Source organism: Balaenoptera acutorostrata, chromosome 2 (genome assembly GCF_949987535.1).
Source record: "Balaenoptera acutorostrata chromosome 2, mBalAcu1.1, whole genome shotgun sequence".
NCBI lineage: Eukaryota > Metazoa > Chordata > Mammalia > Artiodactyla > Balaenopteridae > Balaenoptera > Balaenoptera acutorostrata.
The window spans coordinates 23,421,423-23,709,780 of NC_080065.1; the positions used below are offsets into that span (position 1 = coordinate 23,421,423).

A 288,358-nucleotide genomic window follows, 5' to 3' on the forward strand; every position below is an offset into this window, starting at 1 on the left:
GCTTTCTCTTTTAAACCTATTCCCTCCATGTAAACTATCCACTGAGGTTTTCTTAATCTATTTGTTTTAACTGTTTTTTTTCCTGATACTTTATACTAAATATTTTCAAAATTTCCCTCACTCTTTATTTCCACTACCACTTTTGGTTCCACATCCATCATTTCTTGACTGGCCAATTACATTCACCTCAGTGGCCATTGCCTTTCTTTACCATGCCTAACTAATCAATTTATTTCACAGCAGATAAAATTACTTCTAAAGCATAAATCAGATCTATTTTCCCACGAATCCCCAATGCTTCTGAAGAATGACCTATCATCCTAGATGGAGCATAAGATTCTTCATGATCTTCTGCTCATCTCTCTCTGATTCTTGGGATACATTAAATTTGGAGTCCTTTTTTTCCTCTGGCTCCCTATGCTCTTTCTAGTATCTTTGTGCATAAGTCTCAGTCGAGACATCTCATAACCCTAGTGTGTAAAAGGATGCCTCTTCAGAAAGATATTCTCTAAATATTGATTACAGAAATCAAATGCTGAACCAATGGATTCTGGGTGCCATTATCTAAACTCTTCCTCTATTTTTTTTTTTTTTAATAAATTTATTTATTTATTTTTGGCTGTGTTAGGTCTTCGTTTCTGTGAGGGCTTTCTCTAGTTGCGGCAAGCGGGGGCCACTCTTCATCCTGGTGCGCGGGCCTCTCACCACCGCGGCCTCTCTTGTTGCGGAGCACAGGCTCCAGACGCTCAGGCTCAGTAGTTGTGGCTCACGGGCCCAGTTGCTCCGCGGCATGTGGGATCTTCCCAGACCAGGGCTCGAAACCGTGTCCCCTGCATTGGCAGGCAGACTCTCAACCACTGCGCCACCAGGGAAGCCCTCGTCCTCTATTTTTATTTTTCAAGAATTTCACCTCTGACCTCAGTCTTCCATATACTTCTCAGTAATCAAAACCAAAACCAAACAAAACCAAAAAAAACTTTCTCATCAAAGGACAAATAGTCCACGGGACTCATCCTTCTTTGAACCATTTTATTGACCACCAACCTAGAGAAATCGCATTGGTGCTTCACCCTCCCATAAAAACACAGAGCAACATTAACTTGTCAATATTAGATGGAGCCACATGAAATTAAAATTTTTTCTTGGTCAAAAAAGTCAGATTTGAGCAACTTTTTGTGATTTAACCTAATATGTACAGTATTACATTCTAGAAAATACTAGCAAATATAATTTTCTCCACCTTGTTACATTCCCAGTGATGATGTGGGACTGCTCAGGACTTGGTAGAGCAGACAACCAACATGCTGATCCACCCCTACATGTGATATTTTCTCTGGCTGAAATGGCTTTACCATTTTTTAAAGAAAAATAGACAATTTTTTAGAGTAGTTTCAAATTCACAGCCAAATTGAGTGGACAGTACAGAGTTCCCATATACCCCTTTATTCCACACAGCACAGCTTCCCCCATTGTCAACGTCTTTTGACCAGAGTGGGACATTTGTTACAATCAATAGCACTACACTGACACATCAAAATTGCACAAAGTCCACAGTTTACATTGTGTTCCACTCTTGATGTTGTAAGTTTTATGGGTTTTTGACAAGTGTATAATGACGTGTATCTACCATTATAGTAACATACGGAAATATTTCACTGTCCCAAATATCTTCGGTGCTCCACTTATTCATCCCTCCCTCCCTCATCCCAATCCCTGGCAACTGCTTATCTTTTTACTGTCTCAATGGTTTTGCCTTTTGTCATATAGAGTCACACAGTATGTAGCCTTTTCGGAGTGGCTTCTTTCACTTAGTTATATGCATTTAAAGCTTTTCTATGTCTTTTCATGACTTGATAGCTCATTTCTTTTTAGTGCTTAATAATATTCCATTGTCCAAATGTACCACAGTTTATTTATTCATTTACCTACTGAAGGACATCTTGGTTGCTTTCAAGTTTTGGCAATCATAAATAAAGCCTCTGTTAATTTCCATGTGCAGGTTTTTGTATGGACATAAGTTTTCAACTCACTTGGATCAAGGGCATGATTGTAGTACTGTATGGTAAGAATATATTTAGTTTTATAAGAAAATGCCAAACTGTCTTCCAAAGTGGTGATGCCATTTCTCATCCCCAGCAGGCTTTACGACTTCTGATTGCTGAGAGGATCTTATCCACTATTCAGATGGAGGACAATTCTCATTTTCTTTATGAAACCCTCCTCATCTCCTTTAAAACTAGAAGTTTTGCTCTCCACTTTACCATAAGTCTTAATGTTTTAAAGCATATGTTAAGTAGACTCCAAATGTGGCCAAATCTAGGAAAGAAGGACATGTGTCCTTCCAAGGGTCAACTCACCTTGCAAAAGGTTATAGTATGTGATGGTGACTCAAGTCGAACGCTGGAGCTGAATAATTGGAGAAGATATGTTTTAGAGCAGAAAAAATGTGAGTATTGCTGGTGTCTTTCTAGACTCTGCCATATGGCTTCATAAAATGAATTTAATTACAGGTTGCTTAGAGCTTCGACCGTGGGAACCCCGATCTCCTTTGGCATGAGGCTCCTGTCTGAGCACCACACGGGGAAGAGAGACTTATTCCTTTCAACACTGAAGTAGGATTTGGCAGATTAGAACAGCAGAGTGCTTTAACACATGGTGCTTCCTGTTGGGGACAGGACCACATAGATGACAGAAATCTGCAGGGGTCAGGATCCTGACTGGAGGAAGGGACTCCATCATCTCAATTTTATCCTGTCTTTGAAACTATGACCTTAAGGGAATTGAAAAGAACTTAGTGATGTCTAGAAATCAGGTGATATATAAATAATTCTTAAGGATTAAGGATTGACAAAAATTACTTAGGAAAGGGAATGAGTATGGGAATAAACACCTAAAAATCAGAATAAGGCAGATGCCATTGAAATATGACTAATAAAATAAGTATGATATAGGATCTACCAGTTATAGGAATAGAGATCAAATAAAATAATGCATATTATTGTACTTTGGAATAACATGCTATACAAGGTAAAGTTTTATTTATCATAGAAATAAGTATCTTTTAACTCTCCTGTGAAAATAATAATTTAAATAACTGCATTTTAATTTTGTTACTATTTTTTATTGGGTGAGATTGATTTCATTTAGTATGAAAATACAAATGTATTTATTTCAATTTTGTATTTTCTGTAATATTCTGATGTTTTTTAAAGGAAAAAATGTGTTCACAAACTAAAGAATTCAATGAAAGTCCTCAAGAGGGCTGACCTGTTACAATTTTTAACTTTCCATGTTGAAAAAATGACCATCATTAGGTTTTAAAAATGTATTCACATGTTTAAATGCTTGCCAAACAGACAGTGAGTCTTTAAATATTATTGTTTTTCTCATCATTAAACCAAGTGAATTTGACAGGAATGAGGATCTCTGCCAAGAAGAGACATTTGTTTTTTCTTGCTTAAGAAGGTTAATAGTGATTAGCTATCTTAATTCCCTAAATATTCATATTTAGAGATTTTATAAAGATTTTGGCCTTTAGTGTATTGTATTATTTGAGTTTTCAAAATGCTTATATATTTTTATTTGTAATATAGATTGGTATCATATATATTTCCTATGAGAGTATTAAGTGAATGTATTCATGTGGCTGATTAGAAAAGATTATTGTTAAATATAGTAGTGGCTAAGAGCATAGATTCAGGTGTTAAACTTACAGTGTCAAACCTTATTATGACAAATTATTATCTGAGCGACCCTGGGTAAATTAATAAGAGCTCTCTCACTGAGATGGTATAGGGATTGAACAAGTTGACATCTGTAAATGACTTAGAATGATGTGTTTGACATTCAAAATTAATCAGAGTAATTTACAGCATTAACAGAATAAAAAATAAAATCGATATAATCATCTTAATACATGTTCAAAAATTATTTGACAAAATTCAATACCCAGTCCTGAGAAACATCTTCAGTGACTTAGGTTTAGAAGGGAACATCTTTAATATAATGAAAGATCTCCATGAAAACCCATAACTAACTTAATACTTAGTGTATGGACCACACATTTCCTAAGATGGGAAAAAGGCAAGGATGTCTGCTCTCAGTATTATTCAACATTTTGTTGGAGTTCCTAGCCAATGCAAAAGGGAAAGAAAAAAATTTGTTTAGTAAAGAATGGAAGAAGAAATTATTTTGTTTTCAGAAAATACAGTTGCCTTTATATAAAATATTAATCAGGAAAAAAACCCTAAGATTACTAATAAATAAATTTAACAATATTATGACTCAAATCAACATAAAAGAATTAATTGTATTTTAGTACACTAGTAACAAACTATTGAAAATTAAAGCCATTTAAAAACAATGCCATTCACAGCCACTTCAAATAAAAAAATACTTGGAATAAATATGGCAAGCTTAATACAATGAAAATTATAAAATAGAGCAGACAGAAATTAAAGATTTGAATAAATGGAGAGACAGCTCCTGTCATAAATTTAAAGAATTTAAACAATATATTATGTAAATCCTTCCAAAAATAATATACAATTCAAGGTCATCCCTGTAAATAGTCCAACAGGTTTTCTTGGTAGAAATTGATAAGTTGATTGTAAAATGGACATAGAAATGTAGAGGACCCAGACAGAAGACTTATACAACTTGATTTTAATACCACAGTTACTATTAATCTATTGTAATTAGGAGAATGTAAGGGTACACAAAAGATCAACGGGACAGAATATGAAGCCCTGGAGTAGACATAACCATACATGAACAATTAGATTTTGATTCAAGTACTAAGGTAATTAACTGGGGAAAGGCTTTTCTCTTCAAGAAATGTTCTAAAACAACTTGGTATCTGCATAAGGGAAAATGAGAATCAATATCCCTACCTCAAATGATTTACAGCCATTAAATTGAAATGGATAATTGAATTGAGCATAAATATTCAAACTATGATATCTTAGTTGAAAATTTAAGATTATATCTTTGTGACCTCTAAGTAAAGATTCCTTATAAAATGCATTAAAATCATTAAATATAGAAAAAATGGATAAATTAGACTTTATTGAAATTATACATTTCAACTCCTCAAAATAAATATTGAGAAAATAAGAGGGCAAATTAAAATTTAGTATAAAACACTTAATAAATGTAAAAGCTGTCTAAAGACTTGTATCCAGAATATTTATGTATGTGTGTCTATGTATGCATATCTAATAATTCAATAATAATAATAACAGTTTATAAAATGTGTAAAAGCTTCAGAATCACATGAAATGATTCTCAACATATTATCCTTCAGGGAAATATAAATTAAACTCACCAAGAAAAATTACTTCATACTCAATTTTATTGACTAAAATTAAAGTCTGATAGTATCAAATGTTAGCTAGTATGTGGAACAATTGGATCTTACACACATTCCTTCTAGGAGTATATGATGCTACAATCACTTCAGAACACAGTTTTTGCAGGGTTTTTTTGTTTGTTTGTTTGTTTTATTAAACAAGACCTAAGCTATGAACCATCAGTTCCAATCCTCTAAATATGTCTCAGCAATTACTCTCAAGAAAATATTCACAAAAACTTCTTTCATAGTAATCAAAAGGGGAAAATGACACTAATATAATAATTTTTTAATCCATTAATAGATAAAGAAATTATGGCATTCACACAATTCATATCCAGCAATAAAAGGGACAAACAATTGATGCATGCAATGACATGGATGAATTTCACAATTTTGTGATAAGTGAAAGAAGCCAGTTACAAGATAATACACATTGTGTAATTCCATCCATATTAAGTATTAGAACAACAGAACAAATTGATGGTGATAGAAGTCAGGAACCTGTTTTGCCTTGGGGGACTTGGGAGTATAGCTTTACTAAAAGAGGACATGAGAAATCTACAACAATGATGAAATGTTCTAGAGGTTAATTGAGGTGGGGATTATACTTTGTACATATTTGGTAAAAATTTTGATACTTAAATTACACCTTATTAAAAAAATATCGCCTACCTCAAAGCAAAACAATGGATTTAACCTATGAATACTGATCTATAACAACAGCAACAAAAAACTGCTACGAAGAAGTATTATGTGTAAAATCACATACATAAAATCTGTGTAATTATATAGATATATAAAATTACATGTGTGCATATAACAATTTTATATGTATACATATAACAGCATTAAACATATGTTTAAAACTGTTGTATGCATATATGTAATTGTATGTATATGTGTATACAAATATAAAAGTGTGTGTGTAACATATGTATGTATTTCTCAGGCTATATCAATAAATGTAAAAATATTTTTACAAATAAACAATTCAGTATATATTTAAATACATTTTAAAGCCTGGATATTCTCCAGTTATTCAACCACATGTTGAAATGTTCATTTGAATATCAATATATTCAACTACATCTTAAAAAACATGTTTACATGTTTAAATATTATAGTCATTATTCCTCCACATCTAGGTCAGCCTTATCTAATTATATAAGTTAAAGCTTATTATTAATACTTGGTGATTTTGTTTATGCAGATAATTTTAAGAGATAGACTTGGTTTTTACTCTTAATTTAATATTTTTCAAGAAGCAATTTCTCTTTTATTTGCTCTTTATTATAATAAAAGAATAATAATTTTTTCCTGCCTTGTGAGACAATCCTAAAATATTCTTAATAATTATAGTCTTAATCATAAACATACTTAAAAACTTGGTGGGTGGATTTCCCTGGTGGCGCATTGGTTAAGAATCCACCTGCCAATGCAGGGGACACAGGTTTGATCCCTGGTCCAGGAAGATCCCTCATGCCGCGGAGCAACTAAACCTGGGTGCCACAACTACTGAGCCTGTGCTCTAGAGCCTGCAAGCCACAACTACTGAGCCCGCGTGCCACAACTACTGAAGCCCATGCACCTAGAGCCCGTGCTCCACAACAAGAAAAGCCACTGCAATGAGAAGCCTGTGCACCACAACGTAGAGTAGCCCCCGCTCTCTGCAACTAGAGAAAGCCTGTGCACAGCAACGAAGACCCAACACAGCCAAAAATAAATAAATAAATAAACATTAAAAAAAAAGTTTGTGGGTAAATGTAAGTCTTTGCTTCTTGATTCTCTTCTTTTGCAAAAAAAAGCGAGGATTGACTAATATTTCCTTTAATCTTATTTTCCTATAATTTAAAACCCATTTTTCTCAAATAATTGAGAAGATATGAGCCAAGATAAAAGATGATAAAATGTGAAAATTAAGAAATACTTGAGCTAGCACTGAAGATTCTGACCAAATGGAAAACAAGCATCAGCTCCTGGACTCCACCCTGAACCCATGAGAAAGAGAGGGATTGAAGGACTGGAGTTCACAAGTACATGAATTCTGAAAACTCTCTGGGACTATATAGGGAGCCTATGTGGGAAGAACGGGAGGAATGGAACCCAGCACTGGAGAAATCACTGCCCTGAAGTGGGACAGAACAAGAGGCCACACATTAATGTTAAAACTGGTTGGAGAAATACTTGTTTGCAGGTCACAAAATCATCTTAGTGGGCCACAATGAGTGTGTTTAAATGAAATGAAAGTGGATTGAAACATCAAGACATATCACATGAACGACGCTAAGTATGTTTTCTTAAAATATTTGTAAGTTAAACCTTTCAAATGTGTGTATATCTACAATATCTCTATATCTATTTCTATTTCTATCTATATATCTGTGTGTGTATGTGTGTATGGATAGGCCACCATATATTTATTTTCTTTTCCTTGTGTAAAATGTTACCTCCCTGAGGACACAGCTATTGGTCTGTTTTATTCAATCCTGACAACTTGAGTCAGATTGCTCCAATACCTGATATTTAATAGGCATTTAATAAACATTTTTAAAATAAATACAAGTATATGCCACTGTATTAAAATATACTATGAAAACATATTTCCATGGTAGTTTGCAATAAAACAAAAGTTTGAAATAATATGCTATAATTTTAACTAAAAGAGAACAAGATAGGACTTAGACTTTGACCCTTCCTCCAGCGCCAGTTAGATATTATTAGCTAGAGTAAAACATAGGCATTAAGATGAGCACATGACATATGAGAAAGAGAGCCACAGTGAAACACCATAAGTAATGTAAATCACCAATAAAAGAGAATCAAAACTAATGTGTGTGTGTATGTGTGTAATATTGAAAAGAAAAAGGAAAAAGAACATATTGAAAACATGAAGCAGGAATAAAAAGCAATTCTAGTAATAGAAAGCAATCAAAGATATTGGGTATAAAACTACAGTTATTGAAATAGAGATCATCTAGTTCAAAGCCTTTATTCAGAGATAAATTGGGACTAGAAAGTGAGATAGAAAATAATTATTTCATGTCTCTGCATGACATTTTGATTAATATATGAAAATATGAATTTGCATATGACATATTTTGTTTTGCCTTTCTGCTGTTTTTGAGATATTCTAGTAATAGCAATTTTACTTAGTTCTAAAAAAACATATTTTTGCTTTCCTAAATAATTTTATTTTAGTTTTATTTTAGCCAGTCTTATGTCTTAACAATTGCTTAAAAGTTACAAAAATAAAAGGTAACATCATAGAAGGATTTGTCCCTTAGAAAACATTAAAAACCCTGTTAAAATTCATCTTTACTAGTATACTGTAGTTTTAAGCAAAGAGATGCATGGCATACATACTTTATCAGAAAGAATGCTAGCTTTTTAGCTGTAAAGAATAATACACAAGAGAACTTTGACTCTGAAAGACAATAGTTTGCTTGAATCTGATTTTCTCTATGCATTCTTCCCCATACACACACCCGCCATACCTTAAGCATTACTAAGAAAGACAGCATACCATAAAAAATTGTATTACCTGTGAGTAAAGATATAAACACTAAGTTTTCATCGTGCTCCCACTCTGCTGTAAGCCTGCTGGTAAAGAGAGAGAAGGTAGCTATGTGGGGAGAGGAAATTTAAGAGACTTCTTGAAAAATCAGAAGGGAAAGAGGAGAACAAGTCATAAACTAAATTACCTTCAGTTAGAGAAATTCCAGTACTAAAAGCCAAAAGACTGAACACATATCTGGGATTTGGTAGCTCATACCAGCTACAGCAAGGTAGCTTGAAGCAGAACAGGACCAGAAGTGAGAGACATGCAGAAGCATTTCCCTGGAAGAAAAGATAATACATCAAGAAGAGGAAAAAGAAATGGAAGGGTGGAATATTAAGAATCCTACAGAAATAAATAGAAACAAGACTCACTAACTGCTCACCTTCACCTGCTACATCCAACATTGACAACATCATCACTTGAATAATATATACTTCACTAAACTGACAGAAGTGGATGCTTTTGAACTTGAAACCTGTGTAAGCAGAATAATGGCACCCTTAAGGTAAAAACATCCTAATCCTGAAAACTGTGCATTATGTTTCTTTACATGACAAGAGGGAGTTAAGGGGGCAGATGGAAATGAGGTTGCAAATCAGTTGACCTTAAAATAAGAGTTTATCCTAGATTTTCTAGTTGGGCTCAAATTAATCATTAGGGTCCTTAGCAACCAGTGATAGAAGAAGAGAAAGTCAGAGTCATGTGATGTAAGGACTTAATCCACCACTGAGGGATTTTAAAATAGAGAAAGGGGACTCTGATGAAGGACTGCAAGTGACCTCTAGAAGTTGAAAAAGGCAAGGAAATGGATGCCGGATGCCATAAAGGAACTGAATCTGGTAGACACATTGATTTTAGCCTTGTAAGACCAGTGTCAGACTACTGAACTACTGAACTGCAAGGTAATAAACACTTGCTGTTTTTAAGCCACTAAATTTGTGGTAATTTGTAACAGTAACAATAGAAAACTAATACAAACTTTTCCCATGTAATGCTTAAGGTTAGAAAATATGTCATACAAACTCTATATAGAGCTATGGTAAAAAGAGAAAATACATTTCATCCAATGATTATTTTACACCTAAAACAACACACACACACAGAGCAGAAGTAAATTTTATTACTGCTAATTGAAGTAAATATCCAAAATAAGCATTCTGAGATTTTAAAAAGTACCACTAAATCCCCTAAAGCTAGATATCCAAAAATTAAGAATAATAGATATAAAAAGGGGTAGCAATAAATGCAAAGTAATTTGACTGGAGTCAGGAAGTTAAATGAAAGGAAAATATCAGAAATAAAAAACAAATTACAAAGTTGTCAAGTGAAAATAGATAAGAATAAAATCTAATAAAGCAAATTTATGAAAGAAAATAACATGACAAAGAGAAATGAAAAACTGGGCTATGAAAAATCAATCCTGAGATATATTTCAGTAAAAATTTTAGACTTTAAGACAGAGAAAAAAATTCTTGGAGGCTTTAAGAAAAATTATCAAACTACTTAGAAGTGAATGAAAACTACACTGTCATTCATTAGATTTTTCAGATGCTGTGTACAAAACTGGCAATGGGGTAGTAGACCATTTTAAGAAACTCAGGAAACAAAGTGCATGCCAAGGATTTTATATTCAGCCATAATGTCCTTCAAATATAAAAATTCAAAAGAAACATGTTGAAAGGACAAAAACTCAGGGATTGCCCATTTTTAAGAGTTAAGCTAAACTACTCCATAATATTGCTGTCTCAAAGTCTATTTTGTGTGGCCAAACGTCTTACTCGTGCCTTGAATTGAAATTAACCCCTGAGGGGGCGGAGTTAAGATGGTGTACTAGGAGGACACGGAATTTGCATCTCCTCACAACTAAGACATCTACCAGGCACCAGTGGGAGACCACGGACACCTAAGGGGATGGGAGGAATCCTCAGTGACCAGGTGGGATGTGGGGCATAGTGGGAATGAAGGGGAAGGAGAAGTGGAGGCAGAACAGGACTTCTCACTGCCTGAGGGGGTCTGAGGGAGGGGAAGGGATCCCACGCCCGAAGGGGAAAATTGGGAAACCACTGGGAGAGCAGAGGATCAAAAGGGAGCGTGGCCAAGTTTCCCCTGCCCACTTGGACCCCCAGGAGCCTGCTGAGATCCTGGGCCTGATCTCTTGCCCACCAAGGCCCCCTCCAGCCACACGGGTCCTGAGGGAGTGGGAGGGAGGGAAGGGGGAGCAAAAGTAAAGGCCGGACCTCCAGGACCGGCACCCCTGAGGGGTGGCTGGGGGAGGGGAGGAGTTCCTACACCCAGCAGGACCCACCCACTGTTAGGGGTCCAGCAGGGATGGGGGAGACCCTGGGAAAGATGTTGGGGGGGACATAGAAGAATGGAAGGGAACATGGCCAGTGCTTTTGCTGTCCACTTAGGCACCAGGGAGCCTGTTGGGCTCCCAGGCCTAATCCTCTGTCCTCAGAGCCTCCCTCCTGCCACACAGAGCCCAAGCCCCACCCCTACAACCCCACTCAGGCCCCTACCTCTACAAATGGAGACCCACTCTGAGAACCCCTCAGACTGCTCTGGGCCTAAACCCGACACATACACCCTCACCCAGGGCCTTACCTCGAAATTCCGAACACCACACTCGGAGACCCCCCTTTGGACGTGCTGCCTCTCGCCTTCTCCACAGGTCCTAAGCAGAGGCCCAGCCCCACACTTGAACGTAGCCCCGCCTAGGCCCCGCCCCCAGGGTCTTCTCCTGCTACATGCGTCCTGAGCCTAGGCCCAGCCCCACGCTCAAACTTCACCCCCTCACCTGCCTAGGTCCCGCCCCATGCTAAACCCCGCCCCTGCTTATTTCACCCCCAACTAAACCCCGCCCCCATAGCCAAACTTTTTTTCTTTTTTCCTCTTTTAGATTGGGGTTCTGTTTTACCTTGTTGATTCTTTTATATTTTTATTTTTCCTAATCTTTTATTTTTCTAATTTTATTTTATTCTTTATACTTTGTTATTTTTCTCTCCTTTTGGCTTGTTCCCCTACCATTTTTTTTTTCTTTTTTCTGTTGTGGTTTTATTTTACCTTGTTGCAGTTGTTTCAATTATAGTTTTATTTTTCCTAATAGATTTTTTAACTTTCTAATTTTATTTTGTTTTTTATTCTTTGATATTATACTGCTCCTTTTTTTCTTACTTTTTTTTTTTTTTTTTAACTACACCACGAAGCTTGTGGGATCTTAGTTACCAGGTCAGAGGTCGGGCCCGAGCTCCTGTGGTGGGAGCTCTGAGTCCAAACTGCTGAACTAACAGAGAACCTCAGACCCCAGGGAATATTAATCAGAGTGAGGCCTCCCAGAGGGACTCATCTCAGCACAAAGACCCAACTGTATCCAACTGCCTGCAAACTCCAGTGCTGGAAGTCTCAGGCCAAACAACCAGTAAGACAGGAATACAGCACCACCCGAAAAGAAAAAATAAAATAAATAAATGACGAAAAAGTATGTCACAGATGAAGGAGCAAGGTAAAAACCTATAAGACCAAATAAATGAAGACAAAATAGGCAACCTACCTGAAAAAGAATTCAGAGTAATGATAGTAAAGATGATCCAAAATCTCAGAAACAGAATGGAGAAAATACAAGAAACATTTAACAAGGATCTACAAGAACTAAAGAACAAACAAACAAAGATGATCTACACAATAAAAGAAATTAAAAATACTCTAGAAGGAATCAATAGTAGAATAACTGAGACAGAAGAACGGATAAATGACCTGGAAGAAAAAATGGTGGAAATAACTGCCAGGGAGCAGAATAAAGAAAAAAACAATGAAAAGAATTAAGGACAGTTTCAGAGACCTCTGGGACAATTAAAATTATAGGGGTCGAATTCTAGGGGTCCCAGAAAAAGAAGAGAAAAAGAAATGATCTTAGAAAATACTTGAAGAGGTTACAGTTGAAAACTTCCCTAACATGGGAAAGGAAATAGTCAATCAAGTCAAGGAAGCAGAGACAGTACCATACAGGATAAACCCAAAGAGAAACATGCCAAGACACATATTAATCAAACTATCAAAAATTAAATACAAAGAAAAATTATTAAAAGCAGCAAGGGAAAAAAGACAAATAACATACAAGGGAATCCCCCTAAGGTTAACAGCTGATTTTTCAGCAAAAACTCTGCAAGCCAGAAGGGAGTGGTAAGACATATTTAAAGGGATGAAAGGGAAAAAGCTACAACCAAGATTACACTACCCAGCAAGGATCTCATTCAGATTTGATGGAGAAATTAAAAACTTTACAAACAAGCAAAAGCTAAGAGAATTCAGCACCACCAAACCAGCTTTACAACAAATGCTAAAGGAACTGCTCTAGGCAGGAAACACAAGAGAAGGAAAAGACCTACAAAAACAAACTGAAAACAATTAAGAAAATGGTAATAGGAACATTTATATCGATAATTATCTTAAATGTAAATGGATTAAATGCTCCAACCAAAAGACATAGACTGGCTGAATGGATACAAAAATAAGACTTGTATATATGCTGCCTACAAGAGACCCACTTCAGACCCTGGGACACATACAGACTGAAAGTGAGGGGATGGAAAAAGATATTCCATGCAAAAGGAAATCAAAAGAAAGATGGAGTAGCAATTCTCATATCAGACAAAATAGACTTTAAAATAAAGACTATTCCAAGAGACAAAGAAGGACACTACATAATGACCAAGGGATCAATGCAAGAAGAAGATACAACGATTGTGAATATTTATGCACCCAACATAGGAGCACCACAATACATAAGGCAAATGCTAACAGCCATAAAAGAGGAAATTGACAGTAACACAATAATAGTAGGGGATTTTAACACCCTACTTTCACCAATGGACAGATCATCCAAAATGAAAATAAATAAGGAAACACAAGTTTTAAATGACATGTTAAACAAGATGGACTTAAGTGATATTTATAGGACATTCATCCAAAAACAACAGAATTCACTTTCTTTTCAAGTGCTCATGGAACATTTTCCAGGATAGACCATATCTTGAGTCACAAATCAAGCCTTAGTAAATTTAAGAATATTGAAATCATATCAAGTATCTTTTCCAACCACCACACTATGAGACTAGATATCAATTACAGGAAAAAAACTGTAAAAAAAATACAAACATGTGGAGGCTAAACAATATGCTACTAAATAACCAAGAGATCACTGAAGAAATCAAAGAAGAAATCAAAAAATACCTAAAAACAAATGACAGTGAAACAAGATGACCCAAAACCTGTGGGATGCAGCAAAAGCAGTTCAAAGAGGGAAGTTTAGAGCAATACAATCCTACCTCAAGAAACAAGAAACATCTCAAATAAACAACCTAAACTTACACCTAAAGCAATTAGAGAAAGAAGAACAAAAAATACGTGAATTTATCAGAAGGAAAGAAATCATGAAGATCAGATCAGAAATAAATGAAAAAGAAAGGAAGGAAACAATAGCAAAGATCAATAAATCTAAAAGCTGGTTCTTTGAGAAAATACACAAAATTGATAAACCATTAGCCAGACTCATCAAGAAAAAAAGGGAGAAGACTCAAATCAACAGAATTAGAAACGAAAAAGTAGTAACAACTGACACTGCAGAAATACAAAGGATCATGAGAGATTACTACAAGCAATTATATGCCAATAAAATAGACAACCTGGAAGAAATGGACAAACTCTTAGAAAAGCACAACCTTCCGAGACTGAACCAGGAAGAAATAAAAAATATAAACAGACCAATCACAAGCACTGAAATTGAAACTGTGATTAAAAATCTTCCAACAAACAAAAGCCCAGGACCAGTTGGCTTCACAGGCAAATTCTATCAAATATTTAGAGAAGAGCTAACACCTATCCTTCTCAAACTCTTCCAAAATATAGCAGACTCCCAAACTCATTCTACGAGGCCACCATCACCCTGATAACAAAACCAGACAAAGATGTCTCAAAAAAAGAAAACTGCAGGCCAGTATCTCTGATGAACTTAGATGGAAGAATCCTCAACAAAATACTAGCAAACAGAATCCAACAGCAGATTAAAAGGATCATACACCATGATCAAGTGGGGTTTATCCCAGGAATGCAGGAATTCTTCAATATACGCAAATCAATAAATGTGATACACCATATTAACAAATTGAAGGATAAAAACCATATGATCATCTCAATAGATGCAGAAAAAGCTTTAGACAAAATTCAACACCAGTTTATGATAAAAACTCTCCAGAAAGTAGGCATAGAGGGAACCTACCTCAACATAATAAAGACCATATATGACAAACCCACAGCCAACATCATTCTCAATGGTGAAAAACTGAAACCATTTCCTCTCAGGAAGAAGACAAGGTTGTCCACTCTCACGACTATTATTCTACATGGTTTTGGAAGTTTTAGCTGCAGCAATCAGAGAAGAAAAAGAAATAAGAGGAATCCAAACTGGAAAAGAAGAAGTAAAGCTGTCACTGTTTGCACATGATATGATACTATACATAGAGAATCCTAAAGATGCTACCAGAAAACTGCTAGAGGTAATTAATGAATTTGGTAGAGTAGCAGGATACAAAATTAATGCACAGAAATCTCTTGCATTCCTATACACTAATGATGAAAAATCTGAAAGAGAAATTAAGAAAACACTCCCATTTACCATTGTAATAAAAAGAATAAAATAGCTAGGAATGAGACAAAAGACCTGTATGCAGAAAACCATAAGACAATGATGAAAGAAATTAGAGATGATACAAACAGTTGTAGAGATCTACCATGATCTTGTATGGGAAGAATCAACATTGTGACCGTGCGTATACTACCCAAAGCAATCTTTAGATTCAGTGCAATCCCTGTCAAACTACCAATAGCATTTTTCACAGAACTAGAACAAAAAATTGCACAATTTGTATGGAAACACAAAAGACCCCAAATAGCCAAAGCAAAAGAAAAAGACACACTCCATGGTGCGTTTTTGAGAAAGAAAAACGGAGCTGGAGGAATCAGGCTCCCTGACTTCAGACTATATTACAAAGCTACAGTAATCAAGAAAGTTTGGTACTGGCACAAAAACAGAAATATAGATCAATGGAACAGGATAGAAAGCCCAGAGATAAACCCATGCACATATGGTTACCTTATCTTTGATAAAGGAGGCAAGAGTATACAATGGAGAAAAGACAGCCTCTTCAGTAAGTGGTGTTGGGAAAACTGGACAGCTACATATAAAAGAATGAAATTAGAACACTTTCTGACACCATACACAAAAATAAACTCAAAATGTATTAAAGACCTAAATGTAAGGCCAGACACTATAAAACTCTTAGAAGAAAGCATAGGCAGAACACTCTGACATAAATCACAGCAAGATCCTTTTTGACCCATCTCCTAGAGAAATGGAAATAAAACCAAAAATAAACAAATGGGACCTAATGAAACTTAAAAGCTTTTGTACAGCAAAGGAAACCATAAACAAGATGAAAAGACAACCCTCAGAATGGGAGAAATTATTTGCAAATGAAGCAACTGACAAAGGATTAATCTCCAAAATATACAAGCAGCTCATGCAGCTCAATATCAAAAAAACAAACAACCCAATCCAAAAATGGGCAGAAGACCTAAATAGACATCTCTCCAAAGAGGATATACAGATTGCCAACAAACCCATGAAAGGATGCTCAACATCACTAATCATTAGAGAAATGCAAATCAAAACTACGATGCAGTATCACCTCACACTGGTCAGAATGGCCATTTTCAAAATATGTACAAACAATAAATGCTGGAGAGGGTGTGGAGAAAATGGAACCCTCTTGCACTGTTGGTGGCAATGTAAATTGATACAGTCACTATGGAGAACAGTATGGAGTTTCTTTAAAAAACTAAAAATAGAACTACCATAGGACACAGCAATCCCACTACTGAGCATATGCCCTGAGAAAACCATAATTCAAAAAGAGTCATGTATCAGAATGTTCATTGCAGCACAATTTACAATAACCAGGGAATGGAAGCAACCTAAATGTCCATCAACAGATGAATGAATAAAGAAGATGTGGCACATATATACAACGGAATATTACTCGGTCATAAAAAGAAACAAAATTGGGTTACTTGTAGTGAGGTGGATGAACCTAGAGTCTGTCATAGAGAGTGAAGTAAGTCAGAAAGAGAAAAACAAATACCGTATGCTAACACATATATATTGAATCTAAAAAGAAAAATGGTTCTGATAAATCTAGGGGCAGGACAGGAATAACGACACAGATGTAGAGAATGGACTTGAGGACACGGGGCGGGGGAAGGGTAAGCTGGGACGAAGTGAGAGTGGCATTGACATATATACACTACCAAATATAAATTAGAAAGCTAGCAGGAAGCACCTGCATAGCACAGGGAGATCAGCTCAGTGCTTTGCGACCACCTAGAGGGGTGGGATAAGGAGGGTGGGAGGGAGACGCAAGAGGGAGAGGATATGTGGATATACGTATGCATATAGCTGATTCACTCTGTTATACAGCAGAAACTAACACAACATTGTAAAGCAATTACACTCCAATAAATATGTTTAAAAAAAAAATTAACCCCTCCCATGAGTACATGCCTTATATAAGAGCTCCCAGAGTCACAAGTAAATGTATGTTTCTAACTACCCCCTACTTCCCTTGGGATAAGCATTCCCCCTGTTCCCAGGGCCTTCCTCTTGTGCACCCTAAGGTAAGACCCTCCCAGAAGCATATCAAAACCCTGTTCCTTTTAGTGTGAATTGACCAATACTTCCTTAGCCTAGGAACCCAAAGCACTCCACCTATGACCTTAATAAGTGCATGGGCCCAGGTCCTGCTCTACTCTCTCTACTTGTAACCTGCCATGAGCCCATGTGGCCCCTCAGGGCATGCCATTTACATTTTTCATGACCTATGTATAATGAATTTCTCTATTTCACTTCCCTTGTTGAAGCGTGGCTCACCACCCAATACCCTAGGGCTTTTAGCAAAGTCACAATTGGCTTTATGAATGGGATGGATTGTAACAGTCTTGCTATAACCATTAGAAATGCCATTTAGCTGCAAATGGCTTACTGACTGGCTCTCCCAGGTGGGTAATTCTATCTGGAAAAAGTCTACCACATACTAACCTACAGTTGTGCTATTTTTCACTGCTTTGTATTGATTCTGCTGAGTTCTACCTTGGCTTCCCATTCCAAAGTGCCAGCTCTGAAAAAATCACCAGAATCCTTCTGAACCTCAGAGCATTGATAATGGGAGCTGACCCGAGGTGCTACAGATGTGTTTTCTGCCTGGAAATACCCCACAGGAAGGGGAGCAATTTCGCCCAGCAGGTGTTAGGCTTTGGGTGTGTTTCCCAACTATAAACATGAGCCCAGCTACCGACTCTTAGGAGAGTTGGCTAAGTTTTCACAAGGTCCAGTCGTGTTAGTTCATGGCCAGGAGAGGAAAGTGACAACCCCCACCCACGTGTGGTCTACTGTATAAATGTGCCAGGCAGTGACCTTAGAAAGAGGAGGGGGAGGCTCTCCTTCCCTGGCCGTTGTGTTTTCAGGCTGCACCAGGACACTGAGCTCTAAACCATGTGGTTGGGACACGGTCATTGGGAAAGTCATGGCCCAAGGCAAAGGCTCATGTGGCTGGGGCCCAGGTCCTTCTGACGCTGCGTACCTTGTTGCTGTCCCATCTCAAGTCTTATGATCCCATGAATATCATCAGTGCCACTCTAGGCTTGTGGTGGCACAAGATCAAATGGTTCAATACAAATGTCCAGAACACCTATTACTGCCCCCACTATAATGCCCAAGGAAATTAAACTCCTTACTAAATGGGAAATGCCCATAGAAGCAGCCTTGGCACTGCTCAACACCCAGGCATACCAACATACCAAAGCTCCGGTTCTTCACTCTCAAGGTCTAGGTCTGAATGATCCTGGTACCATTGCTCTAGCAAAGGCTGACCCCATCTCAGTGAGGTCTATTAGAACACCCTGCAGAGGGAACTGACTACTTGTCCCACCACGAGGGGATGTCAACTGCATATCTTTTAAGGGACAATTCATTAGGTCAAATCAGTGGCAGATATAGAGAATTAGAAACTGAAACTCAAAATTTTATCTGTCTTCAGATTCAAAATATTTTAAAAGACTTGATGCAGCAAGAGGGAAAAAAAGTGTGGGGGAGTGCTGATTGACTCTTCATAGTGTTTAATAATAGCTCTGAGCTATTACTCACTGCCCCAGAAATGAGGCAACTAGCTGGTTTTTCCAAGAACCCGAAAACATATAACCTTTTAAAAGACTCCCAGAGCCTGAGGCCAAGTTCTTAAGAGACACTGGTGAACCCATCCCCCCACCCATGAGGGGTCACACCAGGATCAAGTCAACCAGAATTAAAGCAAAGGCTGCTGCCACCAATAATCCCAATGCTATAACCAAGGCTTCTAATGAGGAGGGAGAGTCCAAACACAAAAGCACAAGCCCTAAGCATATAGAGGGAAAATCCCTTCCCCTACTTACTAGGATTTTTATGGCTTGCATGAAGCTCACCCTTCTATTGCAGTTATTACCTCCAAAGCTCAAAGCCAAAGGAAGACACTAGATGAAGAAATGAGAACCTGTCCAACAGCCTTCTCCAGTGAAAACAGTAAATACACCACAGTATTGACTGAAACAAGGTACAGAGGGCCTTCAGCCCATCATTAGGAATATGCTTGACACTGGGATCATTAGGCCCATGGTCTCACCTATTAATAGCCCCACCTAGCCAGTGTTAAAACTGGCCACCAATGGATGGAGACTAACAATTGACTATCAAAATTTCAATGCACCATTAAGGTTTCCACCATTAAGGCCTCCATTACCAACGTTATAGAGATGATAGATACTGGTTATAGAGATACCAGTATCTGCTGGTATCAGCGGATACCTCCACTGATATCCAAAATGCTTGGCTGCCCATGGGTTATCTGAATGGCACATAATGAGGTAGCAAGATCTAGATTCACTCAAACTAACCACTGGTGCCCTTGCAATTACATGGATGACACTCTACTATGGGGGCTCTCTGAGGATGCAGCCCAAGAAGATTTACAGCTAGAAACACAATATTTACAGCAGAGAGGATGGACCATTGCCCCACATAAGATCCAAGGACCAGCCTCTGAAGTCAGCTAAGGGCCTCAAAATTCCTATTGCTGTAAAACCTCAACTCACAATCAAGCCTCCTGTCACATTACGACAGGCCCAGCACATGTTAGTTCTGTTCACATTTTGGAGGCAACACACTTCACGCTTGTTCATTCTACTTAAGGCTATTTATACTGTTACATGCAAATCAGCTTCTTCCCCCTGCGGGGCGCCTCAACAGACTTCCTTGCAGCTGGCCCAGCAAACCAGACAGCAGATCCTTCCTTTAGTCCCTCTACAGCTCAGACTTCCTAGCTGAGTCACTGCAACACCCCGTGGGGTCTCTAGACTCAGCATGGCTCTACCTGGGGTTCTGGGCATGGGGCCCTGGACCAAACGCCTGCCCTAGACAGCAGCCTGGGACATGACACTCACATGCCAAATGTTGACAGCCTCCTGGGCTCTTTTAGAGACAGAGGAATCATAGGGCTCACAGCCCAAACTACTTCACACAAAAGTCCTTGAGTCAGGGATTCAATCCAGCAGAGCCTTGGCATGGCCTCTGAGGCCTCACGGTTAAAAAGAAATGCGGCACCTTCAGGAAAGGACTAAACTGATGTCAAGGGCCTTTCCCTTGCAGGAAAATGAGGCAGCCCCCATGCTCAGACTCTTGTCCACTGACACTGAGGTGCAGCTACTGGTACCTCCACTGATGGGCCCTCTAGCAATTAGGGGATCCCCTTGGGACCAACTGCATGGAAAGAGAGTGGGTGTTCTTCCTGGATGGCAGCGCGCGTTGTATGCGGTGCAGCCCACTGGAAGGTTGCAGCATTTCATCCTTCTGGCAGCATATCCCTAGACCAGGAGGGCTCTCCTGGCTTGCGTCAGCTGGCAGATATGGTGGCAGTGCCCCTGGCTCTACAACAGGCCATAAAAATGGGGCTCCCAAGGGCACACATTTTTACTGGCTCCAGGATGGTAGCCAATGGGCTCGCAGTCTGGTCTGGACAAAGGTAAATGGATAATTTCATGATTCAAAAAAAGCTTCTGTGGGGTGTTCCCATTTGGAAAGAGAGAGCCGACTCACATAGGCTGATTATGGTCACTCATGTCTCTGTGCACAAATGCCAACAAGCACATTATAATATTGCGACTCCTTATCCAAATGGCATGCTTGTTCCAAGGCCCCACATGAGCTACCGCCTAGAGTACCACACACAACTCTGGACACAACTATTTCTCCAGAGGTGCCGTGCACACTAGCAGGGTGGGCCCATATTACACCCCAGCACAGGGGAGTGACAACACTCACAGACGGGGCATACAAGTGCGAATTCCCCCCCTCTCCACAGGTCTAGCCAAAGTGGTGGTAAATAGTTGCCCTCTTCGCTCCCAAATAAAACTCTGGAAGGCTCCCAGGTGGGGACATGTGCCCCAGGGTGACAGAGCCTCTGCAGGAAGGCAAATTAATTTTATCTGACCACTGTTGCCCTCTGCTGGAGCTAGTAGGTATGGTATTTACAGTGGACTCCTGCGGGCGGCTTTCCCCAGAAATGCTGCGTCTCATCACGCAATCTCCTTCTTAACCAGGTTCGTGCTCATCCCCTTGGGTCCACCAGATATTGTAGATTCAGATTAAGGGACTCATTTAACCTCCCAAGCTGTTTAGTCATGGGCTCTAGACCATGGACTCTTGTGGAATTTCCACCTAGCGTACAGGTCCCAAGTGTCCAGACTTATAGAGAAGCACAGCAGCTTACTCAAAGATATGCTCCTCAAGCTTTTAAGCCATAAGTGGTCCCCCAAATGGACAGATACTTTACACTAAGCTCTAATACTGCTTAATTCCTGGCCCTCAGGTCTCCAGCTCCCTCACACCTATGACTAGTCTTATCCAGGGACTCCCTTGTTGGTACTTAAAGGGAACCCCCATTCCTTCGACATTAGAGAGGACATCACTCACATCCACTCACCAGAGAAATGCTCCCTTTACCATTTTGATATTTTGATCATCTCCCCATCTCCCACACACTTGTGGCCCAGTAAAGGGTAGATTATACAATATGACCCTCATGTTAGAGTCCAAGGAGACAAACCCCAACCAAACTGAGAGACCTGGATTACACAAATTCTACTGACCTAGATGATAACCCAGTACCAGCTGTGAAGCTAAGGCCAAATGTGTGTTTTAAATACAACTACATATTATTTAATTAAAAAGTTCATTCTCTATAAGCAACTCTGTTGATAGAGATCTCCTCACTATCATTACTAACCCTGAGATATAAAGATTTGTTGTTTTATCCTTACCAGGAGTAGGCTTGGGTTAAAGAGCACTAACCTTATAGCTGAGCCAAGTGTGTTTCCGAACTCCTTTGTGTAGATAGAGTAGAAACTTGGGCAATTTTATTTAATCCTCACTTGTATTTCCTCATATGTAAAATGGAGATAATAATAGTATTTACCTTACAGAGTCACTGTAACTATTAAATGTATTAGTATATGTAAGACTTTGAACAAAACCTGGAATATTAGGCACATAAATGTTACTTATAATCATCATCATCATCTCTATCATCTTAATCAACACTATTATCATAAATTAGATATAGCCTTACCATTCTGTGTATAAGAACACACATTAAAGATGTTGTTAATCAGTGATATTTTAGGTACTTATGTTTACTACTTAAAAGATGCATCATTATATTTTAAGTGATTTGGAGAATAACTTCGGTGTTTGTCTTCATTTTTTTTTACTTTTCAATAAAATTGAAAAATTTATACTAATGAAAGTATCAAGGCACAAAATTAATTGTGTTCAATGTTTTGTGTTAATAAGGCATTGAGATATTAGCTTCACAGATAGGGAAATTGAGACATAATATGATTACTTTTAAATAAATTACTCATTTTGACAATGAATAAACCAGTAATTGAATTTTACTTTCTCTATTCTTTTTTTTTTTTTTTTAAAGGATATTCTTTTTTTTTTTTTTTTTTAATTTTTTATTTTGTTTATTTATTTATGGCTGTGTTGGGTCTTCGTTTCTGTGCGAGGGCTTTCTCTAGTTGCGGCAAGTGAGGGCCACTCTTCATCGCGGTGCGCGGGCCTCTCACTATCGCGGCCTCTCTTGCTGTGGAGCACAGGCTCCAGACGCGCAGGCTCAGTAATTGTGGCTCACGGGCCTAGTCGCTCCGTGGCATGTGGGATCTTCCCAGACCAGGGCTCGAACCCGTGTCCCCTGCGTTGGCAGGCAGATTCTCAACCACTGCGCCACCAGGGAAGCCCACTTTCTCTATTCTTATCTCAAAAATAAGTTTATAAAAGTGTGCATCGAGTTTGCATATCCTTCCATCCAATCACCTAAACTCTGTCTACCAGGCTATCACTTTTGGGAAGATGATGTAAGAAAGTTTCAAAATATAGCTGGCATAATTGTGCATAGCTGCTGTCAAGAATTCCTAGGCAGAGACTGTCATCTTAAAAGGTTACTGTGACATTTCTAGAATATGCTTTTTCAAATATGAATGAAACATGTTGCCTTTTTGGTTGAGGGTAAGGAAGGCATGGAACCTGAAATTTTCCACAGTGCCAAAATTATAAAACAAAGTATTAGAATGCCAATATTAATCAATCACTCAACAAGTATTTATGTAATACCTACTTAGGTGTCCAATGCATTGCTTGGAACTAGCATTTTATCAGGTTTGTTTAACCAAATGCAACCTAAAAATTAAGGAGCTGCCTTAATCTAAACCATATAGGTGTGCCAATAGAATGTTCCATATGTTGGTGCTACTAAAATACCTACACCCTTTTGAATGAATATTTTCTATGCTCAGAGTTATTACAAAGGCAGAGACAAATTCTACCTGTAATAAAATTTAACTCTTTGAAGAAACAAATATGAAAGTTGTGTAGTTAAGATGTATACACATATCATCATGTTGTACACCTTAAACTTATACAGTGTTATATATCAATTATATCTCAATAAAGATGGGAAATGATAAATAATAATTTCAAACAAATAACTTTGTAGTGCTAAAGTCCTGCTCTTCTAAAAGAAAAGTAGAATATGCCAGAAGCAGAGTCAATCACTGTTTGACTGCTTTTCACAAAGGTTCATTGACATTAACTACATCATTTAGGAAAGATTTATTTTAAGCTATATTAATAGTGGGGATAATGGAAATAAATGTAACCTGTAACACAGTGGCATAGATTTTACATATTGATTAAAAAGTCATTTAAAATCCTCTTGACTGTAAAAGGAGAGAGGTAAAGATCATGGAAAGAGTCTTAAGAATGCTTCTAAATATTTCACATTGTGCAGGTGGTTTCAGATAAATTTGGGAATGAAGTTGCTGTGCTATCCTTCCTGTGGAGTTGTAAATGTCATGTTCCAAATTCAGGATAATTCCACAGCTGGAAAAGAGCTTTCACATAGTGTCTACCAGTTTTCTGTTATGCTCTTATTAATCATTAATTCTTTCCTATATAAATCATTTAATTTAATAAAGAATGTTCATTGTGCTACTAATTTATGCATAACTTAAAATAATCCATTTATAATAATACTAGAAAATAAGGTTAAACAAAGTAACTTTATTTGCCTTTTTTTTGTTTTTGCTCTTACTAATTAGAGTTGTGAAACATGCCTTTTCGCCTCTTCTTTTGCTTAGCTGGTTTCCACATCTTAAAATGACTTAGCTAGTTCAGCATGGGAGTAAGTATCATATTTGTAGCACTAAAGAAATAAAGAGATTTTCAGGGAAATTGGACGCAAAATGTAATACGTATAAAAAATGTTAGAGTGGATGAAAATAAATTAAAGATAGATAGATAGATAGATATAGTTTTGCTGGATTTCTTTTTTTTTTGGAACCCATATTTGTTTTTGTATTTATTTTTTTAATTTTTATTTATTTTTATTATTTTCTAATTTTGTCTGCATTGGGTCTTCATTGCTGCAGACGGGCTTTCTCTAGTTGCAGCTAGAGGGAGCTACTGTTTGTCACGGTGCATGGGCTTCTCATTGCAGTGGCTTCTCTTGTTGTAGAGCACAGGTTCTAGGTGCGAGGGCTTCAGTAGTTTTAGCTCATGGGCTCTAGAGCACAGACTCAGTAGTTGTGGCGCACGGGCTTGGTTGCTCCATGGCATGTGGGATCTTCCTGGACCAGGGATTGATCCCCTGTCCCCTGCATTGGCAGGAGGATTCTTAACCACTGAGCCACCAGGGAAGTCCCTTGTTTTTGTTTTTAACCATGAGTGTACCTTTTGGCTCCAAGAATCTTTGCTCATTCACATCAATTCTCTCAGCTCGTTTCCATTTTTTGTTTTTTTTCTTGTGGGTTCTTGATTCAAGGTTGTCTCTAGAGTCCATGCACAGGTAAATATACAGGTTGTTCTCTTTGCATATCAATATCTTTGTATGTTTTGGCAATCTCAACAAGTGAGGCTTTTTAAAAGTAATCAAGAAAATACACATCAAACTCTTTATACCCGATAATCACAGCCTATAGGAAAAAAAAAACAGGAAAAGAATACAAGAAGGACATCAATTCAAACATTGAACCCCAATGTTCTTGGAATGGAAGAATCAACATTGTGAAAATGACTATACTACCCAAAGCAATCTACAGATTCAATGCATCCCTATCAAGCTACCAATGGCATTTTTCACAGAATTAGAACAAAAAATTTCACAATTTGTATGGAAACACAAAAGACCCCAATAGCCAAAGCAATCTTGAGAAAGAAAAACGGAGCTGGAGGAATCAGGCTCCCTGACTTCAGACTATACTACAAAGCTCAGTAATCAAGACAGTATGGTACTGGCACAAAAACAGAAACAGAGATCAATGGAACAGCATAGAAAGCCCAGAGATAAACCAATGCACATACGGTTACCTTATCTTTGATAAAGGAGGCAAGAGTATACAATGGAGAAAAGGCAGCCTCTTCAGTAAGTGGTGCTGGGAAAACTGGACAGCTATATGTAAAAGAATGAAATTAGAACACTCCCTAACACCATACACAAAAATAAACTCAAAATGGAGTAAAGACCTAAATGTAAGACCAGACACTATAAAACTCTTAGAGGAAAACATAGGCAGAACACTCTCTGACATAAATCACAGCAAGATCCTTTTTGACCCACCTCCTAGAGAAATGGAAATAAAAACAAAAATAAACAAATGGGACCTAATGAAACTTAAAAGCTTTTGAACAGCAAAGGAAAGCATAAACAAGACAAAAAGACAACCCTCAGAATGGGAGAAAATATTTGCAAATGAAGCAACTGACAAAGGATTAATCTCCAAAATATACAAACAGCTCATGCAGTTCAATATCAAGAAAACAAACAACCCAATCCAAAAATGGGCAGAAGACCTAAATAGACATTTCTCCAAAGAAGATATACAGATTGCCAACAAACCCATGAAAGGATGCTCAACATCACTAATCATTAGAGAAATGCAACACAAAACTACCATGAGGTATCACCTCACACCAGTCAGAATGGCCATCACCAAAAAATCTACAAACAATAAATGCTGGAGAGGGTGTGGAGAAAAAGGAACCCTCCTGCACTGTTGGTGGGAATGTAAATTGATACAGCCACTATGGAGAACAGAATGGAGGTTCCTTAAAAAACCAATAATAGAACAACCATACAACCCAGCAATCCCACTACTGGGCATATACCCTGAGAAAACCATAATTCAAAAAGAGTCATGTACCACAATGTTCACTGCAGCTCTATTTACAATAGCCAGGACATGGAAGCAACCTAAGTGTCCATCGACAGATGAATGGATAAAGAAGATGTGGCACATATATACAATGGAATATTGCTCAGCCATGAAAAGAAACAAAATTGAGTTATTTGTAGTGAGGTGGATGGACCTAGAGTCTGTCATACAGAGTGAAATAAGTCAGAAAGAGAAAAACAAATACTGTATGCTAACACACATATATGGAATCTAAAAAAAAAATGGTTTTGAAGAACCTAGGGGCAGGACAGGAATAAAGACACAGACGTAGGGAATGGACTTTAGGACACGGGGAGGGGGAAGGGTAAGCTGGGCCGAAGTGAGAGAGTGGCATGGACTAATATATAATACCAAATGTAAAATAGATAGCTAATGGGAAGCAGCAGCATAGCACAGGGAGATCAGCTCGGTGCTTTGTGACCACCTAGAGGGATGGGATAAGGAGGGTGGGAGGGAAACGCAAGAGGGAGGAGATATGGGGATATATGTATATGCATAGGTGATTCACTTTGTTATAAAGCAGAAACTAACACACCATTGTAAAGCAATTATACTCCAATACAGATGTTTAAAAAAAAAAAAGAAAGAAAAGAAAAATAAATATTAAAAACAATAAATAAATAAACCCTCAAAAAAAAAAAAATTGAACCCCAGTGCCTTTTAGCAAGGAAGCAGGAGAGTCTTCCTTGGGGCTCTGGTCTTCTGTTCCCTTTCATCATAATCTTTCTCAAAATTTTCCCTGATTAACTGCCCCTTTATCTGACCTTTTTGCAATATTAAATTCCCGTCATGACCCAGACCCCAACCACACCAGAACAGAACCTGAAAAGTCAGTCATTCTCTGACTGTAGTATTTATTTTATGTCAATTCCCACTATTATAATTTTCAGCACTTTGTAAATATTCCAAGCACATTTACTATATAACTTCGTTTAAATCATTGTTTTGACTTTCTCAGATTTGTGTGTTCTTCAGAATATATCTCTAATTTCCTAAAGCAATTAGTCAAAATAATTTTTGGCTAATTAACATTTATCCTTAAAACAATACCCAAGTACTATATCAGTCTGGAAGTAAAATGGTTCCTGGTAAATGAGCAAAATAATCATTAAGATACCTCCTATAACTTTGAGTAGTTCACTATCTAAATAAAGGAAGAAGCAGAAATATCATATGCATAATATGTATACATACATATGTAAAATTAAGTATAATATGTGATAAATCCAAAAGTACAATACTTATGAATTCTTCCAATATGTGTTTGTTGAATACCTAAACAGATAGACATGATTCTGTGCATTGGACATCACAATGAAAAAACACAAAATCCATGCTCTCATGAATTTTACATTCTATTTGAGGGAGAGAGAAAATAATCATAGTAAATAAGTAAGTCATATAACATGTTAAAACTGTGGTAGTGTTAGGGAGAAAACAAATGCAGTGTAAGAGCAATGGGTGAGTCTAGGGAAATTCTATAAGTAAGGTGGACAGTGTGGACCTCAATTAAAATAGCATTTTATAAAGAACGTATAAAATAGCATTTTATAAAGAAATAAGGACATGGCTGGAGATAGAAGGAATGGTTAGTATAAACACATGAAGTCAGAGGGGAACAGCAAAGGGTGAGAAGCTGGAGCAGAGTAAATGGGAGAAGAGGTCAAAGGGTTCTGGGAAGGCCTTCAGGACATTATAAGGAGTTTGCCTTCTACTTTTGAGTAAAATGAGGAAGGAGTAGAGTTTAGAACCAGGGAGCAATCAAATGGGAAATTCATTTTGAAAATATTTCTTTGACCTCAGTGCTGATGGTAGAGTATAAGTGGGGCAAGGTGACAAGAGAAAGGCCAGTTAGGAAGTTAATGGCTCCTAACAATGGAGAAAACAGGTTTCAGTTGGGTAACAGAAATGGTGAGAAGTGGTGGGATTCTGTGTATGTTTTAAAAATGAAATGAATCCAATTGCTTGCATGGGGGATTTGCTAGAAATAGTATGGTCACAACAGTTAAAAAGTTTTGGTGTTGAACAAAACATTGGAGTAAAAAAGGGAAGACTCGGCTCTCTCCTGCACTCTCAGCAGAAGTAACTAGATGCTTCTTTCTTACACTATTTTCAACCTATAGGATGTCCAAGCGGGAGCCCTGTACCCCTCCCTGTGGGCGAAACCTGCACTCTTTCAGAGCAATGGGAAGGTCCAGCAGCTGGGTGCAAAAGGACACCAACAGTCTACTTTATTTCAAGCGTGGGAACAGAGGGCATTTCTAATAGATCTGTAGTAGATTTGCTGTAGATCTGGAGGGGCGGCATGTGAGTCAGGGAGGTTCCCTTCGCCGTCACCAGCAGCTGCAGCTTACCTAGTCCTGCAGCACTGCCCAGGGGTGCCCACCCATGTGCAAGGCCACTGGACAGGGGGCTGCAGCAGAGGGTCAGCCCTGCCAGCAGGGAGGGGGGTGCAGCTGTTGAAGGCATGGTGAAGCCATTATATATAGATACTTAGGCAGATATGTTGATAGATGAAACCAAATATGTAGATATCCCTAAGTCTCAATTCTACACCTTAAGTTTACTTATTTTAGAGTATCTTAAACATCTAATTACTCATAGTTTATGTCTGGAACTCTTGCAGTTGTGTGACAGTATCTACTTAACATATACAGAGAAACCTCAGTCTAAGAGCATTACTTTATCATTATATAAACGTTCTTTGATATTTCATTGAAAATAGAACTAATGAGAATTGACTAACTTAATCACCATTTCTAATGACCGAAGGCTTATATATCATTTTATTTCCCTTATCTGAATATTTAAAACATAAAAAAGGATGACAGAATAATTTCTTTTCACTGTACTTTAAAAAGTTAGTACAAGTTAGGTATTTTGTTACAAAGTCTGAGAGTTTTGGTAATTATTTTGCCTTTTTTCCCCCCATTGTCACTAATAGACTAATTACATACATATATATAAATTATATATGATTTATTATTATATCTCTAGGATCTAGAATACTCTTTGATTTTTATAATAACTGCTCAAAATAATTGATGAATGAACGAATACATGGATGCATAAATGAAAAGTCCATAGTTGTCTCATAAAATCAACACGTTACTGAGCGACATTTTTCCCCACTCCCCATATAAAAGAAATTGTGGACATAGAATAATCTATATATTGGGCCTGCTTTTGGGAGAGCATAATGTAAGGGAAACTTACAGTCTGAGCAGGTCCTTATAGGTGTATTTTTAATTTCAGGATCTCCAAGAAATTAATTATATAACATATCACCTTCATTATCAAAAAATATTAGGATATCTGATACCAAGGACTGCTTCAGTACTCTGAAAGATTATTTCTGTACAATATAGATTTTATATTGCCAAAGAAGCCTGCTAATCAATCTCCTTAAAGAGAATTTTTGGAAACCTGGTTTGAATAATGCAAAAGCTCACTGATTCTCTAAATATATAAAAATTGGATGACAAAATAAATGATAGAGCAAGTTAATGTCAGTCTAAAATTATCTGAATGAGGATAATTAAAGATATTCAAATAAGAATTCCAATTACTGACATCTAATATTAATAAAAATAACTAATGCTGGAAATTTTTAAACTAATTTTTATTCAAATGAATATTATAGTTTGAATCATAACTAATGTGAAATGCTCGTGAGATATGCCTTCTTTTATCTTTTCCATTTGTTGCTGATTTTATTTGAATAAATAAACCTTCTAGCATATTGAGGGTTTTCTCTTCAGTTCAACATATATGAGCAAACTTTTTTTTCCTTAAATGTTGTCCTTCTGACAGTCAACCTTTTGGGTGGGTGAATGGGTTCTTGGAATATAGGAAGTTGACCAAGTTTGGTTTTACTGTGGTCTGATGTGTCAGCCTTGTAACATGACTGTAATTTTTTTTTTTTTTTTTTTTTTTTAAAGGATTTTCTTATTTATTTATTTATTTATTTATTTATTTATTTTATTATTTTTGGCTGTGTTGGGTCTTCGGTTCGTGCGAGGGCTTTCTCCAGTTGCGGCAAGCGGGGGCCACTCTTCATCGCGGTGCGGGGACCGCTCTTCATCGCGGTGCGCGGGCCTTTCTCTATCGCGGCCCCTCCCGTCGCGGGGCACAGGCTCCAGACGCGCAGGCTCAGCAATTGTGGCTCACGGGCCCAGCTGCTCCGCGGCATGTGGGATCCTCCCAGGCCAGGGCTCGAACCCGTGTCCCCTGCATTAGCAGGCAGATTCTCAACCACTGCGCCACCAGGGAAGCCCCACATGACTGTAATTTTAATTAGACCACATGGGTTGTTTTTCTTTCGTGACTAGATTACTATGCAAACTAAAATGTCTGTGGTCAGAGGGATATGTGTCTTGCAGCCTGGAAGCTGGGGGGAAAAAAGCATTCGAGAAGATTGAAATAATTAATTCTGCATTAAGGATATGTCAATATTGCCCTCTGACTCACTCCAAACGCATACCATTTTCACTAATTGGAAAGCACACAAATCTTTGGTATTGTTTACGATAAACTCAGCAGGGAATGTGACTTCCTAGTGTAGGCCCAACAAAGTGCTCCATTTATGAATAAATCATGTTTGGATCTTGAGAAAAGAGGCATCAGTTAGTGGCAGTTGGCTTCCCTGAATCTCAGGAACTCTGGATAGTTAACTGCCAGTACTTTTTTATTCCTTTCTATTGAATCATTCATTGACAGAAAAACAGACTTTGTTACCAATATGTAATATGTAATGCATTTTGGGAAACTTTACATAATTACATTGCTGTATCTTAATGGAATATTCAGCATTATTACTGTCATTACTAGGCATTTCAAAGTCACTGTGGGAGGTAAGCATATTTTCCATTAAAAGATTATTTCAGTATGAAATCTGTCTGAACTATTAGTGCCCATAAACCTGAATAGCACAAATGTCATACAAAAAAAGGAAACGTTTTATTCTTTCAGATATTATTTTAGTGAATAAAGACAAAATGAAATTACTGCATTGCTGGTGTTTGGGGTATTTAGCATAAGGCTGGTCATGTTTTACATTTGCTTATATGGTACATTTTTAGGTGATCTGTAAATGACTATCACTCTTAATGTAAAGAGTTTTTCACATATAACAGCATAGCAAGACACATTGGAAAAATAATTCTTCCCTAAATCATATTAATTTGGTTAGAGCTCTCAATAGTAATGATAATGATTTTGTGTTCTTACCTGTATTCAGTGTAATTTTGTACCAAGAAATTTAGTCTGTGGAGAAACTTTTTCTCCCTAGGGAAAAAAGAAGCTAGAGACAAGGTAGTTGTAAAAACTGGTTTATTTTTTTAAAAAATAAATACAAAAATATAAATATAAAACATTAGCAGATAGAATTTGATGAAATGAAATTGCACAAACGTTTGTATACCAGGTTGCATATCACACCTACTAACACCACATGTACATTTTTTATTTTTTTAATTTAACATACAGAACAGGATATACCTTAAAATTTTTCTTCACCTTTAAGAAACGGAAGCGGCTTGTTTGTGAGGCTGCTTAAGGGAGAACTAGCCTGTTCGTGTTTCTGAAATTATCTTTTATTTCCTAAGAAGGACAACACTGAATTTCCATAGCTTTGGCTCTTGGAAGTGATTAAATAAAATGTCGTATATATTCCATGAGACATCCTACAGGGAATAATTAATGTAATTAATGAACAAATTAAAAAGGAAATGGGAAAACAAATTGTGCTGAGTGGCAGGAAAATTTTCCTGAATATCAAATATTGTGAAGTGGAGACGGTGTCGTTAAAGTTACTTCCTCTTGCTTGAGCAGAACATATATCCTAGGTTAAGAGTCTTTGTCACTTTCCCCGCCACCGTACATTTCCGCCAGCTTATTAAACCGAGGCCCCCATTCTCGGAGGTAATCGTAGTTTTGGTCTCCGTCAGTGGTACCTGATTCTAAAGAACTCAGAGATTCCGCGATGGAATCGTTTCCTTCGTAGGCATACGTTGCAAGTGAGTCGTAGGGCGGTGCGGTGGGATCCAGATCGTGCTCTTTTAGCCTTTCGTTAATGAAATCCCGGACATCCGTGTTATCCGGAGCTGTCGGAGTCCTCCGTGGGATAAATAAAGTTTCCGGAATAATATCTCGCCGCAGCTTTTTTTCCTCAATAGCTGCAGGATTCCTCAGGGTGCCGATATCAAAGGCCTGGGTGTCTTCCTCTCCGCCACCTTCATCGTTATAGCTCACAATGTTGTCTCTGATATCTTCTTTAGACAAGATCAGAGGCTCTTTTTTCCGCTGTCTTTTCAGAGCTGCAAACAGTACTACTATAACTTGAAAAAAGAAAAAAGATGCATTAGAGGTCCATCTGAAACACATATTAATAAATAACGAGTGGAAGTACTATAAAGGAGTTTGCTATTTAGGTTTTCTGGAACTGGTTAGAATTTAGGGTTAATTTTGTATTTCCATAATTTTTTTTTTTGCGGGGCTTGTGGGGAGTGGGAGGCGTGAGAGGAGAGGGGAGTGTTAAAGGATTTAGCCAGTATGGTTAGAGTTTAAGAACAGTGATTCTAATTTACTTTTAAAGCAATGTGAAAGGTTTTTTCAAATACAGTGACTTATTTTATCTATTTTTCTAAGAACTGTTTAAAGATAGTTCCTGATTGTACAGACATTATTTATACTTTGCATTAAATAGTGACATAAGATGTTTAAAAAATAGACACAAATCAAATTCAGCTTCAAATAAAACAATGAAGAAGGGCAAAAATACGCCCATATTTTTACATCCTTATGCAATATTAAAAAGGCAGCTTTCTTCACAAGATATGGAGTATCCATATCTGTTAAATAGCTTTGCTGATGGATTTACATATTTTTTTTCTTACATTGTTACTAGAAGGCCTTAATTACTGGGAAAAAAAGACCACATTGTTTAGACATTATTAGTTTAGAAATTTATGAGGTTTTCCATTGAAATATATATCACTCATGAGATCAAAAAAAAAAATTGCTGGATCACATGATGGCAAAGAGTAAATTCAAATTACTACACTGAATTAACTACAAAAATTATGTATGAATTTCAGCTATATGTATCTTAATGAGTATAGATCCACAAGTAGAAATGTGTATCATTCAGACAGGACATTTCCGTACTTCCATGGGAAGGTATCAATAATAATAATAATATACTTATTATTTTAGTAATCATAATAATGGTAATAGCATAAATGATAGGAGAAAGCTAAAATCATTTTCCCTCTGGTTGTATTAGTTTCCCACCCTCATTCTTTATCCCCAAACATTTTGGTCATAATCCTTTAAAAATGATGATTTAGAGAAACAGATGTGAATTCAGTTAGATGAGGAAAGGAAGGGAAAATATCTTACCAGGTATATGTATGAAGAAATATCTATATTTATTTAGCCTCATTAGAACAAATGTTTAAAGGATATGGGATTTATTACTGGTCTTGACTGAACGTGTCCCCTAAAAATTCATATGCTAAAGCCTAAATAAATTCCCAATGTGATGGCGTGTGGAAGTGGAGTCTTGGGGAAGTAATTAGGTCATGGAGGTGGAACCCTCATGAATGGGATTAGTGCTTTCTTGACATGACACAGGAGAGATGATTGCTTTCTGCCCCTTGAGGATACAAGAGAAGACAGCGGTCTGTGAAATAGGAAGTATGCCCTCCCCAAACATGAAATCTGCCAGTGCCTTGATCTTGGACTTCCCTGTCTCCAGACGGTGAGAAATAAATTTCTGTGGTTTAAGCTACCAGTCTATGATATTTTGTTATAGCAGCCTGAATGAAGGCAATTATGTTATTATGTAAAGTGGTATTGTTATGTTTTCTGTTTTATTAACTTAGAACAGTAAGACTTCTTGCCCTCAAGCTTGTGTGAGAGGGCAGACAAGGGACTTTTCTTAATGCAACAAAAAAGAAAGTTTTAATCCATTGACAACTGTTCTTGACCTTCAAAGTGATTAAAAAATAAATAGGCCACCAACAAGAGAAAGAAAATGTTTATTCTTCAAGTTTTTGAGAAAATGTGACCTTTTATTTTGGCTAAATTCATCATTTGTGCACACACATAAACTTGTGATGTAACGATTTTAAACCTCAGATTGCTTTTGATCAGCTAAAGGATCTTAGCCAGTAAAAAACCTTCTAATAACGAGGATAATGAAACTTACTAAGATTGGCTTCAAAATCCCAGTTCATTTCACTGCTTCTTGAAATGTCAGATACAGTGTTTTTTGATTAGAGTCACAAGAATACTCACAATAGTTTTAAGATAATGCAACTAGAGAGTAAACAATCTGATTTTTAACTCAAAAGCAGTTAAAAAGCAATTTGTTCTGGGTTATAAAATCAAGTATTGTTGTTTTAGGGACAAATGAACGAGGTAAAGGGCTATGTTAACATTATATAAGTGAAGAGGTAAGCTAGTGAGGCCATTGTCCAGCTGTAATAAGAACCAAAAACAGTGGAAATAAACTTTAGATTTCCTGCAAAACTACGTATAAAGACTGACGGCAAGGTGCCTTGCCTTAGCTCAGCCACTCAGAAATTGTGTAACGTTGGAAAACGTTTAGAACATCTCTAACTTTCCGTTTCATTATTTAAAAAGGGAAGGTAATGACTCTATCTGATCAGATAAAATATTTTAATATAAACAACATTCCACTGTTAACTGCTGTCTGTCTTAAATTTGGGGGTTAGTTTTAGGGGAAGTATTTTAATAGTAACATTTCTACTTACAAACACAGTGAAGTAAGCCATCTAGGAAATAATCACGTTTTCTTACCCAGCAGAATAATGATGCAGAGGAGAATGGCGACCAAGGCCCCCGTGCTGAGGCCCGCGGGAAGCAGCAGGGCCTCAGCGCTGCAGGACTGCATGTTGCCTTGGCTGTCACACGCGCACACTCTGATGGTGAGTGTCCCAGTGCTGCTCTGAATCGGGTAATCGTTGTCCGATATCACCACAGGCAAGAGATAGGTGCTTATGTCGTGTCTATTGAATCCATTTTTTCTGGTTAAAATTCTGGCAGTATTATCTAAAATAAATTTTAACGTATTACACATGGCTTGGGACGATACATTTGTCTCATCCTGATCACCGTGGTTTGACACAAAAATAAAAAGTTGTTTGTGTGAAATACAAAATTGATATCAACTTCCCTATCAAATATATACAAGGCAATTCAAATATAGATAAGATAAATAAGACAGTTTGAGGAATCTAATACCGTTATTACTTATTAGATTTTTAACTAATTTTCAGATGTTTTCAAAATGGTGAATTTTTATAAGTGAATCATTTATCAAGACTATAGAGATGGCAGCATATTGTTTATCAGAGTTTTCAAAAAACATAAATATTATGCATACCAAAGAAAAAATTATAGTAAATGTTTTTTATTTACAAGTGTGTGTGCACATACACAAAACACACATTAATCTAATATTCATGAAGAAAAATATGACTGGGTAAATTTTAACTATAGTTGTACTTTTAAAATCAATTAAGCATTCAAAAACCTTCAAGAGTCCCGATGTATGAAGAACAGTCAGCAAGTTACTTAATATTTTTGAACTTTGATTTCCACCCATTAAATTGAATACAGTGTGTAACTCAAGGCATTGGTGGAAGACACTAACGTGGAGTGCCTAACAGACACACAGAAAGAAGTAGGGACTTAATCAAGGCTAGCATCCTACTACCTAGTATATCGCTACTGATTTTTCCTTTATCCAATAACTCACCCAGTATCCTTAAATGCAGGTTGTGCATCTATATAATAATATTGAAAAATAAAATCAATATATACTTGGATGATAATTTCCTATTCTGTTTGTCCAATGTGCTGGGTCTTGTTTAGCCAATCCCATAAGGCTGCTTAAAATGCCAGTGTAGGGAAGGGAGTGAGGCAATTGCTAAATCAAACCAACAGGATAGCAAAATTAAAAAAAAAGAAAAAAAAGTGACAATCTTTTTGCAGGTATAGTGGTTGAACATAAAAGAATCCTTTCCTAAATTTTAGCAAGAAGTTAAATCTTAGTACATCAGTTAACTACCACATAATCTAGGAAAGTAAATTAGCAAAATAGAAGATGTGCATAAGCAAATTTAAAAAATAAAATGTAATCCTGATAATTTTGCAATTCTGACTTTTCTTCCAAGAAGTAGTAGGATACAATTCTTCCTTTCTCAAACCTACACTAAAACAAACATTTACACGCATATGGGTATTTTCAGAATCTTCTTGCCTTACGCTTTTTTAACTTTTCAAAAATTTCTAAATCTTAATTTTGCCTGCAATAGCTTTGATACATTGAAGAGCCAAAAGAAGTTTGACCCTAAACTAACAATTCTGTTTGAATCATTTTATTAAATATTCAGAAAGTCATCATATAATAATGCTTTTGACCTGTAAGTTAGTGAAAAGTGAGGCATTTTTAATAATGTGATACCAACTGTGGTATCACAGAAGCAGGAAACATATTTTAAGAAAGATGTAGAATTAAAGATTTTTAAGATGAACATATAGACAAATGCAAGGGTATTGTCTCAAGAAGGTCAACTTTAAGGTGATGTCTATGTCATTGGAATTTCTTTCAAAATTCACCCAATAACAGAAAATAGTGAATTTATGCAAGATTAGATCAAATATTCCATCAGACTTTACTGGCATTCTATTTAGTGTATGTTCAGGTTTGTATTCATATGGCTTCAACCCTTGCTTTGAGTAACTTATGTAGGATCAGGAACTCTATCCAATATAGGAAATTGCTACTATTTATCAAAAATTAATTAAGATTAGCCTTGAGTTGTTTCCCCAGTAACTGTGAAGTGCTGTGATAAGATAGTACTATTTCAAGTCTCTATTACTTTTTAAAATTGAGAGGTGGCTTGTTGAGATCCGGGGCTCAGTTTAACAAGAACATAAAACAAATTAAAATACAATTAGAAAGTGGTACAATACAATACAATATTGTCAGCTCAGTACTAAGAATGTCCCGTCTAAATTCTATGTTTAGGTTACCAGATTCAGCGAATTAAAATGATGGGTCCTTTTCTGATATTCAGATATTACATCTGATATTGGGCATTTTGTTTGCCAATTCTACGTTAATATTTCCAATCACAATTGTTTTAGGTGTCCAGAGGGACAGAAAAGATAGACATTTCAGAAGCTCAGATTTAGTAAACAGATGTTACCAACCGATGCCTCCCTTCAGCTGATTTGTGCAAAGATCCTACTATATCAAATATCTCAAGTAGTAGTTGCTCAGTGTAAAACTATCCATTATCTTAAACTGCTTTCTGACATTCTGAAAGCCACCTAGATATGCTATAGCAACCTGGCTCTGCCAGCATACATACACAGTTAGGAAGGTATTGTAAATATGCCAATGTAGTTATTAGATTTATTTTGAGAATAATTATATCTATAGTAGCTCTAAAACAAGTATGCCTTTTTACCAAAAACCACCTTATATAATTAGTTTTAACATAAATTTGTTGAAGAGAGAAAACTCTGATTACATACTTTTGTTTAGCCTAGAATAATTACCATACATATTTTCCAAAGAATAAAGCTGTTTGACTTTTTGAAAATAGTGATCGTTTTTGTATTTTTCCTCAAAAATATGTTTCTGCTTTTTTTGAGAATGCAAGAAATATGTTTAGTATTTTTGATCACAGAGACATTATAAGATTCATATGTTACACGGAAGAATAGTGCATCTTGTCATTGAAACTATGTTTTTGCACCCAGTCCCCTCATAGGCTAATGTGACTACTTTTTTTTTTTTCTTTGTCTCTTCTATGCCTTTTTGGCTTTGGTGACTCTGCTGCTGCTAAATCTCACTGAAGTTTACACAAGAGTCTCACTGAGCCATTCATTTCTCTGTGTGTCCTACTATTTTGTTATAGGAACTGATTATTCCGGCCTTTCTAATGTTTGCAAGATTCAGTCTTTGCATTAGAACCCATATAGAGTCTTCTTTCACATATTTTATAATCTTAAAATTCAAGAAACTAACCACTGTTAAGTAAGAAATTACCATAATAGTTCATTAAAAACGTAATGAAACCAAAATTTTGTAACACAGATCTATAAATGAATATATCATGTATATGCTAATTGTCACTTCGGGAAAAATTTCTTGTTAATGTCACCTTAAATCATAATGAACACGTTCTAAAATTTACCTTCATTGTCTTGTACTGTGAAGTTTGGATTGACAGCTGCTAAACTGAAGAAAAATTTTTGTCCACCTAAAGGATCATCTTTGTCTACTGCACTTATAGTCTGTATTAGCTGCAGAAGAGAGAAAAATGTATATTTATCAAACTTCCATGGGTAGAATCTGCTTTATAATATGTAATTTTTTAATATCCAATTTTGTCTAACATTTTTTTAAGGACAATTGATTTTCTTCCTTGTGTATGTACCTTTGTTTGAGTTATTCCATCTTTTTATTATTACTTAGATTTAAACAAAGTCTCTCTCTCTCCCTCCCACTCTGTTTCTGTCTCTGTTTCTCTCTCTAATTTCCCCTAAATACTATTTATTATTTTAATTAAAATAATAAATAGTAATTAATTTAATACTAAATTAATTAAATTTAATTATAATTAAAATAATAAATAGTAACATTGTATTCTTTACAGTTTTATTAGATATAGCATTTGAAATAAGTAGGTATTTCATGTATATTTAAACATTTATCTAGAAGATAAATGTATCTAACGTAGGAAAATTTAGAAAATTATTGTGATTAGGGCTTTCCTCTTCATTAAAAGTAAAGTGAAAACTATTCAAAGAATGTAGAGATTTTATAGACAATTACATATAAATTTATAAAGGAAAGACAAACATTACAGTATTATCTACTTTAACAGTAACTGTTCACTTCATTTGCACTGTCAATAGAATTATATATTTTTAAATTCAAAATATACATATAATACTATAGGGATTGGTTATTTTAAAAGGGTCAACTCTGATTTATTTTAGGGTAAGAGAATATAAGAAGCTATCTAGTAACAAAGTAGAAAATTTAACACCTTATACTATAAACAGATGACTACTTTGAACATATTATACAATTAATTAATATTATACAAATATATACGTAACAGATTACTATGTATTTTTTGCATATATATCCATTTTGTCCTTAACTTATTTATACAACATCATTTTATGTATTTTTGCATATTTTAATTTTGCAAGAAGGTTTCAGAAGTTGTTAAATATGTGTTTCAATGCCTAGATAAATGGTCAAATTTATGCTTAACTGAAAGGAATATACTTTTTACTGCATTAACTCAATTTAATATTGTCTGTATATTTGATGTAAATATTTGTTACTGATGTTTTATTAATTTAGAAAGGATTTTTAAGTTTAAAACACTATGTAAAATAATTAGAAAAAAATAAGGAAATATTTTAAGTATTCCATATTAAATTATTTTTCTTTTAAAGTGTTCTATAAAAATTAAAATGTGGTAAAGTTGAGGTACTCCCTAATCATTTATTTCAAAATGATACAAGAAATATAATTGGACCAAACAAAGATAAATGTTTATCGTCTAGAAATAAGTAGCAAAACAATCATTTAAAACTTTAAATAATTTAAAATATATATTTAAAAATCTAACATTATGAAATTTTAGTGGTTATTTAAGATTAAATATAAGCAAGAATTTATGGCTAATGGCTTATCCATTCAATCAAAAACCAAAAGGTGGTACATATATAAAGGAATTCAAGAGAAAAATGTTAAAATAATTTTAACTAATACCCTTTAAGATGTATCTATTCAGTTACAAATATATTTCTTGACTGACTCTTGTTTGTGGAGCAGTTTAAAAGATTTTATTTTCAAATAGTGATTTATAGAAATAAGTTGAAGAGGAAAAAAATGGCATAAATGAAATAACATATCAAGAAAGATAGTAGACTAATAGAAATTCTTATGTTTATATATATCAATATTAATATATTAACTCTCACATACAGATGCATAAAAATTATAGAAATGTAAAAGTAGAGCTAATGGTCTTTTAAAATAAAAACTACAATGTCTCATAATAAATTTACATTTGCAACTGTGATTACAAATTACAATTCCAGTTCATTTTTATGGACAAAATAACACAGTTCAGAGAATGAAATGGCCACATCTTCACATATAACTATAATAAATTATAAAGGTTTACATAAAAATTCTCAATTAAGATGTATTATTTTAATAAAAGACAGTAGCACTGTATATGGTAGCAATACTTCAGCGATTTGCTAATGTATCTTCATTAAATGTTATAAAGGGAATAAGTAAAACTCATTAAACAATGCAGACAAAACAGAATGACATGCTGCAAATCAATATCATATCACAACATACTTTTATGACCAGAAGACTTCTCTATGCAGATGGAGACACTTACTTCCTTTACAAGATTGATTTTTTTTTTCTTTGAGATATAACTTGGCTTCTAGCATCCAACTTCCCCATATTCTGCATTTACCTTTTAATATAGTCTTCCTTTGCATTTCCAGTCATACATTAAAAAGTCACAACATTTTATTTCGGTATTTGTACCGTAAAGAAGTGCAATAGAAATCAGAAGATGGCAATAAAAAGGAGGTAAAACTGTTTCTCCTGTCTCTCCCTATAAGACTTCACTATTTTATTTCGACTAGAGACAAATTCATTTTGACCCACTGCCAATAAAAGAAGTTGCCACAGTTAGGAAAAAAAAAAAAAGTGATGTCCAGTATCCATTTTGAGCATATGAAAACTAGACACAGACAAGTCATTTATATTTTATCTCCTTAGCAATTATATAATTGGTTTGCATGTTCACTAAGCTATTCTAAAATAATCTTAAGTGAACTTGAAGGGTGTTTCAGGGATCATAAGACAATGGAGTGTGGGATGACAAATGGATTTTAAGATGTTTAGTTAGAAAACTGGTCACTGAGTTTTAACATTTTAGTTTTTTCGGTGAAAAGACTAGTAATTTCCAATGATGCGAAAATTCCCTTTGCTCTGGTAAAAAAGCACCCTTTTTAGTTGTTAGGGAAGTAACTAAACACTGTTCTATGGAAAATATGTAATAGGATTTTGTGGGTTGATAAGGGCCTGGAGCTTAGATACTATCAATGGGTAAATATAAGCAGCCTGTCTCCCCAGAGAGACTCCCTGGGAAATCTCTTGTGAGACTGAAATGCTATTGCCCTCTCACAGAAATTAAAAATTATTAAAATATATTTTATTGACTAAAGGAGTAAAGCCTGTGTGAGGGAAAATGGAAGAAAAGAGAAATAGCCAGTCCTCTCTTCTGCCCTTTCCCAAGGTCCCCTGACTCTGTCTGAGATGGAAAAGATGGGAGTCTAGTTGCCTAGTTCAAGCATAAGACGGGACTATTCATACTACATCACTTGTAAATTGCATCCCTTTCCCCGGGGGAAAATCTTCTACCCTTAGGCCAGGGAATAGGCAAGAAAGGAGGAGAGGGTGGCAATTAGCTTTACTTCTGTCTCATTGAGTCGACACACCAAATGAATCAGAATTAAGTTCTACACACCAAATGAATCAGAATTAAGTTCTATGTGGTTCTAAGGGCTGCTCTTAAAGAGCACTTAATTCAGAGGAGTGCTGGGTGGACTAAACTACTCTATAAATAACTAAAGCACACCCAGAAGTTCCAAAAAGCTCCTACTTCCCCGGAAGGAGGGAAGACAGACCTAAAAAATTAATTTCAAGAAAGGCTCAGTGAAGAAGGACTTTATCAAATAGCTATTCTGATTTTGCCTGCTAGGATGTCATAACCTAGAATTCCATCAGTGAGTATATTACAGTTCAGTTCAAGCAACAATTTTTCAGCATGAGACCAAAATGACATCTAACAAACGAGTTTTATTAAAAATAACTACTATGGGAGGATTTTGCACATGCAGCCAATTAGACAAAAATTATTAATCATGTTCTTCTTGTCAAATTTGTTAAAACAGGCTACTTTTAAAATTAAAATCAACTTTGATTTGATTATTTTCCCTCAATATACCAGCTTGTTTTTAAAAGTTCAAAAAATATGAAATTACTGAGCCAGATATAGGTTAAAAGAAAAAAGGCATAAGAAAAATAAACAAACACAATCCCTTATTTTGTGTATTTTGAATACATTTGGGAATGAGTATTTATAATGACTCACATGCTCTGAAAAGATATCTCTTGAAAATCAAATAGAATAACCATAGAGCGAGCAATGTATGCAGCAGTTGCAAAGTGGGTAATTCATCTCCTAGAGAAAAGGCTTCAACTCATATCATGCTGAGCCTGCCAAGCAGAGGACTATTTGGAATTGTATTTTTCGGGCACACTGTTTCATTAAGAAGTAGGTTGGAAGCAGTTTAGTCCTTTAAATATTCCAAATTAAACATTTCCATAACACTTTCAAATAAAAAAATGAATCCAATTGCAGCAATTTTACCATTTCCAACAATAGACAGGCTATTGAATTCCTGTTAGAATTTTCTGAAGGAAGAACTTGAGTTATTTCACAATGTAATTTGCATAAAAATGTACCAATGACATTGATGTTTATAAAGAGCATCAAATGATGTCAAAACGCAATACAGTTTCGCGATGGCTTCTCTTTCTTTAATAAAACACATTTGATTCCCAATTATTATTTATAACATGCAGCTTCCTTCTGTGAAGATGGCATTCAAACCAATTAAGAGCATCTCTTTCAGCCATACAGGCTGGGGCTCTTCAAACAACAAAATGAGTCCACTGAGGAAAAGACTTAAAGAGTTATAAACAAATCTGGTATAGGAAGAATGTTTTAAAGGATGAAAACGAAGTGATTAAGCACTTTATGTGTTGCTACGATGATGAAATGCAAGTATAAGTCTTAAGAGTGAACTCTGCAGCCCTGCTTCAAAATCGTATTTGCATACATTGGAATATTGATGGAATGTATTGATGATCCCAAGTATTTGTCTCTGTTTTCCCCAACTTTCATTACCCGTCTTGTGAGCTGTTACCAATATTTATCTAATGGCATAGCAGGATTTATTTTTCCTTTTGTTCGTTTATTTTTGTTTTTGAAAGTTTAAGAAGTTATTTCTTCTTACACTTTAACTTTTGTGGCTACAGTAAAATCTCATATTTACATTAGAACTTTACGAAGGACATATGAAATGTGTTACACTATTATTTAAAACATTTTCAACCCTAAAAACATCAGCCTTTGGTTTTGTTTTTTGTTTGCTTTTAACCATACTACTGGGACTTTATATGAGTGATTTTATCTCTGTTTACTCATTCTTCTCAAGATTGGGAAAAGAAAATACTTAACGTCCCTGTTAAAATCTTCCTACACTTTAAAATCCTATGGGTGCTTACCTGTCCTGGTCTGGCATTTTCACATACAAAAGTGTCATAGAACACAGCAAATTGTGGGGCATTGTCATTAACATCCAAAATTCTCACAAAAACAGCCACCCGAGTCATCTCTTTGGGATTGTCTAGAAAAAGGAAAGGAAAAAATCTGTTTAGGAAGACACATTTGTACACCAGATTTAATTTATATAAGCCTCTTGTGGACATTAAGTGCTCACATACAAATAAGCATCACCTTCATTCTACTAACGTAATGAGCAAATGCGATAAAGAAAATTACTGCAGAGCCTAATTAAGTAGTCATGAATTCAGTTATTAATGGGCTCAAGAGTACTATTAATATTTTGAAAAATCTTTTTAAAAGTACAATTCAGTATAATTGAGTTCATATTATATTTGTGTCCTTATTCTCCAAATACACAAAATAAGAACAAATATTTATTAAATCTTTATTATATGTCATTATAGTTCTTAATTTATACCATTTTTTTTTGGATGAAGAGTGGTTTTAAATAAATTAGTAACTTGCCCGAGGTCATCTACGTGGTAGTTGTTATATTACAACCTACCCTTCTGACTACTTTTATCACTAAATTGTATTCCAACAGTTACTCTCATCCCTCCTTTTGGAAATTTTTTTTTTTTTTTTATGTGGGATCTTCCCGGACCAGGGCTCGAACCCGTGTCCCCTGCATTAGCAGGTGGATTCTTAACCACTGCGCCACCAGGGAAGCCCTGGAAATTTTAATATATAGCTACTAATTTTACAAACTGGATGGAAATTTACAATGAAATACAAGATTTTAAATATTTCATTAATACAATTGTTACTGGTACCATTTCAACAATCCAGGCTCAATTTTGTATAACAAAATTAGTTCAATAGTAACATGTAGTGTAATAATCATGATTTTTTTTTGGCTAAAATCAAGGGCATCAAAGTTTTCACATAAAAATATGCATTTAAAAATATGTTTTGATTTGTAAATGGAATTTTAAAATATATCTTAGCCTTGGGTAACAACTGCATATTAGTCATAATTGCATTATCTCCACCAATAATTTTTCTAGGCACTTGCACTGATATCTGAGGTGTTTGGGGATCTTAAATTCAGGTTTATATTCATCAGCCTTTGTGATGTCAAAATCTCAGTCTCTGGATATAGTTCAACTTCTTTGTGAACTTCAGTAAAGTCAAGCTCAAGATCAATATAAAAGGAGAAAGGAGATAATTCGCTAAAAATAAAGCAAAAAAAAAAATAGCAGATAAGCTGAGGGACGGTAGCCATCTTACTAAATGGCCTCTACCAACATGGGTTATGAATAATATGATTTAACCTTGTGAAATTTATCTGATTTTCTAATTTTATCTAAATAATTTTCAGATACAAGGGTTAAAAAATATTGTCAGGTACAAACAGGGAGTATATCACTACTCAAAAGAATTTATTTCTCCTCCCTCCTCTCCATGTAATTGTAATGTTACTAAAACAATTAAATCAGCATTTTAAAAAAATAACATGTAAGAACTGATTACTTGGCAGGGGCGTTTACAAGGCTGAGTAGTATGAAGCAAGGCAGACACTTCCATCTGAAGTGTATTTACCTTACTTTACTCTTTTCAAGGGAAACTTTAAAGTGCATCTCCTCTTTAACACTCTTGTTTAGTCTTCCTTCAGTCTTCTTAACCCATATGTATTCAGTTCTCAGGTTCTGATTTCATATTTGCTAATCTATTGCTGCATATTATTCACTTCTTAGTATGTCAGGTGGTTAGAGTTTAGATCCTGGAGTCAAACAGAGTTGACCTGATTTCCAGGTCTACCATTTATTCATTGTGTGACTTTGGCCAGTTTACACTCTGTCTCTAATGCCTCAGTTTACTCAAAATGAATCAAAATAGAACTTCTGATCTTATACAGTTATTTGAATAATTAGGTGAGCTAATGCATGAAAACTTCTTATCGAAGTATCAGTTTGTTGGTAAACACACAAAACCAATACATGTTGACTATTGTTATTAAGATCATCTTTATTATCACTGTCATATCTCCCTTTTTTGAAATTTATTTATCTATTATTTATTTTTGTCTGCGTTGGGTCTTCGTTGCTGCACGCAGGTTTTCTCTAGTTGCAGCGAGCAGGGGCTACTCTTTGTTGTGGTGTGTGGGCTTCTCATTGTGGTGGTTTGTCTTTGTTGCGTAGCACGGGCTCTAGGTGTGCGGGCTTCAGTAGTTGTGGCACGTGGGCTCAGTAGTTGTGGTTCACAGGCTCTAGAGCGCAGGCTCAGTAGTTGTGGCGCACGGGCTTAGTTGCTCCGAGGCATGTGGGATCTTCCTGGACCAGGGCTCAAACCTGTGTCCCCTGCATTGGCAGGGAGATTCTTAACCACTGCGCCAACAGGGAAGTACCACTGTCATATCTTATTTCCTTACATTACTTAAAAGCTTAAGCTATCTTTCTCCATGCAAAGCATCTACACAATAAAAATGTGTTAACTAGCTTTCCTGCAATTCATGTGGGTCTCAAGAGGAGTACATTTGGGAAAAAGTGAGGAGATGAGAAAAAAATGAGAAAAATGTTATTCTGCTATTTTCCTACCTCCCTCACTCCTAAACAACTTGCTAAAACCCAGAGGCATAGTGTTCACCTCCAAATGAATCCTCAACTACCCCAAGTTACTTGATGCTATGGGGAAGAGTGGGAAGGTATGATTCTTCTGTATTTTCTAGAATGTGCTCTTTAACCTACTTTTATAGTTAGTGGGCATAAGCTAAATGTTTTCCTTCAATACAAAGTCTTGACATAAAAATAACTCTTTTGTTGGTAGCAATTCAGTTTCTAACTGTGCCACAGAAGCCAAGAAAGACAGAAAAGTTTCACATCTAAAAAACTGCATTGTCAGTCCCTTCCCTAACACAATATGGAGATTCTCCAGCTTCTTTACACATAACTCAAGGCTCTTCAAATCAAAAGCTAAATCCACAGGGATAAACACGCTTTGTAAAGCATCAGGCCTGGAGTCACCTATTCAAAAAACAGTGCTTACACTAATCATTTTACTGGCAGATGCGGCTGCTTACGTATAAATAAAAATATAAAGCCTTCCAAGGAAGCATCATACTGAATAGGAGCTGGCATATATTTACCACCTGAGCCTCTTGGTCATCCAGCAAACTCTACTGTAGTGAGAATGTGTGAGCAACAAAGGATCTTAAAATGTATGTCTTAAGGTAAAACCACGCCACGTATTCACAGGCTTTTCCATACCTCCAGGAAGAAGAAAGCATAAATCGTTATCTAGAAATCCCAGGCTTTAGAAAGAGGTATCTTTTCTACTTACTTAGGGCAAGGATTTCTACTAATGAGGAAGCAGGTATAGAAAATGGAGTCCTTCAGTCATAAATTTTGCTCTACTGTTGTCAGAATATATTGCAATGCTTATAATTTAATTTTCAGATGTGGTTATAGGAACTCATTGGTTTCTACAACAATGTGTTTTACAATCCCTGATTGTGACCTTAATTTTAGATTTTATATTCTCCACATGGGATTTAAAAATACTTTTTAAAGAAGAAAAAGAGAAGTTATTCCATGGTATAGTGCATTAAATGGTTACCTGGAGTAATACTTGCCATACGATGGGATACACTGATATGAATGTAGAATTAAACTGTTAGAGGCAGAGCCTGGAAACATTGGTAAGCAGTACATTTCTAGGCCATTCTGCACTACTCTGGGCTTGGTGTATGGCAAGCTTACCACAAACCCAGTGTTTAAAATCTAGCGAAAACAATTCCTTACATGATGTTTCCCTCTCACCCTCATTCCATTTGATAATCGGAACAGCATGATGGGCCCCTGACTGTTTGTGGCTTGGCAGATAGGCATTTCCAGCAGTTACTCCACAGACTGATTTTATTTAAGGGCAGAAAGTAGGTTTAGTTCTTAAAAAGAAGAACATAATTGACTTAGCTTTTTACAGAATTGTCATTACTTCAACTAGCTTTAGAAGTTAAATTTCTCAAAGTATCTGAAATAGAAAATGCAATTCCTAGCTCATTAGGCTTGAATAAGGAGCTTGAATCGAGCAGAGAGCACAAACAATCATGATTCTGGAGTAATCAGACTGGATCCTGTCGGGCCCATCTAAACATTGTGATACGGATACCGATAGAGAAATAAAACTTTCCTTAAGAAAAACTCAAAAATTCTTCAGTTCACCCTGAGAGACACAGCTATTTATATCTCATTATGGAAAAACTGGATTGTTTGGATGGTGGGGTTAATCTATATTTCAGAGGCAGATTTAAGAAAAAGTTAAATCTAGTACTTTCTCTTGAGGCATTAAGTTCATTGCTGATGATCAGTCTAGCCCGGTTCCATCCTTCTGAGACTCTTCGTAATTCAGCCCCAATGCCCTGCTTTCCAAATCTTGGAATGATTACTTTGAATAACTTGACCTTGATATATGTTTGTGGATTCAGCTTAGTTTTTCAGATCTGAAATGTATAGGCTTAGTTTTTTTTTCTTTTTTACCATGATTCAGTCCCTAATTTATGCTTCTTTTTAAAACAAACAGTTGCTCTATTCCATGCACATATCATAATACAGGAATCAGAAACCATGAACAGGTTTGTGTGTGTAGACAGGGCTGGCTCATGGGCATGTGTAACTGAGCAGGGCCTCACACTCAGAAGGGCCCCACCCACCCTTATTTAATGCTCTGCTGTTGCCATCTTTTTTTTTTTTTTAACATCTTTATTGGAGTATAATTGCTTTATAATGGTGTGATAGTTTCTGCTTTATAACAAACTGAATCAGCTATACATATACCTATATCCCCATATCTCCTCCCTCTTGCGTCTCCCTCCCACCCTCCCTATCCCACCCCTCTAGGTGATCACAAAGCACCGAGCTGATCTCCCTGTGCTATGCGGCTGCTTCCCACTAGCTATCTATTTTACATTTGGTAGTGTATATAAGTCCATGCCACTCTCTCAGGTCGTCCCAGCTTACCCTTTCCCCTCCCCATGTCCTCAAGTCCATTCTCTACGTCTGCGTCTTTATTCCTGTCCTGCCCCTAGGTTCTTCAGACCTTTTTTTATTTTTAGATTTCATATATATGTGTTAGCATATACTAACACATTGTTTTTCTCTTTCTGACTTACTTCTCTCTGTATGACAGACTCTAGGTCCATCCACCTCACTACAAATAGTGCAATTTTGTTTCTTTTTATGGCTGAGCAATATTCCATTGTATAAATGTGCCACATCTTCTTTATCCATTCATCTGTCGATGGACACTTAGGTTACTTTTATGTCCTGGTTATTGTAAATAGAGCTGCAGTGAACATTGTGGTACATGACTCTTTGAATTATGGTTTTCTCAGGGTATATGCCCAGTAGTGGGATTGCTGGGTCGTATGGTAGTTCTATTTTTAGTTTTTTAAGGAACCTCCATACTGTTCTCCATAGTGGCTGCATCAATTTACATTCCCACCAACAGTGCAAGAGTGTTCCCTTTTCTCCACCCCCTCTCCAGCATTTATTGTTTGTAGGTTTTTTGATGATGGCCATTCTGACTGGTGTGAGGTGATACCTCATTGTAGTTTTGATTTGCATTTCTCTAATGATTAGTGATGTTGAGCATCCTTTCATGTATTTGTTGGCAATCTGTATATCTTCTTTGGAGAAATGTCTGTTTAGGTCTTCTGCCCATTTTTGGATTGGGTTGTTTGTTTTCTTGATATTGAACTGCATGAGCTGTTTGTATATTTTGGAGATTAATCCTTTGTCAGCTGCTTCATTTGCAAATAATATTCTCCCATTCTGAGGGCTGCCTTTTCGTCTTGTTTATGTTCTCCTTTGCTGTGCAAAAGCTTTTAGTTTCATTAGGTCCCATTTGTTTATTTTTGTTTTTATTTCCATTTCTCTAGGAGGTGGGTCAAAATGGATCTTGCTGTGATTTATGTCATAGAGTGTTCTGCCTATGTTTTCCTCTAAGAGTTTTATAGTGTTGCCATCCTAAATTTCTTAATCATGTTTTAACATGAGGCCTGATACTTTCATTTTATAATAGGCTCTCAAAATTATGTAGCCAGTCCTGTGTATGGATAAGAACTTTTACAATTAGCGACAGATATGATTTTGAATGCTGGCTCTGTCTGTTACTAGTTGGATGAAATTTCGTAAATTTGGTATAGAATTAAGTCATTCTAGAAACAGAATGACTAGTTTCAAATCCCAGTTTTACTACTTCTGGCATTGTGACTTTGGACAAGTTACTAAAATCCCTGGAGTCTTATTTCCTTCTCTGTTAAATAAGGTCAAGAAAAATATTAGGAGGAAAGAATTAATTTAAAATTCTTAGAATAATATCTTCACTGAGTGTTTAGTGTTAGCTCTTATTACTAATACCTCTGTTTCTTCACCTGTAAAAAGGAAGTAATAATATCTATCTCTGTATTTATTATTAAATAATGGACTCCCAGCATTTTAGCATAGATTTTAATTCATGGCATCCAAGTAACAATTTTAATACATTTCCCTTTCTCCCAAAGAGAATATCTTTAGTTTCCAATTCTAGATCATTTTTATTAGTTAATATTAAATGTAGATTTGTGGATGCCTACAGCTATTTCTCAGTATATATAGAAACTATTGAAATAAATTATAGGTGTTGAGAAGTCTTTTAAAACCTTAGATTGAAATTACAACTCCTGTGTGCAATGAGAAGAAATTATTCTTAATTCAAAATAAAACCTAAAATTATGCTAAATATGATATACATAAAATTCATCTTACTGATTTCAGCAGCGATAACAGTAAGATTGTGCCACTGAAATAGTTCACGGTCAAGTGGCTTTGATGTATAAAGGGATCCATTTCCAGAATGTATGTTAAAGATCCTGTCAAGGTCAGTATGGCGATCCAAGGAAAATCTGAACATAGAGGGCAGAGAAAAATACACGGCAGCATTACTGATGGTTTGCAGGAGAAAATGATGAAATGCAAAGACACATATATAGTGATATATAATAATTTCAGGAGAGTACATAGTACTGATCCAGGATGCAGGCTGTGTCATGGATTTATCACAAACACACACACACACACACACACACACACACAAACTGACCCTCTCCCATCCCCCCAAAACCTCTTCCCAAGACCTGAATTGACCTTTGTTCTGCATTCAAATGCTGGTCTTCTGAATGTTTGTTTAATTAAATCATTGTCTATTGCATATTCAACTGACCCTGATGTATTTTTCAGAACTTGGAATTACAAGTTTTACATTACCAACTGACATTACCTAGTGATTGAGAATTCTGTTGAAGAATTATTACAAAGATCAAATGCAAAATATCATTCCCAGTAGTAAAGTCTTTAGTAAGAATATTGGAGACAACATTAGTTCCCTCAGAGTAGTAGATCATCAATTTATGATGGTGTTCAGCAGCTTCAAAGTATGATACCCAGGTAGCTTTGGTTTCTTACCCACATGTATCATTATAAAATGTATACATTTTAACTATAAATGTTTTAAAAATAGAAAAGTTTGGGATAGGAGTTTTTATATGTTTGTATCAAATTAAATCTTAGTATATATATTACAAAACCAACTATTCTGCAAATTGATTAAAGGCATTGTGTCGGGTGTCATTCCAAAGCCCAGCTACAGGTTTATCAATCAGGATGATGTAGTTGGGGTAAGTTCCATTATTTTGGGGGTTGTCAGCCAAGGTTTAAAAGAGCTGTACCCCTCATTGGTGGTTCTTGCCACTTCACAATCCTAGTTGTTTACAAATGTTTCGTAATTCTTGAGTTAGCAAGCATAATCCCCCAAGTTATCTTTAATGTTCCCTATTTAAAAATTTTAAAAACAAAGCAAAATAAACATGACAAAACTAGGAGTAATATCTAGTTATGGCATATATTTTCCTAAGCCACAACTGTCATTTATTTGAAGGAAGAAAATATGAAATATTATTTTTAAATAGTATTTTGTAAGTAATAACACAAAATAATTTTGAAAGTGCCATAAAACTTTTTTCTTTTAGTGTTCCAAACTTGTATAATATTTCCAAAGATCAATTGAAATTTATGATCTTTTTGCGGGGTTTTTAATAAATTGCGTTAGAAGAATAACTTAATATTTTGATACAGTTAATATGATTTTATTTTTGAGGATTGCTTATTTTAGATTTTTATTTCAAATCAATTCTAAGTAGAATAGACCAGTAATTTACAAATTTCCTTAATAAACCCCAGCCCTCTCTATTAACACAATATGAATTTAGTTTTGAATTAAACTACATGCTTTAGCCATTCACAAATAAAGCAAAACATTGTATCTCTATATCTGGAATAATTCACAAATTATATCCCAGGTTGACAAAATTCTTTTACTCCTGAAAGATTCAATGTAAATTTTACCTCCTCCTTGGACTGTTCCATGATTACCTGAAGTAGAAGCTATTTGTCCCCTTCCATCCTAAAGCACCTTCTACCATCATCTCTGCCATTTACCACATTGTATTAGGAATTCATCTCACATCTCAAACAGGAAATCAAACATGAAAACAGCAAGCGTCATACTTGGAATCTAGTAGATACTCAATGAATCTTATTTCTCATACTGAATCTTCTTTCCTAACAGACTGCGAATTCCCTGAGAAACAAATTAGTAACTGACATGGTGACCCACAAATATTTGTTGAATGACTTCTTTGGCATTTTGGCAAATGATAAGTATCCTTATTTCTATAGAAATATGACAGGAAGTTGCATTATGTAAATCAATATAGAGCATCATTGTCTTTTCCAAATCCATTTTATGTGTGTTTTGTCTTTTTTTTCTTGTAGTTCAGTTTAAAAGCTAGTGACAAAATTTAAAGGATTATGTGAAATTATCTTGAAGATACAGAGAGATCCTGGTTCTTTTTCAAACCTGATATAATTATAGTTGACGTTTGAACAACATGGGTTTGAATTTCCTGGGTCTACTTATATGCAGATATTTTCAGAAAATATAAACTAGAGTCTGTGTTTATTGAATAAATAAATCTGAGGTTGAATCCTTGGACGCGGAACCACGGATGCAGAAGGCCAACTATAAAGTTACACTCAGATTTTTGACTGTGGGGAGGGGGCGAGGGGAGATTTGCACCCCTAATCCCTGAGTTGTTCAAGGGACAACTGTTTATTTTTCAATTCTCTATCAGTAAATTATGTTTATTACCTAACATTTTCATTTTAAAAATCAGTTCCAAAAGACATATTTTAGGTAAATACCTTTGATTATTGCATTAACATCCACAATACATGACATGGACAGTTTATAACATGACCAGTATTATCCGATTATCCATCCCTAAATACATTGCTTTAGTAAAACTACTTTATCTCTTTGATTATATATATACATCTTTTTAATCTGCATGGTCTATCAAGATTAACATCCAAAAATATTCATTTGCTTTTTCTACATCAAGTTAGTATAAATTCAAATATACAACAATGACCTTAGCTAGACTCTGTCATTAATAAGCAATGAAGTCATTAATTCTGTTGCTTAGTACACATAAATGGATTCTTTTCTCCTGGTCCTGAAATTTGCATCCTGATGAAAAATTTAACTTAAGAAAGAATCCACAGACATATTTTAACAGGTAATAACCATTAGTCTATGAGAATATTTAGAATCTATTTCACTGTGTGGAAAAATATATTGCCTCTTAATAATGCCACGATTTAAACTGAACTTTTAAAAAATATTATATTTTATTTTAAGAAGGCCATTTTAAAACCAAGAACACAGAACACAGGCTATTAAAGTCAGTTAGGAGCTCTGCCAAGGGAATGCTTGGTAGTATTCAATGGGGAAGAATAAGAGTGTATGTTCGATAAATGTCTACCGAATGAATGACAAGAAAAAAAACAAAGCTTTAAAGGAAAAAAATCCAAGGAATGCAGCAATTTCAATGAAGATAAATGGATGGGAGAGGCATTTATGGGAAAATCATGCTGACAGATGGGAGCTGTACTTGACTACCATATGCAGGTTTTGGCTGCCAATATGTAACCTGTCATGCTGTATGTGACTATAAGAAAATATTTAGGTAAAATTATATAAATCAAATAATAATTTTAATATATATGCATATAAATATATATATAATATGAAGTCACTTGATGATATGGCAGAACCTACAGAATTTTAAACTTTGAGCTAGAGTCACATGGTGCATAAAAGTAGAGGTTCTGATATTCCACTGCTGCATAGTTAGGAGTCAGAGAAGTGTGTACTTGGAAATTGTACAACCACTTGAACTCCTACTAGACTGGCCCACATTGTAAAAAGGATAAGCAAAATCAGTCTGCTGAGGATAAGGAAATAAATGAAATCTAAAACAATTGATGGACTAACAGTTTAAAGTGAGCAGTAATTTTGAGCCTGAATATTGTATATAGATATTTGTACTTTTTTAAAATGAGAGAACAAATGTCAGTGAAAACTTTTTCTTTCTCATTTGTATGTTTTTATCACATCTTATATGCTTTTAGGTGCCATAAGAAAACAAAGCAAAACAAAAATTTGAAATGACTCTGATCTTTCTGGAATGTTCTGAACTTTTTGATATAGCCAAAAGAACACCAAAAAAACTTCCCCCTTTGCTGGCAGGAGTATAGAAGTTTCTAAAATCATAACTACATTGTAACATTGTTATGATTATATAATTTTTAATTATTAAAACTCCTCTCAACCTCATATTATTTAAGAACCCAAAGCACAGATAAATTGATTTTGTTACATTGCAAATGCACAGCTGAAATAGTCCCCTTTATCTGTACCAGGCGTCAGAACAACAAATATCTTAAAGAGACAGGCAGATGATACAAGCCAAGTTTCAGTAACTGGCATGATTAAAACTGAATCAAACTATGAAATTTGTGCATAGCCTACCCCCCAGAACACAGACTATTTTAAATACTTGTACTCACCCAACAAATGCACAGCTCTATCTTTTAATGCATTAAACGCTTTAAATAGAATTTCATGCTCTCTACATTTACTTCAATTCCCTTTCTTTTCATCCTAAGCATAAGCATAATTACCTAATGGGGCTAGAAGTAGAATCTGGGTCCCTTGCCATCACAGTACCAATGATTGTACCCACTTCAATATCTTCATGAACCTCAAACAGATAGGAGGATCTGCTGAAAACAGGTGGTTCGTCCACATCTTCGATAGAGATTTTCACAATTGCCGTATCTTTAAATGGTCCTAGGTAATAAAAACGTGGATCCACATGGGTATTTTCTGCTTCAACCTTCAGAGTGTAAAGCCTTCGGCTCTCATAGTCAAGTGGCTGTATTAAAAATAATTAAGTAAATAAATCATCAAATTAGATTGAGGGAAATTGAATTATATGTTCCTTCCAAGTTACAGTATGATTTTTAAAGCCTAGTTGAGTTGTCAAGTTTTTTATAAACTGTAAATAATTAAAATTAATAAAAATATATAATCTTTACACATCAGGTAGAATTCAATTTTTACTTCTTATGTACTTAAAATGTAGTACTTCAGAACATAGGAAAATGAGATTTTAAATCTTAGAAAAATTGAAAAGGATATTAAGACCTGTCTCATTTAGTGGTAACTCATTACAAAACGTGGGCTGGTGGATTGTGTGTGTGTTTGTGTGTACGTATGTGTGCTGAGGTGTTGGCTACTGCTAAGTTTTTCTAAGTAAAAAATTCAGTAATCTTTTAAAATATATGTTGTGATACTTCCATTCCGTTCAACAGGCTCATGGCACTACATAAATTTGATGAAATTTTGAAGACTAATACAAAACTTTTCAGCAGTTATATGAAACATTGAAAATTAGAAAAACCTTGGGTAAAGAGAAAAATTTTGATAGCTAATTGGTAATTACGTTACATTATGAAACAGAAAGGAACTTAAATATTCAGTAAGTAAGTCACTCCTTTGCTGGTCATTGTCTGTTTAAAAGTGGTTGTGTACCTTGAACTTCGCAGTAGCCTCTGAGGAGAGTTCCGTGATTAACTGATGTTTACTTTATGCAAATAGAGTGTTCAGGACATTTCACTAGGACCTAAATTTTACTGGGCCTTATTTTTTCTTATAAGGATGGTACTGAATGTACAATAAAAAACTAGTTACCTTTAAATCATATCACTGAGCATATGTTAGCAGAAAAGTTTAATTTATGTAGCAGAAGGGAAAATGTGAACAATGAAATTATTTTCCAATCCATGCTGTCTCTTTTTATTAGCAACTCTAATTATTGCTTCATACATCTGGATAGATGGCATGCTACTTTTTATGCCTCCAACTGTGATGATATATTACTATTATTAGTTATTAACTATTTTTTTAAGGAAACGATGTTAATAAGGGGCTTTTATTAACATGGCTCAGAAATACAATCACATGTATATTAACTTGCCTTTTAAATTTTGTAAAATCTCAGGTTTCATGTTTTAATCAACAAAAACATTTGGTCAAAACGTTCAAGGAGATCTTTGGCTTTATGTCTCTCATACTTAGGCATTTACATTGGAACATGGTAGGGATATTTCTTCATGGACAGAGCATGAGTGGATAATACATATCGAAATCCCTACTTCCTAAACAGTCAGATGATGATTTCTATTGATGTTCTGCACCTTTTTCACAGTGATGATGCCTTCCTGTGTGTCCTTCTCAGTTCTGATGTCAAACATATCAGTCCCATCACCATCAATAATTCGGTATTCTACTTCAGCATTTTCCCCAGTATCAGCATCAGTTGCTTTTACACTTCCAATGGATGTGCCAACTGGGGAGGATTCAAGAACTCGAAGATGGATGGTGTCTGTAAAGATTACAGAAAAGAAGAGAGAGAGACAGAGATTTCTCAATAGAGTATTCCAAGGTAAAATGTGTATGAGAGAATATTATAAATCTTAAACCCTACATTAGATGTTGACTAATAAGTTGAATACACACAATATGGATAATATAAAGTCTAGGAACAGAAAAAGTGGAAATCTGGGGGACTTGGTCTATACCTATTATAAATAGTGAGACCCAATCTCTAATTGTATCAGGAATTCTGTTTTTAAAAATGAGCATGTTGTCTTCTTTTGCATTTGCACAAGTAAATAGATATCAGCTTTGAGTGCACATATGTACCTGTGTGTGTTTATACAATCACAACAAATCACAGAATATACTGTGAATATTTATATTTTGCGGTGAACGTATTTTTAAATTGTTTTTCTTTTCTTGTTTTTAGTTATTCACTGCTCAGTTTATTTCAGCTGCAGGGCAGAACATTACAAAATTCCATGAAATCAGCCGTAGTGGGGAAGAATCCCACTTCTATTTGTGACAGGAGACACAAAGGATACTCTGTGGGAGAAATACAAAGATGCCCTTCACAGTGTCAGTGTAAAAACACTAAATTCTGACCAATTCCCTTACATTTCAGAGCAAAACAAGAATTTATCTAAGCCCCTGGTACACCTATTCATGCTTCAGCATGAACAACCTCTCCTGCTAATGAGATTTATATTTTAGTACCTGATCATAAACTACACGCTACTGACAGATTAATCGACCTGAGGGACACTTCTGGTTAGAGCACCTTCTTGCTCATAAGCCTTAAGTAATTCTCCTTAATATACATAATAAAGTCCAGACCTCTTAGCTAGTCATGCTCTTGCCTGACTATATCTTTCCTAATGTGTCTTTCTGTTAGTCACTTCCAGGAAAGATCTGCACCAAACTGGACTTTTCAAAGCCTTCTTGTCAAAAATTAATTTCTTATATCTCTATAGTTCACATACTATTTCCCTCACATAAAATTCTTCCCCCACCACGACCCTCAAATAATCATAACATAATTTATCAAATCTGAGAAAATGGGTCTATTATGTGCTGAGTGTTTAGGGGGCTATGGCCATCAAAATTCCTATGTTGAACACCTAACTCCCATTCACTACCTCAAAATATGACTGTACTAGAAGATAACGTCTTTAGGGCTTCCCTGGTGGCGCAGTGGTTGAGAATCTGCCTGCTAATGCAGGAGACACGGGTTCAAGCCCTGGTCTGGGAAGATCCCACATGCCACGGAGCGGCTGGGCCCGTGAGCCACAGCTGCTGAGCCTGCGCGTCTGGAGCCTGTGCCCCGCAGCGGGAGGGGCCGCGATGGTGAAAGGCCCGCGCACCGCGATGAAGAGCGGTCCCCGCACCGCGATGAAGAGTGGCCCCCACTTGCCGCAACTAGAGAAAGCCCTCGCACGAACCGAAGACCCAGCACAGCCAAAAAAAATAAATAAATAAATTAATTAAATTAAAAAAAAAAAAAAAAAAAAGATAACGTCTTTAGAGAGGTAATTAAGGTTAAATGAGAACATTAGGGTGAGCCCTAATCTAACATGACTAGTGTCCTAATTTGGACACAGACAGGCACAGAGGAAAGCCCATGTGAAGACAGGGAGAAGATGGCCATCTACAAGCCAATGAGAGGCCTCAGAAGAAACCACCTTGATCTTGGGCTTCCAGCTTCCAGAACTGTGAGAAAAGAAATGTCTATTGTTTAAACCATACAGTATGTGGTACTTTTTTATGGCAGCCCTAACAAACTAATACAGGCATCTATATCTGCTCATTTTGAAAAGTCCTTTTCTAGGAGACATCATTAAGACTCAATTTCTACCACACCCTGGTTAGTCACTTAATGCATACTTTTAAATTCTTTTTGTACATTTTTTCTCTCCATTAATCTCTGGTAACACATTGTTGAATGCAACTCTCAATTCATTCCTTAGCTACTGTCTTGTTGGCTCTCTTTGCCTTTGCTATTTCTTCTGCTAGAAACAGCTGTTCCTAGATATTCAGATGGCTCATTCACTTTCTTCCTTCAGGTGACTGCTCAACTCTGACCCCCAGAAGCTTTCACCAATGACCTTACTGAAAACAACTTTATTGAGAAGACCACTCCCAATCACTCTTCATATCCCTTGCCACTGTTAGGCATTATATTATTTACTTGTTTATTTGTATGTACCATGAGGATGTTGTATTGATACAAGACAGGGACGACCTTGTACTTTTTCACCTTTATATTCCCATTGTATTTCTTTGAATGTAGCAGCCTCTACATACTTATTCTTATGTTGGATAACTGAGAAGCTTCCTAACTCGTCTACCAGGTGCTATTCTTGGCCAAATCCACTCAAATCTCAGCTATTCTCAGTACACATTGCATACATATTATCCCTTTGAAAACAGTAATTTAATCAATAATTATTCAGAACTTCAAAACCATTTGATAGCTCTCTTTGTACTTAAAATAAAACATACATAGGCTGGCCCGCCACAGATTGGCTCCTTTTTCTTGTCATTCCCTCCCTTAATTAATAGTCTCCGTAACACTCCTTTAGGTTTAGTTCTCCTTTAGGTTTTTAAAATATGCTTTTCTTCTTCAATTTAATACACTTTTCTCCCTCATGGAAGATTTTCTACACAATGCGTTGCCTGGCAACCTCTAGCTCTTCCTTTTGATATACATTTATTTTCACTATGCTTCTACCACAGAACACCATCAACTCTAGCCTACTTACTTCAACAACTTTCTTTTAAATATTAAATGTTAGAGAAGTAGCATCTCAATGAATTGATTTACTACACTGGAGCCGAAGTAGCCTTTCTAAAAGACAGAAATGATTTAACTTCTCTACTGAAAGCACTTTTTATTGATGTTAGGATAAATTCTTAATTTCTTCATTTGGTTTATAATGTCTTATAAAATCCGGGTTTTAAAAAAAATCTTCAGTACCATGCTTATCTATTCTCAAACCTAGAGTATATGTGGAATACAGCCAAAAATAATTTTTTTCAATAAATGATCAGTCATCCAGACTAGAAACATTATAAATACATGGAATATTTAACAAAATAAATCAAGTAATATGGATGTTTTGACTGACATTTATATATATAAAACCTGCATGCACCATATAGAGAATATAGATTCTTTTCAAGCAGGCATGAAACATTGAATCCAATTTGATCAAGTATTAAGTTATTAGACAAGTTTGAATACATTTTAATAAATCAGTATCTACTAAATTCTCTGACCAGTATACAATTAAGATAGAGGTTAAAACAAAAAAGATAATCCCCCAAATACTCATATTCTTGAAAATTTAGAAGAATGAAGAATAACTTCTATGCAACTGATGGTTCAAATAAAATACAAATTGGGAGACAAAAAAATTGAAAAAGAAATTAAAAGAAACTCAAATATGTGGTGAAGAGAAAATGATTTTACTTAAAGAAGGTAACTTACAACTTTATGTGCAAAGTCTTCTGGAGAAAAGAAAAATGAGGACTGCTTTCCAACTCATTATGTGAGATCAGTACTGTATGCCCCTGATACCAAAACCAGACAAGAAAAGTCCAGTGGTTATATAGTGTGGGTTAAAACTCAAGCTGCACCATACCTGACTGTATAATATTTAGCAAGTTCATTTTTAATTTTTAATTCATAATCTCCTATATAGTATAAAGTTTAGTATGTGAGAAACACTATTCTAATCACTTTACTATTAACTAAATTCCAGACTTTGTTTTAACTTCACCAGCTATTCCATTAAAGTCTTTTCAGAGATCTTACTTTGTATTTAGTTGTCATGCCTATTTATTTTCCTCCAATCTGTGAGAGTTCTTCAGTATTTCCTTGCTTCCTATGACCTTGACACCTTTAAAGAATACTGGTCAGTTATTTTATAAAAAATCTTTAAAATTAGGTCTGTCTCATATTTTCTCATGATTAGATCGAGGTCATCCATTTCTTTTTTTTTTTGTCAAGGATATCATAAGAGTGATCTGTTTTTAGTGTAGCATTGGATGCAAATATGTCTTATGAATGATGATATTAACCTTGATCTCTTGGCTAAGAAGGTGCTTCTGCCAGTCTTTTTCATTTGTTAAGTAAATATTTTTTCTTTATAATTAGTATATATCTTGGGAAATATACTTCAAGATTATGCAAATATCCTATTTTTCCTCAAAAGTCTGCTCATTAATTTTATAATCAATCAATGATCTTCCTTGCAATAATTAATGGTGCAATTATTCTAATGCACCATTAATGGTGATCTTCTATTTTCTTTCTAATGGTGCTTCTAATAGTGATCTTCTATTTTCTTCATTATTTCCACATATATTATTTGGAATTCTTCTGTAAGGAAAAGCTGCCCTTTCTCCCTTACTTATTTATTTATATCAGTAAGGACATTTATTTTATTCTATGTGTTATAATCTAATAATATGGCTATTTATTACTTTGTGCAAGTTCTTACAGGCTTGGTCATTGGGTGATCGATCTTCTAGGTTGGCTCTAGTGTCTTTTCAACATGCTTCCATCATTCATTTACTTTTTTTGGGGGGGAAGTACTTCCTTAATTCCCAGCATCACAAAATGTTATGGGTTCATCTTATATTTTCCCTGCCCAAGCCCTGAAATCAACCATGTCTCCAAGTGAGTCCTGACTTCTTTTAGTGAAGAAAGAACCATAATTTTTTAAATATAGTGTAGTATTCAAAATTTTAGTAAATGGAACAACTCTTCTTTCATAACATGCAAATACGTCAAAAAAGGCAAAAAGGGGGGCTTCCCTGGTGGCGCAGTGGTTGAGAATCTGCCTGCCAATGCAGGGGACATGGGTTCGAGCCCTGGTCTGGGAAGATCCCACATTCCGCAGAGCAACTAGGCCCGTGAGCCACAATTACTGAGCCTGCGCGTCTGGAGCCTGTGCTCTGCAACAAGAGAGGCCACGATAATGAGAGGCCCGCGCACCACGATGAAGAGTGGCCCCCACTTACCACAACTAGAGAAAGCCCTCGCACAGAAACGAAGACCCAACACAGCCATAAATAAATAAATAAATAAATAAATAAATATTTTTTTAAAAAAGGCAAAAGGAAGCTATTTGTATTTGAAATGTAAGTCTAATTATGTTTTTGATATAAAAATTTAAATAACAGTAAGTTATTGCCTGTTAACATATTAATTGATCTTTGTTTTAGAAATAAAATATCTGTACACTTCAAAAGGAATTTAGAGTGTTATGATTTAAAATATTAGTATTTAAGGCTTTTCATCATGAGAACACCCTGTAGTACAATAGAATAAAAATACTTAAATAGAAACACTGTAATATTAGAACTGAATACACAAATTTTTATTTATAAATTCATACTTGTAAAGTAGTTGCACATTTTTGTTTTAATCATAGTCACTGAAAAAGGCCTAGAATTCCATTCCACTAGAAAAAAACAAAACCCTAATGGCCAAACACTGGTCACTAATACAGTGCTTTTCTATAATATAAACAAATTCTTCTTGGAGATTTACTGTCTGAGGAATAGAAAGGAAAGTGAGATTAGAATTCCTTGAGATAGAAATTAAATGAGGTATCAGACATTACTGGGATCATAGAAAAGTACAAAGAACCCAATCAACTTGCTTCTACTGTACAGCATTTTGAAAATTTGATCCTTGATAAGTAAATAATTATTTAATTGATTAAAACACATAAAATCAGATTAGGCTTCTGGAAATGTAAGTTAGTTAATTCAGTTGAACTTTTTAGCTCAAAAACAATACATGGATCACAGAGATAGAGATACACATTTGAAGGTGTTAAAAAAGTATAAGCTCCAAATTGAATGGAAAATGAGAACCTAGAGAAGTAAGTAGAAAACTGAAGCCCACTTTTGGTCTAAAGATATTTGCCATTTTCAAAAATTGATCCTTATTTTTATGGCCTCTTGTAGCAAGAAGAATAAATATCAAACTCCAAGCTATCTGCAGGGTAGTTACACAACAGCAAATAGTCTCCACAATAAGTGTTTTGCGTTCAGTGGAAGGGTGATCTAGACACAAGCCACCCTTTATGACATATTGCATTCATTGTGTTGGATGATCCTGAAGAGCTAAATTTTTACAGATATAAGCAACTTTAGCCACTAGGGGAGAAAGATGATACTGTGGCCTCCACAACACAAGGGGTGAAGGCTCACAAGGCAGGCTACAATTATTTGGCTAAAAAGTTCGTTCAGGTTTTTCCCTAAGATCTTACAGAAAAACCCGAACAAAATTTTTGGCCAATCCAATAATTCATGGAGAATCCATGTGGACAAGAAAACCACTGAGATTACGCTACTGGGAGGACCCTTCCTCGCTACCTCTCCTCATACCTTTCTTCCTCACATGCCTTTTCCAAAAGCGAGAGACATTAATAGCCCTGGAAAGATGTATTACATAGCTCAATGAAAATACAGTTGTAAATACTTGGCTCATAAAGCCACAAAGGAAGAAAAATGATGGAGCCAGGTGCCATAAGATATAGAACAACATGCCAAATGCCTCTTGGAGTATACACACACACGCGTGCGCACACACACACACACATATACATACATACAGATGTATGCATATAAGCTAGTAGAAAATTTAGCTAAGGATGTAAATGGAAAAGAGTTTACAGTAGAATAAACAAGAAAGACAAATAAACATAGAGAAATATACTGGATCTTAATCAAGCAATGCAAATTAAATTAAGGACATGATGTGATATCATTTTACACCTACTAAACTAACAAAAATAAAGTCTGACAAAACCAAATGTAAAAAGCATGTGGTCTAAGAGGAACTATTATGCAGAGCTGATTGGTGTTAAATTTGACACAATGATTTTGGGAAATTTTCATTTCCTGGGTTACTATAACAAAGTACCAAAATCTAGGTGGCTTTAAACAGTAGAAATTTATTGTCTTACAGTTTTGAAGGCTAGAAGTCTGAAACCTAGGTATCTGGCAGGGCCATTCTCTCCTCGACAGCTCTAGAGCAGATCCTTCTTTCCCTTTTCTAGGTTCTAGTGTTTGCCAGCAATCCTTAGCATTCCTTGACTTGTAGATGCATCATTCCAGTTATATGGCCATCTTTTCCCTGTATGTTCACATTGTATTCCCTTAGTGCGTGTCTCTCTGTGTATCCAAATTGCCCCCTTTTTTAAGGATATCAGTCATATTGGAAAAGGGTCCCAACCCTAATGATCTCCTTTTAACTTGATCACCTATAAAGACCCTATTTCCACATAAGGTCACATTCTGAAATACTGTGGATTAGGACTTAAAAGTATATTTTTAGGGGACTCAATTCAACCCATAACAGGATTATATGTTGTGATGTTAAATATTAGCATAAATAAAATCCAGCAATGTGCATGAGGAAAATAGCTGCAGAAATGCCATTGTTTGTAAAGTTATGTAAAGTTAAACACGGAATTATTGTTTATAAAGTTAAAAAAAAAAGAGGAAGGGAACCAAATGTCAAACAGCATGAGAATAAGTAAATAAATTGTTACATTATCAGACATCCCAATGTAATACAAAATTGAAAACCATGAGCTATAGTTACATCAGAAAAAATGTGGATGAATCTTAGTTGCATCATATTAAGTGGAAAAAGGCAAATTTCAGAAAATTATATATGGTGTGATACTATTTTTATAAACCATAAACAAGAACTCAACAATATTTTGCTTAGAAAAACATAAATACTATGTATATATATTTATATATGTGAATAATCTCTCTCGAACATGTACATATATGAGCACAAAATTCAAGGATCATGCATGTGAATGCAAACTATTTTTAAAGTCCTTGTAATGCATTAAAGTGGTACTACTTATATTCTTTTGTAGTTATTACATACTGCATGAAAACGTAAAACAAACAAGCAAACCCATATACATCATAAATAATTGTCAAATTAAGCATTGCTTAAAAGTGTTGTTAGTGTTCCTGGTACTTGATGGAAGTAAACATCTTCTATTTAAAATTCAACTTCAGGAGGAACCCTCTAAGATGGTGGTGTGGGAAGATGCAGAGTTAGCATCTCCTCCCAACTAGGGCACTTGCCAGCTGCTGGTGGGGGACCCTGAAGCCCAAGGAGACAGGAGGAACCACCAAGTGAACTGGTAAGACGTGGGGGACTGAGGGGGGAGGAGAAGTGGAGGTCAGACAGGATCAACGCCCCTGAGACCAGGGACATCAGGAGAGGCAGGTGGGAGGGGCCCTCTGGGAGGAGCGGGAGAGGAGCAGAGGGCATTTGCCCTGCCCACTCGAGCCCAGGAAGCCTGCTGGGCTCCCAGGTGAGGTCCCCTGCCCTCTGAGACCAGGGGTGGGGGGCACGCCTGGGCCCTTTCTGTTCCTTGAGCCTAAGCTCCATCTCCCACAGCCCCCAGGGCCTTTTCCAGCTTGTGGGTCCTAAGCATAGGCCCCACCCACTGCCCAAACCTCACCCTTGCTTAGGCCACACGCTCCACAGCCAAGGCCTCCCCCCCACTTTTTTTTTTTCTTTTCCCTCCTCCTCTTTTTTACTATTGTGGTACTGTTGTACCTTCCAGTTGTTGTTTCATCTATATTTTTACTTTTATATTCTTTCTAACATATCTGTTAGTTTCCTAGTCTAATTTTATTTTTTACATTGTTATTGTTCTCATTTTTTTTTTTGCCACCCACATCGCTTGCGGCATCTTGGTTCACAAGCCAGGGGTCGGGCCAAAGCTCCTGCAGTAGGAGCTCCGAGTCTGAACCACTGGACTAACACAGAACCTCAGACCACAGGGAATATTCATCGGCGTGAGGTCTCACAGTGGTCCTCATCTCAGTACCACGACCCAGCTCTACCCAATAGACAACAAACTCCAGTGTTGGAAGCCTCAGACCAAACAACCAGTAAAACAGGAACACATCCCACTCATAAAAAAAAAAAAAAAAATGACATGGCAAAAAAGTATGTCACAGATGAAGAAGCAAGGTAAAACCTACAAGACTACATAAATGAAGAGGAAATAGGCAATCTACTTGAAAAAGAATTCAGAGTAATGATAGTAAAGATGATCCAGAATCTCGGAAATAGAATGGAGGCATGGATTGAGGAAATACAGCAAATGTCTAACAAAGATCAAGAAGAAATAAACAACAAATAGAGATGAACAACACAATAACTGAAATGAAAAATACACTAGAAGGAATCAATAACAGAATAACTGAGGCAGAAGAACGAATAAGTGAGCTGGAAGACAAAATGATGGAAATAACTGCCGAGGAGCAGAATAAAGAAAAAAGAATGAAAATAATTGAAGATAATCTCAGAGACCTCTGGGACAACACTAAACGCACCAACATTTGAATTATGGGGGTCCCAGAAGAAGAAGAGAAAAAGAAAGGGTCTGAGAAAATATTTGAAGAGATTATAGTTGAAAACTTCCCTAATATGGGAAAGGAAATAGTCACCCAAGTCCAGTAAGCACAGGGAGTCCCAAACAGGATAAACCCTAGGAAAAACACACCAAGACACATATTAATCAAACTAACATAAATTAATTACAAAAGAAAATATTAAAAGCAGCACGGGAAAAACAAAAAATAACATACAAAGGAATCCCCGTAAGGTTATCAGCTGATTTTTCAGCAGAAACTCTGCAGGCCAGAAGGGAGTGGCAGGATAAAGTGATGAAAGAGAAAAACCTACAACCAAGATTACTCTACCCAGCAAGGATATCATTCAGATTTGACAGAGAAATCAAAAGATTTTCAGACAAGCAAAAGCTAAGAGAATTCAGCACCATCAAACCGGCTTTACAACAAATGCTAAAGAAACTTCTCTAGGCAGGAAACACAAGAGAAGAAAAAGACCCCCAAAACAAACCCAAGGCAATTAAGAAAATGGTAATAGGAACATACATATCAATAATAACCATGAATGTAAATGGATTAAATGCCCCAACCAAAAGACGCAGACTGGCTGAATGGATACAGAAACAAGACCCAAATATATGCTGTCTACAAGAGACCCACTTCAGACCTAGAGACACATACAGACTGAAAGTGAATGTATGGAAAAAGATATTCCAGGCATATGGAAATCAAAAGAAAGCTGGAGTAGCAATACTCATGTCAAATAAAATAGACGTTAAAATAAAGACTGTTACAAGAGATAAGGAGGGACACTACATAATGATCAAAGGATCAATCCAAGAAGAAGGTATAACAATTATAAATGTTTATGCACCCAACATAGGAGCACCTCAATACATAAAGCAAGTGCTAACAACCATGAAAGGAGAAATCGACAGTAACACAATAATAGTAGAGGACTTTAACACCCCACTTACACCAATGGACAGATCATCCAAACAGAAAATAAATAAGGAAACACAAGCTTTAAATGATACAATAGATCAGATAGATTTAATTGATATTTATAGAACATTCCACCCAAAAGTGGCAGAATACACTTTCTTCTCAAGTGCACATGGAACATTCTCCAGGATAGATCACATCTTGGGTCACAATCAAGCTTTGGAAAATTTAAGAAAATTGAAATCGTATCAAGCATCTTTTCTGACCACAATGCTATGAGATTGGAAATCAATTACAGAAAAAAAACTGTAGAAAACCCCACAAATACATGGAAGCTAAACAGTGCGCTACTAAATAACCAAGAGATCACTGAAGAAATCAAAGAAGAAATAAAAAAATACATAGAAACAATTGACAATGAAAACACAATAACCCAAAACTTATGGGACTCAGGAAAAGCAGTTCTAAGAGGGTAGTTTGTAGTAATTCAATCTCACATCAAGAAACAAGAAAAATCTCAAATAAACAATCTAACCCTAACTTAAAACAACTAGAGAAAGAGGAACAAAGAAATCCCAAAGTCAGTAGAAGGAAAGAAATCATAAATGTCAGAGCAGAAATAAATGAAATAGAAATGAAGAAAAAACAATAACAAAGATCAATAAAATTAAAAGCTGGTTCTTTCAGAAGATAAACAAAATTGATAAACCCTTACTCAAACTCATCAAGAAAAAAAGGGAGAGAATGCAAATCAATAAAATTAGAAGTGAAAAAGGAGAAACCACAACTGACACCACAGAAATGCAAAGGATTATAAGAGACTACTACAAACAACTATATGCCAATAAAATGGACAATCATGAAGAAGTGGACAAATTCTTGGAAAGGTACAATTTTCCAAGACTGAACCAGGAAGAATTAGAAAATATAAACAGACCTATCACAAGTAATGAAATTGAAACTGTGATTAAAATCTTCCAACAAACAAAAGTCCAGGACCAGATGGCTTCACAGGTGAATTCTATCAAATATTTAGAGAAGATCTAACACTAATCCTTCTCAAACTCTTCCAAAAAATTGCAGAGGGAGAAGCACCCCCAAATTCATTCTACGAAGCCACCATCACCCTGATCCCAAAACCAGAAAAAGAATAACAAAAAAGAAAATTTAGACCAATATCACTGATGAACATAGATGCAAAAATCCTCAACAAAATACTAGCAAACAGAATCCAATAACACATTAAAAGGATCATACACCATGATCAAGTGGGATTTATCCCAGGGATGCAAGGATTCTTCAATATATGCAAATCAATCAATGTGATACACCACATTAACAAATTAAGGAGTAAAAACCATACGATCATCTCAATAGATGCAGAAAAAGCTTTTGACAAAATTGAACACCAATTTATGATAAAAACTCTCCAGAATATAGGCCTAGAGGGAACCTGCCTCAACAGAATAAAGGCCATATATTTCAAACCCACAGCAAGCATCATACTCAATGGTGAAAAACTGAAAGCATTTCTACTAAGATCAGGAAGAAGACAAGGATGTCCACTCTTGCCACTCTTATTCAACATAGTTTTTGAAGTCCTAGCCACAGCAATCAGAGAAGAAAAAGAAATAAAAGGAATACAAATTGGAAAAGAAGAAGTAAAACTGTCACTCTTTGCAGATGACATGATACTATACATAGAAAATCCTAAAGATGCCACCAGAAAACTACTAGAACTAATCAATGAATTTGGTAAGGTTGCAGGATACAAAATTAATGCACAGAAATCTCTGGCATTCCTGTACACCAACAATGAAAAATCAGAAAAAGAAATTAAGGAAACACTCTCATTTACCATTGCAACAAAAAGAATAAAATACCTAGGAATAAACCTGCCTAAGGAGGTGAAAGACTTGTACTCAGAAAACTATAAAACACTGATGAAAGAAATCAAAGATGACATAGCAGATGGAGAAATATACCATGTTCTTGGATTGGAAGGATCAATATTGCAAAAATGACTATGCTACCCAAAGAAATCTACAATTCAGTGCAATCCCTATCAAATTACCAATGGCATTCTTCACAGAATTAGAACAAAAAATTTTACAATCGTATGGAAACACAAAAGACCCCAAATAGCCAAAGCAATATTGAGAAAGAAAAATGGAGTTGGAGGAATCAGGCTCCCTGACTTTGAACTATACAGTATTCAAGACAGTATGGTACTGGCACAAAAACAGAAATATAGATCAATGGTACAGGATAGAATGCCCAGAGATAAACCCATGCACACATGGTCACCTAATTTATGACAAAGGAGGCAAGAACATACAATGGAGAAAAGACAGCCTTTTCAATAAGTGGTGCTGGGAAAACTGGACAGCTACATGTAAAAGAATTAAATTAGAACACTCCCTAACACCATACACAAAAATAAACTCAAAATGGATTAAAGACCTAAATGTAAGACCAGACACTATAGAACTCTTTGAGGAAAACATAGCAAAAACACTCTTTGACATAAACCACAGCAAGATCTTTTCTGACCCACCTCCTAGAGTAAGAAAAATAAAAACAAAAATAAACAAATGGGACTTAAATTAAACTTAAAAGCTTTTGCACAGCAAAGGAAACCATAAACAAGACAAAAAGACAACCCTCAGAATGGGAGAAAATATTTGCAAATGAAATAACGGACAAAGGATTAATCTCCAAAATATACAAACAGCTCATGGAGCTCAATATCAAAAAAACAAACAACCCAATTAAAAAATGGGTGGAAGACCTAAATAGACATTTCACCAAAGAAGACATACAGATGGCCAAGAGGCACATGAAAATATGCTCAATGTCACTAATTTTTAGAGAAATGCAAATCAAATCTACAATGAGGTATCACCTCGTGCCAGTCCGAATGGCCATTATCGAAATATCTAGAAAGAATAAATGCTGGAAAGTGTGTGGTGAAAAGGGAACCCTCCTGCACTGTTGGTGGGAATGTAAATTGATACAACCACTATGGAAAATAGCATGGATGTTCCTTAAAAAACACAAATAAAACTACCATATGACACAGCAATCCCACTACTGGGCATATACCCTGAGAAAACCATAATTCAAAAAGAGACATGTACCACAGTGTTCACTGCAGCTCTTTTTACAATAGCCAGGACATGGAAGCAACCTAAGTGTCCATCAACAGATGAATGGATAAAGAAGATGTGGCACATATATACAATGGAATATTACTCAGCCATAAAAAGATACAAAATGGAGTTATTTGTAGTGAGGTGGATGGACATAGAGCCTATCATACAGAGTGAAGTAAGTCAGAAAGAGAAAAACAAATACCGTATACTAACGCATATATATGGAATCTAAAAAAAAAAAAAAAGTACTGATGAACCTAGTTGCAGGGCAGGAATAAAAATGTAGACGTAGAGAATGGACTTGAGGACACGGTGTGGGAGGGGGAACCTGGGGCAAGGTGAGAGTAGCATCGACATATATACACTATTGAATGTAAAATAGCTAGTGGGAAGCAGCAGCAGAGCACAGGGAGATCAGCTCGGTGCTTTGCAATGACCTACAGGGGTGGGAAAGGGAGGATGGGAGGGAGGCTCAAGAGGGAGGGGAGATGGGGACATGTGTATGCATATGGCTGATTCGCTTTGTTGTGCAACAGAAACTAACACAGTATTGTGAAGCAATTATACTCCAATAAAGATTTATTAAAAAATATAAAGTAAAATTCAACTTCAGGTCTCACAAATTTCAATGATTATTAATTAAAAAACATATATATACATAATAATAACAAAAGGAAACATAAGTGAGTGTCAGCAGGAAAACAAAAACAAAACACTGAAAAGCAAAAATAAAATAAAATTCAAAAGCACAAAACAAAACAAATTAAACACTTTAGCTGAATCATATCAACAAAACAACTAATATGGAGTCATCACATGAAGAATATTTTTAAAATATATTCATTATGTTTTAAGGAGTAAAAGTTACAATATTTTTACTAGACAATGAAAAGTGGCTGGCTATATTGTTATGAAGCCAAATACAAAACATAGATATTACCGATATAATAGTTGAAGTCAAAACAGTTAAAAAATAATGGATGGGTTAAACAGAAAATTAAAGTCACCAAAGGACAGAATTGGTGAGCTAGAGGACAATAGAAGGAAGTACACACAATTAAAAATTAATATATAATTGTGTGGTTGGAAAAAATAAAAGGCACGGATCAAAATGTCAATGGACCTTTCAAGGTAACCTCTGATCCTAGAAAGATATTGAGCAATGTCATCAAAATTTGATGACAAAGTTATTCTGAACCTTGAATATTCACTATAGGCACCATATTAATCAAGTATGATAGCCCAATAAAGATAATTTTAGACTCAGCAAATTTCTCTGCCTTTGGGCTTTTTAAAAGAAACTAATGAATGTATTCCAGAAAAATAATGGGCTAAATCAAGATACAGGAATACAGGAGATCTACAGAGCTACGTATCCAAGTTACAAAAAGTGAAAAAGAAATGTCTGGGATGGCAGATTTTCTTGAGCTATAGAGATTAGCCAGCCCATACTGGAAGGGGAATACTGAGGAATCTAGGTTCGCAACTCTGAATGTTGCTAAAATGAAGCTAAGTGCTATAGGGTTTTTCACTAACAAATTTTGAACAGCTGTACCCACTGCACATCTAAAGCACAAACCTGTAACATCGTGGAAAATACAACTTTGCTAAAGAGGATCTTTAATAGTCAGTAGTTGAAATCATTACAGGGGAAATAAAATGTCTGGCTTTTTTCCTCTAAGACTTTTGAAAGCCAGTGTATGCTTTTGTATACATTTTTGGACTAAAGAGCAAACTTTTACAGGTAATAGTATAGTACTTTGAAAAGTGTATTTTAAAAATTATAGAGCTTTTTTTTAAAGACAGTTAAAAGGTTCTTAAGTATATTTAGTGCTTCAGTGAGAATGCTGTTGGGACAGAAAGACAGAGAGGAAGGCTGAGAATGGTGGATATAAAAGAAATTTCATAACAATTAAATTTGCTAAGAAAACCATAGTTCAAAAAGAGTCATGTACCAAAATGTTCATTGCAGCTCTATTTACAATAGCCAGGACATGGAAGCAACTTAAGTGTCCAACATCGGATGAATGGATAAAGAAGATGTGGCACATATATACAATGGAATATTACTCAGCCATAAAAAGAAATGAAATGGAGGTATTTGTAATGAGGTGGATGGAGTTAGAGTCTGTCATACAGAGTGAAGTAAGTCAGAAAGAGAAAAACAAATACAGTATGCTAACACATATATACGGAATCTAAGGGAAAAAAAAAAAAAGGCCATGAAGAACCTAGTGGCAAGATGGGAATAAAGACACAGACCTACTAGAGAATGGACTTGAGGATATGGGGAGGGGGAGGGGGGAGATGTGACAGGGTGAGAGAGTGTCATGGACATATATACACTACCAAATGTAAAATAGATAGCTAGTGGGAAGCAGCTGCATAGCACAGGGAGATCAGCTCGGTGCTTTGTGACCACCTAGAGGGGTGGGATAGGGAGGGTGGGAGGGAGGAAGATGCAAGAGGGAAGAGATATGGGAACATATGTATATGTATAACTGATTCACCTTGTTATAAAGCAGAAACTAACACACCATTGTAAAGCAATTATACTTCAATAAAGATGTTAAAAAAAAAAAAAAAGAAAACCAATAGAGAAATTTTAAAAAGTGTTATCATAATTATATTAAGGGGAGCATAGACTGAGATGCTACTGAACTCCATTTTCATGAATAATGAAAAGAAGTCAAAAGGTAATGTAAAAAATATTTTAAAAATAACAAGAAAATATTACTTAAAAGAATTACAGCTTAACCTAGATGAACTAAAAAGAGTAACAGTTTAAAGTTGTTTTCTGTGATGATTAGAGCTATGGGTGAGGAAGAATGGAATGGGTGGCTTATTTTTCATTTAAAAATTTTATCTATGAATTTAATACTTTGAAGCAAATTATTATTATTTTTATTTTTGGCCAGGGTACACAGCACATGGGATCTTAGTTTGCTGACTAGGGACTGAACCCATGTCCTCGGCAGTGAAAGCACCGAGTCCTAACCACTGGACCACCAGGGAATTCCCTGAAGCAAATTATTTTTTAAAACATTAAATAGAAAATTGACCTGATATTATTGGAGATTATCAGGTTATGGTAAAAAGATTCTGCATCATGGATCTTTTTAACATGGAGAGAGAGAGTACAAAAGAAAAAAACCAGTTTTTTGGTTTCATTAATTTTACTGTCACATAGATTTCACTGGGAGTATTCTCTGGGAATTTGTTCTCCCACTTTTTATTTTTAGCTTGGACTTTTTTTGAGATTGCTTGGATTTCTAGGCACAGGCTTAGATTCTGAAAATCTGTCTGCTTTGAACTTGTCATAATAGTTCTGGTCAAGGATCCAAAATCACTTATTACTTCATTTTATTTCTTGGTTGGTGCAGAGACGATCTCCATCACAAAGTTTATTTCATTTTGATGACAGTAAGCATTATCCATGTTAATTTTCAGTACTTTCTGAGGTTTACCAGGGAAGTGATCATGTTCCATTGATTCATATTATAATAAGCCTAAATCATTTTATATATAAGGGATACACACACCCACACACATAGTGAGTGTGTGTATATACATGCACAAAAGTATATTTATTTTTCCTTGGAATACTAATAAAAATGTTTTCAAGGAGTTCCATACTTTGCAGAAAAGCAATGATTAAGATTGAGGTCATTCATCAAAATAGCATAGATTTAGCTCTTCTGTTACATTATTCAGATAGCTATATTAAAGGTATATATGTTGTATATACATATAGAACACACACATTCATGATCGTTTTGATTATATGGTAACTTTAGTAATTAAGTCATTCAATAAATATTTATTCAGTGCCCAAGATAGATAATTGGATAATGCTTTCTCTGGAATTGCATTTATGCTCAGAAATCTATTCAGGGACGAGATTTATTGGGTTTACTTCAAAGTTTAAAAAGTGCATTTCTATATTTTAAAGATATGAAAGAGCTATTCATTCATACTTTTAAATGTTTTTCCAAGACTCGTCTGTTGAACACAAGTATCTTAGTTTGTCAAGCAAACTGCAATTGCTTTAATTAAGAGCATGCAAGGGTGTTTACCGTGTAGGAGGAGCAGCAGGAGGGGGTCCAGAAAGGAGACAGATTGTACTGCACACACTGACAAAGGCAAAGTAGCACCTGTCGCCCATCTTACGTTTCATGTTTCCTTAAAGACATCTACTTGCATGCTCCTTATTTTTTATCTTACAGTTGATGAAGCTTTAATTATGTGGTATGCTTTCCTATCAATTCCAATTTATAGTTGTTTTAAATTCATTCCCAGGTGTCTGATTGAATCATTTGCTTCTCTTTTAATGTTTAGGGCAGATAAATATTTCTTCCCAGTGAGTATGTTTTTGGTTTGGTTATCGACTTAAGTGCGAGGCACAAATGCAAGGAGGAGAAAGGTAATCGCCATTTCCATATCACCTATGAAAAATTGTATTTAGAAATAAAAATCTAAATGGTAATACTGCAAGGAATACTTCCTAAGGACTGGCCAAAAGATAAGGCTACTTAAATAAGTGTATTCTGAGACTATTAACGACCTCACATAACATCTAAATTTTCATTATTAAAGACTTAAAACAATTTTAATGCATTTCTGTTTTGTTTTTTTTGTTTGTTTTGTTTTGTTTTTTTTTTATTCAAGATTAAGTATTCCAGGTCACTTTTTCCACCAAAAATTTGATCAATAGGACCTTTGCACTTGAGTATTAAAAACACTGCAGATTTGTGTACTGGAAACAGAAGTAACAGCTCAATGTAAGATACTTTGGAGGAAAGGCATAAGATGGGCACAGTAAGAGATGTGACAGCGTGACTTCCTCAGGAACAACAAAATAGATGTCAGAAAACAAATGGGAGAGCTAAGAGGGCAAACATAGCTTTGGAAGCTTGGCAACAGACAGCTGCCATTTTGTTTTGTTGATAAAAACCAGTAAGATTCCAAGAAATACAATTTGACTCTTTCCTTTGTTCCCTGCCCTTGTTTCTATTCACACTTACATTAACTCTGTACTTTTCCAGAGTTGTGAGAAAAAAGCACCACATATGTGAATCAACAAAATAATTTAACATAGTTTAATTTTTTTATTTGCTTTGTGTGTAATCTTATTGTCACATCTCTTCGCTGCATAATAATCTCAAACAACACTTCCTCTAAGAAAAATGACACAATTATGCACATTTATAAACCATTCCATTGTATAATGTTTAAAAGATGTTTTTTAATGAGCTTAACAGGAAGAAATTAAAAACAAGATAAAGCTCCTGAGAGGAAACTGCAGAGCAGTTAAGGAAATTATGCAATGCTAAATGGGCATTTAGGAAAAGGAGCGGAGAGCTGAAAGTCACACCAGAGACTGATAGAGGATTGAGGGTTTGGAATTGAAGACTCGCACTAGAGGAAAGGCAGAAACCTATTCTGTGAGCACTGGAGACATGATCACCAACTTAGCTTTGGGCATTTAAGTTAAATTAGAGCAAAATGAGATGCTGCAAGATGTCTTAGTTTCCTGTTCATGCCATTGAAAAAAGCAACAGGACAAAGCTTTTAGAGAAGCTGCCATTGATCCCCAGAGATTAGGGAATCCATCTTGATTCATTTCTTTGAAATTGTCTCCAAGTTAACTGGCATCAATAAATACACACAATTGCAATGTGTAGGAACATAAAAAGTATATAGAATCAGGGGAGGTTAAGATAACCTTAGAGTCATTCATAAACATATTACATTGTACTAGGTACTCAGTCTCTTTGCAATGCGTCTTCCCTGAAATTGTAGGCTTACTAAAAACTCTGTAACAGCGGCTTAACTGAGTCTAAATATATTTGCACAGCTAGTTCTGTTTCTATATATCTCTCTCTATACCTACCCAGGGGTATTTTCCAAGTGTGTTCTAGAGGATACCATAACACAGAGGGACTTCGAATCCCATGATGCAAAAATGCTAAATCGTTTAGTCTAAGGCAACTTTCCATGGGAATAACTGGAGAGCGCCAAGTGGATTTTTGTATAATTTCTATTTTTCTTAGAGAAGTATATATTTCATCATACTTGGAAATCGTACATTTCCTCAGTTATGTCACTCTAAACGTTTAGCTTAGCTGAGATCATCACGTCTGTTCTCACTTATATATCGTGTGTGTACATCAGATCAACATAGTTCACTGTCTCCTAGGTATTTAAAACCACTATCTTTCTGCAGGAATCTTAATTTAAAACGTTCGAATCAAACTGAAATCCCTGTCTCTCTTCAAACAAGCTCTTCTGGTAGAAAACTAGAAAGTATCTTTTGCTCTCTTTCTCCCTCGAACCTTTTATCGACCTAATTACTACGTCCTACGGCTCAACTACTTAACTATATCTCAAATCCCTCCTCTCCTCAGCTTCAGTTCAGACTCTCATCAACCTTTGCTCTTCCGATCCAAGCAATGTGCTTCGTTGCTGCCAGAATAATTAGACAAAATGAAGAACTGTGCCTGGTGCTCTCCTAAAAAATACTCCCTTACATAACATACGTAGCATTTTATTTTTGTATCCAACCCTTTTCATGATGCTGACTCTGCTATATTTCCATTCTCATCTCTCACAACACCTGCTTCAAGCCCTGGGATCCAGCCACACCAAATCACACGCATTTCTCTCAGTGTCACCTGTGTTCATTCTGTCCTCCCTAACAAAAACGTTCTCCCCCTCAATGCCTGTTTTCCTGCCTGGAAAACACTTAAATATTTTTCTCTTTCCTGGTCCCCTTACATCTGAAGGTTTGATCATTTTATGATTTAGGCTTTAATTGACAATTATAGAGTGAATGTTATTATATCATTCTCCAGTTATATGTGTGTATATAAGTTTACATGCATATGTGCATATATATGTGTATATGTGCATATATACTTACATTTATGCAACCTATATACAAACTCCACCTATATACACAAGCAAGCAAAAGAATGAAGGAGACTGTGTGTGAGGGAAACTACAATATAATAAAATACGTGTATATATGTTTATTTGTGTGTGTGTATGTGTGTGTGAGAGAGACAGAGAGAGAGAGGTATTGTGTTTCATAATCTTTCAAAAGGCAAACCATTTATGTATGTATTCTGTTTCTTATTTCTCTCTACAAAATTATTAGTTTATTATCATTTCCTATCATACATCCTTCCACATAGTATGGCTTCAATCAGTGTTTAATAAATCAAAGAATGCTTCAATAACATTCTTTCTTTGTAATTCTGACAAATTCTAGGTACTAGGACCATGGGGAAAAATCCTACAAATATTTGAGGCTATTTTTGTGATCACGGTAAAAATCAGAGCTATATCTAGCCTATATAAGTTGTAGAACAGTGCTTTTGAATATAAGAATATTCATTTTCTTTAGATTAAAAAAGGGAGAAAAGAGACATTTTTAATTTCATTCCCTTCTTTCTCAGGCTAAAGCATCTTCCTTGGGACATACCTGACTGTTGCTCTACTTGAAATGTGCTTGATAATTTTAAAATATGCAGATCAGCCTGGGGCCTACATTATCTTGGAATCCCCAGTAGAGGCAAGGTTGACTCTATTTACAAAGCGAAAATCAGCACTTATTAAACCAAACCTCCCTTGTACCAGGCAGGGATAATGGTAGTCTCACAGCTCACTGAAAGTACGTGTCTTAAATCCCTGCGTAGATCATATAGACATTTCCTTGAACGACCTTGTCTCATGTAAACTTGTTTATGTATCCGCCAAGCAGCATAAGGATCCCAGCAAAGCAGTCACTCATGTTTGGTCCTTGGGTAATGCAAAAGCACTAACAAATAAAGGTTTGATTTTCCTGGGTTTGTATGAAAATGCATGGACATTGTAAGAATTCAGTATGTCCTACCTAAAGTTGTTCCTGTAATCTACATACAAGTAGTGAATCACTGAATTAACTAAAGGCAAGATGTACCAGGGAAGATAAAGAGAGTCTTTGATGTACCAATTTCTTTCTTGGTATAGTGGTTAGAAGCACAGATTTTTGAATCATCGAACCCGGATCCTCAACCTGGCTATTATTTCTTTTCCAGCTGTAGAATCATAAACAAGTGATTTAAGTTTCATGTTTCAGTTTTTCTTGAACTAATAAAAAGGGGTAAATAAATATATTATGTTATATTATAATTACACAGATATGAAGATTGAGTTAATTTTATATTTTACCGTGTTTAGTCCATGCTGTAACACTGTGCCTGTTACTATTATTTTGATACTGTTGCTTTATTTTATTTAAATGTAGGCAAATCAGACAATCCATATTTATGTAATTTAATGAGCTAAATAAAGTCAGTAGCCAACAAAGGTCATGCAGTTAAAACAAACAAACAAACCTAGGTATGAAATCTCTTCTAGGCGCTGAGTGATTCTACAGTTGCATAGTATGGCATCTGAATTAGCTATATTTGTGTATAATCTTATATAATTTGATGGAAATATAAAGTGTTGGCATCAAAATACTCAGGAAATTAGTCTCATTAAATTTATTTGTACACCCAAGTGCCCATCATCTATAATTTATCTTAAAAAAAAACTTTCCTATAAGTGAGAAATTCTGTTTTAATTTTCAGAACTGACAACCAAATGATGAAAAACGGATTTTTGTTAAAATTCTCAATAAGTCATGGCAAAAAGATACAGTAAGCAGCAATAACTTCACTCTTTTGAGTGCACTTGGGATAGATCTGTAATCTTGCATAATAAATATCATATCAAATTCTCATAAATTTGATATTGATTACCTATATACATAATATTCTGAAACATCTTAAGAGGTCAAAGATAAATAAATACAAATAAGACCATCACTCAATCATATTATATTTTGTATGCAGTTTATAAATTTTCTCTCCTCATGAAATCCCAGCTCAGCTATTACATAAATGTGTTTGTTACTGCTTCCTGACTTCCACTTTTCCACCTAAGCTGTCTGCAAACATGTTTGTGACTCAGTGCTAAGTAGATCAGGGGCATGGTTCTATGAGAGCTGGATTTCTCTGGAGGCCTAACTCACTGTTAAGTAGGATGAGAAAAAAAATCTCCTCTCTCTTCTCTGTGATACAATGTGTGGGAAAGCAGCTACATATGAATAACAAGCTGTGGTCGTCTCAAACTATGTTCTAGAGTTGGCTCTTTCTGTGGGTTGGAATGTTTTGCCTGATCTCAGATGTTTAGTTGCTTTCTTTCTTCTTGAGTCCTAGGAACTGTCCCATCCAAGTACTAGAGCCAAGTCCTAGTCACCAGCTGGCTGACTGGAAGCCTGACCATCGACATAATCGCTTTTGTAAACTCTTTTCCTTTAGGCCTGGACCTTCCTTTCTGGTGTCTAGTTTTTGTTTTGTCTTTCTTTTTCTTTTCTTCTTTTTTGGGAATGGATTTGAGAGAGTCTTACCATACAACATTCTCTTCTGTATTAAGGCAAAGATGTTGGGAGCTGCTATTCAGTGCTCACCTCAGCAGATCAGCTATTCCTTAATCACTGATTCTGGTCTAGATGAAAATTAGTATCATAGCATTTTTCCAGAGCCGCTTTTTTTAAAGGCCATTTGGGCACAAATCTCATTGTCCTGGGTGTTTTTGCCAAGCCCTACAATGATCAGGTTCCAGTAATTTAATCTCTTCATAGACCTTTTCCATGGAGCCTATTTTGTTTTTCTGATGTTAGGGAAAGAAGGAAGGATGTGAGGTGAAAGAGACTAAAATATTCAAGTGAAAATACCAGGTGGATAAAATAGAGGTGATGGAGTATAACTTTTGTCTCTGTTAGCACAATGGAACATAGTGAAATTCAAGGACCATTGAACATTTGACTGCTTGGAGAGCAGGAACATTTGCTCTGGAGTCCTCATCCATGGTTGTTCATTTGTTCATATGAGGTACATTGCCGAGATTATAGGTATCTCCTGGCTTAAGGCACTTTTATTTCATCTTTTGTGGGCCATTAATGAATAGCAGCACAGCATCAGAGCAAGAAAAACAAGATTTGAAACACTGGTCATACTCCTTGAGAAGGAAGAAGGAAGGGGAGGAAAATCCTTATGTATGGAGAACCTTTATATGTTAGTCACTACTGAAAACATTTTATATATGACCTTATTTCTTAATTGTAGCACTCTAAGTATTGTATATGTAGAAACTGATGTCTAGAGGAGCTGAATTGTCTAATTTTATGCATTTTCAGTTTTTAAAATTATTCAGGCCTCCTTAGAGAAGTCTCTCCTATTCATGCTTCCTAAAATAGCACCCCTGCCATTCTCTAGTCCTTTATTCTGCTTTCTCTTCTGCATGCACTTACCCCATTGCCAGACACCATATTATGTATTCCTGTGATTATCGCTTTATCTTCTACACCTTCCTCCATTAGCTCATGTCCTTGGTTGGCCACTGAAGCCCTAACTCCTGCTTTGATCCTGGACAAAGGAGGCTCTCAAAATTATCTACTGAACCACCCTTAACCCAGGATTTATTTTTAACTATTAAAATATATTCCTTTTCTATTTAATTTTCTTGTTCACCTCAGCTTCTTAAAGTGCAGGCATTATTTCTTTGATCGTCTTCCTGACTTTCTTTTATTCCTCAATTTACTACCCTCCAGCTTCTTTGAAATGATTTCTACTAAAACCAATTGGGAAAGATCATCCACAATTACCCCCATTATGCTATTCAGCACTCATTTTATCTGACTTCGAAGCAATTGTCACGTTTGTCCTTTTTGTCCTTTTCTATCCTTTGTTATTCTGGTTTTCTTGTATCAAGTTACAAAAATAGATAAAAAATAGAAAAGCAAACATTAAAGGCACCACCAAAGATAACCCTCATCACCGCTTTGAAGCAATCCTTTACCATTTTTTTTTTACCTGCACAGAATATGCCCTTTGCTAATATCCTACATTGGTAATTTTGCTAATTTCCAACTTCATGAACTCTCCTTCCTTTCCTGCCCTTATTGCTTTTAGTAGTCTGAAGAAGATTTATATCAAAAGAGAAATTCTCCAGAAAACCTTTCACTGTAAAGGATGCACTCAGTCCTCCTTCCCCCTATTTGGAAAAGTGCTGCTCTTCTGTATGCCCATTAAATTCTGCCAGACATATCATTTCATATTGAAATATTCTCTCCCCTCCTGGACAGTAAACCACTTGTAATCAGGAATCAAGATGTTAGGGAACTGTTGACGGAAACCACCTGCCCTGGCCAGGCACAATAATAACTGCTTGCATGAGTTGTTTCACAACAGGAGATCTCAGTAAGGAACATGGTGCTGCCACTGAAACCTAAATGGGAGAATTCAAGAGGAGCCAAATGGAGGGAGGAGATGCCAGCCCATAATATGTCCCGCCAGCCTCCCAGAAACCCTCATGCTAAAACCCATCTTTGCTGAGATGCATGCACCACCAGGAAGTACCCTGAGTCAGAGCAAATATGAGCACAAACAAGATGATTGACCAGAGGCAACCGGGAAAGCTAACCCCATTACCATAAAACCTGAGACAGTGAGCCACATGGCAGAGCAGTTCTCCTGGGTTCCCTTACCCTGCTGCTCTCCGCCCAGATGCCCCTTCCCAATAAAGTCTTTTGCTTTGTCGGTATGTGTGTCTCCTCGGACAATTCATTTCAGAGTGTTAGACAAGAGCCCACTCTCGGGCCCTGAAAAGGTAACAAAACTTATTAACCTTCATGGGCTTAATTGCAAGCACAGTGCTTATCGGTGGAAGGTAAGCAATAGACTTTTTCTTCACTAATTGTTTTTAAAATTAAAGTCACTTGAAGTAATCCAGGATTCTGAAATAATTTCAACAGAGATATTGTTTTGGTAGTGAAAATACAATTTAATATCTGGAGCAAAAGAACCTAAAAGACTTTTGGAACTCAGTTTTCAGGTGCACCCCAGCCTTCTAATCCATTGCCTCTCTTTTAGAATCATACTAAGGTGTACATGTCCTATTAATGTTCACATATTTATATACCTCTAAAACCACAAGAGTATAATGGTAACTTAGATCAGGCACACAGTTATGCGTTTGTTAATTCCAACAATAATTGACTATTGCCAATGTTCCTGTGAGTGTAGGGCTCCCTGATCTAATCTCTCACTAACCTCCTTGTTGTTTGGTAAGATCCAACCACACTGGTCTTCATTTCTTAATATTCAACTTCCATTCAACATCATTCAACTTCCAACTCAGGGTTTTCCATATTCTGTTCCCTCTGCCTGAAGGACTTTCCCATCTCTTTGTGTGGTGAGTCTATTCCATCTTGCAGTGTTTGGATGAAATATCACCTCTTGAGCAAGACCTTCCCTTATCCTCTCCCTTGGAACACTTGTGTTCCTCTTTTGAACCAGAACTGAGCCAATACCTTGCATGTACAGAATTGTTTTCTTATGTATCATCTGCCTCCCCTGCTTTAATGAAAGGTCATAGGGACAAAAAACAGTTTTTTTTTTAACAATATTCATATGTCTTGTTTCTAAAATAATGTTTGGTGCAAGAGTGTTCTCAATAAATAATTTTAGATAAAAAAATTTCTGATTTCACTTGAACAGTTCCTCAGATAATATCAAAGTTTCTCAACCTCACCTCTGATGACATTTTGGGCCAGGTAATTCTTTGTCATGTGAATTGTAGGGATGTTTAGCAGCACCCTAGCTTACACCCAATAGATGCCAGTAGTACCTCCAGTTGAGACAAACAAACATGTCTTAAGACCTTGCTAAATGTCCTTTGGGGGACAAAACCGTCCCTGATTGAGAATGATTGTTATAGACCCACACAATAAATAAGCTAAACAATGAAGGAGGACATGTGGGCTTTCATTTGTCCTTGTCCCCTCCAAATGATGGAGATTTTTATCTTCCGCAGATGTACCATATTGGGAAATGTGGAATTTGGATCAATCTGTATGAAAGTTGAAGTTTTGACTCTACTTTTATAATATTGAAAAATAATAATAATACAGCAGTACTTGCACAAATCAATATTACTGAGCACATAAATGCAATAATGCCAGCCACTGAGTCAAGCGTTTCATATACCTTAAATCAGTGGTCCCCAACCTTTTTGGCACCAGGGACCGGTTTCATGGAAGACAATTTTTCCACGGATGGGGTTGGGGGGACGGTTCAGGCAGTCATGCGAGCGATGGGGAGCTACAGGGAGTGGCAGATGAAGCTTTGCTCGCTCCCCCAATGCTCACCTCTTGCTGTGTGGCCTGGTTCCTAACAGGCTACAGACTGCTAGGGGGTTGGGGACCCCTGCTTTAAATTATTCAGTCTTCCCACTCCATGGGGTAGGCACTGCTCTCCAGTTTTACTGAAAGGCACTGAAATGGTACCTTTCTACTAAAAGGTCGGTTCAGTGGAGCAAGGTGAAAAAGCTACTAAGTGAAGAAGACAGCATTGGGATTCAAGAGGATGACTCCACAGTCTGTCCTGAACTGGCCCGTATGGCAGCCACTAGCCAAGCCACTAACCCTCATGAAGCTATTGGCTGGAAATGTCATTAGTCTGACTTGAGCCTTGATGTAACTGGAAAATACTTAATGAAAGAGTGTATCTCAAAGAATTATGGAATAAGAGAATGTAAAACATCTGAATAAGTTTTATATTGATGATATGTTTAAAGGATAATATTGGGTTAAAATATATGATTAAAATAAATGTCTCCTGCTTATTTTATTTTTTTAATATGGCTGATAGAAAATTTACAATTACTATTGTGGCACACATTTTTGGTTTGCACATTTCTATTAGGCAGTACTAGTTTGTCCTCTTTATTATTTCCACCCTGAACCTCCTTTACTTCTTCCGTATATTGGGTATAATGATAATAACAATGAGTCTACACAAGTTAGTTGTGAGTTTCAGTGATGTGCTACATATGAAGGTCTTCACAAGCTGTGGAACTCCCTCCAAACCTTGGCTATTTAATGAAATGATATGAGAAATTAAAAACTAGTTTTTCGCATGTTAGGTGACTTAGACTATCAAGTAACATTTTAATTGCCATGACTGAGTGTTCCCAACAGTAAGATATGGTTGCAAATATTCATAGGAGAAAAGATAATTGAGAAAATAAAGATCCGTAAATTATGTTTCCATCTATAATTAAAAAATAATGAGACAAAATACAGGGTGCTCTAAAACTTCTCGTAATATATTGTGTTGTACATCTGGAGTTGGTCATGGACTTCAAACCACCTCTGCCATTACTTGCAGTTCGGCCTTGATGTCTATAATGTTCGTTTTCTCATTTGTAGAATGGAGATCAGAATACTGACCTCAATGAGTTGTTTTGATAAAATAAAGTAGGTCAGTAAATAACCTGATACAGGGTGAAATAAAAACGCCATTCAGAAAACATGTTATGCTATTGCTGTTTCTTTTTTAAATTATTATTACTATTATTATTATGTCAGGTTTGTGTAATGTGCCTACCAGATACCAACCACAAATTCTGACTTAACAAAAGAAAAGAAAGTAATTAGTGAATGAATTAATAAAGGTGTTCCAGTAGAAGAAAAATGATAAAATAAATTTTTATCAGATAGTTTCATCTTTCAAATGTCTAGTTTTTCCATTTAGTTAGAATCTATTAATTTGCTTATCAAATGCATAATTTTTAAATGGACTGTATTTTGGACACATGTGTATATATGTTCCTGAGAATTTACACTATAATAATCCTCTTAATGGTCATTTATTACTCATAAAATACTTTTTTCACAAATATTTTTGCACATTGTGGATTATGCAACCACTTAACGGTTTGTTCTCCTAGATTTGCATGTCCATTCTCCTGGCAACAGGCTCATGCTAAGAGGTGGTTAGAAATACATATAAAATGTGAAATTTAAATTGTAGTGCAACGAGGCATGTCTTTAGACCTGTTCTAAAAGAACTATAAAGATTTATTATTGGTTTGCTTTTCCCTGCCGATGCTAAAGGTAACCTGAAGTTGAAACCTGATAATTTGAAAACAGCATAAGCGAACACCCTTCTCTGTGTTTTGGGCCAAACACCACAGTAGCAATCCTGAGGAGCATGCACCTTAAATATCCAACAAAATATCATAAAAATACATAAGCATATGATGAGTCCACTCAAGAATATTCTCTCTGAATTCTATAATCTTTCCACACATGTGATTTTAGACAATTCAACTAAAATCATGTGTATAATCAAAGTTAGATAAAAATAGTACAAGAAAAGAGGTGAAATGCTTTTAAAGAGTCAAAATAATACAGTGAATTCTTAGACTATAATTCTTTCTGTGCAATGGCCTTTAGTATAAAGATATAAATATCACAAAAAGCTATTGCTTTTTACACTTTAATACTTTATCACAAAGTTATTTAAGGCAAAAAACAAACAAACTAAAATTGGGAGATCAATTTAGAAGTTAATACACAGCAAATGTTAAAAATTAAAAACACAGATCATACTAAAGCCTGTGTTTTATGCCACATTTCCTAACAACGTGAGATTCCATCTTGAAGTAAAGGGTCTTTTAGATTAGCAGGAAATTGGCTGAGTCTTGGTGGTGTCCACTGAGACCCAATACCATCCTCTCTAGCTGCATGCCTACCAAATTTGCATAAGAAAGGAGAATAAATAAATGTAATTATATGGTCAGAAGCTAATGGTTCTTAACCTCTTCTTGACCTATTTTGAGAATTTGAAGGTTTCATTCTAAACCACAAAATAAATCTATAAATAAATCAGAAATACAAAATGTTTTAGTATGATTGCCATTCCAAACACAGATATTACATGCAAGTCTGACACAGTGATATTAAATGGAAGTCTGATTAGTTTGTAAGGTTCCCCCTATGTAGTTCTTTCTGGCTAAGTTCTTACAATATGGCAAATTAGTTATTTTATTGAAAAATTTTACCCTCAAGTTAGAATCTTCTTTATTAAATTCTAAGTAGAAATAAACACATTCATTATAGAAGTATAATTTAGTTTTTTTTTAATAAAACATTTCCTTTGCTGACAGAAATAGTTCTTAGATGATAGAGTATATATATATGTATACGTATATATATATATAGAGAGAGAGAGAGAGAGAGAGAGACAGTATATATGTAAGCTTGCATGTGTATATGTATATATATGGAGAGGTTTTGTGATCATAGATCCCTCTGTCTCTGAATGAACTATGTTTGAAATATTTAACTTTTATCTCTTGATAACAGTGAATTCATCAGCATATACATTTTTTTTTCTTCATTTTTGTAGCACATTTTTGGTCTGTTTTAAATGAAATGATTGACAATTGCTTTTTCTCCTCTTTTCGTTTTTTACTCTAAAGCTTTTGCCCTGCACAAACACCATTAAAGACAGCTTACTCTGGGGGAAGCGCGGCGGATTGTCATTGACGTCTGTCAGCGTGATGTTGACCGTGGTGGTCCCCGATAAGCCTCCCATCTGGCCACCCATGTCTTTGGCCTGGATGACCACTTGATACTGCTCCCTGTTTTCTCTGTTCATGTTTGGTAAAGCAGTCCTGATGATACCTTGAAGAAAATGGAAAACCTTTTATTATGCTCATTAAAATCTCAATTATTAGTTGATTAAGCTCACAAATTGTAAATCCAAAATAGTAGTGATTTTTGAAAGATGAAAATGCTTTTGCTATTAATTTTTATTGTCTAGAAATTGTAAAAGTGATTCTATGTAAATATTTTCTGATTTGTGTTGTTTTTCTATTTCCTAAAGAATATCGTATGTGCTGTCTAGTGCCCTAAACCCAGATGCAAAAACATAAAAGCAGGTATATTCCCATTAGCTCGCTCGATCATTCAACTTTGAGTTCTTAAATCTTTAACTGTGGCATCATCACTCTTCTGTGAGTATTAATGTTAGGATTTTGTTCTTATTTTCCCACCTTTTTTTTTTTTTTTTTTTTTACTTATAAAGATCATAAAGACTACTAAATGAACAAACACTGATTCATGATTCCATGATTCCTGACCTGTTTCAGGTTCCACAGAGAAATATGGCTGCCCTTGAAGTATGCTGTAAATGACTCTGGCGCTGTTCCCATAGGAAGGGTCATCGGCATCTGTAGCTGTGACTTGCACCACAGAAGTACCTGAAGTATCCAAATTCAGCTTAGTTCTGCACAGTACCAGAAGGAGGAGCAAAAGCACTGGTTTTCATGGAAGACTTCAATGATTTTTGGCTTTAATAATGACCTCTTAAAGAAACATTCATATATAATTTAGATGAAAATAATACACATATAGCATATTATAGGTAAACTTTGAATTCAACAACATATTTTATTTAGCCAACAGGTGTATTTTCATGCATGCAATAGATAATGCTACAGTGTATCAGATTATAATAAATGCAGACACTTTACAAATGCTCGGGTTTGATATTTAAATTCATTTTCACATAATAGATTTGTTTTGTGAAAAGGGCATATCTAATCACAAAGGAGTAAGTATGCTGTTTTTTCTCTCTCTCCACTAATTAACTATAAAAATAATTAACATCTGTTCTAGAATATGATTTTATGAATAGATTAAATTCTAAATTTAGAAACAATCCAAGATGATCCCAAGTCCCAAGAACTATTAGAAGCTATTTAATAAAGTTCAAAATATATAAAAGGGCTTTATATTAAGGTGATTGCCAAAAGTCCTTGGGATTTAGTGAAGTAAATATTAAATAATAATCTCTGAACAATGCTTTTGAGAACTGCAGTTGGATATTTTCTATTAAAATTGTTACAAGGAAAAAATGTATCAGAATTGTTTCATCAGTTTATACTTCTCCCACATTTGAGAAATGATCTATTCTACTAAATCCAAATACATTACCTCTAAAAAATGTTATTGTTTTTTGATGTTTAATTTTCTGTGGTTCTCTATTTAGCAAAAACATGAAGTCAATCTTAACTTTCTTTGCCTACAAATACACCTTCCATTTATTTACATTGAAAAAGGAAGTCTATTTTCTTGAATGTTATACTTCCAGTTTTTTCAAGCCTTCTGTCTTACTGCTTCTGCAGCCTAACTTTAAATTCTGTATCAGTTTGTGATTAGCTGTTGATTTTCAACTGGTTTATTTGAATAAGAGATTTATATCAGCAGAGTTTTATGTATAATGGTTAAATTGAAAGGATGTTTTAAAATATTTAATATGAAGTGATAGAAAATCTAATTAACTCCAATGTTCATAACATCTAGGTAATCCAGACAAACTCTTTAGGCAAATTATGACTAGAGTATATATGTAAAGACTCTAGACTATGTTTATGGTGTTCTAAGTGTACTTATAATATATTTGGAGTCAGGACTTTACACAGCTGTTCTCCAAATCCATGCGACAAAAATTTGCATTTTCATAGTTTTCTACTGAAGGTCAATGGTATTTTCTTGGATTTTTGAAGGAAGTGTCTATTGTATTGTAGAAAGTTACAAACCCATAGGAAGTGAGAAATGCATTCATCCTTTCTTTTTCCTGACTCATTTCATAATTCAGGAAATTAAACACGCACTCTTAGCAGGGAATCAAATATGATTTCAAGTAATTGATCATAATATTTTAAGAATTTCTTGATAATTATTTTTTATACTTTTTGAATACCATCATAAACACTGTAAATGAACTTACCTACAACAGACATTTCGGGAACACTCGCCGTATAAATTTCCTCTGGGAACGTTGGTTCATTGTCATTGATATCATGGATTTTGATCACAAACTCAGACTCCGGTTCTACTGGCCTCAAAGTTCTTCTGTTAATAGCTTGTGCGCGTAGAGTGTAAAAGGCCTTTTCTTCCCTATCAATTCTTCTTGTGGCATGAATGTCACCTGTTTTTTCATCAATAATGAAAAGAGTACCAGCTCCATCTCCAGATAAAATATATTTGAGGGATCCATCTCCTTTATCTTGGTCTGAATGAAGCTAGGGGGAATAAAAATGAGCATATCCATGATAATGTCTAAAGATACATAATGCAGAAAGAATTCAAAGAAGGTCTCTCAAGTCACATCTTTGAAAAATGGGGTCAGTTATCTTAGTTCTTGAAATAAGAGTTGAATAAGTATGATCACACTCATCTATATGCTGTAAACAATAGGACTAGCCTTTTACATATCAGTGTGATTTTTATTCTAAATGGAAAAAAGTAATAAAAATAAACCAAACAAACACAGCTCCTTTCTTTGCTTTGCTTGGTAAATAACCATTTCCGTAGGCAAATAACTCCTGACAAAGACATAAGTCATTAGTCTTGATATGCTGGTGTAAACATTGCTTCTCTCATCTCTTTCTGTGAGTGGAAAATTCTTTTACTCTCATATTATGCAAGAAATTTACTTCCTGTAAACTTATTATTAATTATTGGAATTAGCAATATTTTAAGAACTTTAGACAGGCAAAGTTGCATGAGACATGGCTTCTATGTTAGAAACCCTACCCATCATTCTCTGATTCACATGAATGACAACAACTGCCCCAGAAATATTTGTGGGGTTCAGAACAAGAGTACAAATAGATGTCTATATAACACCTGCCTATATATTTTAAAGTTATAAATCAAATTAATAAACTGTAAAATAAAATATGCTCTATCTAGTCTCCTACCTTGTCAAATCTATCTTCTTAACAACTGCAAACAACTTCTGTGTAGAAACAATGCAATGTAGGGCAAGCCTTTTTCTTGCCTCCTTGCTTATGCCCACAACACTCATCTTCCACAATCTAGTCATCACGTCAAAGAGCTTGGCATGCATTCATGTGGATATATCAGCCTAGTCCACATCCCACCCCAGTGCTAACGCTTGTCCAGGACCCCATGTGTCATGGGCAAATTCCATCCACAATTGCCCTGTGGTGGATGGGGGATTGGTTCCAGGACCAATCTGTGGGGGATTGGTTCCAGGACCCCCGTGGATACCAAGATCCAAGGATGCTTGAATCCCTTACATAAAATGGCATAATGCAGTCAGCCCTCGGTATCCATGGGTTCAGCATCCATGGATTCAACCACCCATGGATTGTGCACTATGTTTACCACCTGCGGTTGGTTCAATCTACAGACACTGAGCCCACAGATGTGGAGGGGTGATTGTATATCCTTTTTTAACAGATGCACACTAGGCCAGCCCTCAGGATTAAGGGTACATATAAAAATGGGTAAATCTGGCCGTTGGTAGACTGACTTGGAGAAGAGACTCTCCAGGATCTAGAAGCAAGTTCAAGGATGTTTGGGCAGGGAATAATGGGTCCCAAGTACTTCAAGGATGGTCTGCAAATGGATGTGCGGGTTCCAGATGTGAATATCCCCTTGCCTGTCATGGAATTCATACCCTGAGGGAGAGACTTAGCCATGCATGCCTTTGTAAAACACAAGGATTGTAAGTTTTTCTCTAATTGTACCACCACACCAATAAATATTTTTTTAAATGCTAAGATCATGTTTCCTTATTTGCAGTAAGAGATTATGCTTTAAAATTTTTATTTTGCTTTTCCTCTGCTAAGAAATAGAAAAAGAATGTGTAGATTTTCTAAGTTTTGATAAAGCATATATTATAACTTAGATATCATCATGCACATGTTGTCTTTTTAAAATTTGAGGTATAGTTTTACAATATTGTGTTAGTTTCAGGTATACAGCAAAGTGATTTTGTTATATATTCTTTTTAAAATTCTTTTCCATTATAGGTTATTATAAGATATTGAATATAGTTTCCTGTGCTATACAGTAAACCCTCATTGTTTATGTATTTTGTATATAGTAGTGTGTATCTGTTAACCCCATACTCCTAATTTATCCCTCTCCCTCCTTCCCCTTTGGTAATAAGTTTGTTTTCTATGTCTGTAAGTCTGTTTCTGTTTTGTAAATAAGTTCATTTGTAGCATGTTGTCTTTTTTAATATTCATATAAAATATAGTAATAAATTGGAATAGGCATACTGACCTGTAGCTTAGAAAAATAAAAACTGGAGACAATATCCTTCCATTATGCAAAATATTATAGAGTTAGATATTTATCTAAGTAGGTTTGACTTTTGCTCTTTAGATGATTAAATCAACAAAAAATTTTATCTATTTACCTGTAGAAGTATTACACTGATTATATTCTCTTTAAAGTAGAATTTTGTTACTTTATTTGAAAGCTTCTTTTTCTTTATAGGAGCTTATATCAATGAACTTGGCTGTGAAAACATTTTTATGTGGATATCAAAATTGTTTAAATTAAATGAATATTTAACCCCCTTCCCCAATATATTTTATTACTGTTAGGTAATACAATATATATGTAATACAATATATTATATACAACTGCTGGGTTTACAAAAGCAGTCTATATTTTTGTTAATGGTTTGTAATAATCAGCATTTAGCCATTAAATATGGATCAAACTCCATTTTGCTGATTTTTGGATAAATAACTCATTATTACAGATATAATAGGAAAAAAACCCCAAATGGATACGTACTTGGAGAAAAAGATATAGAAGTCAGGTAACAAATAATTTTTTACTGCATTTTTAGCTATTCATAAACAACAAAGTAAGGTTGAGAAACAAGAAATATCTGCTTTTAACTAAACGGCTCTCAGAAGTAACATATGACTGTGTTGTCCAGGGAACTACTCTCAAAAAGTCACAAGACTGAAGCTTTTTAGTAACTGAAAATGCACAAAGTTGCTGGGAAACTTTCCAATTATATAAATGTACAATAATGTGGCAATTTTCCAAATGACAGATATAAGCATTGCATATTTCTTATTCTGTCTGGGAATCAAAATAGTTCAAGAAAAGATTATTGATATTATCAATCATCTGATCATATAACTTTGTGATTTGTACTGGACAGTTATGATGTTTATTGTCTATTCATTCAACAATTTTAATTGAGAAATATTTATTTACTCTCATAAGAATCAGGTAGTTCTAAAAGTAAATGAACAATTCCATCCTAGTGCTATGGAAGATTCAAACACAGTGTGTAATGGAAATTCACAGGATAGTCCCTAAACTAGCCTACAGGAATGAGTGAGGATTTCCTTAAGCATATATCACCTAAGTTACGTGATAAAGAATGAGTAGAGGTTAAAACCTGGGAATTATTTTTGCATTTTACAAATTTTACACCTCATAAAGAACACTGGATGAATATAGAACGTAGATTCAGAGTGGAGAAGGAAATAAGACAAGATGGGAATCATTAAGACCAGTTCTGCTCTTCTAATTGGTTAGACGTGCAAAAAAAAAGTTGCTAGTATAGTGAGATTTTAATTTTTATAAAGCTCAGTTTTGCAATATGAATCACAGCAGGATTTTTACCTTCACTTATACTACAGAGAGTGAAAATTAAATCTTGTAATTGGACCACATAGGGTGGCAGTTTCCGTTGGATTAGAAAATTGAACATGATAGTTGGGAATCAAAGAGATGAGGGTTGGAAGCTGGACTGTTGGTTTCGTGAGTCGGAAATGAGAGGATTTCTACCTTCTCATAATTAAGAGAAATGAATTAGATCTATGAATTTATAAATGTTGTTTTTAAGAAACCAGACATAATAATTTTTTCTTGAACTGTGAGAGCCTGCATAAAAGAAAAGAAAAAGCATTTTCTTTTCTTACAGAGGGAAACAATGGAACACTAACACTAGAATAAAAGGACAAAAATGACCATATTTGGGGGCTTGACATTAGTCTATGTTTATTGAAATATTATTTAAATAAACATATTTGAGAATTGGACAAGTAAAGAGACTGCAATTGATATATACTATGAGGCAGAGACATGCATTTCTAGATGTCCTAAGACTTGGGAAGTTGCTTTCTGCCCTAGATGAACCTGATGGGAGACAGAGTTAACTACTAAGGGGTATGATGATGATGTTGATTTTCTAAAAGTTACAGAAAGAGACCAATGGACAAAGTTCTTTAATTATAGTCCTCCGCCTAAGCTCCCTCTCTCTTTTTCAAGTTTCTCTTTATTATTGTAATTATTTCTTCTTTTGCATACTCTTCCCTCCTTACCCTGGTATTGTCTCTCTCCGTCATTCCTTGTGTGTGTGATAAAATTTTATTTTACATTCCAACTCATTTACTAAGCAATGATCAGACAGGGGTTAGTCCTTATAACTGTAGCTTTCTCACTACTCTTCCTTTTTTCATTTGGATATTAGTTATCAATACTTGGATTTATTAAATATTTAATTAAACAAAATTAGTTAGTTGTTTGTGCTATTGAGAAGTGGGATTATGGATCAAGTGCTAAATAACTTAAAGCGTCTACTCTGAAATAAATTTTATATTGATTTGACCTTGTGCTATTTTATTATGTGAGATATTAAGGTTTCTTCAAACATAGAAAAAAATATCAGATTATTGTGGCTTTAGTTCCTCAGTAACCCCTGTGTGAAACATTTGTGCCACAAATCCTTAAGAAGAATTTTATGTTAATACTGACCTTTTCTTTCCTTGAGGAAAGCCTATTAAAAATTCACAACCTGCTGTGTTCCTTGTAAATTCACAAGCAGATAAAGGACATGGCAAGGTACATGACAATTAATGAAAACAGAACAACTGGTTCTATGCACACTTAAAAGTCATTTTCCTATTATTTAACTTTTTAAATTTGGATGTGGTTAATTATAACTCATTTGCTTATATTGATTAGTTTAATAATTAAAACTATACAATCCACTGAATTTAAATAAATATTTTAACGGCCAATTATTTAATGAAAGCCTAGTAATTTTAAATGTGGCAGGTTTTTATAACATTTCATGTAAAGCATTCATTTTAATATATTTGTCTAAAATGAAGTTTGTAAGCTAAAAGGGGTCTTGTGGCTTATCTAGTCTAAGGTCATCTTTACTTTTAAGAGGAAAAAACTGAGATCCAATCAATTTTTTATCACACAGGCGTTAAATTAAGACTACACTTGAGGATCAGTGCTTTGTTGGTGGAACTTTTACTTCTTAATATCAATTCATTTTTATTTTTCAGTTTCTCACATTAAGCTTGGAAATACTATAAAAGCAATCAGAGTATTGATCTATGAAGTACAGGGAATTTAAGTAATTTGTTACCAAAAGGATAACTGATAAAAGGTTTTATCTTATAGTTTCTTCCTTGGCTGGAAGAAAAATGAACAAGTTTTAAAACGTAAAAAAACGTATCTATCAATACTGCCAGTAAAAGTCTGATTACTAGTTCAGAGGAATTTATGTTGCTGTGTGAGATTCTTTCTCATTCAGAATACTGATACACTTTTAGATATTGGTCATCGTTGGTATTTGGTTTGATCCCCAACACTGGGAAAAGACAGTAGAGAAAATTAGAATTATATTTGTAGAATCATATTAGGATTGTATTTATAATGGTTAGACTAGTTCTTTGAAGGATACATTTTGATAAATGAATCCAAAGGACTATAAGATACACTATCTGAGTTTAACAATTTCTTGTTTGTGTGTGTTCATTAACTTCAGAATATCAGAAATTGTTGAATAGATTTTCTAATGCACAGTGATAATTTTATGCCTGCTGTTCTTTCAAACAGCCAATATAGTCTATATTGGTTTTTTTTAAAAATCCAGAATATGGCTAATATGCTATGCTATTCTGGTACCATCATCATTAGCATTTTGCTCTAATTGCTCTAGTGAGTAACATAATATCAAATGGAAAATAAGGCATTGAATCAAGTAACTTTAAGTTTGCATCCAATAAAAAAATACCAGTGAAGATGGTCCAGCACCAGAAAACAGCTGAAAGCATGTTAAAGCAAATAAACACAATCTGGTCAGAAATAAATAAGTAGTTACTCATTTTGTTGAGACTAGGGGAAAAAAGGGAGGGTGGGCAAATCTTGAATTGGAGTGTGTGACATTTACAGAGTAAGATGGAGCATTATTTTAATATTAATGATATGGAAACATATACATTAATTTTTATGAATCCCAATGAAACAATTTTTTCTTCAAAAATAGAAATGGAGAGGAGAAATTAAGCTTATCTATCAATGGAATGGCCTGTAAAAACAACTACAATAATTTAAAAATACCCCATATATATGACTTAGATTAATAAACAATTTTCTGAACAATTTCTTTCTGGGACCAGAAGCAAGTATAGAGGATTAAATGATTGACGGGCAATGTTGTCTGTTTAATTTAGTGTCTGGCAAAAAAAAAATCAAGTTGTTTGTTTTCCACATTTGACAGAGTTCTCTGGAGCTCTCCCCCAGGAGTACAAACTCCAGGGGGCGTCCAGATTCAAAAGCTAGAGATTCCTCTTCCTGTTTGGTCTTCTGAGAGTGCAGCCCACTGACAGTTGGCCTTGTGCTTCTGGGCCACCCTGATTGATGAGTCCCATCTTGGATCATCCTGCAGTTTGGGGGGCTTTCTTAGACACCATTAGGAATTACTCAAGACCCTGCAGCAGGTCAGACTTCTTAGCAGAGAGTGCTATAAAATTCTAAAGACATCTCCTGCTAGGACTGCTGCTAATTCACATCTTACAGTGTCTCAACTCGTACATTTCTTTCCTGGTACTGTAAAGATACCAAGACTACATTGAAGGCATTTCTTTAAGTTTTCCATAAACACAGTTTTATAAGGCATTATCTGCTTCACGACCATAAATGGTATGCATAATACACAGTAGACACATTCTTTCTAATTATTGTATTAGTTTTCCTTTCCAAAGAGAGTTATTGGGGAAATATTTTAGAGAAGGTTCATATTCTTTTAGAAGCCTGGCATCTTCCTTCTATAGTTTTGAAGATCACTAAATTATGCAGAGTATTCCCTTGCAGTGTGAAAATGACATTGAACATTTCACACCTTATTTTCCCCAAAACGTGAAGTCTTCTTAAGCATCTTAGATTTATAATATGGGAGTATGTGTAAATACATGTCTAAAAATTGTTAAGTAAATGCAAAATATTTAAAATCAAGAGATTCATTTTTGATTAGTAAGGTCTACAGAAATCAGAGGAGAAAAAATAAAGGGTGATCATCTCTTTTTTATGGGCTTCACAGGCAGCTGAGAATCTTTCCTTCCTTCTTTTAAACAAGAAAGGTATAATGATAGGAGGTATGAAAGGAAGGAGAGGGCTAGGGATACCTATTCACTGAAGGAGTTTATTTAAATAAGTATTTTTTGAATCGGATTGAACTAAACTAAATTGAGGAGGGTAATGAGAATTCTGTGTGCCATTTTAGGACTTAGAAGTTTTGGAGATTTTGCTACAGAGGAAGTATTTGAAGCTGTTGAGTTTCTAAGTCTAATTCATAAAGATGCTTTTATCTTGAAAACTATAGACTGACAAGTACATAATTGGATGCCCAAAGGAGAAGGACTAGGCAGCTGCCTGCTGTCTCTAGAGGTTATGGTCAAGGCGGGGAAAATGAAAAGGGGTTTGGATCTTTACATTTGTTGGATTTTTTTAAGACACTGACTGAAATGGGAATCTGAAAAAGGGCTATGAATGCTATCCCCCCTCCAAATCGTGTGTGTGTGTAAAATACAAAAAGAATGTTAATATGCGGTATCAGGGAGTACAAATATAGCCCTAGACCACTAAATTAAAAACTTCTATTCTAGGTAGATTTTATATGTTTTTCCACATATACTCACACACACACACATACAAAAGGAATTAAGAAATCAAGGTAGATGTTCTCCTTATGAAAGGGGATTGCTCATTTGGTGGAGAAACGTTCATATCTTCATCAAATGAGGAAACCTAGACCCCAAACTTATCTGACAATATCATGCCCCTACAACTTGTGTCCTTCCCCACTACCTTGATTTATCCACCCTGAAAATTCTTACTCATCGATAAAGATCCTATTTATATCTTATCTCCTATATGAGGCATTTTTTCAAACTCCTTTGTAAGGCTGAATTGACCTCTCTTTCCTTAGTGCCCCAATTATCATGTGCATCTGTTTGTATGAATGTGTATATAGGTATTATATATATGTATATACATATAAAATTTTATAACCACTTCAAATTTTGAACTATTATTTTTATAAGTCTTTATGGAACTACAAATATATTTTGAGGATGAGAACCAAGTTTTCTATTCTTATGGACTCCTAACATTTCACAGTACATAATAAGGAATTATTTACTTGTAAAAGGAAATGGACATCAGAGTCAAATACCACAGACATGAGGAATAAAGAGTTCATTTTGTGCTACTTCTTTGGAAAGAAGTGAAATTCTTCTGAATAGAGTGAAATGGAATTAGAAGTCCATAATGAAAAGTGGGGATCAGCGATTACATTGAAAGTATAAATGTACACAAATAAAATCTTATTCTTCATATTGAAAAAGATTGGGGCTATAAATTAGCTAGAAATTCCAGTTAACTATGAGATGGTATCAGTGGGATATGATATATACATGGATTACCGGGAGACATATTTACATTTTTCAGTGAAGAGCCAGGGATAGAAATGCAAATCCAAATTTATCTCTAAAACCATATGGCAAGTCATTGTAGACGTCTGTAAGTTAATTAAGAGTAGGATAAGGTAGTTAGGTAATAATAGCAGGATGACATTCCCACTGACAACATATAGAACATCCAGCTGGACTACAGAAAAAGAAAAAAGTCACATTGCTAAGGCCAAATTGCTGTGTAAACAACAGGAACTGAATGGATTAAAACCTGGGAGGAGAGGATTGCTCAGAGGTGAACAGAGGACTTGCAGCTGCTTTTTCCCCAGGGGAATTTGCCAGTTCTGAGCCTGGATTTGGAGGTAAGAATCTGTGATTGTCCCAAGAGGAAGGTACTTCTGGAATAAAAGAAGTCGGAAAAGAGTTTAGAGTTCACATGGTAGTGGAGTGAAAATACTGGGGAAGTGAAGGTCCTCAAATGCATTGCCTGTCTTTCCATAAAACATTTGTTGAATTATGAGTCTGTAGATGGCTAAGGGCCAGGCTGAAAGCTTCTGAAGGCCAGAATGTAATTGTCACATTCCCAGAGACTGGTGGGTCTTAGGTTCAAAAAAAAAAAAAAAAAGACTCATGAGGAGGTGAAATTTGAAAGCCCTTCAGGGAATGTCGGGTTGAACCTGAGGATCTACAGGGACTTTGCACCTAGGAATGTTCAACAATTCTTAGTGCCTCTGTAGGCTAAAAATACAGACTCACAGATCTGGTCCCTTGAAAAATGGTCACTGCCAGAGAGAAGAGAAAGCAAGAAATGTGTTGTTCTTCATGCAAAGTGGCAAAACATACAGATTATTCCCTCCTGGAGAATTCTGTCAATTGTTGAAGGAGCATCAAGCAAATGATTAAAGATCTAAACTGAGAATTTCTGAAGGGCAAAACTAAGTATCCTGAAGAACTGGGGGGCAAAAGAGACAGGACCCACTCTCACTTGGAGGGTTCACCTTCTTGGTAAAGGGATAAACAGTGGTAGACGTAGGCTTACCAAATGGCAATTCAATCTGATCTTCCTCAATCCTTGATTGAACTGTAGTGATATATCATTTGCCTTATAACCAAAGAATCAGAACCAATAGGAAATCTATATTTTTATATATATTATATATATATATATATATCCATCTATTTTTCTATATATCTACATATTGTTTGGAGAATTTTAAGGAATTGGCTCATGGGATTGTGGAAGATACAAAGTCTGAAATCCATCGGGAAGGACAGCAATCTCAAAATTTGTAAGAGTAGATGTTGCAATTTTGAGTCATAAATCCACAGGCCAGGCCAGTAAGCTAGAAACTCAGGCTGGGTTTCTTTGTTACCGTTTTGAGGCAGAAGCCATTTTTCTTTAGGAAACTTCATGTTTTGCTCTTAAGGTCTTCAGTTGATTGGATGAGGCCCACCCACGTTATGGAAAGCAATCTGCTTTAATTATAGTTTACTGATTATAAAGGTTAATCACATTAAAAAAAAAAAAAGCCTCCATAGCAACGTCTAGATTAGTGTTTGACCAAACAACTGGTCACCATGTCCTAGTTGACACATAAAATTAATGATCACAGATGATAAGCAAATAATCCAAAAAACAATCAAAAAATTCTTTCCGGTGAAAAATAACCCATTATACATAATGTATGGTAGGAAAAGTTACTATCCATGCAAAAAGGCAAGATCATATAACCAATACAAGAGTAAAAACAGAATAGAAAAAGACTGTATATGATAAACATATTGTATTTAGCAGACAAAATTGAAAGATAACTATGCATAATATATTTGAAAATATAAGGAAAAAGTGGAAAGAGCAGATGAAAAATGGAGATTGAGAAAAGAATCAAAAGAACATTCTAAACCAAAAATACAATGCCTGACGTTCATAAATCTATAGACAGTTTTTACAGCAGATTGGATATATAGTAAAACACAAGGTTAGTCTGTTGAAAGGTAAGCAGACATTGCCATCAAGGAGTTAGGTATATAGAAAATACAAACCTGAAATTCAGAGAGAAAAAATTATGAGAAAAAATAGATAAGATCACTGGATGCCTGTGAAACAGAATCAAAAGTTGCAACACACATGAAATTGGATTCCCAGAACGAGAGAAACGAGAATGGAATGCAAATTATCTTTGAAGGAAAAAATGGGTAAGAATTTTTAAAAACTGATAAAGATACCAAGAAACAGATTCAGTAAGATCTGAGAAACTCCAAAAGGATAAATAAAAGTAAAACAACAAATAATCCCATTATAGTCATATTTTTGAAATTTGAAAACATAGAGAAAACTGTAAAAGTATTTGGGAACAAAAAAGATACATTAACTTCAAAACAGCAAGTATTAGTCTGATTGCCTGTTTCTGAAAAGACATGATGGAAGCCAAAACATGATGGAAAGATATCTTAAAGCAGTGATGGAAAATAATGAGCTACCTGAAATTCTACACTGTGCAAAAATAGGCTTCTCAAAGGAAGTTGAAATAAGTATGTTTTCAGACAAAAACTAAGGGTATTTACCCCAATAAGTATTCAGTAAAAGGAATATTAAATTGGAGTTTTCACAGAAGAAAATGATCCCAAATAAAATTTGTGAAGGAAATGAAAACACCAGAATGATAATTATGTGGTAAATATAAAGAACTACTGAATATACAAAACAATAATAGTAATATCTTTGGATGCTGGAATAAAGTACATGACAATAACATAATAGAAATAAAGAAGAGGGAATAAAATTTTAAAGGATTCTAAATTTAAACTGGTTTGTGAAAATACATTGAAATGTGCAGTTTTGATATGCACACTTTTCTGTATGATTATTATTCCTCAATACAAAGTTAGCATAATTTATCTTGATGTCTTCCCACCTTCCATCGGACCCCACCACCTTCACCCACTACAACGCTAGGCTTGTAAGTCTGGCTATAATTCCCAAAGGAAATGGATGCCAATATAATGGAATATAAAGAAAAACATAGAGAATAATAAAACAAACAAGTGAGTGTTAGAGTTCCATAAATGTCAATATTTTGCAAATTTATGTTGGATCTTTTTGCTTTAAGAAAGAAAATAAAATTAAAATAAACTGTAATTCATTAGTTGAAGCCTTCTCTGCCCTTTCATTCCTTTCCTTACATCTTTATACATATCATCATCTTGAAGTCTGTGTGCCTCTTTTCCTTCCGTATTTTATATTTTTGCAATGTGAGTAATAGCACCTATCCTAAACAGAATGCTTCATTTCCACCTTTCCCACAAATTTAACTCTTATTTTAGTAAACTGCATGATTATCAAGCCAGCTTTTCAAACTAAAATCCTAGGGGCCATTGATTTTTTCCCCCCCAACTCTACCTATTTATTCCATAAGCAAATCTTTTGGACTTCAAATGTATTTCCAACTGCTTCTCACAGCCTCCACTGCTGTCATTCCAATACAAGTCACTGTAATCTGTCACTTAAGTTTCCACCTAGTCGCCCCACCTCTATTTCCATCCTTCTATGGTTACTCTCCACCCACCAGCCAGAGTGATCATTTAAAAATGCAGGTCGGTACAGCCACTACTCAGCTCAAAATCTACCTGTGGCTTCCCATTACATTTAGAACACAGTCTAAACAACGCCCTCATTTACAACATTCATTGTGATGCAGTCCTGGCCTGTCATGCTGGCCTCAACTCTCTCCATTCTCCCTTTAACCACTTGAACTCACAATGACCTTCCTATTTCTTGAACATGCTAAGTTTATTTCTATCTCTCGCTTTAGCACTTGCTATTTCTTTGAATGATACACACTTCCTCACTTAGTATTTATAGGTGATTTCATGTATCGTTTTTGTGCTTTCATATCTTTTTTCCTTTTGTTTCTCTCGCTCTGTCATTCTCTTCTCAATTTGTAAGAAATTCTTTATATATCTGAATATTAATAATCTGTTGTTATATCATTGCATGTTTCTTCTTTTACTCTGGGATGTTTCTTTTAACATAGGTAATAGTTTCTTTTGTCCTAGAGAATGTTTAATTTCAATGTAGTTAAATTTATCAATAATTTATTTTATACTTATTCCTTTTCGTACCTTATTCAAGAATTATTACCTAACCCAAAGTCATACTTATGTTTTCATATAATCTGTTCACTTTTAATATTTTTAAAGCTTTTCTTTGACATGTAGCTCACTTTTACCATATACACACATTGTTGTGTGTATATGTGTGTGTGTGTGTGTGTGTGTGTGTTTGGTGTTAGGAACAGATCAACTTTTTCTAGTAAGGATTTACAACAGATATTTATTAAACCATTGATCTTAATTCCAACTCATCTAAAATTTTTCTATATAAGCACAGGTGTGTTTTATTATTTATTTATTTTGACCATTATGTCAACAAGAAGAGCATGGCCAAGGCCTAGCTCATGCTGCATCACGCTGCTAATGGGACTGCCTCCCAGCTGAAGACTGTCATGGAGCAGGGCCCCAGTTCACCTTCTCCAACTCCCTGGTGCTGCAGACCTGCGTGGGCCCGGTACTCATCTTCCTCGTCAAGTACGACCTCAACAACCTGGCCACTGGCCTGGTCTTCAGCATTGTCCTGGTCAACTCTCCCTCATGGCCTTTGGTGTCTAGAAGTCCATGATGGATGTGGTACCCCTGGATCATGCTGGGCCACAGACATCCAGTCCCCAGAAGCTGCCTCGTCCTTGGGGCCCACCTCTCTGCCCGACAGTCTCCAAACCCCCAGAGCCAGGCAGGCTCCCACTGGACTGCACCCCAGGATGAGCCACATGTGGCCGGCCATCCCAGGCGGCACAGGCCTGATCCGGGCCTTGGTTGTTCCTCCTGGATCACAGGGAGGTGAGGCCCAGAGGCAGGACTGGAGAGCCCCTGAGAAAGGTTTTGGCCACTCACAGACACGCTGCAGGTTCCAAGATGGGCCGCCAGGGATCCACGGCTGGCCTGGGTCTCAGGACATTTCCAGAGGGACGAGAGACAAACAAAAATTTCTATATAACCATGGGTACATTTAAGAGCCTTCTATTTTGTTCCATCTGTCTATTGTCACAAATATAGCATTATTACTAATAACACATTCAATTTCTGAAGCTCTGCAATGATTGTTAATACGCATTCAAATAAGTACCCTTCCTTATCTGTCCTTTAAAAAATTGTCTTGAGGGTTCTTGGTCCTTACCACGTGTAGTTTTACATCAGCATGTTACTTTCTACTAAAAAATAAAGAAAAAAAGTCTTGCTAAAAATCTGATTGGAATTGCAATGAATTTACAGATTAAATTGGAGAGAGTATCATCTTAAACATGAACACCTCCTATTCTCAAAAATTGTGTATATCTCCAGAGCCTTACCTGCACAGTAGAAGTACCTGATGGAGTTTTTAAAAACCCTGATGCCTGTACCACACCCTAAGTCAATTAAATAAAAATTTCTGGGACCTTTCCATGGGTCCTGAAGTTAACATGGCAAGCTTCAGCTTCTTCGGATACCTGGGCTGGGGGGCTATAATAATTACCCTACTAGTCTCTGATTGCTGATCTCTTAGGTGCTTTAATACCTCACTGAAACTACAAGCTCATATCCACAGTGGTTTCATGTTGACAGACTGTATATTTCTGAAAGCTTAAGGTATTTTATAAAGAAACATGTCATGTGGAAACTTTGAAGCATAAATCTGCCAAACATCTGAATAAAGAATTCCTCACCTGGTATGTAAGGGAACTCCTCATCACCACTATGACAAACCAGGAAAAATGGGCTCACCTCAGCCCCTCAGAATTTTCCCGGCTTCAGAAATATGCTGGGTGGGGGTGACTTGCACTCGGTTTTCAAAGCTTCACTTGTGTCTGCTGTTTCTTAAAAACAACCAGCTTAAAATAATCAATAAGCCAATGAGGTATATTTTGGGGTTGTACATTTTGTTCCTATTCAGCTCCCTTCTAAAACTCAACTTTCATTTCCTTTAAATGAAATGTATGTGACGATGACCTCCAAATGTATATATGTAACCCAATCCTCTCCTCTCAACTTCAGCTCTAAATATGCAGCTGTCTAGTTGACATCTTCAATGGGATGGCTTATTGATATTTCACATTTAACAGATCCAAAACAGAATTCTTGTTTCCCTTCTGTTCCATCAAAATAAAACAAAAATTAAAGCACATTTCTGTTACTCCCTTAAAGAAAATACATTTTATATATCTCCATTTATTAAGGACATATAGCTGCCCTTCAGTATAATTTTATATTTGTTTTGATATCTAGCTCACTTTTTCCATCTGAATTTGTGGGACTTGTTGTTTGGTCTCTAGAGACCTAAGGGCACTAGTTGGATGAGTCTATAAAGCCTCTGGAACTAAACTTCGATGGGTACAAACAAGTGTTATCCACTAAGGACATGAGATTGAGATATGGGGCATTCAAACGCTCACCACAAAGCTCCTTGAGTCAATTTTGTCCATCCCTCTCCCCCAAACAAAAAAAGTTACATAAATTTCTAGGAGCAACTGGTTACTACAGCCAATGGATTCTTGATTTTGCTGCCCTTGCCAAACCTCTGATGCCCTCCCTTCCAGACACCACCCAGAGCCAATTTCCTGAGTTTCAGAGGCATTAACCCCCTTTGAAGCCTTAAAATTAACATTATCCACACCCCTAGCTCTCAGCTTACCTAATTTTGACAAACCTTTTCATCTTTACTGCCGTGAAAATAATGGGATTTTAAGACAATCTTTTGCCTCTCAGATACATCCTATATTTCTCATGCCAGTTAGACCCTGTGGCATCAGGTGTCCAAACATTATTTCAAAAGGGGTTAATCCATGTCACCTATTTGGAGTATTTTGGAATTTTATAAGGGCCAGGAGTAATGCTTCTGGCTATTTAAGTCCAGTTTCATGACAGATCTTTCCTAAAGTCCTTTATATGTCTAAATTTTTATGCTTACTGGCATCACTAAACCTTCTATTCCTGGGTTAAGTGAATATTGTGGGAATTTACATGAATGATCTGATGCTGTGACTAGCTAACAGAAGAACTAACTAGTATCTTGGAGCATACTGCCAACAGGTGAAAGGGGCACGATCTCCACCGACTGACAAGGCTTCCGTCCCTCTCAACCAGGAAACCAGGTGTACATCAAGGTCTTTAGAGGAAAACACTCACTGTTGACCAGCTGGGAAGGACCTTACAAGGTACTGCTAACCACCTAGTCTGCCAACAAAATAAAAGAAAAAATCCTCCTGGATTCATACAAGCCACACCAAAAAAAAACCCATATCACCTGACAATTGGGAGACAATCCCTACAGGTGATCGATCTTAAAGTAAAGCTTTTCCAGAGCCAATTCCCAGTCTCCAGAAGCAGATGGCATTATGAAGTAGACAACTTTCCCCTATATCAGGATCAAGAAACTTCACTTTTACCTATTCTCCACCTTTAAAGACTCCCCATACACAAACCAAAAAAATAAATAAAACTAAGAAAAAGCACCTTTTCTTATTAATGAACACTTTTTTTTTCTTCTACATTAATTAATCATTTATTAGAAGGCTGACTAGAGGTTGCTTGTTTCTATCTACTGTCCCTCTACACTTCCACTATGGTTCTCTTTCAACCTATGTCTTGCTCTTATTAACACTTTTTCAACAGGTCAGGGGCAAACCAAACACTCCCTTATGCCAGTTTACCAAACCCTGGTCATGTTAACTAATCAAGCTGACTGTTGGTTATGTCAGCATCTATAGTGCAAAAGAATCTGAACTAGTTTTCATTCCTTCCAGTATGGAAGGTGGAGAAGAGGGTATGGTATCCACAGCTAGAAAAACATCAGTCTGCCTCTTCTTCTAGTGAGTTATTTGGGCCCAGGAAAACCTCTCTAGAAACTCAAGGACTGTTCCTTGCCCTGTTAAAGACAATAGGTGAAATCTTTTCCCTTGGTATGAAAACAGATGTACCACTGGACCTGTCCTGGTGACGTATCAGGGCAATACTGCAGTCAAACTCTGTGGCTTGATTCCATGGACGGCATATTCAAACCTATCAAGGAGATGAAAAGTGACTCCAGTGCTACCTTTTATGGCACAGATGTTTGCCAAATCACCAAATGCCAAATCACCCTTGCACGACTTGGGGTGTCTCAGCTGCTCCTCTGCTTAGACTGTCCAATACCCCAAACTATACATGGATAGACCAAAAATCTGGATGAACTTGGCCAGATGACAAAACTAAGCTTTATAGTTGCCAAAGCCAAACTGCAGGCCTCCTCTATCAGATATTCCACAACTTGTTCTGTTCTTATAAACTGACAGGAGTACATGGAAAGTAGAGATATGCGGATGCTAATTTTACTAGTAGCATGGAATCCCCTGATCTAGGAAATTATAGATTCCACTCTGACCTTGCTTTTGAAGCACACTGGTCTTTTTATCTTATGTGGCGACAAGATAGGTAAAAGGTTCCCACCTAAATGGTCAGGATGTTATGGACTCAGATACTTAGCTTTTTCTGCCACCAGAAAACTCTACCTTAAATACCAGCCAAATTACAAACTTGAGCTCCTTTGTCCATAAAGGCATGCCACATAAATGGATTAGATGAGAAATCATAGAAAGTCTGCTTGTGTATCAACAATCCAAGTTCTTTGTAGTGTTGAGGACCTTATTCCCAAGCTTTGGAACTCATGCATTGGAAAAGACGATCTTAAAAAGTTTTACAGTAACAGAACCAGAGTTCAATACCACTACGTGAACTTCAGCACTGCCCCAGTCAGTAGTGAACAGCTTAGCCTCCGCTGAACTCCAAATCAGCATGCCCATAACAGATACACTGACTGCCCAGCAAGGAGGAAATTATGGGGGAAAATGCTGCTTCTATTAATTCAAACGGGACAAATAGTATCTAACTTACATCTGTTGAAAGATAAGATTAACACTTTCCATCAGATAAATGAAGCAGAGTCATTTTATTGGACTGATCTATTCCTAGGATTGGGAAGCTGGTTTAAGGGGGTGTGAGGAAATGTGCTTCCATTTGATCCTTTTTGTTTTTTCATTCTCATTTTAATCTACGTTCTTTTCTCCCTTTGCAGATCTCTTACCATTCAGCTACTAAACCAATTCTGTTCTCCACAGTCATCAGCTAAGCTTTAAATATGTGAAACTTCCAGGGAAGTTTCAAAGGAGGGGCCTGATGGGGTTCAGTGCAGGCTGCTCCCAAATATGTCACTTTGGTATATTGATTATTCTGAATTAAAGTTACTCAAGAAACAGTTGTTGCAAGGACATTCGGACACTCCTTTGTCCCCCTGAAAGCTGGAAATAAATCCCCCACGTGAAGGCTGCCCTCCCTGAACCTGGAGGGCAGAAGGCATCCTTACTGCCAGAGATAGGGAATTCAGGACCAAGGAGGCTGTGTAAACAAACCTTGTTACTTCTTCATTAATTTACTACCCAGAGCCCAAGCCCCTTTGCTTTTGCCAATTCTTCACAAATTATTGTTTCTTTGTCTAAAAAGGATAAAAGATGTTTGCTTCAGTCACGTCTGTGAGCCTCATATCTTTAGGATTCTGGTATGTCCAAAATTAAATTTGTTTTTCTCTTGTTAATCTGTTATATGTCAATTTAGTAATTAGGCCAAAGATCCTAGGAGGGAAGAAGGGAAATGTTTTCTTACCCTAAATATTACTTTCAAACTTTCTTTGTAAATATAATTAAGGTAGACTTTTAAAAACACAGAGTTGATTTTGGTTCTATTTCTCCAGCCCCACAATGATTAATTTTCCTTTCCAACACAACATCTTTGACCCCACTCTTACTTTCTCCTTTCTTCACAAACACAAATTGTCTAAATTCTTCATTTTCTGTGTGTTTTTTTTCTTTAATTCAACCACAAACTCTTCCACAACTGCCTTAATTTCCTCTCAAGCTGCTAAAATTAAACAGCTTTCATCTTTCTGAAGACAATCTCCCAGAACCTTCTGACATGTTCCAAAAGGAACTGTTTGAGATTCAAACTTTGCTTACAGCTGTTAGCCTCTGATTTTTCCTCATCAGAATCCTTTGCCTCTCCAGTCTTTAGTATGTTTTCTTTTTTTGGTTGTTTTTCACTCTGATTTTTGATGTGAAATCCAAATACTGAATTGTACATGTATTCTCTTGTTGGACAAAGAAGTCAAGGCTGGATATTATTTTTCTTGAGGATATGGAATACAATACTCCATTATCTTCTTCATATTAGTATTGCTGTTAAGAAATCTGTAGTCTTTCTGATGCCTGATCTTTTTATAAGACCCATGGATCTATTTTTCTCTGGGAGCTTGTAGAATCTTTTGTTTGTCCAGATTTCTGAAAATGCATGGTATCGTTCTTTGGTGTTTGTATATTTCTATCAAAATTGCAGGTTACACACCAGGCCTTTACATTCTTCAATCCCATACCATTCTATTCTAGACTATCCTAATGAATTTTTCATTGATATGCCCTCTCTTCCATTTTTCTTGTTCTGGAACTCTTATTATTCAGATATTGATCCTCATTGTTTTTCCCTTTAATTTCATTATCCTTTGGCTCTGATCTTCCGTCTCTTTGCCTTCTTGCTTTACTTTCTAACTTACGTTCTGAATGTTATTCTCCACATCACCTATTGAGATTTTTATATTTATCATACCTTTAAATTCCAAATACAATTTTTTTCTTCTATGTAAATTCATTTTTTAAAAAATTATGTGTATGTAGCAGATAGTATTTTCCACAGGTGATTGCAACAATATTTCCATTCTATATCCTATTCCAAGAACTTGCTACTCCCTAATCAAGAGGAAGTGCCCAAGAGCCCTCCTCTTGAAGCCCCAACAAGAGGTAGAATCTAGTTCCTTGCCTCTTGAATCTTGTAATAGACAGAATGTAGCCAAGGTATGATACATGATTTTCGAGGCTGAGTCAGAAAATGTGAAGAGACATCTGCTTTGTGAGCTGTAACACTTGGACTATACCCCTGAGCCACTGAGCAAGCAGTCCAGCTGTTCTGAAGCTACTAGACTCTGAGGAACCCCTCAGAGTAGGGGAGAGACCACACGGAGAAACACAGAGACTAACAGAGAGAGAGAGAGAAAGGTCCAGCCCACCTCAAGTACCCTATCTTTCCACCTACCATTTGCCTGAAACTTCACAAGAAACTCTAAGCCAGACAAACCCAGCCAAGTCCTTCCCAACATCCTGAACCACAGGAACTATATCAAATAATAAAATCACCGTTGTTGTGGTAAGTCATTAAATTTTACGGTGTTAGGCAGCAATGGCTAGCCAGAAAGGTAATCTATTTTATTTTATCGGTGAAACATATGTTAATTAATATTGAATTATATATTAATATATATTAATCCTACATACCTGGAAACTGGTGCTTGTTTATGAGTTTTTTTCTCTACATGTTCTCTAATTCCTTCAAATTGCTTTTTCTCCCTATTTTTCTGTGATTTATAGTAACAGCTTTCTTCAAATGTCTTGACTGATACTTTAACTAGATATATAATGTTATGTTACAAATAATTTTTCTCTCAGAAAATTTTAGAAATTGTGACATTCTTTTAAGACCCAATATTGTTATTGAAAAGTCTACTCAGAACCTGATTTTCATTTGGTTATAGTAAAAAAAAACCAATCTGGTTATATAGTATTTACACTGAAGATCTTGTCCTTGTAGTTTTAAAATCTTGTGATAATAATTCTAGAAATTAAGCTTCTTCACTTTAATGTTTTATGGAGTCCTTTCAGTCTGATCATTGATGTTTTTCCTCAGCTCTGGGAAAAAAATATTATATTGTTTAATATTTGATTATCTCTACATTTTCTGATTTCTGTCTCTCTTTCTTTCTGTCTCTCTCCTTCCTTTTCTTCCTCTTTTTCTACGTTTTCTATTAGAAGCTTATTAGACATTCTGGATTAATCTTTGAGTGTTTGATTCAGATATAAATTTTAAATCTGCTTTGATTATTTATAATTTGAAATAAAATTTTTGTTTCAAGTAAGTCTTTTTATAAAAATGTCCTACTTTTTTTCACTTTCTTAGAAGATATAATTTCATATTCTGAAGTTCTTTACTTTTCTCTGACTTATTTCTTGTTCCCCAGAGAGTGATGCTCTATTTATCAAATGAAGTTCTTCTTTTTTTGCCTGTGCTGTGGGATTTTCGGAAGTGTTAGTGACATTTTGTTATTCTTTTAAATTTGTGTAAAAGGTTCATTAGAAGCTTAAATGACTTTTCTTCTTCTTTACAAGCCTTAACTATTAAATGACCCCGAGGACTACACGTTGTCCAAATGGGATTGTCAAGCAGCCAAGCAGTTGGTAAGCAGTGCATGGTGGCAGCTGCTAGGTTGACTTGCCGCATTTCCATACATTTGTCCACTAAAGACACAATGAGCCAAAATTGATTTAGACAGTTTATTACTGTAAGCAGAGCAGGTACCTTAAGCTTCATGTTTGTATGGTTTCCCTTGCTTCCCAGATCCCAAGGGCTGATGCAGCATCACAGACCCACGGTGCGTACTGTGGATCTGTGGCACAGGAAATCCCCAAGGGAATTTCTAGCACTACCTTAATTTCCCTGGGATGCAAGCTAACCCTCATCAGGAATGAAAGGGAGAGGTTTTTAATCTACTGTCCTGGAACATTGCTGGTGAGTGAGCTATTTTCTATTTGTACTATTCTGGAATGTAAATTAACCTAAGCAAATTGGCTGTTAATACCTGAAAGTGAAGAAATGTGAGAGATTTATGAAAAACTGTCTTCCAACAAGGATAGGATCTGTCTATGGGGATTGAGAACTTCAAAATAAACTGTGCAAATGAGATGCATGATGGTGATAAGCTCCCATCTCCACTACTGTACCCAAATACTGGGTATTAGTAACACCCAATATGAGAGCCATAATCACTTCTAGGAAGATATCTGATTGGATGTTTTGCTTATACTTAGTCGAGGTGGGAGGCGGAGGGGTAGGAAGGAGAAGATATCAAGGTGGTGGATTGTTGAGGAGGAAGTAGACTAAACAACCAAGGAGTACGAATTAAAGTTGAAAATAATACTCACTTCCAAATAATACTCACTTTCATCTCAGCTTTCTCCCATACTACTCTCATTAATGTCCACATCTATTCTGTTGTTGGGTGGATCTATCACCATGACCCACTGCACTTTAAGTTGCCCGTAAAATCTTCATAATTTTTGTTCATCTGAAATCTCATCAGTTTGTTCCCTGTGCTTCTTATCTATACATATCATTTTCTTCTTCTTTATGTGGGAAAGGAAATAATCAAGAGTGATGAGGCTACCATGTTAAAGGAAACCTGCCTTTAAAAAAAATAGTCCAATTGTACTGAGCCAAATTAAAACTGTAGGCTCTAATTGCTCCACAAATAATTGTGGTTTAACTTACATTACAGTAAGTCCCCGACATATGAATCTTCAAGTTGCGAACTTTCACAGATGTGATCGTGCTATTTGCATGTCCAATCACGTAAGTTAGTTCATGTGTCTGGCGTACATTGTCACGTGTGTGCATCCTCTACAAGTGGTTGCGCTTTTGTGTACTTTACTGTAGTACTTTACTTTTTGTGTTTGTTTGTTTTTTATGTATTATTTGTGTGAAAAGTATTATAAACCTATTACAATACAGTACTACATAGCCAATTGTGTTAGCTGGGTACCTAGGCTAACTTTGTTGGACTTATGAACTAATTGGACTTATGAACTTACTCTTGGAATGGAGCTCCCTTGTATGTAGGGGACTTACTGTATTAAATAAAATATAACTGTGAAGTTGTGTTAGTTTTTTATTTTTTTGCTGTAGAATCTCCAAATTTCAAGGATATTTAAAATCTACAAAATGTAGTAGTTGTTTTGTATGATTAGATCAAGAGGTCTTTTTCATAAGGTCTAATTAAAATCACTATGCTCCATCCTTACTGAAAAATCTCTCAAAGGTCCCTTTATCACCTTTTTAAAAAAAAAGTTTGATTGAACTACCCATTAAATAGTAATTACTTGGATGATTTTTTTTTAATTTAATGAATAGAAAATTATAAGGAATAGATTTAAAATATTAATACAATTTAATAGAATATTTAATACATCTTTATTACAAACCAGCCCACTGGTCTATAATAGAGATCAATGAATGACAGTATGCATGACAATCTATTAATAATTGAACATAATTTCTTCTTATTCTTCTTATTATTATTACACATTGATAATTCCTACACATTCACTTGTTTTCTAGAGTTGTTTGCGAAAATATTTTTATATATGCTTTCATATTTGAAATGATTTAAAACCAAGTTGATAAGTTTTATGTTTTTTTGGTTTTTTGTGTGGGTTTGTTGTATATGGCCTTTATTATGTTGAGGTAGGTTCCCTCTATGACCACTTTCTGGAGAGTTTTTTTTTTTTTTTTTTTAAAGGATTCTGTTGTGGAAAGGCATCTTTTATTTATTATTTATTTATTTATTTATGGCTGTGTTGGGTCTTCGTTTCTGTGCGAGGGCTTTCTCTAGTTGCGGCAAGCGGGGGCCACTCTTCATCGCCGTGCGCGGGCCTCTCACTATCGTGGCCTCTCTTGTTGCGGAGCACAGGCTCCAGATGCGCAGGCTCAGTAATTGTGGCTCACGGACCCAGTTGCTCCGCGGCATGTGGGATCTTCCCGAACCAGGGCTCGAACCCGTGTCCCCTGCATTGGCAGGCAGACTCTCAACCACTGCGCCACCACGGAAGCCCCTGGAGAGTTTTTATCATAAATGGATGTTGAATTTTGTCAAAAGCTTTTTCTGCATCTATTGAGATGATCATATGGTTTTTATTCTTCAATTTGTTAATATAGTGTATCACATTGATTGATTTGCATATATGAAGAATCCTTGCATCCGTGGGATAAATCCCACTTGATCATGGTGTATGATCCTTTTAATGTGTTGTTGGATTCTGTTTGCTAATATTTTGTTGAGGATTTTTGCATCTATAGTCATCAGTGATATTGGTCTGTAATTTTCTTTCTTGGAGTATCTTTGTCTGGTTTTGGTATCAGTGTGATGGTGGCCTCATAGAATGAGTTTGGAAGTATTCCTTCCTCTGCAATTTTTTGGAAGAGTTTGAGAAGGGTGGGTGTTAGCTCTTCTCTAAATGTTTGATAGAATTCACCTGTGAAGCCATCTGGTCTTGGACTTTTGTTTGTTGGAAGATTTTTAATCACAGTTTCAATTTCATTACTTGTGATTGGTCTGTTCATATTTTCTATTTCTTCCTGGTTCAGTCTTGGAAGGTTATACCTTCCTAAGAATTTGTCCGTTTCTTCCAGGTTGTCCCTTTTATTGGCATAGAGTTGCTTGTAGTAGTCTCTTAGGATGCTTTGTATTTCTGCGGTATCTGTTGTAACTTCTCCTTTTTCATTGCTAATTTTATTGATTTGAGTCCTCTCCCTCTTTTTCTTGGTGAGTCTGGCTAATGGTTTATCAATTTTGTTTATTTTCTCAAAGAACCAGCTTTTAGTTTTATTGATCTTTGCTATTGTTTTCTTTGTTTCTATTTCATTTATTTCTACTCTGATCGTTATGATTTCTTTCCTTCTACTAACTTTGGGTTTTGTTTGTTCTTCTTTCTCTAGTTCCTTTAGGTGTAAGGTTAGATTGTTTATTTGAGATTTTTCTTGTTTCTTGAGGTAGGCTTGTATTACTATAAACTTCCCTCTTAGAACTGCTTTTGTTGCAACCCATAGGTTTTGGATAGTCATGTTTTCATTGTAATTTGTCTCTAGGTATTTTTTGATTTCGTCGTTGCTTTCTTCAGTGATCTCTTGGTATTTAGTAACGTATTGTTTACCCTCCATGTGTTTGTGTTTTTTACGTTTTTTCCCCTGCAATTGATTTCTAATCTCATAGTGTTGTGGTCAGAAAAGATGCTTGATATGATTTCAATTTTCTTAAATTTACTATGGCTTGATTTGTGACCCAAGATGTGATCTATCCTGCAGAATGTTCCGTGTGCACTTGAGAAGAAAGTATAATCTGCTGTTTTTGGATGGAATGCCCTATAAATATCGATTAAATCTATCTGGTCTATTGTGTCACTTAAAGCTTGTGTTTCCTTATTAATTTTCTGTTTGGATGATCTGTCCATTGGTGTGAGGTGTTAAAGTCTCCCACTATTATTGTGTTACTGTCGATTTCCTCTTTTATAGCTGTTAGCAGTTGTCTTATGTATTGAGGTGTTCCTATGTTGGGTGCATATATATTTATAATTGTTATATCTTCTTCTTGGATGATCCCTTGATCATTATGTAGTGTCCTTCCTTGTCTCTTGTAACATTCTTTATTTTAAAGTCTATTTTATCTGATATGAGTATTGCTACTCCAGCTTTCTTATGATTTCTTTCCATTTGCATAGAATATCTTTTTCCATCCCCTCACTTTCACTCTGTATGTGACCCTAGGTCTGAAGAGGGTCTCTTAGAGACAGCATATATATGGGTCTTGTTTTTGTATCCATTCAGCTAGCCTGTGTCTTTTGGTTGGAGCATTTAATCCATTCATGTTTAAGGTAATTATCAATATGTATGTGCCTATTACCATTTTCTTAATTGTTATGGGTTTGTTTTTGTAGGTCCATTTCTTCTCTTGTGTTTCCGACTTAGAGAAGTTCCTTCAGCATTTGTTGTAGAGCTGGTTTGGTGGTGCTGAATTATCTTAGCTTTTGCTTGTCTTTAAAGCTTTTGATTTCTCCATCGAATCTGAATGAGATCCTTGCCAGGTAGAGTAATCTTGGTTGTAGGTTCTTCCCTTTCATCACTTTAAATATCATGACACTCCCTTCTGGCTTGTAGAGTTTCTGCTGATAAATCAGCTGTTAATCTTATGGGAGTTCCCTTCTATGTTATTTGTCATTTTTCCCTTGTTGCTTTCAATAATTTTTCTTTGTCTTTGATTTTTGTCAATTTGATTACTATGTGTCTCGGCATGTTTCTCCTTGGGTTTATCCTGCCTGGGGCTCTCTGTGCTTCCTGGACTTCAGTGGCTATTTCCTTTCCCGTGTTAGGGAAGTTTTCAAATATAATCTCTTCAACTATTTTCTCCGGCCCTTTCTCTCTCTCTTCTCCTTCTGGGAGCCCTATAACGTGAATATTGTTGCGTTTAATGTTGTCCCAGAGGTCTCTTAGGCTGCCTTCATTTCTTTTTATTCTTTTTTCTTTATTCTGTTCTGCAGCAGTGAATTCCACCATTCTGTCTTCCAGGTCACTTATCCGTTCTTCTGCCTCAGTTATTCTGCTATTGATTCCTTCTAGTGCTTTTTTCATTTCAGTTATTGTATTGTTCATCTCTGTTTGTTTGTTCTTTAATTCTTCTAGGTGTTTGTTCTTTAATTCTTCTAGGTCTTTGTTAAACATTTCTTGCATCTTCTTGACCTTTGCCTCTATTCTTTTTCCGAGGTCCTGGATCATCTTCACTATCATTATTCTGAATTCTTTTTCTCGAAGGTTGCCTATCTCCACTTCATTTAGTTATTTTTCTGGGGTTTTATGTTGTTCCTTCATCTGGTACATAGCCTTCTGCCTTTTCATCTTGTGTATCTTTCTGTGAATGTGGTTTTTGTTCCACAGGCTACAAGATTGTAGTTCTTCTTGCTTCTGCTGTCTCAAGTTGATAAGTTTTTAATCTCAAGATTTTTTCATGTCTTTACTTTAAAAGCATTAATATAAGCTATATTTGAAGGTATTCTTCTTTTCAAGTTTGCCTAAATCACCTCATTTCCTTTGCCTAAATTCTATGAAAAATATTAGTGTGTATGTGTGGTGGTGATGTGGTGACAGAATGGATAGCTTTCTGTTGTTAGTACTATATACTACAACTCTGAACACAGACAAAAATGGGGTTATTAAAATCTATTCCTTTTTTATTTTGTATTTACTATTTTATTTTCTATACTTCAATTTAGATGCTTTCTATTTACCACTAATATCCTGAAAATTTTTTAAGTTGAAATTTTCTGCTTTTTTTGCATTACTTGTAATTTTATTTTATTGCCAACTCTGAAAGGCTTAATATTTTCCTCCTATTTTAACACCTTAAAATAATCATTCTTATTTCCCATCGTGTCATTTTCAATTCACAGCCATTCTGTTTTTAGTAAAATAGAACTGAATGCTCGTTGAAAAAAAAAAAAAGGTTCAACATATTTCCATGTAATTTTGTGTTTAATTTCATTTGTGATCCTCTTCACATAAAAATAAAGACAACACATCATTAAAATTCCATAGCTTAATTTCATTCTTCAGCTAAATTGTTTGCTTGCATCCTTTAGTCATTAGTCAAGGGAAAAGAAAATGAGGTAAATTCACAGAGCTTATTTCCAGTCAGTTAAAAAAGAAAATAAAAAGGCCCGAGGATGCCAATAAACATCTCTGTCTATAAAAACAAATAATGACTTCAGCTTCTGCAGCAACTGGATGATGTTCCAACTAAACCCTCCCTGATGAATTGAACAATTACTTAAAAATTGTTACAGTCACTAAACAAAATAAGGTGAATGGAGTGGATTGAAGATGCAACTAATGATGCTTAGCAATTTTCTCAAGCAATAATTTAATTTGTTTTTAACTCCTGTGAGAAATCATTACATAAATTTTATATTTTGCTTAAAACTTAACCAACCCTAGAATTCAAGTTTTTTGAAACAAGAGGGAAAGTATTAAAAATAAAATACTTTTGTGCTTATTAAAATTTTACGTGATATTAAGCAAAATAAGCATAGGAAAAAGAAAAAAATACAAATTATATTTTTAAACTGAGAGTAAAAATTACTGAGTGTAACCAAAGATTATTTAAGTGTTAAAAATCTGTAAGACTTTCATTAAGTAATGTTGAGAATTACTTATGTTCTTGGGCAAACTTTCTGTAACTGAAGCTGTTTAATACAATGCCAGTATAGTTTATCATTTCAGGATATTTGTTTATACAGCAATAACATACAATTTACATCACTAATTTTGTTTGAAACGTCACTGTTATAAGCTATGGTTGGGATTTTGAATTTCCCAGATCACTCAAAATTTCAAATATTCTTCCAAATTATTATTTATGTTTAGCAAGCAAGGACACTATAGCAAAATAATTACAAGAGTTTTAGTAGAGTAGTAAAATCTATTGGGATGAAAATTTTAAAAATCATAATTAGTCTGGAGGACTAATTTAGAGAAATACATTTTTATTTTAGATGACCACACTTTATATGGACAACTCTATTCAATCCCCAAATGGAGTAAGTATATATTTTAAGAGATATGAAAATTCATGATCCTTCTCAGGGTATGCTTCTAAGACTGAACAACAACAACAAATCAGAGTCAAGAAATAAAGGTGTCAGCATAAAAATTGGAAGAGAAAAAAGGAGCAGAGAAGAAAAAAATCAAAGAAATACTGTAAGAAGGGATATCCCGATTATTACAACTTATATCAGTTTGGTTCAAAAAACATATGTGTGCAATGTTAGAATCCAGGTGTTCAATGACAGAGAAGACTATATTTTTACCTTGCAGTGACCTGTCAATATGAAATTTAACATATATTAGTTATCAAAATATTTTACATTTATGTGTTTTAAGATCCAGTGTATTTTCTCATGAGCCTAGTTCTACCACATTCAGCACCCTTCTTTTATTTAACTTTTTTTTAGCAATATTTTAATCTTATCCTTTAAAAGCAAATATTTTGCTTAGGGTGTGTGGTTGGGAGGGTTTCCCTAGTATGAATTATTTGTTTTAACTGGTCTTTTTAGCAGGACAATTCTCATAAAAAACATACATTTGATTCCTTATTTTGTTTTATTAGTGCACACAAATAAACATGCTGTTAGGTATTAATGGAATTATTTTTCTCTTGCTTAGTAGAAATAAACAGGTAAAGAAAACAGGTAAAGAAAAAAAGCTGTGGTCATTTTACTCTTCAGGCAAATCATCCTACAAACCTACTTTAACCAAGGTATATATCACAGCCAATTTTAGTAATAAATAGACATCTTTTGAAATTTATTATTTAGTCGTGACATTTCTTCGTTATTAATTCGTGTATACAAAGGTATATCTGAGCACATAAAAGAAACTAACTTTTTTAAAAAATCAACTGAATGTAGAGCTATACAACATGCATAAATTGACCCTAGATCAATATCCAATCAACAACCCTTCCTTCAGACATTTCACTATTGGTCTGATCACACTGGAGTACTTTTTTTTTCTTGAGAAATGTGTTTATTGGAAGAGAAAACTAAGAAGGTTTCTGAGTGACTGAAAACATATCAGGGACAGGAAAGAGGAAGTGTGTTCTTAAAATTTGGGTTAAGATATTACAAAAAAATGGATGTATTTGAAAATGAAACAGATTATAAAACAGTAAATCGAAAGGTTTTAAAGAAAAAAAACTCGTTGTAAAGTAAGGTTTTGAGAACAAGGTCCATATTTCATAAGAAAGAACTATAACAATCTAGTTCTAAATTATTCAAAAAATGGAGAATGAAAATTTCCATTTGGAACTGCTTTAACTGATTAAAAATGAAAAAAAAATCAGTTTATCTTATAGGCCAGATTTCAGTTGCTTTATTGCTTTTGGCCAGAGAACAAATTAAATGTACAGTCATACATTTATTTCATGCTTTTAAAGTGTGTTTTAACGTATGCTTAAAGTCACGTTTTAAAGTGTGACTTTTTAATACTTTGTTACTTTCTTTACATTGATGTTAAAGGACTTACCAGTTTTTATCACTTTATCTCCAAATTTGTGCCCAAGTGACTATTTCTGTCTTGCCTTTAACTTAACTTTTTTGGATGATTTTACTTTAGCAATCCATGATCCCAGCTGCTCAACTAAAAGCAAGATGCTCTTTACTTTCTGTTGATTAAATTAAAAAAAGATGATGTTTCATTCGGAAATATTTCCAATTCTGTGTGTCTGTATGTGTGTGAATATTCTTCACATTTCTTTTGGTTCCCATGTTTCCAGCATGTTAAACAGGCCAGTAAAAAATTATGTTGGGAAGAAAGCTCATCCACCAACATAGCACATGGCCAACATGTAATTACTACTTATGCTGCCACTTCCATTTCTGAGTATTTCCTTTCGATTCCTCTTTTCATTTATGTAATTAAAACTGCACTGAATTAAATATTCTTTTTGTTAGAATCTGTTGTGCTTTTTCATTGACGTGTGCCCTAAACTGCAATAATGCTATGCACTTGGAAGGGGCTTGATAGATTTTAAAGAGTTTGCATATTCATCTCTTAATTTTGATTTCCAAAATTACAACTTGCATAAATAGATGTTATTATTTCCTTTAAAAATATGGAAACTGAGACTCTGGGAGATTAGGTTATATTTTCAAGGAATCTTGGCTGCTAATGTGCCCTGAAGTTGAAACTCCAGGGTTCTTTCCTCTATAAATGGTTGTCACTATTTTAAGAGTAAAGCAATTTCAGCTTGAAATTTATTGCTGATAGATTTGTGCATTCAATAAGAACTCTACCCACAAAAACAAAATAAAATGATGTTGTGTTTTCTCTCTGATGTTTTACACCTATTTACTGATATGCTAGTACACTATAGTGAATTAATCCAAGTTTCCTGATAAGATAGTTCTGAATCCTAGCTGTAAAATTTATTAGCTAAGTAAAACTAGATATAATAACTAGCCTCTCTAAGCTTCAGCTTCCTCTTAGTAAAGTAGGAATAGCAATCCCTGTATTGCAATATTACAGCATCTAAATTGCTTAGCAGGGGCTTCCCTAGTGGCGCAGTGGTTGAGAATCTGCCTGCCAATGCAGGGGACACGGGTTCGAGCCCTGGTCTGGGAAGATCCCACATGCCACGGAGCAGCTGGGCCCCTGAGCCGCAATTACTGAACCTGCGCGTCTGGAGCCTGTGCTACGCAACACGAGAGGCCGCGATAGTAAGAGGCCCGCGCACCGCGATGAAAAGTGGCCCCCACTTGCCACAACTAGAGAAAGCCCTCGCACAGAAGCTAAGACCCAACACAGCCATAAATAAATAAATAAATAAATAGCTTAGCAATAACTGGCATACATTATGCCTTCAATAAATGGTAATTTGTACTACTTTTATTATTTAATGCTTAAAAGCATTACATATATTTCATTTTTTGTCAATATAGTGCTAATATTATGTTTATATACATATAGTAAAAATGAATAGAACAGAATATTTATGTTATTTTAAAGTAGAAATCTTAGGGGGATTAAGATAAATTTCATACCATATATTAGTCACTTCAGAAATATGTGTTTGATATAAATTTGCATTTGATTAAGATGGATCACAGACCTAAGTGTAAAACACAAAACATTTATAGAAGACAGCACAGGAGAAAATGTAAAGAAACTTGGGTATGTTAACATTAAGGTACAGTATCAAAGGCATGATCCATGAAAGAAAAAAATAAATAAGCTGGACTTCATTAAAATCAAAGATTTCTGCTCTGCAAAAGACATCGGCAAGAGAATCAGAGGCCAGACCACAGACTGGAAGAAAATATTTGCAAAAGACACATCTGATTAAATATAAAATGGTCTCAAAATCAACAACAAGGAAACAAACAACCTGATTAAAAAAGGGATTAAATTAAGAGACACCTCACTAAAGAAGATACAAAGATGGCAAAAAGCACATGAAAACATCCTCTACCTCATATGTTATCAGGAAATGCAAATTAAAATAACAGTGAGATACCACTATACACCTATTTGAATGCCCCAAATCTGGAACACTAACAACACCCTTGCTGGTGAGGATGTGGGACAATAAGAACTCTTACTCATTGCTGATGGGAATGCAAAATGGTGTAGCCACTTGAAAGACAGTTGAAGGTTACTACACATACTTTCACCATATAATCCAGTAATCATGCTCCTTGGTATTTACCCAAAGGAGCTGAAAAATTATGTCCATACAATAACCTGCACATGGATGTTTATGGAAGCTTCATTTGTAATTGCCAAGACTTGGAAGCAACCAAGATGTCCTTCCGTATGTGAATGGATAAATAAACTCTGGTATATCCAGACAATGGAATATTATTTAGCATTAAAAAGAAATGAACTATGAAGCCATGAAAAGAGGAGAGAAAGAAGCCAAACTGGAAAAGGCTACATAATGTTAGATTTCAACGGTATAACATTCTGGAAAAAGCAAAATTATGGAGAAAGTAAAAAGATCATGGCTGTCAGGGGTTGGGGGCAGTGGGCATGACTAGGTGAAGCATAGAGAATTTTAAGGCAGCGAAAATACTCTGTATGATAACATAATGATGAACACATGTCATACTTTCGTCTGAACCCACAGAATGTACAACACCAAGGGTAATTATAATGTAACCTTGGACTCTGGGTGATTATGATGTGCTAATGTAGGTTCATCAGTTCTAACAGTTGTAACACTTTGTGAGTGGTTTTGATAATGATGAAGCTATGCATGTATCAGGGTAGGGGGTATGTGGGAAATCTATACACCTTACCCTCAATTTTCTGTGAACCTAAAACTGCTGTAAAAAAATAAAGTCTTAAGTTAAATAAATAAATGGACAAGTGATAAACAATTCTATAAGGAAGTTATGAAGACAAATTTCAGTGGAAAGAGAAAAAAACAATACTATATACACTTTTAGTGGTGTTACAGTAAGTTTACTCTGAATTTAAGGGTAATTTGGTGATCAGCTTGAAACATGCCATAGTAAGTAACCCTACTGCATTCTTCTTTTCCCTTATCTCTTGCTGTGAAATTTATTAGGCTTGTCTCAACTTTTATTCATCCCCTCTCTAATAATTAGGTGGAGATGAAAGAATATACCTATGTTTTTTAATGAATAAAGCTGCGGTGGTATATGAGAAGTTAACGTTTTTAGAAAGTTCCTACATTTTGAGAGTAAATGAAGATTGTTTGGAATGATAGAAAATTAAAGTAAATTAAAACTACAGCATAAAACAACTGACACTATGATCAGTTCACCTCTAAAACATCCTGAAGAAGCTTAAGCTTGGAGTAACAAATCGTCATATTTTAAACAAGTCATGAGACAATGACCACAGTAATTAATTAAAAATAGAGATTCAAAACTTTCGGGGAGGCCAGGCTCATGCTTCTATTCCCATGCTCAGGACGATGCACAGGAATTTAAAAAATAAAAACAAAACATGCAAACAAAAAATACATCTGGCTCTTAATGTTGACCAATTGAATCAAAATCTTCCTGAGTAGGACTGATTGCTTCTTTGTTATTTTTGTTTATAATTTGGTAGATGCATATAATGAAATACTGTGCAATAGTTAAATTCAACACTGTAAGTATAGAAATAATATTATAAACCTTTAAAATACATAGTGATAAAAAGAAAAAAAGAGAAATGGAATTAGTTTAGCAAAATATCATTCATATAAGTTTTAAAAATACACAGTATTTTTAAATACACTATATTAACAATTTTCATAAGGAAACATACCATATGTAAATTATACCTCAATAATTTAAAATTCTTTTCTTGAAAAGATTTATAGAGAAACGTTAAATAAGTCGAGTTATTATCTCCTCTTCTTATACCTATGAATGTATTTTTTCTTTTTATATTATTAGTCATGTTAATTTAGAATTACAGAATGTAAGGGTGTCTCAAATTTAACCTCACCCAACTATTTTGCTTTTAGTCATGATACAACCAGAAATCCAAGGGGTTAAATGATTTGCCCATAATCATAATGATAATTATGGCAGAAGCATGGGATACAATGTCTCCTAATATACTCTCCAGGAAAATATCTACAAAACTGTTAGCCTTAACTGTGTGTTTTTATTTTATTTTTTCATCATAAGTAACTTCAAACATATTTTCTACTTATTCTACAAAATTCCTGTGTTTAATATCATATAAAATGTAAAAAGGCATAATGATTTCCTTGTAAGGTCAAAAGAGGAGAAGATTTCCCATTCTCATCATTTCCATTTAACATAACACTGGCAATCTTAACCATTACAACTAGTAAATAAAAATACAATCACAGGTGTACTAATTGCAATGGGAGAAATAAACTTGTTAAAAAAATTTAAACACTTACAAACTTATAGAAAGTTGGAACTACAGTATAAAAACCTTCTTTTTCTCTTAGCCATTTGAGGGTAAGTTGTCAACTTGAGGTACCATGATTCCTGAGTTCTCTAGTTGCCATTTCCTACCAACAAGTGAATTCTCTTGCATATCTCAATTTATCTATCAAATCACTAAGGTAGCACTGATATAATATTATAATTCTCAGGCTCCATTTAAATTTCAACAATTTTTCCAATAATATCTTTTGTAGTAAAAGTATTCATCTCAAATTATGTGCTGCACTTAGGCATTATGCACTTTTAAGACATACTAAAAACTAACAGTTCCAGTTTCCATCTTTGAGCCTGGAACAGTTAGTTTTTCCTTAACTTGATGATTTGAACAATTACAATCATCACCCATGAGTTATTTTGTTGTATCTTCCTCTTTAGGTTTGTCTGAAATTTCCTTGTGTTGTGATTTAGGTTAGGCATTTTTGTTTGGATTATTTCAGAAGAGGTCTTATGTTCTTATTGCATCCTATCAATAAGGACAAATTTCAATTTATCTCTTTATTGATGATTTTTGCTTTGATCAACTGATTCAGTCTTCTCAACTGGAAAATTATAAATTTTCCCTTTGCATTAATACATGTTTCATGGGAAGCTTTTTTAAAAAGCTATGTAAATATTCCACTCCTTATAACATTTTCTAATCAAGTAATTAATAAATTATATCTTCAAGAACTAATGCTTTCCATCTTCTCCAATGGGTTATAATCCTTTACTAACATTATTTATTTTGATGTTCAAATAACCCCCAGTTTGTCCAGTGGGATCCTATTCAAGCTGCTTCTGTGTCTTTTACATGTTTCCTTCATTCTTTGAGAACTTACTTGCTTTCTGACACAACAAGATGGGTCAGGTTTGTCTTCTACACACCCTGCTCCAGCTGTATAATCATCCATCTGTTCCTCTTCATCAAAATTGGTATTTAGAAACAAATATCTGGGGTATTTGGTGCACTCACTGTTATTGGGATGTTGCTTTCCCCAGGCTCTTTCATTGGATACAACTAAGGAATATTTGTATACAACTATACTGCACACACTATAATGCATACTATCTATTTATCTATCTATCTATATTTCTAATCAATACATATCAATATATTAAAAACCATGAGTTCCCACCAATATCTCTAATTGCAATCCAACAGCATAGAAGTGATTCTAGTTTTATTCCTTTCCTTATTTGTAACTCCTTTCTATTAGAGAAAGAATATTTGCTATGATGATCCTTAATATATTTACATATTTGGTCAATCCTCCTATAACAAATCTCTCATATCTGCCACCGTCACTTCTCTCTCAGGGGAGTTCAGCTATGTAACCAGGCTCAGATACATCATACTGGTCTTTCCCATGAAGAGATGCCTTCCTCAGCCCACACTCTGACTCTCACACTGGGTTACTCCACAGTGAATATGCCCACCTCATCCTTTTCTGACTCTCTCTGCCCACACCAGTCCAAATCCCTATATAATTTTCTTAACTATGCTCAATCTCTGACACTCCACCTCTGGCTGCCATCTCTTAGAATACCTACTTACTCTGATTTTGTTCCGAAACCTCAGTGTGTGCAACTGAGATTTTTTCAGCCCCGAAGTTGATGTTACTTTGCTCTGTCCCCAAAAGATTTCCCTGAACAGTCCAGCAAGGGAATGAAAGGGAAGGAAAGGAGAAGAGGAAAGGAAGGTGTGTAAAATTATCTTTATTCACACAACTTGATTCTGTAGGAAATCCTAATCAATCTATTTTTTTAAATGTTAGGTCTGCTAAATAAATTAATCAAGGCCACAGTATGCAAGATCAAAATATAGTTTGTATTTCTACATACTAGCAAAATACACTTGGGAAATGAACTCTAAAATTCATGCCTTTTACAACAACATTAAAGAACTTAAAACACTGAGGTAAAAAATCATAACAGAATATATGTAAGATCTCTACACTTAAATTTGCAAAAAATTATTGAGAGATTTAAAGAAGTCCTAAACAGATAGGAAGATAGAACATGTTCATAGATTGGAAGATGTATTATGGACTGAATATTTGTGTCCCCCTCAAATACATATATTGAAACCCTAATACTCATTTTGGCTGTATTTGGAAATGGGGCCTCTAAGAAGTAAAGTTAAATGAGGTCATAAGCGTGGGGCCTTGATCCTACAGGATTAGTGCCTTTATAAGAAGAGATACTAGAGAGAGTGCACATGCGCTCTCTCTCTCTCTCTCTCTTTCTCTCTCCCCTACCTCAACCCACCTCCATGGGACAACAGACACCAAGAAAACGCCACATGAGGACATAGTGAAAAACTGACCACCTGCAAGACAGAAGTAGAGCTCTCAAAATAAACCAAACCTGCTGGACCTTGATTTGGAAACTTTAGCCTCAAGAACCATAAGAAAATAAATTTCTGTTGTCTAAGCCATTAGCCTATGTTATTTTGTTATGGCAGCCCAATCAGATTAATATGTCTATTCTCTCAAACTTGATTTATATATTTAATAAAATCCAAACCATAACCCACTATATTTAAATATATTTTGATGAAGCTAATATTTATATAAAAATACAAATGACATAGAATTTTCAAAAATACTTGAAAAAATCAAAGTTGGTGCACTTACTTGACTTCAAAACTTACTCTGAAGCTACAATAAGCAAGATAACATACACAATATACAAATAGATCAATGGAACAGAATCAATCATTCATAATTAGAATACAATATAAATGTTCAATTGATTTTTGACTAAGGCATATGACATTTCAAACAGGAAAGTGTTTTCACAAACTATGCTAGCACAACTGGTTCACTATATGGATCTCCATATGGAAAAAAGAACAATAGCAAAAAAAACCACTTTTCACATCTTACACTATACACAAAAATGTATGAAAGATCTAGATGGAAAATATAAAACTATAAATTTACCAGAAGAAAATATGGGGGAAGAATAACCTTATATGGTCTTAAGGTAATCAACATTTTGTTAGACAAGACCCAGAAAGTACTAACCATAAAAAGAGAAAAACAAGGCTTCCCTGGTGGCGCAGTGGTTGAGAATCTGCCTGCCAATGCAGGGGACACGGGTTCGAGCCCTGGTCTGGGAAGATCCCACAAGCCGCAGAGCAACTAGGCCTGTGAGCCACAATTACTGAGCCTGCGCGTCTGGAGCCTGTGCTCCACAACAAGAGAGGCCGCGATAATGAGAGGCCCGTGCACCGCGATTTATAGTGGCCACCACTTGCCGCAACTAGAGAAGGCCCTCGCACAGAAACGAAGACCCAACACAGCCATAAATAAATAAATAAAAATAAACCCAAAGTTAAAAAAAAAACACAAAAAAAACAAAAAGAAAAAATGGACTTCATTAAAATTAAAAACTTCTCCTCAACATAAAGAAAATGAATGAGCCATTCAGAAACTGGGAGAAAATTATTTGCAATAACTATATATCTGACAAAAAACGTATATCCAAATATAAACAACTCCTACGACTCAATTATAAAATCTCAACAACCTAATAAAATATTGGGCAAAAGTCAAAAAGACACTGCATAAAGGGATTATATATATGTTATATATCATTAACCATTTTATTAAGCTATAGTAAAGATGCTCAACATCCTTAGTCACGAGGGAAACGGAAATAAAGAATATATTGCAATTTTACTATGCACTCTATAGAATGGCTCAATATAAAGACAATACCAACACCAATGTTATCCAGAACATTGAATAATAGGAGCTCTCATACATTAGTGGTAAGAGTTTAAAATGGTACCATATCAGAAAATCAGAATTTTCTCGCTAAGTTAACCATATACCTAATCCATGACTGGAAACTTCACTCTATGCATTTGCCAAACACACACACACACACACACACACACACACACACACACACACACGTACACAAAAGGACCCAAATACCTATCAACAGGAGATTGGATTAACAAGTTGTGGCATACTAATACAATGAACACCACTCAGCAATAAAGAATAAACCTCTGATAAATACAATAGCATGCAAAAACCTCAAAAAATATTATGCTGAGGAAAGAAGTTACATGAAAAAGAATACATGCTCTGTAAATTCATTTTCATGAAATTCTAAATGAGGAAATACCAATCTCTGTTGAAAGAAGTCACAACAGTGGTTGCCTGTTGTGGGTAGGAGGTTGAATAAGAACGAACACAGGGAACTTTCCAGGGTGATGGATATTTTATATCTTCATGTGATTGCAGAGGTAGATGCATTTGTCAAAACTCATCAGATCATACTTAAGATCAGTGTGTTTTGCTATAGGTAAGTAAATTATACTTCAAAATTTAAAAATGCTTTTCTTGAAGAGATTTATTGAGAAAGTTTAAATATGCCAACAAATATTATCTCCCCATTCCTATAACCATGTAACTATGTGTACATTTCTTTCTTTCTTTGCTTTTAATTTATCAGCTATGTTAATATAGAATTATAGAGTGTAATGATATCTCAAATTTGATCTCACCCAAATACTCCATTTTTAGTGATAATAAAACCAGAAACCCAGGGAATTAAATGATTTTCCCAAGTCTTATGATCTACTCTCTCTAAAAATATCTACAAGACTGTTTACTTAACTGTATATTTTAAATTTTGTATTTAGCATGAGCAATTTCAAAAAACTTTTAAAAAGTAGGCTTGTTACAAAAATAAAGAATATAGAATACAAGTCAAAGGGAAAAATATTAATATATTGAGTATACATCTATAAAGAAATATTGGGCCTAGAGAACATATTCTTAATTCACATTAAAAATCATTCAAAATAAAATAACTTTAATCATTCCAATTAAAAATGGGCAAAGAACTTCAATAGACATTTCTCCAAAGAAGATATACAAATAGCCAATAAGCCTATGAGAGAATGTTTAACATCACTAGTCCTTAGGGGAATTCAAATCAAAACCATATGAGATTCCATTAGGATGCCTATTATCAACAAAACAGGAAAAAAAAAAAAAACTGTTGGCAAAGATGTGGAGAAATTGGGACCATTTTGCATTGTTGGTGGGAATGTAAAATGATGCAGCCCCTGTGGAAATACTATGTTGGTTCCTCAAAAAATTAAATATAGAATTACCATATGATCAAGAAATTCCACATCTGGGTATATACACAGGAGTATTGACAGCTAGGACTCAAACATATATTTGTACAACAGAATTATTCCCAATAGCCAAAAGTGGTAACAAACCAATGTCCATCAACAGATGAATGGATAAACAAAATATGATATGTACATACAACAGAATATTATTCAGCCTTTAAAAAGAATGGATACCTGATACGTACTATCAATACAATACGACTGAAACTTGAAAACATTATGTTAAGTGAAATAAGCCAGACAATGAAAGACAAACATTGTGTGACTCATATGAGGTACCTAGATAGGCAAATTCATAGGCAGAAAATAGAATAGTGCTTACTAGGGGCTCAGGTGAGGGGGTAAAGGCAAATTATTGTTTAATAGATACAGAGTTTCAGTTTGGGCTGATGGGAATTCTCTGGATGGATACTGGCGATGGTTGCTCAAAAATATGAATGTTTCTAATGTCACTGCATTAGAAACTTAAAAATGTCACTTAAAATGATTAAAATGGTAAATTTTATGTTATGTATATTTTACCACAAAATAAAATAATTTTACAAACTTTATTATTTTAATATAGTTGATGTGTAAAGTCTTTTATACTTATGCGAAAAGAAATGCAATAAATGCATGCCTCTAAAGATTTATTATTTTGAAAATAATTTTTATTGTCAAAAACATAGCTTTGCCTCAGAATCATTAAGGTAATTTTGAAAATAATTTGTGCACATTTATATTATTTAAAATGACTCCATACTGTTTCTTAAATTATTTTTTTTTTTACAAAATTTTAGTAGACTTAGTAAATGTACTTCAAATATATAAAGTTTTCAAGTTGTTATTCTTTATTGGGGAGACATTGTCATCTGTGTGTGTTTGTGTGGGCAGGTGTGTATTTTCTTTGAAATATAGTTTTGTCTGAAAATGATCCAATTTTCTGTTGCTTTGTGAATCCGTTATTTTCTTAGAGATATTAATTTATAGAAACTTTTGCTATGTTTTTAACAGTGATAAAAATCTGTGTATAAATTTTGTTTTCATTGAAAACAACAAGGCTAAAAATATCTATTTGTGGTTTGTGTAGAGTTGTCAGCCCCAGTTCTGCCTTGAAGAACAGAATGTTGCTCCAGCTGTGTGAAATCCCCTTCACGGATTGTCTCAACTCCAGAGAGCTGTCTCACCCAAAGTCACCATTTCTGAGGGAAGCTCACATCCAGAATCTGATGGAGGTAGAGGTGTAAGGGGTTAGCCATTTCAATTTAATGAAAGAAGATTCTGTTGGGATATTTACACTCCAGAGACCCCATGAGGTGGGCTGAGGCCATAAGGCCTGCATCACTGACTAACTCTTCATTCAATCCAAATTCTCACATCTCCCTCCACAGGTGTTTATGCCAAAAAAACTCCTTATATGTGTTGTGAAAGGCTAGATTGTGCAACACCCAAAATATACACTGCTGAAATTTATACTAGTAAAATGCTGCCTGCATTTTTATCTAATCAGATCCAAAATTTAAAAACTATTGCTACAGAATATCTAGAAAATGTATGCTTGTGGTACTTCTGTGCTCCATATTTTTAATCAAGTTTGCTTTGGAATCATTTAAATGTTACCAATAAGGAAAAAAGCTACTTTTGTGAATGCTTTGAAATAGTGTTGATTTTTCCAAAGGAAGTTGTGATCTGACCAGACTCACTGTACTGTGAGATGAAGAATTTATTAGTAGCTGCTGATTTTGAAGTCCTACTGGCTTATTACCTATTTTAATAAAGATTTGTTCCTGACATAGCCTTTTTTCAAAGTTTGTTCTAAAAGAAAGAAGAGAAACAGTGTCCATTAGCTCCTTCCTTCTCTTAGAAGTTGCAAATTACCCAATATGGAATTCTGCATCAGTAAAGATCCAACTTAAGAGTTTTGGAGGAGAACCAATCTTTTCTCACTTTATTGTGGCGCTCATCATAATCAGCATCTCAGAGGTCAATTGTGGGTTGTATATGAAGGGTAAATATATTAATAATTTATATGCCTCAGTGCATTTTAATAGTGAGATTCATGATGAACCTTGAAGTTGTAGAGACACAGGGAAAGATTTTAGGAAGTTGGACCAAAAAAAAAAAAAGATGTAAGTAATAAGAGGAACAGCTTCAATTAAACTAAGAAGAGATTAATTAATGCTAAAGGCCACAGGGGTCAGCAGTAAGAAAATGCCTCAGAGAAAAGAATGAGTGAAGAATGATGTGACAGAAAAATAAATTAATTTAAGTCAGAGGCCAGGAAAGCATTATTATTCAGTTCTGAGTCAAGGTCAGTATAAGATGAAAAAATTAAGAAGAAATTCCACGAGATCCATGAGAACTGAAGTTAAGACACTGGTTAGCAAGCAAGAAAGAAATTAATAACGTTTATTGAGTATTTACAATATGCCAGAAAACATACTTAATGTAGTCCATAAATTATTTTATTCAATTCTAGCAATACCTTCATGAAAAGAATGCTACTGTACAGTGGTAAACTGGCAAAACTTTAACAACTAACTCTCCAGGGGAAGGAGGCCTGATTTGTACTGTCTGACAATTTCTGTGGTGTAAATACCACACCACACTCAATTTAAAACTACCACCATGGCATTAACTGACATGAGAACACCCTGAAAAATTTTAAATGGGCTCTTGCAAGCAGGCATGAACTAGCTCCAGCACACTACTACTGCTATGTCTGGTTTAAAAATGAAAACACTAACACAAATCATAAATCCAGGCAAGGGTGGACTTAAATTTATGTAAAGCTTTTCTGATTCAAAGTTCCATGATATTTTTACTAAACAAGTCTTCAGGAAAAACAAAACAAAACAAACAAAAAACTTGTTGTCTGGATGGCCTTGGGGAAGTCAATATTGTCCTAGTGCTGTGCCTAGGCTAGAAATTAAAATTAGTTAAAAGCTTAAAAGGACCTGAGAAACCCAAGAGATGGAGTTAGAAGAATAAAATTATCTATCCTCTGGGCATCCAGAATGGAGTTTTTGAAACTTGCGTTACAACTTCTAGTTTAAAAATAACAATATGTAGAGAAGATTTCCCTCTTCCTCTTCTTTAAAACACATAAAATAATTTAGGAGATCAATACGAAAAAATGCTTGCCTTATCCTTGAAGAAACTAAGGAACTCCCTAAAGTTACCTATATGCAGTGAATTTTTAAAGGCAGAAAGAAAAGACACTAAGAAAGAATACATGGAGCTGAGTATCTAAGAAAACTTTAGCAGAGTTGAATTTGACAAAATATTTAATATTACATGGAAGAAAAAAATCAAGACCATTTTATTTAGAAAAAAGGTAATGGTTATGTGGGTTGATGACAGGAGAAAGGGGATCAGTTTGGGCACAGAAATGGCAGGTAAAATGAATCAAACAGGAAAGTCATATTTGCAGGAAACTATGTTAGTATGAGACTGAAAGAGAAAAAAATTTATATTTTGAAAAGTCCAAGAGCCACTAATTTGAGCTGGCTGCAAAGAAGTATAAAATCAAACAAATGAAAGCCTTGCCTCTTATTCACACCACACTCACATTTAGCTCACATCATATTTACATATACAGAGAATTCCTGTCTTGCACTCTTGCCTCTGCTTCACATATTACCTGTAAATAACTGGACTAGGACAAACATTGTATTCAATAATTACCAAAAAGGGACCAGATTGGAATTTGTATAATTGTACTAGAATAAGAAAAAAAGAGCAAAAGAATAGGATCAATAGATCAATACAAAATGTGGTTATCAGGAAATTATGATGAAACAGACATGAACTGTTTTGTTTTGTTTTACAGTGTAAAAAAATTTTTATGGAATTCCAAAATACCATACAGATAATGATTTATGTAGTAAATTGTTTTAAACCACATAAGAATGATGAGCACAACATTCAGGATAGCAGCATGAACTGTTAAAAAAAAATAACATGAAGATGGGTTTCATACAATGAGTCCAAATATTGACCTAAGGGTTGATATAAGATAATCTAGTAACAGAGGAAGGGGTTAAAATATAAATGGACAGGATTAATGGGGGGAAAAGTGAGGAGAGTAAAATAAAAGAACAGAAAGGCAAAATTGGAAACAACAAAGGAGAAAGTAGAACTTGCTATAAACATGGTAGATAAGAGAGAAGACTAGACCCAGAAAAGCAAGCAAAATGAGTTAGAAAGATAGAGCCAAAAAGATTTAGAGAGAATAGGCTGAAAAAGAAAAATCACACGATCATATCAATAGATACACAAACACTTTTGACAAAATCCAGCACCCATTCATGTTAAAAATTTTAAGTACACAAAGAATAGAGGGGAACTTCAACTTGATAAAGAATATCTGCAAAAAACCTACAGCTTACATCATACTTAAAGGTGAGAAACTTGAAGCCTTCCTACTAGGATCAGGTACAATGAGAGGATAACCCTCTCACCACTGCTTTTCAACATGATACTGGAAGTTTTAGCTAGTGCAATAAGACAAGAGAAGGAAATAAAAGGTATACATATTGAGAAAGAAGAAGTAAAACAGCCTTGTTCACAGATGACATGACTATCTATGTAGAAAATCTAAAAGAATCAACAAAAAACCTCTTGGAACTTATAAGTGATTATAGCAAGGTTGCAGGATACATGGTTAATATACAGAAGTCTAGCATTTTCCTATATACAAGCAATGAACAAGTAAAATCTGAAAGTAAGAACACAATACCATTACATAGGAACCCCCAAAATGAAATACCTATGTGTAAATCTAGAAAGGATGTACAAGATCTATATAAGGAAAACTACAAAATTCTGAAGAATGAAATCAAATAAGAACTAAATAAATGAAGAGAAATTCTATGTTCATGAATAGAGTCAATATTGTCAAGATGTCAGTTCTCCCCAACTTGATCTATAGATTCAATGCGATCCCAATTAAAATCTCAGCAAGTTATTTTGTGGATAATGACAAATTGATTCTAATATTTATATAGAGGGGCAAAAGACCCAGAATACCCAAAACAAAACTGAAGGAGAAGAATGAGATTGGAGGACTGACACTACCCAACTTCACGACATTATAAAGTTACAGTAATCAGGACAGGGTGGCATTGGAGAAAGATTAGACAGATCAATGGAGCAGAATAAAGAGCCCGCAAATTGACTTATGTATATATATTTAACTGGTCATTGACAAGGAGCAAAGGCAATACAGTGGAGCTAAGACAGTCATTACAGTAAGTGGTGTTGGAATAACTGGACATCCACATGCAAACATTAATCCAGACTCAAACTGACATCCTTCACAAAAACAAACTCAAAATGGATCATAGACTTCATTGCAAAATGCAAAACCATAAATCTCCTAGAAAATAGCATAGGAGAAAACCTAGATGACCTTGGATACGGTGATACCATTTTAGATACAATACCAAAGGCACATGTATGAAATAAATAATTGACAAGCTGGACTCCTTCAAAATTAAAAACTTCTGCTCTGTGAAAGACAATGGCAATTGAATGAAAAGCCAGGCCACAGACCAGAAGAAAATATTTGGAAAAATGATACTTCTAATAAAGGACTATTATCCAAAATACACAAAGAACACTTAAAAATCAACAATAAAAAAGCAAAAAACTTAATTATAAAATAGGTCAAAATCCTTAAGAGATACCTCATCAAAGAAGATATACAGATGGCAAATAGACATATGAAAAGAGTCCCACATCATATGTCATCAGGAAAATGCAAATTTAAATGACAATGAGATATCACTACACACCTATTAGAATAGCCAAAATCTAGGACACTGACAATTCCCAATTTTTGGTGAGTATGTGGAACAACAGGAACTCTCACATATTGCTAATGGGAATGCAAAATAGTATAGCCAGGTTGGAAGAGAATTTGTTGGTTTCTTACAAAACTAAACAGACTCTCACCATTACGATCCAGCAATAGCGCTCCTGGGTATTTAATGAAATGAGTTGAAAACATGTTCACAAAATACCTGGACATGGATGTTTACAAAAGCTTTCTCTATAATTGTCAAAACTCAGAAGCAACCAAGATATCCTTCAGTAGGTGAATGGATAAAACTGTGGTACATCCAGACAATGAATATCATTCAGCACTAAAAAAAAAGAAAGAGCTATGAAGCCATGAAAACACACAGAAGAACCTTAAATGCATATTACTAAATGAAGTAAACCAACTTGAAAAGCTACATACTGTGTGATTCCAACTATATGACATTCTGGAAAAGACAAAACTATGGAGACAGTAAAAGATTATTGGTTGTCAGGGTTAGGGGATGGGGAGGGATGAATAGGTAGAGTACAGAGGAAGTTTATGTCAGTGAAATAGTCCCTATGATTCCATCATAATGATACATGTCATTATACTTTGCCCAAACACATAGCATGTACATGTACAGTGAACTGTAAACTATGGACTTTGAGAGATTATAATGTGTAGGTTCATCACTTATAACAAATGCACCACTCTGGTGGGGGATCTTGATAATGGGGAGGGTATGCATGTGTAAAGGCAAGGGATATATGAAAAATATCTGTACCTTCCTCTCCATCTTTCTGTTAACATAAAACTCCTCTGAACAAAGTCTTAAAAAGCAAATTTAAATAAAAAGAGAACAAGTTACGAGAATAATTTTACAGTGAAGATGCCATTTTAATCCAATAATCATAGTGATTACCAGTAACGGCACAAATTGAAGTCTTCCACCCCTGATAAGATGCAATGAGAAGAACAGCATCACTTGTGTGATCTCCTGCTGAAGATTCATAACCCAAATCTAATCATGAGAAATCATCAGACACACACAAATTGAAGAACATTTCAGAAGATAAGTGGCCTGTAATCTTCAGGATTACAGGATCATTAAAGTGTCAGGATCATGAAATCAAAGAAATATTGAGAACTTTATCAGAAGACAGAAAGAAACCAAAGAGGCATGACAACTAAATGCAATGTATGATTGTGAACTGCCTTGTTTTTCTATAAAGGATGATATTGGGATAAGTGGCAAAATTTGAATGGGGTCTGAGGTAGATGTTTATAATCCATCAATGTTAATTTCCTGATTTTGATGGTGTGTTGTGGTTATATAGGAGAATATCTTTGTTTGAAGGAAATAAACACTAAATTATTTGGTTGTGGAATAAAATGATTTAGAGAGAAAATAAAAGAATGAAAGGAGTTGCTTCCAAGAAGAGATCAGAACAATGAGGGAAACAACTTAGAAGACAAAAAGAAATAAATAATTTAACTTCATACAAATAATCGAATAATCTGTTTACAGACACATACTCAAATGGTAAAATACAACATATACTAGGGAAAATATATTTGCAACTCATAATAAAACTCATAGGAAGAGACTCCATTTTCAGACATGGTAGAGAAGTTATTTGGAAAAACTTATGTTAAAAACAATTGAAAATGCTGGAGAGAATATAAACAACAGTTCCTTTAAAGTAGTAAAGACAAGATGTCAGAACGAAATGTAACAGGAAGTAAACACCTAGGCCAGTAAGTAGAACAGCAGATCGTAAAGCTGCGTTTTCTATGAGAATATGTTTATAGGAGAAAACTTGCTTTTCAGCTTTGTTGCACTTCTTGGGTAAGAGGTACACAATTCAAGGTCAAAGATGTAGACCCAACATTCAAACATTAAACAGTTAAAACAAGTTGCTCATGCTATGGAAATGGAGAGAAAATTACCTTACTGTAAGCAAAGCTAGAGGAATAAAGGAAAGAAAATACATAAGTAATTAAAGGTAAAGAAAAAAATAACTGGCCCTCGCCAGTAAGAAGCTGGCTCTCGCCAATATTTGGAGCCAGATTAAAAATCTGCAAGTAAACCAGAGAACCCTAAGATTCAAGGTGAAACTTGAAAGCAGTCAGACAAAAAGGAGCTAAATATCTTCAAAGGAGAAGCAGATTGCCAGCTGATTTCTCAGTAACAACAATCCATTCATAATCCAGGGGACAGAGAAATGTTCCTTGACATGGCTGTCACTCTCACATTCTATACCCACAAAAATTAACTTTTTAACACAAAGCCAAAAATATCCTCAGATAAACAAAGCTGAAGATATCATCACCAGCATATATACTAACGAATATACTTATTTCATAACAAAGGCAAATGATCTCTAATTGAAAGTTGATATGTAAGAAGGAATAGTGAAGAAAATGTAAAATGTGTGAATAAATCTGAACAAACAAGGAACATAAAAGACAATGACAGTATAAGTCATGTTGGAGGGGAACAGCGCTAAAATATTCTGTGATACTTTTACAAACCAGCATCAAGGTAACGTTATAGATTCAGGGAACTCTTAAAAAGATATTTCACAGCAACAAACTTATAAAGGAGTATGAGAATTTGATGAAGGCATTAAAAAAATCGTGTATATGATGAAAAGAATGTAAGCGCGAATCAAACTACTGTAATCTTTTCTTATAAAATAAATGATTTAATTATCAATATTTCTAATCTTTTAAATTACAGCACTCAATAATATTAGTTTTACATTTTTTACTTCCTGTAAACTAATAGCAAGAATTAGAAGGGTTTTGGAGCTTCGACAAAAAAAATTCTAAGGTAACAGAACAGTTTTAATTTTCCCCAGTGATTCTTAAGATGATGTTGCATGGTTTCAGCACGCAAAGACATTTTTATGGTCCCATATGAACCCACGAAAAGAGGACTTTCTGTACTGTTACTCCTAAAGAAGCCACTAACACAGGCTCAGCATACTTTTCTTGTGCGTGTAAAGGGCAGAAAGTAAATATTTTAACATTGAGGGCCACAAACAGCCTCTGCACCATATTCTTCCTCTTTTTCCTTTTTCTTTAAAATCCAGTCTTAAAAACATATACAAATTCTCTTTAGACCATGAGCTAAGAAGCCTTCTGAATTTAGCCCACCAGCTTATTTCAAAAAATATTTAACAGACGCCAAAAATGCAATTTACAAAAACTAAGTCAAGAAGGAAAGAGAACCTGAGTAGCCCTATAACCATTAAAGAAAATAAGTCAATAGCCCACGTTTTCCTATAATAAAACTATTGTATCAGAAGGTATTTTTAATGAATTCTAGACAACATTCATAAAAGCATTAATTCAATTACACACACAAATTATATAAAGTAATAGAAAAAGTGGTAATATTTCCTATCTCATTTTATGTGACTATCATAAGTTTGATGTCTAAATACAATAAAACAGTTAAAAGAGTTAAAAAAAGTATTTTACTGAGTGATATCTTGAATGAAAATGAATGATTTTTAAAAAGTAGAAACTGTAAGCAAAGAAAGAGCAAGTGGAATACGATAAAGTAAAGTTTTATATCATTACCAAGGTGAACTCTTTCCAAATCTGCAAGTTTAGTTCAAATAAGAAAAATCATTTAAGGTAATTGCTTGGATTAAAATATTGAAGGGAAAATAAACAGTTCATTATATGCATACATATATTTGACAATATTTCATATTCACTTATGATTAAAAAACATAAAACACTCGGATTAAAAGGAAATCCCTTAGTCTGATAAAAATACCTTTAAAAACAAACTTAAGAAACTTCACAATTAATGACAAAATGTTGAACATTTTAAAAAACTAAGAACAAAATAAAGAGGTCCCTCTCATATCATCTATTCAATATTCTATTGGAGTTTTTAATCAATGCAGAAATGTTTTTTTTCTTGATCCACTCACACTCCCCCCATCAGATAGTGCTACAAACAACTGCTCCCTTTTGCAGGAGCTGCCTGTGTGTACTTGCTCCAATTTCTCTCTCTCCATTCCCTTTGAAATCCACTGCAATGAGAATTCCGGGCCCACCACAGCACTGAAACCATAAACACCAAATTCACCTAGAATCTCCATGAAACTAAAGTCGGTAGTCAAATCAGAACTCTCTACCTCCTTGACTTAGCAGCTTTTGACTCAGTTAACACACTCTATTCTCCAAACATTTTCTTCACCTGTCTTCTAGGACACCCCCAGCTCTTAGATTCCCTTGCAGTCAGTTCAAGGAATATTCATTCTGTTGTATATGTTGGTTTTTCTTCTTTCCTCCCACATCATCCTCCCCCTCACACATATCTGAATGTGAGTTTGCTTCTAAATACAGCCCTATTTCCACTTCTCACTACATTCACATTCTTAATATCTAACAGTCCCATGACTTTAAATACCAGCTATATGCTGATGGCTTCTAAGAGGTCCCATTTTAGTTTTCCTGAACTTGTAGATGGGCTGGCCAAAAAGTTCCTTCGGGTGTCCATAACATCTTAACGGCCACCCCAATACAATCTCAAAACTCCATTTATCTTCTGAAGATGAACTCGAGCTCTTACTCCTAATGCTCTCTAAATAAAAACAATCAATTTTTCAGTTGCTTAGGCCAAAATGTTTTGAGTCATCTGTAACAATGCGTCCTAACATCCATGCATCAATACTACATACATTTCTATTGTACCAACTTTAAAGCCAGAAGTCAGACTGATATTTTTAAAACTTATTTCATATAACATCAGTCTTCTGCTAAAAATTCTACAGTATCTTCCATCTTAGAGTAAAAGTCAAAATCCAATGTCTTCTGTATTACTTTCCTATTGCTACTGTAAAAATTATGAACAACTTAGTGACTTAAAACACCACAAATTTATTCTCTTATAGTTCTGGAGGTCAGAAGTCTAAATGCAAGGTGTTGGCAGGGCTCTGCTCCTTCTGGAGGTTTCAGATGAGACCGTTTCTTTGCTGTTTCCAGCTTCCAGAGGATGTCTGCATTCCTTGGCTCCTGTTTCTTTCTTCCATCTTCAAAGCTTGTTACTCTAACCTCTGGTTCCATTGTGACATCTCTTTTTTTCTGACCTTAACCCTCTTGCCTCACTTTTATAGGGACCCATGTGATCACATGGGGATTGCATAGGAAATCCAGGGTATAATCTCCCCCATCTCAAGATCCTCAATTTAATTACAGCTGCAATAGTCTCTTTTTGCTATTTAAAATAACATATAATGAATTCTGAGAATTAGGATGTGGATATCTTTGGCGCAATTATTTTGTCTACCACACTTTGTAGGATCTGGGCATCCTGTTATCTTTCTGCCTTTCCCTTCTACCACCTGTCCCTTGCCCCCTTTGCTCTAGGCACATGTACCTCCCTGCCCTTTCTTGAATATTCATGAGGAATTTCCTGATTTAGAGCATTTGCAGTAACTATTTCTTCTTGATGCAAAAAATATTCCTCTAACAGCTGCTTAGTTACCCCTTTCACTTCCTGCAAATCCTTTGCTTAAATATCACCTTCTCAGTAAGAAAGTACTGACTACCACCACCTTCTCTGCTCCATTCCTCAATATTCCTTACCTTGTTTTCTCTCTTCTTTTCTCATAGTAACCTTCATCATCTAACATACCATAAGAGTAATATATTTATTATGTTTATCTTTAATTTTTTGCATTTCCCACTAAAAATGTGAGCTTTGTGACACAGGGTGTGTTGTCTTTTATTCAGGGGTGTGACCTGGTAACCTAGAGAGTGCCTGAAAAATAATTGGTGCTCCACACCTATTATGGATTTGGGAATGAAGCAATCAATAAGCAAAAAATAGATGACCTGAAGAAACAGTTGATAAAACACTTGAAAAACCTGTTCACAGAAATGAAAGTTCACTGCTATTTAGGAAAATGCAAATTAAATCACCAGTTTTGAAAAAAAATTTCTAAAAATATCAAGCTTGTGTCTCTTTGTAGAATAGAAGAAATTCTCGTATACTGCCAGTGGGAGTAGGTATTGGTTAAAACTTAGGAAACTAAAATGGCAGTATTTGGAAAAATTGAAGCTAGGCACACACTAGAGATCAGCAGTTTTATTCCTAATTATATACTCTGAAGCTATTCAATGTACATAAGTATCAGGGTGCATGTACAGAAATGTTCACAGAAGCATTGTTAGTAAAGCCAAAGTAAGGGGAAGGGGCAACGTCGTACCTCCATTATTGATAGAACGTATAACTAAATCCAAACACATTCACATAAAGAGATCCTCCGCACAAAAATATGGTTTAATTTCATAAACCTATCTGAGCGAAAGAAGAAAGACACAAAAGAATATATGAACTGTGATTACACTCAATTTCAGAAACATTTAAAACTCCAGCATGCTGTTTATGAGTGGCTACACAGGTGCTCAAACTATAAAGAAAAGAAAGGTATTATTAACCCCAAATGAATCTTATTGCCACCTTTAGAAAGCAGAAATGATGTTGTTACCAACAGACCCACACAGAGAGTTTCTTAGGGGCCATGAGTTTTCCATTTCTTCACCTGCGTTGAGGTCACCCGATTTGGTTTATACTTATTCATTAAAGTTTATATGTGTGTTTTATTCAACTTTCAGCATGTATTACATTTGAAAATGAAAAAAAAGAATTAAAGGTCAATTAATAAGGAGAACTTATGGATCAAAAGAAAAAAACTAGATTATTAATAGAAAAATTGGTGAGGGATATAAACACTCATTTAAAGAAATGTGAAATGCTTTAAACACATGAAGAAATGCTCATTCTCACTTAAAATAAGAGAAATATGTTTTCATTTACAAGATTGAAAAGCTATTAAAAATGATGATAATACAGAGATTGGATACAATTGTGGAGAAATACTTAACTTTCATACCTTCCCGTTGGCATGATAAATTCAAACTGCATCAGTGGAGAGCAATTTAGCAATACTTATGAAAGTTTAAAATTTCCAAACTTTGCTTCAGCATTTCACTTCTAGTCATATTCCTAAAGGTATACCAGCACTGTGTGAAATAACATGTCACATTATTATATTACTAAATATTTTTTTAAATGAGTAAAGGTTCTTCAAAAGAAAAAGGTAAAACAAATTATGATATATCCACTGGAAAGAATACTATGCAGCTACTATTTTTTTTTTAATGAAGGATATCTTTATGTCCTGAAATGGAATATGTCCTCAAGTTACATTTTTAACTAAAAACAAACCAACCATGTTTTATAACATGGCATAAAGTATACCACCATTTATGTAAAAACAAAATCATAAATACTTATTAAATAGTTCTATAATGTCTCTTGGAATACGTACAAAAATACAAAACAAAACAAAAACAAAACAGAACTGGTAAATGCAGCTGTTTCTTAGGAGGAGAACTATGGATGCCTGAGGATCCTGGTGGGAGTCTCAGTTTTAACTATACACCCTATTTTGCCTTTTAAATTTTATTCAAAGTGCATGCATTATCAATTCCACATATAAATTAAATAATAAACACATAACAACTACAAAAATAAATTTGATTTCTCTATGAAGTAGCAGAAATATTCCTGCTACCTATGCAATTTTAGTTTTGTACTGATATCATTCAGAAAAGAAAGTCAGCTAACTATCCATCATTGTACTGATTAAATAAGAATATAATTGCTTCTGGTGAAGCAACACATAATATTGATAAAATAAGAATATTACTATTAATAATGGTGCAATGAGGGGTAATGATGGTTAGTATATACTCTGGAGTCATAATTTCTGGGCTAGAATCCCATCTCTACAAGTTACTTGATTGATGCCCTTAGACACCTAATTTAGACAAGAAGGACATATTTTCCTTACTTGTAAATATCATAAAAAACGGTTGTTGGACTATTAAGTAATAATAAATAAAATACTTTTTAGAGGATCATTATCAGGATATGTCACGATGTTTCAGAATATTTTATATTATTTTTCGTTTAATTCTCACATTAAAAAAAAAACTATATGTGATAGTTTTTACACTGTTATTTTGCTTCCAGAAGTATGTTAAATATTAGTAGTGAGCAAAGTGTTTTTTTAAAACTTATTTCACTCCTGTTGGTAATTTAAGTGGGAATACTCTCTTTGTTTAGTAATTATGTATGATTCTGGCTGTCAGCTTAATAGACAAATTTTTAATTTTAATTTTTACCAAGAGTGAGCTCACCTGTTGCACACATTCACATCCTCTCTTTCTGTCCATATAATAACGTCCCATCTCCAGCTCTTCATCATTTCAAACTCTCTCTTACTCCTACTTATTTTATCTTATTGGTAACATGCCTATGAGAAACTGATGTATTGCTTCTTTCTGTGCTAAACCAAAGCCATCTGACTCCCATTTACATCAGATTATTGCAATGGCTCTCTCCTTGGTCCACACTGATCTCTAAATTGCTACAACTTTCTTCTTGATGACTTTGCAACACTCAACAGGATTAGTCATCAATTCTTTGGAATTTTGTTCTCCTTTGGCCTCTATAACATTCCGAGTCTTGCCTCTCTGCCCCGCCCCCACCCCTTTCTACTTCTTCTTGGATGTTCTCTATCTCTGCCTTTATGTTATTTGACTTACAATCATAGATCATGTCCTTGACCTTTGCTTTATCTCTTTATTGTCTCCCTTTGGAAGCTCAGCTCTTAGGAATGCATGTATTCAGCTAGTTCATGATTCACAACTCTATCCCTCTGCTCCACTGGACTCAGGATAACCCAACATATGCAAACTAGATTTGGTGCTAAGCTTTTGATGCTGGTTTGTATATACTGACAGAATTGGTATCAAGGAAAATTGAAAAATTCAGTGGTCTTGGAGTTTTGGGGGGTATTTGGAAGACACAACACTCAACTGAGGAGTTCACTAATGGAATTTAAGCTAAACATCAGCCAAAACAGGAAATGTTCCTTTAGATAAAAGGCTATAATAGTACACATTCTTACAGCTCAATTTCCTACTTGGTAAAACAATTTTAATCCTGGGCTGAGATTTAAGACCTTCATTTAAAATTCTAAATTTAATAGTTTTATGTAATCTATAAATGCTTAAAGTATAGTTTTAAAATGAGGTTAGTGAAAGAATTTTACTAAAGAGAGAGTCTGAAATTTGCATAAAGTGCTTTTCGTCTTGTTGATTAGAGTTCTAAGGAGAGAACCAAAGGTTTGTATATTATATCCCAACAAAATCACTGTTCCCTTCTCTAAACTTAGTCCATCTTCCTGGCAACTTTTATGTTTTCTTTATTTTAACTTTTATTTACAATTACCAGGAGCCATGGAATGCAGTTACCCATTAGCAACACAATAATAATACCACCACCAACAATATTAATAATGATAATAATAAAAAATTAAGATTAAATAATATTCTTTGATAAAACAAAAGTAGAAATTTAACTATATTATGTGAATATTTAAGAATTCACTTCAGAAAATTTATTAAAGTGCTCCCTCCTTTTCTATTCATGCTTTCATAAGAAGCAACTGAGAATTTGAGTATTTGAACATATTCTAAGTATGAGACATTGATGAGCAAACATAATAACATACACCTACTTTCATTTTCTTTACTGAAAAGAACATTATTCTTTAGTACAAAGGGGACAAAATTTAATTGAATATATAATTGTATATTGTCTCCAAGAAAGAAAATAAGAGGGCTTTGGTAGAAATTCATAATACCATAATAATAATTTCCCATGCTTCATGGCCATTACACACTCACCTGTTACTGATAAATTATATTAAGATATTTTTTGCAGAGAAAATTTTTATGACATTTCAATACATTTTTCATCTACAGAGATTTCTCTCGAGCTTTAGCTAAAAGTCTGGCTCAATTTTCACATAATCTTCATTCAGAGATGATTGTATTTCTTAAAAGTTCTATATTTGAAAAATGATGGGTTAAATTGCAGATTTAGTATTTTTGAACTTTAATATTTTTAAGTAATAGGTAAAGTTTTTAAAAGCTTATTCATCACAGAAAACTTCTTTGAGTTTTTTTTATTAGTAGTATATTATTATCATCAAAGTCCTTTCATCTACTTCCAACTATTACTACTCTATGTGAATTAATTGGCTTAAAACCACAGAAATAATACTTTTTAGAAAATAAATTCATAATTATCTCATCTAAAACATAACCCAATAAAAATACATTCAAGGGACATAACATAGAGAGGTAGATTTTAAAAGATGCTGTGTGACAAACTGAAGAAGCAGGAAAAAGAGATGAAGAAGCTTCTATGTGGAGGGGGTTATAAAATGGTGAGTACAAGAGAGGGATATACAAAAATAAGACTATGATGGGAAAGAAAAGATGGAAACACAGCATCTCTGGGTTACTAATTCAAGAGTAAAAAATGAGTGGAAGGGTGGATTTCCCACAAATCACTAGAGTACAGTAAGGGCAGTAAGTGTGGTAAATGTGTTTAGGTGGTGCAGGTATACTGTTGTTTCATGAACGTTATACAGTGATAACACGTTATGTAAATAACTTCATGGAAGAGTTTAGTAAACATGTTATCACTACTACCAGTAAGAACTTTTAAGTAAAAGAATGATTGTAGTTATTTATATATGAGTATCCCATACTTAATTCCATTTATCTTTTTAAAAAGAGTTCAATATTTGACACTTTGCTTGAAAATGCTAACAAGAAGTCTATTTCCCATTAGTTTAAACTGGAAAAAATAGAATGCTTACACATTAAACCCAAATTCAAAACTAATTTCCTAAAAAAGTAACTAAAACATAGTAAAATCTCTATATATGAATAACACGCTATAATGTTAGTATAGAAAACGCTTAAACCAGTGTTACTTGATCACTTACAGGTTAACATGAATTAGCAAGACTTCCCGAAGGGCTTACAAAATCTTAGATGCACATTCTTTTTTACAGCCTCTGTTAGTTTCAAAACATCTATGGGTGGTTCTGATGTTCTACCAAACGTATCTGGAATGCAACTTAAGATCTTCCTGAATACTGCTTTGTTAAAATGTTACAGTGAGCTTTGAGGAGGTGAGCATATTTTTCCAATATAACCTCTGGCTGAAGCATTGAGAGATACAGACATTGTATGCATTCTGAGAGTTAAAAACCAAGAGGTGGTCTGCCTGGAAAACATTATCAGGGTTCTGCAGGACATGCCTCTATTTAAAAATGCTTTAATTACCTCTTGCTTGAGGATTAGTATAAAAAGTCTTTATAAATTCTAATTTAGGATCATCTTTTTTTTGTTGTGGTCTTTACCTATCAGGGAAATAATGTCTATATTCACCCCAAAAGTCCAAATGTCTCCTCATCAGGAAGGTCTTTATTAATCATTTAATATAAAGGACTTTCTGTTGATGTCTATCAAATCATCCTGATTTATTTTCTTTTAGGACATTTTCTAACTAAAATCACTCACTGTATTAATTTGTTTTGTGCTCAATCCTTTTTTTTTTTAAATTAATTAATTTATTTATTTTTTATTTTTGGCTGTGTTGAGTCTTCGTTTCTGTGCGAGGGCTTTCTCTAGTTGCAGCAAGCGGGGGCCACTCTTCATCGCGGTGCGCGGGCCTCTCACTATCGCGGCCTCTCTTGTTGTGGAGCACAGGCTCCAGACGCGCAGGCTCAGTAGTTGTGGCTCACGGACCCAGTCGCTCCGTGGCATGTGGGATCCTCCCAGACCAGGGCTCGAACCCACGTCCCCTGCATTGGCAGGCAGACTCTCAACCACTGCGCCACCAGGGAAGCCCCTCAATCCTTTTATGGTTAGCATTAATAGGGTTCAAATAGAAAATAACTATATACCAAGCCCTCTCCTACTCCCATCTCACCACTAAAGCAGGCCTATATGTTTGTGTGTTTGTGTGTTTTATGTAGAGTCTCTTCATCATGTTTGTATTAAAAAAAAGTCACCTGGAAACTTTTAGTCTCAACAACATTACAGTTTTTAAAAGGTCCCAGAGAGTGTTCCCAGCTCTCTAAACTCTAATAAAACATAAAGTTCTTCCATGAGTTCACTTGAGATTTCCTTCCCCTGTAGGAAAACTGCAGTGGGGAGGTCAGGACAGCTTCTTCTATCTTAGTTCCAACTACTCCTTCCCCTGTTGCAACCAGGTTTGACTTGATTGTGCCCATATTATTAAGGGCAAAACGCATACAGTCTAATATAGTGGGCACAGTTGGTACTGCCAGACTTTGTGAATGTTTAAAGTCAAGTTATTCTCTCATGAATAATGTTTTTTCAGTTTCTGGAAGATATCTCTTCTAGAAATTTCCAAGAATCACTTCATTATAAAGCATTGCGCATTAAAAAACTCTTCCAAATAAATAAATAAATAAGAATTTGACTCTCCAGTTTCAACATTTAATAACACACAGATTCGTGTAATACGAATCCCCAAACTATTTTATTTCCACCTATTTACAAGTACTGCAGAAATGAAACGTGGCAATATTTGGCACTTACTGTTTTGTTCGAGGCTTTTGGGGTCTGTGCTGTGTCTGAGACAAAAAGAGTCCCATAACTTCCTGTTATCCTTACTTATTATTCTCTCCTTCTCTTAAAGGCAGACATTTTGTGAGTAGAGAAATTATATTTTCACCACAGTACTTAATATCAGAGTAGTACCTGAGTAGTAACAGGTCTTCTAGATATTTGTTGACAGAATGAATAAATAATTCATTCATAGTAGGTGTGTGCAGCTCACAAGTCTACAGAGAAGAATGACCAAGAGACTGGAGCCAAATATATGCTTTAAGGATTAGACAGAATATGAATAGGAAAGCAGGTCTTGAGAGAAATCCAAGTTAGGGAAAGCAAATTCTTACAGCAACTCTGAAGGGAAGAAACATGATGATAATTGAGAGCATATTCAGAAACAAGAACTCAGAAAGAAGTAAAATAAAGACTGAGCTGTTCAGGAAATGTAAAAGGCTCTGGCAAACTAAAGAAGTTGAGGACAGGGCTTCTCAGTCTCAGCACTATTGACATTTAGGACTGGTGGTCTGCCCTATACATTGCAGGATTTTTAGCAGCATCCCTGGTCCCTGCCAACTTGAGGCCAGTAGCAACGCCCTCTACCTAGCTGTGAAAACAAATAATGTCTCCATATATAGATGAATTTCCCCTGGATGGCAAAATAACCCCCAGTTAGAATCATTAATTTAGGGTATTTTGAACTCATCATGCTCATTAAGGGGCCATGAGGGCAAATAAGACAGAACTAAAGGTATAGAGTTGAGATAGACCAGAAAAATATATGGCTCATTCTATCACTTTCAATCATGGAACAGGGTAGAGTCAGAAAATGAAATATTTAATAGTGAATTGAAAAGTCGAGTGACCAGCAAGATACTTGTGCAAATAAAAGCAGTTGGTTCCAAAGAGAAAAACCTGTTAGGGACAGGGAGAAAGTTTCTATTGGCTACTCAGAAAGGGGGATGAAGGTTCATATTGGGTTATAAACTATGGGAGGACAAAGCCATGGTAGACTATGGGGAACTGTGTATCCCTTGGTAGAGGTGAGCTTAAATAATCATCTAAGGACAGAAGAACTATAAATACCTATAGTATTCTTAATCTGCTAAAATAGAGAGCACCATTATTGCTCTAGCTCTTTGAAGCCATCAATTCTTCAGGAAAAGGGATATGAAATTAAGAAATAATTAAACGTGGTTTCTGTTTTTCAAGAATGCTAAACAACTGAGAACCCCACAAGACTTACAGACAACAATATCATATGATATCGATTATACCTGGAATCTAAAACATGATACAAATTAACTTATGTACGAAACAGAAATAGACTCACAGACATTGAAAAAACACTTATGGTTACCAAAGGGGAAAGGAGGAGGAGAGGGATAAATTAGGAGTTAGGGATTAACATATACACACTACTACATATAAAATAGATAACCAACAAGGACCTACTGTATAGCACAGGGAATTATACTCAATATTTTGTAATAACCTATAAAGGAAAAGAATCTGAAAAAGAATATATATATGTATTATATATATGTATAACTGAATCACTTTGTTGTACACCTGAAACTAACACAACATTATACATCAACTATACTTCAATTTTAAAAAAAAGAACCTATCATTGGGAAAAAAAAAAAGAATCTATGTGTCAAATGTATTCTGCATTTAGAGAAGGATGATATCAGTGAGGTACTATAAGGTCTGAATGGCCTGGAGGCCCAAAGAATCTCTTTCATGTCTCCAGATGGTACATTTTTTCATTATACCAAGAAGATATAGACAGTTGCCCTGATTATTTATTAAAATTATTATTCTGTTTTTACTTCCTGGAGTGAATTATTTTACTATGCTGACTCAGAATCAGGTTTATCATTGTTCAATTACATTATTAATTTTTTGGTGTTTTTTCTTAATCTCTGGTTTTGATTAAAAATCTATTTTTAACATGTTTTGCTCCACTTGAGAATAATTATTATATAAAGTGCAAAGTTTGTACAGTAAATAAAATTAGTAATTCACTTAGAACTGTATGTTTGTTACGGCTAAAAGTAAATTCAAGAATATCTAGTTTATTGTCATTATTTATTTGAATATTTGGAAGCCTAAAATTTTGAAATTAGGCAACTGAATCAGGCAATGGGAACCTGTGATAAGAAGCTACATGTAAAAGGACATTAATAAAAATAGCTTATAATCACAATGTTTCTCAAATCTTAAATTGGTAAATTTAAAGATGTTTATAAAAGGTTGAGATATGAAAGCAACATAGGGCAAAAGTAGATACTTGAAGTTCAAGTTTTAAACCTCTTGCTTTGGAAGGTAAAGAAAGGTTAGCAGGCATTGTCCTATATAGGAAATTTCTTAAAGGTCAATATTCTGATTATCTCACTGAAAAAAAAAAGAACTTACACCAAATATATTTTGGTTTAGAATACATTTGATTGAATGATTTAGAGGAAGATATGTTTTTGCTCATTGAGAGATGAACAAAGAAATGCTTTGAGTTCACTGCTGGTTAGCTAGTTTCTTCATAATAGCCATGGCAGTGACAATTCAGCCACTAACTTTCTTTCTCTTTTTCTCTTTCTGTCTCTCTTTATTTCTTCTTATTCTTTTTTTTAAATATATAAATGGGTTTTTAAATGCTCAAACACTTCACATTTATAATGTAATCATATAAAAATTATATATATAAGTACATTAAATATATATATATATATATATATAATGACTGACATGATCATGCTATAGATGAGAAAATGAAGGCCAAGAGAAGTTAATTGATTTAACCACTGAAAGCAAAAACAGTGGCAGAAGCAAGTTTACATATATGTATTCTGATTGGCAGTTATATGCTTTTCCTAAGCTTTCCTCTGCTTTAATCCAATGAGAAGTAAGGGGATTTTCCCTTTGCTTCAACCCCTTAAGCAGTAATGGGTTTTTATCTAAGAAATTATATGCCATCCATTCTTTGTAGGATTTATTGGCTAATTGTTTGGTATTTAAAAAATTTTCCCCCTCTTCATGCATGTGCTTTTCAGTCTTGTCCTCACTCAACCAGTGTAATTCTCTCCATTGTTCCTACTCTGAGCTCCCATCATGTTTTCCACAACAATGGAGAGTTTATCATTGTCTTCCCATACGTCTAGTAATTAGGACATGTATTACTCCTCCCTGTGAACTAACCTAGAGACATTGAATCTCTTAGCATCAATATCACATGCCTACTTTAAATGAAGTAAAAACTGAAAGTAGAATTTCTGAAAGGATGACTATGTAATAAATTTATTATAAGTAATGTTGGAAAGAATATCCAGGGAATTTAAAATTTTTTATACTTCATGAAGAAAATATACCTTAGGCCCCAATTATATTCATTAAAGTGCATGTTTATAAAAATATTCTGTATCTCATAATTGCCTTTTCGCATATACAAATCTAAATGTTTAAAAAAATCTATATGTTTACTTCTAAGATAAGATCTTTAATTGTATAAGTAATTAATGCAAATACTTAATAAAAAGTAACACACATATGTACTACAGACAAGGGAAATTTAAAAATAACTATTTCACAGGTCATGACATGAATAAATGATAGAAATACAAAATTGACTTGAAATACAAGCGAAAAAACAGATGCTTTGGGTATTAGAAGTAAACTCAGAGCTACAGCATCTAATATATGTCTGTTGATTTGGTAGTTCAGGACATACTTATAGAAGAAACTGGTGAACACATTCCATAAATTCCTTATGCCTCTCCTCATTAAAGAGTTTTCTGGCTTGCTTTTATAGAGCAGAGTAAGGAAGAATAAAATTTGAGTTGCATATCAAGATGCATGTATCTTAAGTATTTACCAGCTTTAATAGCCCACAGTAATTTAAACTCTACATTAGTTTTCTCTACCAAAGAGCTAAGTGGTACCAGATGACTCTGGGAATTCAGTTCAATACAACTCAGGATAATTCAGCCAACTAAATATTAAACTCCACTCTAAGAGCTAGAAACAAAGAGAGATACAAAGTAAAGTTCTTGATTTCAAGTTATTGATATTCTTTGGGGAAAGAACAAATGAAAGTACATAGAAGTACCTTGATTATCACAAGAGAGTACATAATGCAATGATAATTCAATTTACCAACATTTATTAAATCCTCATTAAGGACCAGGTGAAGGAAAATCTATGCAAATAAACAAATAACCGCTATGTCCAGGAAGAGCCAAATGAAACTATTTATAGTTTCTATGGCTCGGATTTCAGTTATTATATTTTCATGTGGTTGGTTTCATAAACTGAAAGTTGCCTATTGCAGCAACCATAAAATTTACCTTAACCCTCTGATCTCAGGAATTGTATCAGATGACCCTGTGATAAGGCCACTACTGCATGTTTTCTGGTAAAATTGCTTAGGTTGCTGGGTTTTTTTCTTCTCCTTACAGTCAATATGACATTTAACCTTTAATGCCATCTTTCTCATACTGCCAGACATATTTTTAAAAAACTGAAATAACTGGAACATGAAAACACATATCAAAGTGTTTTAAAAATCAATGAACATGTATTTTCTCAAAAATAGTTCTTCTTAGAAGACGAAAACTCTAAAAGCCCAGTTTTAATTATGTGAAAGAAGCTATTAAAGTTGAGGTTGATGCAAAAGTCGCCAACACAATCATGGATCTATCATAATTTTGTACTGTTGATATGTGATATATGAACATGTGATTAGATCTGTTTTCCTTTTGTGTGTTTAACTTTCTTTCTTTGATATAGTTTCATAAACTGTCCATAAAAATAACACTATTAAAATGATTTTTTTCTTTAAGATATTACCTAATTTCGATTAGATTCGGATAGTGCCAAGAAAGAAAACTGGAAATTAATACAATCTAGTGTATAAAAGTATCCATTGTAACTTTTATGTCGTATTTGTCCCTCCAGTCCTAACCAAAGCTCATTTTCCTCACTATCTTTTATAACTGAATAGCATGAAATCTCCTCATGTCATCATATCCCGACAAGTAAACTACTTTTTCCTGCTTGTCTTCACATTTATTCTTCCCTTATTTAAATGTACCCATGGTAGGACTTTAGAAAAATAAGTAATGATCATATCTGGAATAAGTTTTCTTATAAGTAAGCATTTTTTTGGCCTTAGGTCATATTTTTAATGACTTTTGTTTTCTCATTCTGTAGAATATTAAACAACTTTTAAATATATCTTTTCTTCCTCACTGAAGTCAACGGCAATGTGAAATATATATATGTATATATATATGTATTATATACATGCATTGTTATTTTAAATACTGGATTGCCAGATAGTTTTCTCATGATCATTGATTTCTAACTACAAATTCTGAAATTGCAATTTTTAGTACCTCTTTAATACATGAGGTAGTAGGCAGAATTAATTCTAGTAAATGAATTCATACATTTATAATGCTATATTCATTACATAGTTTTTCAAATTATAATTTGTATTCCATAAACAAAAACTGCTTTAGGGATATTTAGAGAATCAAATTTGTAAGAATGGCAATCTTGATAACCTTCAAATTTTCTTTATGAGACAAATGAAAAACTGGAATGTAAATATTTGCCATTTCAGCACAGACTTACCTTGCCTACGTATTGATAATCAGATCCTGTATATTCCTCCAGTAAGAAAAACTGATTCCACATCCAACCACGCTTTTGACGGTGCAGAATTTTGCCATCACTTCTAGGTACGCGTGCACCTAAAATTCTTTTCTGGGGCACAGAAGTCCTTCTGAACATTATCTCTGGAGAACAGAAATGTGGCAGGCATACCCAGAGTAGAAACAGTAGCAAAAATTGATATATTGTCATAGTTCACTTCTTGACAATTCTCAACGTGGATGAAGAAAAAGCAGTCCTATATTATTGGGTTGAATTTTACTGTGTTTCAACTGGTTTCCAGCATTTCATCAATGTTTTGGACATGTTTCCAAAAGCTTCAAACAAATAAACAAATAAAAAAAAGTCAGTTGACAACATTATGAATGTTACCTGTCACTTTAAATTTAACATGACAAATATTAATTAATAATAGTAACCAAAATATTTGCTTCCCCTCTTTTACATAAAATAATTATTAGTTTGGAAACACTACTTACCTAGTAACATGTCTACAATTTAAGAAAAGATAATTGTAAATAATTTCTTTCAAACAAATTCTAAAGAAAGGACATATTTAGCTTTTATTTCTTTTTTTCTTTTGGCACTTTACCAGTTTTCAGGAATTATAACCCCTATATAGAGTGGAGCTGTAGTTAATTTTGCACGTGAACATTTCCAGAGTAACTTAACATAATTAAAATTTTGAAAATAAAATAGTAATTTTAATAAACTACAGGAACTATGCATCTGTCATGCAGTGTAATGATATTTAAATGATTTTTAAACAGCAGCACAGTTTCTTCAAATTTAATCTAGCTCAAAGGTAAAAGTAAAGCCAAAAACAAAACCAAAAAAACTTAATGTCTTCAGCTGAAGACCTCTCCTCTCTCCCCTCTTAGGTCGGTCTGTGGAACACCTAGAGCTTCATAGAGTAGAAAAAAAAATCACTACTACAGTAAATCAACATATGACATAATTTACACTATTATGTAGAAGGATTTAATCATGTTGTCAGCTATACCTTTGATACATTTGCACAATGTGTCCACTTCTGACCACCTCCCTGCCCCCATGCTGATCTAGAACTCCGTGATGCCCCAGGCTCCTCACTGCTCTCCACCTGCAATTATTTTTTCTCAACAATGTATCCGAGGTAATCCCACTAAAATGTAAATCAGATCATGTCACTTCTCTGCACAAAACACTCTGATGGCTTCTTACCTCACTTTGATTAAACCTAGCATCTCACAAATACCTACAATTCTGTATTCCATTTCATGACAGCTGGTCACTTCTCTGACTTCATGTTATACTTCAATCCCCCAGGCCACTCCCCAAAATTGACTCCTTTCCAGCCAGTGTCCTTCTTGCTTCAGCCTGCAACACACTTCATATGCTCCTCTCTTCAACCAGGACGTCTTTACTTCTTCCCTCCACCTGGAAGGCTTTTCCGTGTAGTTATCCACGTAGGTAGATCCCCTGCTTCCTTCGGTTCTTTCTTGAAACCTCCCCTAATTTGCATATCCCAATACACTACATGTGTTTTATTTGTTTATTGTGCACATATTCTGTCTCCCTACCATCATCCCATGAAAGAAGGGAAGTTTGCTGTTTTCTTTGCTACTGTTTTCACAGTGTCTATAACAGAACCTTGCACATAGTAGATGCTCATTAAACGGTTTGATTGAATGAATGAATTGTAAATTGATTCAAACATCTGAGTATCATTACCTCCTCTATGTAGATAAACTCAAACATTTATGCATGAAAATAGTATTTTAAAATCATAATTACTTTTATTTTATTCTTTATTTATATTACTGTTAGAATATTTTTATTTTAAAAATTTCTTTGTATTTTTTTTGTTTTGTTTTCTGTTTGTTAGCTATGAATTTTATTTCAGGATATGATAAAATACTATAAAAAAGTGGTTGGAGGACCAAAAGGATTGAGTTTCATTTCTCAAATATGACAATGTGTTCTAAGTACTCCAGCATTTATATTTATGCTTTCATTTACAAAGATTTCTAAGCAATCTGTTTACTTTTTTGTGTGCTTGTTTTATTATTAGGACGATTTAAAGGTTAATGCAAACATGCTTTAGAAATAAGATTAATGGCGAAGCAGTATTTCCCCAGAGTGTATTAAATGACAGTGGAGCTCTCCACAGCACATGAAGCATTCAACATGACAGATGTAACCTGTATTAAAATATGTCATGTAAAATGCTGTACTTGGAGTATAGAAATTATCTGATGCATAAAATGGTTTTACATCACAAGGCACTGACTTTACAGAAACTCAAATTGATTGGATTCTAAGTAACAGGAACATTTACTAAAATGATATATGACTTTTAAAATGTATCAGAACATGCTAGGCAGTATTCTCCAGAAAAATATACTGTTCCTAAATGTTAAAAGAGAGTTTGCATAATTGAGGGTTTCTGCTAAAAGCTTTAAAACTTATTGAAGGAACATTCTCATTTCAATTCTCTTTTTTCAATTTAGAAATATTTGCAAGCAATTATTTGCTATATTGGTGATCATTTTCAATACAATTACAACCTTACCTATAAATGTAGAAGCTTAAGTACCAATATTTTTAGGAAGGAGTAGGTGGAGATTGCATCTGTAAAAGTTGTTAGTAAATAATTGGAGCATCACAAAAATATGGAATCATTTTTCTTCATTATTGTTCTAGTTTCTATTATTTCATAATAAATTTTCTGAAGAGTCTATCGTTAAATGCATTTTAATAATGATTTAAGATAATTAAAATGTTTAAAATATATTTTACATAAATATTATTTGATAAAACCATTTCAAACAATGACAAGATTAAATTAAAATAGGAAATTTAATCTTGATTCATTAGATTTTTGAATTTATTTCTTTAATAGATTGGGCTTTTTGTCTCGTGTCTAAAAATCTCTGCCTAACTCAAGGTCAAAAACATTTCCTCCGTTTTCTTTTAGAAGTTTTATAGTTTTAGTTCTTACAATGTAGGTCTATGGTCTAATTTGAATCAAGATTTGTATATGGTGCAAGATATGAATTGAAGTTCTATGTTTTACTTATGAATATTCAATTGCTCTAGCACCATTTGTTGAAAACTCATCCTTTCTCCACTGAATTGCCTTTGTCCCTTTGTAAAAAATCAGTTGTCTATATATGTGTGTCTATATATTTTTGGACTCGCTAGTCTATTACATTCTATTTGTTCATCTTTACACCAATAGCACACTGTCTTGATTCCTATAATTTATAAGTCTGGAAATCAGATAATGTTAGTCCCCCAACTTTGGTCTTCTTTTAAAAATATTTTTTGGTTATTTCAGAACTTTTTGCATTTTCCATTTAAATTTTATAGTTACCTTGCAACTTATATGTAAAAGTCTGTGGGGATTTTGATGGGGATTGCACTGAATCTCTAGATAAATTTGGGGAAAATGGACATCATAGCAACATTGACTCTCCTGACCTATGAACACTGTATGTCTCTCCATTATTGAGTTCTTCTCAGTCATGTTTTGTAGATTTCAGTATATAAGCCTTGTTCACCTTTTGTCAAATACATCCTGAGTATTTTCATTTTTTCATACTATCACTTTATTTTATTTTTGTTTTCAATGACTTTATTGAGGTATGATTGAAATACACAGAGGTGTACATATTTAATGTACACAACTTGATGAGCTTGGACGTTGTTAAGAGAAAACACAGACACACCAGAGCCTGGCAGAAATATATGATAACAGATTGCAAATCATATCTGATTATAGACTTACATCCATATATATAAAGAATTCTCAAAATCCAACCATCAAAAAACACAAAACCCAATAAAAATGGGAAAAAGATTTGAATTGACAATTCACCTAAGAAGATAGAAGGCAAAAAAGTACACGAACAGATATTCAACATCATTCATCATTTGAGAAATGCAAACTAAAATGATTGATGATTAGCAAGTGTTGGTGAGGATGTGGAGGAATAAGAAATTTTTTACACGGTTGATGGGATTGTCAAATGATATAAACTCTTTGAAGACAGTGTAGTAAGTTGAATAATGGCTCCTCAAAGATGCTTATATCCTGAATCCTGACACTTGTGAATATGCTACCTTACCTTACACTTCGCAGATGTGACTAACTTGGGGATTTAGGAGATTATCCTGGATCATTTAGGTAAAACCAATGTAATCACAAGGGGCCTCATAAGAGGGAGGCAGGAGGATCAGAGTCAGTAAAAGAGATGCTCACAGAAACAAGAGGTTAGAGTTTCCTGTGACAGAGGGCAGTAGCCAAGGAATGCAGGCAGCCTGGAAGCTGAAAAAACAAAGCAATGGATATTCCCCTGGAGCCGCCAGAGGGAACAGAGCTCAGTGGAAAATTTTTTAGACTTTTGACCTCTAGAAATGTAATAGATAAATTTGTATTGTTTTAAGCCACTCAGTTTGTGGTAAGTTGTTACAGCAGCAATAGGATAGGCAGATTGTTTTCAGTGTTAAAAATATATCTATAATGTAACTTAGGCTTCTACTCCTAGACATTTATGCAAGAGAAATGAAAATATACTCATCTAAAATATGAATATTTATAGCAATGCATGGATATAGTGAAAGCCTGGAGACAAGCCACTGTCACAGGTGAATGGATAAACAAATCATGCTATATCCATACAATGGAATGCTACTGAGCAGTTAAAAAAGAATGACATTTTCAGTTCACATGTAAGGAGCCTGGAAGCTAACACTCCATCCTAACAACAACAAAAAGCTGAACGGACTAAAAAAAATTAACAACTCTTCTTGGATTTGTAACAGAGGAGAGGACTCAAGGCAAACTACTGATCCCAAGATTGGAGAGACAGGTGAATAGAAGGAAGCACAGCTTAGCAGACCAGAGACTCATGAGCAGAAACCATCCGGAACCAGTAACGGAGTAATAAAACTGAACTGTGATTGATAAATTTCTGGACGTTCAGTGTGCACAACTCTGAGAATTAAAAACTCCAGGGGGAAGGTCCTTGACGTGGTGAGATTTACCTCCAGGAGCTCGACCAAGTTCCCACAGTAAATATCTGAGAAAAATCCCCTTGTGCTTTCCACAGGGAGAGGGGAAAAGGAAATCTCTGGAAATACCTCAGATCACTCTGTTCTTAACAAGGCCTGCCCTCAGGGGAAACTACTTAACCAGAGCCTAACCTGCTGGAGTATTATCAGAGCCTAATTTACCTGGGGGAAGAGAAAATCCAATCCAGCCCACAGTGACCATCCAGTGCCTCCTAAGGAGTGAGAAAATCTTGAGAAACATTTGTGACGTTCAGTCCAGAGGAATAGGTTCACTGAAAGACTGAGAACTCATCACAGGCTATAGAATGCTTCCCCTCCCCCATCCCTACTATCACACTATTAAGGATTATTTACAGCAGCTCCATTTCCCAGTACATCACATCCTGCTATCAAGAGAAAAATTACAAGGCATGCCAAAAGGCAAAAAGCATAAACTGAAGAGACAGAGCAAGCATCAGAATGAGACATAGCAGGAGTGTTGGGATTATCAAACCAGGAATTTAAAGCAACTTTGATTAATATGTTAAGGGCTCTAAAGAAGAAAGTAGACAGCATGTAAGAACAGATGGGCTATGTAAGCAGAGAGATGGAAATCCTCAGAAAGAACTAAAATGAAATGTGAGAGATGAAGAACACTGTAAGTGAAGAACACCTTTGATGGGCTTACTGGTAGACTGGGTATGGCTGAGGAAAGAATCTCTGAGCAAGAGGATATATCAGTAGGATCCTCAAAAAACTTAGACATTTGTCCCTAAACATTCGTTCAGATCCATAAGATGTACAACACCAAGTGTGAACTCTAAGGACTTTGAGTGATAGTTTAGAGTAGGTTCATCCTTAGTAAAAAATGTACCATTCTGGTTACGGATGTTGATAATGAGCGGGGAAACACATGTGTGGGGGCAGTGGGTATCTGGGAAGTCTTTGTATCTTCTCAATTTTCTTGGAAATGTAAAACAGTTCCAAAAACAAATGAACAATTGATAAACACTCACAAAAAGAAATAAAACTAGGAAATTATGCAAAACAAACCAATAGTTACTTTGTTCAATGATAATTCTTCCTAGGTATGTTCTATGTTGCTAGAAGCCTACTTATTAACCTTTTCAAGACATTGTTCCTTCAGTATAAAAACCACAAATAATCATACTTCCAGTAACCTGACTCAAAATATAGAACATCTTTGACACTTCCATTTAACCAAGTACACCTCTTACATGGTCAGTCTATATTCTCTTGCTTTTGTTTTCTTTCTCCATGGCTCTCAGCGCTCTTCCCCCAACACCGCCCTCACCGTTTAATGTGCCACCACACTGTTTTAAATCATCATTTCATGCAAATGAGTGAACAATATCTACTAACAGGTTTCTTAACCTTAATCTTTCTTATTTAAAATATATCATAGAGGGCATTATTAATATATAAATTAATTTTCAAAAACCCACTTCATCAAGACCCAAATCAATTAAATATTTTAAACGTGTCTATTACTGGGAAGATAACATCTGTACTTGATAACTCATTGCAATATCTCGAACCAGATGATTTTTAAAATTTATTTCACATTATTTCCAGTTGTTTAATTTCAAGTCTGACATGTAACTTCTTATGTGTATAAACTACTCCTCCACTAATATATAATTCTCAATCATGTCTAAGTAATTATATTTTATTGACTTTCCCTCACTGGCGAATAGCATGTTGCTTTGTATATATATGTGTGTGTGTGTGTATCAGTAAAACTTTCTTGAATTAAGTAATTAATATGTTTATAAAGGAGCCTTTCTGAATAGGTTGGACTATTTACAGTGAAAAACAGAAGCTAAATTTTAGAGTATAAAAACAGTATGTAAAGAAGCTGTACTTGTTTGAAATCGTAAACAGTTATAATTAGAAGGAATCAAGTGGGTTGAGACCACAGTTAAACTATCTCCTGGAATGAAAGCGCCACAAATTAATGAAATTCTATAATGTCATTTTCAGTTAATAAATTTCATTTTCAAGAACTTCTTACAAAACCGCATTTCTTTATTTTACTCTTAAAAATAATTTAATACGAATACCACATGAAGTTTAAGATTATTAAATCATCCCTTAGCATTCTGCATTCCCATAATTCCAGTGCTTCCCAAACTTTAATGTATATTCACATCTCCTGGGGCTTTTGTTAAATGTCTGTTCTCATTCAGCAAGTCTTGGGTGAGGCACAGATTCTGCATTTCTAACAAACTCGCTTGTAATGTCAACACAGCTGAACCACAGGGAGGTTCATCTTCAGAACATGTTTATGACTTTTTCCTATTTAGTGCCTCACAGCCCTAGTATGTTGCTTATTACATTGATGGGAAAATAATATATAAGGTGACTACTGTAGGAAGATCAGAACATTTTTTTCTAAATAATCAGTCATTTTCTGGATTTTTTTTAACTAGAAGAGTCTTTGATTCAAGTCAGCACACACTACAGCAATTATTCTCATGATCATATTACAAACTATGTTTTCCTTTATATGTACATTTTAAAGCATCTGTCCCATTGAACCTTATTGCATGTCTGTAATCACAGAGTCTTCATTATTCTTCTGAAATATTTATCACTACCATTATTTTCTCTATAGCATGTTAATTTTATTATATCGGAAGCCAAGAAGAGCAGATCACAAAATACAATAGTCATTTTGACACATCTCAATTATTAATTAGGTCTCCACACATAACAGGTGATCAATTAAGCTGTAATCCATTCTCAATAAAAGGAATTAGTCATTCTTCAAGTTGGTTGATTATGTTGATTAGAATCTTAATGTTCCAGCTTTTATTCCCTTTAATTTTACCATTTATAATCATAATAGAAAGTGCTAAAGATTACTGAGACCATACCCAAGCCTCTATGGATGAACAATTTTAATCCTTTTAGAGTTTCATAGCACCAATACAATCTAATGAAATTTCAACATTGAGAAAAAAGGAACATTTTTCAGGTGTGTTTATACAATTAAAATGAGCCAGTGCATACTAAATACTTCCTTTTTATGCATCTGATACCATTTTATGCATCTAGTATAAAGCACTTTGTGAGATAATTGAATCAAAGCATTACACTAAGGACTCAAATAATATGAGTCCATATGCTTGATCATATTTTTCCAAGAGTTCATTACACATTACCTACTGTGCTCTAATGTCATAGAAAATATATAATTCTACATTGAATATTTATCACTCTAGTTTAAGTATGCATTTGCATATGTATCTCTGTTTAGACTGTAAGCTTAAAGCAGGGCCTATGTCTTGTGTCCAAAGTTGCTAATATAGGGATTGCACAAAGTGTTCAGTAAATATTTTTGAACTGGATTGAATATTATTATTTTTTCTAAAATATTTCAGTGAGAAGGAAACTTGGTCCCTTCCCCTAAAAAAGCACAACAACATGTTGAGGACCATTTATACCATTTTGTGCTTATATCCTATTTATATATAACATCACAACACTCACACAAGACATTAGTCAAATAGGCAATCAGTATATCATTGTTGAATGAAATATGAAACATAAAGGTTTGCTAGTCTCAGATAAGTTATAAAACATTGTTAGGATTGTTGTCAATACAGACAGAATTCCAAGAAGCCTTGATCCTTGCTATTCTCAGATTCAAATCCCCCTTCAAGAGAGACCTTTTGAAATTAATTTTATTCTCCAGGAATGTGACCTGCACATAAAACGGTAATACACTTCTCTAGCTATACTACATGCTAAGGTCTTAACAAGATAATTTGCAAAACCAGATATAACCCATATAAATTCTGGGCAGTGGGTGGATAAAGCATATGGCAGGAGTAAAGAGAAGCATTGCTGAGTGAGACACATAACTTGGTGTGGCCACTTTTCTCTACGATTCTTGCTAATAAGCTAAAGAAGAGCATCCAAGAGTTCTTGCTACTCTCTCAGCAGCCTTTTTAACTTTAGCAGCCAGTGTGACAGTCCCAGATGTAACTTGATCTGCACTAATACAGCTGTGACATTACACCTGCTGCTTCCTGGAAGTCTCATCCTGCCGTAGTAGGATTTATTTCATTACGTGGAAACTGGTAGCAAGAATGCTCTCAGGGTAACTTACAGATGTTAGGATAAAAGCCATCTGGTACCCAATTTTCTTTGATCCAAGACTTGAACTGTTTCTAAAAAGCAATAAGTGAAGAGATAGGGAGAGAGAGTTTGGGAGTTTGATTAGGAATTCCTACCCTAGATGGGGTCATTCCTCACTTACACATTATTAGTAGAACATCCAGAAAAAATATCCATAGCTGGAAAAAAGAACCTGTTAAACATCATTCCCATTCAAAGTTTTTTCTATGAAGACCTTCTGTGCATGCACTAAAAGTGTATAAATAATCACTGCACGCTTTAGCTTGTTCTACTATGTGAATATGTGAAATATGCACTAAATTGGGTATTGCAAAATGAGTTCTTGCTGTTATACCTGAAAATGCAAAAACTATACCTGATACTCATTTGTGAAAATTAGTCAAAGGTGCAAACATGGAACTATATTATTGGCCATTAAAAATATACTTAAAAGTATAGTTATTACATAAGAATAAGCAAGTGATCATAAGACAGATCTCTGTGGCATTGATGAGATAGTCAGGCTTAAATAAAAGCACTAAATTTTATCAGCACTACTTTTTTTTTTTAATTAAGTAATTAATTTATTTATTTTTGGCTGCTTTGTTTCTTCCTTGCAGTGCATGGCTTTCTCTAGTTGCGGCGAGCAGGGGCTACTCTTCATTGTAGTGCACAGGCTTCTCACCACGGTGGCTTCTCTTGTTGTGGAGCACAAGGCATGCGGGCTTCAGTAGTTGCGGCACATGGGCTCAGTAGTTGTGGCTCGCGGCTCTAGAGCACAGGCTCAGTAGTTGTGGTGCACGGGCTTAGTTGCTCCGCGGCATGTGGGATCTTCCCAGACCAGGGCTCGAACCCATGTCGCCAGCATTGGCAGGCAAATTCGTAACCACTGCACTACCAGGGAAGCCCTCAGCACTACTTTTTAACTCTATGCTTCAATATTTGCACAATACTAGAAAGCCCACTTGTAGATAGCCTACGTTACCTCTACGTGGAAGCCCATTACACAAAAAAGGATTAACTCCAAAATTATGTATCTGTAGCTGAAATATACAGCTGGCATAGCATTGCATTAGTTAAATTTCAATTTCTGAGGGCAGAAAGAGACTAGATTGTCATTTATTTCCATTTTTCATAATGCTTGGCTCAATGCTAAGTGGTACTTTCATCATAGTTTTCAATTGAACTAGAAGAGAATACAAGGTTTCTTTATTTTCTAATATTTACTTATTAAACTTTTTAAAAAGTATCAGTGCCTAAGTATAGACTCTAGACTAAAACATACTATTGGCTTTGTAAATATTTGGAGTAGTAACGTATATTATAATAAGCTCCCCAATGAACTAGTCATACAAATTGGTGTGCATATGTTTTTACTCATCTCAGTAGAGTGTGTTTAGAATTTTCATTCTATAAATGGCCCTACTAAGGTTTAGAATTATTCTCTTGGCAATGTTTATGGAGTATTGTCTCTGTGCCTTACATTTGGCAATATGAAAGTTGTTAAATTTTGGTGAAAAGCAAGATGGTTCTCACCATCCAAGAACGAACAGTGTGGATGGGTGAAAAGAGCACCTAATCCAAACATGGGTGGGCTGAGACATCTTTTTGGAGGAAATCATGTCCTAGCTGACACAGGGAAGAGGAAACAGGATGTCATTGTGTGTGTATGTGTGTGCACGTTGTATGTGCATACATATGCACAAGTTTGCACATAAGTGCAGTTATTAAACTGAGTTGTGGCAATGCAATGGGATGGAATTGTGTTCCATGAATTGGAAAAATGAGTCATGAGTACATTACGGGTCATGAACATGAAAAATATGTGCAAAGCTCAGAGGAAAAAGAAGCATATGCACTGACGGAATGAAATGATATCACTTTGATTGTATGATTCAATTCTAAGACGAATAAGTTCAAATCTAAATTTAGCTCTAGGTCTGTTACAATGTGAAGTCCAAATCTTCTAACCCTTCAGCCACAATTTTCTCAACCATAGCCAGGGCTATATTATGACTTTTATGGGCTCTAGACAGTTTGCCTTCGTGGGCTTTTTTGTTGATAAAACAATATTAGAAAATATGTTTTACAACTTCATTCATATAAAGACACATATATTAATATTATATAGTAAAGCATTGTCTTTGACCTAAAAATTCAATGTTTTCTCTTATTTAAAAAAAACAAACATTTTCATGGGCCCCTCCCTTAAAAATCATGAGAGTCCTAAGCCCTCTGTGCCTACTCTGCCTCATGGAGAAATCGACACCGACCTTAGCAGCAAAACATACGATCAAGTACTTTTAAACTGAGCTTCAGAGATAAATTTTTTCTCCTATTCAAGCTTACAGATATGGGAACAGTTTCAAGAGTAATGTTATGTGATGTGCTCAGTCTCAAACAGTTAGTGTCATAACCAGAACTATAACTCAGGTCACCAGATTCCCCTTGTACTGTTCTGAAAGGTCCTCCATAATTTAATAATGAATAGATGTTACTATGATTAAAACTTGCACTTTAATCCTCTTATCTAGAGGACATCCTGGCTAGCTTCCAGTGTGTTGAGCACAAATAAGACAGACCCACTGGGAATGGGAGATTTCTGATACCGCAGGAAGTGGGTGAACAGACCACAGAAGTACTGGGTACAGACCACAGAAGTACTGGGACACATACAGTAAGATTCTGGGTAAAGAATATTATTTAAGGGCTTCCCTGGTGGCACAGTGGTTGGGAGTCTGCCTGCCAATGCAGGGGACACGGGTTCGAGCCCTGGTCTGGGAGGATCCCACATGCCGCGGAGCGGCTGGGCCCGTGAGCCACAATTGCTGAGCCTGCGCATCTGGAGCCTGTGCTCCACAACAAGAGAGGCCGTGATAGTGAGAGGCCCGCGCACCGCGATGAAGAGTGGCCCCCACTTGCCACAGCTAGGGAGAGCTCTCGCACAGAAACGAAGACCTAACATAGCCATAAATAAATAAATAAATAAAGATACATGAAATTGCTTAAAAAAAAAAAAAAAGAATATTATTTAAAATGTTAATAATAACGTATTTAGACATGTAAATTCCACAGATTGCTTTCAACTTGAAAGACATCATTGACATGTTGAATTTTATATATAAATGTGCTATTCAAGTCCCCTTGAGAACAAAGATTCAGTAACAAATATTTTTTCAAGAATTATGTCTCTGGAAGGAACGTTGGGATTGGCTAAGATTGTAAATTAGTTAATAAAATGGGGATTTTTTAAACTTCCTTTAAAAGCATGTTTACATTTAGTGGTTTCTGCCCCCTATCCTCGCTAACTCATACCCAGGATCCTGGCCTTACCACTACCAATCCCCTGCTAGGCCTCTTGGAATTCCAAATGAAATACAGCTTGCAGTCTTTCACATGATAAGTTTTATGACCACCTAGTTTAGAAAATTTCGATGCTTGTACACGTGTATATGACTTTTTTTATAGTGCAAACATCAATGGGGAAATTACTACCTGTAATTATTTTTAATCTTTAGAGAGTATTAAAGTTGATAAGTCTGCTTCACTGAATCAGTTGGTACCCAAATCCAGTGTAAAAAAATCACTACAACAAAAAACCTATACCTATTGAAGGTAGTAAAATTTGTGAGCTTTTGGACATTAAAAGAGTTTATGGGCTTCCCTGGTGGCGCAGTGGTTGAGAATCTGCCTGCCAATGCAGGGGACACGGGTTCGAGCCCTGGTCTGGGAAGATCCCACATGCTGCAGAACAACTAGGCCCGTGAGCCACAACTACTGAGCCTGCGCGTCTGGAGCCTGTGCTCCGCAACAAGAGAGGCCGCGACAGTGAGAGGCCCACGCACTGCGATGAAGAGTGGCCCCCACTTGCCACAACTAGAGAAAGCCCTCCCACAGAAACAAAGACCCAACACAGCCAAAAATAAATATAAATAAATAAATAAAAAATAAAAAAACAAAAGGTATACATGAACCAACAGCAGAACTGAGTCAATCTTTAAAAAAAAAAAAAAAAAGAGTTTATGCATTAACCCCTGAAATAATTATATGCTTGACATATATTCAGTCACAATCACTGTGGGAACCAGAAGGATTCATCATTTCAGTGAGAATTTAGCAGGTTAAGATTGGTGTCAGAAAAAAAGTAGTACATCAGAACTGGACCATTAAGACAATCTATAAAATGCCATCTACTCAGTTAATTGCAAAATATTATTTCAAGGCAGAGTGCTGCTCAACATTTCCTAGCTCCCTTGGATAACTGGTATACCTCCTATGTTTACCTCCATCCACATGTACCTGATACCTTCTGAATTTTTGCATGGGGATACTTATTACATGGTATTACATCCTGATTTTTTAACCATTCCTCTAAATAGGTATTCTGCATCTTGGGGAAACACATCCTTCTATTGCTCTGTGTGTGCACGTGTGTGTGCGTGTGTGTGTGTGTGTGTGTGTGTGGTAAATGGCCTTTGATGGACTGAGTTAATCAAAGGAAGTATTATATACCATGCATTTCCATTTGAAGGCATTTTAAGTTATTTTCTTGACTTCTACTATCACCTAGGAAGATGGAATTCTAGATACCTGGAGATGGGGAGGTAGGAGTGGGATATAGAAAAGAAGCTAAGAGTTTATTTAGATTGCATTTTCTCACTTTCTTTCTCCCACCAATAAGCTATGGAATAAGAATAAACTGTCATAAAGGCGTGATATGTCTCAAGTCCTAATTTCCTAGAATGGGAGCCTCCTGCATTCATTCAAGATTTCTCCTGATTTCTTTTGTAAATATGTGTATTCATCCTTTTAAGTATAACTTTTTGATCATTCCCATAATTTATCTTGAATTATAGCAGTTTCATTTGATAATAAAACCCTAAAACCTAGCCAATTTCATTTAAAAAAAAGAAAGAGTAAGACGACCACAGAGAAAAAATATATGTGGTATATCCAGAGGAACAGAAAACATTGTGTGATAAGGAAGTTCAGGACTTTGTATAACTAGAGGTATCAGTTTCTGTCCTCCTTAGCATCAGTTGTAAAGCCCATTGAATTAAACTTGGAATTTTTATCTTTGGATTCTAATGCAAACCAAGCAGGCAAGATATATATACAGTGACCTGTAGGCTCATACCTCTAATACTGAATTTATAATAAGGCTCTGAAGAATAAAAATACATGGCAGTGAGAAAAGGATGATAAGGCTATATATGGGAAGACACAAAAACCAAAATATAATTTAAGATCATAAAGCTTGTAGTGGTCCTTTCCAGTTTCCCCATCCCCCATCCCCCAAATATTGGCTATGTCTGTAGTGTAGCACAAACATACATTCTAAGTTTGCATTGTAAAGTGTGATTACAAAATGCATTTGAGCAATTGAAAAAAATTAATTAACTTGGGGGACTAATCAAAAATATTTTTACTACACTTTTCATGGGATTATCTCTTCCCAGAGTCAGTGCAAATAAGGTCTATGAATGTAAAAAGCAACATTTTACAATTTGCAAGCAACAGTTTGATTTTTCATTTGATTAGGTCGAATTATCCCAGGGAAAAAAAATGGATAATAAAAATATGATAAACTATAGTAAGCTTACAATAAATTGCATTGTACATTTAGAGTTAATTACTAGGAAAAGCAAATTGTTTCCAAATACTAGGAAGCTTAGTATCCTAGTTTGTAGGCTATCACAATGGGTAATAATGTAAAACCTGAAAATATACTATGTAAAAGAAATTCATTTGGAATAGAAAGAGATAGTTTGAAAGAAAGTAAAAGAATGGAAAATATTTATCGTGCAACTACTGATTATAAAAGTCTGGATTGGCTAAATTAATATCAGATAAAGCAGACTTCAGAACAAGGAATATTGCTAGAGATACAGGCTTTACATTATGAAAAACAGCCAAATCACATAGAAAAGACATCATAAACATGTATGCAGAGCTTCAAAATACATTAAGCAAAAACTAATAGAACTGAAAGGAAATAAAAAATAAAAAAAATACACAATTATGGTAGGAACCATCAACATTCCTCCCAACAATATCAGAATAAACATTTGTGCAAGTACACATATGAAGTACAGTAAGAAGACCATACTCTGGGTATAATACAAGTCATAGTATATTTAAGAAGACTGAAATTATATAACACATCTCTGAGTACAACAGATTTAAATTAGTAACTAATAAGAGGAAGAGAGATCTGAAAATCCATAATATTTGAAAATTTAAGAACAACTTTTTTTTTTTTTTAATGGGCCCATTGACTATACTTTTGAGTAGCACTAATCTCAAAATCACATTTCCCTAGTAGGTGACCACTGTGTTCTTTAGTATTTTTAATCCAGGATCCAATCAAGGATCATACATTGCATTTGGTTGCCATTTCTCTTTGATCTTTTTTTTTTTTCACACACACACACTGTATTTTATTTTTACAAGAGATAAATAAACTGACACCAAACATTGTAAATAGATAACCACAACAAAAGCAACAATGATTGCAATTACCAAACATGAAACACACTCATACTATGTCATAATATTGACATTCAGTCCAGTAATCCTCCACTGTAATAGCTCCTTTACTTTAAACAACAACTTTTTAAAATCCCATGGGTTAAGAAGGAAGTCTCAAAAGAAATTAGAGTATATTTTGAATTGAATAAAAATGGAAAAAATCTTATATATTTCACAATTTGTGGGATGTAGCTAAAAATTGCTTAGAGGGAAATTTATAGTATTAAATATCAACTTCAGTAAAGAGAAACATGTCAAATCAATTATCTAAGCTTCTCTTTTAATAGACTGCTAAAAGAAGAAATTATTACCCAAATCAAAAAGACAAAGGCAATAATACGTGTGTGTATGTACACACACATGCATATATATACATACACACACATATGCATATATATGTACCCATGAGTGAGACTAGAAACAGAAACAATAGAGAAAATTAATGAAACCAACAGTAGAAGAGTAAAATGGGTTATCATTACAGACCCTACAGATATTAAAAGATTATTTAAGAACCATTTCTAAAAGTTCCACACTCATAATTTTAAAAAGTAGATGGAATACGCAAATTCCATGAAGACTCAGACAACCAATCTCAGTCAAAAAGAAAAAGATAACATCAATAGGTCCATAAATATTTAAAGATTGAATCTATATGCTCCAGACCCAGAAAGTTTCACTGGCAAATTCAAGCAAACATTTAAGACATTTACCAGTTCTACACAAAGTATTTCAGAAAGTACTAGACTGGAAGAACACTTTCCAATACATTTTACTAAGGCATCATTAATCTGACTCCAAAATGATAAAAGCCATTACAAGAGGGAAAACAAAACAAAACAAAAACAAAAAACTGAAGAGCAATAACCTTCATGAAGATAGAATACATATTCATACCAAGATATTAGCACATGAAACTCAATGATATATAAAATTATATCTTGACTTTACCCCAGTAAAGTAAGTTCAACATTTGAAAATCAATCACTGTAATCATATTAAATGATTTTTTAAAACCTATGATCATTTCAGTTGATGAAGAATATTTGACAAAATCCAACCTCCCGCATGATAAAAATTCTCAGTAAGCTAGGAGTAAAAGATAACTTCTTCAACTCATATAAAGCACTTACAAAATCCTAACATACTATCATACTTAGTGATGAGAGACTAAATGTTTTTCCCCATATGTTTAGGAGCAAGTTGTGGAGATGTGCTCTTACCACTTACATTCAACTTTAAACTGGTGGTCCTAGCCAAAGAAGCAAAGCAAGAAAAAGAAATAAAAAGCATACATAGAGAAAAGTAAGAAATAAAACTGTCTTCATTTGCAAATGGTATGATTCTGAACATGTGAAATCACAGGCAATTTATTTAAAAAGCTACTAAAACTAGTCAATGAGTTTAGCAAGTTCACAGGAATACAAGGTCAAGCAAACAAAAATCAATGGCATTTTCACATATTAACAATTAGCAATTATAAATTGAAATAAAATTTAAAATCATACCATTTACAAAAGTACAAAAAAAATGAAATATTAGGTAGAAATCAAACAAAATCTATGTAAGATCAATCTACTGTTATTTACAACAGCCAAGACATGAAAACAACCTAAGTGTCCATGGATGGATTAATGGATGAAGAAGTTGTGATACATATACATAAAGTGTAACATTAAGCCATAAAAGTGAGGAAATCCTACCATTTGCAACAACATGGATGGACCTTGAAGGCATTATGGTAGGTGAAATAAGTCAGAGAGAGAAAGAAAAATACTGTGTGATCTCATCTATATGTGGAATTTTAAAAACAAAACAAAACAAAACAAACACAAAACTCATAGAAAAAGAGATCAGATTTGTGTTTACCAGAGGCAGTAGTTGGAGGAGAGGGAATTAGAGAAAGGTGGTCAAAAGGTACAAACTTACAATTATAAGACAAATGAGTACTAGGATTGTAATATACAACATGATGACTATGGTTAACACTGCTATATGATATATAGGAAAGTTGTTAAGAGAGTACATCCTAAGAGATCTTTTCACAAGGAGAATACATTTTTCTTTTTCCTTTTTTTGTATCTATATGAGGTAATGGATATTAACTAAACCTCCGGTGGTAATTATTTCACAATATATGTAAGTCAAACCATCATGCTGTACACCTTAAACTTATACAGTGATGCATGTCAATCATTTCTCAAAAAAGCTGAATAAAGTATGTCCACAAATGTTTTGACACCCCCCCTTTCAAAGGTAGAAGTCTAATTCTCCTCCTCTTGAATGTGGGCCAGCCTTAGTGACTTGCTTGTAGCAAATAGAATGTGGTGGAAGTGATGGTATATGACTTCTGAGGTTATAGAAAAAATACAGCTTCCTCCTGGTACTTTCTTACTTTTATGTCATTCCCGCAGGGGAAGTCATGCCACATTGTGAGGTCACTCAAAAACCCTTGTGGTAAAGAACTGAGACCTTCCCCAAGCAGCCAGCATCAACTTGCCAGCCCCTGGAGGAAGGTACCTTGAAAGTGGGTCCTCCAGCCCTAATCAGACCTTCACATGACTACAGCTTGGGCTGACATCTGACTGCAACCTCATGAGAAGGCCAGAACCACTGAGCCTAGTTGCTCTCTGTGATTATTGTTGTTTTAAGCCTCTAAGTTCTGGGGTAATTTGTTATGCAGCAATAGATAACTAATACACTAGGTTTTCAGTAAATACTTACTGAATAAATTTTTTAAAAAAAGATCTGTATGCTGAAAATTACAAAGTCTCATGGGAGAAACTGTAAATAAATAAATAAATAAATAAATAAATTTTATTTATGATCTGGATGGAAATATTGTTCAAATGTTAATTCTCCCTAAATTGATCTGTAGAGTCAAAAAAAATTCCAGCAGGATATTCCTGTAGATGTTGACAAACTGCTTCTAAAATTTATATGTAAAATCAAAGGAATTAAAATAGCCAAAGCAATTTGAGAAAGAGAAACAGAGTTGCAGAACTCATACTATATGGTTTTAAGACTTATCATAAAGCTACACTAATCAACAGAGTAAGATACTGGTGAAACATTATGTACATAGACCAATGGAAGAGATCAGAGAGTCCAGAAATAGACTCACATATATGATTTCCTAGAAAGCTACAAATATCATTCAATGGATAAAAAATAATCATTTCAATGAATAGAGCTGAATCAATTTAAATGCAAGCTATATTTTATTCCATTTATAACAAATAAATTGAAGTGGACTATCAATCTAATGTAAAAATCTAAACTATAAAACTTATAGAAGAAATCATAGGAGAAAAACTCATGTTTTTTAATTCATAAAGATTTCTTAGAGATGATACCTAAATCTTGATTTATAAAAGAAAAATAATTGACAAATTTGTTTTTATCAAAATTAAAAGCACTATCTCTTCAGAAGACATCATTAATAAAATGAAAAGACAAGTCATAAACTTGGAGAAAATAATTGCAAAACACATCTGATAAAGCATTTATCCATGCTACATTAATTAATATCAGAAGTCAATAATTAGAAACAAACAATCCAATTAAAAATGGGCAAAAGACTTGAACAGACATTTCAACAAAAAATATACAGATGACAAATAAGCACATAAAATGATGTTTAACATCTTTTTTCATTAGAAATGAAAATTTGAAAATTGAAACCATAATGGGTACCACTATACTACATTAAAATCGCTAAAATAAAATTTTAAAAAGACATTACCAAGTGTTGGCAAGGATGCAGAGCAAATGACACTGCTATTCCCTGCTGGTGGGAATGCAAAATATAGCCATTTAGAAAACAAACTGCAGTTTCTTAAAATATTACACATGCACTTAGCATTTGATATAATATTCCTATCCTAGACACTTGTCCAGGAGAAACAAAAACATTTGTTCACATAAAACTATATGTAGGGCTTCCCTGGTGGCGCAGTGGTTGAGAATCTGCCTGCCAATGCAGGGGACACGGGTTCGAGCCCTGGTCTGGGAAGATCCCACATGCCGCGGAGCAACTGGGCCAGTGAGCCACAATTACTGAGCCTGCACGTCTGGAGCCTGTGCTCCGCAACAAGAGAGGCCACGATAGTGAGAAGCCCGCGCACCGCGATGAAGAGTGGCCCCCGCTTGCCACAACTAGAGGAAGCCCTCACACAGAAATGAAGACCCAACACAGCCATAAGTAAATAAATAAATAAAATTTAAAAAAAACAACAACAAAAAACTATATGTAAATGGTTATACCCACTGCATTCATTATTCATTATCATAACAAACTGGAAACTACCCAAATGGCCTCAAACGGGTTAGTGGACAAACTTTGGTGTATCCATACAAGGTCTTGCTCTTCATCAATCAAAACGTCTGAACTATTTATACATGCAGCAACATGGATGTATCTCAAATGCATTATGTTAAGTGGAAGAAACCAGGCTCAAAAATCATATATAGTATATGATTCCATTTATATCACATTCTTGAAAAAGTAAAAGTATAGGGATACAAAACACAGCAGATTAGTGGTTGCTAGGGCCTAGTCACCACAAAGTAACATACAGAAACTTTTGGGGGAGATGGCAGTGTTCTCTATCTTATCTGTGCTACTTGTTGTAAGTCTGTATATATTTGTCAAAATTCATAGAATTTTAGATTAAAAAGGATGAATTTTACTGTATGTAAATTACACCTTTGTACAAATGGCCAACAGGTACATGAAAAGATGTTCAATATTACTAAACATCAGGGAAATGGAAATCAAAACCACAACTGAAATCTCACCTCGCACCTGTCAAGATGGCTATTATGTAAAAGGATAAATGCCATTTTTAAAGGATATTTACCTTCATTGAACTTTCCTTTATTAAGTATTAAATCATTTAATAATTAAAAGCATTTAAGAATGTGTACTTTTATAAATTATACAGGAAACAAAAATTACTGCATACTATTTATACATCTAAATATGGAGTATCGAGAAAAGTTTTATCACTTTGAAATTTTATTCAGATAATGGATCCTTTATTTTACTCTGAGACACTGGTGTTCCAAAGAAAAAGATGCCCTAAATGATATGCCCTGTCTTGTTTCCTGTTATTCTTTTACTCTAGCTAGTTATCAGTTGTCAAAACAACAGGCCAAACCTAACACCTAACAGTGTGCCGAATATCTTTTGAAAAAAACCTCCATAATCTGATCAGGACTTTATATCCTCAGCTTGGCCTGGATACTCACAGTTTCTGAAAACAGGGAGTCTGTGCAATAGTGCATAAAATATGAGGGCTCTGAAAGCCCGTGCCTGCCTAGGGGAGTGTGTAATTTAATAAAGTGTTCATTGATGTCAGCACACTGACTCATCACACTTGTGTTGATGTCGCAGCCTGCAGCACAGAGACTCCTACTGCTAATTAGATGACTGAAGTCACATTACATTTCCCTCGGAGACAGACACAAAGGTGTGAGAGTTATTCTCAAAGGGATTTTTGATTTACAAGTATCTGATGGAACAGAACCAAAATAGGGTAGGGCACACTTTAGGGACAGCCAACAAGGGAAATGAACTCAACAGAGTTGCATTATTTACAAGAACGAAAGTTATAAAAGACACCACCAGGCTTCTATAGTTCCTACTTTATTCAGACACAAATTTCTAACATAAATTATAAATAAGGAATAATATTTTTATGACTTACATGCTAAGCTTTTGAACAATCCCTTATAAATCCCAGAGAAATTCAAGAGCTATGAGTTGAACTTCCACATGTTGGATTTTACGCTTTATTGTCTAGGGATGTCTGTTAGTTTTACCTTTTATAATTACATTCAGAAAAGTCAAATGAATGATTACTCCAAAAAAGTTGAATTATGAATCAGTCACAGAGCTAGGAAGGACTCTGCATTTAAGATCATACAAATGAAAGTTTTGCTCATATTGAAACAAAAGCAAATATTCTATGATGATTTTCCTAAAAGGGTTATAATACTTTAAATATTTTATCTCATAGCCTGACCTAAATATTAAAAGATTATCTGGTGATAAAAATTTATTAATTTAGTATTGTTGTAAAGATAATTTTATATTTTTTAAGCAAGTCCTCTATTTTTGTTCGCTTTTTATTTGATAACCTCAAAAGGACATTTTAGCTGCCTGACAATGTTTTGTATCCTCAGTTTGCTGTTGAAATACCTTGACAAGAAATGTTACTATTAGAAGAAAGGACACTACTAAACATTGTGTGTGAGGCAATATTTTGTATTTTTGTAATACTAACCTAGACACATTCTTACAAAATAAAATAGATTGCAAACATAATTATCCAGTTTTAAACTGGTGGTAATGAGAAAAGGTATGGAACAGTAATGGATTTGTTAGCAAACTGAGCCATCTCTCTTGACTTTTCTTACTTGTCAATACAATATGTGTCACTCTTTAATGGCTTGATTTACTTATGTTTCGAATATTTTAGCAAAAGATTTTAAAATATAACATAATAGTGCATATTGTATTGCTCCGATCTTTCTGTGAAAAGAAACCATTAAATTTTTTATCATCCCATCACTTAATTAATCCATTTAATGAACAATTTATCACAGTATCAGTAAAACAGATACTGTGATAAATAATCAGGATTTAAAGGTACAACAATACTCTTTTAAATAAGCTTAAAACTCATCATGGAAAAAAGACATATTAACATTACAAACTGAATAAGCAGCATTTTTAAAGTTATTAAAATTTGTGCATATAAAAAAATTCCCATTACATGTTTCTCATTGCTACACCCCAACTGATTTAACATTATTCTTTGGGTTAGAGGTTTCAGATGTTAGGCACCAAGGGTGTGGAAAGAATAAGATTGTGATTACTTAGCAAGAAATTTAAAATTGTATTTTCTTCAGCAAAAGTATCTGTATTTGAAGAATAAGTGCCTTGAAAGTCAGTAATTGGTGAATTGGTAAAGCTATACTAAGAACCTCAGTTTGGGGAGAACTAAGGATCTAATGTAGGAGAATTCCCATACCACTGGAAAGGGAGAAATCACTATGTATTCTGAAGAAGGGCTCTCAGAAAAATAATAGAACGGCCAGTCGTCAAACAGTCAGTCTCCCGGCTGCTGGCACTTTCTTCCTCTTCTATGCCTTTAGTCAACATCCTTAAGGCTTGGCTGAGGGGTGGGGAGGAAAAGTTAGAAGCACAGACTTGGTAGTAGATAAAAGATAACTGGTGAATGCATCTAGCCTCACAGAGCCTCATGTAATCGAGCATGTTGTGAGGAGGCGACCCTGGACCCTGTTGGAGGACGTCATCGAGAGGATGTGACCACAGGTTGGCACAGGAGCTGGGCCTAGACAATCAAAGGCTCCTTACCTCCTCCTCTGTCCTTGGAATGTACATTCTGTCCACTGCTCCCACACTAGGAACTACTTCAAGGACACACCCTTGAGAGAACAATGTGTTTTTTGAGAGCATCCAGATTGCATACATCAGTGAACCCGGTTAAGGCATAGAAAACTCTTGTAACTCTATATAAAGGCAAGATTCTGGAGGGCGGGAGTGGAGATCCACTCATCTTGTGGCTGCCCAAGACAAAAGCCTCGTATATAAGTTCCCTTCCTTATTAAAACTATTACCTACCAATCTGGAGTTACCTGCCTCTTTCTTCCATCTCTGCTTGCCCTCTGTGTACAGGGGCCAGTTTGAAATTTCACCTGGTAAACTCTCCAGGTTGCGAACCAACAGAACCAGAACAAAAACTGGATGGCAGAGATGAAAAGATGAGAAAGCAGGACCACAGATTTCAGCAGCAGATTACAACAGGGCACTACTGGAGGCCAGCACAACTCTGGGGCATCTACCAAAATGATTACCCCTCAAATGATTACAGTGCAGGTTTTTAGGGACTAGCTAATTTGCAACAGAAAGAAACAGGAATCCAAAAGACCATGTGCCACCACCAGGAGGCTATGTGAGCTTCCTTGCCATGATGTGATTTCTGCTCTTCCCTGCTAGATCTCTCCCTGCATACACATTTCCCAGCCTGGCTTGAGCCATCTATACCACTACCAGCAGTCCCCTAAGTCCACCAATCAGCTGACTTCACCTCTATGGTCAGGCACCCACCAGAATTACTGATCACCATGCTCACTGTCTGTCAGATATCTGGTCATCTCTTCCCCACCAGTCCTAGAATTCAGGCAATAATGTCTGGTTACCATTATAATGCAAGATGAGGGTGCAGAACAGAGGAACAGGGAGAGAAACCCAGTAAAAGTTACCCACCATATTTTAAGGGGCCCATGGACCCAGAAATATTCCATATTAATATAATGCACTGGACATTTTTAGCTAGTTGATCCTTGTTTGCAGGACCTAATTTTATCTTGAGACAGTTCTGAAAAATCAACTTTTATATGACCAATTATCATGTGCCAACCATTGAGCAACGTACTTTCACAAATGATAAGCTCATTCTTAAAATTCTGTAAATAAGATTTCTAATTATATAAATCGGAGAAATAAGGCAAGGAATCCTCAAGAAGCATGAGTTGGGCTATAGAAAATAGCACCGTATTAAATAGCTTCTTATCTTAAGCATAAATTGAATTATGTAATCTTAATTTCAATAAACAGTCATTTTATGGTCCATTTAAAAACTATTGACTAGGGTCATCTGTATTTTTGCTTCAATTATGCTAATTGTATTTGATTAAATTTAGAGATAGATATTTAAATATTAATGCGTTTTTTCATATTATGAATACGAATGTTTGGCCTCTATTTCGAAAACACTTATGAATAAAACATTACTTTTCCTCTGAATGGAAAAGTGAAATAGATCTACCAAATGGAATTATGATCCCTGAATATAGAGATTTTATATTGATTTAATTTATTTCTGGTGAAATCTTCATACTAAAATCAATAAATATTTCCTGGCAATATTCTCATCCTCAATGTTTTATTTTCCTCAGTCCAAAACCCCAAGATTTTAAGTGCCTTGTACTTACTTTCATTTAGTGGGTGGGGAAGAAAGACGGGAAATGATACAGAGGTAAAGAAATGCAAATTAAGTGGTGAGATTGCTGAGGAAGTAGGGTTGCTGCCCCTTTAATTGATCTCCCTCTTAAGAGTATAATAATTGTTCCTCTACTGTCACTGAAGGATCAGCAATCAGTGTTTAGTAAAAGAAAATAGAAAAAGTACAAAAAACCTTCTTCAGAGCCAACATTGGCTGAGTGACTATTACATGCCAGACATGTTTCTATATAGTTTAAATAGTTTCATGTTAGATTATTCACTGTTCCGATTTTCATCCCTAGGATCTAGCGTGGATCCTTGGGTATACGGTCACTCAATAAATTCTTGGAAAATAATTTTTCATTTTTCCCTAACAGGATACTTACAACTAGGTTATATTAAATATTAATCTGATTAACTTGATAAATCAAAGAAGGCTGAGGGATTAAGTAACATATCTAACGCAATACAACTAGTAAGTGGCTAAACTCAGATTTTGAAACAGACTTTCTTTCCTGTTTATTATACTATCTTCTAATGATAGACTGTTCATAGCTTATAAAATAGCATGAACACAGTTATAAGAGTGAGAATAAACAGGATCATTAGAAAAGTTGTTAAATTCCTATTTTTCAGAGTAGATTTTTTGTTCGTGGTTGCAGTAGTTATACATCTAAATCGTTTCCAATGATCCCTTCCTCTTGGTATTCACACCCATATGTAGTCCCTTCCTCTTGAATGTGAGATGGCCTAGTGATTTGCTTTTAATCCGTACAATGCAGGAAAGGTGAAGGGATATTATTTTCAAAACTTGCGACTTACTAGGAGATTCTACTGCCTTCTCTGCATGCATGTTTGCATCACTAAGCTGCCATGGGGGAGAGGATCATGTGGCAAGGAACTGACCCTGGCCCATGGCCCACAGCTATCAAAAAACTGGGATCCTCAGTTCAATAACCGGTAAGGCACTGAGTCCTGAGAACAACCATCTATTCAGTTGCTTATGATCATACAAACATATATAGGAAAGAGACAAAGCGTTCTAGTGGCCCACTGGAAGTAAAAATAGTTTCTTAAACCACAATAAATGCTATAATTATTGTGGTTCCAACTGCAATCAGGTATTGTAAAAAGGAAAATTTTAAAAAGCTTTAAAAATTTTTTTGGTGTAAACCCTATTTCTTACGACCTTATCTGGTAAATTCAAAGATGCATTTTTTTTCACATTTTACCATCTCTGAATACAGAAAATGTCTTTTAATTGATGATAGTTGAATTGAAAGAAGTTTCTTCTCATTTTTAAAAAAATTTTTATTGGAGTATAGTTGATTTAAAACATTGTGTTAGTTTCTACTGTACAGCAAAGTGATTCAGTTTTACATATAAATATATCCACTCTTGTTTATATTTTTTCCCATATAGGTCATTACAAAGTATTAAGTAGAGTTCCCTGTGCTATACAGTAGGTCCTTATTAGATATCTATTTTACACATAGTAGTGTGTATATGTCAATCCCAATCTCTCAATTTATCCCTCCTCCCATTCTCTTACTGACACAATGTATCAGTGCTCATACAACTGATGAACCATAATAACTTACAAATGTGTTAATGATATACATTGTCAATATTCTTTTTTGTTCTATAATACTGGTATAAAAAACGAGGTTCATGAAAACAGTGGCCCTTAGAAATTCAAAAGACAACTTCTGAAACTATACAGCCCTCAACTTTATACACACATTTCCTACAGCAGTTTAAATATTTTTTTCATTTGTTCAGATTTATTGGTGTTGTCCCATTTAATCAATATAGTGAAATTGATATGACACAAATTGAACTTTGGGAAATGTAAGGTAGGTTTTTAGTCCATCAAAAAATGTATGTGGTAATGAGAGCCTCTAATGGAATATTACTATTACATTTTTGAGTCTTTTTAAAAGGATGGTTGGAATTCTTTATCATGATTTTGCAGTACCTGTTTGGAGAGCATGAAGACACATCCCTCTGAATGATGTAACTCACATCTACTGTTTCTAGACAAACTGCAAATAACTGATTGTCAGAATCATTGTCATCATCTAGGATAATCCTAGAGTACTTCCATATAGAAAAAATGTTAAAGAATGCAAAGTAATGATTTTCATTCTGCCTTTACTGGAGGTATCTGTTTCTCAAAACTGAAAATGGTTAACTGAAGTGCAAATCAGCAGTAGAAAACGCATGGAGAGTGGCTTAGGTATCAACATTGAACCTTTACTACTTCATGTTTTGTTTGACTATAGCTGTAGTTAGTGAAAGTACCTTTAAAAAACTCAGGAGAAACTATGTATTTGTACTTTCTGCTGTTAATACATATATGAGCAAGTATAAATAAATGGGTGGTTAGATAAGACTCATTTTCACAGCAGCATGATTCAATTTTATAGCCTTTCTAGCAAAAAGAGAGACTAAATCATCTTTATTTTCTATGTGTTCTCTTTCTTTAGTTGCCAAAATTTTGTTCATTGTTTTCATTGTATTCTTTGCTCTATGGTTTGGCTTGCAAGCATCCTCTTCACTGAAAGAAAGGAAATGACAGCTTTCATTTACCATGTAAATGAAAGACTATCCTTGGAAATATTTGGGGCAGCTGGTGAAGACATTCTCGGTAATTAGGAATTGGACAGTGTTGCAACATAGGACATCCCGGTGAATATCTCAAGCTTTAAATAAATTAATTTGGGGGCACATAAGTTATTGGTCGTTAAAGAACCAGTCTCTTATGAAGATACAATACATAGCACAGATGAAGTTTTTTCACCATTTTTTGACATTTGCAGAAGCCAACAAAATGGGTCCGGGATCAATCTCACCATATTTTCTCTGCTGTTGCCTTGCCACCACCTGATGAAGCTAGAATTTAGTTTTGTTTTCCAGACAAGGTAAACAGAGAACCAGGCACAACCAGAACCAGGAGGGTAATGGTGTCTACAATAATTCTCTCTGCCTACCAGATTAAAATGTGGTATTTGGGGCTGAATCCTGGGGACCTGTTTAAACTGGGGTGTAGCACGAAACCTATGTTTATCTTAATTTTCATTTTTCATTTTGCCACCTGCTTGTTCTGTGAAAATCGAAGAGACTAGGACTCATTTTCTTATGTAGCGCCCCCCTGCTTTCCTCCTGCCTAGAACAGTAGCTGAAGAAGATGTGCAGGCTTTGACTTCAACCATCAAGCCATCTTCAACAGCAGGAGTCAAGTACTTGGAGGTATTTGCGTCTTCTGATATCACTGGTGCATGTGACCACCTCCCCAGTTCATTAACATACATTCTTAACTAGGCTTTCTTTCTTTTTAATTAACTTTTTTGAAGTATACTTAGTATACAGAAAATTGCACATATCTAAAGTATACATTTTGATGAGTTTGGACATATGCATACATCTGTGATATCCTCACCACATACAAGGTAATAAACCTATCTATCACCTCCGAAAGATTTTTTGTGTCTCCTTGCTTTTTTTGTGTATGTAGTAAGAATGTGAGCTCTGCCTCCCCAGCAAGTTTTTAAATGCACAACGGAGTACTGTTAACTGTAGGCCCTATGTTGTACAGCACATCTTTAGAACTTATTCCTCTTGTATAAATGGAACTTTAGACCCATTAAACAACTCAGTTCCTCCTCCCTACATCTTCTCAAGTTGCACAAGTACTCACAATGCATTATAATACAGTTCCTGCCTATTTCTCTACGTTCATCTCTCCTCTATTTGTATTGATTGATTTTCTTCTGGTACACTGGCCTCCATGCATTTCACCCAATACCTCAAGCCCATGTTTGTATCAGGATCTTTACACTTGCTGTTCCTCTTGCACGGAGAGCTCTTCGGCTCACATTTCACATATTTCACATTTCACATATTTCATATTTCTCAAATCTCAACTCAAATATAACCTTCTTAAAAATTTCTGACTATTCTACTTAAAACTAGCCCTCAAAGACACTTTCTTTCACTTCATGTTATTCATTACTTTCACAGATTTCAGCACAGGGTAATATTTTTGTTATTTTTGTCTATTGTTTAACTATTTATCATCTGTCCCCCTAAAATATATTCTGCAGGAATACAGGAAGCTAATATTTATTGTTTTTTTTTCTTTTTGCAGCCACAATGCACAGAGCAGTCTTGGCACATTTGTAGAATGATGTTCTGTTAGCAACAAGTCAAATGAAACAAAGAAACAAAGAAAAACAAGTCTTTTCTAAGACCAAGGAGCTTCCCTGAAACCTTCTATATTTATCATGGATGGTGCTTCCTCTGGTCAATATAATGCCCCAAATAATATAAACAGACCTCTCTAACCTTCACTTGATTTCCAGGTAAAGTTTGAAATCACTTTCAAGTCTACCCATTAGACTGACTCTTTTTATACTGATGATGTCATAAATTAATTCATTATGTAATTCAACAAAGTGATCAAGGTTGAGCATGCCATATCTTTTGGAAATTATGCCTTGAAGCATGAAGTGGTCCTTACTGTGATCAGCCATAGCAGATATTCACTACCCAAATCTCTTGGCAATCAGAGATTATGATTTTTTTTTTAACATCTTCATTGGAGTATGATTGCTTTACAGTGGTGCATTAGTTTCTGCTTTATAACAAAGTGAATCAGCTATACATATACTTATATCCCCATATCTCCTCCCTCTTGTGTCTCCCTCCCACCCTCCCTATCCCACCCCTCTAGGTGGTCACAAAGCACCAAGCTGATCTCCCTGTGCTATGAGGCTGCTTCCCACTAACTACCTATTTTACATTTGGTAGTGTATATATGTCCATGCCACTCTCTCACTTCATCCCAGCTTACCCTTCCCCCTTCCCGTGTCCTCAAGTCCATTCTCTACATCTGCATCTTTATTCCTGCCCTGCCCCTAGGTTCTTCAGAACCATTTTTTTTTTTTAGATTCCATATATATGTGTTAGCATATAGTATTTTTCTCTTTCTGACTTACTTCACTCTCTATGACAGACTCTAGGTCCATCCACCTCACTACAAATAACTCAATTTCGTTTCTTTTTATGGCTGAGTAATATTCCATTGTATATATGTGCCACATCCTCTTTATCTATTCATCTGTTGATGGACACTTAGGTTGCTTCCATGTCCTGGCTATTGTAAATAGAGCTGCAGTGAACATTGTGGTACATGACTCTTTTTGAATTATGGTTTTCTCAGGGTATATGCCCCATAGTGGGATTGCTGGGTCGTATGGTAGTTCTATTTTTAGTTTTAAGGAACCTCCATATTGTTCTCCATAGTGGTTGTATCAATTTACATTCCCACCAACAGTGCAAGAGGGTTCCCTTTTCTCCACACCCTCTCCAGCATTTATTGTTTGTAGATTTTTTGATGATGGCCATTCTGACTGGTATGAGATGATACTTCACTGCAGTTTTGATTTGCATTTCTCTAATGATTAGTGACGTTGAGCATCCTTTCATGTGTTTGTTGGCAATCTGTATATCTTTGGAGAAATGTCTATTAGAGATTATGATTTGACTACAGAATTTTTCATTTATCTTTTCACATTGCCAAGGTACTAACATGCTTTCTCTTTTAATTACTCTAAATCATATCCATGAGAACTATACTTTTTAATGCAGTGTTACCTATAATTATTTTATCTGTTATGCTTTTTCAAACAAAAGTATATATTCCATTACAATGCATGGACTTTTAGTTTAGTTTTTTTTTTGGCAAGTTTAAAAAAAAGAGGGGGGAGTCTATTTGTAGTAATTTTTAATAGGTATCCAGGTTTAGTAAAAAGGTAGACTTTAGTTATCTCAAGACCAAATAATATTTAAATGTTCATTATTTAAATCATTAAAGGAAGAATGACTTTTTGTGTTTCCTGAGGCTAATGAGAATCAGAAATCTGTTTTTTCAGCAATAAATTTATATTATGGTTTTCAAGATTGTTTGCATTTTAAGAGAAGAACACTGAGTATGGGTTCTACACTTGGGGATTTCTTAAAGCTGAATGACAAAACAAAGGAGAAGAAAGTACAAAATTAATCAGTATAAAAAGAAATCTAGCACTGATAAATATCAATGAAGTCAGTACAAAGTAAAAGCTATCACTAGATTGGAATTACTTTGTAAAATCTGAACAAAACTAATACTTTCCATATTAATAAATATTGTACAATCAATTGTTCCTATTCTGTGAGAATTTAGATGTGGAACAAAGTGAAATTTATTCTCCAGAATATTTTGGTAGGCATTCAGATGTTTTCATTGATTCCAGATAAATAGGAGTATCAAATTCATATATCCAGTAGACCACTGGACTAAGGCCAAAGCCTTGTGTTTACCAATTTGTATGTTAGCTAAATTCACTCTGTGGTATGACCATAGATTACACTGGCGCTCAGACTGTATGCACTATTTTTTCCTCTAGCAGCTGTCTTTTGCATATACCATCCTTTGTTTTCAAGAATGTCTAAGCAAGACATGTGATTTTAGAAAAACACAAATCTCTCATATTATGATTCCATTTCATTTAACATCTCATCCTTTTAAAACACATATCCCTTTAGTCAATCTTTGCATCGGTCATTCCTGAAAAAGAATGGCAAATCCAGCCCCTTGCAAATGCATCAAGTTGTGTATTCCTAGTGCCTTGATGACAGAGTTTTTTAACAGTAGCACTGTTGATATGTGGAACTGAATAATTCTTGGTTGTGGGAGGCCATCCTGTGAAATGTAGGATGTTTAGCAGACAGCATCCCTGGCCTCCATCCCCCAGTGCCAGTAGCAATGCCCGCTGCTTAGTTGTGACAGACAAAGATGTCTCCAGACGGTGCCAAATGTTCTCTGGGGGAGGAGGAGGAAAACTGCCCCCAGTTAAGAACCACAAAATTGCAACATTGCCTAGAATATTTATATTTAGGTGAATAATTTAATTAAGCACTGAAAGCAAACCCTAAGCAAAATGTGCACGTTTAAAGCAAAAAAGAAGGCTGAAATCAGCACATGGCTAAAGTCCTGAAAAGAAGTAGGCCTTAAGCATATGTTTGCTAATTAATCTGTATGAAGGCTTACAATGGAAGCCAATATTGTTATAGGATATTTTTCTGTTTTTCCATCTCTAAGCTATTGTCATAAAAGCTTGAAGTTCAAAATGACCTCAGAGTTAATCTAATCCAAATCAGTAGTTGTATAAATGCAAAAAATGATCCACTATTCCCCAAGGGTTCATACTAGCATAGCTGATCCAATACCCCAAAACTCTAGACTCCACTGTCTCACACCAAATTCCCGAAAACATTCTGTACACCCTCAAGCATACACTTAGGCTCTCTCCAGCAGTACACTGAACCGAAACTCACGAAAACATTGAAAAGCTCCTTTACACTAAAGTGTGTGGTTGATATGGCTTAGTAAGTAAGTTCCATTCTGTTTTAATTGGTATAGAGACAAGCTGGAGAAATTGACACTTGAGGTTTTATGTGGGAGAAGGCAGAGGCAAGAATGCTTAGGTTAGGAGGAGCTCAAAAAGTCACTTTCAGTAAGCAACAGCATACAGTATATATTAGTTTTTATCCTGACTCTGTCTAACCATCTATCTTTATTTTCACCTTGGTTTTCATTGAAATGCATTAACTCAACATACCTTTTCTGAAGAAAAAATGTCTTGACTTTTGGTTTTGGGCAATAATGACATTAAAATATAATTTGTGGTCTTTTTGATGACTTAGTGATCTTGGCTTATTTGATATTTTTCAATACTGACAATACTCCCCCAAATTCAAAAAGAAACAGTTGATACTAATTTAAAACACAAAAAAATACATATGTTCATGTAAGTTGGCTAATGAAATTAGTTGATTATTTGAAATAAAATTGGATCCAAATAGCATTTTAAAAAGGTCTTTAAAGAAAAATTGAATACATTAACTAGGGAGATAATAAATGTAAAAGCTATAATAATAACAAGCTTACACATTTTAAAGACAATGTGCATATTTGGAAAAAAATACATGCAAGATATATGATACAGGATTAACTACCTCTAAGGGACTTTGCAATTTGTACAATGTACTTTGACAAATTAATAAGAAAAAAACCATGAGGACCACAATGATAAAAATATGTAAAAAAATGAATAGGCAATGCCCAAAGGAAAGATAAGAATCAGGGTATTATATATTTGTCATTATTTTTGCTGACAAGTCTATTTCAAATAGCCTTCCAGTGTTGACTGAATGTCCTGCCTTATAATTCCTGACTCCCAAGGAAGAATTCCAAAGAACAGATTTCTTAGCTTCCTTTGCAGTTAGGAAACCCACATGTGAATTTGGCTCCACAAACTTGACGCATCAATATCCTAAATGATACATAAATTGGTAGGAGTGGCTGCAGGCAACAGAACTTAAGGCAATAGAAGAAATGTTCACTTTATTATAAGGCAAGATACAGCTAATGGCTCAAAAAAAAATTCTAGCTGAAAAATGAAATTTTATCATCCCATGGTTTGCAGTAGCAAAATAGCTAATTAAATTATGACCTAGAGTAAAATGCCCACTGAGCCACGAGACTTTGAGGGATCAGGTGGCTGTTTTGAGAGAACAATATTAAAGGGCATGAGGAATGTGTAAACTGTGAAGGTGAGTCGATTGTCTCAAACTGTACTGACAGCTTGAAGGAAACAACAAGCGTGAAGCCCTAAGTCTTGGCTCCAGGCACAGAGAGAAACCAGGGGAATTTTATGAATGATGAAATAATCTTGTATCATCTACAACTGTAGACTTAACTCAGAGCTCCAAACTCAAAAGTTTGATCATACCAATTATAAAATTTAAAAGTTTGTTACATACACAGTCCCATTATTACCACAGTATAGGAAAGCTAGTAAATCGATTGATAACAAGAAAGATTCTGAATATTGGAGCAGGAAAATGTGGTAGGATCCAGATGGCTTAGTGTCCCCCGAACTCCCAAACATCTGAATCTTCCCTGTGAGAAGAAACAGCCCTTCCTTCCAAGTCCAAGAAGGCCTGTTTTGCTTTTGCTTAAAATCCAATAACAACCTCATCTGAGAGAGTTACCTTTCCAGGGAAAACTATTCTTATTATTCCCATCCTCCACCACTTCTAATTATCTCCTGATCTAAATTAGAATCAGAATTCAACATGCCCCAGGGAGACAATTACAAACTCAAATTCTAGAAGAGATGATTAAGCATGAAATCATTGTAATAATTTTGGATTTGTATCAGCAAAAATCTAGAAAATATGTATAGGAATAAATTTTGAAAGTACTAAAGCAAGGATTGCAGAACATAATTTTAGAACGCAACATTTATTAATATGGTTGCCCTTCCCATCAATTTAGAATTGTTGTGCTAACCTCAGCACATGATAATGGGGTTTGCTTTGTTGCTTGGTTTGCTAATTAAAACATGGACTTAATGATGACTCCGAGATACCCCAAACTCTTTGGTACTTTGTGTATAAAAAGACTCATCTAATTAAGGAAATGAGAATGGTAGAGTGGTTTTATCATGTGTAATTCATTCAACCAATTCTTTACATCTCTTAAGAGAGGATGGCAAATGCTTTCTACCGTGTGTATTGAGAAACACATGGATGACAGCACACCAGCATCTTTAAAAACTATTGTTGAGGTTGTTCTCTGTTAGCTAGAACTGCTGCTAAGAGATTTTGCAGCAAATAGGTTCTCTTATTCCATGAGCAGAATGAGATCCTTGGGTGTTGAGACTAAATAATATCAATGAACCATCAGATGCTAAATGTAATTTCTGTAACTAATAGTGGTACCACAAGAGAGCATTTTTCAATGGCTACTTGACCACAGAATCTCTAGAACTGAAATATATGTACAGAACTCTAAGGTCTACACGATTTATGTAACAGGAAAACCTTGTGGTTGGTCTGGCAGAAAAATGATGTCCCCAACTACAACAGGGATGTACAGCTCTTCAGCCAAGTTCCGGCCCTGAGTCATTGCAAAGATTCAGGGCCCAGTGAATGATTAAGTATTTAAGTACACCTGAGTGATAAACATGATAACAGCACAAATATCTTTTCCCAGCTTTTCCAAATGAGACTGTGGACATTTTCTGGGCTAACAATGAACTATGGGGAGAGAAATAGCTGGACATTTTGAGAATATTGATAAAAGCTTCAAGCTCATGAAAATACCTAGGGCACAGTTTCTAGGCATGTTAATTGGAATAAACATGCTCAGAAACTGGAAGAAAATCCCCAACAGCTAGCTACCATTCATTCCTTTACCACTTTCTTAATCTCAGATTTAGATTTTTATATTCCATTCCTACTTTCTCAGCTCATGTGCCTCAAGCATAAACTTTACCATATCCAAATTTATAAATTCCAGTAATCCCATGCCCCTCGCTCCTGACTGATTCAAGCATAGGATTCTGAAAGGAACTCATCAGTTCTTCTTAGTGGTATCACTGGTTGATAGATCCTACTAGAGGTCTTATCACTGGAGGAATTCAAAACTGTGAATGGAAGAAAAGAGAGACAGAAGGAACCTGGGTCCTTGACTAGCACAGAATCCCTATACTAGGCAACTGTACAGTTGACCTATCTCTGGCCTTCTACTTTACTGAACTGACAGGTTTTCTTAAAGATCTAACAAGATTCACTAACTGGAGGTTTACTAAAATTTGCAAACAAAATCATTTTAACTTCCTGTGACAAGCTGTGGATGTATAACTGGAAATAAAATAGTCTTTTTTGGTTTAGTTCCATAGAAAATAATGTATTTTTTTAATGTATGAATTTTTTTCCTTTGTTTTCAAAAAATTCAAAATTTTTTGTTGATAAGAAAGCAATTTTTTCATTAAGCAAAGAGTATGCTGGCCATCTTAACATAACACTTTGAGTTTTAAAAAACATCTTAATACCATTAATAACTTGGCAAATGTGAGATTTTTCTAAATAAATTTCCAGCTATGATGACATTTAATGTTCACTTCAGTGGGATTAATACTTTCTAAGAATTTGCCATTTGAATCCCTGAGGATGTGTTTTGATACAGGTAATATCTACCTCATTAGAACTAGTAGTATTAAGATTTATTCACAGGACATTTTGTGAAGGTTTTTAAATTCATCAGTACACTTATTTATTAATATTTTGTCATAGTTTTGACCTGTTATTTGAAGATTTTAAAAATAATTTTTAAAAAGGCATAAATAAGGATTTGAAACTTTGAATATTAAGTCTAAACCACAAATTTTATCCAGCCAACAGTTTAAATCCTACAACTTCATTAATATAATTCATATTTCTAATAAACACTGACAACTATTTTAAGTTAAATAATTTATGCCTACATTTGCTTCCTAAAATTAACATGCTCACACATAATTTATATTCAGTTTCATAGAAGAGGGTTTAATCCACATCTTGCTAAAATGTGTAAATGGGTGCTTAGTTACCTTTCCTGTATTCTTGCCCTTTCGATCTAAAGATACAAGATAACACTTATAAATATTTAAGAATTAGGAAATTCCCATCACTATTTTATATAACTAATCTCACCAATTAAAAACAAACTCATGTTTTGAGTTATTTTTAAGTTTGACTATTTTAGTACATTACTGAACAATCCTATAGAACACACTAAAACAATAAAGAATAACAATTATAAAAATTAAAATTTTGACAGAGGCCTTTGAAATTTGCAAATAATTCAAAATTAAATAATCAAGTAATTATTTTATCAAATACATATTGAGGATGATTAAGACGACAGGAAATTTAACACTGACACCACAAAACGCCTCTAAATACTTCCAATTATTTCATTTAATTTAAGAATAAAATAACAGAGCAACAAGAAAACTAATTAAAGAAAAGGATATGTTCCTGTAGATACTGAGTTCCATGATCGTGAATAAACATTTGATTAAACTGCCGTAATACTCAAGCATTACTTAGACAACTACACAATATAATTTTTCTCCTCTATGATTCTATGAAGTGGCCAGCACTAGTTAATCAACCACTTGTTTAATAAGTTAGATGGTTGTCAGTTAGATGGAATCAGTACCCCCTTAAAATTATTATGTCAGAATAAAATTAGGCCAGAGTTTAAAAGATATAGTTAATACAATTTTAGAACTTTAATGAAAATACGAAGTTCAAAAAACTAAAGGTTTCTTGCTTATCCACTTAATATTTGTGCATAAAAACAGTATAGTCATATGAGTTTTAACAGTGATATTTAAATTATTAATTAAATATCATGTTAATAGAAAGGATTTTAAAACGAGTGGTGATGAAGCACTCAGCAACTAGTTTTACAGTTTGAACTTTAAAATGGTTTGAACTTTTGCTTCATAACTAATCAGCCTTCAGTAAACATTCCTCAGTGCAGTTTCCAGAGACCCAGAAATTACTGCCATCATGTCCATGTTAAATTACTTTAACCCAATATTACCCAAAATTATGCTTATAGTAATAGTTTATTTTTCTGAGATGTGCTCTTAAATGAACACATGATGCATCACCTCATTATCTACACATAATGGGGGGAAAACACTGAGATTGAACACTGGTGAATTGCAGGGTGTAATCTACCCTTACAGCAATTGAAGGAGATATAGGTAAAATCACAGAACATTTTTGACAATGGTATACAAAATGGAGGTGGGGCTGGAGACAGCCTAATTGCTAAGATCCTGCCTTAGTCCTTCTGGGCTGTTATAACAAAAATGCCATATGGGTGGCTTAAACAACTAACATTTATCTCTTACAGTTCTGGATGCTGGGACATCCAAGATCAAGGCACCAACAGATCTGGTTTCTGGTGAGAACCCTCTTCTAGATGGCCATTTTCTCGCTGTGTCCCCACATGGGGAAGGGGCAAGGGAATTCTCTGGTGTCTCTCAAATCCCATTCATGAGGGCTCTACTCTCATGACCTAGTCACTTCCCAAAGGCCGCACTTGCAAATCCCTTCACATTAGGGATTAGGTTTCAACATAAATTTGGGGGAGATACAAACATTCATTCTCTAGCAGCTCCCTTATAATTCTAAAACTGCATGGCTCTGTGATTAAAAACCCCTTTACAAGGTGGCCAACTGGGTTTCTGGGTACATTGATGATGATGAAATAATGTAATGCCCTAATGAATCTTCTCAAAAAGTTCTAAATTCTCCTATAATCTGAATCATACTCAATTATTAAAAATACTTATAGATAATTATACATATATATGCATATGCTTTGTAAAATTTATAATCATAAATTCATTGTAAATGAATTCATTGTAATTTCTCATTTATCTTTTTATCTACCTCTACCTCCCCTCATCCCCACAGCTGAGACAGAATATTAGCTCAATAAATGACTTGGGATTGACTGACCCCTACCTCCTTAAAAACAAACAAACAAATGAAGTGTAGCACATAGCAACTTGGGACAGTTTTCACATATCCTGACAGAAACTTTGATGTTTTGACTTCCACATCTAAAGAGAATAAGACTGATCATGTTAAATTCAAATAAATTTCACCAAATACAAAGGGTATAATCTTCCATTGTCAATGACTTTAACCCCTACTCCTGCAAAAAAAAAAAAAAAAAAATTCATAAGAGGATTAATATTTTTAAGCATCTGGAATTCTTCCTAGATGAAAATTGTCCACAACTTTAAAAATTATAAATATTCCTCCTTTTATGTCTTTAAAAAGAAAAAAACATGTGTTAATATTAGAATGTATATCAGAATATAAGAGGTTATAATATTGGTAATGTTGTATGTTAAATATGGGATATGCATTGGTATATACAAAGTAAACTATTATATTTCTAGTAGAAATAAAATTTTATAATATACTTGTATATGTAATCATATGTACTTTGGAAAAAAGAGAATCTGGCATTTAATTTCTTCCTAATAATATGAACAGAGAGAAACTTATGCACATCTGGAATGCTTAAAAATGGTTTAAAATTTCAGAACAGCTTCTACAAATGCCAGTATGATATTGTCTATGAATTCAAGTATTGTTATGTTAATGCCTGTATTTTAAATATAGCAAATACTGCAACAAAAATTCAAATAACCAAAAATCAGAGTTTAGACATGCTAGTAAAGCAGCATATTTGCTTCAGAAGTCTCTTTCTAATAAATCAAAATAAGCCTCATTCTAACTCTTCTTTTTCATCTCCTTCTACAAATAAACACCATCATTATGTTGGTATGTGTGTGTCTGTATGCATTTTTTTTTTCTGTTTTCACCAAAATGTGTGTATCCAAAAACAACATATAATTTTATTTTGTATTCTGTCTACTTAAATAGTATCACACTGGGCTTATTTTTTGTGTGTTTTTTTTTTTTTTCATCTTTGTTACCATTGAGGTTTGTTCATTGAAAAGAACACTTTTAGCAATAAAATGAATAAAGTATACTTACATGTATCAAAATAGATGCTTCTCCACAAGTATACTGTAAGTTCCTTCTTTTTCAATCTTATCTTACTACCTCAGACATATACCTTTTATTTCTCACAGATGTTAACATATTAATTTTTATCACAGTATACACAGCAATAGTTTTTCTAATATTCCTGAATTTAGATTTCTTTCCTGTTGTCTTTTTGTCAGACAGCTCAAAATGCAGTATTTAATTATTTATGCCTATTACATTTTAACAAAATTATGTACATTATAAGAAGATTCCACATTTCTACAAGATATAAATAATCCTTTTAAATAATCAAGCCTCCAAATCTACTGAGAAAGAATAGTATTAAAAGGTAAACTTCTTGGCTTCCCTGGTGGCGTAGTGGTTGAGAATCTGCCTGCTAATGCAGGGGACATGGGTTCGCGCCCTGGTCTGGGAAGATCCCACATGCCGCGGAGCAACTAGGCCCGTGAGCCACAACTGCTGAGCCTGCGCGTCTGGAGCCTGTGCTCCGCGACAACAGAGGCCACGATAGTGAGAGGCCCGCGCACCGCGATGAAGAGTGGCCCCCGCTTGCCACAACTAGAGAAAGCCCTAGCACAGAAACGAAGACCCAACATAGCAATCAATCAATCAATCAATCTTAAAAAAAAAAAAGCAAACTTCTTCATTTTGTTTAAAATGAAGAAGGTTTATTTATGAACCAGTTAAGAAAACACCTTGCATAAGACACAGAACATGATCATATCAAAATCTGGCCTTTGAATAAAGGAAGGTCTCTAAAAATGAAGAAGCACATTAACACTGCATTTGATTTAAAATCATATAAATCCAACTATTTTTTAAGGCGAGTAGTAAGGACAAGACATATACTTGTCGAAGTTGTCAGACATATACTTGTCAGACATATACTTGTCTGACCTTTATATATTGTTTAGAGTGACACAGGTAATCAACTCTGAATGTGCCAGTTCTATACTACCAGAGTTAAGGGACAAAGTAGGTTTTTTTCTCCTCTCATCGCCACAGTTTTGTAAAGGCCCCTGTACCAGTCAGTATTCATATTAGACATAAAGAATGTTGACAGAAGAGGCACAGACAAAATATACAAATCCCATAAAGCAGCAATCAATTCAACTGACTGACTAGCTCTGGACAGTTTGTTTCAACTTTTGAAGGTTTATGGAAAACTCTGTTTTAGTTTCATCCTATCGTCAAGGTCTAGCTGCCAGCATAATATACAAGGCATTTGGACCTATCAGCATTTGACTTAATATTTTGAGGTTGAAACTGGGATATATCTGCCAGCATGCAGCAAATACTGGTAGCTCTGATGAATTCAATTCAGGAATGAGCTTCTTCAGCAGCTGTCTACTCAACGACAGTCAGAACTTCCAGGTCAGGGGAGTCGCTCCTTAGAGGGTCCATAAGCGCCCTTGCCGCTCACCCTTCGCCCAGAATACTGACATGTGTCAGAGCAGCAGTGGGGAGAAAGAAAACCAAAGAAGTGATTTAGTCTCCTTGAAATCTCCAGTATTGATTGCCATCTAGAAACAAAACAGAACCCCCATATCTGTTTGTTTATTTGAGCATTCAACCAATGCATATGGATTAAGAGGACACAGAGGTAAATAAACCAAACAGTATTCTGGGCCAGCACTGAGTTTACAATTTATTGGAAAGATTTAAACAATAAACACAGTAAGTAAATAACACAACAGAAACAAAGCAAGCAAATTCACTGTCAGCAAGAAGTTTGATTTCACTGGGAGGATATCAACAATAAACATATGGAATAAGTAAAATATTAGAATGTTGAGTGTGAGAAGTGCTTAAGAAACAGCAAAACTGGAAAATGGCACACGGAGTGTTGAAGGATTTCTACTTTAATTAGGGAAGTCAGAGAAAGCCTTCCCAAAGGGTCATGTTTGAGTAAAGACCCGAAGGAAAGGAGGCATACATGTAAGTTTATATGTATAGGTGTATATGAAAATATTTTCCTGCAGGAGAAACATCAAAATGCAAAGGCTTCACCTAAAGCAGGAACATGATAGAATGTTAGATGATTAGCTAGAAACCAGGCTGGCAGAAGTGGTGAGAGCCTTGGGAAAGCAGAAAGAGATGAGGTTGAAGAGGGAATGGGGACCAGAAGATAGAGAAGTCTCACCAGCTCTTGCAAAGTCTTTGGCTTTTACACCAACTGAGATATTTGCACAGAATAATCTCACTTCCTTGGGCTGAGAATAGGTTGAGGTAGGGCAAGCACAGAAACAAGGAGACCTATTTGAAGGGTATTTAGACCTATTTGAAGGTTATTCGGTCAGGACGAATACTCCAGAAAAAGTCGGCACAAACTCAAACTCAGGAGTCATAGCTGACCTTTGACAAAACATATTCACTTGATTTGGTGAATGATCGGTGACCAAATTTCTTTGGTTTCTGGATGTTGTGGGCAAGAGTACACATAGTGGGTCAAGAAGATATTCATCATAAAGTGGCTGTGAGAATTTGCCAGGAGGGAGCGGATAGGAGTATGAAGGCAGATGGGACATTCTCCTAGCTAAGCTACATCAGATCCATTAGCTCTGTTGATACTAAAGGATCTCTTCCAGTCGGGTGCAAAATTTGGAATACATTAGGATGGATGAGAATGTGTAGAATCAGATATGTGCTTTAGCCAAATCACTCTAGCTTCTGATTAGAGAATTGATCACCATTTCAAACCTTTGCCAGTCTTGACAGTAATAATCATGATGTACTTTAAATCTAATAATATCAACTTTTGGATACAGACTCTGTCTTACTCCTCTCCAGGTCCCCAGGACTTAAAAATTCTAAGACAGAAGAGGCATTTATGGAGGTGGTAGTATGGTGGTATCTCTCAATATTTATGAGACACCAAACACTGCTTCATGTATTTTAATGACAAAGAAATAAAAATACAAGTAGTTAGGGAAAAAACCTTCTAAAGTCAGGTTTATATTTTACCCATATATTTTTTAAATAAAATATTTGCTTGGAATCATTTCATTTTGTAGAACTCAGAAAAAAAACAAATCATCCAGTTTAATTCTTTAATTTCTAAAAGAGGATTCCGAGACAAATGAAGTTAAGTGACTTGCATATTTGACCTTAGTTCTGGCACTTTCTAGGCCATAAAAAATGTGAGATAGCTTCAAAGAGTGCTATGCTTATAGCCAAGTGTATGGAAAAGAAGAAGAAAAGAAAACAGTTATGCCTCTGCCAGAAATGAGTATTATTTCACCTTTCCTTTGTGTCACACAGGAAGCAGGTATAGGACTGGGACATAGAGCGACGGGCTCAGGGCAGCGTCAGTGTTCATTCACAGCCAGCTCCAAGCCAGCGGTTCCTAAAGATGCAGGGAAGCCAGTCAGGCACACTCCCGATGGTGGACTAGTTTTATTTAACAGTTTTGAACAGCTGGAGAGCGCACAGCTAACGACCACTTGAGCTTGAAAGTGTCTGATGATTGCATATAAAATATGGCATGCAATGAGGAGAAAAGGTAATAAAATATACAACAGAACAAATGTGCAGTGACAGTTCAAAACGTGTAAATTGCATAACAAATTTTAAAAGAGAACCCTCGTTGTGATGTGCATTCTTATAGTAGGATATTTCTTTCAAATCAGAAATAATTTTAACAATTAGAGAAAATCTCTCTTTTCAATCACCTCAGAGCTACGTGAATGGAAAATAATGCAAAGTTAGCAATAGAGAATCAGAAAACCCCAAACAGGGAGGTCTGGCCGGAGTTTTTCAACAGCGTTTAAGCATCATGTGAACAAAAATATTTACGAGAAGAAACAACCCTCTGGTCAGAGTACCTCTTACCTTGCAGAAAGGGAAAGCTATCAGCAACAAAGCAAGCAGAAGCCAACGCTGAATTCCAAATGCTATTGCAGGGTGAGCTGTACTTTTAAATAACCGCATATGTGTTTTTAGAGATTTGTCTCATGGCTCATGTCTTTTTTTTTTCCTTCACACAACTGTCAACTATATCAATGATGAAAATGAAAAATGTATCACTCAAAACTATTTTTTTGCATTTTCTGAACTGTACCTTATCTAGTGAGAATGAAAGTTCTCTCTCCCTTTTTTTCCTAAGAAATACATTTCTGTAACATTTCTTCACTATCAAAGTACAGCAACAAGTTGAAGGGAAAAAACGGGACATAGACAGATAACCACACAGCAACCATTTTTTTGGGAGCTCACTAGGTGCTCCAAAGTATAGTAAGGGACAAAATCCAACATAAAGAAGCAGCGTCCTGTTTTGAGAAATAAATCACTTTTGGACCAATAACACCACCTTCTCTGCATTGTTTCCTCCATAGCACTTATTACAACCAGCCATATTAAATATTTCTGTTATTTAGACTTTTATTGTCTGATCCCCTCTCTAGGCTGTAAACTCCATAAGGTCATAGATTTTAGTCTATCTTACATATGGATTTTTTCCCGCTGCTTCAATAATATTCAAAAGGATCAATGAAGAATATCAAATATTGCTGAAAATTGTTTAATCAAATTGTGAGTAACCAACATAAAGAGGGGAGGAAAACATAAATTCTCTGAGACATTTAATGTCAGCTATGATGAGGTGGTCACAGAGGTATGAGGAACCTATGTCAGCACACGAAACTGCATCGGTATCTCCATATTAATCACCACACAAAGGCAAGGTCGAAATCAGTTCAGTGTATTCCTTGTCTCATTAACTACATCCAAAAGTTATTTTTTTTCTTCTTAAAAATAATAATTTTGTAATTTCATTTCTGAGATTCCATATTTGGAAAGGAACTTAGAAGTTATCTCTTCTAAATGCCCAATTTTTGATCAAAGCAAAATAAACTCAAGAGGTATTAAGATATGTGTTAAAAAGTCCTTGATTGATGAAAAGGGCAGGACTGGGACCCATATTCTGAAGGCTTACTTCTTCTATTATGAACTTCTGTGAACCACTTGCTTGAATGTTCTCACACGATGCTGACTGCATTACCTCAAAGAAATATAGTAAAGCTAGAAAATGCTCACAGAAAGACAACTAAACTATCATTAAAGAAATGGGGCCACTTTGTATAGAAAGACCTTAAAGATTAGAATCTTCAGTCTGGAAACTCCGACATCTATTAAATCATGAAGAAGGTTGGATAGTGTGAAAGCCAACTTCTCCACACACTTCAATTATACCAGGTCTGAGGGCACTCTTTGAAGTTTAAAAGAGATAAATTTAGGACAAATAACGCGAAGTGTCATAGTACTTTATTTATTAGGTGGAGCGCTCATGGAAGTAACACAGGCTGAGAATATAATAGGTTCATAAAAGCTTTAGACAAAAAACATACAATAAATCAATTCTAGACTATTCAAGGGAAGTGGCCCAATATACCATAATACTGCTTTTATCTTTGCCAAAGTACAGGGCTCTCCTTGTTCTGTAGTTATATCTGAAGTGATTGAGTTTGAATATTTTCAGACTGAAATGAAAGAACCAGGTATTTGGTAACATGGGCTTAATAGCAAGAGTTGATGAGGCGTCGTGCTCTACACATAACAAGGACCCAATGGCTGTTGAATAAATTAATTTCCTGCAGTCAGGGTAAAACTTCCAAATGAGCATTATGAAAATGGGATTATATATATTCACAAATTCACAAACATGAAAATGTACCAAAGGCTATCTCAACCAGAGAGGCATTCTAGATTTTGGTACACAGAGAGGTTTGTTTTGAAGCATCTTAGTCTTTTGGTTTTAGGGATCTATCTTCTCTCACATCATGATGTCCATCACATTTTAAAACGTTAATCTTAGCTTTAGAACAAAATACCATCATTATGTATTACTCCCCCTCAGTAAGTTTTTAATTGCAACATTTTTACTAAGTATTGAAAGATCATCTCAAATTTATCATGGGCGTTTATGTTGAATCGTGTTCTCTTATGATAGTTGCTGCTTCACTGATTTGAATGACTTGCAGAATAATGTTATTGGAACATGTATAAACTAAGCATAAGAGCTTATATATATTTTTTGTAAAATGATAAATATTTGTGCCTATAATACAACATAAAAAGTAATATCTGCAAGCAAAAATCTCAAAACTAATAGCATTCAAATTAATATTAATTTTATGTAAGAGATTCTTCTGGTTCACCAAAACTAAGTGCTTGATAAGTGTGAATACGGCACCAACAATTAAAATGAAAATTCTTTAGAGATTAATACACATAGAGCAAAGTAAACTCTTGGTTCACTTTTCTCTAGGTGGCAAAATTTTCAAATAGTTCACATAATTCATTGCAACATCATTTGAAGCTCATTTGGCAAAAACCTATAAGATATAAAATATTGCCACCTCTGTTCTTTTTGCAGAAACCTAAAGGTGGTATGAAAGCAACAATGATCACAATAGAAAAGTGGATCCTGAAATAACATGAGAGTTACTTGTTACAAGATAGCTATTCACCTTAAATATATGCTTATGTGAAGTATATTCACATTATCATATGAAAGCGCACAGCTTTCAAATTCATATAACCTGAATCAGGTTTGAGAAAAACTGGGCATTGTCACAACCTCAACATGAACTTTTTAAAAAATATAAAATCCTTCTTATGATTAGAGCCACATGGGGAAGAAATGTTATTGAGTGTTTTTCTCATAATACCTACTCAGTTTACTAAAACTCAGTGAGTAGTGTGTCTGCATATACAAGCACTTGTTAGTTGTTTTTTTTTTTTTCCTTTATATAAAGGGACAATGAGTGGGTCATCTTATGCTATGAAGACAAGTTTAAGAGTTTGGAATCTTTCATTTTTCATATGCTCAAGAGGATTCATGATGAGTGACAAGCTTTTTTAAAATTAAATTTTTTTTTCAAAAATTAATCCATATTTATGATAATACTTTCCAACAAAATTATGTGTATACAACGAAAATGGTTCTCTGTCGACACATGAATCCCTTACTTCTGTTCCCAGAAGCAATCATTGTGACTATTTTCCTATGTATACTTGAAAAATATCTTATGTACTTCAAAACTAGCATTATATGTTTATTTCTCCAACAGGGAGCATTAAGGAAAAAAAAAAAAAACTACTACATAATGCTAAGAGAATGATACGAAGTCCCCGAGGAATTTATGGCTACTTTGTAAGTTATGGTTACTTTAAGTTTTTAAGTTGTTTTAGTGAACCTTTTCCTACCTACAAGGCAAGTCTTTCTTCCTCATTCACAAATTTTGACAACTCAATTGTACATGTTACTAGAACAGTGCTTAAAATATGGCACCTTTGTTGTACTTTTACATCCTAAAATCCTACTTATTTTTAGGCCAATGTTATCTCATTGAAAAAGAAATAATAAAAATAAGTCATTAATAAGTAGAAATTTTATAAAAGGGAAAACAGGAGTAGAAATAAATAGATGCTACATCTTCTCCTCTCAGGAATGCACATATGACTTACATAAATATGGGGTAGAGGTTAAGAACAGAAGGGCAGGGACAATATTATCAGAGTATGCATTCTGGGTCTCTCACTAGCTTTGTGATTTGTGAAAGTTATCTAACCTCTCTGTGCCTCAGTTCTCTCATTTATAAAATGGAGACAATAATATTACCCATTTCCTTTAACATGATGATTAAAAGAAATACTGGACAAATAATTCTGTATAGTGTCTAGCACTTAACAAGCTCTCAATAAATGATAGTTATCTTTATTATGTGTATTATCAATATTTAATCATTTGCTTAAAACTTTGTAATAACATAACTAACATCTCTTACAAATAATCACTATTAGTGAAAGCAAAATGATAGCTTTAATTATCATATTAAGAGTATGTACTGTACACCACACAGCACTAGCATATTTCATGTATTATCTCAGTTAATTATAATAAAAAAGTTATGAAGTTAATATTGTCTGAGTTTTCATTTCACAGTAAGGAAAGCTTTGATTATTCCTATAACGTTGTAATAATAACACAGGAATGGGAGTTTTAGGACATAAGTTCTACTTTGTATTTTGCCAATAACTAGCTATGAGATTAAGAGCAAGTTGTTTTCTCAGGAAAAAAACAAAACAGTATTTGAAATAAATAACCTCCAGTCACACAAATGAGCTTATACTAAAGGAGAATTTAAACAAAACTATCTGATACATCAAAGATGCTAATTCATTAGTGTGACCATCAGTAGTTTTAATAGCTTTGGACACAGAACATTATGACCATGCACAGAGCAGAGAAAATTACACTTTCATTGATGGGAGAAAATGCTAGACAGAAATCAACCTTGAGGAACTATATATGAAGTGGAGGAAAATGGCAGACATCAAATGGTAACTCACAGCATATATGTATTTGAAAGCACATATAAGAAAATTGCTAGGGATGGAGAATGGGCAGAATCAGACATGGTATTTATTAGGATAATTCCATTGGCACTCTCAGGTTGGTACTCGCGGAGACAAGAGTTTTGGGTTGACTTTGAAGCATTTGGATTTACATTAATCCCACCATTTGAGGCATTTAAAATACTAAGAATAATGGTTGATTCTTTTTTTTAACCTTATTCATCCCAATGAGTTCGGGGTAAAATATGACTTTTTAAATGGACTTTTAAAATGGTACCTTTTTATGAACTTTTTAATCATGTCTAAAACCCTTAGTATTCAAGTTTCTTCATAAATATAGTTTTCTCAGCATAAACCCAGTTTGGTTCCTTAGTGACCAACCAAATCCCCATGTTCATTCTTGTCTCTGCTCACAGTGATAGAAGCTCTGGAATACCTGCCCCTTGCATACACTCTATGTATCCTCCAAGCCAAGGTCAAGTAACAATTTCATCTCCCTCATTACTTCAGCTTTCTGACTTATACTAATGAATCCTAATACTTACTGGTTTAGAGTCATTTTAATGCTTAACTACATACCACAGCCTGTGCTATTTTGCTTCTCAATAACATAATGTTTCTTACTTGTTCTATTATACTCATCTTAGTGTACAACACGAAGCTCTGTACATATGTGCTTAAACCAATAAATGGCTATAAAGCAAGAGTCAAAAAAAGAATAACATAAGAATATGCATATTTCAAAATGAGTAATGTCCCCTTTAATGCACCTGCCTTCAAAAAAATAAATTTTAAATGTATTTATGAAACTTTCCTTTTAAAATTGATTTTAGAATCCGTTTGTGGGTTCAGACATTAAAAACAGCATAGTAATTTCTAGTTACAGTTATTTATCTGATGTGCACATTCAAATAACCCAGGAAAAATTTTTAAATATATACAGCCATTCCTTTAATAATTAGTGATGTTGAGCATATTTTCATGTGCCTCTCGGCCATCTGTATGTCTTCTTTGGAGAAATGTCTATTTAGATCTTCTGCCCATTTTTTGATTGGGTTGTTTGTTTTCTTCATATTGAGCTGTATGAACTCTTGGTATATTTTGGAGATTAATCCCTTGTCGGTCGCATCATTTGCAAATATTTTCTCTCATTCTATAGGTTGTCATTTCTTTTTGTTATGGTTTCCTTTGCCATGCAAAAGCTTTTAAGTTTAATTAGGTCCCACTTGTTTATTTTTATTTTTATTTCCATTACTCTAGGACACAGATCTAAAAAGATATTGCTGTGATTTATGTCAAAGAGTGTTCTGCCTATGTTTTCCTCTAGGAGTTTTACACTATTTGGTCTTACATTTAGGTCTTTAATCCATTTTCAGTTTATTTTTGTGTATGGTATTAGAGAATGTTCTAATTTCATTCTTTTACATGTAGCTGTTCAGTTTTCCTAGCACCACTTATCAAAGAGACTGTCTTCTCACCACAGTATATTCTTGCCTCCTTTGTTGTAAATTAATTGGCCTAGGTGTGCGTGTTTATTTCTGGGCTTTCTATCCTGTTCCATTGATCCATATTTCTGTTTTTGTGCCAGTACCATACTATTTTGATTACTGTAGCTTTGTGGTATAGCTCAACATTGCTAATTATTAAAGAAATGCAAATCAAAACTACAATGAGGTATCACCTCACACTGGTCAGAATGGCCTTCATCAAAAAGTCTACAAATAATTAATGCTGGAGAAGGTGTGGAGGAAAAGGAACCTTCCTACGCTGTTGGTAGGAATGTAAATTGGTACAGCCACTATGGAGAACAGTATGGAGGTTCCTTAAAAAACTAAAAATAGAGCTACCATAAGATCCTGCAATCTCACTCCTGGGCATGTATAAAGAGAAAACCATAATTCAAAAAGATATATGCACTCCAATGTTCACTGCAGCACCATTTACAATAGCCAAGACATGGAAGCAACCTAAATGTCCATCAACAGATGAATGGGTAAGGAAGATGTGGTATATATGTATAATGGAATATTAGTCATAAAAAAGAATGAAATAATGCCATTTGCAGCAACATGGATGGACCTAGAGATTATCATACTAAGTCAAGTAAGCCAGACAAAGGCAAATATCATATGATATTGCTTATATGTGGAATATTAAAAAAAAATGACACAAATGAACTTATATGCAAAACAATAATAGACCCATAGACATAGAAAACAAACTTACGGTTACCAAAGGGGAAAAGAGGGAGGATAAATTAGCAGTTTGGGATTAACAGATACATACTACTATATATAAAATAGATAAACAACAAGGATCTACTGTATAGCACAGGGAACTATACTTAATATTTTGTAATAACTTACAAGGGAAAAGAATCTGAAAAAGAATATATATATATACACACACATATATATCAATATGCGTGTGTATATATATGCCATATAACTGAATCACTTTGCTGTATACCTGAAACTAACACATTGTACATTAACTATACTTCCATAAAAAATAAATAAATAAAATAAAATATGTATGGCCATACCATAACTCCAAAAATTCTGATAAAGTAGGTCTGGGGTGGGCCAATTGTGAATGCTAAATGAATAAGATAATAATCAGTCAATCAATCAATCAGGATGAGAAAAAGCTGCTTTAGAGTTTGTATTTGTAAAAAATAAAATTGCTTTAGGGTAAAGGAGAGATCCAGAATATTATCCAGTGAAAAGGAAGAGGACTTTTGTGTTTTTAACAGTTGTTTAATCTTTCAATTACTCTATGGTAATATGTCTTTAAAATGTAAACCATAATATATGTTGTACTTATCTGATGCATGAATTTCCTTATCACACATCTGCTACTATGTGGGAGTTACTGAGCTAAGTGCTAGAGTTGTAGATAAAAATCAACATGATCCTGGTTTTAAGAAAGTAATTATATATTAAAAAAAGAAATAAGACAAACACACAAAAAAAATTCAAGGCAGATGATTACCCATGGTAAAGAGAGGTATGAATAAAAAGTTGTGAGTTTTCCAAAGCTAAAGAACCCTTCTAGCAGGAGAATGCAAGGAACAACTTAAGGAAAAAATAACTTTTGAATCCAACCTGAGTAGTATGAGTTTTACCAGGCAGAGTCTAGGGCCAGAGTGACCAATATAAACAAAGCTAGAGAGATAAAAAGTAATAATAATAAAATAATACATAAAATAAGGACAATTCACCTGAAACTGAGAGCTGGTGAACTTGTCTTTACTAAGAGGCAAATTACAGGGGTTTGCGCAGAGGGACTGACAATGATTTAAAAGAAGAAGGAAGAATTAGATCATATTAGGTTAAATAATTTGGATTTTACCCACAAAGAGTAATAATGCTGGGAATATTTATAAGGAATTTATTAACTACAAAACAAAAACAATTTACTAAGTGCTTTATAAGTATAGTTTCATTTAATCCTTTCAGCAGGTTTAAGAAGTAGCCATATTATCTCATCTTCCAGACGAGAAACTGAGGCTTAGCTAGATTAAATATCTTGGCCGAGATTCCCAAACTCCTTGGTGACAGAAGTAATACTCTATGTAGATCTGCCCAACTCTGGAGAACAATTTACCACTATGTAGCAATATCTCTCAAAATGGACTTGTGCAGAAAAACCTTTGAGCGTATGAGTGACACAAAGTGTCACAGCTTTAAGGGCTTAGCTTTAATCTCATCCCTGAAGGAGTCCGTTCTTGGACTCAAACATTGGCATATGCCCACATCTTTAACGTCACAGTACCCTGTGCTGACACTGTTCCTTGCAGTTATCAGACTATATTTTAACTTCTGTTTTGATTGTCTCCTGTAAAACACCAGAAGGCATTCGAGGTTTAGAAGTTTGAATATGACTTATTTTCCATCACATCTTGGTCCCTAACATACTGCCTTCTCCATAATGGAAAATCGGTAAGTATTATTGAATGAATAATTATATGAAAAAATAAATTAAGAAAAATATATTTTAGGAAGGGTTAGAGAGAAGATCAGCTAGGAGGATTTTGGATGTGCAGAAAGCTGTTTCTTTTCTTTTTTTTTTTTTTTTAAACTTTGGGTTTATTTATTTATTTATTTATTTATTTATTTATTTATGGCTGTGTTGGGTCTTCACTTCTGTGCGAGGGCTCTCTCCAGTTGTGGCAAGCGGGGGCCACTCCTCATCACGGTGCGCAGGCCTCTCACTATCGCGGCCTCTCCTGTTGCGGAGCACAGGCTCCAGACGCGCAGGCTCAGTAATTGTGGCTCACGGGCCCAGCCGCTCCGCCGCATGTGGGATCTTCCCAGACCAGGGCTCGAACCCGTGTGCCCTGCAATGGCAGGCAGACTCTCAACCACTGCGCCACCAGGGAAGCCCAGAAAGCTGTTTCTTATTTCATTAATTTCATCTCTTAATAACCAATGAAATAACACTCACCTTTCAAGCCCCCCTTCAGCTCCCCCAGGATTAAATTGCCATGTTCCCCTACCTACATTCCCCTAAAATTTCATTCTTCCTACAAGCAAAACACTAATTTACAATGTATTTACCTTTAAACGTTGCTCTTTCCTACTATATTTTCATTTCATTGAGGAAGGGACCATATTATCTACAACTGTATCTCAAGTTCTTAGCAAATTCTGTAATATATATTAAGAACTCTAAAACATGATTGAACTGTGAAGGAAAAATGTAATTTTAATCTCTTCTGTAGTATTGAGTTGAAATATTAAAAAGACCAATTTTATATTTGTTATACAGTTAGAATTAAAAGGATTTATCAAATAAGCATATTTGGAGGGGGAGAGTTAAGATTAGAGACAATGCATTTTTTGCTCTAGGACAGTTAAGAAATTTTTAAGAAGTTTAAAAATGGTCTTAGGATGATGGTTAATTATGGAAATCTCCCTTATCACTTGAAGCTAAATTATCTTGGTCAAATAGGTATGCTACGTTTTAGACTAAAATTGAGAAGAAACTAGAAATTTCTAGGTAAAAGTGTCTTGAGTTATTTCTTGGCTTTTACTCACCAGAGGAGAGATTTCTATATGTTTCTTTCAATATCTATGATTATCCGTTTACTATTCATTCTCTGCAAAAAAGAAGACTTTGCTCTAAGCAATAGCACTAAATGTGAATATGACATAATTACAAGGTTTCTTCTAAATTTTAAACATTTCTAACATCTTAAATACACCATTTCAATTTCTGTCTCCCTTTTGGAGTTGAAATATATACTTTACTTATTTGTTTAAATTACACAGTGTGCACCATTGCATAGAATGAAAACCCTAGCAGTCTTTTGAGAATAAAGGCAAATCAATAGTAATATATCTTAGAATAGAAGCACTTTTGTTGACAGAGGGAACATGGTTTAATGGGAAGCAAAGTAATCTTCATTTTCAGTGAGACCGTTGGGCTGTGCATGAGAAATGACGTGCTCTGACCACCTGTTTTACATCAAGAGCCAGCCTGGCAAGTTCAAAACAGAGAGAAAATGATTTGCTTTATAAAGATGGGAAACTCATGGCTTTAACACAGAACATACAGATCATCTTCACAAGACTTTTTGTTATTTTATAAATTTGTCTTCAGTTCCCATTAAGTTCCATTCTTTTAAAATTAATCATCCCAGTGCCCCAAAGAGAGGCAGTTCAGGAACTGTTGACACTGGGGCCTGGAAATATGACTAGGCGTTTTCATGTCCAGTCTTGCAACTGAAGTCTTACTCAGGTTTTAATGATAATGATGATGAATGGTAATATTTTAGGGTGGTAACATAAGCGTGCCATCGTAATAGGTAGGTAGGTAGAGAGAGAGAGAGAGAGAGAGCGAGCTATAGATACAGCAATAAATTAAAGAATTTCTTTTGCTCATCTATTGCTATGGGTGATGTACAAAGAAAATTCATTCTGATCAAATTTCTTTATTTTTACCCTCAGATAATAAACTAGATAATGAGGAAGAAAACCATATAAGAAATCAGTGAGGGTTCCAGATTTAAAAATCTAGAAGTCTTATTTTTGGTTTCAAGAAAATAATAGTATTGTTTTATTTTTAAATGCAGGTACTTCCCTGTAAAATTGTAAGAGAAGCAAACAATGGGCCCTACTCTCATGAAAGTGTGCTGTTAGGTTACAAAAAACTTACTAAAAGAGACAACATTTGGTGAATATGTATATTACACTATGCAAATTATAAATTACTCTAATATTTACGAAAAAAATGAAAGCAAACAATTTGTCTCTCTGAATTTCCAGTGAGCCCCCTGAACAACACATTCAATGACCAGGGGTTACTGGCAGTCGTTTCATGCTTTTCATGCAGGCTGCATATTTACATTTAAGTTTTACAAAATGCAAAAATCACAATAACGCAGCCCCTGGTTTCTTTGTGCTGCACACCAGAGGATACTGGAAGGAATTTTGCCTTGAGAACATTAAATGTTTGAGTCATTAGTGTAGACTTGCAGCTGCACAGTAAAAATATATTTTGGTTTAAAAATTATATCTTGCCTGAAAAGTGTTGTTTAAAATACTTTGTTTAGATTTTTGAAAAACAATATTTTTGTAATTCATATAGACATGTAAATATTAAACATGAACCATCTGTAATGCCATTGTATAGCCCTTAATATAAGTTCACATTGGTTTCAATGCTCCCACGTGCAGCGTTCAGTTGGAAAAGAATCTGAAGGGAGGGAATTTTCCCAGATATACTATATGATGGCCACAAGGGGGCGCCAAACACCTAAGTATGTTTTACCTCTTGTCAAGTGACTAGAATTTTACCAGAAAGATTAGCAGCAATTTACCCTATAAATGGGTCAATACCTCAGAAACATAAACTCAGTTCAACCTTCTGATTAAGTTTTGAAGTCGAATTTATATTATTTTAAAATGCAGACTTTCAAAACAACACATCAAATGGTTGAAAACCTTGAAGAATTTGATGGATTTTGAAAGGAAGTGATTTAGTCTGCATACTTACTCAACGTTTCATTTACTTAGGTTTTAAAATTAATTTCTCCTGTAGTTTTGCACAATTTTATTCTCACTTGATTCCCGGTTAAATGAAAGTAAATATATATGCGAGTGAATGAACTTTTTCTCTAGCATAATTAAAGAATTTTAAAACTAAAGAGAAAGCATGCCTAATTTTTAGCCCTCGGGAGGTCTAATTCTAAAAGTGCATGCCTTTAGAAAGTCAAGTAAAATGAAGTATATATTATTATTAGAATATTTTAAATTAGCCATTCTAATCAATCAGCCATAAAGTTAAATCACTTAGCCAAAATTATAGTGAAGCCATGACAAAAAATGTATTATCAAATGATCACAGCATTAATAAACATGTTATGAAGAAGACTGTGACTTTGATTAAATAGTAAATAATTAAATAGATAATAAATGTAAATATATAGCTATGACCAAAAATGAGAATTATCTTTACTATGTTCACAAAATTATATTTGTTGGCTAGGATTAGTAGTCTCTATTATGACTCACCTCACCTCTACATGTGGGTGGATAAGATAAAGGGCTAAGTTTATCCTTTAAATATGTGAATTTCTAAAACAAATATATTAATGAGTCCAGAATTATAAATAAAACTAGAAAATAAAAAATGTGATATAATTCTGGATTTTTAAAATGAAGTTTTAAAAAGAAAGGAATTTATAGACTTTACGTAATTCCATAGAATTCATTCCAGATGCTTTTTAATATATCATATAAATAGAGCCACAAAAAGGCAGAAAAAAACAGAAACAGTGATTTTTCATTGATTTTCATATTACCTTAAATGCGAAGAATGAAAAAATGAATTATCTAAGTAAAATCTGTTAAAATTTTCACATTTTGCAGCAGATTCTGTTTCCATCAGACGGTTTCTTGGACCTAGTCTTTCAGCTTGTAATACTTTCTGACCCACTGACCTTTCAGCTTGTAATATAGACGGCAGAACTATTCTTGAGATTTATAGGTATCAAAACTTTAATGGGATTATTTCTGTTAATGCACTGACTCTGTTCATCATTCTTGTTCTAATTTTCATTACTCTGACCTCAAGAAGGAGAATCTGTGAAAGGAACCATTACTGCAGTATATTCAGAAATGGTTCATGTTTCACCTGAGTGAGTTTATGTGGCTTACAGAACTCACAACACTTAGTGTCCATCTTTCTAATGCTTTCTCCCTCCTCTGTCCCCCTTTTAGGTCTTGCACATCATTTTCAAAATTTGAATCCATTAATTCCCTAGTTCATGTGATTAACTATATGTGATTCTGAGAATGTAGTTTAAGTTTTCAGGTTACATTCTCGTTTTATGCAACTGACATTTTCACAATGGTTAGGGAATGATTATATTTTAACAGTAATATATTGAGTCCTTTCCAGTTACAATAATAGGTTGTATTAGCCCTTTCCAATTGGAACAATAGATAAACTAACTGTGTCCTTGGAAATTATTTGGTTCAAACTCCCATTTTCACAAACAAACAAAAAATTTGGAATGAGAAATTTATGATGCTGGCAGTAGAATTAGTGACAAAACCAGACTGAAAACGCCATGTAGTTTTCATCTTAACACAAATTATTACATGATACAAATTAAATTTGAATTTGGTAGCCCAAGTTGCATCATATGCTATGGTTAAAATAAAACACACTCAATATTAATGAAAAAGCATAGGTCACATTAATTTACAAATAATACCAAAAAACACCCAAGGTGACAATAACAATAATACATAGCACTAGAACACCTATTGTGCATCAAGAATTGTTAGTACTTTACAGTTATGGTTTCTTTCAGTCATGACAACTGCACTATCATATAAGTACAATTATTAACCCCATTTTACAGATGAAAAAACTACCAGGAATATTAAATATTAAATATTTGGTAAGTGACACAGGATTTGAACCCAGTTTGGTGCCACCTTCCATGCTTTTATCCTTGTGAGTACACTTAGGTAAGAGTCACTACATTTATTAAGAAAGGCAATCTCAGTGCTTCTGGCATGTAGTATTATCACTGTGTCATCTCTCTATTAAACATGACCTTTATCAGGTGTCCTCACGAAAATAATATTATATAGAAGAAACTTTGTGACGGAGTGACCAAGTTTGAAACTCAGTGGCTTCTATGCAGTGAATATTTTTATTGCTTGTTGGGGTGTGGAAGCTTCTGTTCATAAGAATTTTTAGCAATAGAATTTGCCTGGTCTTCAGATATGTAGGCTTTTCATTTAGGCTTCTGGTTTGGGATTGGAATATTAATCTCAAATTTGAGTCCTTGCTGCAGGATGACAATCGGTTACTGCACATGTGAAGTGCAAACATGGGTCACCAACCACCAAGGCTGCTCCTAACTGAAGCACCAATCCAGAATCCACCCTTGGGCCCCCACTGACTGAACCTGAGGCTACACAAATATGCATCTTAAACTAATATGCTAACTCATTCTGATAGGTTCTTGAAAGATGTCATGTGGCCTTGAGTACAATAATACAGCTTATGAAAATAGGTGAAATTAGAACCTCATGTTATTCATTTTAAAAGCACCTGATGGGCTTCCCTGGTGGCACAGTGGTTGAGAATCTGCCTTGCTAATGCAGGGGACACGGGTTCGAGCCCTGGTCTGGGAAGATCCCACATGCCGCGGAGCAACTAGGCCCGTGAGCCACAACTACTGAGCCTGCGCGGCTGGAGCCTGTGCTCCGCAACAAGAGAGGCCGCGATAGTGAGAGGCCCGCGCACCGCAATGAAGAGTGGCCCCCGCTCGCCACAACTAGAGAAAGCCCTCGCACAGAAACGAAGACCCAACACAGCCATAAATAAATAAATAAATAAATAAATTTAATAAATAAATAAAAGCACCTGATACTCATCGTTCTTGTATTAATCAAAACTAGAATATAATAAAAGTAATGTGATTAATTATTTAATGTCTCACTGCAGAAAGGGTTTTTGTTTTGTTTTGTCTTTCTCTCCCTTCATTCTTGTATCTGGCTGTTTGCACAGTGTCTGGCTCATGGTAGGCATTTAAAGAACAGTGAATAGAAAAATGAAAGAATTAATTAAACAAGATAGTGAGAAGTTTCTTAGGTAGTTTACATAATAGAAAATCAAAACCGAAAAATCTGTGTTAGGCAGAGGAATAGGTAACTGTCCAATGACATTCTGCTAATTTAATACTTTTTCCATGATAACTGAAATATTTAGAACATAACTACTAATATTTCTATTATAAATCATATGATATTTAATTGTGAATATCTCACATTAAAACCACTTCTCAAGCACAAAATTTATATTAGATACATCCTTGTATCTCTGGGTGTAGCACTAAGGGAATGGCTCATAGGAACCTCCCCCTAAATGAATAAAATTAATTATAAGCTAAGAAAAAATTGAGCAAGTGATTGTTTAGATACCAGGAGATCATTTAAATTTACTGAGTAAAAGGCAAAAGAAAAATATAACACGTGCAAAATAATAAATATGTAGCTATACATGATAGCTTAAAATCAAAACACAGTTAATGATTGTGAATTTTGCATTATCATATCTTAATTTACTAGCACCATTAAAAGCCGAACATTTCCATAAGGATTTTTGGGGGGCAGTGGTTTATATTCAATGTTTCAGTTTGCTTCTAGAAAAGACGAGGCTCTTCTTATTCATACTTTGTTCATCTTGGACCTACCTAGAAACTGGTTTGATCCAACTCCTACCTATAAAGTGGTGAATTAATGCCTTTGCTCTGAAGTCAAAGACAAGTCTATGGTCGCCATTTCTCTGACTTCACATCTCCACGGGTCTAGATGCCCAGCAGAGGTTGTATGCCTAACACTGACATATCTTTGCCCTAAAATAGAAAACATGTTTTTCACCTACTTTGTTCAGATTTCATACTCAATTATGGAGGATAATCCAATTCCAAGAAAAAAAAGTATAGCTAAGAAACCATTTTTCTTAACTTAGATTTTAGGGATATTTCATTTCCCCAGTATTTTTTTTTTTTTTTTTTTTTTTAGTATTGAAAATACTAACTAGTGTCTCTTCCCAAGATAGTGACATTTTACAAATTGATAATAATAAAAAAAGATTATGTAGAAGTATCTAGTTAAATATTGAAAAATCAGGGCATATTTTAAAGGGCACAGCAGCCAGAAGACAATCTTAGAAAAATGTAGTTCTCTTTTAGATGCATCCATCCAAAACCTTGGTCAGTATGTTAAAACGTTGAAATTTTAGGTCAGGAGGTTAAAATGTAGAAATTCTATAGAAAATCTCCGTTCTTCACTCAATGAGGGGGCAAAAAAAAAAAAAAAAAAGAAGGAAAAGAAGAGGAGGAGAAAGGGAAGGGGTTTCTAAGTATTTGCCTGTGGTTGGCATTCAATTCTGAACAAATCTCCAAAAGACTAACTGAAGCCTTGTTGAAGGGAGTGGATAAAGAAATAAAGACTTTCCATAGGTACTTATTCACTGGGAAAGGATTTTATTCAAATTTAGGAAGCTAGATGCAGACAGAATAAATGTGCACTACACATTAAAAAGTCACTCTGGTGACAAAATACAGTTCAAGACTACAGAGCAGGAACAACCCCCAACTTAGAAGGCTTCAGAAAGAAGTAAAACAAAATATTATATTTTACTAGGCTATGGTTAGTCATTGTGTACTCAATTTCTGCTTATTTGATTAAATAAGTTGATATACACTTCGTTTTATTCTAATGGTTCCTTTTCTTTTTATGTCATTGCAAAAGCAAATAAATATCACACTGTTGGTATGAAAAGATTAGTAGTTCACAGTCTTTATTTTACTAGCAATAGATTGAAACCAATGAGTTTGAAGGAATAAAATTTTAATTTTTTGGTCTATTTAAAGCAAATATTTTAAATAAAATAATTAATATACTATACACTTAGATTTACATGGTAAACACAAAACCATTAAAGTCCCTCAGATAGTTCAAATGCTTTCAAGTCAACCTATATATGAGGCTATTAGTTTAAAGCTGGTACTTAGAAGTCAAATTATCCAGAAACATTATGGTACTTCATCTAAATTTGAAGTCTGATCCAAGAATTATGGAAACATTCTTTACTTTTAAAAATCCCAGAAGTTACCATGGTTTTCACATGGGATTGATTGAACTTGATTTTATTAGGAGTAGAGTTACATAAAAAAGGAGAATCAGTCACATTTTTGAAACTTATGATACTAGCATTATGCAAAAAATACACTGAATAACCTAGGCAAATATGTTGATTGCCTTTGATCTATTCATCTAACTCTTCCAAATTTCAACTTCAATTCTTGTATTTATAACTACCATGTGAACATTGTAGAGAATTACCAGAATAACCCAAGTTAAAACATTGACTTTATTCAGTTTATTGGTTATTTAAATTCCACACATGTTCTGCTTGACTTGATTATTGTTATGGTTTTTGTTTCCCAAATTTTCAACTGGAAGCAAGGTAGGAGCAATGTAATTCTTTACTCTACAATATCTAGAATAGACATTTGCTCATTTTAAATCAGTTTACATTTTTAGATTACACACTGGTAATATCTGTATTTTGCAATAAAGAAGAGTCAACAAGTCTAATGAAAGACTGCTTTCTGAAAACACACAATTTATGTTTAATGTATGTTTAAAATCAGGGCTCTGTCAAACTATTTCAATATTCTGTTCCAGTAAATCAACAAAGATTCCCAATCAATAACTGATGTACTGAGTATAATAACTTCTGCCTATGCATCCACATTCTGATACTTAGGAGAAGTCATTTCATTAATAAACACTGAATTCCCATACTTTGCTTGCTAGTGCAGTAAACTACTTTGGTGCCAATTTCAATTCCTTAAAAGCCTAGGTGTTAGAATGTTTATAAAAATTGCTTTCATTTGAAAGGACACGCTCTAGTCAACTGAACTCTCATACACTTCATGGTATAATGCAAAGGATAATGTAATCAATCCAACGTACAATGTGGCAGATGATAGAATACTGGCCATAAACATCACAAGATTTACAGAAATATTATTTCATATAGGATAATATAAAAAAGCACAAGAGAAAACTCATTCAAAGACGTCTGTAATTGTCATAAATGAAGAAGAGGAGAAGGAAGGAAGGGAGAAGGAATGAGAGAGGGAGAAGGAGGTGGGGGGCGGTGGAGGCAGGGAAGAAGGTCAGCAGACCTCTGAAATGTTTAGACATGTCATTAATACTGAATTTCCTGTTATGAAGCAATGTTGTTGTATGATACCTTATAGCTTATTGCTTAATCCTGCCCTGAAAGTAGAAATGTTATTTAACCTTATATTTCTGCATCATATAGAGTATGTAGTATCAAGGCTTCTTTCTAAAAAGAACAAAGCGGGGGGGATTTAAAGTTGAGATCACATAGTTTGGTTAAGTGCTTTGTAATGTTACTGACAAACTCTCTAAGGACATAATGTCCTCTGCTATACGGGATTGCTGTATGAAGGTACTTCAGCCTCCCACAGACAGTCATTATTTTCAAGGAACGCTACACTTTATTTCGTAAAATGAAGTACAATGGAATTCTATTTTATTCTTTCTTACTCAATTTTCAGTTTTCCCTTTCTTTAAATCCACCACCAATAGGTAATATTTAACAAATGTCTCTTAGTGATATAGAGAAATTCACATATATTACAAGAGAGAAAAAGGACAAAAGTAAAAAGACTGGTGAAAACAAAGTACCTTTATTCTTTAAAAAAAATCAAGTTACTTTTTTGTGAGAGGTTGCATTGAGAATAAAGAGTTAATCAAAAGTTACACTGAAACATTTTTTTAAACTCAGATTACTTTAACCGATCAATGCCAATATTACATTAAAATAATGCATTCCCAGAAATCTACAACTTTTAATGTCATAGATATGATTTTCTTACAATGTTTGCCTCTTGAGTTAGTTGGACAAAGAAGGTATGGCAAAGGCAAAAATGGCCTCACATGTTTTAGATACCCTTATGAAAGACAGCACAACTGGATTATAAAAGGGCTTGTGGTCTCATACTAAAATATCAATTGAGCTGAAGCCACTCTAGGACAAGAAAGGAAGAGGAGAGAGGTGACCCTGAGCTGATATTGTTATCTTAGAAAACAGGCATTCCTTGTAGACTTGTTTGAAATTTTCTCATTCAGATGAGTGATAAAAAAAAATCTGTAATTTTGAGTGTGGAACTTACTGGAGGTAAAAGCAGGGATTGTTATATCCCTACTGCTCTGTAGACATAATTCAAATGTTTTAATTAGAAAAAAAAAGGCAAGATTTAAAAATGCTTAAATTCAGAACTTATTTTCTATCTGCATATTTTAGGTTATGGTAATTATGAAAAAATAAAATTTTCTCCATGAACTCACTGGTCCGAATTAAGTGTGAAGAAAAGGAAAATGATTTTTTTATGTTAACTTTCATTTCTCAACTATGAATTCATAATGCTATTCTTTGGACTCTGATTTTTTTTCAAAATATTCATAAGAGGGACCATACACACTTAGTACAAGGCTTAATCTATGGCCATTGCTCAGTATAAGCCTAACAAGAATGAGGGCACCTTTCTTGCTATTTGGGTTTTAACTTCAGCTTATTTCAGACATGACTGTTAAATATAATATGGTTACTGAAGTGACTTTTCTGAAACCCTATTCCAGATAATATTTTAGGTTAACCAAAAGTAGAGTTTTCAAAAATAGACCTGGAATCTGGAGACCAAATAGCTGCATAAAATTACTTATGACTGGCATAAATAAGTTTTCTATTTCTCTACTTAATACTTTGTTGTTTCAGTATTTTACGAGAACTTCTATGTGGCAACAGTATTAGAATGTAATTTGCATGGTAGAAATAAGAATATATTATGGTCAATGCTTTTGAAACCCAAGGGCTAGACTAGAGGTAGTTGGTTTTACAGCCCCGCTTTGTACTAATTGTTTACTCTGCAATGCTATTACTGATAATAACATTTAACAGAAACATGGTTCACTTTGCTGCTGAATCAGCATCGTCAGAGCGAACACTGTTCCTGTGCTGCAGCCTAGCGGAATGATTTGGTATAAAAATAACATATTCCAGGAGCACTGGTTCTATCACTTGCTGCAAAGTAGGTTAGGAAACATATGCAATAAGTCATATGCCCAGAAACTCCCAGATCATGTATACTCTGTCTCAGTCATTTGTTTAGACGTGAAATTAAATGAAGACCAAAAACGCATGCTAGACTCTGAACAGGGTTCACATATGTTGGAATTAACCTTTCAGTTTCAAATATTTTCTTTTTCAACAGGGGGAAAAAAAAAAATCATACCTCTTTCAGATACACCAACTTTCTTAATATTGTGCCAGAAATGCTTATATCTCTAAATAGAAAAACAATTTTCTATCCCTTTTTTCTTTTTTCTTTAAGAATATCTTCGTGTAGGTGAAAATCTAACAGAACAATATTAAATTCAATACCTGTATAGTACTGTTCTTATCAATAAACAGCTAGGTTCTGTAAACATCTGGGAATATCACCTGAAGCATTAATCAGGTACCAAGCAATCTAACCACACATATACATGTGCATATGGATGTCATACAGGTTATGTGTTCCTTTCCTATGTCCCTGGGGGTTTTTTTCTCTCTTTTTTTTTTCTTTTTCAGGCATTTAAGTGTATGGAATTCTATTCTTTGATTGGAGTCAGGGAAGGCATACACATTCACAAGGGAAGTCAATATGTTAGTAGCAAGTATTTGAAACCAAAGAAGTATCTGATTTAATGAAAGCAGACGTTAACTCACACTTTAAAAACACATCCAAAAAAAAAAAAAAGTGAAAGCAAATGAAAGAAGCATTTCTTTGTTTTCGTCATCAGAATGGATTTGTATTTGATGTGTCCCTAAGCCACAGACACACTCTGCTTAGATTTGTGCACTTTCTAACACCTTTGCTCCACACCCACCCACCAATAAACCACTATTTCCTTATGCATTACACATTGAATACGTACGTGCCACCTCTACTATGCTACAGGGAAGGGGGGCAAGCAGATTATCTATGCAATTTACCATGTACCTATTTCCCTATGACACAGACCTCTTCCTATTTTCTTCATACTTTAACTAAAAATGAACCTAGAGCTCTTGTCCATGACATAATGTTTTCCTGAAAGTTCTACTAATTAAAAATCCTCACCATACCAGACCTAAAAAATGAGCACACTCTTGCCAAGTGTTATTCACCACAGAGAAGCTCTTGTAGCCACATTTTAAAGCAGGATAGAGAGGGGGGTGCTGTGGAGGGAGAAACGCTACTAACATATACATTGAAGTGTATCAGTTGTCAACATCAGAGGGACAGCTTATTTTTAATATAGATCCTTCAAGAAAAACACAACAAGAAAAAAGCATGCAGCGCCAAACAGCTGAGAGTAATGCCTGTGCCGTTTTGGATAACAGAAGCTCTTACTGGAATGAAGAACAACAATCATAGGAAATAGATCTGCTTTTTGGAAGCAAAAGACAAGAGGTCAATTCTAAAATGACGTTTGCCTGTGACTGCACCTGTAGACCCCCCTTTTTAATGATAAGAAGATGGTAGGTTTTTATTGCAGTGGCATAAAAACACTTTCAGACTACTGCTTTTCCCCATACTTACAGGGCTATCAATAGTTACTTGTTGGGGACACGCATTTAGTCTTGCAATGTGCTGCATTAATTTAACACCACATAAAATATGGATTTTATTGCAGCAGAGACAATAATGCTGCAACTGCTGACTACATGCATTTAATCTCCCCTCTTCATCTTTCCCCTCTCATACTTCTGACTCAGACACAAAATGCGAATCTAGGAATTATGCCTATTCTATTTCTGATAAATGCCAATCTATCTTATTTATGTAGATGCTTAGTGACCATTGACAGGTTCAAGGCATCTGTCTTCTGCCTGTCATTTCTCCTTATATTGAACCTACAATGAATTATGACTATAAATAAGTGCAGAGTGGACCCATTCATATGGAATGCAAAGTAATGTTCCATGATAGAGTTCATAGCAACAATGCTCTTTTCAACGGATTTTTAAAATTAAGATGAACAAGTATGAGCGTGACAAATTACACTCCATAATATATTTTTAGCATTTGTTCACAGTGAATGAATTCACAAACTCTAACATAATGACCCACTGTTGAGCATAATATGTAATTTATCCAGTTTTAGATTACCTCTTCAGATATTCAAAGCAGTTGTTTCTAGAATTCAATATATAGTTTTATGCTTAGTAATTTTCTATGTATTAAAGATAATTATTTGGAAATAACTGCTGAATACAACTTAAAAACAAACATTTTCCCCCAGGGAAAGAAAATAAGAGACCTTAAGGGAGTTAGGGGAAAAAAAAGAGAGAGAGAGATTGACAGCAAGAGAGAGAGAGAGAGAGAGAGAGAGAGATGAAGTCTTCCTACCTTTTTTTTTATCAGCTTCTGGATAATGGAAGTTGGTTCCAGCCAAAATAACCCTGGAGAAATTGTCACTATGTCCCCTTTTTGTTTGTTTTCGGCTGTTATTTTCTATCACTGATTCTACTTCAATCTAACTCAAGCTTTCTCTCAGCATCACTTTTAACTCTGGACGGCAGGGAACCGAAGAAAACGGGGGCGAGCTCTCTCTGATTGGCTTTCATTCAGTGCTTCTGATTAAGGGGGAAAAAAGAAAGAAAAGAAAAGAAAAGGAAGGAGGGGGGGAAAAACCCTTCCTCACTCGGAGAGAAAGGTTCTGCTGATAGAGCTGCTGCACTCGCCATGGGAAGGTTAGAAGTGCTGGCTGTTGCAAGCACACAGCGATTTGCAAGTGAATGCGAGGGGAGGGCGCAGCGCAGAGGAGAGCTTTGGATGAAAGGCGTCCCCTCCCCCGCAGGGCAGAAAGACTCTCTGTTTCAAGGCTAAGGTAATCAACCCAATCTAATCCGGCTGTGTCCGTAATACAATCTCAGGAACAGGACTGCTTCTTGCAATTCTTTTTAATAGATACTTCTTCATCTGATGTATCTATTCCTGCACCATCCTTACGCCAGACTACCGAAATACATGAACCGAGTGCCAAGTCACATTGCAACCAGATCTGACACGTTACCAGAGTGATTTTTGGTGCGGTTTAAATGATTTATTTTTGCTTTCGGTGAACTTTCTTTCCTTGATTCTCCAAACACCTTATTTTTGTTGCTTATTTTCATACGAGGGCATACCTTGCTCATCGTTTGGGGATGTCCGTGAGCCAGTCTTGTCTGCTTAATCTTACCTGCTTTGCCTTTTTATATTTTATACATAAAATATTTTATTCATAATGTAAATATGCAATTAACGCTATTAAAATATTTAGATTTGGGGCGTAACAGCATCTTTCGTTGTTTTTTTCTTTTAACTTTTTTTCTCGGAAACTTAAGTGTCATGCCCAAACGTGTGGGGGGCGGGGGGAGGGGGGAGATAATAAATACATTTGGGTGGTTCTGTTTACTTAACCATCTAACTGTTCATCTCCCTATTTATCTCTACATTAAGTTGGAATGAACCAAAACCTTACCAAAGGATGTCAGTATAGCTCCACAAAATAATGAGCGTCCTTATATTTTTCTGGCTACATGTAGATTCCTTTTTAAATAAATAAATTACATAAACATGCCATAAAATAATATTATACTATAAACATAATCGTAAAGCTGGAGGAGGAATTATGAAGACAGTAACTTTTTTAGAATACATGATTCTGCTCAGAAATGTTAAATGATTTAATTAAGGTCACAGAGCTAACTAGAGTTAAAACTAGAATGACATTTATATTTTATATTTATAGAAACATGTTTATTAAATATATAACATATATACTTATGGATATTTGTAATTCCAGTTTAGTACTGTTTCTGAGATGTCATACTACCTCCTGATAGACTATTTTATTATTCTAACCTCAGTAGACCCCTTATACAATCAGCATAATGGGACAGGAAGGCAACTCAATCTGGGGGAGAAAAAGGGTGTGGGGATCCTAAATTAGATTTCAAAAAAGTTTTAGTATACACAAGGTTATTATATGACCAATGTCACCAGCTAGCTTAATATTTTAAAATATCAAATATTTCGGTTCAACAAAATGATATTTAGAGCCAAAAGGGACTTTTGAAACAATTTTACAGATGAGAGCATCTGGAAAATTGTGATGACCCTACTAAAGTTGTGTGATAATAGAGCAAGAACTCTTACACTTGTCTCTAGATCACTTACCCATAGTTTTTTTTTGTTTTTGTTTTTGCTTTTGAACAGAGGACCTTAACTTTAGAATCGGATAAAAATAAATATTCCATTTTTTTCTGTAATGTGTTTGTGTTAATACGATGTATGTGTGTGTTCAATATAATACTGCCATTGACATATTAAAGTTGGTTGTCAAGAGAAATTATAGAATGTCATAGTCTATATATAAATTGTATAGTGTTTAATTAAATGCAACAGGTCAGGTGCATACATGTATGATGGCATCTTACTAGATTAACTATTTTTGTATCTTTGTTTGTTGTTAGTTTCAGAATAAATGGCTGCATAGTATGAGGAGTTGCTTATATTACATTTTCATTGGTCCAGTTGAGAAAATAAGCAAAGGCTGATCTCATATGTAAAATGCTGTTTTATTAATGAAAATACATGTTGCAATGATGTATTCCCCAAATACTGATAATAGTTTTCTTTAACAAGATAGAAGTTTATTCTTCTCTTGCATAAATTTCTGAGTTGATATGATTTCTGTGCTCTGTGTAGGCATCAGAAACTTGGGTTCCTTTTCTCTTGATGCTCAACTAGTCCTGAGGAGTTGAACTCACATATATAATATAATAGCAATCACCCCAACATCCGCTTTCTAGAAAGAGGAATAAAATAAGGAAGGAAAGGATGCCCTCTTTCATTGGAATCTTCTATGGTTTCCTTAGATGGAAATGAGACACTTGGCCACAAATTGTTTCAAGGGAGGCTTGGAAATGTAGTATTTACTCTGGAAAGCTATTTGCCCAGCTAAAACCACTCATACTATTAGAGAAGATGACAGAATTGGATAAAAATAGCAGTAGTGCCACCATATCTATGTATCATATAGCAGCATATTTTATTAGTTTTAAGAGAAAAAACAAAATTTTGTTCTGTTTAAAATTAAAATTTTGTCATAATGTTACAGAATGGTATCCATGCAATATAAATTTTACTAGCATTTAAAAACTTTGAAGTATGAAACAGTGGTATCGATCAGATGTATTAAGTAAATAATAAACAAAACATCCATGTATCCTAAAATTCAGAATGTGTAGATACAGATATGAGAGAGAGAGAATTTGAACGAGTGCATTAAAATGTATCCCATTTTTCTTAATGCCCTCCTTGTGCAAGAGAGACTCATATACTATCCTATTGAATAAAAGTTTTAGTAATAAAAATTAAAATAAAGTATAAACGAAACGTTGGCTAAAAATTAAAACCTCTGATAATTTTTGTTTTATTAAGCAATATCATTTTTCAGTTCCTTGTTTGTTTCACTCTATACATGGTTTAACTTGGGATTCTGCAAATTTCTCTATTTCTTTTGTTTTCTCTGGAAATCTTATGTAAACTAGTCCTGCGCATTAGGTAAAGCTTCCCTATGGTCACGAATGTTAGGAAATGTTACCCCATGGAAAGTCAGAAAAAGGAACAGTAAACTCTGTATAAATGGGACAAATGGGTCAGTGACTCACAAAAGTGTCCCTTGATGTAAGGAAAGGCCACATGACCATTATAAGCAAATAAAAGCTGATGAAAACTTTAAAAAATATATTTCCATAATTTAAAAACAAAATGTGAAATTGTACAGAAAATGCCTTACTATAGTAATAAAACACTCAAGAAATTGAAGAGCATGCTGTCATTATAATAAGGGACCCTCTGAAGGCTCACCCTCTTCATTACAAATGTAAAAGACCCAATTTGGTTAAAATCAGTTAAGTAAAACAACCTTCCATTCCATGTGGAATTATATGCCTAAAAGTTGTCTCACTGTTGCTAAACAATAAGCATCAATCCTTAAGGTGTCACCTGCTAAATAGCTACATACTTGTTTTAAAACAACAGCTTCTCAGCTACCTTTCCAGGGTTCCTTTTTCTTTTCTTTTTTTTTTTTTTAGAAGCAAGTTAATTTCACATGCATTTTTTTTCTTTTTTCTTTTTGAATTTTATTTTATTTATTTTTTTAGACAGCAGGTTCTCATTAGTTATCTATTTTATACATATTAGCATATATATGTCAATCCCAATCTCCCAGTTCATCCCCCCACCCCCCCCCACCACTTTCCTACCTTGGTGTCCATACATTTATTTTTGTTTTATATGCTATTTGTTTTTCTCTTTCTGAATTACTTCACTCTATGACAGTCTCTATGTCCATCCATGTCTCTACAAGTGACCCAATTTCATTCCTTGCTCTTGGCTGAGTAATATTCCATTGTATATATGTACCACATCTTCTTTATCCATTCATCTGTCGATGGGCATTTAGGTTTCTTCCATGACCTGGCTATTGTAAATAGTGCTGCAATGAACATGGGTGCATGTATCTTTTTGAATTATGGTTTTCTCCGGGTATATGCCCAGTAGTGGGATTCCTGGGTCATATGGTAATTCTATTTTTAGTTTTTTAAGGAAAAATAAAAATCCAGGGTTTCTTTTAATGGTATTAGAGATTATATCAATTTCCACTATAACAGGAAGTTAATCAAACCTAGTTCTCTCTCTATGGCTATGAAATGAGAATAGAGAATGTCTACACTGCTTCACTCTCCACAAATACATTGGCAGAGAAATAATTTGGCATAGTTTGTCTGACACAGTTTTTCTAATCTCCTACCAGCCTGCCTTACTAGACTCTAGAGGCTGGAAAATTTTAAAGTACATTCTCCTGGCAGTGAGTGGTCTGGGAGGGGGTAGGGTGATTCATATTCTATGTTTTAGGTGTCCTTATCATATTAGAATTAGAAATTGAATTAAATAAAGAGAAAGGCAAGGTGAGAGGCATTAATTCGGCCACCATGGATAATAGCTGAAGAAGCATGGTTTTGCAGTCACCCTTACCTGAGGCAGCTGTTGGGATCACAGCAATGGGTGTGTGATTTTGGGGGCTAGAAGTGCTCTTGATAGTCACCTAATCCTCTCTTTCTATTCATGTTGTAAACTACCATCTATCACTCAAAATGAAATAATAATAATAACTAGTATTATTATTATTTTACTTATTTATTTTGCCTGAAGTAGCTGGAGTAGTTTCTGTTATCTGCAACTGAACTCTTACTAAAACCTGTTTGTAATGATAACCTCCGTTACTAATACTATTTAACCATATGTCAACATTTCTTTGATCATGCAGTTTGGGAGTGGGACAAGGGAGGCTTGAGCCAGGAAAAATTAAAGTATCAAATAGCCAGTTATGTTTCCAAAAATATAATTATTATGAAAAACAATCAAGAGTTAATGAAAGAACATGTGATCTTAAGTTTATTTTGACCCTCCTGCCCCCTTCTCTTTATAAGCCACCATGTTCTGTGTACTTTAGGTATAAAGGTCAGGGCTCATTTTCTTCCTTAGATCAAACCTGAATCACATTGTTTGACTTTTTTCCTACTATTTTTAATGTAAACATTTTTGGTGACGCATGAAAAGATTTACAAGTAATTTGAATCTTATTGTCTTAGCGAGACACAAAAAAATAGATTGAATAATTCTCATGCTGATTGAAAAGTAAATTCTTACTCAATCTGACTGCTTCTATCTCTACCTGAATAAGGATAGTGGCTTATTTTAAATTTTGAAACACTGGTGAAGTGAAAGTAATCAGGACTGAATTTTCCACTGTTTGGTTATGACTTAAATTTATGCCTGAGAAAGTGAATAAAAGGAAAATCTTTCAAATAAAAAAAGTGGAAAACAATAAATCATAATTCTAATGTGTTTGCAATTGCATTTAATGGTCAAAAATATAATCTCTTATGTTATATTTTAAGTTGTACTGTTAATACAGAGACTAGGTCTGAGTGGTAAAAACATTTTAATTAATATTATCACTCTGAAAAGAATTCTAAGAATTCTTAGAATCTTTTTAAGAAATGGCAATATTTTTAAATAAATTAAATATCTAAGACTAGAAAAGTCACAACTATTCTCTTATTTCTTCTCTCTCTTAAAATATTTCATTCCTCCTCTTCCTTTCCTTCACTTATTATTTGTCAATAAATGTTAATTTTGTGACATTTTTCCCTACACGTAAGCTATCAAATTAGCTGTGAGCTTGATGGATGTTGGCAGAAGACACGAGACTCCTAAGTCAGAGACTAAAGGCAATGGAAGCAGCATGGCTATCATATCTGTGTCCATGTTCTTGGTCTCCACATCTCATCTGGGCAATGCCTGAGATGGGCAGGTGGATGTTGCACAGGCAGTGGGTTTGCATTGTAACTGAGGGACACCAAGGTTAGGGAGCACTGCTTTTTATATAATGGATTGTGAACAAAACTGCCTGAACTCCAAAGGGAGATATTACGTTTACGTTATAGTAAAACATGCAAATCCTTCTACACTGGTGGAAACAATAACTCATCATTCAAGGGTGTTTCTATACAAATGTCTTTAAAGAGATAGTTTAAAGAAAAGGGAGTTTAGTACAAAAATCTGAGAGAGACACATGGAAAATTGTCTCCCCAGATTATTATTTGTTGTTCCAATGAGAAATGTCAGCTGGAAACTCACCTATTTGCAGCATGTGGTCACCCTAGTCTTTAGGAAAATTCTGCACATAACTGGGCATTCAACCTATAGAACCAAATATGTGGCCTGTGACAAAGACTCCCTCATTGATCAAACTTTACTCAGGCTCCCCTAAACTCTTTTACAACTAGGCCTGACATATGGACTTCCATGTTCAACTCTGCATTGTTCAATTTTAGCAAGAATCCTGCCGAGTCAATTTAATTAAAATCCCCACCCTCAATATCTGATCACCTTCAAGTTCCTCATGCTCCGTCATCCCCCAGGTGATGTCTGATTACTCTGTTCTGCCTTTAGCAAGAATCTGATTAGGTCAATTTAACCAGAAACCCCCCTTACCCCTGATGTTACCTCTTAGTAATTTTCCATCCACTGGCCCCATCCTGCTCCTTGGCTATAATTCCCACTTAACCCATGCTGTATTCAGAGTTAAACCCAACCTTTCTACTCCACAGCAGACCCCACTGCAGTGGTCCCTATACCCATCTCGATGACCCCTTTGAATAAAGACTGCCTTACCATGCTTTAGCAAGTATCACTGAATATTTTTTTCTGTAAAAACTTTCATTTATAAGATAAATAAGTACTAGGGATGTAATGTATAACATAATAAATATAATTAACACTGCTCTGTGTTATATATGAAAGTTAAGAGAGTAAATCCTGTGTTCTCGTCACAAGAAAAAATACTTTTTTCTCTTTCTTTAATTTTGCATCTACATGAGATGATGGAGGTTCATCAGACTTAATATGGTAATCATTTCGTGATGTATGTAAATCGCATCATTATGCCCTACACCTTAAACTTAGACAGTGCTGTATGTCAATTATATCTCAATAGAACTGGAAGAAAAGTAGTAATTTTTTCTTTAAATGTGTGGAACAATGGTTCACAAACGCAGTCTATGGGCCGACAACATTAGCATCATCTGAAACCTTGTTATAAATGCAGATTCTCATCTTCTCAGACCTACTGACTCAGAAACTAAGGGGGTGGTCAGCACTCTGTGTTTTCAAACGTCTCAAATTTATTCTGAGAGTTGAAATTTGAGAATCGCGGGCCTACAGTTGCTGTAAAGCAATCTAGGAAAGGAAGAAACCCCAACTTAAAACTCACGATTTACAATTGAGAGAATTGTTTATTCAGTCACTTATTATTTTTAACACATATATATTATATGCAGAAGCACTGCAAAACATTGCGCTATTTATGAGATTGTAGGGGAGAGCTATAATCATGGTCCCGGCTAAATAAGGATTTAACCATCTAATGAGAGAGACAGAAATGAAGACAAGTGATACACGAAAGTAAATGAAGGGGAAGAAGGGGGAATTTGCCAAGTGTGTGATGAATGTAGATGTAGTTACTCTCGAGGTTCCAGAATATAGTATTACAACTGCTATAAATGTCAGTTTTGGTTTTAATTTCAGCAGTCGACATGCTAGAGGGAGGATGGCAGTGAAAGTGCCTGGTGATGATGTTCCGTCCTGGCAGCATGTTGATTAAACAGAGTCCCACCAGAATCACCAGGAGAACAAACAGGAGCAGGAGGGGTTCTGAGCTCCTTTCTTACACGCTCCAGTGATGATGGTAGCTTGCTTGGCATGCAAATGTCTCTTCCTACCCTATACCCTCTTGGGATTACACTCAGTCCTGTGTAATCCTTCATGTGATAATATGGAAGGGCTAGAGGTAATGAAACAAGGAGAGGAAACAGGGGAAGGAGGAGGAGTTTCATAAAGTCAGATTCCAAAACTAAAGGAAACTGAAAATATCTTCTTTCTTATAGATAGGGCTGGCTCTGTGGGTCTGCATCCTGTGTAGTCACACAGGGCCCCATGCTCAGAAGGAGCCCACTCTTGGTTTAATGTACTGCTGGTGCAGTCTTGAGTTTCTTAATAATTTTTGAACAAGGGGTTCCACATTTTCATTTTGCTCTGGAGCCCATGATTTTGTAGCTGAGCTACTTATAATACTAATGCATTATGATGTCATTCATAGACTGAAAAGTTCCCATGATAGGTGAGTCTTTGAACAGTAATCAGTGTTGACATTTAACAGACAAACACATCAATAAATCTATTTGTCAATAGTAAACAAGGACAATAAAGTGTATTTGACTCCTGTTAAGCTGGGCTTGACTCTATAACATCTGATCTCTAGTGTCAAGTCACTGGCATCAGGCCTCAATGATATCAGTAGGTAAAGTTTCATTCATCCATGTATTCAGTTATTCATTTTCCAGCTACTTATTGAGCTGCTACAATGCATCATATATTTTGCTTATCACTGGGGATGTGATGTAATCAATAGCTCACTTAGCTCTCAACCGCACAGAGCTCACTCTCTAGTAGGAGAAAAGAATAATTATTTAATCTCATAAATGATTATATTACTATTCACTGTGATAAGTACTATGAAAGAAGACACCATTCTATTGCATCGTATAACGGTCTTGACCTAACGGAGGAGGGGCTAGGAAGAGGGTCAAAGAAGTTTCCTAGATGAGGTTGAGGCTTGAGGTGAAATTAGAAACATGATGGAATGCCCTTTACTCCAGTGACTGTTAGAAGAAATCATTGTGTGTGTTGCCTGGTAACACTTAAATCATGCCCTCCTAGCACCTAATTGGCCAAAGTAGTTTCCTTACTGCAGATATATGTAACCACTACAACAACGGAGTCCTAATTTACCAGACATATGCATATATGTATCCTTTTTGTTGCCCTAAGAACATCTTGCTTATGCTATAGGTCATTGGAATAGAGCAAAACACACTTCAACTCCTACAACATAGCCCCTGCGAAAGTACTTTAATCTTTGCCAGCTTTTCAACCACTTTTCAGCACAAGCAAAACAAATCAAAAACAAAAGCAAAACAACACAAAAACAAAAGCAAAACAACAACACCTATTGAACCACATGTATTTTAGGAAAATCATGGAGAAAAAAAAATCTGTGTTGGTGCAAGTCATTTATATAGTGACTACACCATTGTTTAATTATATGTAAAGATTTATTTAATTTTGATATCATGGTCCCTGCATCAAGATATCCTTTGGCTGAAAAGTCACCAAGATTTATCAAGTATTTACATTTCTTTAAACACAATCTGATACAGCAGACAGTTAGACCAAGGGCCAAAATAAATGCACCCTCATGAGAAGAGTTTTATTTTTAGATAAAGGTTTATATTTCATAAATTTCTTCATTTAACTGATACTGCAGCTATTCAGCTAGATACAAGATCTCAAGCTAAGAATAGTTGCTTAACATTTTGCATTTTTTATCCTAACTTAATTAATGCAAATGATTCAAATTCTTTGCAAAAAATACAAAATCTAAAGCAATTTCTAGGTGATTTGTTAAAATTATTAGCAATTCAATTACTGCCTAGTTTAAATATTAAATTAAGAAACAGGGATTTCCCTGGTGGTGCAGTAGTTAAGAATCCGCCTGCCAATGCAGGGGACACGGGTTCAAGCCCTGGTCCAGGAAGATCCCACATGCCATGGAGCACCTAAGCCTGTGCGCCACAACTACTGAGCCCGCGTGCCACAGCTACTGAAGCCCGTGCACCTAGAGCCCGTGCTCCAGAACAAGAGAAGCCACTGCAAGGAGAAGCCCGAGCACCACAGAGAAGAGTAGCCCCCACTCACTGCAACTAGAGAAAGCCTGCACGCAGCAGTGAAGACCCAGTGCAGACAAAAATAAATAAATTTAGGAAACAAAATAAATCAAAGCAAAAGAATGATCACTTGTGAAATTCCTGAGTTGGTTTCCGTAAATACTGCTCCAGGAGTGGAAATTTTTTAAGTGTGTTCTATATCAACTTTATTTTTGTTATTTGTCATCATTCTAGTATAGTAAAAGGGCCTTTCTGAAAAGTACAAATAAAATAATCGGTATTTAAGAAAAACAAGAGAACAACATCATTTAACAAAATAAGTAGTGCTAAACAAAGAATTCCAAAACAGGGGGAAAGATTTATGATGAAGAACTATCCGTGACCTTCAACATTAACTCATATCCAATAGCATCATAATAACCCAAAAAGTTTTAAAGTGTTTGTACAGACATGAGACTTATGGTATCATAATCATCAAAGTATGTTTAAACATTATTACATTTTTAATTTATCAAAAAGAATTCCTTCCTGTATCTTTATCTTGAGCTGCCTTTCCCTCTCTCTCGCAAACACCCCCCTTCATAAGTCGTCCAGACTTATTGACATTTTTTTGAATAAGTTCCTGGTCAGTCCAATATTAATCAATCTAGATGTTTTCAGCTCCTATATCTTGCACTGGGGTTGGGAGAGGAGAGCAGTAAGGAGAGAAGACCTGAACTGAGGAGCATATGCAGGGACCCAGAAGTGGGAAAGAACTGAGTTTGAATCAAAGCCCTAGGATAGGGGGGCCTCCAAGCTTGGCTTCATCACTGGAGGCTTCTGGTCCTAGCTTGGAACAGGTGGTTGTCACCACAACAGTGGGCTGTTCCCCCTCATTAAACCAGGATGTAGGATAAAGTGGACTAAGCTAAAATAACGGTTTAATCCTAGCATTTAATCTTAAAATTCTATGTACATTCTTAAGTATCTCTATCTTTGTCTCTCTGAGCAATATATTCTGTCATTTAATTAATTCTCCTTTTCTTTTGTTGTTAAGGGAGAAAATTATACATAAATAGAAGCCACTAAAAAATTTATGAAATTGATAACCCCATACAGGTAAAAAATTTAAATCTTTATTATATTAGCAGTATTGACACAGCTAGGTGAACCATACATAATATGTGGATGTATTCAAATTTAGCACAATATACAGTCACATATAAATGGCTATTTGCTATCATAAAGAGAAATGCATTCCAGATATTAATTATTAGAGCTCTGAAAATCTTTCTCATTATTACTTTTATCCTCTGTGTTCTTCTGATATTATGTTCTTCTCTGATATTATTACTTTTATCCTCTGTGTTCTTCTTATTAGCTTACCATGTACAGTGCAAATAAGATTACAAGTCCCCATTTTTGAAGCCCATAGAAATAAATATGCAGTTTTTGTTTACCTGCAATCCCTCAAAAATATAACAGTTTATATGCAATTCCTCAAAAATAAAATGTAATCAAAAGTTAAATGATAAAATTTGAGATCGATTTATGACCGTAGCCAAAGGGAATAACTTCAGATGATAATTATTTTAATAAGTGTTAACACTTTTCAAAGAAAAGACATTGATGTGCAGTACTCTTCGTATGAAATGTTTAGACTTCATTGTTTTCTCCAGTGACCCTACCACCTACCCACTTTGGAATCTTCGGGGTACCATCTAGCTAAGCAGTTAATATGCTATTGTGTGTTTTGTTTTTTTTGCAGAATTAAAGTGTCATCTGATAACAAACTTTCAATACGAGATTTGTTCATTTTTCTACACTTAACCTACCATTCCTTGGATGGTCATAGAAGAAGTGGTCCTTTGCTGACAGACGGCTATGATGAAAACGTAAGACATATTATTTCACTATACCTGCAAATTCTGTTCTTATATTCAAATGAAACCACAGATTTGTTTAGTAATATTTCTTAATTTCAAAATCAAATCTACTATTCCTGCTCATAAGTATCTATTTTAGTTATTAAATGCACCTGACCTATTTATTCATTGAACAAATATTTCTCTAATGCCTCTAATATCCCAGGGACTATTCTAGGACTTAGGGATAGAGCAGTAAAGAAAATATAGAAAGGTTTGTCTCAAGAAACTTGCATTCAAGTAAGGGGAGAAAGAAAGTAAGCAAATAAACAAGCATATACTAATGCCAAAGATGATAAGTGCTATAGGTAAAAATAAAGTGGGTAAAGAGAGATGGTAGACAAAAGAATGGCACCCAAAGATGTCTACAATCCAATATTCAAAATTTGTGAATATATTACCTTACATAGTAAAAGGGACTTTGCAGATGTGTTTAAGTTAAAGATCTTGAAATGAAATGTTTATCCTGCATGATTCTGGCAGACTCAATAATATAATTACACGAACCTTTAAAAGCAGAGAACACTTCTCATCTCAAAAAGCGATGTGAAAATAGAAGAGAATCAGTGAGACGGTGGTATGAGAAGATGGAGGAGCCAAGGAATGCGGTCAGTCTCTGGAAGCTAGAAAACACAGGAGAACAGATTCTGTCCTAGAGAGAAAGGGACACAAACCTTGTTGACACCTTGATTTTAGCCTAGTGAGACTTGTGTGGTAATGCTGACCTACAGAACTGTAAGATAATAAACTTGTGTCATTTAAGTCACCAAATTTGATGGACTTAGTTCTAGGAGCGATAGAAACCTAATACAGGAGATGGAGAGAGACTGGTAAGTATGTGCCTTTTTGCATAACACTGTTAGAAAAGGAGTCTTTGATGACGTGATGCTTGAGCAGAATTGAATGAAGCGAAACCAGCCATCTGCCTACATGTGGGAAGAACTCACCAGGCAGAGGGAACAGCAAATGCAAATGCCCAGAGGCAGAAACTTGCTCAGTTATTTGAAGAATAGCATAGAGACCATCAGGACTGAAAAGCAGTAAATTGAAAGTAAATAATTCTGTAATGAGATGAGTGCTGGCATCAAGGAGTCAGCCTTGTGGGGCTGGTTACATCCAGGCATTTTATTCTAACTGAGATAGGGAGCTTTTGCAGGTTTGGGGCAGAGGAAAAACATCATCTGATTTAGATTTTAAAATGGGTCATTTTGATCACCCCATGGAGAAGAGACTGAAGGAAGGGGAAGAGTAGGACTCGTCAAGCTGAGAGACCAAAAAAGAGACTTCGATGATGTGCAAGTAGAAGATGATGATATCATGGAGGAACGGTTATATTTTGTATATACTATGAAGATAAATATGATAGGACTTGCTGATGAATTACATATTAGTGTTAGGAAAATTAAGAGAGGGATGACTCTGGCTGCCAAACAGAATCACCATCCTGAGATGAGAACTGAGGGAAAAGTAGATTTGGAACCAACCAAAGTATTGGTTGTCCGTTTTGTGATTTATAAACATTTCTTCTCCACACCTCACATATGTTGTATTTACCTGTCTTTTTCTCTGCCTTCAATATCACACATGACTATTATTGTTTTCATTAATTTAAAATTTTCAGAATAAATAATACTTTAGAAGAGACCATTAGTATTTTCATGCTGGACGCACCACTTCTGTGTTGCTCACCTGGAAATTCATAGCTTCAGCGTTTTTTGCTTACCTATCTTCCTAACCATCCTGCAAATTATACATTTTTCATTTGAGTATTTTCTAGATAAAACCTAATTTGAAAATCTAAATAAAAATGATATTTTGAAGGTATATACAAATTCATTGAGACAAAATTTCAGAATTACAAAGTTCTGCTCTTTGATTTTCTTAGCCATTGCAATTGGTTCCCAGGTGCTAGGATGTGGGAGTGAGCACTTTTGTTCTATTAGATGACAGGTTTCAAACATTAAAAATAACTACTATCATTTTCATGAATTCAAAAATGTCAGCATCATATATTACAAAAACATTGTACTAGGAATGGTAGGTGTAGATTTGTATACTTAATATTAAACAGTGAATTAAGAAGAATAAATTTGAAAGTAATTTGTATTTAATTAAAACATCTACAAGAATAGCCAATTGTTGAAAAGTAGATCTCAATAATAAACTATCTCCAGACCCATATGAAGTACCTAAACATGTAGATATGAAATTAAAAATTGTACACAAAATAAGATTTACTTTAATGTAACTGAAATGTGCATATCTCTTACTATATTTTAGCAAAGTAGTATTTTTAAACATTTACTGATCAACATAAACACCCATTAAATCATCCGTTGAGAAAATAATTTTAATGACAGGTAATGAAATTATTTTGATTATATATTTTGTAGATTATCATCAAGTATCTGAAGTATTACCAAGAGTTTAGATATTCTTAAAGAAAAAAATATATATATATTCTTCCCTACCTGGGCATGTGAGCCTTCTTCAGGCTTATATGTGTTCCTACATTCACTGAACTTTGATGATGTCATGTAGGCATACACATCTGGGTGAGTTCTTATAAGTATATAGTGTGAAGAGCAACACAGAGATGGAAAAAATGAATATTCTATTAAATAACAAATAGTTTATAATAAATATTAGTACCAGCTGAGTCATGACCTAGGTACTGAATTAACATAATAATAAAATATGTTCACTAATTTATGTCTAAATATAAAAATATAATTTATACCAAAAATAATACCTCATTCTGTTTCATGATAAAACATAGATATTCTACAAAATTCAGAATTTTTAAAATAGTAGAATTAAGTTACTATTCTGCTAATTTATTGAAATAATCTAAAAATATACCAACCCAGAATAGCTTTCATTAATCTGATTGTTTTTTAAAAATTAATGTGAGATGTGATCAACAGCCATGCAAGGGAGACCACAATGTCATCCACCTTAAGATCATTGTTAGTCAACAGAATTTTTTTTTTTCCTTTTCCTGCAAATAAAATTTAGTGATGTCAAAATTAAAATGTCCAGGTTTGCTTTCCAAATGTTTAATTAATGGTTGTTCTGTATAGGCCTTTTGTTTTCGTCAAATTAAAGCACAAAGTTACTAATTTTAATTTATTCCATACATTTGTTATAAGGCCTTTTAATTATAAGTCAAATCACCAGGTTTTTTTTGTTTTTTTTTTTAAAGTTTAATTTTATTTATTTATTTATGGCTGTGTTGGGTCTTCGTTTCTGTGCGAGGGCTTTCTCCAGTTGTGGCAAGTGGGGGCCACTCTTTATCGCGGTGCGCGAGCCTCTCATTATCGCGGCCTCTCTTGTTGCGGAGCACAGGCTCCAGACGCGCAGGCTCAGTAGTTGTGGCTCATGGGCCCAGTTGCTCCGCGGCATGTGGGATCCTCCCAGACCAGGGCTCGAACCCGTGTGCCCTGCATTGGCAGGCAGATTCTCAACCACTGCGCCACCAGGGAAGCCCCAAATCACCAGTTTTTATCTTACTATTTGTCTATCACTTTAACTCAGCAAAATTTTTCTGATGTCTTTTGAGAATGGACTAAGTGTGGTATTTAAATATTCTCTGATTTCCTGCATGATTACTTTTTCTTTTAACTTTTATTCTTTGACTACATTATATGACCTCTTTTGTAACATATTAATTGTTAACTCACTAATTCATAAAACCTTAGGTCGAGTGGCAAACTTGGGAGTGAGCCTCTCCAAAATCATTGTTCGAGAGTTGAGTAAGAGGAGTCAGAAAAATATTAATTCTTGCATGAGACTAAAATGCTGATTTTTAGAAAAATCAAGACCTGTCAAACAACTGGATACTTAAGCACTTATTTATTCTTGTGCATGCTACCACAGAATCAGAAGCACACTAAATCACATGTCCTTTGGGTCTAAGGCACTTGCCAGCTTGGAGTTGCATGTTTGAAGTAGAGGATTAAATCTTCAAGAACACGTGTGTGTGCAAATAGTGCACTCTTATGTAGAGTCCTTTGAGTGACACTCCTCATCAACCCCCTTTGTAGAGTTTGCAGTTTTATCTCTATCTTATTTTTTACATGAAAGACTGGTGATCTATTTGCACACTTAACGTTTACCTCATTCCCCAAATCTAAGAAAATAAATAGTCACGTTTTCAAGCTCACTTTCCAAGGTTAGGGTACCAAACTATGCCTGATGGATGGAATTAATAGGACAGTAGAAATCAAACCAATGACCTCGGCAGTTTTGTTTTGATTTAATGTGACCTCGCCAATTGAAAAACCAGTTTTTATGTACTCTGTAGAATTATTGTGGCTCTGTAGGCTGTAACTTATTTGACAAAGGTTAAGGCACATGGGTCAATGTAGACTAGAAAGAAGCTTTCATCATGATAATTTTTCCCTGAAATAGAGTTTTGAAATATTATTTTTGGTGCAGGGTATGTTTCAATTCCCTAAAGAAGTTTTTATATTTTTATCTACAAAAAGTACAGTATTGCACAGAATAATAAGTCCATAAAGAAACAAAAATAATACAGAGTTTTATCTTAAGGTAATATATCTTTTTTTTTTTTTTCCAAAAAACCGGACTCACAAACAGCAACAACAAAAACAAAGTGTTTAAGAGGCCAGTGGCCTCTATTTTTCATGTATAAACTGGAAAGCGGCCGAGGGTGTTTGATTCTAGTTTCTTTACTTACACTGCTTCCCTAAGAAACCTCATCCAAATCTAGGTTCTGAAAGTTTCTAATGTGTTGGAGTGAATGAAGGTAGGACTATAATTAAGACCTGTGGGAGATTATTAGTTCAAGCTTGGGGATGTTTATTTTTGTTTGTTTGTTTGTTTTCCCTATGTTTCAGTTTTTAAAACCCACACAGAGTTAGGAATTAAAGAGACTTACATGAAATTATTATTCAGTACCATATTCTTATAGCTGACCCATATTCAAGCATAGAGTTACTTCTAGGTGTTTGTGTACTCAATATTATTGTCATAATAAAAGTCCTACTCATTTTCTGAAGGGTTAATACCAATAAAATTTTAAAATATTTGTTCTGAATAAAGTTTTAACAAAGGCAATTTGGAAAACGCTCCATATGCATGCACTCAGGAAAAATTTCTTCTAAGATAACTCTTCCAAATATTGTTTCATTTATAGAACTTTACATGGAAAATTTCCACTATAAATTGATCATCATCTGACAACATTTTATATTTTTTCTCTTATTTAAATGTTCATTACTGGTCAATTATAAATGTAAAACTGCCAAACAACCACTTACTCACTCAATAACACTTTTAAGGGACTGAAGAGATTATATAAAATAACACAATATGTAGAAAATGTAATGCTATATAAAGCTATGTTTTGCTGCTTTAAAATATACCAGCTTTTATATTTGGGGCTGTATCAACCAAAGAACACAACAACTACTTGAAATTTTTAAAAAAGCAGTCAACTTTTTTTTTTCAAAATGTTAAATAACATTTTTAACAACTTTTGAAAAAACTCCACAGGATTTTAGTCCTGAGTTACACAAATTTTGATTTAATGTAGACACTGACTGGGTCTGTCTGGTGGACTAAGCATGGTTTCATTTAGAAAGGCCTATTTTGATTGAAGCATTTATATGTGTCTTTGGTGCTTAATTGATAATGTCTGAACTGAGATATGTTTGTTTGGGAGATAAGATATCAATCTCAGTATATCTGGAAAGCTAACTACGTTATGCAGAGCCCTGTATGTTATTTTTCCATGTCTCTTTTTTCTCTCATCTTGGGATCAATGATAGTAATACAATGGTGGTGATTAGAGTTTATCTTATCCATGGGAAAACAGGTGAAATGTTTCACCATACTACCTTACATTAGAGGGTGTGTGCAGTAGTTCTTAGCTTTAGGGCTCTGTCACTCAGTGGCTGTTTGATATTGTGGCAAGTGACTTAAACTTCCTCTACCTCTGTTTCCTCATCTATAAAATGGAGGGGAAAAAATGTCTCTATCTCAATCTGTATTATTGCTGCAATGTTAATACTTTAAAAATAAAACAGCCGCTATGGAAAATAGTATGGAGGTTCCTCATAAAATTAAAAGTAGGAGTACCATATGAGCCAACAATCCCACTTCAGGGTATATATTCAAAAGAATTGAAATCAGGATATCAAAAAGATATCAGCATCCCCACATTCCATCACTATGCACCATAGCTAAGAAGTAGAAACAACCTAAATGTCCATCAACAGATGAATGGATACCAGTAAAAATGGTATAAAGGTACAATGGAATATTATTCTGACTTCAAAAAGAAGAAAATTCTGCAAAATGTGCCACCCTAGATGAACCTGGAGGGCGCTATGCTGAGTGAAATAAGCCTGTCACAGAAAGGTAAGTACTTATCTGAGGTATCTAGAATAGCCAAATACATAGAAGTACATGTAGAATGGTGGTTGACAGAGGCTAGAGGAGGGAGAAATGGGGAGTTTCTATTCAACAGGAATAAAGTTCCAGTTTTGCAAAATGAATAATCTCTAGAGATCTGCCGTACTATGTTGTACCTATAGTCAACAATAGTGTATTACACACTTAAAAATCTGTTGAGTGTAGATCTTATGTTAAGTGTTCTTACCACAGTAAAATACAACTTAAAAAATTACTACAGCCTGACAACATATTTGAATCATTAAAAGTTCTATGGGAATGAGCCCGGTAATCTTCCTCATCAGTGCAAAACAGTGTTGCTTTCAGAATATGCTTGCTAATCTCAATCAGTCTTCCTGAAAATCAGCTGCTTCAGTGGAATATAGCAAAACCTTTCTGATATTTTGGCTTACTTTAAAATATCTTCAAATTCATTTCAAAAATCTTTGAAAATAAAACCTAGTATATTATTCTTTGAAAACACGTACACACATAATTTTATTTCTGATTTCAAAAATGATGACATGAATATTAGCTATCAGTAAATCAAAGGTAACTTTAATCAATGAAAATGAGTTACCATTAGTATGTTAAAAGGATTTTAGATTTCCTTCATTTTATGAAGGATAGGTAGACCTATCTGAAATCATTATTTCATTTAAATAAAATTAAAGATTTAATTAAAAGATATATAACTGTAACAGTTTGTTTCTTAGAGTTCTTGGAGGAAAAACCCTTAAATATCCATGACTAAATTATTTAGATTTAAGAATACTGTATTCATATATATTTCCTTGAAAAATAATTTTTATATATTTACTATATATTCAATTTATGTTTATGTATCAATATTGCCAAATATATTTTTAATGGTTAGTAATGCACTTCCTTCCATGGAAGGAGCGAATTTTGTTGGATGATTATCATTGTAAACCAGTTCAGAGAGGCTTCTAATATGGTGGTTCAACTGGGAACTAGGTCTGAAGAAGCTGAGCATGAGCTAAATTGTATAGAAAAAAAATAGGCAAGAACTCCCATTTAAATCTCTTTGGAGGAAGACTCCCTAGGCAGAGCTGGTATGAAGTGGATGTCTAATGAGATTTTAGATAGGAAATGCTCTCTTGTGTAGTAAAACTCCATTCCCAGATACCCAGCAACACATTCACTCAAATCAACATTTCTCAATAATGACATGTACAATGGGTTTCACTTAGGAAAATGCTAAAGATGTACACTCCAGTGTTGGCTTAAAGCAGAAATAGGGGTTTTTTGAGAGAGGATAGCCATATCTGGCTCTCAATGTGTGTGTGCGCATGTGTGTGTATGTGTGCTTTCCTCATGCAGTTCAAAATCAGAGTGTATTTCTAAGATACAAAATAATTTATCAACAATTCTATGCTTTTAAATATATGTATTAAAACTAACATAAACCTATAGTTCACAGAAATGTTTCTTAAACTACTTTTTTCTCTCTCTTCCATGAACTGCCCTCATACTCTGTAGCTATTCCTATACGACCTCAATTACCCTCTTAATCCACACTATCCAAAAATGTCTTTCTTATTCTTCTGTTGAATGTATTGCTAATGCATTTTCCCTTTCTTTATCCTTCTTCCTTATGTAAACTGTATATATTTTTTCACTTTAACTAGGGACATACCAGGTTAAAAAAAATTAGCCATGTGTCTGTCTCTCCTGGTGGTTAGGAGTTTTAGGCACACATAAACACATACAAAGGATCAAATAACATTATTTTCTTTCAATCACTTTAGCAGCCTAAAGTCTCCCAGAGCCTAATGAAAAAGGAAAGCAAGAGATTCTTCAATCCCACACATCACGGCCATTTCAACATTCAGCTTCCTGTCTGTTCATGCTTAGCAACCTGCACTTTTGGAGCTCCTGTCCATGAAAGGACCACTTACTCTTAGGAAGCATAATTAAATGGTTAAAAACATGGATCCAGCAGCCAAAATTCCAGAGTCCAAATATTTGCTTTGCATCAACCAGCTATAAGATGCTAAGAAAGTTATTTATCTTTTCGGCAACTCATTTTTCTCATTCGTAAAATGGGAGAACATAATAATCCCTACTTCATAGCCTTGTTTTAAAAATTAAGAATTAAATTATACTCAGAATTAGGTAATTAGTGGAAATAAAAAGGAAGTATGTAAATCCATTTTCACCACACACAAAATGTGAAAGAAAATTGCCTGTATATAGAACCAAAGATTAAAACCCAGCTTATGTGTTTTCAAATGCAACGTTAGTAATCTATTGTCCAAAGAATAACGACAAAAGAAAAAGTCCTTTCCATTGTTTCCCACTTATACCATAGTATAATGTAGCACTCTTCAAATAAACTAACTGATAAAAATCGTATTTATCACCATCATCATCACTGTCATTATTATCTTCCTTAGAAAAATCCACTAAGCTCTTTCTGAGCTTAGAGAAAAGAAAAAATGGGAACAAAGAAAAAAGAAGACAAGAAAAAAAATTCAGTCAATTTTTTATGTTCAGTAACAAAATATACCTTTTTTCTTTAAAAGGAGAATAGAGGGAAAGTTTCTATATTTAATGATTTCAAATTAAAATGTGTTCTAACGTTATCAATTTTCCCCTACATGTTTTTTAATAGCTATGAATGCATTGATCGAAACCTAGTATATCTCCCTGAAGTTTTCATTTAGTTATACTCTGAATGCTTGCAAATCTCTGTGTTTGATTAGAATTTCACAGAATTACAGATGCACTAATCAAAAAATATAATTTCATTATACCATTTCAGTAAGCATGAACATGATTATGAAAAATCTGTTTTATCTTTCCATAATTGTCAAGATATGGCCTACACATTTTTCCAGATTTGTTTTCACCTAAAAAAGATCAATAAGAAGGCTGCAATTAACAGAGAGCTATGGTAAAATATAGGAGGATATTATGACAACATAACTAAATCAATTGAATGTTTTAAACTTCTCATCTAAATCATAAGCTAAATGTAATATGGCATTTGTGCAAATTATTTCACACTTTTCAGATGCTGGGTAAGCCAGAGTCTAGGGATAAAGTGTATTATATATAAGCTTATTTATCATGGCAATATAAATAAAGCACCATTCCATTTTCTCTGACTTTAATTATTATAGTTAGAGATTTTACAATGTAAACGATTTGCATAATAATTGTTGTTTTGGAAAAAAAAAGAAGACTGGTTTTCTCTCTCCCCCCTCCAAGCAAAATTTTCCTAAGGGAAAATTTCTAAATTTTCTAGTGCTCAAACTGTTTACTAAAAGGCAAACATTTCCATATATTTGAGGTAAAGTAAAAAACTGATAAAGCCTGGTATAATTTCAAATCAAATTTAAAGTTTTAGAAATTCTGTTTCTCACCATCCTACTCATTTCACATTGAAATTTTTCAGCCATGGAGATATATGCAATTTGGTTTCCTGTGCAGGTCTTAAAATAGCTATTCAATCTTTATTGTTGATATCAGGGGTATATCATTTAGGAATATTATTCAAAAAGTGTGAATCTTTGTTGTTTGAAAGTGTTGCAATAAATAGAAGCACACAAATCTTTTTAGCTTTTAGCACTCACAAAACACTGAGAATAGAATTATCACTCAATCAGCAAAGATTATTGAAAGAAAAGTATGTTTGCAACATTAATACATGATCCTAGAAAAATAATAACATAGATAGACCAACTTACAATCTGCAGAACACTCTCAAGTATATTTTTCACAAGGGGAAACTGAGGCCAGAAAAGTTAGAAAATGTGTCAAAGTTACAAAGCCAAGCGTTAAGCCAGAATTGCAACTTATATCTGTTTGAGTATAAATCTTAACCTCTTTTAATTCCTTTATGAACCGTTTAAAAAATAGCCTTTAACTTTGTACTTATCATGAAGAAGTATGCTCTCAAGTTGAGGTAGCATGAGTAATATATGACTCAAAGAGTGAGAAAGCTAAGCTAGTATGAAAAGTAGCGCTAAATCATGTTTTAAATATCAGGAGTGTTAACAGTTGTTGAATTATTCTTTATTTAGCAGATAGAAATTGAATTAGATCTTAAAGGAACAAACAATTTGAACAGTTTAAAACACATGATTAGGCAAGGACCAGCTGTACTTATTTTGAATAGTGCTAATTGAATGGCATAAAATAATTTCAGTACTTCCTCCAAGCACAGTTGTATGACATTCCATTTCTACTAAAGAGGTGTGTGTGTATGTATGCTGTATATGTATATACAGCATACATACACACTTATGAATATGTATATATTCATATGTATATATGAATACGTATGCAAGTTTGTGTGTGTGTATAGTTTGTGTACAAAATTCAACAAAATTAAATGAATTTCCAAATTTAGGGACAAACCACAATTGAAGAGTTATGATTATTTCTATTATTATCATAATCATCTAAATATTTGTTAGCATTTTAAATAAAATGTCAATAGGAGGTTGCTATCAGTAATAACAACACAGGTCAGTATCACCTGCTATCAGACAAATCTTCTCACAGAGAGAAATTATAACCTCTGGACAAAATATATTAAATGAGTAGACAGATAAAATTTAACTATTTGAAGGAAGGAAATAGAAAATCACTAAAAGGAAAGCGCTGGAAGAGAAAGAAAATTAGATAGATGTTTGAGTAAATGCAACCCTTTGAAAAAAAAGGGAAACGTACAAAGTGAAATTCTTAAAATGCTTTAAATTTGAGTGAAATTCTCAGTCCATGGGACACAAACTGACTAGAACTCAAGCAGAAAGTTGCAGTCTTAGTAATTTAAGATGTTAGAAGATAGAATTCTCAGCTGCCAGATTGACTGGAAATTGAGAAATGAAATCCTGTAAAGAAAGAAGCCACCCAAAAGAAGCAATTCCACAATTTGCATACAAGTCTCTTTAAATCCTTAAATGAATCCTGGCTTACACATATAAAAGACAGACTTCAAGAAGCCCATCAGAAGGTAACCACTCGGGGACTTCCCTGGTGGTCCAGTGGTTAAGAATCCGCCTTCCAATGCAGGGGATGTGGGTTCGATCCCTGGTCAGGGAGCTAAGATCCCACATGCCACAGGGCAACTAAGCCTGTGTGCTCTAGAGCCTGCAAGCCACAACTAGAGAGCCCATGTGCTGCAACTACTGAGCATGCATGCTCTGGAGCCTGTGCACCACAACTAGAAGCCCACGCACCACAGCTATTGAGCCCACACACTCTAGAGCCCGTGCTCCACAACTGGAAAGCCCACGTGCTGCAACTACTGAGCCTGTGCGCTCTGGAGCCCGCATGCCACAACTAGAGAGCCCATGCACCACAACTACTGAGCCTGCATGCCGTAACTAGAGAGAAGCCCGTGTGCTGCAATGAAAGATCCCGCATGCCGCAACAAAGATCCTGCATGCCTCAACTAAGACCCAATGCAGCCAAATAAATAAATAAATATTAAGAAAAGAAAAAAGGAAGGTAATCACTGGAAGGCTAAAACTCTAAGCTGTAAGAGAGACAAAATATGGAGTGTGAGCCCCAAAACATTAGAAGGGACATGGTTAACATTTCAGATTTATTATTTAAGACTCAGAGTTCCCACACCTTAAAAGTAAGACTATATTGCAGGACTAAAGGAGTGGTCCTAAAAAAAAAGCTTAATACTGAACTTCCATAAGTTCAAGGTGACAGTCAGTAATTTAATTTCATACTAGAAAAAAAACAAAACAAAACATATGTTCAGAGAAGATAATAGAATTCAGAGTCTTTACACCTTATCATACATACTATACAGGTTATAGTGAAAAGTAACTATACATGAAATAACAGGAAATGTGATCAAAGATCAATAGAAAAAGCAGTCAATATAAATAGAATTGAGATAACATGGGTTAGTTATAATGAACAGACAAGAACTTTAAATCATATAGTAGGTAGAATCCTAAAATGGCCCACCAAGATTTTCTGTCCTAATTCCTGAGAGTGTATATATGGTATGATATGATAATATGATATGATAAGATATCACAGCAATGATTATATCATGGCAAAAGAGATTAAACAGATAAAATTAAGGTTACTACTTGTGGTAATTAATATTATGTGTCAATTTAGAGGGGGTGTTTGGATGAGATTAACATTTCAATCAGTGAATTTTGAGTAAAGCAGATTATCCTCCATAATATGGGTGGGCCTTGTCCAATCAGTTGAAAGCCTGACTAGAATGAAAAGACAGGCCTCCAGGACAAAGGAGAATTATCCAGCAGACTGTCTTTGGACTTTATCCATACCACTGACTCTTCTTGGTTCCTAGGCTTCTGGCATTCATACTGATATAGCATCATCAACTCTACTGCAGGCCCACACTGCAGAATTGGACTTGCTAACCTCCATAATCATGTGAGACAGTTTCTTATAATGAATTTCTTCATGTTTGTGTGTTTACATCTATATATCCTATTGCTTGGACCTATTCTAAGCAAATTCACCCTTTAAAAGCAAGCAGTTGTCTCCTTGCTTGATTTGGAACACAAGAAGGATCTGACACATCATTGCTGGCTTTTAAGATGGAAGGGCCATATGTAAGGACTGGACCAGCTTCCAGAATATGAGAAGGGTCTCTAAAAGCTGAAAGTAGCCCTAGGCCAGGAGCTAGAAAAAAATGGGTACTTCAGTCCTACAACCACAAATAAATTTATTCTGCCAAAAACGGGAATGAACTTGGAAGTGAATTCTTTCCTAAAGTCCTTGGATAAGAGCCCAGCTCAGCAGACACCTTGATTTCAACCTTGTAAGACCCTATGCACTTAGTAGAAACTAATAGAGTACACCCAGGTTGAAGACCTACAAAACTGTGAGATAATGAATAGGTGTTAGTTAAAGCAGCTAAATTTGTAGTAATTTGTTATGGAGCAATAGAAAAATAATACAAAGCAGGTATTATAAATTCTTAAGTCATGGACTGAAATGAAAATATAGTAATAATAAACAGACAGACCATTTCATAAAAGAAGTAGAAATTATACCAAAGAATCAAATGAAAATTATAGAAATGAAAACTATAATAACTAAAATTTTTCAAAAATGCATGGACTCAACAGTAGATTGGAGATGGCAAAAGTAAGGAATGTGAACTTGAATGAAGATCCACTATGAAATAAAAAGAGAAACTCAAAACAAAAAGTAAAAAATAGAAAGGAACAGAACCTCAATGAGTTGTGAGAACTATCAACTGGACTAACATAAATCTAATTGGAGTAACAGCATAAGTAGAGTAAAAGAATGGGAAAGAAAAAAATTATTTGAAAAAATAATAACTGAAAGTCCTGCAAATTTTATGAAAACGTTATATTAGAAATCTAAGAAGCTCAGTTAAACTCATATAGGATGAAGAAAGGACCATATAAACAAGCTACTGAAAACCAAAGCTAGAAAAAATTTTGAAATTGACTTTTTAGAAAAAGCACATAATATACGAGAAGCAATGATAGGAAAGACAGTAGACTTTTTAAATCAGGAATAAACCAGTACATAATAGAACAAAACAAAAAAGTAACTGCCATCCCAGAACTTAAGATCCAATAAAGACATTCTTCATAAATGAACACAATATAAAGACAATTTAGGAAAAACAAAGGTTGAGGAAATGCCTGCACTACAAAAAAACGCTAAAGAAAAATTTTCAGACTAAAAGGGAAATTGCACAAGATAGAAACTTGGATTTATAGAATTAAAATGAAGAACACCCAGAAAAGTAAATATATGGGTAAATATAAAAGACACTACTTTTTTTTTTTAGCATCTTTATTGGAGTATAATTGCTTTACAATGGTGTGTTAGTTTCTGCTTTATAACAAAGTGAATCAGGACTTGAGGACACGGGAAGGGGAAGGGTAAGCTGGGACGAAGTGAGAGAGTGGAATGGACATATATACACTACCAAATGTAAAAAGGACACTACTTTTGTTTCTTTTAAATTACTTTAAAAAATAAATGACTGTTAATGAAAATATTAAAACATATTAAAGATTCTGTAATGACACTGCAGTATTGACCTAAGATTTGTAAACTGCATCAATGAAGCAGAAGACAGTCTAGAAATAGCCCGCATTTATACAGACAATTGATTTTCAACAAAAGTGCAACAAGTTCAGGATAAAAGAATGTCTTTTCAACAAATGATGCTTCATCAACTGTTGAAAAAAAGATGATCCTAAATCCTTGCCTAATTCCACACAGAGCAATTAATTTGACATAGGTGGCAAACTGCAATGTAAATGTTAAAACTATAAAACTTCTGAAAGAAAATGTAGGAAAGAATTTTCATGACCTTGGGATAGACAAAGATTTCTTAGACTAAAAAGAAAAAGTGTATAAATTTGATTTTATAAAAATTAAAGTACTCAGATTTTGGATTTCAGTCCCAATATGTAAAGAGCTTGGAAGTCATCATATCTGTGTTTATATCAAGAATTAAATTAACAAACTGAAAATAAATAACTTTTCTTGGACCCATCAGAGAACTGAGGTTGCAGCACAAACCATCCACTCTGAGATCTGGAAAAAGAGGCAAATCCAGAGATTCACAGCTGAGATCTGCTTACTTGGAGAACAGTCACTGTAGCCATAATCTTGAAGCACATTTAAAGGTAATTTTGATGAATTTTTGGAGTTTAAATGTGGACTATCTTACGAGTGAGAAACACCTGGGGCTATGGTCTTGGGGGGTTTCCACAAGTTTGTGGACTTTATCTTCAGAAAATTCACTAGGTCCTCAAAGATTCCCTCATAACTCTGACAGTGGGAAAAGATTAGTCATTGTAAAATATGCCTAGAGCATTCTCCATTACAAAAAAATTCTCCAGGGTAAAAATGTTTTATCAGAGCCTTATTCCAGTGAGAGAAGAGCTTTTCTTTCCTCCAAGTCCATCTCCCATAGACTTCCTGTCTCAGATAAGGGAAGAAAAATGCTATACCACCTGAAAAACCACTTGTTAAAGTCACTACCCAGACACAGAAGCCCATTAAAACGCTAAGATTTAATCATAAGATTTTAGAATGCTTCCCTTTCCCCACACTTGACCACCATACCATCAGGGCTCCAGAATAATAATAGTGTATTGCTGCTGAAAGAGGGGCAAAAAGCAGACTGCCCTATGAGGAGGAATACTGAGGGAAGCCCAATGTTAAGCTAGCAACAAAAACACTAGAGGTGTTGGAATCTTCTGGCACCTACAGCTCTAGCAAACATTAAACACAGTAACTCCTAGCCAGCATACACAAATCCTCATATTCAAGGCCTATTACCTCAGTTCCTAGAACCCATTAAACATGTATGGCTTTCAATGAATATTAGAAAACCTGCCAAAAGGCAAGAAAACATAAAATCTGAAGACATAGAACAAGTATCAGAACAGACTTGGATATGACACAAATGTTGAAATTATCAGACAGGAAATTTAAAGTAACTATGAATAATATGTTAAAGGCTCTAATGGAAAAAATATAAAATCATGTAATAGATGGGTAATATAAGCAGAGAGATGGAAACTGAGAGAGAATCAGAAGGACATTCTAGAAACTACAAGCACTGTAATAGGTTGAAGAATGCTTTGGAGGTTCTCATTAGCGAACTGACTTAGCTAACGAAAGAATCAGTGAGTTTGAAGACAGTTCAATAGAAACTTTCTAAACTGAAATGAAAGATAAAAAAATGACAAAAAAGAAGAAAAAGAACATCTAAGATATGTGGTCTAATTTAAAATGGTGGAACATGTAATTGAAATACTAAAAAGAGAAAAAAGAGATTGGAGCAGAAAAAATATTTGAGTTAATGATGGCCAAGAACTTTCTAAAATTAAAGCAGACACCAAATTACAGTTTTAGGAAGCTCAGGAAACATCAAGCAAAATAAATTCAAAACCAAATAATGAACCTAGGTAAGTATATTCAAACTGCAGAAAACTAATGACATAGAGAAAACCTTAAATACCAGGGATAAAAAAAAACCTTACCTGAAAAGGAACATTACAATGACCTCTTAACAAAAACTAAGCAACTATGCAAGCAAGAATAGAATGAATTAATATATTTAAACTGTTGGAAGACAAAACAAAAACAAAAAACTGCCAACCAAGAATTCTGCCAAAATTTTTTTCTGTTGAAAAGTGAAGGAGAAATAGACTTTCTCAGACAAACAAAAACTCGGAGATTTCATGGAGACCAGACTTGTCATGCAAGAAGTGTTTTAAAAAGTTCTTTAGGGGGGAAAGAAAACAAAGTAACTCAGAAACTCAAATTTTCATAAAGAAAGGTAGAATGTCAGGGAAGGGATAAATGAAGATAAAATCTTTTATTTTTTTATTCTTAATCTAAGAGATATTTGTTTAAGAGAATAATATATAGTAACAATGTACTGGGTGATTACAGCATATATAAGTGAAATGAATGGCAGTAATGTCATAAGGGATTGGAGGAAGGAATTAAGAATTCCTGTTTTACTCTGTCATAAGGTACTTGTACTTTATATGAAGTGGAATAGTGCCAGTTGAAAGTATACTTATATTAGTTAAAAATGTATATTGGAAATTTAGTGTAACTACTAAAATTAAATGGAACAATATAAAAAGCTCAATTAAATCCAGATAAGGCAGAAAATAAAGGGAAAAATGAACAAAATTAATGAACAGAAAGCAGTTACAACATGGTAGATATTAGTCTGACTATGTCAATAATTATTTTAAATGTGAATTTTCTGAATACACTAAATAAAAGACAAATTACCAAAATGCATAAAAATAATAAGACCCAATGATTTGTTGTTTGTCTGTAACTCATAAATAAGTTAAAGTAATGGGATAAAGATACACCATGTTAACTCTAATAAAAAATCTGGAATAGAAGAATAGCTATATTAATTTCAGACAAAGCAGACTTCAGAAGAAAATTATCAAGAAAACAATAAAAAAACACAAGACATTATATTATGATAAAGGGATCACTCTCCAAGATGGCATAACAGTCTTAAACATCTATGCAACTAAAAACAGGACACCAATAGCATGAGGCAAAAACTGATAGAACTGAGGGAGGCATAAAGAAATCTACTATTATAATCAGAGACTTCAACAGTCTTCTGCCAGTAATTGATATATAAAGTAGGCAGAACATCAATAAAGATATTGTTGACTTAACAGCACCATCAATCAACTAGATGTAATTGACACTTATAGAATATTTCATCCAACAACATTAGAATACACATTCTTCTAACAAACTGTAGTACATCCATACAATGGACTGTTACTAGCGATAAGTATAAGTTATCAAACTACAAAAAGCTTGCCTATTGGTAAGTAAAAGAAGTCAGTCTGAAAAGACTGCATTGTAGCCTGTATTATTCCAATTCTATGACATTCTGGGAAAGGAAATAATATCAAGATAGTAAAAAGAACAACAGTTTCTAGGAGTTTGGAGTGGAAGTGAGGTTGAATAACTGAAGCACAGGGGACTTTTTAGAGAAATGAAACTATTCTGTGTGATACTGTAATGGTGGGTATATGACAGGGTATATTTTTCAAAATCACAGAACTTTACAGCACAAAGAGTAAAACGTTTATATATGCAAATTTTACAATATTTTTTAGAAGGTCTGAGTATATGAGAATGGAAACCAGAATGTGACCAAACAATCTACTTGTATTACAAATATATGAAACAACCTCACTGAAGGGAGTCAGGGAAAAAAACTACTAAGAAGTAATTCTGGAAATGAGTGAATTCTGTAAGACTAAAGGCAAAACCAACTGTGCATAAGCATTTCCCTCTAGCTGATAAAGTTGTTTCACATGGGAGTAATGGTTAATAATTCTGATACCCCCTATACAGTATACTGTAATTGAACAAATAAGTATACTATTGCAGATTGTGGGAGCCAGGTTTCCTACTGATGAAGTGGGAAGTTAGAGTTAAACAAGGGTAGGAGGATACAATAATCTATGAACTCATGTTTAGCTTAATATAGATACAGAAGATTACATATAGCAATAAATATGGATGTGAATCTATACAGGTTAGTATAGACATATAAATGTCCTTGTTCTGTCAGCTGTGATGGCTTAGAAACAGTGACACCAGTAGTAACAAGCATGTCGTACACCCAGAGTTTGGTTTCTAATACCATTCTCCATTAAAAAGAACCAGGGTTCCTTGGAGAAATGGCTGATTCTAGGACATAGACAGAAAATATATAAGATAACCCTGAGACATTCTGTAGTACCAGAAAGTAAAGTAAGGCAGTGCTCAAAAAATGCATACATAAACATACAAAAAGATGTTCAGCATCATATGTCATTTGGGAATTACAAATTAAAGCAACAGTGAAATACTACTACATACTTATTAGAATAACTAAAATCCAAAACACTTATAAAACCAAATGCTAGAAAGGATATAGAGCAACAGGAACTCTTATTCATTGCTGGTCAGAATGAAAAATGTTACAGCCACTTTAGAAGCAGTTTGCCATTTCTCACAAAGCTAAATATATAGGCTTAACATATGATACAGGCGTCATTCTTTCAGGTATTTATCCAAATGAATTGAAAATGTATGTCCACACAAAAACCTGCATAAAAAAAACTTATAACAGGTTTATTCATAACTGCCAAAAGTTAGAAGCAACCAAGATGTTCTTCAATAAGTGAACGAATAAACAAACAGTTGTACACCCATACAATGGAATGTTATTCAGTGATAAAAAGAAAAACGCTATCAAGTCAAAAAAGACACGAAGGAATCTTAAATGCATATTGGTAAGTGAGAGAAGAGCATCTAGAAAGGCTACATACTGTATGATTCCAACTATATGATACTCTAGAAAGGGAAAAACTGTAGAGACAGGGGAACAATCTGCCAAGGGTTCAGGTCAGAGAAGGCGACAAATAAATAGTTGGAGCACAGTGGATATTTAGGGTAGTAAAACTACAAAACTGTAAAGATGAATACATGACATTATGCATTTGTCAAAACACATGGAATATACAACACAAAAAATGAACTCTATTGTAAACTAGATTAAATTTAGTTAATAATGTATCAAGATTCTCTCATCAGTTATAACAATATACCTCAATAATGCAAAATATTAATAATAGAGGAGACTAGGTAAGGGAGGAAAAGAGAAATACAAGAACTCTCTATGCTTTCTGCACAATTTTTCTGTAACCCTAAAACTGCTCTAAAAATAAACTATTAATTTTAAATAAATAAATAGACCATAAACACACACACACACACACACACACACACACACACACACAAATAAGGGAGCATGTCAAAGGGAGACAGAAGTCAACAGAAAGAGTTTCCGATAGCCAATGTCAACATTTTGAGCAACTAAATACATAAAGTATTGTTGTATTATAACCGAAAGTATTAAATATATGCCATGAGTCCATACTAATAAAAATAAATTATTGAATCAATAAATAATGGGGGAGAAGGCACAAATCTCCAGTGCCAAAGAATGCCAAATAATTGATGTAGATACTCTACCCTCAGGGTGTTGCATAACTTTTCACCCCTTAAGTTTGGGCCGTGTATAGTGAGAGTCTTCCGAAAAATACAGTAAGGACTGAATAGGGGGAAGTGGTGTAACTTGACAGGGGGGAAACCTGATGAATATTACCTCAGCCAGGTCATCAAGGTCACCATCAACAATAACAAGTCAGGTTGATACTATGTATCCTATGATGTGATAAAAATGGCACTTTATCTTCATGGTCTTCCTCTCACATATTCATAACTTCAGTCTATTTATGAGAAAAATACTAGACAAACCCCACTTGAGGAACATTCTACAAAATCCTTGACTAGTGCGTCTCAAAATAGTCATGGACATCAAAAACACTTGAGAAACTATTACAACAAAGAGGAGCTTAAGGAGACATAGCTACTACATGTACTGCACAGTATTTTGGAATAGAAAAAAAGATATTAGGGAAAAAAAACTGAGGAAATAATAGTGTATTGATATTGTTTCATTAATTTTAACAAATGGACCATACAAATATAAGATGTTATTAATAGGGGAAACTGGATGTGGAATGTACGGGAATTCTTGTACTATCTTTGCAGTTTTTCTGTATATCTAAAGTTATTCTAAAATAAAAAGCTTATTTTAAAAAATATTCATTGCTTTTCAAAACTCCTTTAAGTAAATGAATAAGCACACCAAGAATATATATGCCAGATATTTATAGTCAGGATATATAAAGACTTCCTATAAACTAATAATAATAATAGAAAACAATAAAGTTGTCCAAAAAACATAAAGGAAATTATATGAAAGGCCAGAAGATTATATGAAAGACCAATAAGCAACTGAAAAAGTATTCAACATCATTAGTCATCAGAGAAATGCATATTAAACTATCTCACACCCAATAAAAAGGGTAAAATTTAAAATACTGTATGCGCCAAATTTTTATGAGGCTTGGAGCAACTAAATCTCACAAACATTGCTGATGAGAATGTAAAATGTTGCAACAACTTTGGAAATGTTCAGCAATGTCTTATAAAGTTAAAATTGCACCTACCCCATAATGCAGCAGAAACCCTTCAAGGTATTTAACCAAGTGAAATAACACCTAGGTCCACCAAAACGACTTGTTCATGTGTATTTATAGCAGATTTATTAATAATGGACAAAAACTGACAGCTCAAAATTCCTTCAACATGGTAATGAATGAATAATTGGTGTATATTCATGACACAATGGAATAATCCTCTGCAATGAAAGGAATGGACCTTTGGAACATGTAAAGCATGGCTGAATCTCAAAACATCATGGTGAACAAAAAATTAGAAACAAAATAATACATACTCTACTATTCAACTTATATGAAGTTCAGGAACAAGCAGTTTATTGTATGTAAAATTTACCTTAATATACCATTTGTCATATTGGATGAAGAGCTACTAGACTATGTGTTATTTATAGATAACTACGGTTAATATTGAGAAAGAGTTTATTTTTGCCACACTTTATTTGATTCTTTTATAAGTAAGTTGATGACAGATTCCTTTTTTGTTTGAAGTTTGTAAGACATGGCATGCTCACTTTCATAAATCACGAATTCACAAGGGATGGTGTTTAAAATACCTATATATGTATACATTTCGGGTTTTAAATTACTACCCTCTATTTATGCAATAGCAGTACCTGAAATGTGCCATGCTTTTCCTAAAAAAAAATCTTGCAATTCACACTGAGAAACTGAAGGCACAAGAAAATAATGGGTGAGATGTTCTAAGTTCCCTATTCACAAGAATAGTGCTTGTTGCATTCTGGGGAAAGAAATGTCAAAGTATATACAATAGAAAAAAAAGGATTAAAAATGTACTATAGAAATAAGGGCAGCAAAAGGACAGAAGGTCTAGAATGACAAACACAATTTGTAGGTTGCAGTACAATCTATACATTAGTAAGAGCTTACCTGGGTGATATGGTTATGTCCCTCAGGCAAAGAGCTCCTATGGAGGGCAGATGGCATGCTATTTCCCTGGTGTCAGAAACTAGGAATGTCTGTTTTAATGAGTTTATTTTAAATAAACATTTCTCCTTCTACTGAAATATTATACTATATACTGAAGAAAGCAGAAGGGATGATGATGCAGCATAAAAATTTGAAACAGCAATAAGAAGCCAGGGCAGCAGGTGCGCTTGGCTGAAGAATGCAAAAGACACAGTGTGGCACAGACAGCAGGATATTAGAAGAAATACACAGGCATTTTATAGGGAGAAAAAGTTGGTAACAAATAAGTTGGAAAAGAGAACACATCAATATGATCTTGGATTGGGGTCTGAGAACAGAAGTAATACAGAAGTAATATTTATGTATTTATGTAGGGTAGAAAATCAAGTGTACATCTCAGAAACAAAAGCAAAGCAAAAGATAAAAGAGTTGGAGATAGAATCTCATTATAATTATACAATTACAGAAATAATTGTAACTACCGGTATACTAATGCAGAGGTGGGCCAACTATGACCCACAGGCCAAATCTGGCTAGTGACCTATTTAGTACGGCTTAGGAAATAGGAATGTTTGTTACATTTTTAAATGACTGTAAAAAAGCAAACAGAGAGACAAACAAGCAAAATCCAAAGAAGAATATACAGCAGAAAATGTGGCTGCAAAACCTAAAATATTTATTTCCTAGCCCTTTACTGAAAAAATTGTTCTCCCTATGGACTAGTCAATTATTCAATATTTAATTAATCCAATCATTGCTTTGACGCATTTTCTTGGACTCATTAATAAATATTTTTAGTGCCTACCATGTGCCAGACAGATAGTATGTCACATGCTGGGGGAACCATAAGGAAGGTGACAGTCTAGAATGCTGTCCTCCTGCAGGTAAAAGGACCAAAAGTTAACAAATATTTAGAATATAAGTAATTACAATAATGACAAATTCTGGATAAAAGCATATACATTTTTTAGCAGGGAGCATGTGTCACAGGATTTTGCCTAAGCTAGAAAACCATCCATGGCTTCCATGAGAAAGTAATCACTAAATTGCTGGCTGATGGATAAATATCCTTCATCCTAGTAAGGATGAAGAGGATAGAAGAAGGAAGAACATTCCAGGTAGAGCAGCATGTGTAAAAGTGTTTTGGAGTGAATGAGCTTTGATGCATTTAGGAAAAAAAATAAGGTCAATCTATTTGGAACACAGATCATGAGGAAATAGAAAGAGTTGAGGTAAGATGTGACCAGAGAAGAAAGTAGGAATGAGATTTTTGCAGTGTCTTGTGACTATGAGTGGTTGACAGTGCTTGTTTGTTTTTAATTTTTTTTGTCTACCCAGCTTGTGGGTGGGGCTAATCTTACCCTGACTTTCTGTCTCCAGCCCAGAGATCAGCAGGAGACCCAGGCTTAGCAGTCCAGGGGTTGGTTCAGGGATGTGCACATAAAGTATATTGAGATCACCTTATTTCTCTTTGGACATATATCAGCGTGATGTATTGGGAATATAATTTCTCTTTCTCTGAAAACTCAAGCTATAATGTCATGAAAGTCTGGAGATATCACTGGCATCTTGAATCCATATGCAGAGGTCTGCCTGAGAATAAAGTCAGTGAAAAGAAAAATATTACTGAGAGGGAAAAAAAAAATTGACTCAGATCCCTGAGGACCTAATAGGAGCATCTATTCAACCATGTCTGAGAAATATATCATTGGGTTTTTGTCAGCTTTGTGAAACAATAATTTAGTTGCTTATTAAATCTTTTGAGTTGGATTTTTGTTACTGACAGCTGGAAGAATCCTTAAACATTCTGGATTTTATAAACCCATAGTTGTGGTAATTTTACCCCATGTTTCCTAAAGTGTTCTTTTTAATTTTCTTATTTTGAGGCAATTGGGAATAAATGAAACAAAGTAGAAATCTGTGCAAAAGAATTTTCTTCAGAATGCTGTTCAAACAACAATTTCTCCCTCTTCCTAATGGAAGAGGGAGAAAAGTACTTAGGTGTACTTGTTCACTCAACATACATTTATTAAACAACAATTATGTACCTGACATTTTTCTAGGTGCTAAGGATATAAAAGCAAGTAAATTAAAAAAAAAATCCCCTGCCCTTAGACTCCTTGTTTTAGAGAACTTAAGTTTAATTATTGATAAGAGCTTAATTTAAAATACAAAATAAATCAGGAATAACACAATATAGTTCTGTATATATTGAATATTAAAACACTATAATTTACTAACTTTGCCACTATAATTCAATTCCAGTTTCTATGATTGGGATTTAGAAGGAAATGAGCCAATTCATGTGGGCTCTGGCTTCTGATATAACAATCTTTTCAAGACACAAACACTGAGGTGATTATTCTGCTCTGATTTTCCCAAACTTGAGCTCCTACAATTTATATAATATTGCAATACCTGAATGAATTGCTCTAATTCTCTTTGGACAAAAACTAAATGGGGACTTATATGGCTGAATCAGTTGTTGCAGAGGAGCCAGTGCCAATGTATCATTAGTTACCTCCTCCCTCAGGAACAATTCCTCCCCCAGCTGAATAATGGAAATATGGGTAGTTGGTGTCACTTCTTTCCTCATTCATAGAATTTTTCATAGTGGGTCTATGCTAGCGCACTAGTGCTCTGATTCAGGGCACTCCAACCCCTGTGAAGGTTCTGGAGATGAAAGATATTTTGACATTGATGAAAGTAATTGAAGATGATACCAATAAATGAGATAGTCCATGCTCATGGAATGGAAGAATTAATATTGTTAAAATGTCCTACTAGCCAAAGCAATCTACAGATTTTCATTGCAATCCCCATCAAAATACCACTGACAGTTTTGACAGAACTGGAACAAATAATCCTAAAATTTATATGGAATCACAAAGACCCCAAATAGCCAAAGCAGTTTTAAGAAAGAACAAAGTTGGAGGCATCATGTTCCTTGATTTCAAACTATACTACAAAGCTAGAGTAATCAAAACTGTACTGACTCAAAAACAGACACATAGATCAATAGAACAGAATAGAAATTCCAGAAATAAACCTATACTTATATGGTCATTTAATTTATGACAAAGGAGTCATCAATAAAGAGTGGGGAAAAGACAGCCTCTTTAATGAACGGTGTTGGAAAAACTTGACAGTTACATGCAAAAGAATGAAACTGAACCACTTTCTTACACTATATACAAAAAAAACTCGAAAGAGATTAAAAACTGAAATGTAAGATCTGAAACCATAAAACTCCTAGAAGAAAACATAGGTGGTATGTGCTTTGACATAGGTCTTGGAAATATTTTTTTTTTTGTATCTATCTCCTCAGGCAAGGGCAAAAAAAAAGCAAAAATAAACAAATGGGACTACATCAAACTAAACACTTTTGCATAGTGAAAAACAAAATCAACAAAACAAAAAGGCAACCTACTGAAAGGGAGAAGATATTTGCATATAATGTATCTGATAAGGTGTTAATATCCAGAATACATAAAGAACTCACATAATTCAATATAAAAAAATCCAATGGAAAAACGGCAGAAGACCTGAATAGACATTTTCCAAAAGAAAATATACAGATGGCACATGAAAAGATGCTCAATATCATTAATCATCAGGAAGATTTAAATCCAAACCATAATGAGATATAACCTCACACCTGCCAGAATGGCTATTATCAAAAAGACAAGAAAAACAAGTGTTGGCCAGAATATGGAGAAAAGGGGACTGTTATGCACTGTTGTTGATGGGAATGTAAATTGGTGGAGCCACTATGGAAAACAGCCTGGAGTTTCCTCAAAAAATTAAAAAATGGAACTACCGCACAATTCAGCAATTTCACTTCTCGGTATTTATCCAAAGAAAACGAAAATACTAATTTAAGAAGATATATGTGCCCCATGTTCATTATAGCATTATTTATAATAGCTAAAATATGGAAGTAACCTAAGTATTCACTGATAGATAAATTGGATAAAGAAGATGTGAGATATATATATATATATATTCCACATGGTTGCAACAACATGGTTGGATCTAGAGGGTATTATGTTAAGTGAAATAAGCTAGATAGAGAAAGACAAATACCATATAATTTCCTTATATGTGGAAACTAAACAAACAAATAACAAAACAAAAGAGAAACAGATTCATAGATACAAAGAACAAACTAGTGCTGGCCTGAGGGATTGGGGGTGGGAAGTTGTGCAAAATAGTTGAAATGAATTAATAGGTACAAACTTCCAGATATAAAATAAAAAAAGTCATGTGGATGTAATATACAGATAGGAAATATAATCAATAATATTTCAATAACTTAGTATGGTGAAAGAGGTTACCAGACTTATTATGATCAATTCATAATGTATATAAATGTTGAATCACTATATTGTCCACCTAAAACTAATATAATATTGTATGTCAACTATACTTCAATTTTTTAAAAAGGTGATTTTGAACTAGGTGAATATGAGATATGAATTGAGTTAGGAACACTGAAATGGCCACACTAGTACTATTTCCTTTGAATTTGTTTGACCCTGCCCCTTTATTCTCTACCCCCCAAACCATTCTCAATAGGTTATAAGCCCCTAGAAGAAAGAGACTGAAATTTGTCCACTAGATGTTGCCTAGTATTTGGAAACAAACTTAACACCTTGTAGGTAACAGATGTGTTTTTAAATTAAATGAATGAATGAATGAATGAATGAGACCACCAAATGAGTAAGATTTGAAGGATATATCCAGATATATAGTTGAATGTTTAATAACATTGTAATGTCTAATAAACATTCAACTATATATCTGAATACTTTGTTCTAGAAATAGTGTGTGTATAATTGCACCATTTTAGCTGGCAAATAATTGAAACCAGTAATCTTTTGTGTAGTAGAATATGAATCCATGAATACAGTATGATCTGGCCTGGTATGGGAGGAGGAGATAGGAGTAGTACAAGGCCTTATATCCAGAAACACCTCCCACTACAAATACTTGAATATTAAAATAATCACAGTGTGTTAATACAGCAAAGGCAGAGGCCTGATGAGGTTCTCCTTAAAATGCACATCTATTATCTGTAGGAAAGGAGAGTAACAAAGACCAGTGTTTTCCACTAACATATCAATGGTCCCTGACATACTATCACAAATTCATCTGTTATGAAAGCTTATCACCAGCTTAAAATGAGTGGAGATTGGGTGAGAAAATATGGAAGGAGATAGAACAACAGCAACAACAACAAAATGAGTAAACATAATCCAAGTTCAAGAATTGTGAGAAAATACAAAAAGTTCAGCAAAAAGCCTAGTATGGGACCTAAGTAGTACAAAAGTGTTCACTAAGCATTTGTCACTCAATTGCTATTCAAAAGTGCTAAAGTTAATAATGTATTTAACCCCCCAATTAAGTATACTTTGAGTATATCTGCTGGGATATTCCTAGATAGCCAATGGAGCTTGTATGTTTCCATGTAGAGCACTGACAATAGCAACAGTCTCAGTAGAGACTTGTCCCAGATCTTCCTCTGCTGAGCCAGTAAATGATCCAAAGCAGCAAATACATGCACTGAAGATTGAATTGACCAGGAGAGTCAGCTCTGTCATGGAGGCCTGTGTGTCATGCTCAGAGGGGGCCAGGCATTGATCAGGAGCTACTACCAATGGTTTAATGATCTTTTCATTTATTTCACATGAGCTGGAGTGGGGTTTTGCTCAGTGATGGAGTATAAATGGAGAGTGTAGGTCCCAGGAGACGATAATGGTCCTGCTTCAGGGTAAGCTGAGGCATGCATACCCACTAGTTTAAAAGACTTCTATTTTGTTTCAAAATGGCTTTGCAAAGCGTTATAAATAATACACTCAGCAGATGTCGAATATTATATACAAAATTTAAAAGGAGATTTGGGTATATGAGACTTTTTATAAGAACAAGTAACTCTTTGTAAAGAACAAGTAACTCATGCTCTTGGTGTGTCTATCAAAACACCACTTTACTGGCACAACACTGATTGCCAAATGTCTTTTCTTTAGAATTTATACTCTGTCCCCAACCAGGAATCATCACTGGAACCTATTTACTCTTTTCTCAGCTCTCACTCTGCCTCCTTCTGCTCCTTATTCTGTCTCTTTGCATTTGTGGATTTCATCAGTTTACAGGGACAAACACAGAATCAGTGTTCTCCACAGGTTAACTAACAAGACTAAAAGCTTATGGATTTAAAACAGCAGAGCTATTATGTAAATACTTGCATATATGAAAAATATCCCTCTATGAGAGGGAATAAGTTAAAAGTGTACAGCTTAAGTGCAAGGTGACCCTCGTATACTGCAAATAATATATCAGGGGAAATGCCACTTTTTTACATTCTATTTCACTGCTTGTGAGCACAGATCAATTAAAGACAGGGACCAGTAAAAATTTTGTGTTGATAATCTAGGCTAAATGCTATGCTTGTGTATAGATTCTTTGTTGTATTAGCTCAACTGAACTTTATGCTTCCCCCTGACACCCCGTTGGTTTCCAGCATATGTGTGTGTATGTGACCTTTTACTATTTACCACTTAAATATCTGTTCCCTTGACTTTTGCCAGCTATACGAAGTGATGTTCCCAGGTATATTTTTGGTCCTGTCAGCAGGTTAAGTATCAGAAAGAACATAGCTGTGGATTTCTCAAAAAATTCTCCTCTTTTTCTCTTTGAGTTAACCAGCTGACACTTGAATATAATTGATTACAAGTCTAATGTATGCTCTTACAATTGTTTATACTTTCAATTTTTTGTTCAATTTAATTTCAGTATCCAAACCATATATCTTCAAAGGGGATAGATCCTTGCAAAGAAAAGGGAGAGATAAGATGCACATTAAATATTTGAGACAAATTGCTTTAAGATAGCAGCTTGGTGATTTCTTTGTTGTGTTTTCTGCTTATTTCTCACTTTGCCCAAAATAAAATAATCTGAACTAGCTGTAAAATGAGGTAAATGGTGACATTAATGGGATTTGGGGGCCCTCATCAGGATGGAAAGGAAAGTCAGAAGTTCTTAAAGCCTTAAGTATGTCTCCTGTAAAACTAATTTCCTTTGGAGGTTATTTTAACTCCTTCTGGCCACATGAGTATTATTTACTCTTGAGTTTGTTACTGCTCTCTTTATATAGCCCTCCAGTGGTCCTAAATAGTGATTGAAGCCTTGAAATTTACCTAAGTTGTTAAAGTATAAAAAAGAGTAATTTAGCTACATGACGTATGTGGCCTTGAAAAAATTACAATAAGCATTTCTCTTCTTTCATGTTTAACTTTTTTTATTTTTTCTGAAGACATTTTCCTCTTCCTTGAACAGGATAAATTTCAACTGGCAGAGCCACTAATACTCTCACCCTCACTATCTAATGATAACTGTATTCAGATGCAATGCTCTTTGACAAATTGTATTCTGATGTTGAATGTATCCAGAACTTCTTTGTTCTGAATATGGGAAGATGAAATCATATCTAAGAACATTGTATACTGTGGTATTTTTATAGAAAACTATGTTTTTCTCTGTTTATTTTGGGCAGCATATTAACATTACCCATAGACTGACTTTGAAAACAATAATCCTAGAAATTCAGTAAGCTATGATTTGGGCTATTGTTGTAAAGTTCTCTGATATCAAGACTCATAGAGAATGATCATTATGTTTGGCAAATAACCATTTAATTCTAAAGGGAATTAAAACTTGTCTCTAAAAAATCAGATTTATAATCCAGATAAGAAAAAGACAATGAAAAGAAATCCTTGGAGTATGTTCATATATGTTCATCTCACATATTTAAATTTTCCAGCTGAGCTATCATTGATTTCCTGAAATAAATTTTTACGTACAGGGGTAAACAGGGTTAAGTTTTTTTAAACCATGAAAAGATGAAATTATAATTTAAAAAAATTACTTTTTAAATGGAACAAATTGCAATTTTTATTTCTGGAAGGAAAATTACCTCATCTCTAGTTTAACCTATTTCATCTATAGACAATGGTATAATCACTGTTTTTAATTATGTTAGTACTGGATATATATAAACACATATATTTGTTTATTTTATATGTATATAATATGTATTTTGAAATAATATAAATAAGGATATTGACTATTTCCACTGCTATATAGTGTATTTAAAGATGTATTCATTAATATTAAAAGAATATAGATGTTTTCATGAGTGTTGAGTGAATTATACTCTTCTCATTAAATATTATCATATAGTAAACTAGTGACATTATGCAGATAGTTGTTTTATATATTTTCTCAGCAAGAAATTAGCACTAATTGAAGCAAAAATCTTATCCTTTGATTATGTTTTTTAAAACATTGTAGATGAGAAGATCCAATAATAAACTTAAAGTCATTTATATTTGATGTAGTGCTTTCATATATATTTCTTCCTAAAGTGGATAAGTGATAATTATTTAGAGATTTTGAGCCCACTGAAATACTTGCCCCCAGTGATATCAGGAGAACTCAAATAAAATATATTTTTGCCAAAACTTGTGCACTCCTCTTTATCCAGGATTAACTAAATTTGAATTTTTCCCCAACTTTTATCATTTAAGCTTAGGCTAATTGAATGAATTACTAATCTTCCTAGTTGAATAGAAGGTATGTAGAGCTTTAACCCTTTTATACTACAAATATAATCCAATAGGGTTTTTCACAATACTTGACAGGCACGAATTACTCTGCTTTGTTCTCTGAGTATCCAGTTTCTATAAATATGCTCTTCAAGTTCAGACTCATGTACTAATCAGATAACAAGTAATCCAATATTTTAGCCATCCATCATATTTTTTCAAAGACTTGTGGAAATTCAATAAATATTTCACTTTTACCAATAAAAAATTTAAATGTCCTTTTTCCAAAATCACTAGAATTAATACAAACAGCATTACATCAAAAGACAAAAAAGATTTTGACATTGCAATTAAGTGTTACTATGTTTTAATTGTTACTATGTTACAAATATATTTCTAAACTCTTATAAAACAATGAATGTAACAGCTAAAATGTTTCAGAAGAATAAATTGTGAGACTTGTCTTCTCTGGTGTAAAACCATAGAAGACACAGAATCATAATAGTGTAGCACTGTTGAAAATAGTTATGAGGAATCTGTGGAATAAAACAGAGTGATATAATTTAAGAATCATCATACGTAAATGAGAGAGGGACTACTGTTTAAAAGTGGCTCTTGTTAAATTGACTCCGTTTGTCATGAGAAATGGAATATTGCCGCCATATCAGTAAACAAAGGATGGCACAGTCATCAGTGACTGCAGCTACAGCCGACGGTGAGCTGGTGAGCACTGAGGGGACTCCGGAAGGAAAAGGGTACCTGCCATCCATCTAGCAGCCATCAGACTACAGCCACTACCCATGGTGAGCCCGAGGAAACTCAGGATGAGAAAGCACAGGATACTGGCCCCAGATAGCTGAGGGGCATATCAAAGGAATGATTTCAGTGAACCCAGACTCTTGCATCTTCCCATACATAGAGAAGCGCTAAATTCCGTAACTTGAGATATCTGGTTTTCTTTAGTTAACGATAATCTCTTGACATTCAGACTACCTGCCTTTTCTTGCAAAACTTCTATATATTCTGGCTCCCCCCCGCCCCCCCACCCCCGCCACCGCCATCACCTCCTCGGAGCAGTTCTCTCAGGGTTACTTGAGATGCTGCCTCCCAGGCTTGAAGTCCTAAAAATTCCCGCTGAATAAAACATAACTCTCAACTTTTAAGTTGTGAATAGTGTTTTAGTCGACAGTAGTATAATTTCTGTATTAAGCCTTCCCCAGTGTCTTAGCTCAGGCTGCTCTAACAAATACCATGGGCTGGATGGCTTGACCAGCAAACATTTATTTCTCACAATTCTGGAGGCTGGAGTCCCAAGATCAAGGTGCCAGCCAATTTGGTTTCTAGTAAGAAACCTCTTCCCAGTTTGCAGACAGACACCTTCTTGCTGTATTCTCACATGCTGGAGAGAGAGATCATTTTTCTGCTGTTTTCTTATAAGAACACTAATCCCATCATGAAGGCTCCAACCTCATGAATGAATTACTTCCGAAAGGCCCCACCACTAAATGGGGATTTAGGATTCAACATATGAATTTTAGGAGGTCACAAATAGTCCAAAGCACCCAACATCAAGTTAATAAATAAAGTTTATAAATGAACACTAAAGAGTTAAATGTAGCCAATGAAACGATAAAATATAATGTTCTGACCTCCATTAAAAATAAGTAAACTCTTCTAAACAGAACTTCAACAAACTCCCACTTGCCTGCAAAAAAGAGAAGCAAGACCAAGGGATAATTGTTGAATCTGACAATCTACAAAGGAAATACAACAACAGTGTTACATATAAAACTAGGAAAAAATTTGCAAGAAAATATGAAAGGCAAAGTGTTAAAATTCATAGTATATGAACATTTTAAATTACCATCACCTAGGGAAAATGTATAGTTAGTCAATTCCAAGAATAAGAATCAAAGATATTCAACAAAACTTTAAAGTAAGACGTTAAAAAACTACCGTTTTTATAATTACGGCCTTTGGAAAGAATTTATTTTATATTTTAAAAATAAGATATAGCTTGGGCTTCCCTGGTGGCGCAGTGATTGAGAATCTGTCTGCCAATGCAGGGGACACGGGTTCGAGCCCTGGTCTGGGAGGATCCCACATGCCGCGGAGCAACTGGGCCCGTGAGCCACAATTACTGAGCCTGCGCGTCTGGAGCCTGTGCTCCGCAACAAGAGAGGCCACGACAGTGAGAGGCCCGCGCACCGCGATGAAGAGTGGCCCCCACTCGCCGCAACTAGAGAAAGCCCTCGCACAGAAACGAAGACCCAACACAGCCAAAAATAAATAAAATAAACTAAAAAAAAAAAAAAAAAAAAGATATAGCTTTAAGTTGGTGAAAGGTGAACATGGCAGTATTAAAAATAATGTAGTAGCCCATATTAACTGAGCATGCATTATGTGCAGGACATTTTTCTAGGACTTTAGTTATAATGTATTACCAGTTATTCCTCCCAACATCTTAGAAATAGGCATCATCATTAACATTAAATAGAGGCACAGAGAGGTTCAAAACTTGTTTAATTTTCATAGTCTGTGGGATGGAAGAACCAATATTCAATTTCAAGCTCTCTGGCTCCAGAGGACAAGTTCTCAACCACAAAGTAATGCTTGTAAGTTTCAACAATATTTACCAGTTATGAGCACTACATTTTGCAAGACATTATGGTAATCACTTATACACAGCATGTCAAAAAATCTCTAGAGTTTATGTTCTTCTTGGACTAGACAAGGGAACTGAAGCTCAAATAGTTGACATAAATTTCCAAAGTTGACAGGGGTGCTAAACAACGCAACAGGGTGTGAAATCCCAAACTCTTGCAGTTTCATGCCCTTTCCATTTTGGTATATGGTCTTTCAATTTTTCTCTAAAGCAGAAGTAGACTATAAATAATTTTTAAAAATCAGTAATTTAGACCATGTTACTTCATTTGTAGGAAACTCTACTAGGGAAATAATAAGGAATGGAAATAGCATTTTATATTCATAAATATATGGCAACCATGATTGCAAAAAGATAGAAGCAATTCAAATATCTAACTATAGAGAATTACTAAGTCAAAACACTAGCTAATATGTAGCTATTGAAAATCAGGTGTTCAAAGAATATTTAATGACATATACATGTATTTTCTCTCTACATGTATGCACCAAGAGACAGTAATGGAGGGAAGTTCATAAAAACTATTAGCAGTAATTTACATAATATTCTATCATGTAATTTAATTTTTTCTTTGTAATTTCTCTTTTTTTTAAACTTTCCTGCTTCCTGTTATTTATTTTGTTTATGTGACCTAGGAAAGGAGAGGAATGGCAAACATAATAGCAGTATGCCAAAAATAAAAGGAAAATAATTAAAGAAGTTAAAACTAAAAAGAAAAGGTGTATTTCTTCTCATATAATGAACATCTCAAGACAACTGGGCAATCCATTGAGTCTTTAAATTAGAGCAGATTTGGATGATTCTGACAGTGTTCAGACTTTGTTTTCATCCTGTGAGATATTGAGATTCACTAGGGAAACCTAGCATTCCAAATGTGTTAGAAAATACATAATGTGTCAACACATTGTGACATGGGAGTAATACTAGTAAAAGCTGTTTGGGTCTATTAATAACAGAAAACCAGTTCATTCTAATAGCAGGAAAAATATGAGCACATTCCAGGTTTTAGTATTTCTTTCTTTTTCTCATTTTTTTTTGTGCTTATTTGCATCTGTAGCATTATTTTATAAATTAGAAGGAATGGTATATATTTTTTAAGACATCTATGATTTTTATGGAAATTTCTCCCTCATTTGAAGGGGGTTATTTCCAAATTATAGCCAGAATTATTTTTACCAAACATTGGTTTTTTTCCCATTTATATTACCTCATTTTCTCTCTCTATTGCATCATCTCTAACACTACCATTCAAACAATAAATGAGAGAAGAATATTTTGCAAAATTCATGAATTGGCCTAATATTGGTTCATGAAATTTATTTGTTGACTGATTAACTATTTCTGACTCTACCTTTTCCCAAGTAATAGAAAAAGGAGGAAACAAGAGCAATAGGTGGGTGAATCTGACCTTACCAATATGTGTCCAAAGGAGGCAATATCTACAGATGTAAGTAGATACATCTACATTCAGTAGATTTCTTTTTTGGTTCACAGGTGAAATAATTGACCTGCCTCTTCCAACTTCACCTCCATTAGCTATGGGGACAAATTGCACAGAAAATACACTTAATGTTTATTAGCTGTATTATATTAGTTATTATTAGTCACTTTTATTGCTATTTCTTAAGTTTAAATCTGCTTAGAAGCATCGAGTATATCTCTTTTTCTCTCTACTGATTGAACTCTGAAGGTTCAAATCTTGGCCAATACATTGATTTGCTTCCATTTTGTCAGTAAACATTTTGGAGAGATGACAGTGAAACCTGTCTGGATGTACACTGATTATTGCAGTTTCTGCAGAACTGTGTGTAACTAATGTGATGTATGACAAGGTGACCCAGTGATAGTGATGGTAGTGATAACGAGTGGACCAGAGATCCCAGCACAGTTGTCACCTCAATTTAGTAAAGCAAAAGGAAGCTCTGCAGGATTTTTTTTCCCTTGGGTATCTTGTTTTTCACTTAGTTTGCTCTTTCATTTTCATTATAAATTGAGATTTACTTATTTCCTCAATCTCATCGTTAATATGCTAAGACATGTCAAATATGTCTAATTACAATGAACAATTTGAATACATTCTATTTTAATCTTATTGATTATATTGATCTGTTCTAATCCTCAAACAACACAGCCAAAAATGTGCCATCCATTTCAGCAAATGAAACCTCTAGGTGAAGGTTAATTACAAGGCTTCTAAATGAAACAACAGAAGAGAGACAATGATCAATTGAAAATAGACCCTAATAGAGGATGAGCATTTTTCCTTACAACATAAGGGTTGGAATTATAAGCCACAGATGCCGGTTCCCAGTTCCCTATGCCAGCTGGGGGTACATTTGATCCCACTCTTTCCCACTGGATCTGAAAACTGCTTAATTATCCTTGTATTCTAATGACTGTGTTTGAAGCAGGGCATCGAGATCTAAATCCTTTCTCTGATGCAAGGAAGGGTTCAGTTTATCTGGCTAAAGAGAAGATTGTTTTTTTCTTATGCAGATACATATTAGATTTTGATATAGTAAAAAAGAAAGCATATTTACATTCTTCCAATTAAAAAAATGCAGTAAATCTGCTGTGTGTGTGTATGTATGTTTGTGTAGGGGATGTTGGGGAGAGAGAAGCAAACTGGCGCTTTTTCAGGGACAGTCTAGCTATTTGCTATTCCACAGTTGCTTCAGGAGTCTGTGGTGGCAGCTGGTAGTGCTTCTCTGATGGCCATGCTTCCAGGAAACAGCAGAGAGCTAAGACTTAACCTAAAACAATAAACTCAATCCTATTAACAAATTACTACTCCTCCCCCTTTTATACTGATCCCTTTCCAGAAAACATCTGTCTTCTTGGTCTCCCTTTTGGATGCATAAAGTCACTTCTAAAGTTCACAGCTTCCTGAATATTTTTCTGTTCTCTATTTAAAACTGTGTTTTTCCCACCATTATCTGACAACCTTTCGGCAGCAGAAGTTAGTGCCGAATAATAGTGCCTACTATTTAGTTTTACTGTCTCTGGCAAGAATACTCTGCTCACATACTAAGCAATGAAGAAGATGCATGACTAATGTGGAGCAAATGTTATTGGGGGAAATGCTATGAAATAAACTAAAACCTTTAGAGAAATTTAACTTTAATAATCTCATCCACCTCCTAGAGCCCTTTTTCTAATTTCTTATTTTGTGCTAGGATAGTATTTTATTTTATTTTATTTTAGCTCCAGGGTATTACTAGTTTTTCTCTTCTGTATGTTTTTTTTTTTCCCTCAAGAACCCCACCTTGCACTTATATTGCACATTTATCCATTTACAGTTAACTAAATACATTTCAAGACTCATTGATCTCTACCACTGCTTCCCCTCTCCTTTTATTTTCCCTGTTGAAATCCATGTTCTTAATTCAGATATATTTTGAATATATTTCTTTGAGGATTTTCTTCAGATAGATACCAAAAAGGTGCATTCTTTTAATTTTCGTTATTGTTCTAGATGCCTTTCTTTTGTCTGACACGTTTGGTATTTTGGTTGGGGACACGACAGTTGGATCACAGTCTGAACTTCTCCATAGGCTATAGATGTTTTTCCTTTGTCTTCCACCTTCTGTTGCACATGAGAATTCCATTTATTTCTTTAATTTTTGCTCATGTGTAATCAGTTGTTATTGCCTGGAAGACTTTTCTTTTTCTTTTTTTCTTTTATTAGTTTGTAAAAGATAGGATTTTTACCAAGCTATTGCCTCTCTTTTCTCTGTTCATTCTCCAGTAACAGCTTGATACATAGTAGGTACATGAGAAACACTCAGAGTACATAAACAAATAATTGCTGAGTGCTTGCTAATGCTAGCTACTCTGCTAGTTAACAAAATAGGTAACCTCATCCCCGGCTCATTGAGTTTGGACTCTGATAAGGAAAAGTGAAGTTAATCATTTAATTATGGTAAGAAATACCTAGTTGGAGCTGTTTAGGGATTCAGTTAAGTTTTCTCTGTAGAAGTAAATAAATGATTGTTTTAATGGACTGCGTATAGTCATCTGGGCTTTTCCAAAAAACCTACAGTATTCTTTTCTCTGTTTACTTAAATCGTCATAACCACCAAATAAGAAAGAAGGTGCTATTCTCCTATTTTGCATCCTTGTTTCCTTCATCATTTGGGCATCTAGTTGGTTAGTTATTGCTAATACACACAGAAAGTGATTTTGCTGAACCTAAGCCAGCATTCGTGTCAATCTCCAATCTAGGAAAGATTTTAGGGTTCATCCAGCTCATGTGAGGAGCTAGAGAGTTATTAGATTTAGGGGTGGGGAGGAGTCAGAGATACCTGTAGACAGAAGAAAGAACATATGTGTAAGACTAGAAACAAAAAAGAGAATGAAAAGCAGGTAAGATATCAGGAAGTACATACAGTCATATTAAAAGTATGAACTTGAATGCAAGGAGGAAGGGCTGAAATGGATTCATGATGTGAACTGACCTGAAAAATCACTCTAGGAGGTTCTATGGACAAAAGCGATGCTGGACTGATCTGTTGTTACCTGATACACACACATGGAAAACATACAACCCTTATTTTTATGAAATGCTTTCCACTTAATCCAAAACAAGAGCAATAAGGACAACTGTCTAAAAAATAGTCTAATAGTTATAACAGAGCCACTCAGTTTTTGGAATGAAGGGAAATGTTCTCATATATTTTTGTACTTGATTCATATCTTGGCTGTCATAAAACATATTAGCCTTTGTTTAAGGTTTAGCTGCTTCTTCACTTTTGCAAGAATCTCTTTGGAAAACAGTTGGGTGTGGGAGGTTTCCTGAGACTTGCAGGGTATCTGCTGACGTTCTAACTGATATTTCCTTAAAAAATAAAATAAACCATGAGAACACTGGCCTGACCAAAATGGACAAATGTTCCTAACAAAATAGAAAAGCAGCTCTTTTTATTGATACACTTTAGCACAGTTGGCTAGGAAGAGGAGTATAATCAAAATACATCTTATTTGAGTATTTGTGAAACTTGAAAAGCTAATATTTTCAGGTTATTTAGAAATTATCACTTAGAGTAGTAATTTAAATGTTTGTAGTCAAATCTTTTAAATGTCAATTAATATTAAGATGTGTAATTTAAAAATATACAGCTGTTCCACAGAAAGCTTTTGGGGTTCTCTTTTCTTCATTGAGAAGATCACAGTCAAAAGCTAGTGCAACACATCTGATTCTCTTCAAGCAATATACTCATAAAGGCCAGAAAGTATATTCAACTTGTATGTGGTTTGTGAGGATATGTGTGTATGTGTTTGTATGTGTGCATGTGTTTGTATGTGTGCAGGTATATGTCCTACTGGGTTAGGTTGAAAACTTCTTCAATAAAAAATTCTACAACACATAATTTTGGTATGCTCTTTTTCTTTTAACATGGACCCTTGAAAATAAAGGACAGCTGCTACTTTAAATCCTGTTTCACTGTTTTCTTTAATTTTAAAATAATATAGGCACTTTTTTTTTTCCAGAAAAAAGGGCAACTATCCTAGAATGGCTTAAAAGTAATTTCAAAGTTCTTTCTCTTCAAATACACAACACTCCCCAGAGGCAAAAACATTCAATGGTTTGTTATTAATTCTTATAGATGTTATTTTGATTACTCTTGAATTATTAATTTTAGGCATTACTTGCTATTTGACTCTTTCATCCAATATGTGATTAAATAGAATATTATTTCTAGTTCTTCTCTCCTCAAAATATAAGATTCTATTTTTTAAAAAATTTTGTCCTTATCAAGATAATTTCTTTTCACTTGAAACTATGTAAGATGAGGACATTTGTTGCTCAGACTTCTGTTCACCTCTCCTTTTCCCCTTAAACCTCCAAACGTGCATCAGTGACATCTTCAGTTTTATTGTTTATTTAAACTTGTTTGCACTTCTAATCAGAGTTATGCATTCTCCCTCCCAGAGAACACTATCCTCAAAATCTGTGGGGAGTCACTCTTAACTGTATTAAATTGTTTTCATCTACATTATTCCATCTCCCCAATTCAATTCTTTTTCTGTCACAGCCACCCATACTTATATATATAATGCATGTTTTTCCAAAACTTATCTGAATTTTTCCGCTTTAATGTTCTTCATTTGGTTTTTATATCAGAGTAATGTTGTCCTCCTAAAATTAATTTGGAAGTATTTCTTCCTCCTCCATTTTCTCAAAATATTTGCATAGGACTTGTAGTATTTCTTCTTTAAATGTTTGATCAAATTCATAAGCAAAGCCATCTGTAGAAAACTACACATTTCTTCCTGTAGGAAGAAAGTGTTTTATCATGTTTAAGTTTTTAATAAATACAGGACTATTCAGATTTACTGTTTCATCTGGAGTCAATTTTGATAATTTGTGTGGTCAAGGAATGCAACCATTTATTCTAAGTTTCTAATTTATTGGCATTAACATTTTCATAATATTCCCATTTTATCTTTTTGTATCTCCAGGATTTGTAAAGATATTTCCTTTTTCACTCCTGCTATTACTAGTTTATATTTTTCTCTTTTTTCCCATGATGAATGTATCTACAGATTTATAAATTTTATTAATACAAAAAATAAACTTATTGTTTCATTGATTTTCTCTTGCTTCCTTTTTGTCTTGTCTTTATTATTTCCTTTCTCCTACTTATTTGAATTTAATTTGATTTTTTTATTTTGTATTTCTTCTTCTGTATGTCAGTAGGGAAAAAAATTCTCTGAGCTTTCACTCATCTGAAATATAATTAATTTAAACAAAGTTTTTGTGATACAGAATTCTAGACTGACTGACACTTTTTCCACTTTAAAGATGTTATCCCATTGTCTTCTAACCTGTTTCTGATTAAAATGAAGCTATCATTAAAATTGCTGTTCCCCTATATTTAGTAAGCCTTATTCATTGTTTGCCTTTTCTTTTTTTTAAAGTTGACTTCCAACATGTTAATTATTATATACCTAAGTATCATTTTTTAAAAAAAATTATCCTTAGCAATTAGTCAAGCTTTTGGATATGTAGGTTTATATTTTTTCAAAAAAATGTGTGAAGTTTTCAGCTAATATTTAAAAAAAATTTTTTTCTGCACAATTTTATTTCTGGGATTTCACTTCTGTTATAAAGCTTAATATTGTCCAAAATGAAACATTGTTCATTGCTTTCAAAAAATTTTATTTCTTGATTATGCTTCAGATTTGATAATTTCTATCAATCCAAATTTATTTTTTCTTCTGTAGTCTCCAATTTGCTATTATGCTCATTCAGTAAATGTTTCATATTCTACATTGTCATCTTCAATTTTGAAATTTTCAGTTGGTTCACTCTATTGATTCAGTTGCTCTGCTGAGATTGCCTTCATTCATTATGTCAGTCATTTTCTTCATATAATTGAACATGTTCACAACAGTTTTTTAAAGTCCTTGTCTGCTAATTCCAGTATCACACAGTTTGTTTTTTGAATTGATTATAATTTTTCTTACTTCTTCACATGAAAAATTATTTTTTCAACTTTATGCCGGACATTTATTATGACATGTTGGAAGTTATCTATAATGTGGTATCTCTATAAAAGGTGTTAAGTTTTGTTCTGGCAAAGAGTTAAATAACTGGTAAATTATTTTATTCTTCCACACTTGATTTTATTATTTGTTTGAAAATCCTATTTCTGTTTTGACCTTATTGTTAGGATCTGACCTTTATCTAGCACATGGACTTTATTTCTAAGGCATGGATTACTGTGGTGCAAATTAATTTATCCTCAGCCAGGATTCCAACTTCTCCTAGCACTGCATGACCTTTGGTATCTTTATTCAGCTTGCAGCTCCAGTAGCAGTCCCTCTCTGTTAGCCTCATAAGGGTTTGGCACAAAAAACCACAGATCAGCCTTAGGCAAAGATTCATAGAAATCTCCATGTAGCACAGCTGGTGCTCACCTCTGTGTATCTTTCTCCTCTCTTTCCTCTTCAGCGTTCTGCCTTGAAAGTTTCTACCATTTCAATCTCTGCCTCTTCATGTCAGCAAGAGCACTGTGCTCTGCTTTACCTCTTTTTCCCTGTGCCCTATTCTAGGAAGCACTCCCAAGTAGAAAAATGGAGGACAGATGAACTTCAACTTGAATGTTTCTCTTCTCTCAAGGATAGCACTCCTTTTGTCCAGTATCTAAAAATAGTGTCCTTTCATTTTTAGCAAGGCTGGTACCAGTTATTCCATCACCACTGGAAGTTGAATTTGAGCTCTCACTAGATAATTTGGTTAATACCAACGTTTTAGCATTTGATGTTGTTCTAATAATGGAAGCTACAATCATAAATGTAACTGATCCTTCAGATTAAATCTTTGTTTTCTGTTTTTAAATTTTCACTCTTCAAATCTGACAATGCTATAAGCTATCCAAAGACATTTCCTGGGTCTTTTTTTATTGCTAGGTTTCTCTAATTTAAACTATAACTATAATAGATGTGTCATACTTTATATAGAGTAGAAATTAATTAAATATATTGTTAAATTACTTATTGCATTTTAATATTCCTTATATCTATCTACTTCTCTCCAACTGTACTAACACCATCATACTTCACACCACATTTAGGTATGACTTTTTCTTGATTGCAATTTTATTTTCACTACAGTTGACTTTTCAACCAGGCTAGTTCATCAGTAATGTATTCTTCACATTATAGTCATAGTGATTCTTTAAAATGTGTATATAATTATGCCATGTCCCCATTAAAAAACATTCAGTAATTATCTACTGTTTCTAATATAACATTCTATAACCTAGCATAACATTATAAATGATTATGAAATAATATCTCTTTAAAATCTCTTTTTTAAAATATATCCGATTTCCTCTCTTATCACTTCTCTATTTCCTATCCAATTCACATTCTATGGAATAGGCATACTTGAATATTGGCAGTGATCCTTAAAGCTCTGTTCTTTCTTATTAAACTTATTTATCCTGTATTACTTTAACATAATATTATTTCACTGTTTTAAATGCTTGTTTACTCACATTTCTTTACTCATTGTATTCTAACCCATTTGAGGACAAGGGAAGAACAATACTTAGTATGATTATTAGTCAATAAAATTTTATCAGTGAATAAAATCTATTGCATCATCAAATAATGTTATTTAAAGCTTGTTGAATTCATTCAGAAGGTAAATGGGATGAATTAAAGGTTCATATTTTAAGGTATTTATAATTTTCATATTATTAATAAATAGCACCCAACCACATTTAAAAAATATAAGTGATAGAATGGGAAGTCATTAACCTTTAAGCACTGAATGAAATTGTTTAGTACAATAATTAAAAATAAAATTAATGTTAACATCTTGGTGAACTGCATTGCAAGAAGTAAATGTCTGCTTTCATAGTGTAATATCTTCTGTATTTTTTTACTGAATCTTATTTTTTAGTTATAGAAAGCATGAATACTGATGGTTAATTACACAGAACTAAAAGAAATATTGGTGAATTACTGATCCTTACTTGTGGATAAACACTGCATTTTAATAAGAGAAAATGAGAACAATAAAATTTCTGTTAGTTAGATATAGATAACTATAAGTACTAAAGTATTTTTTTTGAATGAATCAGATAATAAACCAGTGCATAAAGGTACTTATAAGATTTCTTCTCCAACATGAATCCTGACAAATGGATTTGAAGTACAGATAATTTGGAGTGCTGTTTTCAGAAGGGACCCAGAAAAATATTGTTCAATTTGAGATCCAGGCAGTATAGATTCTGATAAAAGCAATAAAGTGACCTTCAATCAACACTATCTTTGTTTTCCTGTCTGATATTGTCAAAAATGTTGTGAGCAATAAGGGCAGAATGATCACAAGAACAGATAAGAAATAGTAAGTTCTTAAAATAAACAACCATATGCTCCAGTTTTTGAGAAAGGAAGTAGCGTTTCCAGACAAAAATGGAGAAAATCTTTAGGGAAGTAGGCCAGGACAGAAAGAGATAAATAAAGAAAGAGGTATGGAAATATGAAAGCAAGTTTTTAAGAAGTGTGATTTAAATAGTGACATAATGAAAAAAGAAAAATTATGCATTATTATACAACATAATAAAAATTTTTTATCATCTCATACTCTGTGCAGAACAGTACTGTCTTAGCCAGCTCTGGATGCCATAACAAAATGCTATACACTGTGTGTCTTAAACAACAGAAATTTATTTCCTCATCGTTCTGAAGGCTGGAATTCCAAGATCAAGGTGTCAGTATGATCAGGTTCTGGTGAGATCTCTCTTCTTGGCTTGCAGATGGTAGATTTTTTATTGAGTGCTCCCATGGCAGAAGAAAGATAGGAAGCAAGTTCTTTGGTATCTCTTGTTATAAAGGCTCTAAAACGCAATGAATTGTTTAACCCTCTGGAGTCCAAAAATTACTGAGGTCAGGGTTCTTAGAGAAATAAAAGGAGCAGGTAGTTGTGGAATGGAATTCTTAATTTTGAGGTTGTGAAGGATTATCAGTTATTGGTAACAAAGGTCCAGCTGTGACCATGCATAATGTGGATGGCAGATAAATTTATGTGATAATTCATTGGAGTAGAGAATATCAACTCCAGGATATTAGAAAGATCATCATCATCCATGGGAATATTAAAATCATCATGGCTCAGGACAGAAATATTGGAAAGAATGTCAGCAAACTAAGGGTCAAAATCTTCAAGAAATAAGGGCAAATGTAGATGACTCCAACATGATCAGGTAGTAAATGGAATAATCTGATAGCATTAGCTTCGAATATGGCTTTCATATTATGCTTAATCAGTGCTATATTTTATATTGGGCATTATCAAACAGCAAGTGTCCAGAGAAATGTACTGAATAACATAAAGTACCTAGAGACACATTCTTTCACTTATTTCATATATCCTCAGGGAGAAGAACTAGTTATAATGGATATAAGTTATAAGGTAAATGTCAGCTCTAAAAATTCAACATTTTAAACAATGGTTTAGTTTAAAAAGAATGAGCCACAAGTCACCGAATGTTCAAACAAAGTCTGTATGACCATCTGTCAAGGATTCTGTAGAGATTACTTATTTTCATGGGAAGTATTTTTTACCACTTCAGTATTTTACCCTTGTAATAGAAATAGTAGGAAAATACCACACATTGATCAAATAACACACACACTCTCTCTCCCTCCCTTCCCATCTCCTACCCTCCCTTCTTTCTTTCTTTTCATCAAGTTCCCGGTAGTGTTCTAGCTGCAGTGGATAAAGAGTTAAAAATACATTGTCATTCTAGGTACTATAATTTGAGTGTAGGACCGGGAAATCAAAAAGATAGAGTTCTGTATATGGTACATGAAAGTACAGTCAAGGATGACTTTACAGAAGAGAAAATTCTAGAGCTGGCTCTATAGAATGAGGACGATTTTGATGGTTTGAGAAAAGGAAAAACAAATTATAGGAACCAAGAAAAGGATTTGCATAGATGTAGAGGCACGAAAGAGTAGATGTTAGGAAAAGGCCACGTTAACTTTGATGGGGGATATTTGGGGTGGAGGAGGAGAGTCATGAGGATGAGTGGAAGGAGATGATGCAGGGACTTAGGCAGGAACTTGATCATGAAGATCCTTACAATTATATTCTGTAACCAGAAAGTTTACGCTTTGTTGGTTGGTTGATTGCTTGCTTATTTTTCTTAAAAATGCAAATGTCTTTAGTGGGACAGTGAGGTCCACCAAGCTCTTGTCCCAGTAATCCTCCTAAATTCCATCTGTACCGACTCTTCCTTATCCTTTTTAATGAAGGTAAAATCCTTGTGCTCCACGCCCACATCAGGTTCTTCTAAAGCTATATGTTCTCTTTTGTCTCAGAGTCTGGTTAATGTTGTTCCCTCTATTTCAGACGATCATTTCACTCAACATTCTCCATGATCTACTGCCTTTTTTCTTGTCATCCTCAATTGGAAAATTCATATGAAAGTTTCAAATTATGGTTGATTACAAAGCTTTTGCCTGACTGAAGCATTGCTGGGTCCTCAATTTATGGACCTATATAGGAACTTTGCTTCCATTTTTATGGTACACATTCATTCCACATGTCATTGTGAGCTAAACTTCAGTCTTCCATCTTTGACTATAAACTCCAGGAGCTCTGTATTCTCTTTATTGTTGGAACTCAGCCTAATGAATGGATGTATGAATGGGTGGGTGGCTGAATGGAAATACAAATCAATGCTATGAGAGTATGGAGTCTTTCCTGCAGGTGATTCAAGAACAGTGGATCAAACAGGGAAGTGACTCCATCTAATGCGTATTTTAGAAAATTGTCTTTAGTGAGCCTGGGGAGGAAATTTGGACACAGACAGGATTAGAGGGCAACTATCAGTATATGAGTTAAGAAGATATTTTAATAGTTTAGGAAAGGAGATTGTCAAGAAATAGCAGAGAGCATGAAGTGAAAGAAATAGATTACAGAGATATTTGATGGTGTACAATAACTAATTGGATGTATAGAATGAGAGAAGAGTGATGGTGGTGGTGATGATGAGGATGACACAATCCTGGCTGATTAACTAAGTAGATGATGGTGTATTTCATCGGAACAAGTATTGAAATAAGAATAGTGGTTCAAGGCAATAGGTCCAGTTTTCAATAGGCTTAAGCTATTCATGTAGACAGAAAATTGACTTTACAATAGATCTCCCTACATAAGTTTGGACAGGAAATCTAAATTATAGAATCAGTATATAAGAGATAATTTTTAAGTAATGAAATGAATAAGGTTTTAGCAGGCAGAATTATAAAATAAGAAGGGAATTGGGTAGGACATTACTTTGGGGAGCCTCAACCTAAAAGGATTGAAAAAAAAAAAAAAGCTGAGATAACAAATTTATAGGACAACAAGGAGAAAATAAAATCTCCTGGAGCAACTGATCAAAAATATCAGATGTGGCAGGGAAGTCAAATAAAATAGAGACTGAAAAGTGCCCATTAGATTTCATCACACATAGGTTATTGTTGCCTATTGTCAGAGAGGTTTCAGTCAAATGGTAGGGCCAGCAACCAGACCACAAAGGCTGAGGAGTGATTGTGAGGAAAAAAGTTAATAAGAGGATTGGTTCCTCCATAAAGAAATGTACCTGTGTTAGGAAAGAGAAGGAAAACACCATAAGGCATTCAAGCTGGTGAAAGGGTGTTTGTTAAAATGATATTAGCCTCAATTGCAGTGATATTCCAGAGCAAAAACAATTGTTTTGCATAATGGAACAATATCCACCAAATTCTATTACCTACAAAACACAAAGTGCTCATTCTAAAAATATTAATGCTTGCCCTGTTAAAATGTATATAGCATCCATATTTTTGTTTCAGTATGAATGTACCAGTGTTTGTTATCTAATATTTTAATCTGAACCTTAAGGTGATAAAATCAGTTTGATAGGTACTAAAAAGTATTTTGTGACGTTGAATGGATGTTGAAATCTAAAACATCTCTGACACTCTTTCATCAACAACTAGTTTGGGGTGCTGAATAGGTAACGCGTGTGTATGGGAGTTTACTTTTAAATGTCTACATACCATTAGGAGACAGGATTTCTGTCTTGGTTCCTCAGTAGACAATTTATCATTGACAGTCACTTCCGTTAAGACAGCAGTCTAATTTTTAAACACTCCTTTCCTCACCTTCAACTAGTTACAATGTCACTTTGTGTATTGTCATAAATATTTCATGTTGGAAATTTGTCAGGAAGAGAAAAAAAGCAATATGCACATGGCTATTCCCCAAGGTCTATTCTCTAATACCTAAAGGCTCTTACAATAAAGAAATTAAGTAAATTATAGTACACTAACTTGGTAACATATTATTGTCTTTAAGATTATCGTGAAAAATTTTGTGACATATAAACATGATATAAAATTCCATTAAAAAGACTATACAATGATTTGGTCATTACTATTTCAGCCATAAAATATGCATATCCCTATTGACAATATTTGAAAGATAATATGCAAATATAAAAATAGTTGAGACGTTTTTGATTTACAGGATATTTTATTTTCTTCAGAATTCACTTTGTTTTTCAATAAAAGACTTTGTCTTAAGCTCTGTTGCTGCTATTCTCCCAATTTATCCAACTGCATGTAAGAAAGCTAGGCAAAAATTGTCAGCAATTAATCTACAACACCAGTAATCAAGAGGTTTCTTAGTTTTTTCTAAATGATATTAAGGTAACACCTTAATATTATTTTCTCCACAGTATATTCATCAAAGAGTCACCTTTCTCTACATGTAAATGGGCCATACAAATCTCTTTTTCCCTAGGATTCCACAAGTGACCTCAATGATTCTTTATCTACGACAGAAAATCCAAAGACATTTTGCTTTTCTTGAAGATTGCATTCTGCTCTTGGGTTAAAGAATTGTTGGGTACAAAGTTCCAACTTCACAGATGGTTATTAGACTTGAGTTGCCCTGAGACAGAATCCTTATGTTGTTCTGTGTTATTCTATATTTGGAACTAATTGTATTTTCACTCAACAAGGGGTTCAGACACATGCAATTAAAAACAAAGTGCTATTCTTCCTTTGATCTAAATAGAACTAAAAGTCATGAATTTTTTTGTTGTTGCTAGCTTTTAGAAATTTATTATTTAATTAATAGGCCTATAACTGGGCATCAAGCTAACACATATGAAAGTGAACTGAGAGAGAAACATGCAGCCCATGTCCTGGGTGAACTCATGGAGGCAGGCATGCATCAACGTCAGGTCCAGAGTGCCTTCAGACTGGTCCAGGCTGGTGGCCAGCAGGTGCGGGGCTACAGGGCTCATGGTAGAATAGGGTCAGCAGGATGCCACTCACACTTCAGCTGGTTGCCCAGTAAGAGTTTCACCACTTGTATATAATGGGACTTTTCTCACATGTTCACTTCTTTTAGCCTTTTGATTGCCGTCCTCAATATTCCTCCAAAGGAATTCTGGAATAAACACATTATGAAAAACTGGGCCATTTTTTATTCCAGGATTCCCAAAGTCAACCTAGCAGCATATTAGGACTAGATGTGATTTCAAGCAAATCCTTTGAAGGGTAGATAACATTGCCTCAGCCTTGCAGGGAAGCTGTGAAGACAGTGGAGGTGGCAGCATAGGAAACAAGGGAGCAGTGGTATTTACAGATACTGGTTAAAAGCCACCACGGGGTCTGTAAATTCCAAGATACTTCTGGGATATACATATTCTCTGTGCATGTAGATAAACCAGGTTTTGGCAGACTGGGGGCAGCTGTCTGACAGAGATGCAAGTGCTGGCTGCTGGGAGAGCAAAGGGGCTGTGATAGTATCTGTTATGCCACAGTTTATATAACTGTAAGTATACATGCTTTTTTTTTCAGTTGTCTTTTCAATACATGTATTTCCTTATTTAAAAAAATGGGCCATGGTGACTTTGCTTGAAGAGCTATATACCGTGGTGACATTAATATGGCCTTCTTACGCTACTACCTTTCTCTGTAGTCCTTCTTGATCTCACATTCATAATATTGAGAAACATATCTCAGGAGGCCTGATGATGTTTTTTGATTTACCAGAAGATATCTTCCAATAACCCCGGGCACAAATACTGAACTAACATCTGGATGGATGGATGAGTTAACTTTTTTTTGACTAAAAGATCCAAAAGAAAGGGCAGGATCAATGAGATAGGCTGATCATATCTAAGAGAGGCCCAGTGGTTTATCAACATCATTTTCTTTCTTGGCAAATCTCACTAAGCTCTGATACAAATTACTTAAGGTTTAATACAATATCAAATTTATGATTCTCCTCTAGAATATTAATTTATATGAAGTCACTGAATCATATAGTTTTGAAGTTAGAAGAAACTATGATGTTACTTAACTCACTCTTCTCATTTTAAAATTGAAGAAGCCATAGTTGAAGAGATAAAATATCTTCCCAGGAAAGTGTAGATTTAAAAATACGAAGGATGTTACTTTTGACTCTGCTCAATTATTTCCCTGACCCTTCTTCTTTACATGCTATTCAATTTTAATAGTGTTCCCCTCTGTCTTTCTGCAATGTGAATATGTTTTTATATGGTAGGCACTTATGGCTATATCAAAAAGAAAGTTCAAATCATGTTTCAAGTGGATGTGCCTTATGTTGTAGCTTATACAGCTTTCTATAGTATATTTTAAAAATTCCTTCTTATTCCATAATTAGCTCATATGGTAGTATAAGATTGATTGTTTGATTTTCTAAGTGGGTATAAAATTTTAAACATATACAGTGGTTCTAAGGAAAAGTACCTTTTTTTTTCCCCTTCAAAATTGTTCTTCATAGTGATATGGGATCAGGAAGGCAAAAAATCTCAATTTTCTAAACAGCGTACATGCACAAGAGGTCACAGTTAAGGTTACCTTGGGAGCTCTAATTCTGAATTTCCTGAATTTTGTGGGTTTAAGTCATAATTTTAATGTTCCATTAATGCAATGTGCTTTTTTTCTTACACTGAATTGTTCTATGTCTTTTATTCTGCACTAATGGACATTGTGTTGATTTCTGTGAATATCAAGGCAAGTTCAATATTCTGGTAAAACTCTGTTTAGTTCATGTTTTATTTTTTAAATCCTTTTAGTCGAGTTTGACTAAGACAATTTAAAAGCTGTTCTATCAATAACTATTTTTTTATTTTATAGAAAAAGACCGAGCAATATGGTTTTGTATATTTAAAATTAAAATGTGCCTTCTGAAAACTTTGAAAAATTTATGATTTATTTTATTGCTTTAGTAGGTTTAAAATACCATTAAATCATTAGACCAGTATCTTTGTCATTCAAATTTAAAACCATCAGACTGTCCATCATAAAAAAAACCAACAAATAACAAAAACTTCAACTGAACATGAATATGAATTACACTTATACTCACAGGGCAGCTCTTTAATTCTGAGATACTCTGTGAATTTCTTATAGGAGCGATCATGTTTTAATATAGTTTTGTATAATCAATCAGAGTTCTGAGTTAATTGCTCAATAAATATTTATTGAACTATAGTTCTCAAGTTCCTAAACTTACTATGTTTATCTCTATTCTCTATCCAAAAATATGCCTCTTTATTTTAAGTCAGAGGTGGTACACACCAATTCCAGTTAGCTCAATGATAGTTCTAGTACTAGGCATTATTCTGCAGCAAACTAAAAGGGAAGAAAGATGTAACTTGGTAATTATCTATAAACTTATTACAAGAAGACAGACTCTAAGCTTCGTGAAAGCAAGGACTGTGTTTTGTTTACCACTCTGAGCCAGTAGCTAAAATGTAACGCAATTTGAAATTGGCTCCCTAGATCTCAAAGTGGTGTGTTTACTACATATGACAAATCTAAGGTATTTCCTATACATATTTTATTTATAATTTTTTCTTAGAATGCAAATACTCGACATATAAAGTATATGAGTTTTTGATGCATTAGAATTAATAGCAACAGACAGAATCATCAAAATAATTAATGTTGTATGAAAAATATGGAGAAAATCTAAATAGGTAAGCTACTTTCAAAGGGCTACATACTTCCAATGGGCCAAATATAGATGACTCTTAATGTGCCACAGTATTTAATTCTCATGTTCACAAGGTTATTCTTTGTTTTTTTCAGATGTGAAACAATATTTTGATAGGTTAAATATCTTGGCAAAGGATAAAGTGGGGAATCCAGGACATGGTAACATAAAAAACTAAAATGCACAGCAAAAAAAATAGTTTTTGGCATTATCAAAGTTGAACATCTGTATATTCCTTGACCGACAGTTTTATTCCTAAGTGTACATTCAACAGAAATGTGTACTAATATTCACCAAAATTTATGTGCAAAAATGTCCATAGCCTTACTCATGATATCCAAAACTAAACTGCAAAATCTGCATATATATATATATATATATATGTGTGTGTGTGTATATGTATATATATATGTGTGTGTGTGTGTGTGTATGTGTGTATATGTGTATATATATATATACATAAACTGAGTAGGTTCATACATGGAATATTATACAGTAATGCTAATGAACAAACTACACTTACATGCAATAAAAGAGAGAGATTTCAGAAACATAATGATGCACTGAAGAACGCAGATATAATTTTTTATAAGAACGCTTATAATCATTATAAGCCATATGATTCCATTTACATAAATTTCAGAAACAGAAAACTAGTTTGTGATTTTGAAGTTAGGCAGTGACTGGAAGGGGAACTCTTCAGGGTAATTTTGACTGGTAATTTTGTTTCTTGCTCTGAGTTTTGGTTATACAATGTGATCAGTTTGTAAAATTCATTGAACTGTACATTTATGATTTGTGAATTTTCTTATAAAAATCTACACTAAAATTTCAGTTAACCAAAAAAATGCTAAAATGAAAGTGAAATATATTCTGGGGTCATGTAGATTTAGGTCCAAATATATCTCTAGTTTTACTTTAAGTTGCTTTCCGATTTCAAGTGGGGAAATGAGGGTGGACCACCTACATTATAAAATTGCTTTAAAGATTAAGACCAATGATTATACTATTCATGGCATAAAATAAATATTTAGGTAATAACTATTAGGTATTTGTATTTATGTAAAAGTTCAAATGCATAGTGAGCACAGAGCTGGAAATCATATTTACATCTGATTCTAAAGCCTACAGTTTTTCCTTAGGTCATATTATCTCTCCTACTATGACTTTTCTCTTAAGGAAGAATTACATGTTACAGAAATTAAGGAAAATCATTATAGCCTGGTATTTTTAAAAGCATGAATAGAAAAAGAAATTCAACAATTATCAATCACTTTCAGCCTAAACTTTTTTTTTTTTCAAGTCTAGGATGAAAGAGAAACATATTTCAAATTTAATTTGTTTGAACTCTCAGTGGCCTCAAAATGACTAGTCATGCCATTACCAGACATTCTCAACAGTGATTTTGATTTACCAGTTAGTATTTTCTTTCATGAGAGTTCAGGATCTGATGACTTGCAACTTAACTAAAAAAACAAACAAACAAAAAAAAAACAGTTAAAGAGAGAAAAATTGAGAACGGTCTACCTAGATCCCTTTATAATCTTGTCATTCTGTCACTGCACTCCCAGGTAATGTTGAGTTCTCTTGTATAGCAGCTTGTATATTTCTCTGTCTTCTGACAAAACAGAAAGATGCTGACAATTTTTTTAGGGTACACTTTCTCATCTGTGCAAAATGTCATGATTTCTTGTTTGACTCACCAGGTCTCTTGCAGGTGGCTTTTGAATGACTCCAATTTCTCCTCTACCAACTGATTTGTTGAAATTCAAAATAAGTGAGGTTCATTGAAGCTAGAATACAGAATATCTGCCTGTCCTCATTTTAAGAAAGTGTAAATAAACTTCCTTGGCATATCTTGGATGTAAGTTAAAACATATAAATTTAACTGCATAGCAATGAGGGAAGACAGGTCAGGAGACAAATATGGAACATAGTTCGAGAGCTGCCCACTAGTTCCCAGAAGGTTCTGAAAGGATTAATACAGATGTAGACACTGACCAATTAAAATAGTTTTGCGGGGATGAAGATTTCTCGCACATAATTCATTGCAATGCCTACCAGAGAAACTAGGGTAGTGATGGTGGGGTGTCAGGATTATAAGCACTGTGTGTGTTTACTACCCTGGGCCATAAATGGTTGTCTACTGATGAAGGTGAGTATTTGACATTTAGGACATGTATCCGTGAGAAAAAGAGACCTATTCTCTTACAGCTGTTCATCCATGAAGGTGAGCATGTGACATTTAGGACATATATCCATTTAAAAAGAGAAACCTAGTTCTTCACATTGATTCCACCTAGAATTTGTCATATAGTGAAGACTTGGGATTGTGGATAAGACAGAATTAATGAATAAGAATAAAGTCCAACCAGGGTTGAGTGAAAAATTAACAACTGCAGGGAAAATAGATGCCTAGAAGATGTTTTTGTGACACTGGAACCATGTCTGATAAGCAGCAATGGAACACTGTAGAAATAAAATTTCAACTCTTTGTAGCCTAGTGCTGATAGTAAGACTATTCTAAGCAAAAACAAATGAGGCCAGGCTCTTACAACACTTAGCATGCTTGTAAACTTTTTCTTTTCTGGGAATATAGGCAGGGCTGCTTCTCATGAAAGTTCAGATATTTGGAATTCTGGGCAACAGAATCAGGAATATGAAGTTCAGTCGACACTTTCCTAAAATATTTTTTAAAACATAATTGTATTCATTTTTGGAATAGATTTTTCCCCCCAGAAAAGTCAAGCCTATAGAATAAGAGAGTAAATTAATGGTTGCCTGGAGTTGAGTGTGGAAATAGGGAATGATTGAAAATGAACACAAGGCAGCTTTTGGAGTGAGGGAATTTTCTAAACCTGGTCTGTGATGATGGTTGCACAACTCTGTAAATTTACTTAAATTATTAAATTGTACAATTAAATGGATTTTAATGGTATGTAGATGGTACCTCAATAAACCTGTTTAAAACAATCTTTTAATTTAGACTTCTTTGGTTAACAAACTTCACTCCTCACTGTCTTTTCTTTATAATACACCATTTTCTTTACTTTTTCATTTTGTGTGATCCCTTATACTTAATAAAGACCCTCAAGAAAAAAAAATCCCAAACCAGACTTAAGATTCCTTGACATCACTAAAATTATCATTTTTTCCCTCTTTTCACGGAAAGCAGAATAGAAAGACAGATTAAATCAGTGTCTGTTTGTCTTAAGCAAGACACAAAAGGTCTCTGGGCTTTTACCATATATATAAGCCTGTATTCTATAATGAAAGTGAGACTATGCAGTGCCTGCCAATATCTTTTTATAATCCTTTTTTATGTTAAAATCATACTAGCCTGTTTTTTCACAGTTCCATAAAAGAACAGGAAAAAAGCCACCCTTTTTTGCCTTTTGTGTATGAGAGAATTGATATGGAATGACTAACCTTGAAGGAAAATAGAAAAAGTGTCAGAACAACACTCACTCTCACTTGAAAGCTTTCCTTGGAAATAAGTTTCACAATATGCTTTCCCAAAACTCCACCGTAGCCCACAGACGTAACTTTAACTTCTGCTCTACTTTTTCAAGTAAGCAAGGCCAATTCTTTGGGTCAAGACTATTTGATGACTGGACAATCCCACTTTCAGGCAGAGGGCTTAAAGCAGAGAAGATGACATTTGCATATACCATGCCCCTGAACTTTATAATATAGGAAAAGCCTATGGTAAAACACATGACACATCTTTATCTCTAAGATTTCTGCTTTTTCTTGTTACCAAGAGCAATAGAATTTAAATTATGGCCTGGATTTTGTGTGGGATGAAGCTCTAAATTTGGAAAAAATCAAGGGCAATTTGAAATATTCAAGAAACATTTTCCAAGAAGAGCTACATGAGTGAAACTTTGACAGAACAATTGCATAATTGCAAAAGCTTTTGGAGACACTTTCAAGATGGTGGAGGAGTAAGACGTGGAGATCACCTTCCTCCCCACAAGTACATCAGAAATACATCTACGTGTGGAACAACTCCTACAGAACACCTACTGAATGCTGGCAGAAGACCTCAGACTTCCCAAAAGGCAAGAAACTCCTCAAGTACCTGGGTAGAGCAAAAGAAAAAAGAAAAAACAGAGACAAAAGAATAGGGATGGGACCTGCACCTGTGGGAGGGAGCTGTGAAGGAGGAAAAGTTTCAACACACTAGGAAGCCCTTTCACGGGCGGAGACGGGAGTTGGGCGGGGGGAAGTTTCTGAGCCACGGAGGAGGAGAAGAGCACTGTAACAGGGGTGCAGAGGGCAAAGCAGGGAGATTCCCGCACAGAGGATCGGTGCCAACCAGCACTCACCAGCCTGAAAGGCTTTTCTGCTCACCCACTGGGGCAGGTGGGGGCTGGGAGCTGAGGCTCGGGCTTCGGAGGTCAGATCCCAGGGAGAGGACTGGGGTTGGCTGCGTGAACACAGCCTGAAGGGGGCTAGTACGCCACAGCTAGCCAGCTAGCCAGCTAGCCAGCTAGCCAGGAGGGAGTACAGGAAAAAGTCTGGAACTGCCTAAGAGACAAGAGACCATTGTTTTGGGGTGTGCAAGAAGAGGGGATTCAGAGCACCGCCTGCCTAAACGAGCTCCAGAGATGGGTGCGAGCCGCAGCTATCAGCATGGACCCCAGAGACAGGCATGAAATGCTAAGGCTGCTGCTGCAGCCACCAAGAAGCCTGTGTGCAAGCACAGGTCACTATCCACATCTCCCCTCACGGGAGCCTCTGCAGCCCACCACAGCCAGGGTCCTGTGACCCAGGGACAACTTCCCCGGGAGAACACACAGCGCGCCTCAGGCTGGTGCAATGCCATGTTGGCCTCTGCTGCCGCAGGCTCGCCCCACATTCCGTACCCCTCCCTCCCCCCGCCAGAGCCCCCTAATCAGCTGCTCCTTTAACCCCATCCTGTATGGGTGAAGAACAGACGCCCTCAGGTGACCTACATGCAAAGGTGGGGCCAAATCCAAAGCTGAACCCCAGGCCTCTGCGAACAAAGAAGAGAAAAGGAAATCTCTCCCAGCAGCCTCAGGAGCAGTGGATTACATCTCCACAATCAACTTGATGTAGCCTGCATCTGTGGAATACCTGAATAGACAACAAAGCATCCAAAAATTGAGGCAGTGGACTTTGGGAGCAACTATAGATTTGGGTTTGCTTTCTGCATCTAATTTGTTTCTGGTTTTATGTTTATCTTAGTTTAGTATTTAGAGATAATTATCATTGGTAGATTTGTTTATTGATTTTGTTGCTCTCTTCCTCCTTTTTCTTTTTATATAGATATATACATTTTTTTCTTTTTATTTTTTTATGAGTGTGTATGTATATGCTTTTTTGTGTGCTTTTGTCTGTATAGCTTTGCTTTTACCATTTGTCCTAGGGTTCTGCTTGTCCATTTTTTTTTTTTTTTATAAAGTATAGTTTTTAGCTCTTGTTATCATTGGTGGATTTGTTTTTTTGGTTTAGTTGCTCTCTTCTTTATTTCTTTTTTATTACTTTTTAACTTTTTTTATTTTTAATAATTCTTTTACTTTTTATTTTAATAACTTTTATTTTATTTTACTTTATTTTTTTCTTTCTTTCTTTCATTTTTTTCTCCCTTTTCTTCTGAGCTGTGTGGCTGACAGACTCTTGGGGCTCTGGCCGGGTGTCAGGCCTGGGCCTCTGAGGTGGGAGAGCTGAGTTCAGGACATTGGTCCACCAGAGATCTCTCAGCTCCATGTAATATCAAATGGTGAAAGCTCTCCCAGAGATCTCCATCTCAATGCTAAGATCCAGCTCCACTCAACAACGAGCAAGCTACAGCGCTGGACACCTTACACCAAACAACTAGCAAGACAGGAACACAACCCAACCCATTAGCACAGAGGCTACCTAAAATCATAAAAAGGTCACAGACACCCCCAAAACACCACCAGTCATGGTCCTGCCCACCAGAAAGACAGGATCCAGCTTCATCCACCAGAACAGAGGCACTAGTCCCCTCCACCAGGAAGCCTACACAACCCACTGAACCAATCTTAGCCACTGGGCACAGACACCAAAAACAAAGGGAACTACAAACCTGCAGCCTGCGAAAAGGAGACCCCAAACACAGTAAGTTAAGCAAAATGAGAAGACAGAGAAATATACAGTAGATGAAGGAGCAAGGTAAAAACCCACCAGACCAAACAAATGAAGAGGAAATAGGCAGTCTACCTGGAAAAGAATTCAGAGAAATGATAGTAAAGATGATCCAAAATCTTGGAAATAAAATGGAGAAAATAAAAGAAACATTTAACAAGGACCTAGAAGAACTAAAGAGCAAACAAACAATGATGAACAACACAATAAATGAAGTTAAAAATTCTCTAGAAGGAATCAATAGCAGAATAACTGAGGCAGAAGAACGGATAAGTGACCTGGAAGATAAAATAGTGGAAATTGCTACTGCAGAGCAGAATAAAGAAAAAAGAATGAAAAGAATTGAGGACAGTCTTAGAGACATCTGGGACAATATTGAATGCACCAACATTCGAATTATAGGGGTCCCATAAGAGGAAGAGAAAAAGAAAGGGACTGAGAAAATATTTGAAGAGAGTATAGTTGAAAACTTCCCTAATATGGGCAAGGAAATAGTCAATCAAATCCAGGAAATGCAGAGAGTCCCATACAGGATAAACCCAAGGAGAAACACGCCAAGACACATATTCATCAAACTAACAAAAATTAAATACAAAGAAAAAATATTAAAAGCAGCAAAGGAAAAACAACAAATAATATACAAGGGAATCCCCATAAGGTTAGCAGAAATTCTGCAAGCCAGAAGGGAGCGGCAGGAAATATTTAAAGTGATGAAGGGGAAAAACCTAGAACCAAGATTACTCTACCCAGCAAGGATCTCATTCAGATTCGAGGGAGAAATTAAAACCATTACAGACAAGCAAAAGTTAAGAGAATTCAGCACCACTAAACCAGCTTTACAACAAATGCTAAAGGAACTTCTCTAGGCAGGAAATACAAGAGAAGGAAAAGATCTATAAAAACAAACTGAGGGCTTCCCTGGTGGCGCAGTGGTTGAGAGTCTGCATGCCAATGCAGGGGACACGGGTTCGAGCCCTGGTCTGGGAAGATCCCACATGCCACGGAGCAACTACGCCCGTGAGCCGCAATTGCTGAGCCTGCGCGTCTGGAGCCTGTGCTCCGCAACGGGAGAGGCCGCGATGGTGAGAGGCCCGCGCACCGCGATGAAGAGTGGCCCCCACTTGCCACAACTGGAGAAAGCCCTCGCACAGAAACGAAGACCCAACACAGCCATAAATGAATGAATAAATAAATGAATAAATAAAAATTAAAAAAAAAAAACTGAAACAATTAAAATGGTAATAGGAGCATACATATCAATAATTACCTTAAATGTAAATGGATTACATACTCCAACCAAAAGACATAGACTGGCTGAATGGATACAACAAAAAGACCCATATATATATGCTGTCTACAAGAGACCCAGTTCAGACCTAGAGACACATATGGACTGAAAGTGAGGGGATGGAAAAAGATATTCCAGGCAAATGGAAATCAAAAGAAAGCTGGAGTAACAATTCTCATATCAGACAAAATAGACTTTAAAACAAAGACTATTACAAGAGCCAAAGAAGGACACTACATAATGATCAAGGGATCAATCCAAGAAGAATCTGTAACAATTGTAAATATTTATGCACCCAACATTGGAGCACCTCAATATGTAAGGCAAATGCTAACAGCCATAAAAGGGGAAATCGACAGTAACACAATCATAGTAGGGGACTTCAACACCCCACTTTCACCAATGGACAGATCACCAAAATGAAAATAAGTAAGGAAATACAAGCTTTAAATGACACATTAAACAAGGTGGACTTAATTGATATTTATAGGACATTCCATCCAAAAACAACAGAATACACTTTCTTCTCAAGTGCTCATGGAACATTCTCCAGGATAGATCATATCTTGGGTCACAAATCAAGCCTTGGTAAATTTAACAAAATTGAAATCGTATCAAGTATCTTTTCCGACCAC

At 34.8% G+C, this 288,358-nt stretch overlaps 1 protein-coding gene across 2 annotated transcripts; it reads right to left on the reverse strand.

The window, feature by feature from the left end:
* Positions 1-32,466: 32,466 nt before the first annotated feature.
* CDH10 (cadherin 10) lies at positions 32,467-152,731 on the reverse strand. 2 transcript variants are annotated; one of them, XM_028168033.2, is made up of 11 exons: positions 152,501-152,731; positions 89,364-89,658; positions 87,712-87,831; positions 87,086-87,253; positions 56,992-57,179; positions 55,414-55,667; positions 51,097-51,233; positions 44,293-44,414; positions 39,080-39,188; positions 35,667-35,918; positions 32,467-33,172 (listed from the first exon to the last, which is right to left on the reverse strand). In XM_028168033.2, exons 1-11 carry the CDS (start codon positions 152,729-152,731, stop codon positions 32,688-32,690), a joined length of 2,361 nt encoding a protein of 786 aa, XP_028023834.1. In that variant the 3' UTR covers positions 32,467-32,687. The 2 variants fall into 2 exon arrangements, with proteins under 2 accessions (XP_028023834.1, XP_028023833.1); XM_028168032.2 differs by having other exon boundaries at positions 32,467-33,178.
* Between the last annotated feature and the right edge of the window lie 135,627 nt (positions 152,732-288,358).

Bases quoted from the DNA above. Each gene is read 5' to 3' on its own strand.
- CDH10 (XM_028168032.2), bottom strand. From the start codon at position 152,731: ATGACAATATATCAATTTTTGCTACTGTTTCTACTCTGGGTATGCCTG. The intron at 44,415-51,096 runs GTAAGATGAATT...TCCTTTTTCTAG, and splicing joins TGTTATCGCTGCTGAAATCA to ACAATCCCAAAGAGATGACT. The intron at 35,919-39,079 runs GTAAATTTTAGA...AATTTATTTTAG, and splicing joins CACAGTACAAGACAATGAAG to ATAATACTGCCAGAATTTTA.